Here is a 280910-nt window from a genome sequence, read left to right on the forward strand (position 1 = left end):
ATAAACTAAAAATAATTTACATAATCTGTAAGAACTCCAAAGATAACCCCCTTTTTTGGGGGGCTTGAAGACATTTATTGATGCATTGGACACAATAAAACCACAATTGTTATCAAAAAGTTTCCCTCCCCTCCCCCTCTTGTCCTCCCTTGGAAATATCTAAAAAAAGAAAAGATAAAAAAAAAAAAAAAAAAAAGAAGATGATACAGGTGGATACTGGCAAAGTGCCATATTGTGGGGTGAAGGAGCAGCGCTGGGGGTGGGATGGAGGTTGTAACGTTAACTTTGACAGCATGAAAATAGGTCTTGAGAGTATATCAGCCTGGATCCAACACTCAGCTTCACAGTGAGGGGGCTGGGTGCTAGTTGCGAGGAGGGAAAGCTGGATTTAGTGTTAGGGACCAGTTTGGGATAAGGAGCTGGAGGGGAAAGCTCTTTGTTTGGGAGCCCTGGCAGTGGGGTTGTTGTTAGCTGGGTCCAGAGTCTGAGGGAGACCTAGTGCTCCCCCCACCCATTCCTAGGTTCACCAGGAATCAATGACAGGCTGAGAGGAGAGCTTATATGGGGTTGATTACCCCTGTTAAAACTGGGCTCAGCCAGAAAAATCACCCCACCTACCTCTCTCCTACCCTATCTTGTCAGAGCAGAGGAACCCTAAAAGCTTTCAGTCCCAGCCCCACCTTGGCTTTGCCCCCATTTAACACTGCTCCCTTTCTCCTCCACAGTCTTCTACTCCCCTGGGTCACCTTGTCCAAATAGCCTTGAACCCTCTCCAGCTTGAGACCCCATCTGCCACCTTCAGTGATTCTCCAGAGAATCCAATGAATGGGGAGAGCCTCCTCTGTAGACTTGTCCTTGGGCTCAAAGGTAATATTCCTAGGGCCTCTGGCCATGGGAGTATAGGTCTCAAGTTGGGGAAATGAGAGTACCATGGGGCTGGCATTTTGCATAGATCTCTGGGATTTCTTAGTTTGTTCCCCATAAATCAGTCTGGGCAATGCAGGGGAGCCCAGAACTAGCTTGAGAAGGCTGGGGAAAGGAGAGTGGGGATAGAACATCCTTGGGTCTGGAGGGTAGTAGTGGAATCCCTAGTCCAGATTGTGTAAAGGGCAGGTGCCCTTGAAACTAGCCCAGCTTTTCCTAGATTGGGCAGGAAGCTCTAGGGTGTACATGGCAGTCTCTTGGGGGATGGAGGAAAACTGAGGCATCTTGGGAAGTGGAGGCCACGACAGTGACTGCTGGGAAATGAGTCCTGGCCTCCTCAGAAGCCTAGTAGGGGGCAAAGACGATGAGCCCTGTGGCAGGGCAGACAGCTCCTGTTGGACAGAACAGAGCCGGGTCCAGGATGGGAGCTGGGAAGAGGGTGGTGGCTGCTGTGGGGGCAGGCCGGAGGGCCAGGGGCCCTGGCAGGGTACAGAGGCTGCAGCCGCAGCAGGGATGGAGCTGGGGAGGAAGCGGGCTGCTAGCGTCTTGGTGAATTGCTTCTGCAAGGCCAGTTTCAACTCCTTGAGTTGGGTCTCTTAATTGACCTGGAGCTGACACAGATCAAGTGAAAAGGAGGGCTGGGCCCCTGTCGGCCCCCTGGTCCCCTGCCACTCTCCTGGCCTTGTGTCCAGCTCCCCGGGGCACTCTGTGGCCCCGGCCCTTTTGGGGAACACCTCGCTGACCTTCCACCATCCCCCGGTGCTTGGCTCCTGTGTTGTGAGCCTGAAGTTGAGAGACAGAGTTCACAGTCACCTTGCACGTGGGACAGTAGAGGCGCCCCTTCTCACCCTTGCCCTCCCCACTCACACCACTTCCACAGCAGCTGCTGCTGGCTCAGGCCCTGGTGCCTCTCTCCCAGGCTCTGGGGAACAGGGTGGGCAGGAGGAAGAAGAGGAAGAGGAGGCAGGATCCAAGAGGTCTGAGTGGGCCGGCTCCCTGGGTGTGGGGTCCGGAGTCAGCGGTGGCTGGAGTTGGGGGCCAGGAGGAGGGGCTGCAGGAACTGCTTTGCTCTCTGGCTCTCCAGGGGATCTACTGCCTGGAGTCGGGGTTGGGGACACCAGCACCCCATCCCAGGCCAGGGTTTGTGGCCTCTGCTTGCTCTTGGCAGCTTCAACAGCCTTGAGTTTTCTGACGGGTTTGTGGCCTTTGTAATGTGCTTCAGCTTGGTTTGCGAAGTTGAATCTCAGGTGACAGATGTTACAGGAAATGAAGAGCTTCTTCTTCAGAGGTGAAGGGACCCCAAACGTGTGGCTGATGACAGCTTTCTGGATCGGGTCCATAGTGCTGAAGTTGGGGGTGAGACTGAGCGCAGCGGCACCATTTGAGTGGAGGGCGAGCAAGTGCTTGAAGTCCAGCAGGGGCTGCAGAGGCCTGGCAGGCAGGGGCAGGGAAGCCAGCTGGGGCCTGGGGGCGCTGGAGGCTGGGCCTGCCAAGAGCATTCTCCCCCTTCGCCTTTGGAGGCACCACGGAGCACCATCTGGCCCGGTGGGGGTGTCCCCAAGCTGAGCTGCCGAAGCCACCTGGTGAGCACACTCCCCACAGTGCACCGGGCCTGGGCTGAGGAGTTCAGCTGGATGTTGCAGACATCACAGGGAGCGTAGGATGGCCGCTTCCTCTCCCCGCTTGGCCTTAGGCGGTTCTGGGGGCCGAGGAAGCACTCCTTAGCTTCAGATGTGGGGGGCTCCTTCTCACCCAGGGGAGAGGGGCTCAGGAGCAGCTTCATACCTGCAGGGCAGAGATGGAGCCCGCTGTGGCCACCTGCTCTCGCTGCCCAATACCCCTTTTCTTAAAGCCATGTGCAAACATCATTGACAGGTCAAAGGCAAAATCAGGGAAGATTCCCACTGGTCCTTAGGGAAAGTGGAGCAAAGGTGATAAAACTCAAACATGCTGTCCTTTTCAATTTTCTGTAACTCTCCCTGCAACCAAGGGAAGTAGCAAGAACTTGAGGAGTGAAATAGAGAGGACATTACCATACAGCTATTAACTTAAAATCAGTTCAGCAGAAATAAGCATAAAATCAGTAGTTCAAAATACTGTTGGCTATCCTATAAAGTCAAGAGAAATGTCTGCTTGAGACCTCTTCCTCTAAATTTTCTTGATTTTGTTCAGTATTTATGCCATTCAAATCTCTGCTCATATATAACCTTCCCTGACCAACTTATCAAAAATAACCCTCATCAACACACATACACACCTCTTCACCTTTTATTCTCTTAATTGCTTTAATTCACATACCACTAATTATTCCTAAAATCATATTTACTAGAATATAAGCTTTAAGAGTGGAAGAAGGAATTTCTCCTATATTTTTTACTGTTTTTTTCCTACCAATTAGAGTAACGCCTGGTGTATGCTAGACATTCAATATATATATTTAATGAGTGAATGAATGGGTGACAAATATTAAAATGTTTTTAAAGGTGCACTTGAAAATAAAACATCAAATTCATAAAACAGTTCCACAGAAAGATCAAAAAGATAGGTACACAGGTAGGTAGATAATTATGGGGGGTAGAGAGAGACAGAGAAGGGACAGACATAGAGACAGAAAGACAGCAAGAAAAAAAAAAATAAAGAGAAAGTAGTATGTTCCCACAGGCTATGGTTTGCCTCTTTACTTTCTTATGGGAAAGATCCAAAGAGGACTATAATTTTGGGACAAAGTTATATTTCTCTTATCAAAAATCTGGGACTAAAAATGAAAAAATATTGACAAATGTTTATTCTGATTGGTAGTACAAATACACAAGTTTCTGTAATATTGTTCTTTATATTGCTTGGTAAATATTTCAAACTTTTAAATGTTTCAAACTTACAAATGTTCACAGCAAAGCAAACCATCAATAAAACAAAAAAGGAATTTAATGAATGGGAGAAGATATTTGTAAGTTACAAATTAAGTACATAATAAGTACATAATATCCAAAATATAAGGAACTTATATAATACCACCAAACAATCCAATTTAAAAATGGACAGAGGACCTGAATAGACATTTTTCCAAAGAAGACATTCAGATGGCCAACAGACACATAAAAAAGATGTTTAACATCACTCATCATTATAGAAATGCAAATCAAAACACTGATCAGCACCTCACACTAGTCAGAATGGCTAGTATCAAAAACACAAGAAATATATGGGCAAGAATATGGAAAAAAGGGAACACTCATGCACTATTTATGGAAATATAAATCAGTACAGCCACTACAGAAAACAGCATGGAGGTTCCTCAAACAATTAAAAATAGAAATACCACATGATCAAGTAATTCCACCATTGGTTATCTACCCAAAGAAAATGAAAACACTAACTCAAAAAGATATATGCACCCCAAGTTTACCTCAGCCTTATTTACAATAGCCAAGATATGGAAGCAAACTAAGTGTCCACTGATAGATAAATGGGTAAAAAATATGTGGTATATATACACAATAAAATATTAGCACTAAAAATATGAAATCTTGCTGTTTGCAACAACATGGATGGACCTAGAGGGTATCATACTAAGTGAAATAAGTCAAAGACAAGTATCATAGGATTTCACTTATTTGTGAAATCTAAAACAAAACAAATGAACAAACAGACTCAAATACACAATATGAACTGGTGGCTGCAAGAGGAAAGGTGGGTGAAGTGATGTATGAGATAAATAGAGATGAGGTATAAACTTCCAGTTATAAAATAAGTAATTCACAAAGATGAAAAGTATGGCATAGTGAATACGGTCAATAATACTGGAATAAGATTGTATGGTGACAGTGGTGACTACACTTAATAAGTGACAGCAGGGCAGCCCTGGTGGTGCAGCGGTTTAGTGCCACCTACAGCCCAGGGTGTGATCCTGGAGATCCAGGATCAAGTCCCACGTGGGGCTCCCTGCATGGAGCCTGCTTCTCCCTCTGTTTGTGTCTCTGCCTCTCTCTCTGTGTCTCTAGAAATAAATAAAATCTTAAAAAAAATACATTAAATTTTTTTTAAATAAGTGACAGTAATAATATGTATTATATAATGTGTAATACATTATAATATGTGGTATCATATTTGTTATACATATTAAGATATATTATGGATAAGAAGAACAAATTTGGAGGACTCATAACTCTAATTTCAAGGCTTACTAAAAAGCTCCAATAATCAAGACAGTCAAAAGGCTGGACATTTAGATCACTGAAATAGACATAAGAGCTCAGAAATAAATTCAGACACTGATTTTCAACAAGAATGCCAAGACAATTCAATGGGAGTCATTTTTTTCAATTAAAACTTCAATTATACCTACAGTTATAAATATATGCAATATATAAAAATTCCTAAAATTTTTATTTTACATAATGTAAAAACTGTAAAATTAGAATATCCTTAGAAGAACAAGGCTTGAATCCCTGTGATCTTGGATTAGGCAAACCATTCTTAGAAGTGACACTAAAAGCTCAGATAAAAAAAAAAAAGATAAATTGGACTTCATCAAAATAAATACTTTAATACTTTAAAAACACTAAACACATAAAAGACAATCCAAAGAATGAAATAAAATATTTACAAATCATGTATGTGATATAGAACTTGTATCCAGAAAATATAAAGAACACTTACAACTCAATAAAAAAAAAATCCAATTCAAACCTGGACAGAGGATGGATTTATTTATTTATTTATTTATTTTTTAATTAATTTTTATTGGTGTTCAATTTACCAACATACAGAAAAACACCCAGTGCTCATCCCGTCAAGTGTCCACCTCAGTGCCTGTCACCCATTCCCCTCCAATACCCACCCTCCTCCCCTTCCAACACCCCTAGTTTGTTTCCCAGAGTTAGGAGTCTTTATGTTCTGTCTCCCTTTCTGATATTTCCCACACATTTCTTCTCCCTTCCCTTATATTCCCTTTCACTATTATTTATATTCCCCAAATGAATGAGAACATACACTGTTTGTCCTTCTCCAATTGACTTATTTCACTCAGCATAATACCCTCCAGTTCCATCCACATTGAAGCAAATGGTGGGTATTTGTCGTTTCTAATTGCTGAGTAATATTCCATTGTATACATAAACCACATCTTCTTTATCCATTCATCTTTCGATGGACACCGAGGCTCCTTCCACAGTTTGGCTATTGTGGCCATTGCTGCTAGAAACATCGGGGTGCAGGTGTCCCGACGTTTCATTGCATCTGAATCTTTGGGGTAAATCCCCAACAGTGCAATTGCTGGGTCGTAGGGCAGGTCTATTTTTAACTCTTTGAGGAACCTCCACACAGTTTTCCGAGTGGCTGTACCAGTTCACATTCCCACCAACAGTGGAAGAGGGTTCCCTTTTCTCCGCATCCTCTCCAACATTTGTGGTTTCCTGCCTTGTTAATTTTCCCCATTCTCACTGGGGTGAGGTGGTATCTCATTGTGGTTTTCATTTGTATCTCCCTGATGGCAAGTGACGCGGAGCATTTTCTCATGTGCATGTTGGCCATGTCTATGTCTTCCTCTGTGAGTTTTCTCTTCATGTCTTTTGCCCATTTCATGATTGGATTGTTTGTTTCTTTGGTGTTGAGTTTAATAAGTTCTTTATAGATTTTGGAAACTAGCCCTTTATCTGATATGTCATTTGCAAATATCTTCTCCCATTCTGTAGGTTGTCTTTTAGTTTTGTTGACTGTATCCTTTGCTGTGCAAAAGCTTCTTATCTTGATAAAGTCCCAATAGTTCATTTTTGCTTTTGTTTCTTTTGCCTTTGTGGATGTATCTTGCAAGAAGTTACTGTGGCCGAGTTCAAAAACGGTGTTGCCTGTGTTCTCTTCTATGGTTTTGATGGACTCTTGTCTCACATTTAGATCTTTCATCCATTTTGAGTTTATCTTTTTGTATGGTGAAAGAGAGTGGTCTAGTTTCATTCTTCTGCATGTGGATGTCCGAATTTTCCCAGCACCATTTATTGAAGAGACTATCTTTCTTCCAATGGATAGTCTTTCCTCCTTTATTGAATATTAGTTGACCATACTTATTTTTTTTAATAAATTTATTTTTTATTGGTGTTCAATTTACCAACATACAGAATAACACCCAGTGCTCATCCCGTCAAGTGCCCCCCTCAGTGCCCGTCACCCATTCACCCCCACCCCCCGCCCTCCTCCCCTTCCAACACCCCTAGTTCGTTTCCCAGAGTCAGGAGTCTTCATGTTCTGTCTCCCTTTCTGATATTTCCCACACATTTCTTCTCCCTTCCCTTATATTCCCTTTCACTATTATTTATATTCCCCAAATGAATGAGAACATACACTGTTTGTCCTTCTCCAATTGACTTATTTCACTCAGCGTAATACCCTGCAGTTCCATCCACGTCGAAGCAAATGGTGGGTATTTGTCGTTTCTAATGGCTGAGTAATATTCCATTACATACATAAACCACATCTTCTTTATCCATCATCTTTCGATGGACACCGAGGCTCCTTCCACAGTTTGGCTATTGTGGACATTGCTGCTAGAAACATCGGGGTGCAGGTGTCCCGGCGTTTCATCGCATCTGTATCTTTGGGGTAAATCCCCAACAGTGCAACTGCTGGGTCATAGGGCAGGTCTATTTTTAACTCTTTGAGGAACCTCCACACAGTTTTCCAGAGTGGCTGCACCTTTTCACATTCCCACCAACAGTGTAAGAGGGTTCCCTTTTCTCCGCATCCTCTCCAACATTTGTGGTTTCCTGCCTTATTAATTTTCCCCATTCTCACTGGTGTGAGGTGGTATCTCATTGTGGTTTTGATTTGTATTTCCCTGATGGCAAGTGATGCAGAGCATTTTCTCACTGGACAGAGGATTTAAATAAACATTTCTCCAAAGAGACACAAGTGGTAATTACCATATGAAAAGATGTTTAACATCATTAATCACTTAGAAAATTCAAATCAAACCCAAAGGAAATACTTCTTTACAGCTACTTAATGCCTAGAACTAGAGATAACAAATATTAACAAAAATGTGGAGAAACAGGAATTGATATATTGCTGGTGGAAATATACTGGTTCAGTATATTTCCAGTACTGCTTTGTAAAACAGTTGGGAAGTTCCTCAAAATGTTGAACATTATATGTTTAACAAAATGTTACCATATAATCCAGTAATTCCAGCCCTAGGTATACAACCAAAAGAAAACACAACCACACAAAAACTTGCACATGAACATTCTAAGCAGCCTTCAAAATAGCAACAAAAACAAATAAAAACAACAGAAATGTCTATCAAATTATAAGTGGATAACTAAAATATGTTGTTCATTGAATGGAGTATTATCTGGTAATGAAAGGGAATGAAGTGACGACATACAGTGCAATATGGATGAACCTCAAAAACATTATGGTAAGTGAAAGAACCCAGACAGACCAGATATGGTAAGATTCCATATATATGAAATGTCCAGAATTGAAAACTCTTAATGAGACAGAAATTAGAGCAATGTTTACCTAGCAGTAAGGGCACTCATGGGAAAAAAAAAACGATAACCATAAAGGGATATAGAGTATCTTTCTGGGAGGGCAAAAATATTTTAATGCAGATTGTCTGGTGATGGTTGCATATACCATGAATGAATATGAAAAAAACACTGAATTTGTATACCTTAAATGAGTGACTTTAAGTTGGTGGATTGTATGGTATATAAATTCTATCTTACTGACACTGTTGAAAAATGTAAGTAGGATTAACCCATCTATTTATTGGAAAGTAAAAGGAATGTTAGACTCAATCAAGAAATAATATTCATTTTTTATGCAGTATTTTAAAACTGCATCTAAAAGAAAATGATTCAGAAATGTCACAAGGAACAGATTATGCAAATATACATAAGAAAGGAACAAAAAGAGTTCAGGATATCAATACCATCTAAGGTTGAACTCAAGGCAGAAAGCATTAAGAAAACAAGAAGCTCTTTCTTATATATGAAACAATCATGTAATAGAATATGAAAAACAGCTTTGTGCCATTTGCCCAACCTTTACAAATGTAACTTTATGCTATATTTGCTTCAGATTTTTTTGGTCTATTGTTCTGTATAAAACTCCATGTGTCCTCTCCTGATCCTATTTCTTTGCCTCCTTCCTTCACCTGTCTACATACCTTTTCTCTAAAGTAAACTGGATGCAATGTCTGTCCCATCACAACAATATTTATAGCCACACTGTTCATAAAAGAAAAACTTGTGAGCTATATAAATTTATATCAATATATATGAAGAATATCCTTGCTACTCAATAGGTTATGAAAATTAAAAATGAATGAACTAAGACTATATCTACTATTTTTAAAATACTATTAATGAAAAGAAAAACCAAGTTAGGATGTTATTTATGAAATGTTCAAAATCCTGCAAAATACTTTGTCTGAAAATCTATAAATATATAATCAAGTATTAAAAATAAGTTGAGAAATAATAAAAAATGAAGTTGTGTATATCTTTTGCTGTGAAGAAGACTTAAATTTTAAAGAAGTCAATGCATCAATCAATTCCTTTATGGATTATGCTTTTTTCTCCTCGAAATTATCCTTGTCAACCACTAGATCATAAATAAGTATGATTATCAGTATTTCCTGATAAAAGTTTTTAAAAGTTTGCTTTTCTGCGTTAAAATGTTTTAAACCTAGCTAGAATTGATCTTGTGCATAGTATAATTATAATATAAATTGAGGGGCGCCTTAGATAAGTGTCTGGCTCTGGCTCAGGTCATGATCCTAGGGTCTGGGATTGAGCCCCACATTAGGCACTCTGCTCAGCAGGGAGCCTGCTTCTCCCTCTCCTTCTGCCTGCTGCTTCTCCTGCTTGTGCACTCTCGCTCTCTCTTTCGAATAAATAAAATCTTAAAAAAAAAAAAAAAAACCTAAATTTATTTTTTTTCTGTAAGGTTGGTCATTATCCCAGAACTATTTACTGTATTCTTTCTCACTGTTGTGCAATGCCTATTTTGTCACGTATCAGGTGTCCATACATTAATAGACCTAGATCTATTTTGTTACACCTATTTTTACTTATCTCCATCCTAATACTGCTCTGTCTTTATTATAATAGATTTATAGTGAGCTTATATATGATGAGAAATGTTTCTCTAACAACTTGAATAATGCTGTGGCTCTTCTTGGTTCTTAGATCTTATGTAGAACTTTAAGATTAGCTTGTTAAAGTTTCACTAATCAATAATCCCTAAATGGCTCAGCCCTCATTTTTCAGATTTTCTTTTCTACCCTAAAACATTGTTCTATAATTTCCTCCATATATACATTACCATCTTTTATTAAGATTATTCCTAGATACTTATTCATATCTTACTTGGGAATACGTAAAGCCTTTATCAAAATACCAGGCAAACAAGTGAAATAAGTCAGACTGAGAAAGACAAATATCATGTAATTTCACTCATAAGAGGAAGCTAAAAAAAAAGAATAAACAAAAAGCAGAATCAGGCTGTAAATACAGAGAAAAAACTGATGGTTATTTGAGGAGAGAGAGGTAGGGACTGGGGCAAAATGGATGAAGAGCGAGAGATACAGGCTTCCAGTTATAAAATGAGTAAGTCATAAAAATAAAAGGCACAGGCTTTCTGTCCCTTTCTGGTGTTCAAGATGTCAAAACAATGATGTGGTGAGTCCTCTGGGGTGAAATTCTGGATTTCCCGGATTCCCCGTAGGAGCCGTGATCAACTGTGCTGACAACACAGGAGCTAAAAATCTGTATATCATTTCTATGAAGAGGACCAAGGGATGGCTGAGCAGACTTCCTACTGCAGGTATGGGTGACATGGTGATGGCCACAGTGAAGAAAGGCAAACCAGAGCTCAGAAAGAAGGTACATCCCGCAGTGGTAATTCAACAACAAAAGTCATGCCAGAGAAAAGACAGCGCAATTCTCAATCTTGAAGATAACATGGAGGTCATAGTAAAAAATGATGGTGAAATCAAAGGTTTTGTTATCACAGGACCAGTTGCAAAGGAGGGTGCAGACTTGTAGCCCAGGATTGCATCTAATGCTGGCAGCACTACATAAAAATAAAAGGAATATAGTCGGTGATGTAGCAGTGTTGTATGGGGACAGACAGCAGCTACACTGTAGTGAACACAGCATAATGTATAGAGTTGTTGCATCATTATGTTGTTCATCTGAAACTAACATAATATTGTGTGTCCACTACACTCTTTTTTTTAAAAAACATAGTATAGTTTTTACAAAAAAAAAAAGAGTACTGGGCAAACAATAAATATTCAAACTATTAACTGCCATCATTAATGTATATTTTAGTATATTATCTATTAGTTTTTAGTGTGGTGTAGGAATGTTTTTGAGCCTTTGCATGTTGATTTTCTATATAAGAAAGCTTGCTTCCCTTTTTTAAAAATTTATTTTAGAGAGAGAGATAGAGAGAAAGAGCTCTAACATGGGAGGGAGGAGGAGGAGGAGAGAGAGTGTCTCAAGCCAACTCTCTACTGAGCATGGAGCCTGGTGGGGCTATAGCTCACGACCCTGAGTTCACAAGCCTGGAATCATGACCTGAGTTGAAACCAAGAGTCAGACACTCAATAGACTGCACCACTCAGGAACCCCAGAAGGTGCTTCACTTTCTTATGAGTTCCAATGCTCTTTGTTTTTTCTTAATTTGCTTCTAGTTTTAATATAGGTCATTACTTCATGAATATACCCTTCAAATTCTAGTTTCCTAAGAGATGTATCTTGAATAAATGTTTAAATTGTTCAACTGTTTTCCCTGTATAGCTTTCTTTAATATATTAATATTATTCCATCACTAGCAAGATTTCCCAGGATGCAGAATATGAGGTAGAAAGGTGATGGAGAATCAAGCGTTAGGATCATTTATGGAAGAAAAGGGAAGGAAACAGGACTGGGCAAAAGGAAAAATTAGACTATAATGAAATCCCAGTGGAAACACCATCCAACACCACAAGAGGCTCCAAAGCTAAGATGGGATGGTATACCAGACTTTTCTTAAATTGGCAGGAGAGGGTCATGTCCTTAAACTTCCTGATGTACCAGTTATTTGAATTCAAGTTGTACAGGAAAAGGGGCTTGAACTTGGACAAGCTGACTCTTCATCCAGTCATTTCTTGAAATTGACCAGTAGCTGAGAGTTATCTATTAGCAACATTTCCAAGCACTAGGACAATAGTCCTTAATTGGACTATTTTTTTCAGCCACAGTATCAACTAAATATAAACTGCAATAATAGATTTTGTGGCGTTCAACTTCCTTAAGTATTGGGATAAACCATATTTTGATAATGTGATATTTACATATATGCTGATAAATTCAGTTGGCTAATACTTCATACTATTTTATAAACACTGCTGTTTCACTTGCTAATACTTTCTTCCCTATCTTTAAACTTATATTTGTAAGTGACACTACTCTATACTTTTTATTCATTTACTCATGGAATATTTAATGAGTGCTTTCTATGTAGCATATACTATTGGAGGTGTTTAGGATATACCTTTCAAGAATATAATTCTTTATTCTGTTTCCATAGAAGCTAAGTATTAATTTCACTTGTTGAATATCCACAACATACTTACTTCAAAATCTTTATCAGATATTGCAAAAAATTGTTTTCATCCAGGATAAATGCTTTTGTCTTCTTTAACATGTTATTAAATGTGCTTTAAAATTATATTCTAGGCTCACATTAGGTGGAAGATTTGTTATAAATATGCATATGTTATTAATACTGCATATGTTTTTCTTCTTTTCCCCACTCTCTTTCTGTGTGACTTTACTTTTTCTAGCTCTTTTAATAATGCCTGTAGCTGACCCCATTAGATGGTGACAACACTTATCGCGGTAAGCACAGAGTACAGAATTGTTAAATCAATGTGTTGTACACCTGAAACTAATATAACATTATATGCTAATTATACTTCAATTAAAAAAAAAAGAATATGGGTTTACTCCAAGTTTTGTTGAGGGAAATGGCAGACCCAATCAAGATACTTTGGGCTCTTGGAGATTAGCCCCAAGATGAATTTGGAGGCATTTTTTTTCAGCCATAGCTTATGAATAGGGTGCCACACATTAAACTGTTTGCAATTAATTAAATACTTTATCTGAAAACTCTGTATTTGAAAACCACTTCTAATGTGCTTTACTGATAGAAGCTAAATTACTGGCTTCCCCCTCTCATTTATTAACCCAGGGGGCAGCAGCCCCACAAAATCAGCTCTGCTCACAGTTATTTACATTCTTCTCTGTAGAGATCTGCCTCATATTTGAGGCTAGCTATATCTTTATTTGTTTTTATTATGCTGTCATTAGCATTTAGATTTAAATTTAAGTACTAAATTTACAGTCTTGTTTTAAAATATCTGAAAGGCACATTAAATGATAAATAATGTAATACTGCCTTGACCTTCAGTGGAACAATTAATAGCATCCATAACCAGACATAAAGTTATTTACATAGATAAAGGATGACTATGTAGGAATCTAATAAATCAAATAAAAAGGTGATATAATAATTATTTCTCCATCTGCAATTTGGAAATGCAAGTCCCCTCATAAACACATAGAACACTTACATAAGTGTCTCAAGTTTTGCTTTGTTTTTTATACAAGGTACATTTTTTGCACATTTTAATTCCAGCATAATTAACATAAAGTATCATATTAGTTTAAGGTATAAAATATATAGTGATTCAACAATTCCATATATCACCCAATGCTTATAATGACAAGTGCCTTCCTCAATCCCTATTTCACCCATTCCCCCCACCCACCTCCCCTCTGGTAACCATTAGTTTGTTCTCTATGTTAAGAGTCTGTTTCTTGGTCTTTTTTTTTTTTTTTTTGCTCTTTGCCCACTTGTTTTATTTCTTAAATTCCACGAGTGAAAGCATATGGTATTTGTCTTTCTCTGACTTATTTCATTTAGCAGGATACTCTCTAGCTCCATTAATGTCATTGCAAATGGCAAGATTTCATTCTTCTTTATGGCTGAATAATATTTCATTGTGTGTACATAATGAAATATTTTATATATATATACATATATACACACACACACACACACACACACACACACACACACACACTACATCTTCTTTATCCATTCATCTATTAACAGACATTTGGGCTGCTTCCATAATTTGGCTATTGTAAAGAATGCTGCAATAAATATAGACATGCATGTATCCCTTTGAAATAGTGGTCTTTGTAGTTTGGAGGTAAATACCCAAGAGTGTAATTACTGGATCATAGGGTAGTTCTATTTTTAACTTTCTGAAGAATCTCTAAATGTTTTCCACACTGGCTACATTCCCACCAGCAGTGCAAAAGGGTACCTTTTTCCCCACATCCTTCTCAACTCTTGTTTCTTTTGTGATTTTGGCTCTTCTGACAGATAGGAAGTGCTATCTCATTGTAGTTTTGATTTGCATTTCCCTGATGATGAATGATGTTAAGCATTTTTTCATCTGTCTGCTGGCCATTTTTATGTTTTATTTGAAGAACTGTTTATTTCTTCTCAGGTACTTTTATATAGTACCTCATTTAAGCCTCAAAACAACCCTATGATATATATGCCATTATTCTACCATTTTAGAGATAAGGATACCAAAACACAAGTTGATTTTAAGTAATATCTTGAAATGACACACAATTGGTAAATTATGAAAAAAGGATTCAAACCTAGATTATCTACAGAACCAAACTCTTCATCATGAGTATGTCTGGGGAGAAATCAGCTAAGATGTCTAATCACCAAATCACCATGTTCTAAAGATGAGGACACAGGAGCTGTATTACTGATGATAATTACCCTGCAGGAACGCACAAGGTACACAGAAGGCATTCGCATCATAAGGAGCTGAGGTGAAGACTTGGAAAACAATAAATTTAGGTAGCAGTTAGAGAAAAAGAAACCAGCAAAGGAGATTAAATTTGAGAGGAGACCCAGAGATGTGTCTTCCAAGGATCCTGCATGTAACACAAAACACTTTGTTTCAGGGTTATAAAAAATTATATGTTGTTTTCTAAATTCCCTGTTAGACTGACGGGAATAACTTCTATGATAATATAATTCTACAAAAATAAAGTAGCAATTAAGTAGACCAGATGATTCCAGTAAAGCTCAGAAAGCAGTATTTTCAAGTATCATTTAGAATTAATTAAATTGGCTAAAATTTTTACTTCACATAAAAATTCAAATGAATACATGAAAATCCAAATGAATTAAAGACCAGAAAAATTATGACCCATATATTCAGATTTTAGTAAATTATATTAGAACAAGATTTAATCACAAACTTCACTGAGGTGGATCAGCATTTAGTTTAAATTCTTAGTGTTATACTACTTATATTATTTCGAAGAAACATATTTAAATTAGCTTCTCAAACACTATACATGTTAATTTTTTATACACTAATTATAAAAACGAATCTTTCTTCACACTCCCATATCACAATGAGCATTTCCTTCATATCCCTTACCAATATTTGTGATTAAAAATTATATTTTGTGAACTGATAATTGGCTTTCACACTAATCAGTAAGTTCCACACGTGTGAGGTCTGCATCTTTTTTTACTTATCTCTCCATCTCGAGGTGCAGCATACTGCCTCATCATATGAAGAACTCAATCCCTATTTTTGAATAAATGAATCATGATAGAAAATTCTTCATAGTAGGGAGGAGGGGCAAGATGGCGGAAGAGTAGGGTCCCCAAGTCACCTGTCCCCACCAAATTACCTAGATAACCTTCAAATCATCCTGAAAATCTACGAATTCGGCCTGAGATTTAAAGAGAGACCAGCTGGAACGCTCCAGTGAGAAGAGTTCGCGCTTCTATCAAGGCAGGAAGATGGGGAAAAAGAAATAAAGACACAAAAGGCCTCCGAGGGGGAGGGGCCCGCGAGGAGCCGGGCTGAGGCCGGGGGAGTGTCCCCAGGACAGGAGAGCCCCGTCCCGGAGGAGCAGGAGCTGCACCAACCTTCCCGGGCGGAAAGGCCTCCCGGAGAATTGGAGCAGGATCCCCAGAAAGGTGGGGATGCCCTCGGGCTCCCTGGGACAGTAACAGAGGAACTGCGCCCCGGAGAGTGCGCCGAGCTCCCTAAGGGCTGCAGCGCTCGGCGGGACCCGGAGCAGCTCGGAGGGGCTCGGGCGGCGGCTCCGCGGAGGGGGCTGCGGGGCTCCGGGAACAGCTCGGAGGGGCTCGGGCAGAGGAAGAAGCTCCGCGGAGGGGGCGGCGCGGCTCCGGGAACAGCTCGGAGGGGCTCGGGCGGCGGCTCCGCGGAGGGGGCTGCGGGGCGGGAGCGCGAATCCAACAGCGCAGGCCCCGGAGCACAGGGCGCCGGGACACAGCCCAGAATCCGGCCTCCCCCGGGACAGGCAGAGGCCGGGAGGACCCAGGACAGCAAGGACGCTCCTGCCTGGAACTGAGCAGATCAGCGGCCCCGCCCGGGAGCCCCCAGGCCCTGCAGATGGAGAGCCCCGGAGCTATTGCGGGGGCTGACTCCAGGGCTCCAGAGCTGCCCCCGCCACTGGGGCCTCACGGGGCCTCACGGGGTGAACAACCCCCACCGAGCCCTGCACCAGGCAGGGGGCAGAGCAGCTCCCCCAAGTGCTAACACCTGAGAATCAGCACAGCAGGCCCCTCCCCCAGAAGACCAGCTGGACGGACCAGCTCCAGGGGAAGTCAAGGGACTTAAAGTATACAGAATCGGAAGATACTCCCCGTGTTTTTTTGTTTTTGTTTTTCTCTTTGTTTTTGTTTTGTTAGTGTGGTTTTTTTCTTTCTTTCTTCTTGATTTCTGATTGCTTCCCCCACCCCACCCCCTTCTTTTTCTCCTTTCTTTCTTTTTCTTTCTCTTTTTCCCCTTTTTTTCTTCTTTCTCTTTTTTTCTTTTTCTCTTTTCTTTCCTTCTCTCTCTTTTTCTCCTTTTCCCAATACAACTTGTTTTTGGCCACTCTGCACTGAGCAAAATGACTAGAAGGAAAACCTCACCTCAAAAGAAAGAATCAGAAACAGTCCTCTCTCCCAAAGAGTTACAAAATCTGGATTACAATTCAATGTCAGAAAGACAATTCAGAAGCACTATTATACAGCTACTGGTGGCTCTAGAAAAAACCATAAAGGACTCAAGAGACTTCATGACTGCAGAATTTAGAGCTAATCAGGCAGAAATTAAAAATCAATTGAATGAGATGCAATCCAAATTAGAAGTCCTAACGATGAGGGTTAACGAGGTGGAAGAATGAGTGACATAGAAGACAAGTTGATGGCAAAGAGGGAAACTGAGGAAAAAAGAGACAAACAATTAAAAGACCATGAGGATAGATTAAGGGAAATAAACAACAGCCTGAGGAAGAAAAACCTACGTTTAATTGGGGTTCCCGAGGGCGCCGAAAGGGACAGAGGGCCAGAATATGTATTTGAACAAATCCTAGCTGAAAACTTTCCGAATCTGGGAAGGGAAACACGCATTCAGATCCAGGAAATAGAGAGATCCCCCCCCCCCAAAATCAATAAAAACCATTCAACACCTCCACATTTAATAGTGAAGCTTGCAAATTCCAAAGATAAAGAGAAGATCCTTACAGCAGCAAGAGACAAGAAATCCCTGACTTTTATGGGGAGGAGTATTGGGGTAACAGCAGACCTCTCCACAGAGACCTGGCAGGCCAGAAAGGGCTGGCGGGATATATTCAGGGTCCTAAATGAGAAGAACATGCAACCAAGAACACTTTATCAGCAAGGCTCTCATTCAAAATGGAAGGAGAGATAAAGAGCTTCCAAGACAGGCAGGAACTGAAAGAATATGTGACCTCCAAACCAGCTCTGAAAGAAATTTTAAGGGGGACTCTTAAAATTCCCCTTTAAGAAGAAGTTCAGTGGAACAATCCACAAAAACAAGGACTGAATAGATATCATGATGACCCTAAACTCATACCTTTCAATAGTAACTCTGAACATGAACGGGCTTAATGACCCCATCAAAAGGCGCAGGGTTTCAGACTGCATACAAAAGCAGGACCCATCTATTTGCTGTCTACAAGAGACTCACTTTACACAGAAGGACACCTACAGCCTGAAAATAAAAGGTTGGAGGACCATTTACCATTCGAATGGTCCTCAAAAGAAAGCAGGGGTAGCCATCCTTATATCAGATAAACTAAAATTTACCCCGAAGACTGTAGTGAGATATAAAGAGGGACACTATCTCATACTTAAAGGATCTATCCAACAAGAGAACTTAACAATCCTCAATATATATGCCCCGGATGTGGGAGCTGCCAAATATATCAATCAATTAATAACCAAAGTGAAGAAATACTTAGATAATAATACACTTATACTTGGTGACTTCAATCTAGCTTTTCTACACTCAATAGGTCTTCTAAGCACAACATCTCCAACAAAACGAGAGCTTTAAATGGTACACTGGACCAGATGGATTTCACAGATATCTACAGAACTTTACATCCAAACTCAACTGAATACACATTCTTCTCAAGTGCACATGGAACTTTCTCCAGAATAGACCACATACTGGGTCACAAATCGGGTCTGAACCAATACCAAAAGATTGGGATCGTCCCCTGCATATTCTCAGACCATAATGCCTTGAAATTAGAACTAAATCACAACAAGAAGTTTGGAAGGACCTCAAACACGTGCAGGTTAAGGACCATCCTGCTAAAAGATGAAAGGGTCAACCAGGAAATTAAGGAAGAATTAAAAAGATTCATGGAAACTAATGAGACTGAAGATACAACCGTTCAAAATCTTTGGGATGCAGCAAAAGCAGTCCTGAGGGGGAAATACATCGCAATAGAAGCATCCATTCAAAAACTGGAAAGAACTCAAATTCAAAAGCTCACCTTACACATAAAGCAGCTAGAGAAAAAGCAGCAAATAGATCCTACACCCAGCAGAAGAAGAGAGTTAATAAAGATTCGAGCAGAACTCAACAAAATCGAGACCAGAAGAACTGCAGAACAGATCAACAGAACCAGGAGTTGGTTCTTTGAAAGAATTAATAAAGATAGATAAACCATTAGCCAGCCTTATTAAAAAGAAGAGAGAAGACTCAAATTAATAGAATCATGAATGAGAAAGGAGAGATCACTACCAACACCAAGGAAACACAAACGATTTTAAAAACATATTATGAACAGCTATACGCCAATAAATTAGGCAATCTAGAAGAAATGGATGCATTCCTGGAAAGCCACAAACAACCAAAACTGGAACAGGAAGAAATAGAAAACCTGAACAGGCCAATAACCAGGGAGGAAATTGAGGCAGTCATCAAAAACCTCCCAACACACAAGAGTCCAGGGCCAGATGGCTTCCCAAGGGAATTCTGTCAAATGTTTAAAGAAGAAACCATACCTATTCTACTAAAGCTCTTTGGAAAGATAGAAAGAGATGGAGTGCCTCCAAATTCATTCTATGAGGCCAGCATCACCTTAATTCCAAAACCAGACAAAGACCCCACCAAAAAGGAGGAGAATTACAGACCAATATCCCTGATGAACATGGATGCAAAAATTCTCAACAAGATAGTAGCCAATAGGATCCAACAGTACATTAAGAAAATTATTCACCATGACCAAGTAGGATTGATCCCCAGGACACAAGGCTGGTTCAAGCCTTATAAAACAATCAATGTGATTCATCATATCAGCAAGAGAAAAACCAAGAACCACATGATCCTCTCATTAGATGCAGAGAAAGCATTTGACAAAATACAGCATCCATTCCTGATCAAAACACTTCAGAGTGTTGGGATAGAGGGAGCATTCCTCGACATCTTAAAAGCCATCTACGAAAAGCCCACAGCAAATATCATTCTCAATGGGGAAGCACTGGGAGCCTTTCCCCTAAGATCAGGAACCAGACAGGGATGTCCACTCTCACCACTGCTATTCAACATAGTACTGGAAGTCCTAGCCTCAGCAATCAGACAACAAAAAGACATTAAAGGCATTCAAATTGGCAAAGAAGAAGTCAAACTCTCCCTCCCTCTTTGCCGATGACATGATACTCTATATAGAAAACCCAAAAGCCTCCACCCCAAGATTGCTAGAACTCATACAGCAATTTGGTAGCGTGGCAGGATACAAAATCCATGCCCAGAAATCAGTGGCATTTCTATACACTAACAATGAGACTGAAGAAAGAGAAATTAAGGAGTCAATCCCATTTACAATTGCACCCAAAAGCATAAGATACCTAGGAATAAACCTAACCAAAGAGGTAAAGGATCTATACCCTAAAAACTATAGAACACTTCTGAAAGAAATTGAGGAAGACACAAAGAGATGGAAAAATATTCCATGCTCATGGATTGGCAGAATTAATATTGTGAAAATGTCAATGTTACCCAGGGCAATTTATACGTTTAATGCAATCCCTATCAAAATACCATGGACTTTCTTCAGAGAGTTAGAACAAATTATTTTAAGTTTTGTGTGGAATCAGAAAAGACTCCGAATAGCCAGGGGAATTTTAAAAAAGAAAACCATAGCTGGAGGCATCACAATGCCAGATTTCAGGTTGTACCACAAAGCTGTGGTCATCAAGACAGTGTGGTAATGGCACAAAAATAGACACATAGATCAATGGAACAGAATAGAGAACCCAGAAGTGGACCCTGAACTTTATGGTCAACTAATATTCGATAAAGGAGGAAAGAGGGATCCCTGGGTGGCGCAGCGGTTTGGCGCCTGCCTTTGGCCCAGGGTGCGCTCCTGGAGAGCCGGGATCGAATCCCACGTCAGGCTCCTGGTGCATGGAGCCTCCTTCTCCCTCTGCCTGTGTCTCTGCCCCTCTCTCTCTCTCTCTCTCCCTCTATCATAAATAAATAAAAATTTTTAAAAACTACCTAAAAAAAAAAGATAAAGGAGGAAAGACTATCCTTTGGAAGAAAGACAGTCTCTTCAATAAATGGTGCTGGGATAATTGGGCATCCACATGCAGAAGAATGAAACTAGACCACTCTCTTTCACCATACACAAAGATAAACTCAAAATGGATGAAAGATCTAAATGTGAGACAAGATTCCATCAAAATCCTAGAGGAGAACACAGGCAACACCCTTTCTGAACTCAGCCGCAGTAACTTCTTGCAAGATACATCCACAAAGGCAAAAGAAACAAAAGCAAGAATGAACTTTTGGGACTTCATCAAGATAAGAAGCTTTTGCACAGCAAAGGATACAGTCAACAAAACTAAAAGACAACCTACAGAATGGGAGAAGATAGTTGCAAATGACGTATCAGATAAAGGGCTAGTTTCCAAGATCTATAAAGAACTTATTAAACTCAACACCAAAGAAACAAACAATCCAATCATGAAATGGGCAAAAGACATGAAGAGAAATCTCACAGAGGAAGACATGGACATGGCCAACATGCACATGAGACAATGCTCTGCATCACTTGCCATCAGGGAAATACAAATCAAAACCACAAAGAGATACCACCTCACACCAGTGAGAATGGGGAAAATTAACCAGGCAGGAAACCACAAATGTTGGAGAGGATGCGGAGAAAAGGGAACCCTCTTACACTGTTGGTGGGAATGTGAAAAGGTGCAGCCACTCTGGACAACTGTGTGGAGGTTCCTCAAAGAGTTAAAAATAGACCTGCCCTATGACCCAGCAATTGCACTGTTGGGGATTTACCCCAAAGATACAGATGCGATGAAACGCCGGGACACCTGCACCCCGATGTTTCTAGCAGCAATGTCCACAACAGCCAAACTGTGGAAGGAGCCTCAGTGTCCATCGAAAGATGAATGGATAAAGAAGATGTGGTTTATGTATACAATGGAATATTACTCAGCCATTAGAAACGATAAATACCCACCATTTGCTTCGACGTGGATGGAACTGCAGGGTATTACGCTGAGTGAAATAAGTCAATCGGAGAAGGACAAACAGTGTATGTTCTCATTCATTTGGGGAATATAAATAATAGTGAAAGGGAATATAAGGGAAGGGAGAAGAAATGTGTGGGAAATATCAGAAAGGGAGACAGAACATGAAGACTCCTGACTCTGGGAAACGAACTAGGGGTGGTGGAAGGGGAGGAGGGCGGGGGGTGGGGGTGAATGGGTGACGGGCACTGAGTGGGGCACTTGACGGGATGAGCACTGGGTGTTATTCAGTATGTTGGTAAATTGAACACCAATAAAAAATAAATTTATTATAAAAAAATAAAGAGGGGATGTCAAAAAAATGAAATAAAATGTTAACAAATACCAAAAGAAAAAAAAGAAAAGAAAACTCTCCATAGTATATTTCAAGGCTGCTTTAGGGGCAAAATTTGTGGCTGTTGAACAATGTACTTTGTCTCCCTCCTGACATAGATTACTTAGATTAAGCCCAAAATAAAGCTCAAAGAAACAAACATCAGATATACCTTTATGAGTGATATTTCCTGATATGTTCTGATATGATAGGTAAGTAATTATCTTGTATCATATATTCTTTTTCCACTACCCCAATTCATGCCATCATTTCTTCTCACTTAGACTATTCAGTAGCTTGCTACCAGTTAATTCTGATTTAGAGAAAAGATTCCTTGGGTTAAAAATTCAGAGGCTTGGATTCTGTAATTTCCTGTGCTATCAACTGTTATCATGTATTATACAAAGGGACTGTACATTCTCAAAATTCCCTTTAAGTCATATTGTTTTCCTCAGTTAAATCCTCCCTTCAGGTTTCCTCCAATTACATTCTCAAAACAGATCAAATGTCAACTTTCTACTCAAATCATTCTAATCCTTCCATAGGAATTCAGTGGCACTAGAGAAAGGTCCAGATTACTTAGAATAGAATTCCCACTGTCCAGGATCTGAACCCAATCTACCCTTCCAACATTTTCTGTCACATTTTTTCCTTCTAAGTACATACAAGCAAGAAATCCTGGTCTGCTAGTTTCTCTCATTTGCCCTACACTTTCCTGTCTCCATACATTAACCCCTTTGAGGGGCCCTCCCATGTAATACTATATGTCTGTATCTTATCCATCCTTCATGCCATCTCCTACAGGATTCCTCATTCTTGGCTACACTTAGATTCTTCCATTCTCTGTATCCATCAAGATTCGTAAACTTTTATTTACTATTATTTACATTTTATTTAGTATTATCATCTAAATTTTTATCTTAGTAGGAACAAAATCAAATTTATTTTCTACTCACAGTACTTAACTGCTTTACAATGAAAATAATAATTAGCTGAAAAATACTTACAGAAATAAATATTGCAACTCCTATTTCCCCCTCTTTTTTTCATCATTTATTACCTCTAATTTTAAATTAACAAGTATTTTTTTCTTTTTGAAATGGAAGTTGTTTGTATAGTACTTGTATTATTTTCTCAGGATACTATGCATGCATGCAAAAAAAAGTGCTAAAATCACATATGTTAAGATTGTTGATGAATTTTCAATGAATTAATGGGATTCCTTTATGTTACTGGGAATAGTTCAATATTTTTCAAAGATACATACTTGCCAAAATCTACTCTTGATAAATACTTGGATAGTTTCTAATTGAGAAATATTATGAACAACACTGCAATGTACATTCTTATATAATTTTGGTGCATTCACTTCTCTTTGGAGAATACTTAGGACAGATACAAACAAGAGAATTGCTGGATAAGACAAGATGATGTTCAATTTTAGTTAATACTATCAGTTTTCCAGAGGAGTTATACCACTTTACTGTCCTGCCAGTAGTGAAGCTGACTTCCACTTGCTCTTCATTCTTGCCAAAGCTATGTGGCATACCCGATTTTTGCCATTCAGATGGCAGCTTTGCATCTGTCACCCAAGGGATGGTTCTGGGATCACCAGTTGAGAAAATCAATGGGACGTGCATTCCTGAATTACAGAAGAATGTAGCAAATAAAAACGCAGTTCTTACAGGTTGCTTGTAAGCAGTCAGTTGGACTATCCCCCCCATCCAATCCCCCAACCCCGGCTCAGGGCAGAGAGAGTATTCAAAAATGCCCATCTCTCAGTCTTCCCTGAAACAGACTGACTGTATACACAAACTAAGGATCCAGCTTCCAATTAGCCAGTGAGTACTTCCACTGCCTTCTTCTTCCAGCTCACTGCCACTTAAAACCAGGTCAACAGGTCTCTAGAAGGAATTTGTACAAATGCCTGGAGCTCTAGTTTTTGTGGCTGCTTTTTATCCTTATTCTAGGCCATTTATCTCTGTCAATCTCCAAACTTTGTTCCATTAGTCTGTATTTGGACCAATCCCATACTGTCCTCATTAACATACCTTTACTAAATGTTTGGATACTGTGCTGTGGTTCTTCAAGATTTTCTTGGTTATAGCTGGTGCAAAAAATTCTTAGTCCATATAAAATTAAAAATCATCTTGCAATCTTCACACTCAAAAAAGTATGATGTAGTATTGAGATTGCACTGAATTTACAGATCTACCAGGGAATAATGGACATCTTTACAATACAAAGTCTTTATAAAACTATGTACAATTTTTAAATCTCTGGATCACAGGAAATGAAATAAATTAGCAGACCAGAAAGGAACAAGGATGAGTTTGAGACAAGAAAAAAGAGAAGTAAATAGGATTGATTATATCAAGATTAAAAAGTTATTATCAAAAGGACATTAATTTGCATCCTCTATATATCCTGTATCAACTGTTTATCTCTGGTTAGATAATTTAGCTAATTCAGCAATCAGTCCTTCATTACCATAAAATAAATGAATTAACTAGAAGAAATCTGGAGATGAAAAACTGGTAAAAGTCAACAAAATTACTCATAAAGTAAGTACATTAAATGTATGCCAATTATTTTAAAATTGTATCAATTTGAAAGACAAAGTACCTGAAATGCTTACATATTGAATGTGTTCAAGATTAAGAAAAAGAGGGTTTGCTTCAAGATAGCTGACTGGCTTAAAAAGATCATTTGAAATTGAATAAATATATGGTCCATATTTTTAAAATTTGCTGGTAGTATAAAGAATCATTTTGATTTCAATGACTTCAAGTAAAATGGCAGAACCCCAATACCTAAATCAGTTAAAATTATAAAGATTTAATGAGACAAGAATTTTATGGGTATAATCTTAATCTCAGTATCTATATTTTCTCTGCATCCCTTTCTCATGTAAAGCCTTCCAAATGGAACAACTATGATAAAAGTTTGAATTTAATGATATCTATAATAGCTCCATTCATAGTGAAGCATACAGAATAATTAAAATACATCTAAACTCAAGCATAATTAAAATACATCTAAACTCAAAGCTCTAAGAAGTGAATTGTCTCATTAATGAAATGCCTAAGTAGTCCAAGAAGAGAACAAAACATTCCATCAGAGCATGAGTAAGTATAAAATGTTACTGAAGATACACTTCCTAATGAAGTAGCTTTTCAGTATCCTCAATGTATCAAAGGAAGATGACTTTCTGGTTTCAACAGAAAATCAGTCATAATATGTTCCAGATAACTTTATGTTAGAGAGAATGCTTATAAAAATTATAAAGCCAAAATATACCCAAAATGAAAAGAAAGTTATATTTCCACTTACACATATACATTCTTTAAATATGTGTGTCTGTGTGTGTATATATATATAGAGAGAGGACAAATAAAAATAAATATGGTAATAGAGAACACAGCATTTCCATTAGTCTTTATAGAAGAGTATTTTACAAATTCTACTATGGGGGTGCCTGGGTGGTATAGTCAGTTAAGTGTTGGACTGGGTTTCAGCTTAGGTTGTGATCTCAAGCCCCACTGCAGGCTCTCCTCTCAATGCAGAGTCGCCTTAAGACTCCATCTTCCTTTGCCAATCTCTCCACAACAATAAGTAAATAAATCATTTTAAAAATCTACTATGAAACATAAAAATTATGATAAAAATTGATATGTGGGAACCTGAAGGAGCACAATCTGGTCACTCAAAATAAAAAATTAAATATAATTTTTTATACCAATGACTTCCAAAGACTCAAAGGTCCAAATCTTTGTTACAGCCTCCAGTAACTACTGTTCTAATATCATCTCATTTCCCTCTCACACTTTTCTCACTATATTCCAAAAACCCTGGCATCCTTTTAACCTTTTAACTCACCAAGTATATTCTGACCTGAGTTTTTTACACATGTACTTTCTTTATCTAGAAGATAATTTGTCAACATTCATAATCTAGCTAAGTTCTACCTATTTTCCTGGTCTCAGAAAATACCCCTTAAGTGTCAGTTGCTCAGTGGTATCATCTTATCTACATTAGATCCCCCAAATATTCCCTTTTAAAATTCCTTTTTACATCTTAACAAATACCATTATATATAATGATGTATTTATTTTTGTTTATTGTTTCTCCTACTAGTCAAACAAAAGAATTTTTTTAACAAAAAACAACTAGAATTACCAGGAGACAGAGAAAACAAAAGTTGAGGATTTCTACCTAGAATGATAATCACTGAGATGTAACAGGAGGTTATAAATTGAGATTGGTAGGAAAAGATGAGGAAATCTCCATCCAGAATTCATCTATTTTGGTACTACCGTAAGACCACATACTTCACTTGTGGAATCAAAATTACTCCAAGATAGGAAACTGGAAGATGTTTAAAAAGGAACTTCATGGGTAATTTCAGATATATTCTAACTTTAACATGAGTAGCAAAATGGCCTGTCCTTTTCACAAGATTCCAAGTATCTCCTTTTGAGACAAAGCATGGTGCAAATGATTCATTAAGCACACAAAATGTAGAACTATTAATGGTCTTGATCCCTTTGTTTAGAGTAATAAAATTCTAGCAGATATTTGCTTCTCTTTGCTTTCATATATTTACTATATATTGTAATTACCAGAAACTTACAGTATATAGTGATAAAAAACAAAATGTTCATGGTTTGTAAAACACAAAAGATTACATAAAAACTTAGAAAAATCTAAAAGGGGACGCCTGGATGGCTCAGCAGTTGAGCGTTTGTCTTTGGCTCAGGGCATGATCCTGGAGTCCCGGGATCGAGTCCCGCATTGGGCTCCTCTCATGGAGCCTGCTTCTCCTCCCTCTGCCTGTGTCTCTACCTCTCTCTCTCTCTCTCATGAATAAATAAAATCTTAAAAAAAAAAAAGAAAAATCTAAAAAAGATTCTACTTGTGTGTTATGATCACTGTTTCCTTGAAGTACAAAAGAAAAAACACAAACATTCCACTGAAACACAAGTACCGTGTGCAATTTAAATATGAAAGACATGAGAGAGAATAATCATAAAATACTCAGAATAATGAGTCAGGATGTTTTAATACGCATAATGTTAAGGAAAAAAATACCCAGTGTCTTCAAATTACTGGATGCTAAACAACTGTATTTCTTTTAAATAGCTAAAAAATTGTGGTAAGAAATTTATGTTTTGGAAAAATCTGCTCTATTCCCCTAAGATGTACTTATGGAATTTCCTATATATATATGAATTTTCTTGGACCAATTTTAATAGGTTCAGTAAATTTAGTATTCCGATGTTCAGAAGCACAGTAAAATTAGAAGAGGTGGAAAACTAAAATAGAAACACTCAAGTATGAAGAAAGTGTCCACTTGCTTTATAAGGTCAATGGATTCTTAATATATGTATGAAAATAATTTCTGAGATTATAACAAAATATTGCTAGGCAATGCAGTACTATATAACTTCATAAGAATTCTGAATAGAATAAGAATAAAAGAGAGAACTGTCATATTGATATGCAAATGCTAAGTACCAATTGAGGACATTTATGGGCTAGGTGGCAGTTCCTACAGTGCAAATGATTTAATTTTGTCTAAATAAACTTTTAAAGATTTAAAAACAACTTTAAAAGTTACCAATTAATGAACAAATCTGTGACTGAACCCATTATCAAACTGACAACAAAGAAAACCAGAAGGAAAAAAAAAAAGATTCTGCATTTGAGGGGTTTTTTTGTTTGTTTCTATTTGTAGTGGGAGTGGTTGAGAGATATTTTCCTAATAGGCTAGAAAGTCTGCTCATTCTCTTCAGGTAGCTGAGAGATCAAAGAAACTTCAAAGCAAAAAGGAAAAAAATGAAGGGGCTGTTGAAAAATTCTCACAGCAACATTAGAACTGGAGGTACTTACTGCTTCCAGGGATGTGTGGCACCTAAGGCCATCCTGTGCTGAGCCAAGATTAAGAATTCGTCACAACTCAAGATTCAATTTTCAGGTAACTGAGACGGAAAAAGACCTGTGACTTCCACATTCTGCAACATGATCAGCCACTTCCAGCAACATGGCCAGTGTTCAGAATCTGAATCAACTCAAAGTAGGTAGGAAAATTGTCCAATAATTTAATACAAAAAGCCCCACAAGCTTTTTTTCCTACCGATTGCTAAAATATTCAATGGGAAATTTTAAATCACCAAACTCATCTTTTCTTTTGCAAAGTTTACACTGTAAATCTAGAGCCTTGCTAATTCAGTATGTTGCATAGATCAACAGCTTCATTATCACCTGGAACTTGCTAGAAATACAGAATATTGAGTCCCACTCCAGACCTACTATATCAGAATGTACATTTTAAGACTAAAGTACATGATATTTGAGTGAATTAAAGTCTGAAACACATTAATTTAAAATCTGCTTCTTGGGGGCACCTGGGTGGCTCAGTGGTTGGGCATCTGTCTTTCACTCAGGTCATGATCTCAGGGTCCTGGTATCAATTCCAGCATTAAGCTCCCCACAGGGGTCTTGCTTCTTCCTCTCCCCTATGTCTCTCTTGAGTGTCTCTTTCTCTTTCTGTGTCTCGCTTAATAAATAAATAAAATCCTTAAAAATAGATTTTAAGGATTATGTATTTAATAAATAAATACGGGATCCCTGGGTGGCGCAGCGGTTTGGCGCCTGCCTTTGGCCCAGGGCGCGATCCTGGAGACCCGGGATCGAATCCCACGTCGGGCTCCCGGTGCGTGGAGCCTGCTTCTCCCTCTGCCTGTGTCTCTGCCTCTCTCTCTCTCTCTGTATGACTATCATAAATAAATAATAATAAAAAATATATTTAAAAAAATAATAATAATAAATAAATAAATAAATACATAAATAAATAAAATCTGCTTCTCTGAGAGGTTAAATAAGTCTTTGGGTACTTCCCTTGGAAAACACAGACCACTGATTATTTATGCACAGTACACTGGCATAATTGAACACGATCTTAATGACATGTTTAGTGATCCCTCAAAATCGGCCTATTGATTGGAAATTGAATGAAAGGAACAAAAGTAATCCAACATTCTCTTTGGTATTTAATATTAATTGTCATCCTTCCCCATCTTTTCTTTCTTGAACTACCTTCTAACAATTACCAAAGTTTTTTGTTTTGTTTTGTTTTGTTTTTAGAGATTCTATTTATTTATTCATGAGAGACACAGACCTAGGGAGAGGGAGAAGCAGGATCCATGCAGGGAGCCTGATATGGAACTTGACCCTGGGAATCCAGGATCATGCCCTGAGCCGAATGCAGACATTTAACTGAGCCACCCAAGCGTCCCCAATTAGCAAAGTTTTAACACTCAAACAAAATCTAGCCAATAATGAGGAAAGTGTTTATATATTAAATCCCTTATCAATATATGAAATTTTTTGTAATTATAAATATTGTTCTAAAAGGTATACATAGTATCATCAATATTCAAAATATTAAGGTGTGTATAAGGTAAAATTTTGGATATGAAATGTCTTAACTATACTGTTGCCAGCCTGCATTTCCACATTAAACTTCTCCCACAACACATATCAAATATAACCAAAGCTAAAAGCAAGAAGTTTTCTTTACATCAAAAATTCCCAAAATTGTGTTCGTTTTTGATTAATGGCATCACCAATCATTCTGAATAATAAAGTCTTATCCAGTTCTATCATTCACATCTAATCTGTAAGTTCTACTCCTTTTCATTCCTCCTTCCAATACCTTAGTTCAGATCCATATCACCTATCAAATGATCTATGGTAACAGCTTACTAACTGGAGCTTTAGATCTTTAATCTCTACCTTTTTTCAAATTAACTCCACAATACCAACAATTATTAAAATAAAGCACAAGTTATATCTTGAGCCTCAAAAAATGTTTACCATATTCTACTACTTATATGAAAAGTTTAAACTCCTCACCCTAGTGTTTAAGGCTCTTTACAATTACACAGTCCAGGCTCATTCTCTGCCACTGCTTCCATGTACCCTACTGTCCAGCTACTTTTAACTTCTCAATATCTTTCTAAGTTCAAATACATTTTTATTGTTTTATCTATAAGACTTTATCCTTTTCTTTCACACTGAACTTTTCTTTCTTCCTTCACTCTATCAAGTGAAAAAGACTCTATCAGTCTTTTTTCAAGACTGAGCTTAATGATGATGCCTGTATATGTTTTTTTTCTTCTCTCATTTACATTAGATCTCATTATTTTTGGATAATCTCATCCAATCAACTGTAAGGTCCTTGAGAAAAATGTTTCTAAATAAATATTTGTTAAATTGGATTAAATACTCAATTTGCTATACGAGAGAAAATTTATAGCGTGTCAAGACACAAAGGATACTATAAAAAAGAATGTATAGATCTAATAATTACTATAAGAAAAATGGTCTTAGAGACAGACTTATGGCTGAATTTGCTAAGCTGAATCTGACACTGGTCATGCACTGTTTTTAAATTATTTTTTGCACAGGGATAGTTCTGTGTGATAAGACATATAGGAAAGACACTTAAAATACCCAAAGAGGAATACTACTTGCAAAGTAATATTGATTTCTTTTGATGAGAGATTTCCAGATACACCATAATTTATTTTTTATCCACATAATTCCCAAGAATCATACACCTACAATATAAGGAAATTACTTTAGAATATAGACCACAGAAAGTCAGTTTTTATCACTAATATATTCCAAACCTGTAGGACAATACCTGACACAGGATAGGTACTCAGTAAATATTTGTTATGGGACTGTAAAAGTGAATGGATGAATGAATTAAAGGTCATTTTTGTTCATTTTAGACTACTGATTCAGGATGAATAAAATCAAATACTAACAACATATCTATAAAGTGACATATATAAAATTAAAGGAAAATGACAGAGTAAATGGTAGGAAGATCTATATTGGACTTCCTTCTGATATGCTTATCCACTGTTTATTTGAATCATAACAGGAAATTGATTTGTACTTGAGGAGGTATTCATATTTTCCTAGCCTCAGAGGATAAATGGAATGAGCTAGGAAGTCCTAGAGTTGGGTTTCCTTAATTTTTCAACAACTGTTAGTCATGATGCCAGTACAAACATACTTAGCACCAACCAGCCAAGTCAGTTAGTCACCTCAATTCTCCAAAAATTGGTAGACCCTAACTAAAAGCTTATGGGCAAAAATAAATAAATAAATAAATTTTAAAAATAAAAATAAAAATAAATCATCATTTTAATCAATTAAATCTTTCAAGTCATTCAAGGTGTCTTTTTGTTATTATTTTTTGTTTTTCCAGTTTGTTTCCCTACATGTGTTAGTATAGGATTTATGGGATTACTTTCCTGATGATCTGATAACTGCATTTTTGTTTTCATAAATAAAACAAAGGAAGTTGAATCAGTTTTTATTTATTTTTATTTTTTTAAGAGTTTTATTTATTCATGAGAAACACATGCAGAAACAGAAGCAGGCTCCATGCAGAGAGCCCGATGTGGGACTTGATCCTGGTATTCTAGGGTCACGCCCTGAGCTGAAGGCAGACGCTCAACTACTGAGCCACCCAGGTGTCCCAAATCTGTTTTGTTTTGTTTTTAATTCAGACTGGATATTACTAGCATACAAGAAATCTACAGATTCTTCTAATTGTATCTACTTCATATTTGTTATTCTACGCATCCTAATAACAACAAGAGCAATAAACAGCAACCACATTCACACTGTGCCAACCTCACGTGTAGTGAGGTATTTAACCCTTTTAAAATAAAGAACTGGCACAAATGGCATGTCTATTTTAACCTACACAAAATGAAATTTAGTGAAGTTGATCTAATATACAATGTTAAACAATTGTCCAAGGTGGCAAATAACCCAGCTGCGTGTCAGACCTCAAATACATATTCATTATTGTATATATACTACGTCTTCTTTCAGTTTTCCAGGTTCTGTTGCCCAAAAATACACAGATAATTGGTCTGGAAGTAATAAAAAGATTGTGTTTTCAAACATTTATACCTTTTAAATTGTGCTAAATGAACTAGCCAATTAAACAGATTAACATTATACATGAAGCATGAAACAGGTTTTAAGTCCAAGATATATATATATATATTATATAGTATATACTTTTATTGAGTCAAGGAAAAATTACAGCATTTTATTTTGAGCCAGGAATGATCATTATATTCAGTCAAATTCTACATGGGGGTAGTTAAATGTATTTCCATTTAGATCTGTTAATATGAAGAATCTGAGTAACAGATTTCCTAGTATTGATCCCCACTTGCATTCATAATATGAACCCCACTGGTCATGATGGATTAAATACAGCTGGATGTCATTTACTGATAATTTACTTGCTATTTTTGCATCTTTATTCATAATTGAGATCGATATTTTCTTTCTATATTCTCTTTGTTAGGTTCTGTTATCAATATTACAGGGTAGCTTTTCTTCTTTCTCTATGTTCCAGGAACACTAAATAGGCTGAAAATTAACTGTTCCTTGGGGAATTGGCAAAAGAAACTCCTAAAATAATCTGAGTCCACTCTTTTAGGTGATAAAGCAACATTCTTATTTACCTCAGGTTTCCATATTTACTTTGTCAACTTTGTTAATTTCCTGATAATTCATCTATTTGCACAAAAAAGAACCCTGAAATTAATAACATTTTTTTTCAAAATACCTTTATTTTCATAGTTCTTTCGTACATACTTCTAAGGGCTTTCTATCTTCTGTGACTGCCTAAAATTGCATATTTTATGTGCAATCTTTCCCACAGTTGATAGTTTCTCACAGTAAATCACACTTCCCAAAACAAATAAGCAGAATCTCTACATTTCTTTCTATCTGTGTCAGTATGGTGCTGACACTAGATTTCAGCTCTACCACTGAAGGTTCCTATAGGACTCTTTGTTTAGAACTTAATTGCATGATAATCTAGGTTAGACATGGAAATCCCATTTTACTAGATGTTATGGATTGAATGTTTCCATCCCCTTCACCCAAAATTCATATGTTGAAGTCATGACCCACTCCTCTCCCCTCCAGATGGCTGTATTTATCGATGGGGCCCCAATGAAATAATTCTTTTTTTTTTTTTTTATGATAGTCACAGAGAGAGAGAGAGAGAGAGAGAGAGGGGCAGAGACACAGGCAGAGGGAGAAGCAGGCTCCATGCACCGGGAGCCTGACGTGGGATTCGATCCCGGGTCTCCAGGATCGCGCCCTGGGCCAAAGGCAGGTGCCAAACCGCTGCGCCACCCAGGGATCCCCCCAATGAAATAATTCTTAAATAATTTTAAGACCCTAATCTAAGAGGATTGATAGTTTTATAAGAAAGTATTTATTAGAAAGTTTGCTAATGCACACCCCAGCACAAAGAAGAGGAGGTCACTGGAACACACTGAACATATAGAAGCAGGTTTCTATCTGCAAGCAAGGAAGAAATCCTCACGAAAACTCAGCTATACTGATACCAGAACATGACCATACTGACACACGGATCTTAGAATTCCCAGCCTCCAGAACTGAGAAATCTATTTGTTATTTAATCTACCCAGTCTGTGGTATTATGTAATACAAGCCCAAGCTAACTAGTGAGTAAAAAGAAACAGAGTAGCATGGTCTGGAGCCACCTGTAGCTTCAGGCAGCTTCTACAGGAGAGAGAGAAAGCAATTCCTTGGGTCCATTCTGTGTTTGGTTGTATTGCTATAGACTCTGCTTAAGGCTCTAAGATATATCCCCTACTAAATTCCTCTGTACTTAACCAAGCTAGAGCAACTTACCCTGCCTCCTGCTGAGCAACTTACCTATATTATATAAACTCATTTTTAATGTATTAAGATACTGTCATTCCTAATTTCTATGTTCTCATCAGAATTGCATATTTTATGTTGAAAGAGGCAGTAGAGTTGGCCCTTGAACAAAACGGGGGTTATAAGCACCAACCTCTCTGTGCAGTCAGAAATCCACACATCACTTCTGATTCCCCCAAATTTAACTGCTAATAATCTACTATTGACCATAAGCTCTACTAATAACATAAACAGTTGAGAAACACATATTTTGTATGTTATATGTATTATATACTATATTCTCACAATAAAGATAAAGAAAATCTTAAGAAAGAGAAAATATATTTACAATACTGTACCATAAAAAATCAACACGTAAGTGGACCCATGCAGATCAAACCCATGTTGCTGAAGGGTCAAGTGTACTTGGAAGAGCAACATTTCAAGCACACTTATTGTGGCTGACCTCTCAAAGATGTCACACCCTAATCTCCAGAACCTGTGAATATATTGTATAATGTGACCAAGAGGAAATTAAGGTTGCAGACAGAATTCATTGACTTTAAAATAGGGCCATCATAATAGATTATTTGGGTGGGCCCAATGTATTCAGAAGGGTTCTTATAACAAATACATACATACATACGGGTCCTTGTAAGTGAGAGAGACAGAACAGTATCAGAGTAATGCTATTTGAGACTTAGCCAGCCACTGCAGGCTCTGGAGATGAAAGGGGACCAAGTGTTACGGAGCAGCCTCTAGAAGCTGGAAAGACAAGAAAATGCATTGTACCCAAAATGCTCCAGAAGAAACACAGCTTTACTGACATCTTGATTCTATCCCAATGGGACCCATTTTAGATTTCTGACCTCCTGAACAAGAAGATTGTAAATTTGTGTTGATAATGACAAGTTCGTGGAATTAGAGACAACAGCTATCAAATTACAACCTCACCACCTGTAAACTATGTACTCTTACATAAGAAATTTAATTTCTAGGGACACCTGCGTGGCTCAGCGGTTGGGCGCCTGCCTTCGGCTCAAGTAGTGATCCCGGGTTCCAGGATCGAGTTCCGCATCAGGCTCCCTGCGAGGAGCCTGCTTCTCTCTCTACCTATATCTCTGCCTCTCTCAGTCTGTGTCTCTCGTGAATAAATAAATAAACCTTATTAAAAAAATGAATTTTAATTTATCTCAAAGCTTTGATTCCTCATCTATAAAATGATGTAACAATAATAACATAATAAAAATCTATAAAATTGTGTAGTAACTGCCCCAAAGGGCAGTTGTGAGGATTCATTTACATGATCCATGATGCGTACTTGGCAAATAGTTAACATATAATGCCCCTTGAAAAAAAATTTACAAGAATTAACTTTCTATTCATCTATTTTGTTGTCATAGTTTCCTTTTATATCATTCTCTAGCTTTCCCTAGTTTTATTTTTTTAATTTACTGTCAGTTAATTCCTTGAACTGAGCTACTTTACCTTCTTTCTTATTTACTAATGAAAGCTTTCTAAGTTACTGCCTTCCTTCTAAGTATAGCCTCGGCTGTATCATGTAAGTTTTGGTAAATAGTGTTCTCATTGTATCTGTTTTTAAATTGTTTTAATTTCTACTTCGACTCCAAAATTGTTTGGGATTGTCTTGTACTGTTAAGAATGGTTGTAATTCGTTGCTGTTGTTACTGATAACATTTAAATCTCAACAATAACTTCCACTTATATCCCACACAAATCAGATAATGTGTCCTGTATAATTTGACTTTCTATATTTATAGAATTTGCTTGAGATCTTGTTAAATGTATACTCAATTTTGTTTCCACAATAATTAAAGTTTTAACAGATAATTCATAACTCTTCAAACCTACTTATAAATTTGTCTGCTTATCCTTATAAAGGCTCTCATTGTTAACATATTAAAAGTCTCCTTGGGACACCTGGGTGGCTCAGTGGTTGAGCATCTGCCTTTGGCTCAGGGCAGGATCCTGGAGTTTCCGGATTGAGTCCCACATCGGGCTTCCTGCATGGAGCCTGCTTCTCCCTCTGTCTGTGTCTGCCTCTCTCTCTCTGAATAAATAAATAAAATCTTTAAAAAAAAAAAATGTCTCCTTGATTATTTATCCTCAGATTCCTAGAAGTTATTTCTGTATATGTTGTTTTTCTCTATTTACTATTAAAGCATATCATCAAGGCTTATATATTTTTTTCTAATTAATGTTAGTTTCTTCTCCCTTCAAGGGCTTTAAATATTATGACAATTTTGCCTTACATGAACATTGAATTTTTTTATTTGCATTTGCCATTTCAACATTTTATTTTATTTATTTATTTATTTTGCTTATTTTGTCATGCATATTTCTTGTAAACAGCATACTGGAATTTTATCACCTTTACTAAAGCAGAGATTCTTATCAACATAATGGTTTAAACATTTACATTTTTAAGACAATTTTAATATTTTAATACATATGTGATATACATATAGTATTCTGCTTTAATTATACATGCCACATCACAGCCGTGTTAATTTTATGGCTGGTTATTTTTTTTTAAGTTGTTAATGCATCACTGAAGCTATATGTGTCCACATGACTTAGATAAGCCTGAAGACCATCTATGTCAACATGATTTAGTCATTTGTTCCAAAAAACTGCTCCATGAAAGATAAGGCTGTAAACTACTATATAACTTCACTATTTCATTCAGGAGATGCCCATGATCAATTTATCAGAGACATAATCTCATCATCTGGACAAACATTTTGCTTATCTGTCAGGACCCCTGCTTTGTTGTGTCCACTTCTAAATTATGATATCATGAATTTAGCCCTATCTCCATCAGATCCCCACTGTCAAAGATCTCCCTTAAGTCATTTGATCCTACATTCAAAGTCTATAAATCTCCCACCTTAGATTTCCACTTTTGAAATAGTAGTAAGACTTTGAAGTATTATCCCTTACTTTAGAAAGTTCCAATAAATTTAACTTTATTAACAAATCTAGAGATACTGCGAAACATTAAATACTATTAGAACCAAAATAAAGTGCCAAGTCTTTTTTTATGATAAGGAATTTAACACTCTAATTTTCCTCTGCCCATTCCTACATTACAACACTTTCTATGTAATATGATTTAGACCAAGGTCACTGCAATTAATTTTACATCTCATATACTCTCTTGAATAATGATACAGACTTAATTTCTAATTGTTACATCTCTATACCTGAATTCTCTAATTATGGAAGTTTGATTTGGAATTATCTCATAATTAGTTGGAATATTACTGAAATACATACCAAAAACTTCTAAAAACTTTTCAAAGTAACCTGTAAGTGAATCTCTGGTATATTTGAATACTTGTCCTATTTCTAAGAAAATTCATCTGAATAAAAATTATCTCAAGTCTCCATAAACATTCTCCTCTGACTTCTGGTAGTTAGTGTTACAATTTGGGAACTAGATTACTTCTACAGATGGTCTGTTTCTTTTTTCTTCTTTTTTATCTGTGTCCTTGTAGATTTTTTCCCCATGTGTATAGCTAACATTTTTTTCTGACACAGAGGTTACTTATTAAAAAGTTTTATCTGAAGACGGTGGTAAAGTTTTTCTTGAAGGCTATTTCATTCTGTGCATGTTCACAACTTTTTTTCTAAATAAATACTTCAACAACAATTTAAAGTCTTCAACAATAATTTAATCTATTCTTTTCTACTGCTGAAGTAACTGTAATTCTATTCTCTGTCATTCCTTTTTATTTTCCTTACCCTCTGCTATGTAGGAAAGTATCTACAGTCTATCTTCTAGATTAAACTGATCTCTTCTTTGGGAATCCTATTCTTCTAATTTTTAGATGAAAAGTTAATTCAGACATTGGGTATATTGTGGTTATTTTGGTTAGTTCTTTATTTTCTGCCATTTTATGTTACCTTGTTCAGTCTTCATAATTTTCCATATCAAGGATGTCACAGAGCTTTCAAAAGTAATTTCTATGGTGTCTATCTATAATAACAGCTCATTGGCAGGGAAATTGTCTTTTTTCTGAATCTTCATTTTGATATTTGTTTCCTTTGTTTCTAACATTGTTTTTATTCTTCTCATTATTAAGCTTGATTGGAGTTACTTGGAGTTGGTGTTTACCAAAAGATTTGGTGTTGGTTTGCTTTGGCACTGTGTAATGCTTGCATGCTGGCTAAATCCTTATTTTCAACTGAGGGTTGAAGAGCAAATTTATATACAGAAGTCTGTCTATTACCAATTTTCAACAAATATTCTACATAAAACAGACCTTTACTTTTCGTGCCATGTAAAAATTTAGCAATACAGTGAACCATGAATAAATCTTTTTTTTAAGATATTATTTATTCATGACAGACACAGAGAAAGGCAGAGACGTAGGCAGAGGGGTAAGCAGGCTTCTCAAGGGGAGCCCGATATGGGACTTGATCCCCAGACCCGGGATCATACCCTGAACCAAAGGCAGATGCTCAACCAGTGAGCCACCCAGGCATCGAAGCATTAATAAATCTTAAAAAATGTAAACAGACTCCCGAGAAAACAAATCCTATTGAAATACAGAGAACTATCTACGTTAAAAATAAAATATACAGGGGATCCCTGGGTGGCGCAGCGGTTTGGCGCCTGCCTTTGGCCCAGGGTGCGATCCTGGAGACCCGGGATCGAATCCCACATCAGGCTCCCGGTGCATGGAGCCTGCTTCTCCCTCCGCCTGTGTCTCTGCCTCTCTCTCTCTCTCTCTCTGTGACTATCATAAATAAATAAAAAATTTTAAAAAAAATTTAAAAAAAATAAAATATACATTATACTCCAAATCTGTGCTTCACTAATCATTAACACCAAATCTATTGGAAGGTTTCATAACTACCATAAACCCAAAGTATTAATAAGAATAAAATATATTTTGAGAAACCGGAAGCCACTGAATCATGGTATCATATTAATAACCTCTACTAGGAAGAAAGTCACAAGTCCTGCTAATGTAACTGCAGTTTACTCCCTATACCCAAACTTACAAGGAATGCTGCATTTCCATTATGGATTAATGAAAATAAAGATTTATTTTTTCCTATCCAATTTCACATATCTCCTGAATATGAACCCCATGTTAGGGCACCTGTCAAGGGCTCCAGTTTTGCCCTTATCCATCATCATAGCTTACTTGCGGGGATTTAGGGCCCTAAAAGTTGTGGGAGGGAAAAGACTGCACTCTGTCCTTTTCCAAAAGCCACATTTTTGAAGCAGAGAGATAGTACACAGGGTTTTTTTTTTTTTTTCTTCATACAAATCCTGTCTCCCAGGACAGTTAGAAGAGAATATATTTCTATTCTCCATCAGGTGAAGAGGACTGTTGCCAGATTTCTTAAAGTATATGATACATAGGTTACCCATCAATGGTTCACTATCAAACACTTCCATCATTAGTTCCCTCAAGCTTTTTTTCTGTATAACAATCTCAACATTTTTGTAGATAATTTGATGGTAACAACTACATCATGGTTACTATTCAGGTGCCAAAGTAAACTAGAGGTATATCAAACTATTTTAATCTTACACACATAGCATATATACAACTAAACATAATTTTTAAGGGATAGCTTGGTTTTTTTGGAACACCATTCCAAACCTGTATTATACTATTGCTTCATAAGAGAAACTAAATAATTTCCATGAAAAAAATGAACCAGAGGTACCCTTGAGTATAGAATCTTGAGAACGGCTTTTCTCCAAAGAGATTAAATTTTTTTTATTTGTTGGAAATAATTCAGGTCAAAATACACATTTGTAAACTTGAATTATCTTTTAATATACACACACAAGCATGCACAGACACACTTAAGCTCTAATATTGTACTTAAACGATTCCATGCTTTTTGAAAACCTCCACTTTATCAATGAGTACATTCTTTTGTCATATATCCTGGATTAACAGAAAGACAATCAATATAGTTATACTTTTAAGTCCTTCTTCTCATTCTTGTTCCTATGACATTATCAAATAACCAGTTAGTGTTAAGGGGGGATAAGGACCTCTGGTATTTTTTTTTATAATTGTTACCTTAAAACTATGTGTCTTCTAAACTGTTGCACAGCCATCAACTAAAGGAACTATCTCAGCTTCTGCCTCATTATAATGACACTCTAGGCTTGTTGATCTCTCCTCCAACTCTGCACAGAACCAAAGAGCATAGGACTAACAACGAGTAACCATAGAAACCAAACTCCATATGTGTTCGCACAGAATGGAAGAGTTGCTATAGAATTTCATTTAAATGAAATTTGCTGATTGTTTTGAGGTTACATTTTCTGAAAAAACAAAATGTTTATCAAGTCCATAGGTTATCTGTCAAGCGCAGGAACTGTGCTATCAAGGAGAATGGGAGAATTCCAGAAGACAAACATTTTTTAAGATTTTACAGAACAGAAACAGGGCAAGCTATCCCAGCTGAAAATACTTGGCAAGGAGCAAAGAGAAGGCTCTCTACTTGCTATAGAGCTGGAGATGATAATCCTGAGAAAAGGACAGCCATTCTAGCATGCAGCACACTTTAAACTCCATTATCAGACTGCCTCATTGATAGGATTTTACTGTTTCTTTTCAAAAGGAACTAGTAACTAAACAAAACCCATAGAGGAAATTTTGGGTGTGAAATTTAGAAATAAATAAAACATTGTCTTGTTCTTTATGTATAAATAAATCAATACGGTATCTGCAAAATTAAAACAAATATATTCAGCTAAATAAACAAAATATTTGGTGAAGCAAAGATATTTCTCCAAATGATTGTCTTTTTTTTAAGATTTTATTTATTGATTCATGAGAGACACAGAAAGAGAGGCCGAGACACATGCAGAAGGAGTGAAGTAGACTCCCCACGGGGAACCTAATGTGGGACTCGATCCCAGGACTCCAGAATCAGGCCCTGAGCTGAAGGCAGACGCTCAACTGCTGAGCTACCCAGGCATCCCTCTAAATGATTTTAATAGAGTTATAACAGTCAAAGCTAAGAAAGTTTATTTTTTATTAAGGAATATTATTGGCAATTTGTAGAATCCCATATATTTCTATATCTAGATCTTCTCTTTAATTCACTTTTTAAAAATATCCAAGGAAGAAGATGCTAGATCTCTTTCCCCTCAGAATTTTTCCTTTAAATTTCCATTTACTTTTGACTCTTTGGGGCATATTTGGTCTATGTATAAATGTTTATCCATTGACATTTTTTGGGTTGTTATAATCACCTTTGACAAAGGAGGTGTTATACTCAAATCACCTCTCAGTTCTCATACTGAGAAAGATCTCGGATTAAAAGTTTGAGATACATATTTGACGTATCTTGTGTAACGTCAACAGCCAAGAATAGAAATAAATCCAGGAGGGCCTCCAGACAACCATGATACCTCAGTTATGGTAACATCAAGCACCAACTACCCCAGGGCTTATCAAGTTATGACTTTCACAAACAGATACTCTTAGAAATTGTTCATACAGGTTTGACTGTGAGATATAGCTAACTGGCTCTAATTACTACACTTAATTTCCTGGTATGCACTTTGAAGACCACACAGTTCTTACCAATAGCTCAGATTCCAAAAGATAGTTTTGTTACTCAAAGCAAGCTGAAATACTCAAATATCTTTGGAACATTTGCTCTGTTTCTGACACTTGAAAGGATGTTGAAGGGATATAGAAGAGTAAGGTTCTCATCCTCAAGGATCTTAAAGTGTAGCGGCTTCCTACCATATAAAAGTGAAGAATACATGAGGAGTACATGAGACTATGCAAGTAGGACAGAGGAAGCATGATATGGAAATTCAGAACAGATTAGTGTAGGATAGAAAAAAACAGAACACTTGAAGAAGGAAATGGGCCTTGAAATGTGTTTATTTTTAGGGGTGGGGAAGAAAGGAAGGGAGAGGGAAGAAGGTGAGGAGGGGCAAAGGCAGAGAGAGAGAATCTTAAGCAAGTTCCATGCCTGGTGCAAGCCCGACTTGGGATTTGATCTCACAACCTTGAGATCATGACCTGAGCTAAAATCAAGAGTTGAATACTTAGCCAACTGAGCTACTCAGGTGCTCTTTGAAATGTGTCTTAATGAACAGTTACGATTTCAAGGGGAAAAGTATGTAACACTTCCTAATATTCAAATTAAGTTGTGATTTTAAAAGCATGGTTATTAAAGAGTAGGTTATATAAGAGTACATAAATTCAAGTGAATTTGGATTACCTCCATGCCTATGATATTTTATAGATGATCTAGGAAACTTGAGATTTCACCAAAAAAGAAGCAGATGGTAAAACAATTCTTTCTGTTATGTTGGATGTTTTTAAAATGCTAGCATAACAATTGAATACGTTAATATCTGGTGCCCAGATTTGTTTTCAAAAGCAAGACAATGAGAAAAAGAAGTAAACATGTTGGGAAAAGTATAATTATACATTGCACTTTTTTGCTAATGCTATTTTTATAAATCTTAAATTAGAAGACCAGTTAGGTTTTTAATGCATCTTTTAGTTTTAACCACCAGGAGTGCAGAGCTGTTAGTTTGAGCATCTTTGTTACCTTATAATTCTTATAATAAACCAAAGATACCTAAATTAGAGACTATTGTTCTTTGTAAAATGCCATGGTAGCAGACTTCACAATAATTTTCATGGAATTCTTACTAAATTTCAGAATATTTTATTCCATTTAACTCCAAAGAAGACTTTAAGAAACGAATCACCTTCTTTAATATACATAAGGCTTTCTGAAAATTTCTTCATTGGAAAGTAGAGTTAAAATTAGTAATCAGGGACACCTGATTACTCAGGTGGCTCAGTGGTTGAGCATCTGCCTTCGGCTCAGGGCGTGACCCTGGGTCCTGGGATTGATTCCTGCATCTGGCTCCCTGTGAGGAGCCTGCTTCTCCCTCTGCCTATGTCTCTGCCTCTGTGTCTCTCTCATGAATAAATAAAATCTTTTAAAGAAATAAAATAAGTAATCAGTAAATCATAACTACTCCTTAAATTTAGTCATCATTTTTCTTCATTTCTTACAAAGTTGCAACCTCCATCATCAAATGTATCAGGTCCAGGAATTAACAGAATATTGGCACTGGGGATGAAGAACTGGTGTAATGGTTCATGTAACCCACCATTTACATTCTAAGTATAGATGAAAACATAGTTTGGATATGGATATAAATAGGGAACATTTATTGATGCCTATGTCATTCTCAGACGTACTTTTTAGCTCAATTGCAGAACAATGTATTTGACATAACTTTGCACAATCCCTAGCATCTCTCTGGAGCCATTTATCTTCCTGCAACATGCACTCTACTAAGAACTGGTGCGAAGCAAACAAGGTAACAAGTGGAAGAGATCTGAGGTAGGAGTTTCAGTGCAGAAATAATCTATCTGCCACTTCTTGTTCCCCCACTTCCACTATAGGAGTTCAGGGAGATGGAGTATGAATTTTGTCCACCTGTCCTAAGAAGCTTAGAAACAGTTCACGTCTTGAGGGAAGAACTGAAGTATCTGATTCACTTCTCTCTGGAATCTTCACATTCCTCAAATCCAGGTGCTGTGACAGAACCAAACTAATTTTTGTCTCTTCCAGAACTGAAAACTTATTTAAAGCTGGGCTGAATTCTTTGCCTTTTAGGGCCTTCTCTGTGACAACCTTGTCTCTCCTGGCCCACCAAGAACAAGGAAATGTGCCCCAGCGCCTACAGGGTGAAAGAGAAAGCAACCTGCAGAATGTTGAGGAAAACCAACTCGACTGGTTTTCCCACTCTTGGAAAACTCGGCCTCTCCTTACTGCCTTAATTTGCCTTTTCCTCCTAACAGACAGTAATTTTATACAATTAAGTCCATCTCTTAAATACATTATTAGCAACACATGACAAGGAAAATCTCTGAGGTGGCCAATTACTCTCAAACCTTAAAAATCCTAGGGTCTGGCCCAAAGGAAGAGGAATATCAAGGTGGAGTCGAGATAACACATGCAGGGGGAGTAATGACTTAAGTCCTAAATCCCTACACTGAAGAGAAAAAGCATTTTAAGATCAAAGAAAAATCCCGCCATAAGACCCCGGAGATGTCCTCCTGTTCATCAGCGGTTCAATAAAGTAATTCACGTAGAAGTGTATACAACAGAGCACTGCACTTCCGTGTTAAATTTTCACTTTTTTGGTGTGGGGAAGGACTTTTAAACGGGCCCTGTCTGTACCAGCCTCATTAAACAGAATATTTGTAGGGGATCCCCGGTGGCTCAGCGGTTGAGCGCTGCCTTCGGTCCAGGGTGCGATCCTGGAGACCCGGGATCGAGTCCCACGTCAGGCTCCCTGCATGGAGCCTGCTTCTCCCTCTGCCTGTGTCTCTGCCTCTCTCTGTGTGTCTCTCGTGAATAAATAAATAATCTTTTTTAAAAAAAGAAAATATCTGTAGAAAATGTTAACAAAAAACTAAAAAGTCTGTACCTTTCAGCTACTTGAAGAGGCTGACGCGGGAAGGGGTGGCCAGACGCGCCTCGCTTCGGGAATCTGGAGGTGACGCAGACCTCACCCAGGTAGCAGCGGCTCAGGTCAGGCTTGGTTTCCACGGGCCAACGGGCACGGCCGGCGCCCACTGCGCTCTCCGGCGACGGGGGCGGGAGGACCGCGTCCCTCAGCCGCCTCCTCGCCGCCTCCTCGCCACGCGGCGCCGCTCCCCGTCGCACTGCCTTCTGGGCTCTGCGCAGGCGCTCTGGCGGGGACGCGGCGGCCGCCGCCTGCGTGGATGGGTCGCCACCGCCTGGGGGCAGTACAGCCGCCGCGGGCTCTCGGGCGGCCCCGCACCTGTGGAGGTCGCGCTGTAGGTGAGCTCGCGGCAGGTGTGTGCCTTCTGCTTCGCTTCTGCCATCTTGGTGGGTTTATGTTTTAAATACGTTCGTTTCCCTTTAGGTAAAGGGGGAAAGTGTATGAACGTATTCTCTCTATATATACTTGAATTTTTCTTTTTTCTTTTTTTTTTTTTTTAAGATTTTACCTAAGCAGGCTCCATGCAGGGAGCCCCTTGCGGGACTCGATCCCAGGTCTCCAGGATCACGCCCTGGGCTGAAGGCGGCGATCAACCGCTGCGCCACCAGGGCTGCCCTATACTTGTAATCTTTTTTTTTTTTTTTTTTTAAGATTTATTTATCTATTTATGATAGACATAGAGAGAGAGGCAGAGACACAGGCAGAGGGAGAAGCAGGCTCCATGCAGCAGCCCGAAGCGGGACTCGATCCCGGGACTCCAGGATCACGCCCTGGGCCAAAGGCAGGCGCTAAACCACTGCGCCACCCAGGGATCCCACCAGTAGCCAAATTTTAAAGCGTAGAAAAGAAAAAAGTGAACTTCGTTTTAGGAATATATTTTACTTAGGGACGACTGGGTGGCTCATTCAGTTAAGGGACTGCCTTGGGCTCAGGTCCTGATCCCAGGGTCCTGGGGCAGAGCCCCATTATGAGGCTCTCTGCTCAGTGGGGAGCATGCTTCTCCCTCTCCTTGTACCCCTCTCCCCTGATAGTACACACACACTGTCTCTCTCTCAAAATAAATAAATTCTTTAAAAAATTATAATATTTTGTTTAACCCAATACATCCAAAATACTAACATTTACACAATATAGAATTATTAATGAGGCATTATTAACGATGTGTCTATCACGTTCTCCACAACAGTAATGTCAATGCAATAGTTAAAGCGAAATGTAGTCCCATTAAAGCAATAAAGATTTATCAAGGGAAGAATGTTTTAGTGTGTTTCAGTTTTTCACTTGAAGTTAGAATTAAATAAAATGTAAAGTTCAGTCCCTCCAGTGCATTACCTACATTTTAAGTACTCAACAGCTTCATGTGGTTAGGAGCAACCGTCCTGGATTGCACAGTTCTAAACTGTCTTGATGATTGGAAATTAGTGATTTTCAATGGAATCAGCATGTCACTACTGGAGATGTTCGGGTCAAAGAAATATCTCCTTCAGCAGAGAGACACAGTTGAGAACCACTAGTCAAAATGAATTAATCAGTTTTGTTTCAGAAATGTTTATTAATTTTCAAAACAATAAATAAGCTAATTAAAATAAGTATTAGTAATGCTGCTCATCTTAAAATCAATTCTCTCATCATCCTGCCAAATAAGAGTACTTTCAAAACCTTTGAGTATAAAATCCTATTTTATCTAAAAACATTTATCCTTAATGTGCTTTTACTTTCATATGCTCACTATACCAATTATTAAATTTTATTAACATCCCAGAACGTTGGCCATTTGATCTATTCTGAGTCATCAGCCTCCCAGAGATTGCATTTTTATCCCTGCTTGAACCAGACTCTGTAGTCTACTACTTTCAAGTACTCTCTACCCACAACCTACAACCACGTTGTTATCTTGTCCTTCATTACACTGGATCTGTATATCACCATCAGAAAATCATTCACTCCATGCATTTGATTTCTCTGCTTTTATATGCACACCATTAAGCACTGCTGGGAAAAATCATATCTCTGTGCCCAAACAAGTCTCCTCTGTTTGTGTTTAGTCACAATCCCTTTTTTAGTTCTCATTTGCAAATTCTGTCAGCTCTTCTACATAGCAGGGTCTCCAACTCTTTAACATTTTTCTTTTTCTCCATTCCATTCCTATGCTCATGCACACCTCCATATCCTTCCTTGGCAGAGAAAATATATCTTCGTAAATCACAGCAAATATAGAATCTAAGCAACAGAGAAATTCCAGTGTCCTACCTTTATCCACAAATGAGTTTATCTTCATATACCTCTCTACCTCCTTGTCTTAGATCTCACGGATAGAAGTGCCAAGTTATCTGTTTAAAGTTTACTTTGGGGGCACCTGGGTGGCTCAGGGGTTGAGTGTCGGCCTTTGGCTCAGGTCGTGACCCTGGGGTCCTGGGATCAAGTCCCTCATGGGGCTCCCCACAGAGAACCTGCTTCTCCCTCTGCCTGTGTCTCTGCCTCTCTCTCTGTGTTTCTCATGAATAAATAAATAGAATCTTAAAAAAATAATAAAATTTACTTTGAACTTCAAAAAGACTCCGAACCCCTTCAGAAACCTTTTTCTCCAGTATCATATCCTCTTGTTTTCTTACCTTCAAATCCTCTCCACTGTGTTAAAACAAACAAAACAAACAAATCCCAAATTTTTTGTATGTACATTATCCTATCTTTCTACTTTCCTTCACAGTGTTCCCCAGAAAAAAATATTCTTCCTATATTGTATGACTTTCTTGATTTCCTCCTGATTCTCAGTTACCTTTCCACCTGGCTTATATCCCCACAACTCCACTGTATCTGTTCTCAGTGAGGTCAAGGTTATCGTCCCTTATTCCAGATGCAGCTGACACTTTTAAGTACTTACTTCACCTGACCTGTCTCTGCCATCCGAATTAACTCCTCTTTATTCCTTTGGCCTTCCTGATACTGCTCTTTGCTTGATTTTTCCCAAATATTTTGGCCACTTCTTTTCAGTCTTTGTCATTAGATCTTTCTCTTCTTTCATATTAAGAAATTAAGAAATTTAGGGGCACCTGGGTGGCAGCCAGTTAAATGTCTGACTCTTGGTTTCAGCTCAGGTCATGATTTCAGGGTCATTAGACTCAGCCCCGCATCGGTACTCAGTGCCAAGTCTGCTTGAGATTTTCTCTTCTCCCTCTATCCCTCCTGCTTGTGCTCTCTCTCTCTCTCTCTCTCTCAAATAAATAAATAAATCTTTTTTAAAAAAGAAGTTAAAAATTTTAGTAGTATAACCTTTTAAATAACATTCTCAGTAGTATAATAATGAAAAGAGAACATGGTGGTTTTCTTCTTAATATCGTTCAGCCTGTTGACTCGATGAAAAAAATTCACCAAGCCAAATGGACTGATTTGCTTTACCAAGAGCTTATACTCTTGGAAATAAAAACTCTATTCTTCAAATGTGTCCTGAGAGAAAGTTATGTAAAAATCTTAATAGCGATATAATCAGACTATTACTACACAATTGCACCATAAAGAATATCAGTCATGGATATAATCATAGAAAATTGCCAGACAATTGCAACATTAAAATGCATCAATCACAGATACAATCACACAAATGATTACAATCAGTAGTAAAACTTAAAGCAATTACAACTTTTTAAGGAATTATTATGTGGGAAAATTATTTAAATAGCAATACCATGTTTCTAACTTTTAAACAAATGCAAAAGAATGTCTCTGATACATGAATACATCACGAACAGAAAGGCACTTCTGTGATAACCTCCAATTTCTTTCAAATGTCCTGGCCACTTAAATATCAATGTATCTAAATGCCAAATCTCAATTTGAAAGAAAAGACAGCTACTCAAATGTAAGAAATAATGTACACTGGTATTTGAAAGTTGTAATCGTATTCTATACAAAAATGCTTTGTAAATTCTAGAAGGAGATGGCATCAAAATTTTAAGTCATTTAGTTTTCTAAACGTTACCATCTAACTGTTGCAAGTAGCTATAAGAAATGAGTGGCACTGTATGAAAAGAATATGATTTAAGAAAAAATTAGATGACCAGAAACTTATAAAGGAAAAAAAAAAGCATGCAGATCACCCTATTAGAGGTCACAAATGTTTTTCCTTTTAATATTTGTTTTTTGCATTTTTTCTTTATTCCTATTGACAGAGGTCAGAACAAACTTAGATATGTTTCATTTGAGCCTCCTTGCTTAAAAAAACAAAAAAGAAAGAAAATTCTGTTCTGTTGAAATTACCCAGAGCAAAATTGCCATGGGCATATTCCAGCCAGATAGTATCCCAGTATGAGAGCCATTTGCCTTGTTTAAAACTCCCAGAAAGCACTTCAATACTTTCACCAAGCAGACAGCCCATCCTGTGATGAGTTGATTCATGCCTCTGGCCTAGACATAAGTGCTATGGCTAAATGCACTAATAATATTTAGATCTTAAAAACTAGAAAAAGCTAAGATTTCAAGAGTAGTATAAGATTAGACTATAGGCTCCACAGAACACTACTTCAGGATACAAGTTGGCTCCAACTTGTCAAAAACTATCTATTAAACACAAAGCCTGGAAAATAGCCAATTAGGTATTTATTTTCATTATCACATATATTATTTTTAATGTAAAAATGGAAAATTTAAATAAATATAAAGAATCCCAAATTCCTTACTGATGCAGTAATTTTCTGAAAATATCTGAATTCTTTACTCAAGAAGAAAGGAGAGTTGAAAAGACTATAACAAATTTGTTACATATTACCAGTTTAAAACTACTAGGACAGAGGATCACCAGGAAGTAGAATTTATGGCCAGAAGGTCTCATGGAAGCTTGCCAAATACAGACACAGCTTAGGTCAAGATAATTCATGACATCAATCCTGCATCAGTCAATAAGCTAAAAATCTGTATTTTCTTCTCTTTCTCCTGTCTCCTGCTATGAAAAAAACCTTATTCCTAACACCCCAATTCAAAGTTGCTACTCTTATCATCATTCAGCTACCTTGATGGCTAAATGAGCTTTCTTGATCTACCTTGAGAAAATACTGTTATGTAAGGAAATAAGCATATAAGTAATATATAGCATATAAGCAAATACAGAATTAATTTCAAATGAGTAAATTACAAGTAAATCTTTGTTTTAAATTCTACACTATCAGAAACAAATTCCCTTAGCTATGATTTTTACTTCAAAAGGAAATATATTAAGCAAATAAACTGAGTATTTTGCTTTTAGAAAATTAAATATAAAGCTGTATACACTGAAAAATGAGACATTAAAAAAAGACCTAATGCTGGAACTTGGAAACATAAATGCTTCAAAGGCCTTCAGATGAAAAAGACAATTTCATTCACTTTCTCCTCTCTTGAATATCAGTGCTGTCATTTATTTAAGGCTACTAAACTAGCTTGTCAGTTTTTTCATGTTACTTTCCATTGGCAAACATAATAATGTGCCCAGTCCTTTATGGAGCTTTGTTTATGTGCCAGGCATTTTACCAAATGCTTTGCATATGTTATCTCATTTAATCCTTCCAGCAACCCCTTTGAGAATTCATTATTTTCCCTATACTACAGATTAGGAAATTGAAGCTTGGAGAATGAGTAAAACTAATTGTCAGAAAAGGTAGAAAGCAAATCTAAATCTGTCTGACTCCAAAGCCTGAATTCTTAACCCATACAGTAAATGTCCTTCATGAATGACTAGGCTAGTTCAGCTTAGCTCTTAAGAAAAAATAATCCAAGTTTCCAAAGCACATTGCAATATAACTAAATACAAGAATTTCTAATAATTTGAAAGCTTTAATAAACCCAAATTGAGCAACATTTTAGAAAGTAGCCAATTTTCTTCAAAAATATCAAGGTTATAAAACACAAAGAAATTCTGAGGAACAATTCTGCATTAATTAAAACTAAAGAAATATGACAAGTAAATATAAGGAGTTATCCTGGAGTGGATTCTTGATGAGGACAGGAAAAGTAGCTATTAGAACATTTTTAGGGGCACCTGGGTGGCTCAGTACATTGTCTGCCTTCGGCTCAGGTCATGATCCCAGGGTCCTGGGATGGAGCCCTACCACATCTGGTTCCCTGCTCAGTGGGGAGTCTGCTTCTCTCTATTCCTCTGACCCTCCCCTTGCTCATGTTCTCTCTTTGACTCTCTCTCAAATGAATAAATAAAAGCTTTTTAAAACATTTTTAAAAAAAACATTATTAGAACACTGGAAAAATTTAAATATGGATCTTTGACTCTCTCAAAATAATAAATAAAAGCTTTTTAAAACATTTTTTAAAAAAAGCACGTTATTAGAACACTGGAAAAATTTAAATTTGGACTCTGGATTAGATAGTAGTATTGTGTCAACATTGAGATTTCTGCTTTTTATAATTGTACTGTAATGTATAGGAGTTTTTATGGTAGTGTTGCAACTCTAAATTTGATATTATTCCCAATTACACCAAAATTAAAACTGGCTAATAAATAAGGCAAATAGGAAGAAAACAATTGAATGATAGATGAAAGTTTATAATTTTTATATTCTGACAAACATATACTCTATGGTGAATATAGAAGAAAATTCAGAAATATTTTAACTACTTTATTACTTGAGGGAAAAATACTATGGATTCCCCGTAGCATATCTCCAGGGGCATCATAGTTGATTAGTATATTATTATTTTTTTAAATTGAAGAGAATCTCTCAGAGTCTTATGTAAGAAGATTTGGTTAATACTTTAAGTTTATTAACTTATGCTCAACTAATCTTGAATTACAATGTAAATCCCTTGAAATAATATTGATAGTCATATAAATACTATAAAAATTCATTGCCACTGTATTTTAAATATTCTCCCTTGATATTCTTAATCCCCATGTAATATGGACCAACGCTATGTTTTAACAAGAGTGGAAAGAATACTGATTGCTAATGGTTTTGAATGATACTTTGCTTCAAGCAAAGGCTCAAGGTGAGAAAAGGTAAGGAAACTAGAACTAAAGACTATTTTTCAAAACTACAAAAAAATATAAAGATGTAAAGATATACCTCAAACTGTTGCTAGTAAAGTACATCTAAGTGAATTCAGTAGCATAATTTTCTTTAATTTTGGGATGAATATGAAATTATTTTCAATTTTAAAGAAGTGAAATGAATCCCATGTTGGTAATGTACTTTAAACTTCTATTTAGGGAACTCAGAAAACAGTTAGACTTTATAATTATATCTGAGTTTAAATTATAAGAGGGTCTGAGTTTAGTAGCTGGTACTTTATAAAATTACACATACTAGACTATTTGCTCTAAAATTATCTTTTAAAACTGTTTTTCATTTAAAGATTTCATTTATTTATTCGTGAGAGACACAGAGAGAGAGGCAGAGACATAGGTGGAGGGAGAAGTAGGCTCCATGCAGTGAGCCCCATGTGGTACTCAATTCGGGACTCCAGGATCATGCCCTGAGCCAAAGGCAGATGCTCAACCACTGAGCCATCCAAGTGTCCCTCTTTTAAAACAGTTTTGACTAGATTTAGATTATCTTATGTCTTTAAAAAAGGTATGTGAAGTAAAAATGTTAAAATGTCTGATATATCTGGTTTCAGAGAATGGAAATCTCTATTTTCATTAAGTTGGATTTCTTTCAAAATTAATTTTTTAAATTTCAAGTAATAGTTCATTAGAAGAGTATCATTGGAAAATGAGCTGGTATTAGGAGAAAAGCAAAGAGTGATTGTTTATTCCCAAATATTTGTTTTAATTTTCTATAAAATGCTGGTATTTGTGAAATCTGGAGTCTGAGGCTTAGTCAGGATCTTCAACCATATGTGTAATATTTTAACATCTCTAAAGTCCTAAATCTATGACAGTATGATATCTAAGGATCCTTTTAACTCTAAAATGGATTCTCATACATATCATAGAAACATTAGCAAGAGAATATTGTTAAAGTCAAGATTATTGGGTTGCTATTACCTGAAATCTGCCAAAAGTAACTTGAGCCAAAATAAAATTGAGCGGGGCACCTGAATGGCTTAGCATCAGCCTCTTGATTGCCTCAGGTCATGATCTCAGGGTCATGAGATGGAGCCCAGGGCTCTCTCTTTCTCTCTTTCACCCTCTCTCTCCCATTTAGACTATATATTTTCATCTTTTCTTCTCTGTGCATATCTACTTCATTTTTATTATTCTCACCAGACTGCCTTTCTCTTCTTTTCCATCCACCTGCCCAAATATGTTCTACACAACTTTATCCTAACATTAGTCCTTGATAGAATAACCAACTAGGGTTTCAGATCCCAAAATCAGGAAAAAGCCTTGTCTGACTGTTACAATGCAATTAATGGTCTCTTGGGCCCTGGCCCAATCATCAAGGCTATTGAGGCATAATTTATAATGGCCAGACTCCCACAAAGAGGTTGAGAAGCTGGGAGAAAATAATGCTCAATTCCCTTGTCTCTTCATACATGATTCCCAATAAATAATGATACAGTTAAATAATTTTTAAAATTTTCTTGGACATTATGTTTAGTAAAGGGAATATTTGACACAAGCTTTCTAAGTTTGTTGAACCAGAAGGATCACCATTAATAGATGACTGATATTAGCTGTCCACAGATGTAAGATTCCAAATTCGGGGAGCTGAGTCTTTAGAAATAAATAAAGGACTAAGTTCTCCATACTGTGAATTTCTTCTCAAACACTTTCTTGCAGTTATTCTGATCTACAGAAATAAAATGTTAAAAACTCTGCTGAATGTTCTAATATTATCTTTCAGATACTTATTCTAAGATAATTCTATGATTCTCATATTATTCTAAGAAATTTTTAAGGTTATTATGCTTCAGATTCTTAGATGTTCTTTTTATTATTTTATCTACAATCAAATGCACTTGTTTTTATTTTACTTTTAGAATTTATTCTTCTTATTAGCCATGTCAGAAACAGTTGGTGACTTAATCAACAATCATCTCATACCCTTTTCCCTTTAAAAAGAATAAAGTTTAAATACCTGATGCTTTGGGACAAGAAAATATTAATTCATCTAAAAATAAATCTTGGTAAAATTACATATGATTTTATGAAATCTGGACAAAGACATGATGAAAAAACAGTAGGTTTGGAGCAGAGACGGAAAGTAAAGGTTCTGAGAAAATTTACATCATTCTAAAAAGGGACCTCAAGAAAAGGACATTCTTCTGTCCTTGACCATTTCTTACATAGAAACACTCTTCTCCAAGTGTGTTTAGACTATAAAGAAGCAAATCTGAAAACAAAATTCAGTATGAGAATTTGAAGCTTAATATAACTTGTGTCTTAGGGGCATGCCTGGGTGCCTCAGTTAGCATCTGCCTTTAGCTCAGTTCATGATCTCAGAATCCTAGGATGAAGCCCCAAGTAGCTCCTTGCTCAGTGGGGAATCTGCTTGTTCCTCTCCCTCTGCCCCTCCCCCTGCTCATGCTCTCTCTGTATCTCTCTCTCTCTCAAATAAATAAAATCTTTAAAATATCATGTGCCTTTTTGAGAACAATAAGTCATGGGAGTAACCCAACTTGGCCTTTTTGTAATAAGAGACAATAATTCCAACTTATATTTAAGCCAGTGTAAGTTGTGTCATCTGTTATTTGAGCCTCATCATTCTATCAATTTTATCCAAGCAGTATTTTTAGTATTTTCACTTACTTGTGTCTTTTCTTGTCCAATATTTTATTTTATTTCATGAATTTTATATCACTGCTTCTAGGGGAATAGATTGATAGGGACAAGGGAAGTACATATTGAAGATTTCATTGTGAAGGGCAAAAATGTATAAGAATAAGAAAATTTGTTTTTGTAAAGAAAGAAAAAAGGCATGATATCATCAGAAGATAAATCAAAACTTCTTTGCATCTGCATCTTTCCCTGATGTTTCTAGCAGCAATGTCCACAATAGCCAAACTGTGGAAGGAGCCTCGGTGTCCATTGAAAGATGAATGGATAAAGAAGATGTGGTTTACGTATACAATGGAATATTACTCAGCCATTAGAAATGACAAATACCCACCATTTGCTTCAACGTGGATGGAACTGGAGGGTATTATGCTGAGTGAAATAAGTCAATCGGAAAAGGACAAACATTATGTGGTCTCCTTCATTTGGGGAATATAAATAATAGTGAAAGGGAATAGAGGGGAAGGGAGAAGAAATGGGTAGGAAATATCAGAAAGGGAGACAGAACATGAGAGACTCCTAACTCTGGGAAACAAACTAGGGGTGGTGGAAGGGGAGGAGGGAGGGGGGTGGTGGTGAATGGGTGATGGGCACTGAGGGGGGCACTTGATGGGATGAGCACTGGGTGTTATTCTGTATGTTGGCTAATTGAACACCAATAAAAAATAAATTTATTATTTAAAAAAATCAAAACTTTCCTTGAAATTAGCACTATCTGTTAAAACTGAGCTTCAATATGTTAATAGAAAAGAGAATAATTGAACTGAGAAATCTAATTACCTATCTCAAAATCTCATTGCCAATCCAGAGTAATTTTTTTAAAACATTGAATCATCAGAAAAGTAGATTTAATTCCATAAAAGGAAAACAAACAAGAAGAATCAAAACATCTCAAGTGATAAAAATTCTCTCTAAAAGAGAGTTATAATCAACTTAATTAATTGACTAATTAATTGAAGTAAAATTTCAACACAATATTCCAAAGTGAATTAAACAACCTTAAGTTGCATACAAATCCCTTGAATTATAAATTCCAAAATTAAGAAAACAAATGGATGTTTAGGTTAATTCACTATGAAAATAATTTTTTAATATTAGGAGAAATATTAGCATGTCAGCAAATTGAGAGTTTAACAAGCTCAAGCAGTAAATTAAGAAAAAAGACAAAATCATCTTGAAAATATAAACTAAATGGTATAGTCTCCACAAAAGAGGAAACCTTAAACTTTAAAGTTAATAAGGAACATTCAGGAAAAGTATAACAACTAAAAACAAATCAAAATAATGAAAGAAACATGTTCAGAGAGAAATTGATCTAATAGAAAGGCAAAAAAGATAAAAAAAAATATATCTAACCAGAGATATTAAAGAATAAAATGAAATAATTGAAAATGTTTTAAGCCATAATTCAAAAATTGAATTTATCATCATATACCAAAAAAAAAAAAATCCCCTTTAACTCCAATATCTTTCTTTAAAGATAAAGGAAATTATCCTCAGAAAATTCAGGCAAAACAGTTTTTGATATCAGTGAAAGAAAATCTGATGGCATGAGAATTTTACATGAAGACATGTAAACCAAACAAAGGCAGGATAGTTTCACAACTCAAGGAAAGAAAGTGTGAGCTAAGGACTTTACATCCAGCAGAATTATTTTTCAAATGTCAAGTTCACAGAAAACTGTATAATCATGTAAGAACTCCAGGAATACTCTATTATGAGCATTCCTACGCAATCCTTTACCAATTCAGTCCAGTCAAGAAATGATTGGAGCTAATTAGTTAGTCAGAGAAAAACACTGTATGATTTCACTCATATGTGGAATTTAAGAAACAAAACAAATAAACAAAGGGGAAAAATAAAAAGAGAGAGGGAGGCAAACCAAGAAACAAACTCTTAGCTATAGTGAGCAAACTGCTGGTTACCAGAGGGGAGTGAGGTGGGTGGGGGATGGGTGAAATAGGTAATGAGGATTACGGAGGACACTTGTGATGAGCACTGGGTGATGTGTGGAAGTGTTGAATCACCATATTGTACACCTGAAACTAATATTACACTGTATGTTAACTAACTGGAATTTAAATAAAAACTTTAAAAAATAAATTAGAGATAAAAAAAAGAAAAGGCTGAATTAAAGCACCATTTTAAAATGTGAATTATTTTAAGAAATCATTGCATAGGAAAAAATTAAAATGTCAGATCTTTGAGATAACGTATAATGTGTTAGAGATATTTAATTTTGATTATAATTATTCTGTGAATCATTTGTTATTCTCATTCATTGTCATGGGCAGAGACTGTGGTGAGAAAAAAATTATAACAAGACCTACTTAAAAGGTAATGGGAAAAAATAACCCATTATTATGAGGTAGTCTTACTGCTTTAAACATGTAATTCCCATTATAGTAATGGAATAATGATAATACAATGAGCATAGTAAACTCCTTTTGCTGCAAAAAGAGAGAGAGAGAGAGAATTGGAGAAGATTTAGCAAAAGGGCTGTTTTGAGCGCTAAATATATTTAATTTGTCTCTAATTTAATCTCTAAGATTAAAACAAATCCAAACAATACTTGAAGAACAAGGGTAAGAACGAAGACAAAACAGCCCTGAAACAAAAAGTTTTAATAATGTAATGAGAATACTTTGCACAACCCTCTGCAAATAAATGCCCAAACTTTGATGTAATAGATAACATCTCAGTAAAATATAATTTATCACATTGGATAATAATAGAAAGTTTAAACAGACAGTTTCCATAAAATCAGACAGAAAAAAAGACAGAAAGAGAAGGAGACAGAGGAAAGCAGAGACGCAGAAAAAGTGAGAGTTATTAAAGTACTAATCCTGGAGAAAGGTACCAGGTCAAAATGATTCCAAAGGAAATTCTATCAACACTTTAGTAACTAGATAATTATAATGCTGCACAAATTATTACATAGCATAGAAAATTAAGAAACATTTAAAAATATTTTTAGGAAGCAAAAATAATACTGATTCCTAAGCTGAAAAAATTATCACAGACTAATTTTACTTACTAATATGAATCCAAAAATCCTAAATGAATATTGGCAAATAAAATGTATTACTACATTAAGAAAATAATATATCATGATTAATTTAAGCTTAATAAATGCAAAGATAGAAATTAATTTATGATACTATATTGACAGATATGAAAAGAAAAAAATATATAACTATCTCCATAGATAAAAGCATGTGATAAAATTCAACATTCATTTCTGATTAGAATTTACTCAATAATATAGAAATATACACACATACATATAGCACTATATATTCAGCCCTCAAGCCAGCATCTTAACGTGGGAGAAATAGAGGCATCCTCATCGAATTCAGGAACACGGCAACAATAGTTTTTATCCCCACTCTTACTTCAGAATACATTTAAGTATTGCCCGTGAAGTTAGATTAGAAGAAACAATTAAGATCTGTAAGAATCAGAAAAGAAAAAGTAAAAAATGAACAAATAGATCATGATCTAAATACAGAAAATAAATCCATACAATTACTAAAGAAAAAACACAAGTGCTTTTGTAAGTAAGAAGTAATAAGTAATAACCTTATTCCTTATAAGCTAGGGGGGAAAAACCTAACTATAACTCAAAATTCCAATACGATAAAATGAAATATGAAAAAAAAATTCTGGAGATGCCTAGGTGGCTCAGCAGTTGAGCATCTGCCTTTGGCTCAGGTTGTGATCCCATGATCTGGGATTGAGTCCCACATCAGTCTCCCTGCAGGGAGCCTGCTTCTCCCTCTGCCTATGTCCGCCCCTCTCTCTGTGTCTTTTATGAATAAATAAAATCTTTAAAAGAAAAAAATGAAAAAAAAATTCTGAATGCTCTTCCCCCTTCCACCTCCCCAAAAGAAACATTTTTTTAAAAAAATGTTTTATTTATTTATTCATGAGAGACACAGAGATTGAGAGAGAGAGGCAGAGACATAGGCAGAGGGAGAAGCAGGCTCCATTCAGGGAGCCCAACGTGGGACTCCAGGATCAGGCCCTGGGCTGAAGGCGACGCTAAACCACTGAGCCACCCGGGCTGCCCCCCAAAAGAAACATTGAAACAAAACATCTATCATAGAAGGAAAAATATTTGCCACACCTATCACAGCTAATGGGTGTGATTTAAATATTTAAATATTTAAAGAATATTTTAAATTACTAGGGAAAATAATAAAAAATAAAAATAAGAGCAAAATAATAGCTTACAAAAAGAGACACAAGAGACATACAAGTGACCTTTAAACATACAAAAAGATATTTAATCTTTCATGATTTTTTAAAAATGTGTGTTAATCTCTACTTAATCTATACTAAGAGTCCATATGTTATTTATTAGATAGATAAAAAAACAAAAGTTTGGAAACACATTCTATTTGAAAGCAGTGGGAACAACAACTTTATGTATTATTGGTATGAAATACAAAATAGATCTAGTTCTGTGGGAAAACTGTGGCAGTATCCAACAATCTTCCTAAGTGTTTAGCCTTTCTCGTAAAGATCCCACTTTAGGAATTTACCCTGAAGAAACACTTACAAAAATACAATTTAAAAATATAACCCACAAATTGAAGATTGACTGAATAAATGACTGTTCACCACAAAATAAAGTACTATGCAGGTTTAAACAAAAATATAAAGGAAGTTCCTATGAATTCACTTGTAGTAATTTCCAGGACTGGCTCTTTCATGAAAAAAAAATTAAGTTCAACAAAGTATCTATAAAATGCACTGCTTTTTTGGATAAGAGAGATGAGTAGAAATATTTAATAAGTAATGCCATAATTTTGAAAAAATAAATACAAGAAGCGAAAATCTGAAACCAATGAAATTGACTCCCTTCAGGGCTGGTGACAATGGCATGAAAATGGATAGGAGTAAAAACGCTGGTTGCTTGGAGAAATGCTGATTCCAGGGCTAAGGCAAGGAAAGTGTAAATTAAGGCTAGGTCTCCTTGTCACAGAAAATAAGGAATTCCTTTAAAAAATGATGGGAACATGTCAAAAAGATCCTGAAGCGAGCTTGAATAGGCTCCTGCTGGCCAAATAGAGGACTGTTTGGATATTAATATAAATAAAAACATAATTCATTGAAATAAGAAAGGAATTAAAGTCTATATTGTTGTTAAATAATTACAGTTACAAAGCAAGGAAAATGAAAAGCTCTTCCTTATGGACAAATATCAATTTAACAAATGTTGAAAGAATTATAGAACTTAAAATGTATTATTTTTCACCTCTCAAAATAATAAAGAAATAATGAGTGCTGGTAATATTAGTAATATATGCAGAACGTGATGGTCCTATCCCCATAAAGTTTCTCCCTACAAATTATTTACTTGAAAGAACTTGTGCAATGAATGAATCTGAGAGATAACACCTTATAGAAATGATCAAGCTACGTGTCACCGATAACAGAACAAATGACATTGTATTCTGTACAGAGGACAAAAAAAATCACCTTTGTGATATACCTGGAAAAAAATGTTTAACTTCAATCAAATTATGAGAAAAAAATTTCACTAATCCATATTGAAGGGCATTCTTCCTATTTAGAACCATTTGACCTTCACTCTGGTTTGAGATACTGTTAAGATGCTGTCAAGACAGTGTCTCCCCTCCCTGCGATCTATTGAAAGTCAGCCCTCGACACAAGGGTTTGTAAAAAAAAAAAAAAAGGAAAAAGGAAAAAAGATTAAAAAAAGAAAAATTAAGAAAAAGAAAAAGACAGTGTCTCTCCTACTTCAATTAGGTGTAATAAATTTAGCTTTCATACAAATTAATAGTTAACAAAGCTTTACTTTATACAGACTAAAGAAAATAAATAAATACAATGTATTATTCCTAATGTACTCTTCATCAAAAAATCTATTAATGATTTTATTCAGATAATTGGAGAAATTTGAATACAGACTATAAATTGTTATATTTTTCAATGTTATATTTCCTGTATATTTCCTGATTGTAATAATTTTAGTATGGTAAATTAGAAGAATATCCTGACTTTTCGAAAGTACATGCTGAAATATTTGAGGAAGATAAAGCAAATGTAATTGTTATCCTCTGGCGAATGTGGTATTCTTATAACTCTTACATGTATTTGAGTTTTTCAAAATAAAAATTTGGGAAAATAATGCAGAAAACTAGGTAGAGATATGAATATAACTGTACCTCAAAGTTCTGGTTTTAAAATTCTAATTTAAAATTAAATTAGAAGATTTCTAACATTTGAGGTTTTTTTTTTCTGTTGTTCTTTGGTTTTTAAACTTTATTTCTAGATTATTTGTTAAGCTTAAATATTTTTCTTATTTTTCAAAAATTATTTTAAAACTCTGACATCTCAATTCAAAAGTGACTCTTAAGTAGTCTTGGGAAAAATATTCATAGCTATTTTTGAGTTGTTTTAAAAATTCATATTAACAACATTGAGATTTTGTTACCTTACTAACAATTGAACCAAAATACTTCCAGCTTAGAATATGTTAAAACATTTATGAGAAATAATCTTTGACCAAAATGTAAAAAATATCACTTCTAAGCATCAGCAAGTCTCTCTTTTTCACTTGCCTTAATGGATAAATTGCTCATGCCCTGTGTTTCCTGCTGATTAGAAGTTGCTACTAGCATGATGCACATGAGAAAAATCTAAAATGTTTTTCAGAAACCCACAGAGCAATGTTTTTCCAACTTTGTAGAACATTGCCAAAAATATCTACCTGAATCACAGGCCCCTGGAATGGATATCAGAACACATCACAACACTTTTAATTCATGTCATTTCATTTTTCATTTCATTATAGAAACAGCCCACTTGTAGGTGGGTTAGCTAAAGAGTGTACCAACCAAGACCATCTAAACAAACAGAATATCTAGCTCAATTTGTGAACTTTTCAGCTAAGGAAATTTATATAAAAATATAGAAATTGATTTTTGTTTTGCACAGGCAATGACTGAGGTGGTGTGAGGACAAAAAAGTTCTGGAGCTTTCTTTATGATATCCCCCCCCAAAAAAGATTCACAGTCATTGCTTAGCATATATAAAACTTTACCTAAGATACTATAAAATTCCAGCTGAAAAGGGAATCAGCTGGTAGAAATACCAGAGTCAATGTTAAAAAGTGGCATGGTAAGAGACATAAGAAGCACAGAGGAGTTAAGAAACCAAATTGAAGAAATGTGCCTATTTCTTCTGAGTATTTTAGAATTCATACCTTATGAATCTTACAATCTATTTAAATAAACTCAAGGGATTCAGTAGATGAAGGCGTGCAATTTTCCAAACTATTGTGCTAATTAATTTTATCTCATGTCTGGGAGCTTCACGATCACTATTCCTTCTGCCATGGAAACATTATTTTAATTAACATCTACTCCTTTACCACTCGAGTTGTGGCCCAGGTCTGAAAAATCACTGAGTAGTCTCGACTGCCTATATCCAAAAGATCTTACATTACATAGTACATTCCTTTCATAATGGCCTGGAAGTCCTGAGCTACTTGTCTGTTTCGTCCAATGCTTCCGTGAATAAAAACTTTGTGTTACTCGGTTTAAATTCTTAGTACGTTGTCTGCAGCTCCAATAAATCTTTGTAGAATGGGTACATGAATGAATGAGTAGACAAATGCCTCTTTTTTTTTTAATTCCAGTATAATTAACATAGTGCCAAATCTTGGCCAACTCTTAAGGTTATGGAGATACTCTGCTATGTCTTCTCTCAAAAACCTTATTTTTTTGGTTTACTTTTTACATATTAGATTAATCCCGAAATTGAATTTTGTGTATGGAGTGAAGTAGGTGCCAGGATGTAACTTTTCAATATGGATATCCATTGACTCAGTTCTCTATATCATTGCAATGTCACCTGTGTAATAATAGACTAAGTGCAATTTCTTTCTTGATTCTCTATTTTATTGGCCTCATTGGTCCATTTTATGGCAACACTTTCATTTCATCCTGCTTCTCACCTCTCACTTCTGAGTTCGTTATACCTCTTTTCAAAAAGCCTTTTAAAAATCCTTTCAGTGGGGACAGTGCCTGACTGACTCAGTCAGCAGGGCTTTTGACAATTGATCTTGGGGTTGTGAGTTTGAGCCCCATGTTTGTTGGGTGTAGCGATTACTCTCAAAAATCCTCTCAGTGGGTTTTGTTAGTGGAAAACTCTGCTCGTGTCTGAAATTTTTTTCTTGAGATATAATTGACACGTACAATTATAGTAGTTTCAATTGTGCAGCATAACAATTCAATATTTGTAAATATTGTGACGTGATCACCACAATAAATCTTTTAACATCCATTACTACACACTGTTGCCGATTTTTTTTCCCATGGATGAGAACTTTTAAGATTTTGCACCTTTTAAATATGCAATATAGTACAAAAAAGTTTTTTTCTTTATCCTTACAGATAGCCTAGCTGCCTAGTTTTAGAATTAAATTCTCCCAGTATTCTGAACATATTATTATTATATGCTGGCTTCTTTTAGTGCTACCAATCTAATGCTGTTCTTCCATAAACAATGTATTTTTCTTCATCCTTCAGATCTTCTCTATTTTATATTCTGTTGTTTCTCTTTTGCTTGAATTCCTATATATGATCTTTCTTCTTTCATGCTTTCACTTTCTTTCATTCTCTCTTTCCTTCTTTCTTTCAACTTCTCTTGCCTCCAGTGTTTCCTAAATCAGAGGATTTCTGTCATTCATCAATACTAAAATTATCAGACATTATCTTTTGAATAGGCATTTTTACTTTCTGTCTTTAGCTAAGCTAAGGAACATCTACAAATTGAATGTTGAATTTATCAATCTAATAGATGTCTTAGGTTTTCTATATCTTTATCTCTATATTTCTCTTTCTGAGTAATATATTTGGATATATATAATAACATAAAACCATCTTATCAGTATAGTTTTAAAGAAAGTATCTTTTAATTTCTCAAAATCTTTGACTTTTTTCAAAACTATAGGTCTTTTGGTCATGTATCTTGCTCAATACCTATTTTTATAAATATTTACCTATGATTTTTTTGTCATTTTAAAAATATTTAATAGTTTTTCCCCAGTATTTCTATTAGGTAACAGGATCAGAAGATAGTGCTACTCTGAACCTACTGACTCTTGCTTATATTGTATTGTTTCTTTGTGTTTTTTCATATAATCTTGTACTAAACTAATCTTCACTGGAGCTTTACCTTTTGGACTCTTCAATAGCTTGGGTTAAAACAGAACTTTGGTACATTTTTTATTTTAATAGTCTTTCTAGGGGTTTTATGGGCCTTGAACACTTTTGTATTAATTCCTTATCTGAATGTTACCAGATCTTACAGGTAGGGTAAATTGAAATCTCAAACCTATATTTATGAATTATAACAGGAAAACAATTCAACCTACAGGACACTAAAAAAAAAAAAAAATCAATCTTTCAAGTCATCTCTTTTTTCCAGGGGGTGGATTTTTTTCTCCTAGCCTACTACTTCTCTACAGGTAGTTAGATGAGAGTTCTGGCATTAGTAAGTTAGCTAAATTGATTCTCAGTTACAACTCTCTTTTCTGTGTCTTGGGTATTAAAACTCAATATCCTAGTTACTCAGACTGGCTACTCTCAGGATAACAAGCACTGGCAAGGCTCAGCATCAGCTCACATCTCTTCTTCTCAAGGTATTTTCTTTTTCTATTTGATCCTTAATGCTGTCCTTTTTTCCTAGTAAAGTCAGCCATGAGTTTCTTTAAATGTTCATGTATTGAACTTTATTGTGTATGTATTATATATGTTTTTATCTATCATTCTTCCTTTCTGTTAAGGTTTTTCAGGTAGTCTAGTTTGCCATATTGCTGGAAGTGGAAATTTCCTCCACATCCAAAATTTATGTATTATCAATATTACTTCATATTTACTTTTTATTAAAAAATTCTTTGTCGGGGATCCCTGGGTGGCGCAGTGGTTTAGCGCCTGCCTTTGGCCCAGGGCGCGATATTGGAGACCCGGGATCAAATCCCACATCGGGCTCCCGGTGCTGGAGCCTGCTTCTCCCTCTGCCTGTGTCTCTGCCTCTCTCTCTCTCTCTGTGTGACTATCATAAATAAATAAAAATTAAAAAAAAACTTATAAAAAAATTCTTTGTCATTTTAAACAAAACCAAGATATTTTAGCTAACATGTATAGCTTATCCTTTGTTGTAAGCATTAAGGAATAATTCTCATGCTAAAGTTCCAAGAAAAAAAAATGGCTGAACCTCTGTTTTTACATTATACTTAAGATTTGATCTGTACCTTTCCAGGTATCCCAAAGTGACCAGGTAACACATTCTAAATATCCAGAGAGAACTCCCTAGCTCATGTCACTTTCTCACAAAGAAAACACAAACCAAAAGAAGGTAGTCTAGTTATGAGTACTGTTTTATCCATTATCAAGGTACTCCATTGTGCTTCCAAACAGATTTATTTTTTTTAATTAATTTTTATTGGTGTTCAATTTACCAACATACAGAAAAACACCCAGTGCTCATCCTGTCAAGTGTCCGCCTCAGTGCCCGTCACCCATTCCCCTCCAACACCTGCCCTCCTCCCCTTCCACCACCCCTAGTTCGTTTCCCAGAGTTAGGAGTCTTTATGTTCTGTCTCCCTTCCTGATATTTCCCAACATTTCTTTTCCCTTCCTTTATATTCCCTTTAGCCAAGGGCAAAGTATGTAGGAAATAACAAATGCAGTGAAATATGTATAAATGTGAATAGGTGAAGGAAACAAGCTGCACTCATGAGGAAACAAAGTCCCCAATAATTTTCATTCTGAAGATTTGCTTTGACTGTTTACTATAACCAAATGCCACCTTGTCAAAATAGCTTCATCTGAGTACCAGTGATTTATTCAATATTTATTGAATATATACTCTTTTCTGGTCACTGACGATACAAAAATGAATAACACCATAGTGCTTAGCCTTAATGTTCATAGTCTCAGAAGAAGAGCAGATGCGTAACAGAAAAACACGTTACACTGTAAAACATACAGTTATTGGAGGACAAGCTTTGTTAAGCTTTGGGCATTAATCAAAGTGGGATATGAAAGACAGCTTGGTTTTGGGGAGGGAAGTGGACATGAGGTTTTAACAAAGGAAATGATACTATGCTGAATCTTCAAAGACAATCATACATTTGCATGACTGGAAAGGCCACTTCAGATAGAACCAACAGCATATGAAAAGCTCTTTTAAACTAGAAACTATGAATCTGGAATACTGTTTACTTTGTTCTTGATAATAGTGATGAATATTAATTTCCCAGAATGCCTACTCTGTTGACAATAATAAATGTTCCTGGGCATTGTGGAAAGAGATTAGAGAATTTCTGTTAATGTCCATGAATTTATAAAATAAATAGGTGATATCCATACTTTCATAAAGTTTTCATTCAAATCAGAGATAAAAATATAACTATGAAGAATACAAATTGTATATCAACAACTTTGTCAGATAGAATCCCATTATGCTAAAGTATAAAGGTATTAGAGATATATTTGAGTGATACATAATAGACTAAATAAAGTATAGAAGCCTTAGGAAGGTTTATGATCAAGAGATGAATAGGGACCAAATAATTGAAAAAGAGAAAACAGTGAGAAGCTATATAATGGGAGTTGAGACAAGAGACACAACAGAATGAGCATTGCAGGGCAGAATAATGTAAGAAATATAAAAATAGGAAAGATTTATTTTTTCTAGTCCATCAAATCCTTTGTATTATAAAGTATTTTTACTATCACAAAAAAAAAAGTTCTTAAAGTTGTTGGGAACAAACGAATTGGAATGAGGAGTGATGAGTATAGAATAAAGGCAAAAGAAATTATACAAAGGCCAAACCAGAACAAGCCCCAGAGTAGACTTTTTAAATAGGAATGCACCCAATATACAAGTCATATCTCCCTGTGTAAACTGTGGGAAATAGATCTTAATTTAACTAATTAAAAAATGATTCATCAAAATTATTAAAATTGAGTCTTCCATAATAAATAATGAATCAAATAGATGATATAGATTAATAGAGTAAAAGTAAGACCTCAGTGGACTAGTATTAACCAGTGGATTCTTCCCGTAGAAAATGAGATTAGAAGTAGATTTGGTATAGTTACATTACATGGATTGCTGGATAGGAGGGAGAAGTATGCAAATATGTGAAAAACAAAATCCTGAACTAGAACATTATGCAGACAGCAGCACCCTGTGAGTAATAAATGTCAGTACATTCATTTGATTCAATTAAAATTGAAATGCTAGAAGAGAGTGTAACTAGAGGGGGAGAAAATTTTATTGGGGTTTTTAATGCTAACCTAAGTGAGAAATAGTATGGAAAACAGAGACTAATGTAGACTTTAAAACTTCAAGCAAAGGGCAGCCCAGGTGGCCCAGCGGTTTAGTGCCACCTTTGGCATGGGGCGTGATCCTGGAGACCCACATCAGGCTCCCTGCATGGAGCCTGCTCTTCCCTCTGCCTGTGTCTTTGCATCTCTCTCTCTCTCTCTCTAATAAATAATTTTTTAAAAATAAATCTTAAAAAAAAAAACTTCAAGCAAAAAGGTAAAACTAGGGGCACCTGGGTGGCTCAGCGATTGAGCATCTGCCTTTGGCTCAGGTCGTGTTCCTGGGGTCCTGGAATTGAGTCCCACATCAGGCTCCCTACAGGGAGCCTGTTTCTCCCTTTGCCTATGCCTTTCCCTCTCTCTCTCTGTGTCTCTCATGAATAAATAAATAAATTCTTTTTTTAAAAAAGGGTAAAACTAAAAGGGGAGAAACAGGATAGGAGAGGAAGAAGAATGTGCCCCGAAAGAATATACAACTAATTTGAATTCCACAATAAAGAATGTGGTTTTCAGAGATGTGTGTTGCACAGAGAAATGAGTCCACACATACAGTGTAAATGCTTACCATTTTATCTTGAGTCAAATATGCATTTTACATTTTCAAAATAGAATACCTTACAACTAAACCAAGTTTTAAAAGCTCAAAGATTGTGTGATATTAAAGTTAATTAAAAAAGTATTAATGTGCTTTCTGTCTTTATATATTTGACTTTCACTTTGTTGGCCTAAGGCATCCCCTATCTATAGGGAGAACACAATTTCTTGGACGAGAAATGAAAAGAGAAAGAATATTAATTTTTAATTTCTGGGAAGCAGATAGTTACTCAGAGAAACTATAGTAGTCTTGCACATTTAGCCTATTGTTTGAAGATTCCCCCCCACACGCCAAATATCCTGGTAATCATTTTGCATTCTTTCACATTTGAAAGCCCAAGACTGGCTGGTGTTACTGGATCTCCTTTAGAAGAGCTGTTATCTCTTCCACCTAGAAGCTGCAAGGCAGAAGTCTTGCAGCTAGATAGCTGAAGGAGGTCAATATAAAGGACATGAAAGAAGAGACTGCTTTTTCTAGACTGAGAGTTGGTATAAAGAATAAGGGAGAGGAGATCAAGAAAGTGATATGTGTGTTCCTAAATTCCTCTCCTTAGACTTTGGCTCCAAAAGGCCCCTAATAACCCAGGAAGCTGACCACTTACCAAAGGATGCCACATGGGTACAGGATTGGCAGTTCCCTCTGATGTCACAGCTATTTAGGCCACTTCCACTGGCTTATGTATCTATGTGCTATTGTAAGAGGGGAGGAGAAGAAAAGCAGATGGCTTGATCACTACATGAAGGGACCGATTATAACATGCAGTGGAAAAGTTAAAAGACATTGGGCATTTACTTATATTTCCTCCCATGAAAAAATCCAAATTAGCTTAAATACAAAATAAATACCTGGCTTTTTTTTAAACATTTTGTTTATTTATTCATGAGAGACACAGAGAGAGATGCAGAGGGAGAAACAAGCTCCCTGTGGGGAGTCTGATGCGGGACTCGGTCCCCTGATCCCAGGATCACGACCTGAGCTGAAGGCAGAAGCTCAACCACTGAGCCACCCAGGCATCCCTATGACCCAGCTTTCATTGTAATTAGAACTACAAGAGATTACTATGTCCAAGATGTTTGATGTAAAAAAATTATCTGGGAGTATCATTTCTTAAATCAATAACGAAGAATCAGCTTACAGGAGGACACTTTATGATATTAAAATGTTAATGATTATTCTTATCATGATTATATTTACATTGCACTTTTCTTCTGAGAACTCCAAGGCATTTGCACACTTTAACTCATTATTGCCTTTGTATTAAATAGAAAATGCAACTGATGAATTATTGAAAACTACACCTAAAACTAATGATGTACTATATGTGGCTATGAATTTAAATTAAAAAAAAGAAAAAATTCAATACCCATTTAGTCAGAAAAATAATTTAGTTGTACTGTCCGTTAGTAGTTTAATAATATGAAACAACAGTTTTTCTGGTTTGCTAGCAGTGTTTGATACTTTTATCAGTTAATATTTTTTATGTTCTCAAACATAACCTTTTTGGTAAATAATTTGCAAATGGGAGGGTTCAATTAAATAAAGTATAAGATACTTAGTTTGAGCAGTATTTCCACTGCTACGCATTAAAGAAAATTAACTACTGATTTTTTTAAATGTTCATGTTGATGGGATTTATGGCTAAGTCTTATAGGAATGTCAGATTGAAGCTAGCAGCTAAGTTCATATATATATATACCTAAATGTATAAATGTATATAAGAATCTTTGTCAAAGTGTGGTCCAGGTCTGCAAGGTCCTCCCAACCATCCTAAAACTGATACTTTATTACAGATACAATTTATATAATGGTAATGACTATTCTAGTTTAACCCTAATTTACTTTGAATAGGAAAAAATAAATCAAACATCATCTATTCAGTTTCTCAACTAAATTGGGACAGATTTTTCCCACTCATTTCTTTAAAAGGTCTACGTTCATACAGTATAATTATTGGAGGCACGAGTGGGAGAGTGTTCAGTGGAGGGCCTTTTGTCCCCCTGATGTGGCTTATGGGTTGGAATAAGGAAGGACAGTTATCCAGGCCAATTCTTAATTTCCTTGTTATTTCAACATTTTATGTGAATGGTGGTAGGAGCTATTACTATAATTTACTAAGTATTTTCTTTCATATAGTTATTTTGAAGCTAATTATTAGAAGAGCTAACATATGCATTTGTACAGAGAAATTTTCTAATTGCATACATCAGTTTCTTTAGAATGTTTTGTACTTATATTTGAACTTTTATGGACCAGTAAATATACCAATTTGAAAAGTATACACAGGGGTGCCTGGGTGGCTCAATCAGTTAAGCATCTGCCTTTGGCTTAGGTCATGATCCCAGGGTCCTGTGACTGAGCCAAAATCAGGCTCCCTGCTTGGCAGAGCCTGCTTCTCCCTCTCCTTCTGCTACTCCCTCTGCTTCTGAGCTCTCTCTCTCTCTCTCTTACCCTGTCAAATAAATAAAATCTTAAAAAAAAAAGAAAGAAAGAAAAAGAAAAGTATGTACAAAAAAATCAGTCCTAGTTCTAGCCCAATCATTCTTCTGGACACCTGCACAGAGGAAATGTCCAATTAGTGCTAAGTCAGGCACATGGGTCATCATCAGCCTTGCTGAACTTGACCTGCTGACCTAGCTGTGAGGTGCATGCAAGTCTCATAACAGCTTTTCAGTCCATCACATTCAGTGTTTGAATAACTGAAACCTTATTTTAATTTTCTTCTGAGTTCCTATCTACTCAGCATCAGCATCCTTTTGTAGAAATGAAAGATAGTTTAGGAGTGAGAGATGTCCTCCTAAAATAATTTAAGCAGAGAGTGAAATGGAGTTGGATGCATGAATCCAGAATTGCTTCCACCTTCAGAAGGAGAAGACTTAACCAATTTGTGTACTAAGAGAAAGAAAACTCTTTATACATGAAGCTGCACCACACACGTACAATCTCAGAGACAGGGCAAGATTTCTGGTCTCTGGTTTTCATTTAATTCACATGTGACCTCCCACTTTTGAGTCTTACAATCAATTAGACTGTAAGCTACCTAAGGGCAAAGACTTCTTATCTTTAAATCCTCAACCCCAGGCTTAATGCTGGCACTTGTCATTCAGCAAGTATTTTATGAATTAATAATTGCAGATTTTGAGCCCATAGCAAAGCAAAGAATTGTCTCCCCAGGGAGCATTCCTAACCACTTCTGGTTTGGTGCTGCCCAATTTGGTTTAGCAAATGAACTCTTAAAATTTTTGATATGCTTCAGTTTCTTTTAACGGCTCAGGTGTCAGAAGAGGGAACCCAAGGAGATACCAAATGGCCCCCAGGAGCTTGAACAGCCATATGTAGGTATCTCTTGAGCTCCTTGAGCTTGCTGCTTTCTTGCCGTCTCTGAAAGTCATGGGTAAGTCCCTCTCAGATCCTGAATCCTACCTCTATGGCTTTTGCATTATGAGCTTTTAGACTTTATTTGAGCATTCTGCGTCCAGTGTGAGGCCTCAGGTGAATAAAATCTTGAGGCTGAAGTAGGTTAGTCTTACCAAAGATAATCCTGAATTGCAGTGGCCATAGTATAGAACTTTTAAATATCTTATATAAGCTTATCCATTTATGAGGTACCCTCGAAGCAAAGGGGTTTCAGCCAGGCACTCACTATAAAAAGCAGAGGGAAACTTATTTTTCCTCCTCTATAATCTCTGGTGACCAGAATGAGACCTGATGGGACATCCAACTGGCTCCTGAGCCTACAAATGCAATCCTGGGGAAATTGGCAGAAGCTGGCAAAGGCTAAGAATTCTTGCCAAAGTCAGCTCTCCCAGATCTCTGTCTTTGGTGCCAAGATGAGAGAGGAAGGTAAAATTTCACATTGCCTTCTCTTTTTCAAATTCAGACTGGCAGCAAAGAATACTGGTTAAGGGTCCTTTCTCTTCTAGGAGTACCCTTGAAGAGAAGTGTCACACTTCTTGCTTGTCACACTTTGTGTCCTGATAATTTGGCTTGGCAACCATCAGTTTGGGAGCCCCAATATACGGCCAGACAGATATATGGGCAGTACCCCATATTTGTGGCTACTCATGACTGGACAGAAATAGTGCTTGCCCTCCAAATCTCCTCATAAATGTTTTTAATATTATGAGTTATCATGAATTCGTTCACATTCTATAAACCATTCTAAAGAGTAATTAACTTGGAATTCAAGAAAATTTTGACATAAAGATGTACAAAATCAAATATGTAATCCAATTGCTTTTTTTAAAATCACTTCCAGAATTGCATCCTAGGTATATAGTCTTACATATTTGGCTGTACAATACATGTATTCTTTTTGAATGATCGTGTATGTCAGCCTATAGAACTCACAAATAGATTTTTTCCCTTTTATCACTGTATAGCAAATATTATTGTAAAGCTAAATGTCTAAAGTAAAGCCTACATATCCAAAAAGAATAACTTCCAAAGTTAGAAACAAAAGACGCTAGAATGTGACCTTTTGTATGAAAATTATTCTTTATTTGCAATCTTCCCATCTCTTGTCAGAACTCAGCTGTGGCATGTGTTCCACCCCCCACACAAACGTCACTTTATCACACGATGCTCCCATAGCACAATAGTGATAAAGAGGCAAGACAGATTTATGTCAAATCAAAATAATTATTAATGAATGTAAATGTAGCCTAAATACCTATGACAAGATATTCATGTCTCTCTCTAATTCAGTCTTATATAAGAATTACTCTTTTTAAGAGTATATGCCAGCAGCCTTTCCTTTGTACAATCTTTTAATGAGCAGGCCTATTATTGATATTCCCCTATCAATTTTACCATCTATAGACTATATAAAAATCCCACCAAAAGAATAATATCCATACTTTAATAAGAGTTTATTTAGATTCATAAGAAAACCTTGAAGCCCTCAATATTTTACTAAGTTTATTAGCTTTCTTTCTCTTCAGAAATACTGTGTGCTCCCTGAGGCTGAGACTGTTTCTAACTCATCATGGATCTCCAGGGTTTGGCACAGAGGAAAGACTTCATACATATTTGTTGAATAAATACACTTTTCTTTTAAAATAGAAGGATTTCTTACTTGTCCGTAAAGAATGAAATTATGTATTAGCCATGTTTGGCTTTTGGAGACAAATATACAAGCCACTGTTCATTTGGTTCAGTCATTGTGCAAGGCCAGCCTATACAACAAAGACAAAGCTTTCAACCTGACATAGTTGTCTGTTTATCAGTTTAAAGGGAATTAAATGTCAGTTATGCCTAAACTATCTGCATAAGTTGATTGGATATAGAAAACTATAACACAAATCAGATAATCACACATATCCTTATATTATTTTGCCAATATATAATCAAGTATCTATTGCTATAGGGTGTTTTAAGTTCATATCTAGTTTCCATTCTTATCTATCAAATAAAAAATGGATTCTTTTTTTGTGTGTGTGGTTTTCAATGAGGCTTTCCTCTTCATGTATGATTGTTATTTGCATTATTCACAGATGTTGTTTAGTAATTTTGGGGGTTATTCAATGTATTCCTTTATATTTTCTATTATATAACCTCACACCTGCAATCAAAGCAAATTTTATTTCCTTTTATACAATACCTAGATCTCCTCTTTCTAGTTAATGCCCTATTTTACTTAAAAGATTTCATAAAAAATTATTGAAGAATAATAATTAGCTTGTTTCCAGATTCTAAAACAAATGACTCCAGTGAGCCACTGTTAAGTATAATACAGATTTTTGGTTAAATATAGGCATTATGTATTATTTCAATATCCTATTCCTGGTTTTCTAACAGTCTTCAATTTCTAAATCATCAGGAATGAATATTATATTGAGAGTATCTTCTTAAATGATGAAACAAGATGCATGTTTAAAATCTCTTAATGTAATAATTATATGTGTGTACACGTATATAGTCATTATATTTTAGCCAAATGAACTATATTTGTATTTGAATTTTCCTGGGTTAAACTCTGCTTGGTCGAGATGGCTGATTACTTTTAGGAAATTTTTACTTTGCTCATATATCATTTAGGATTTTCTCACTTATATTCAATATTAAGGAAGATGCATAATATATCCATGTGTTTGCCAATTTAGGTATTAGAAATATATTCCTTTTTAAAATTTTCATAATATTGAAGACATATTCTAATGTTTGCCAGTTGGAAAGGTGGATGTGTTCTCACAAATTCCCCAATAGCATCATTTTCCCACATACCTCAAGTCATCTTTCAAATATTAAACAAAAAAGATAATTTGGGGCAACCCAGGTGGCTCAGCGGTTTAGCGCCGCCTTCAGCGTAGGGCCTGATCCTGGAGACCTGGGATCAAGTCCCAAGTCGGGCTCCCTGCATGGAGCCTGCTTCTCCCTCTGCCTGTGTCTCTGCCTCTCTCTCTCTCTCTCTCTCTCTCTCTCTGTCTGTCTCTTATGAATGAATAAATAAAATCTTTAAAAAAAAAAGATAATTTGATGGTCACAGCTCAAAGTCACAGTACCTAGTTCTCCTTCAGGATTTGGTCTTGTTCCCATACTTTAATTCCCTGATCATGGGGCACCAAATATTTTCCTGAAAAAAATGGAAGATCTTTTGTGAAGGGGAGTGGCTAAAGTCATGAAAATCTGCAGTTCCTAGAGGTCCCAACTCTGACGTCATAGTTCAAGACAGAGGGCTTTAGTTCTCTGCCTTTTTATCACTGAGCTGTTTCTTTACTAGGAGTGGTAGCAATGCAGGTGGAAGCAATAAGAGGCAATAAAGCACGCACTGGGGAAAGTAGAATCCTGTAAAGCTTCACATGAATGTCCAAGAGTAGGAGTGTCCATGTAATTTATTGTTCAAACCATGCAATTATATAAGTGACAGAGAATTTGAAAATAATTAAAAGTATATCATTTTGAAATATTATTTATTAAATATCCTATAAAATAGTCCTGAATCAAAAACTATTTTCTTTTTTTTTCAAAAACTATTTTCAAAACTAAAATTCTCTCTAAAAGTATATATCCATGTACAATAAGGCAATTTTTAAAAAATATACTATCTGAATATTAACAATTAAAATAAGCAAAACAATTTTAGTGCCATATCTATCTCTCATAGCATGAGACTGGTATATTTCAGGGGAAAAAAGGCATTTTTTTTCCAATAGAGTCTCTTCTATATAAAATCTTCAATCTTTTTCATAGTTGCCTTTTATTGATAACTTAAAGTTCTTGACACATCCAATTGGCTTTTATGAATTATAATCTTTTTATTTTATTATTTTAATCAAGATATAATTGACATTTAATATTATATTAGTTTCAGGCATATGAAATTATCATTCAATATTTGTATATATTGCAAAATGATCACTATAATAAGTTGTAGTTAAAATCCATTACCATACATAGTACAAAATTTTTTTTCTTGCGATGAAAACTACTCTCTTAGCAACTTCAAGATATGCAATACAGTACTATTAACTACAGTTACCATGTTGTACATTATATCCCCATGACTTATTTATTTTATAACTGGAAGTTTGTACCTTTTGAGCCTCTTTATCCATTTCACCCACTCTCCAATGACAGAAGTCCAAACATGAATTGATCTTTCCTTACTTTTCCAACATAAGAAATGATTATGATTCACTCATTATATTTGTTCATAATCATATTCACATGAGAATCACTATGAAAATATTTAAATTATGAGAATTTATTGATCTGTTATTAATAGTGAGTAAATCACCTAAGGCTACAAAGAAAAATACAAATATTAAAAATCAATACAAGCAATGAGAAGAAGAGGCAAGAATGACACCCAGACCAACCAAAGCCTGCCCGCTATTGTATCCCTGCATCCTGCGCCTCCCTCACACTGCTGTCACCACCATGTCCAAGAGAAAGGCCAAAGGAGGTGTGAAACGAGATAAAGCCAAGAGAAGATCTGCAAGGTTATCTGTTAAACCTGTTCCTCGAAAGCCAGAGCCCAGGCTCCTCCGAAAAAGGGAGAGAAGGTACCCAAAGGGACAAAGTGGAAATCTGATGCTGGGAAGGATGAGGATAACCCTGCAAAAACCAGAGAGGCCAAAACAGACCAGCCACATAAAGCTAAAGGTGCTGAAGATGCCAAGTGTGTGCATTTTTGATAACAGTGTACTTCTGGTGACTGTACAGTTTGAATATTATTTTTTATCAAGTTTTGTAACAATGCAGGATTTTGTTTTACTTTTTTTCAGCTATGTTGTTAACACACAGAACACTTCATTGTTGTTCAGGGGTAAGGGCACATGCCACTAATAGAATATCTCTGAAGCTAGATTGATACAGGAGGAAACACCTCTCCCTTCTAGTTTTGAGAAATTTCCTCTTGGTTGCCTGAAGGAGGGATTCCTTCATGTTGACACACATGAGCCACCTTGGCACAAATGCCTTGTGGTGTGGAAAAACTAAAATTCATTTCTATGTCCTCTTCTCCCTCTTTGCCTTCTACATAGACTTGACTCTCTTATACCCCAAGACCTGTTGGAACCTCACTCTAAAAATGGTGCCCAGCATGTCACGCAATCTGGACTTAGCAGTGTCACCATGGAGATGGCATCCCTCAAAAGAGTTCTGTTTTCAGTTTATGAATCTTCAAGATTGATAGTTCTGCCATTTTCATTTGAAAAGCACTTAGGCAGCATGCTAAGTGTGAAACGTCTACCCTCACTCCAAACTTTCCCTGTTCAGAGCATCATCAAATGAAGACTTCATTGGGTTTTATTATGGCTTTCTAATTTTGGTAGTCCATTGAAGAAGGGGGTTGGAAAATTGTTGCATACTGTTACTGACTGTCTGCCCATGTCCTGCCTGAAATACCATGATTGTTTATGAAAAGTATCTTTAATAAAGCTGGATATAGTTAGGGTTGGGAAAAATAAATAAATAAAAATCAATAAATAATGCAGAAAAAGAATTGTAACAGTACACGCAAATTGTCTTTTCATTTCTTTTTTTCCGGATAAACCTTATGCTAATAAATTATCAATTATTCAGCTAAGTGTGCTCCCTGCACTAGAAATATGCATTTATAGAGAGAGAAACAGAGAAGAAATTTCCCTTCTCATTTGCCATTGTCTCCTTCTGTGTCACTCCCCATATTCTCTCCTATAAAGAAATCATTCTGTAACTCCAGTCCTTGCAATTCATTGCTTTGAAAGTTAAATAATGCACAGAGGGACTCTACATTTTCAGAAAATACAGGTCCTACACACTCAGCAAAACTGCATAGCATTTTGCAGAACCTGTATCTTTAGTGTTTTTGTGATTACATTTTCTAATATATTCATTGAATGTTCTTGTTATACATAGGTCTTCTATTTTATCTTGAGCCCTATATACGTGAATAGATTTGTGGCATTTAAAATAGAAACTAAAGAATTTGTCCAACATATTTTATCACATATTATTTAACTGATACATTGGGTCATATTGCGTTTATCAGAATAAATATCTCAAGAGTAGATTCTGTTTAAGAAATCTTTTTTAATTATTCATACACACACACACACACACACACACACACACAGAGAGAGATTTTGTATCCTATATTTATTTTAAGCATTTAGACAAATAGTTAAAACTGTATACCATTCCATTCCTACTTGCATATATCCCTATATTCATCCATATTTTAAGGTCCATTTGGGATCATTTGAAAGCATGAGCTCTGACCAGAACTAAGCAATAAGCAAAACTTAAGCAAAATTAAAACACATTTGCTGACTTTTCTCTATCTTTTAAAGTCACCAAGTAAACTTCTCCAAGCTTGAACACTTTATTCTTATTTTTTAAATACTTTTGTAACTGTGCTTATTTGTCTAAACTCAAGACTGTAATAACTGTATATTCATTTCTCTCTTGTCTCCAGGTCATTTTGGGATGGAATGTAAAGAGGGTAAAGAAAGGAATTTCCTTTTCTTGAAGAACTGCATTGGACATTCTGTATATAATGTCTCATTTCACCATTATAAAGTCTGTTGACTCTGAAATAGTCTTTTTTAAATGCAATTAATGTTGCATTTAGACTAAGTGATATATTGGGGAAGGAAATGAGAGGACAAAGGAGACAAAGAAGGAATATGCTCAAGAGTTTAAAAGAACCTCAAAGCTTTTTTGATATAATGTAGTCCTTTATTCCCTTTGCCAATTTCTTTTATACTCTAATGAAATTACGCCCTGCTTTGAATCTTTTCTTCTTCCTTTCCATATTACATGCACATAATAAAGACATCTTTCAGATCCCTAGATCTGACTATGTCACTGCTTTCTCCCTTTTTTTAGGTTTATTTATTTATTTAAGACATAGAGAAAGAAAGAGAGAGGAGGAGCAAGGGAAGGAACAGAGGAAGAGGGAAAGAGAATCTCACGCAGCTTCCTAGCTGAGCGCAGAGCCCAACACAGGGCTTGATCTTATGACCCTCAGATATGACCTGAGCCAAAAATCATGAGTCAGATTTCAGTCAACTCAGCCACCCACGTGCCCTTGTCATTGCTTTCTTAAAATTTTTCAATGTTTCCTTTCCAATATATGGACAAGATAAAATGTGTCAACATGACTTTCTATTATATGTGGCACCTGCCAATCTGCCACTTTTTCTTCATTATATTCATTCATTAATTCATTCATTCATTCAATAAGTGTTTTAAATGTCTACGCTGAGAGAAAATATAGCATAGTGATTTAGAACAAGGCTCAGGAAACAGACTGCCTGGACTTTTAAAAGTTACTTTGCCTGATAGCTGTGTGAAATTGGGCAAGCTACCAAAACTTCTAAGTCTTGGTTTCTTTATTTATAAAATGAAATGGGAATAGGCACTACAGTATAGGGCTATAGGGAGACTAAATCAGACAATCGATGCAATGTATGTGGAATAATACATACATTGTAAACATCCAATAAATGCAGACTAGTATGGTGGTAATGGGTCTGGTCTCTAATGAATAACTGTATATAACAGACTGAAGAGAGGCAAAAATGGATGCCAAAAGGAGAGATGAGTTAGGTGTCTATTTTGATAGATCTGATAATAGATGATGTTAATCTAGAATAGAGTGGTAGAGATGAAATGGAACAAAATGAACATATTCAAGAAAAATTTGGTTTTAGCATATATAAGATTTAGTGATATATTAGTTTTTTGGAATTAGAAAAAGGAAATGTCAAGGATCATTTCCAGTTTTTTTTAATTTGTGTGATAGGATAAGGAGGACTAGGTTTGAAGTGGGGCAAGGGCCAGGAAGCAGAATAGAAGATCTTGGAGATGGTTTTATACAGATCGAATTTGATACGTCCTTAAGTGAGCAGAGGATAAATGTCAAGTAGGCACATGGATATACAGTAAAGTGTAATGGAGGAAAAAACATCAGCAATGGAGTTTCATCTCTTATTAATCATCACCTGAAATGTACACTCCAAGAACACTAGTCTTCATAATGTCCTATAAGGTTTTTACATCTATGTCTTTTATCATGATATTTCTTCTTTCTGGAATGTCCTTGCCATATCTTCACCTGGATACTAGGTTCAAATCTTTAAGGCCCAGCTAGATGAAATCTCCACAAGCTATGTCAATCTAGTCAGTCAAAAAACTTATTTTCACTCCTCCTAGTTCACAGCTTCCCTTGAGGTTAAAGGTGGCCATATAACTAAGTTGTGATCAATAGACTATGTCTGCTTCCTGGCCTAGTCCATGAAAAACAGACCTCATCTTCCTTGTCCCTTGTTGCCTGCCTGATGCACAGGATCCAGCAGTGGAGACAGCCCTTAGGAGATGCCAGAATCATAGGATAGAAATCTTTGAAACACCAAGTGAAAGGGGCCCCACCAAGTATACCAAATACATAGAAATGAATGAGCAAGAAAAAGTCCTACTCTATTAAGCCACTGATATTTTGGAACTGTGCAGTAATTAGCCTAACTGAAATCTTCCTCTTTTTCCATGACTATATTAAATGTCCCTCTAAGTTCACAAAGCCTCATGACATATTTATGTCATTATACTTTCCATATGGGGTTCCATATTGGCTTAAATGCCTGTTCTCAAAAACTGTTAAGTCCTATGACAGCAAAATCCATGTCTTTCTCTTCTTTTTATTCCTAGATCCTAACATGGTTCCTGAGACAACTTGTTCTTGGCAAACATTTTAAGAATGAAAAGATGAATGAATTATTCAGTTCATTCATCCAAATTTTTGTGACATTTCCCCCAGAACAAGTTCAAAACACGAATTAACACCTATGCATTACTAGGGCTTCAATTCCTTAATCATTTATTAATTTCTTATTTGTATTTGTCTTCCTTGACTCTGTTTCCTAGTATCTACAATCTTCTTAAGGTGTTAAAAAAATTGAATTATCTTCCATTATATAGTTATTAAAACTACTTTTATATGTTAAAGTTTACTTATAGGACCATAACTGTTCCTTACAAAATATCTTCATTTTATTGCTGCCTTTTTACTTTCCATTTTAACAAATGTTCTTTATATTTCAGCCAAAGTAATGAGCCTTTATTTTATCCTTTACTTAAAATGTACCCTCTGCTCTAATATTACCCAAACTATTCCAATTAATTTTTAAAAAAAGAACAACAAGAAATTTGGTCATAAATATTGAATACAAAAAAGTACATTCTGTTTTTTCTTAGCCCTGATGCCTTGCTGTTTTCTCAATTCAGCTTGGCGTCTTAAAGTGCCGTGAAATAATTAGAGAGATCACAGAAGGCTACCTCTCTCCTTGGCTAGAGAACAAAACATGTCAGATCACCATATGCTACCCCTACACTTCAATGCAACCTTCTGAAAACTCATAAATTTCCAACTTCAGCGTTTCTAAGCAACCACTTTAATATTTTCAACCACAAATTGGATGAAGGCCCCAGTGAAAGCACACAAGGAAAATTCATGGAAATAACCCTAGGAAATGCCATGTGCACTCAGACAAAAAAGATGGGAAAGTGTGTTCTCTCAAAGGACTTCTGGTCTTCACAATGAGTGTTGTCCTGTAATTAGCAAATGCTTTAAATGTCAACAATTTAAAAATGGAGCTTAATAATAAGCTTTCCTCATACTCTGTTGGTATATTTATTGTTTCAGTACATTTAAGAATATAAGTGAGGGACTCCCGGGTGGCTCAGTGGTTGAGCATCTGCCTTTGGCTCAGGGCGTGGTCCCAGGATCCAGGGATTGAGTCCCACATCCGGCTCCCTGCCAGGGGCCTGTCTCTCCCTCTGCCTGTGTTTTTGCCTCTCTCTGTGTGTCTCTCATGAATAAATAAATAAAATCCTTTTTTAAAAAAAAGAGTATAAGTGACTTAAACATTTGGGTATAAAAAAATAATTTGACACTTAGATTTGACTAATATTTTTCAGAGATGAAATTTTATATTTAAGCATTTAATATTTTTATTCATTTACTCATATCATCAGTATGACATAAAGATGTCTGAATTTCATGAACAGAAAATTTACTATATAATAACATGCCGAATGTCCAACTTTTAATTTTGTTCAAGACTTACCAAACATACAGTCATGAATTCCACTGAAATGTATTCAGTAAACCAGTGAACATTTTGACATGAAGGAAACAGTTTAATCACTGGTATTGGGAATTAAGCATGGAGGCAAAGAACGTGACATCAAGATTTAGAATCATCCAGGTCCAAATTTGAATCCACCACCTATTAGCTGTGCAATTGTAGTCTAGGCATGTAAACCCACTCAGCTCTAAAATGGAGATTCTAATACCTATCTGGATTACTGTAATGAATAAATGAAAATATACGTGAATGTTGAGGTAATGAATTTTTTTTATTTATTAAAAAATATTATCATTATTTTTTATTTATTATTGACGTATCACTCTTTCTAATTGCTCTTTGGGGGAAGTAGTGTGAAAATATTTTCTTCCTCCAAGAAATTAGCTCTCTGTCTTTCTGAAAATGCCAGTGTGAAATTATTCAAGCAGTGGAAGAACTTGTCAGGGCATGTGCTAACCATTTATTCGCCCACATCCCTCAGACAATGGTTTACTTCCTGCTGTCATTTATTGTACTCTCCATATATCAAGGGTCTTTGGCTCAACTATTTTCTTTCTTTTACTTTTTTTCAGAGACTGGCCACAGCAGTAATCAAACTTACCAAGTGGGTGAGTAATGAACAGAAATGTCACATATCCAGCAGGAATCTTCACACAAAGCAATCTCCTTATCCTCTGCCAAAATCCTATTCCACGGTGGACTGCATGCATTCCCCCAGAGCAACACAATAATGCCTCTGGCCCTAAGTGCTTTGCCTCTGGCTCCTCTTTTCATGCCTACAATTGTTTTATTAGAGGTGTCCTCTAGTAGATGTTAGCTTTACTCTCTATTTATTATCACCCAGAAGCTAAGAGTTTATCCATTCAGGAACAAGGGAATACTTTTCTGGGTTTCTAATACAGTTTGTATTTAGTTTGCAGCTTTGCTCTGAAAATTTTATAAATCTACTGAATATATTCTGTTAGTGACTAACACCTATGGCTTGTATAATACTTTCGACTTTTCAATATCTTTTCACACAAATTTCATTTGATTCTCAGAACCATCCTGCAAACTAGACTGGACAGGTACTATAATACCTCAAGAGAATGTGATTGAAACTTGAATAACTTACCTAAGGCTACAAAGTGTATTGATGTCTGACCGGGGCCTCCTCTGATGGTGAGTGTCTTTTCTTACATATTACTATAAAGTTTCATAATACAATAGTATGTGATCAATAATGGACAGAGATAATTCATAACATGGCTGGAACATCTGGTATATTGTAAGTTTTGTTTTATACAGTTTTTAACAATCTGACTTTCTTTGTAATCTCAAGTTGTGTGTAAAGATAACAGATTGCATCCAGCAAATACTAATTTTGATTGTCGTCCTGAGAACTATATATCTTTGAAAACAATTGTGATGAATCATATAACCTTATATTTTGTGATATGTGACATATAATATGAAATTTAGAGTTGACCTTTTTCCCTGTTTCTGGCACAAAGTTCCTAAAATCCTTGGAATTTCCTAAATGATAAGAACAATAAAAGTGTCTTCATATTCACAAGTTCCTTTCCACTACACCTGAATTTATATTAATGAAGTGACTTTTGGAAAGTACATAGGAGGGGGGCTGATTGTCACGTCAGCATCCCCCCCCCCCCCCACTAGACCTCCAGGGAGGAGACAGAGACTGGAGATTGAGCTCAGTCACCAATCACCAGTAATTTAACCGATCCTGCCTATGTAGCAAAGCTTCCTTAAAAACCCTACAGGAGGTGATTTCAAGTGTTTCCTGGTTGGTGAACACATGGTAATTTGGGAAGAGTGACACTCTCAGAAAACAAGGGAGCTTGGTATCTTTTCCCTATACCTGGCCCTATGCATCTCTTCCATCTAGAAACCAGTAGTCTAGTAAGTAAAATGTTTCTCTTGAGTTCTGTAAACACTAGCAAATTATCTGAACCAAAGAAGTCAGTTGTTCAAACCTCTGATCTATAGCTGGTTGGTCAGAAGTACATGTGACAAACTACGCTTTCAACTGGCATCTGAAGAGAGGGAGCAGTCTTGTAGAACTGAGTCATTAACCTGTGAGATCTCCAGGTTGGTAGTGTCAGAACTGAACTGAATTGTAGAACACCCAGCTAATGCCAGAGAATCACTTGGTAGTGTGAAAACCACCTCTCCGGACACATTGTAACTGGAGTCAAAATTTTACATCTATACATTTTAATAGTTGTAAAAAAAAAAAAACGCCTTGCATAATCATTATTGTTTCATTTGGAAAATCACCATAATATTGTGAGAAAGGTAGACTAATTATTATTCCCATGATAAATATTCACAAAATCTGTATTAAATGAACAGTAAATGAGTGAACCCTTAGTCCATTTTTGATGAGGAAGCTGACTGTTATGCACTGAACCTATTTCTTCTTGAGGCCAGTTGTTTGACTTGGTGTGAAAGGTTCTTTGCATTATCCCATGATCCATGCTAGTTTAAACTTAATCATAATTTAATTTAGGAATTTAACGCTGACTTTATTTTGTGAAACTGTGGGAGCCATTGCACCAAGAAAAAGAGGTAGATCTAGTTTCTATAATCTAGAAACTTACATTCTAACTAGAACACACTCACACAAGTATATGAGTGCAAAAAAAAAAAAACATAGAGGAATAATGAATATTTAAAACAATGAATTACTGAGATATATGGATGCCCAGTGGTTCTGTTTATGGCTAAAAATAAATATTTTCATGTAGAGTTCTGAAGTTAGAAGACTGATTTCTATGAATGTCCATCAATAGTCAACATAAAAAAAGAAGTTGTGGGAAAGCTATGTTCTGACCTGGCATAGGGAAGCTGGCATAGCTGTAAAACCTTGAGGTCACTTAAATAACAGTAGAAAGGCTAGGGAAGGGAAAAAAGAGAGAAGAAACCAGAGTAAGAGTAAGCTATTTCTGAAAAAATGGAGCAAAAACTTGGTGGATCTTCTCCCCAGAAAAACAATTCAAGTAGTGGAAAGTATAAAAATAATCATTTAAAGTCACTGAAAATTGTCATAAGGGTATACAGAAAATGCATGAAAAATCATTCAAGAAAAATTACTAAATAGAGGTAAGAACAATGCGAGTCTGTGGAATTGGATTTCATCATTTCATTATCCACATTTACTCCACATTATAAAAGCTCTACCGTAGGTAACCAAGAAGACAGAGCTCCCTCTTTCCCAGAATATATGGTATCACCCAGGAGGGTCAAGTGCTGGCATTTCTCATTCCTTCCCACTGTCCCCCTCCCCTGGTCCCTGTAGAAGCTTTTTCCAGGCAAGTGTTGCAAAAAAGATCCTGGTCTCTCTTTCCCCATCTCACCTCAACTCTGCCCCAGGTGGAGGGGGTGGTAGTTACTGGGTCTATCCCTTCTGCCCCAACCACTGGTTGGGTAAAGATTCTAAGCCCAGAGGCAAGCCAAGAACACAGGGCATGTCATGCACACACTCCAATGCTGACTAGTCAATTACAGATGTCACTGGGGGAAAACAGATTTCTACCGCAAGCTCCAGTGCAGTACAGAGTTCTGCGCAGGTGGAGAGGTAGGTCAAAAGGATGAAGAGCTCCTCAGCTCTGCTTATGGAAACTGATTTCATTTGTAACAGGAAATCGAGAACTGCATGCCTAAGAGTGTTGTCAAAAACAATGTATAGGGCAGCCCAGGTGGCTCAACGGTTTAGCGCTGCCTTCAGCCCAGGGTGTGATCCTGGAGACCCAGGATCAAGTCCCATGTTGGGCTTCCTGCATGGAGCCTGCTTCTACCTCTGCCTGTGTCTCTGCCTCTCTCTCTCCCTCTGTCTCTCATGCATAAATAAACAAAATCTTAAAAAAAAAAAAAACAATGTATATCTTTATGGAGAGCAATTCTAAGGAGACTGGTAACGCTAACAACACGCAAAATTACAGAGAGGCCAGATGTTGTTTTTTTTTTAATTTTTATTTATTTATGATAGTCACACAGAGAGAGAGAAAGAGGCAGAGACATAGGCAGAAGGAGAAGCAGGCTCCATGCACCGGGAGCCCGATGTGGGATTCGATCCCGGGTCTCCAGGATCAAGCCCTGGGCCAAAGGCAGGTGCCAAACCGCTGTGCCACCCAGGGATCCTGAGAGGCCAGATGTTTAAAAGAAAGAACCAAGGAAAGAGACAGCCCAGAAGAATTTTCCTATAATCACAGTCAACTGTAGGGGACAGGAAAGGTTTGCACATACACTAGGATACATCCATGCAGAGCAAACAGACCAGAATATAGGGGATGGAGGGGGGGACAGCTTGAAAGCCTTCCCAAATGACACACAGACCCATCAACACAGAGCAAAACTCAGAATGGCAACTGGGGCTGACAATTTTGAATTTTACTGGAGTCCTCTGATCCTGAAAACAGTCATGGTTAAAGAAATTTTCCACCCTGTGAGTTCTGGAAAAGGCTTACTGCAAGGAAACACACTTTCTCATATGACACAGTCGTTTACTTATGATAAGAGCAGACACAGATGCTAAATTCCCATTCTGTGCCTCATAAATATCTGCCGAACTACTTTTCCTCACTGATTGATTAATCCAGAACAAGAAACTTGCTAGCCAACTGTGGTTAAGTTTCTCTCCTTACTACTTACCCCTGAACTTTGGCCTACCCTCAGACTGAGCCAGCATACACGGTCTCTTAAGCATGCCCTCCTGAAAATAGGCTGACATCAGGATAATTCTCTGATCTTCTTTCTCATAGCTCTACCCTTTCATCCCACCTATCCACATTCACTTTTTCTAGCCTTGTTTCCTCCCTATAAAAGAAAATTTATATCTGTCCAGCCCTTGTTGTTGTAGTTGTGCATTCTCCCAGCTGCAGTAATCCCTTTCCTCTCCTTGGCAATAATCCCATCAAAAAAGTCTCTCCTTACCCAAGTCTGATTTTTTTTTTTTTTTGGCAGTGCTTAAATCCAGTTTCTCACTAAACATCAAACACTGAATGATGATAATCTACGCTGACCCAGCCATAATTAAAAATAATATCACAGTCATCCTGGAAGCATGGGAAGATTGTGTACATGCCCAAGGCTGTGCTTTCTCAGTAGAAATCAGAAAAGAAACCATCAAGCTAGTCGTCTCAGACTAAAGAGAGGACAAAGAGCCTAAAAAGTCCCTGAACTGACATAGCAGCCTTTAAACATACAGGTATACCAACAATAAAAGATGAAACTATAACTGACTAAGGGGGCTTAAGAACAACCTAATCAATAAAATTTATGCCAATCCAGAAGGATCTTCTAAGCAGCTTAGATAAAATATAAATAAAAAATCATCATCATAATCATCATCATCACCATAGCAGAGATGTCAGAGGCTGCACATGGCAGGGGGAAAAGACTTACAGAATTTGTTAAGTCAAGTCAATAAGTAAATAAACAAATGACCAACATCAAACAATTATACTTCTAGGGGATCAGTTGCTATAATGTATTATCTACAGTATCTAGCCTTCAACAAAATATTAGGAGATATGCAAGGAACAATGGAAAACAGAAAGCACCTAAACAGTCTTTTGGACAAATATAAGAAAGCTGCATAAATTAATGAGTGTAAAATTAAATAGACTTTGGAAAGTGTGGTTGGCAAAATAATGCCCTCTCTCCCAAGATGTCCACATCATGATCCCATGATCCCTGGAACCTGTGAATAGTTACCTTACATGAAAAAGAAGATTTTGCAAGTGTGATTAAGATGAAGGATTTTGAGACAGGAAGACTATCTGGGATTAACCAAATGGGCCCAATTTAATTACATGAGTTCTTACAAATAGAGATCCTTTCCCAGTTGAGGTTGATTAGAGGGAATGTGATTATGGAAGGAAGATCAAAGGGTTGCAGTAAAAAGCATAAATATGAATAAATAAATATCTTTTAAAACTATTAGAACTAATAAAGTCATCAAGATTCAGGATACACGATCAATATAGAAAATTATATTTCTCTACACTAGCAAAGAACATTTTTAAAAACTATTTTATTTATTTATTCATGAGAGACACACAGAGAGAGAGGCAGAGACACAGGCAGAGGAAGAAGCCGGCTCCATGCAGGGAGCCCGACGTGGGACTCGATCCGAGGACTCCAGGATCAGGCAGCGCTAAACCACTGAGCCATCTGGCTGCCCTCAAAGAACATTCTTAAAGTGAAATTAAGTAATCAATTCGTTTAAAATAGCATCAAAAAGAATAAAATACTTAGGTATAAATTTAACAAAATAAGTATAAACTTTGTATAATAAAAACTGCAAAACACTGCTGAAGAAAAAGAGGATACCTAAATAAACAGAAACACATTCCATGTTTACCAATCAGAAAACTTGTTATTGGGGATCCCTGGATGGCTCAGGGGTTAAGCATCTACCTTCGGCCCAGGGTGTAGTCCTAGAGTACCAGGATCAAGTCCCACATCAGGCTCCCTGCATGGAGCCTGCTTCTCTCTACGCCTATGTCTCTGCCTCTCTCTCTCTCTCTCTCTCTCTCTCTGTGTCTCTCATGAAAAAATAAATAAATAAAATCTTTAAACACACACACACACACACACACACAGACACACACAGAAAACGTGCTATTGTTCAGATGGCAGTACTCCCCGAATTAATCTGTAAATTCAAAGACATCCCTATTAAAATCCCAACTGATAGTTTTGGAAATTTATGTGGAAATGAAAGTGACCCCATATAGGCAATACAATACAGAAAAATAAGGATAAAGTAGGAGGACTACTGAAACATAACATGCCAGCATTTTGTTTGGGGAAGGAGAATGGCTGATTTCCATGGTTATTGCCCCACTGCCCACTTAGGACATTTGGGCCCACTTATTTCAAGCTTGAAATCTCTCAGGCCTCCTCTGGTAGGAATGGAATCTGTCACCCACCCTTTTGTGCATATTTGTTGTATTTTGGTTTGTAGGTCAGTATGAGTCCTTAATTGCTCTCTATTAAAAGAAATGTCTGTGGGGCACCTGCATAGCTCAGTTAGTTAAGTGTTTGCCTTCAGCTTAGGTCACGATCCCAGGATCCCAGGATTGAGTCCCATGTCAGGCTCCCTGCTCAGTGAGAGCCAGGCTCCTGCTCAGTGGAAAGCTGGCTTCTCCCTTTCCCCTGCTCTCTCTCACTCGTTCTATCTCAAATAAACAAATACAATTTTTAAAAAATATCTGCAAAATCTAATAAGCTAAAACAAACAAAACCCAAAAGATATAAATGTAAAGTTAAGTATTTTTATTTAATTCAGTTGAACTACCCAGAAGAAACTATTTTTTAATAACTATTTAGGGAAAATTTTTAAAATGCAATTCTATCTAAAGGCACTATAAAATGGCTCCTAATTTCATAACCCAGGGTAACTACTATTATTATTTTAAATGAATACATAGGTAACGTATGCACTTGGCCATAAAAAGATACAAAAAAGACAAAAATTACATTTCTTGATTCTCCATCCAGACAAGATTTTAACTTCCATTCCCTGATAATTATCTGTCCCAATATTTATTTGCTTTTGAAATTGAAAACTTCTATCAGTATTTGTAGATTTACTGAATTCACTTTTTTTTTCTGGTTGTTAAATATTTTATTCATATTAGAGAATAGTAATAAATTAATATTTATGTACTCCCCTCTTAGCATTAAAAGACTTACAAATACCTCTAGCCACATTAAAGAGAGTTTACATTTATATCTGTTTAGGTGGAAACATTTCTCCCCTCCACCTACAATCAAAGGCCATAAACAGCGTATTTCATTGGCAGGGTGAAATTATGTTTATTTATATACATTGGTTTGTTTTATCACTAAATTGAGTTCCTGCAGATGTCTCTAATCTAATGGTTTACTGTTGTTCTTGAGTTCTAGATTTTGTATTCCATTTCTTACAGAGTAAAGACCCATTTGAAATGAAGCTCTGGGCCTGTTGGCTGTATAAAATGTATACAATGTACACAATGCATTCTTTTCAAGCACTCAAAACAATAAAAAGAAATTTTGACCACATTGAAGTTAACATTTCAGTTCTGTAATGAGCACCATATATGAAATTAACATACATTGCCAGATGGGAAATGGCATTTCGATGCCTCAGTCCATCAAGTAATTAATGTCAGGAAGAAAAAAGATACTATTGATAATAGACAACAAACAAAATGAAATAGAAAGATATCAAAGTCTAAAAATAGCCAACATACAAAACAAGAATATCCAAATGACTTAAAAATTCATAAAGATATATTCAGCATCAACAGATAATCAGAAAATAATGTAAACAATGAGACATTACTGGTCATCCTTAAGTTTGGCGAAAATTTTTTATTCAGGTAATTCAAAGGATTATCAAACATGTGAGAAAGCAGGATTCTTCTTTAGTGAGAGGAGGCCAAACCAGTAAGCCATTTTAAAGAGCATTATGCAGTATTTAGGAGAGACTATGGAGACATGTACACAGTGACTCAATAACATATAGTCAGAGAAACTATAAACATCTCCAGTAGGGTACAGGGTACAAGTATGAGGCTATTCATCTTTCCACTGTTTGAGGTAAACAGGAACTTAAGCAACTAAAGTGAACATCACTTGGGAAATGGAAAAGTCAAAGACAGTAGATACATAAAGCAGAAAATTATACAGGAGTCAAAAGCAATGTAATACACACCACACATGCTTGTGTTTGTGAACGCACACACACACACACACACACACACACACACATACACATACACACACCATAAAGGATGGAATTGAAAATGCAGAGCTTTAGCTTGCTTTCACCTGCTACGGCCTTTCTCAATCCCTTCCTCCCAACACCACTAGATTGGTTGGTCTAGAATTTTACTTCTTGATTGAAATGGGTTTTTTCTTTAAATAAAAAAAGAGTGGGGTTAATTATGAAAAAAGTCTCTACCTTTCTTGCTCACCTTTATTCTCCACATTTCTTTTGGATACTGGCAAAAAGAGTTTGACACAAATCAAGGCTACTTAATCATGATGAAAGTGTGGACTAGGAAAGTAATAGAGTAAGTACTAAAACCCTTCTCTGGCTCGGAATAGAATTTCAGATTTACTGAAATATCTGAGATTAAACCTTTTAAAGGATAATCATGTCAGCATTATTTGACACATGTTCTGCCCATGTGTCAAATAGAAAGCAGCCCAGATTGCTACTCTACCCAAACAGACTCCTTCTCATCACCACTCCTATTCTTAGTGGGAAACTAATCTTGTCCCAATATTGCTATAAAATAAGAACAACTATTTCCTACAACCAGTGCTTCTTAGCCTAGAACTTTTTAATGTGTGTGATCACACACCAGCCAGTCCTTTCAGAGTGGAGGATGAAGGTTGCCTACAAATGCAAGAATCTGACTATCTATATCTATGTTAGTTTTGCCTTGGTGAATCTAGCACAGAAGTCAGTAGTACAGCTCCAACTAAATCAAAAGTATTAACCTATTCAGTTGTTTGTTTTCAAGTTGTTATTTGTCACTTGTTCAATCTGTATAGTCTTCATGTTGGAATTGGATATTTTTACCTCATTTACCTGACTTAGCTATCTTCATCTCTTTAGTACACATTATTAATCCCATCAACTAGTCATCAAATGCAAGAGGTAGAAATGGAAAGGGTAAGTAACTATTGCTTTAAAGTGATCAGGAAATGTGATGTTATTAGAGATTATACTTTAAAAATAAATTGGTACATAACATCAACATGCTAAATGACAATTGTAGGTGGACAGTTTTGCAGCCTGAGCTCATTTACAGACTATGTGGTTAAACCAGACACATCTCTGTACTTCGAGAGTGTTCCTCATTTTATCTATACTAATTTAAGAATTCTGTCTTTGGTACTAGCATTTACACAGTTTTTGAAAAAGAAATGTATGTATTCTGAAGTTGAAATATCTCAACTTTTGACCCACAGCCACACAGAGACAATACTCAAAAAATACCAAAAATTCTGTTCTTCTCTGGAGCAAGTGGGACTATATATCACTAGTCCAGTATCACATTCTTGTAAGAGATTTCACATACAAATCCAGCTCATTCCAGGCATTTTCCAGTATTACCACAAGGCAGACATAAGAGATTTGAGTCTGCTCTCCCAGTTTCCTAAGGACATGTACTAACTTCCATTCTTTCCCAAAATTATGCTGGAAGAAACTTCTCTAAGTTAAATGATTTTCTTCCCAATCTAAACCTCACACTTACCAAGTCTTGTAAACAATCCGAAAATGTCAATTGATCTGTCCCAATTGAAAGCAAGTGTATTTTCTGTCATTGCCTTCTCAGTATTGACATTGTCATATCGTTACTTCCCACATCCTAGGATTCCATATATCACAATGAATCTGTTGCTTGCCCAACTGACTCTTTACTAGCATGTGAGTCACCAATTTGTCTCAACAATGGTAACCATCTGTCAGTGGTGGTGTGGTGGTTTCCATCTGTATCTATGGATTTGACAATCTCTCAAACACTGGGATTTCTTTTTAAAATTAGAATACCATAGTCTCTCTCTTTGCTCAACATTTTATGTTCAGCCCTTTTTTTTAAGGGCCCAACACAGGGTTTGATATATAATTTATATATATATATATATATATATTTGATATTTCAGCCCATGAAATCGAGACCGGAGCTGAGATCAAGAGACAGATGCTTAACCAACTGAGCCACCCAAGTACTCGTATGTTCAACCCTTTCTACTAAAGACACACACACACACACACACACACACACACAATTTAGAGAAATATGTGTATGCATACAAGTATGTATGTAACTATATGTGTATTTACATGTCTAAAGCAAGAAAAACACCCTAAATCATTTCCATTCAATTTTACTTATATGTATATAACTCCTACCAATCTCAGGCAAGAGCTCATTAAATCTCTTCTTAAATACTCCCAAAAATATATAATTGATTAACATTTAAACTTCTGTTAATACCCATAATAAATTTAATTCTTTCTATATGTCATATTAACCCACTGGTTTTAGTTTTCCTGTTCAGAACCATTATGAACTACATGCAGTTTTTCATAGTAACTTTATTATGTGCATTTTTGTTTCTAAGACAAACCAAGAACAGAGACAAAATACTTGAACAAAAACTGACTATCCCCCAATCATACATTTCCTGTTTTACAATTATCTGAGCAATAATGACATGGAAATAAACTTTTTTAAAACTTATGACAGCACCAATGGAACTATTTCTAGTACCAAAACAGACGGCAGGAAGCCATTAAGTAAAAATAGGATAAACAGTCTAGCAGCTTCCTGAAAAATGTATGAAAAAATAAAATCTTTTTAATAATAGGGGAAATCCTTAAAAACTGAAAAATAAAAGTCACTCACAGTAGGAAGCAATATGTAAAGACAGATGTGACTTTTCCGTTTTGCTTCAAAAGAGCATTTAAGAGTTACATAACTCCTTGGATAACAAGAATTGTAAGAAAAAGCTGGATTGAAAGCTGTGACAGATGTTATCACAAAATAAATACCTAAATTATTCTTTTTCCCAACAGAATGAGTAGTAGGAAGAAGAGGAATCATGTTTCTTTATACTACCTGGGGATACATATCTCAGTGACATTTTTAAAAACAGGTTTAAGTATAACATTTAAAAGGGGAATGCTGGATCAATAGTGACAGCAGGGATTCAGGAGGTAAAATATAACTGAGAATCTATGATTTTTCCCCCTGGGGCTTTTTTTTAGTTCAACTCTTGCTTATTTAAATAGACACTAATTATGCTCTCAACTTTGAATTTCAATATACTAAAAAAAAGATGACTAGTGATGTTTTTTGAAAAGAACAAAACTTAAAGTCTCAGAATAAAAATATATTTGGTCTGGCAACACATAGTTGATAGCAAAAGTCCACAGTATCATATAAATAATTTTAACATCTCAGTGCTGTGTTCTGTGGTCAGATTGTTGGGGTTTTTTTCTTCCTTTCTTTTAATTCTGATCTATGCCCTCTACCATCATACTGGGCCAGAGGAGCTGGTTTTGTTCTATATAATAACCTAACCCACTCTATCAAGAGTCCCAGGCACATATCCAACAATTTCAAGAACAAGTCTGTTTATTAGTATTCAAATCATTTAAATCATTTCAAATAACATTATTTGAGCATCCATATGCCAGGCAATTTATTTGTTGTTCAAGATATAAAAACCAATAAATATGACCACTTCCAAAAACAGACAAATATTTATTCACATAATTATCAAGACAATTAAAAAATCATTAGGCAATTTTGCAATATTCTGCTTCATTTTAGTTCTGCAAAACTGTTCAGGGTGTGTTTGTGTGTGTGTGTGTGTGTGTGTGTGTGTGTGTGTGTAGGTATTTGATCCCCAGACATATGATCCCCATCACCACCATTTATGACTCAGCACATGCTGCCGTGTCCCCCTGAAACTCATTTCCTTCTCTCTAAAACAGAGTAGTCATGATTCCTCATGAATTGTTGAGGGAGCACATGAAAAAAAATATATGTACCCATGACTAAACTATAAGAACTATTCAATAAACATTAGTTATTATATTTTGACTATAATTAGCTATTTGAATAAATCAAATTTTCTGGAATCATATAATTGCAGATTTCATGTATTTTAACAGCTTCTTCATAGTGTTCAGGTAAAATGGGTACCCTAGGCAATAAATCATTGAGAATACCAAAAATAAAACCTAGGATTCTTCATCCCAAGATTTTTTATTTAAATTTTCATTTAGTTACTTAACCTAAGCCTGTATCCTCATCTCTTTCTTCCCTAGAGTGCTTATATACTTTTAGTTTGGTTGTCTACAGTTTAGACTGCATAGATTGCCCAAGTTTTTTTATAAATATTTCTAGCAGAAGCAGGACAAGAATTTAGATCCTGATTAATTTCTGTTTGGTAGCTAGTACAAGCTTTAAGTAACTACCTACTTACCTGCCTAAGTATAAATATAAAAAGGTTTATCTTGCCAGTCAAAACCACCATAGCAATGAGAACTATGTTGCATCTTAAAGAGAATTTACATTTGTTTCTTTAAAAAAACATATAGACTTGTTTTCTAGTTACTGTGACAAAGACAAAGACATAAAACTTCTATTAGTGACATTAACTTAATGTGTAAGAGTCAGGAGGAAAACTTGTGTTATCAGGGTGAATATTTCACTATCACTACCAACACAAGTAGAATTCACACACCTTCCCTTAGGTGTGACCATTCTTCGATAACATTTTAAAAGTACCATATATTCCTGCAAGATATATGTTTTAAGAAAAAAAGTACTATGCTAACACAGAAAAAGACTGACCTGTGAACAGTAGGTCAAAAGAAATCATGATGCTCAAGCAACACAGAAGCCAACAATGGTGGAGCCTCCCTGAAATTCTGAATCACCTTCAACACATTCATGAAATGGATATTTTCTCTTAAGCCAAACTCATATTTCCCTTTCCTGTCTCTCATCATGAAAGCTTTATTTCAAATGTTCATTATGTCCTAGTTAGAGTATTACCAGGAGTCAACCTGCTTCAGTCTCTTCTTACTGTAGCCTGTCCTTCATCATTTTACCACTGTCAACATCACACTTTCATTTTAATTTTTTGAAGATTTTATTTATGTATTTATTTATTTATTTGAGAGAGAGAGAGAGAGAGAGAGCATTAGAGAACACAAGTGGAGAGAAGAGTAGAGGGAGAGGGAGCAGTAGACTGCCAGCTGAGCAGGGAGCCCAGGGCGGGACTCAGTCCTAGGATCCCAGGATCATGACCTGAGCCAAAGGCAGATGCTTAACTGAGTCACCCAGGTGCCCCAACATCACATTTTTAAAGCCTCAATTCAAATAATTCTTCTCCTCAAGGGCCCACTCCTTTATTGTTTAGCCATTCAACTTTTCTTATAGTTTCTCAAACAAATCATATATTCTTTTACTTCGTGTTTTGCTTCTTCTGAAATCATTTTACTTATTTTCATATCATGATGAAAATTTCACTGCCTGTGATTGTCCTGCAAAAGAAAAACATCATCCCCTCAACCTGGTCCTTAAATAGGAGTATATTTTTCTCCCCTCTTCAAAATGTGATCAAGTTGTGAGATTATGCACATAATGACTCAGAAATTATGGAAAATAGGAAGGAAGACAATTTCTCCTACCTTGGGTTAGACTTAAGCAGAAATTATTATCTAGTTTCCTTGATCTAATGACCATTAGAAAGAAAACCAACATGTAGTTTTTAAATCAATCCTATTATTTTTTAAATATTCAGAGGACAAATTAGCCTCTTAAAAAGTAAAAAGCATTACCTATCAGAAACCAAAAACAACAACAATGAATTAGAAATAAAACGTCAGTGAAACATGACTCTTACCCCAAGTGCTATTTAATAAAAGCTCCCTAGGATCTTATTAGTCAATTATCTTTGCTTTAGTCTCCATTGATTATTTCCTTTATTCAATAAGCATGTATTCAAATATAAAGTGGTAAGTTGGTAAAGCCTTAGGTTCAAGCTGTAATGACAGGCTGAGCCTTCCATCCCACATCCTCCCTCTAACTTACGGTAAGAAGCAAGGTGTCACAATTCCAAAATAAAAACTTCTTAGAGAGAGCAGAACAGGAGCAGAAGGGAGAAAGGGAGCTAGTCATTTGACTTGAGATGAATTTAGAATAAGGTGAGTGATGAAGAGGGAAAAGTCCAGGAGTTAAGATGGGAGAATGCTAGAAATAACTAACCCATTTAATAAATACTTGCAAAGTGCATGAATTAATTTAACTCTGAACTTAAAGCTTCTGCAAACATCACTTAGGGTAAAAAATAGTCAAAGTCATGAGAGTGGTACTGAGGAAAGCAGATTTTCCACTGTCATAGGCAATAACTGACTTTTCAACCACTTGAACTGCCCCAGCAATAAAGAGGATCCTAGGTGAAAAATGTGAGAGAGGACTTCAACAGACAGAAAACTCAAACCAACTCACAAAAGACCCTATCTTCTTCAAAGATAAATTAGTTCCAATTTATTCATTTATTCAACATTCTAAATAATCTATGATGGCCACTTACTATATTCACCACAGATGATCAAATATTCATAGCAGACATAATTTTTGCCCTATAGTAAGGTTATAGAAAAATATAAATTGATCAGTTAACTGAAACAATTACATTCTATTGTTATTAATTGAACACACAATCACACTTAGTGAAGGTCCAACAACTGCTTGCTGGATCAAAATACTGAAAGTGGGCTGAGTTAAATAACAAAATTAACTAAATGTCTACTATATGTCAGACACAGCAAAGAAGAGAGAAAAAAAAGTGTACAAGGCATACCTCCCCATAGATGGATGAATGAATACATAAAATATACACATAAACACAGTGGAGTATTATTCTGTTATAAAAATAAAGGAAATCTTGTTATTTGATAAGAACAGTTACTACACTTAATCTTAGCCAAAAGGCCGAGAAGCGATGGAAATCTTGTTATTTGCAACAACATGGATGGACCTTGAGAGAATTATGTTAAGTGAAATAATATTTGGAATATAAAAAACAAAATGAAACAAAACAAAAACCAAATTCATACATAGAACAGATTGGTGGTTGCCAGAGATGGGAGTGGGGATGGGCAAAAATGGGTGAAGGTGGTCAAAAGGTACAAACTTCCAGATATAAAATAAATGTCATGGGCATGTAATGTACAGCATAGTGACTGAAGTTCATAATACTGTATTGTATATTTAAAGGTTGCTAAGAAAGTCATTCTTAAAAGTTCTCATCACAAGAAAAAATGTGTAACTGTGTGGTGATAGATGTTAACTAGATTTATTGTGGCGATCATTTTGTGAAATATACAAATATGGAACCATTATATTGTACACCTGAAATTACTATGTTATAGGTCAATTATGTCTCAATTAAAAATTATAATCAGAAAAGAGTCCCTCATCCTTCGTAAACTATATGTCTTGATAGAGGAAACAGGTATATTACCAAATAGATACCAACACACATACAACATGATGTTACATCATATATATGAGAGTTAAACCTTTGCACATATTTCCATTACATACACATACAAAAAAGCAATCAGAATACAGAGAAGGAAATGATTATTTCTTTGAGATAATATTATCTTGAAATATTTGAATTGTGAGGAAGACCTGATACTATCTCAGACTCTGCCAAAACTGAGTTGCATGCTCCTCTTATTCTCATTTTTGTCCCTCACTGTAATCTCAGTAAGTTATTCCCACTAATCCAGTATTGATACAGGCACATGATCGCATCTCAAACCAGATAATCCCCCATTTGAGACCAAACTCTAATCCTTAGCCCTGCCCCGAAAAAATTAACCCTGTTTAACCTCCACTAATTTGGCTATCTCTTTATATAAGGCCCACTAGGGCCCAGCACTAACAGTCCTATATACTAAACCAAGGTTCCATAAAACTGTCCTCTCCTACTTAGTTAGCTTATTAGAAATGCCTGTTGAGTTCATCCAGTGTATAAATACTTGTGGAGCGTCTATCATAAACTGAGCTTGAGAAGTGGTACAAAGGTGAACAAAATAACGCTCCTATTCTCAATAATCTTATATTCTAAGGAAACAAACCATTCAAAAAGGATTAATTTCAGTAGCCCATTAAAAGCACATTATATTTATAAGATACAGGGACAGAAAGGAATACCTAATTCAAATTAGAAGAGATGAAGAGACAGAAAGACTTTCATCAGAGAGGAAGAGACAGAAAGACTTTCATCAGAGAGGAAATCCTAAGTCCCAGTTTGCTCTGAGAAGTACTGGACTACACTTGTTATGTTGGCATATCTTTTCCCCTCAAGTTTTTATTTAAATTCCATCTAGTTAACATACAGTGCAATATTAGTTTCAGGTGTAGAATTTAATGATTCATCACTTATATACAACACCCAGTGCTCATCACAAGTGCCCTTCTTAATACTCACCCATTCCCCCTTGTCCATCTCCCCTCCAGTAACTGTCAATTTGTTCTCTCTAGTTAAGAGTCTGTTTCTAGATTTGCCTCTTTTTCCCATGTTCATTTATTTTTAAGATTTTACTATTTAGATTTTTCCCCAAATTTTTATTTAAATTCTAGTTAGTTAACATACAGTGTGATGTTGATTTCAGGAGTAGAATTTGGGGATTCATCACTTACATATAACACCGAGTGCTTAACACAAGTGCCCTCCTTAATACCCATCACTGATTTAGCCCATCCCCTACAATTTGTTTTGTTTCTTAAATTCCACATATGAGTGAAGTCATATGGCATTTGTTTTTCTCTGATTTACTTCACTTAGTATATTATTCTCTAGTTCAAGTTGCTGCAAATCGCAAGATTTCATTTTTATGACTAATATTCCACTGTATAAATATATATATATATCACATCTTCTTTATCCATTCATTAGTCAATGGACATCTGGGCTCCTTCCATAATTTGGCTATTGTAAATAATGCTGCTAGAAACATCAGGGTGCATGTACTCTTTTGAATGTGTATTTTTATATCCTTTAGATCAATACCTAGTAGTGTAATTGCTGGATCTTGAGGTAGTTCCGTTTTTCACTTTTGAGTTACCTTCATACTGTTTGTGTATGAAGGAAAAATACTTCAACATATACTTGAGTGTCAAGTATACAACATACTTGAGTGGCTGCACCACTTTGCATTCCCACAAGCAGGTAAGAGGGTTCCCTTTACTCTGCCTCTTCATCAATACCTGCTGTTGCCTGTGCTGTTGATTTTAACCATTCTGACTGTTGTGAGGTGAAATCTCATTGCAATTTTGATTTCTATTTCCCTGATGATGAGTGCTGTTCAGAATCTTTTCATGTGTCTGTTAGCCTTCTGGATGTCTTCTTTGGAAAAATGTCTACTCATCTCTTCTGCCCATTTTTTAATTGGATCATTTGTTTTTTAGGTGTTGAGTTTGATGAATTCTTTATAAATTTTGGATACTAACCCTTTATCAGATATGCCATTTGCAAATATTTCTACCATTCCAAAGGTTGCCTTTTAGTTTTGTTGATTGTTTCCTTCGTTGTGCAGAAGCATTTTCTCTTGATGAAGTCCCAATAGCTTCTTTTTGCTTTTGTTTCCCTTGCCTTGAGAGACTATCTAGTAAGAAGCTGCTTTGGCTGATAACAAAGAGGTTACTACCCGTGTTCTCCTCTAAGATTTTTATGGTTTCCTGTCTCACACGTAGGTCTTTTGTCCATTTTGAATTTATCTTTGTGTGTGGTGTAAGGACATAGTCCAATTTCATTCTTTTGCATGTTGCTGTCCAGTTTTCCCAAATCACTTGTTGAAGAGACTGTCTTTATCCCATTGGATATTCTTTCCTCCTCTTTCAAAATTTAATTGCCCTTACAGATGTGGGTCCAATGCTGAGTTCTCTATTCTGTTCCATGATTTATGTGTCTGTTTTTGTACAAATACCATACTGTTTTAGTCACTACAGCTTTGTAATATAACTTGAAGTCTGGAATTATGATGCCTCCAGCTTTGCTTTTCTTTTTCAGGATTGCTTTGGCTATTAGGGGTCTTTTGTCGTTCCATACAGATTTTAAGATTGTTTGTTCTAGCTCTGTGAAAAATGCTGGTGGTATTTTGATAGGGATTGCATTACGTGTGTACATTGCTTTGAGCAATATAGACATCTTAACAACACATATTCCTCCAATCCATGGACATGTTATGTTTTTCCATTTCTTTGTGTCATCTTCAATTTTTTTCATCAGTGTTTTATAGTTTTCAAAGTACACATCTTTTACCTATTTGGTTAGGTCTTTTCCTAGGTATCTCATAGTTTTGGTGTAACTGTAAATGGGATTGATTTCTTAATTTCTCTTTATGCTACTTCTTTACTAGTGTATAGAAATGCAACAGATTTCTGTATGTTGATTTTGTATCCTGAGACATTACTGAATTTGTGTATCAGTTCTAGCAATTTCTGGTTTTCTACATAGAGCATCATGTCATCTGCTATAGAGAAAGTTTGACTTCCTCCTTGTCAATTTGGATGCCTTGCTTTTTTTTTGTTGTTTTTGTCTGATTGTTGAGGCTAGGACTTCCAGTACTATGTTAAATAACAGCAATAAAAGTAGACATTCATGTCTTGTTCTTAACTGTAGAGAAAAAGCTCTGAGTTTTTCCCCATTGAGGATGATACTAGCTATGAGTCTTTTGTATATGGCTTTTATTATGTTGAAGTATGTTTCCTTTAACCCTATTTTCTTGAAGGTGTTTATCATGAAGAGATATTGTACTTTGCCAATGGCATACCTTTTTATTTTAAGATAAAAGACTATATTCATAAAGTGGTCACATCTTAGTTAATAGTATAGAGAATAATGGGGTGAAAATAAGTGAAATTAGAGAAGTAATCCAAGTAAAAAGTATATAAGTTGTAAATCCTGGATGTAAGAAAATATAAAATGAGTAACTGCAAGAAAATCAGTAAAACTAGGATACGGCATTTCAAGATTTGGAGAATGTGAAACCAGTAGATAAAAATGAACTGCATAAGTTGGAACTTGAGCTTGATCCTTCAAGTAATGAGGAACCCCTGAAGGATTTCAAATAGACAAATGATGAGGTAAAACGTGACCCCATTTGTACTTTGAAAAATTAGACTCTTGGACAAGCAGAGGAGGATTGATGTGGTGATTCTGAAGTAACATGATGCAGCAGAACCATTAAAACATAGATTTTGGAATCAGACCAACCCAGATTTAAGTTATACTGTGATTTAAATCCTAATAGTAAACTTACTAGCTTTATTGTAAGCACAGACTCCAGAGTCAGACAGCCTGCTCCAAAACCTAGTTCAGGGATCGTACCCTACATATTTTCAGACCATAATTCTTTGAAACTAGAACAACAAGAAGAAGTTTGGAAGGATTTCAAACACGTGAAGGTTAAGGACCATCTTGCTAAAAGATGAAAGGGTCAACCAGAAAACTAGAGAAGAATTAAAAAGATTCATGGAAACAAATGAGAATGAAGATACAACTGTTCAAAATCTTTGGGATACAGCAAAAGCAGTCCTGAAAGGGAAATACATCACAATACAAGCATCCATCCAAAAACTGGAAAGAACTCAAATACAGAAGCTAACCTTGCATCTAAAGGAACTGGAGAAGGAACAGCAAATAAAACCTACACCCAGCAGAATAAGAGAGTTAATAAAGATTCGAGCAGAACTCAATGAAATAGAGACCAGAAGAACTGTGGAACATATCAACAAAACCAGGAGTTGATTCTTAGAAAGAATTAATACGATAGATAAACCATTAGCCAGCCTTATTAAAAAGAAGAGAGAAAAGACTCAAATTAATAAAATCATGAATGAAAGAGGAGAGATCATGACCAATACCAAGGAAATACAAACAATTTTAAACACTCATTATGAACAGCTATACCTCAATAAATTAGGCAATCTAGAAGAAATGGAGGCATTTCTGGAAAACCACAAACTACCAAAATTGGAACAGGAAGAAATAGAAAACCTGAACAGGCCAATAACCAGGGAGGAAATTGAAGCAGTCATCAAAAACCTCCCAAGACACAAAAGTCCAGGGCCAGATGGCTTCCCAGGGGAATTCTATCAAACGTTTAAAGAAGAAACCATACCTATTCTCCTAAAGCTGTTCAAAAAGATAGAGATGGAGTACTTCCAAACTCATTCTATGAGGACAGCATCACCTTAATTCCAAAACCAGACAAAGACCCCACCAAAAAGGAGAATTATACACCAATATCCTTGATGAACACGGATGCAAAAATTCTCAACAAGATACTAGCCAATAGGATCCAACAGTACATTAAGAAGATTATTCGCCACGACCAAGTGGGATTTATCCCCGGGATGCAAGGCTGGTTCAACATTCGTAAAGCAATCAATGTCATAGATCATATCAACAAGAGAAAAAACAAGAACCATTGGATCCTCTCAATAGATGCAGAGAAAGCATTTGACAAAATACAGCATCCATTCCTGATCAAAACTCTTCAGAGTGTAGGGATAGAGGGAACATTTCTCAGCATCTTAAAAGCCATCTACGAAAAGCCCACAGCAAATATCATTCTCAATGGGGAAACACTGGGAGTCTTTCCCCTAAGATCAGGAACATGACAGGAATGTCCACTCTCACCACTGCTATTCAACATAGTACTGGAAGTCCTAGCCTCAACAATCAGGCAATAAAAAGAAATAAAAGGCATTCAAATTGGCAAAGAAGAAGTCAAACTCTCCCTCCTCACAGATGACATGACACTCTACATAGAAAACCCAGAAGACTCCACCCCAAGATTGCCAGAACTCATACAGGAATTCGGCAGTGTGGCAGGATACAAATCAATGCCCAGAAATCAATGGCATTTGTATACACTAACAATGAGACTGAAGAAAGAGAAATTAAGGAGTCAATCCCATTTACAATTGCACCCAAAAGCATAAGATACCTAGGAAGAAACCCAACCAAAGAAGTAAAGGATCTATACCCTCAAAACTACAGAACACTTCTGAAAGAAATTGAGGAAGACACAAAGAGATGGAAAAATATTCCGTGCTCATGGATTGGAAGAATTAATATTGTGAAAATGTCAATGCTACCCAGGGCAATTTACACATTCAATGCAATCTGTATCAAAATACCATGGACTTTCTTCGGAAATTTGGAACAAATCATCTTAAGATTTGTGTGGAATATTCAACAGAGCAGGAAAGACTATCCACTGGAAAAAAAGACAGTCTCTTCAAAAAATGATGCTGGGAAAATTGGACATCCACATGCAGAAGAATGAAGCTAGACCACTCTCTTTCACCATACACAAAGATAAACTCAAAATGGATGAAAGATCTAAATGTGAGACAAGATTCCATCAAAATCCTAGAGGAGAACACAGGAAACACCCTTTTTGGACTTGGTCACAGCAACTTCTTGCAAGATACATCCATAAAGACAAGAGAAGCAAAAGGAAAAATGAATTATTGGGACTTCATCAAGATAAAAAGCTTCTGCACAGCAAAAGAAACAGCCAACAAAACTAAAAGACAACCTACAGAATGGGAGAAGATATTTGCAAATGACATATCAGATAAAGGGCTAGATTCCAAGATCTATAAAGAACTTACTAAACTCAACACCAAAGAAACAAACAATCCAATCATGAAACGGGCAAAAGACATGAACAGAAATTTCACAGAGGAAGACATAGACATGGCCAACAAGTACATGAGAAAATGCTCTGCATCACTTGCCATCAGGGAAATACAAATCAAAACCACAATGAGATACCACCTCACACCAGTGAGAATGGGGAAAATTAACAAGACAGGAAACAACCAATGTTGGAGAGGATGCGGAAAAAAGGGGAACCCTCCTGCACTGTTGGTGGGAATGTGAACTGGTGCAGCCACTCTAGAAAACTGTGTGGAGGTTCCTCAAAGAGTTAAAAATAGACCTGCCCTACGACCCAGCAATTGCACTGCTGGGGGTTAACCCCAAAGATACTCATGCAGTGAAACGCCGGGACACCTGCACCCCGATGTTTCTAGCAGCAATGTCCACAATAGCCAAACTGTGGAAGGAGCCTCAGTGTCCATCGAAAGATGAATGGATAAAGAAGATGTGGTCTATGTATACAATGGAATATTCCTCAGCCATTAGAAACGATAAATACCCACGATTTGTTTCGATGTTGATGGAGCTGGAGGGTATTATGCTGGTGAAATAAGTCAATCGCAAAAGGACAAACATTATATGGTCTCATTCATTTGAGGAATATAAAAATTAGTGAAAGGGAATATAGGGAAAGGAGAGAAAATGAGTGAAAATATCAGTGAGGGCGACAAAACATGAGAGACACCTAACTCTGGGAAATGAACAAGGGGTAGTGGAAAGGGTTGTGGGCGGGGGGTTGGGGTGACTGGGTGATGGGCGCTGAGGGGGGCACTTGGCGGGATGAGCACTGGGTGTTATGCTAAATGTTTGCAAATTGAACTCCAATAAAAAAATTAAAAATAAATAAAGTTACAATTGCTCAATGGAAAAAAAATAAAGTTCTGATGAGTGGAATTGAGACTGCTGGAAATGAAAAGGAAAGTAACTGTATATAGGAAAACACGAAATGTATAAGAAAGGTATGAGGAATAAAATGCATTTTTGTTGAGGGAAAGAAAGTATTTTTTCCCAAAATGAGATTGGCTATTTATAGAGAGGTGAGGCTTATGAAATAATTTGAGTTAAAAAAGAAATCGTAGGAAGGTTATAAAGGGGAATCTTTGGGAAAAACTATGCATGGTCAGGACTCACTAACATTGGAATAAATGAATTTTTAAAATATGCTGATATAAGATTGGAATTTGTTTCTTTCTCTGGAAATTGGCTTAACTTTGTTAAAAAGACAAAAGCTTCTTTTATATTTGGTCTGTTCTTGATAAGAAATTATAAACAAGCTATTTTATTTTTATCTGCCCAGAAAAACAAGGCTTCTCTGTTTTTATTAGGTCTTTGATTACTAAATCTTCTCAATATTTAAAGAAGCTGTTTTGCTAACAACCAAGTAACTCTCTGTTTTTGCCTTTGGGGTCTTTTATTGTCACCTTGGTTAAATACATGATAAAGTATTAAATCTTACAGTGACCTATGATCCTATTTAGGCATACCATTTAGAATCTTTTTTTTTAAGATTTTATTTATTTATTCATAGAGACACAGAGAGAGAGAGAGGCAGAGACACAGGCAGAGGGAGAAGAAGGCTCCATGCAGGGAGCCCAACATGGGACTCCGTCCAGGATCTCCAGGATCACGCCTTGGGCTGCAGGTGGCGCTAAACCGCTGCCCCACCGGGGCTGCCCCCATTCAGAATCTTCTGAAGTTCTTAACAAACTTCCTAAAAATTCTAATTCTAAATAATCATTTTGACTAATTAGGTTTGTTTATTTGGTATGTTAAGTTACATTGGAAGCATTGTCAAACAAATAATGATTAATTTTATGAGGTTCTATTATGTGGGTAAATGTTATGAAAAATTCCTAAAAGTGATGTAAAATTCCTAAAGTTTTAATATGTCCTGACATTTTGTCATTACATGTAATTTTAATTAGTAAGACATTGTGTGCCACAGAAATAACTGGATTTCCTTGTCAACCACATTATAATAACATCTTATCAGATTAAAAAAAAAACTAGTTCAAATACTTACCATCTCTGTTACCTTTAGAAGCTACTTAACTTCACTGTGCCTCAATTTCATTACCCATATAATAAACAATAATAATAATAATACTTCCAAATTCAAAGTGTTTTTTTTTTTTTTTTCAAAGTGTTTTAATTAAGGTTAAATATACTGGGGCGTCTGGGTGGCTCAGTCGGTAGAGCATGCCACTCTTGAGCTTGGGGTTGTGAGTTTGAGCACAAGTAATCTCTGGATGGAGAGATTACTTAAAAATAAAATCTTTAAAAAGAAAGGTTAAATATGTTAATACAGATAATTTCCTTAGAACAGTGCCTGGAATATGGTAAGCACCTTCTGTTCACATGTCTTGCTCATGATTTATTCACAACAAAATAGATATTTATTGAAAAAATTTTTAACTATTTGAAGTTAAAAGTTTGATGACTTATAATGTTTATAGAAAATTTAAGACACAGCTTAGTAGTACAAAGAAAAGACAAATTAGTTCCTGTTCCAAGGTCCAAGAAGAGCATTGTTCTACCTGTAACAAACAGATAAGGTGGTTGTAATATTCTAGATGTTAGAAGTTTTTTCCCCATTTTTATTATCATGATCTACTCAAAGAAAAAAGTCTTAAAGAATGACAAGAGATTTTCATTAGAGTTATATCTTTCTCATTAGGTCAGGCATAATTACTTCCAGCCCATTAGTAATAGCAACAAGATGATAGAATGTACCTACCATGTTTGTATCACAACTAGCATACTATGACTTGTCCAAATTTGTTTTAAATTTGCAAATTTTTAAATACTAGGTTATTTTCTTCAGGTAATTTCCTATCTCTTAGGGCAATTAAATAACAAAAATATACATCTTCATATTTAAAGTAGTTGCCAGAGAATTTATAAACTAATGCAAATGCACACGTACATTGGACGTTGTTGGAACCCCAAACCACACTCTCTAGGGCCAGCTTTATTGTCAGCTGTAGCTGTGGTGGACAATTCTTGCATAAACAGTAGGTTCCCCTCCTTGAGCTTGTTGGACATCTAACTCTAAAGGCACAGTCCATAAATGCAGTAGATAGACATCTCCCAGAGCAACCTTCAGCCAGTGAGAGATGATTGTCAGTGGGTAGATATCCCAGTCTCACATTCACTGGAAGGACAATTCTAAGGTTTTTTCCATATGGTTTCCCAAAGGATCCCTAGCAAGATCGAGCTTAGCTGTCTAGAATAATAATCAGTTCAAGAACCCATTTTTAATTGGCTTTCCCTCATCCTTGTGTAACTCACTCCACTTCATTCTCTCTTTACTCTAGCATCCTGGGAACACCTCCCAAATAAGCTATCTGTGTCTAAATCAAAATCTAAGAAATTGCTGTTGGGAGAACCCGAACTAAGACAAGAATCCTATTATACTAAAATTTTAATCGGATCATCTCTGTAATAAATTTTTGATAAGTTGAGTAGATAATCACATCAGTTGGTCGACATGCTAATAATTCTAATCTGTTTTTAATTTCATGACTTCCTTCCATTATCATGAGAATTGTGCTGCTAATATGAAGATAATTATATGTATCTTAGTATTTTTATCACCATACCTGACTCCTTTCATTATTAGAAAGTAAAGGATCTTTTGTAACATCTATTCAGTATTCTGTTGTAGAAAAGGGGGTAGTATTAATGACCCTAATAATTTTCAAATTACGAAGAAAATGTACTTCAACAAAAAAATTGTTTAATGTAAGAAATACAGCCTCTTCGTGTTTGCATGGCCCTTATTCTCAATCAATAGAGCTCACACAATATTTTGCTCAAGATTTATTCAGCAAAATAGATATTTTTTGAAAAATATTGTTCACTTTCTTTCCCTGTCAGACTGTCTGTTGACACACTAGTGAATTGTTTATAAAATGAATGCTGTATCTTCCTTTCAGCTGACAGGTCCCTGTGGTTTGCTATTTATTAGTTTTGTTTGTTGTGATTCAAAATGCAGGATCTGTTTTCCCCAGTGTTGCTGTCTTTTTTTCCCCTTTTCTTTTCTTTTCTCTTCTTTTCTTGGTGAACTAGAAGATAAACAGAATGTTCTTATTTACAAGTAACTATTGAGGTGTCCTTCAAACCCACTTTGAATTTCCATTAAGCTCTCCTTCCACGTCTCAAATCTTAAAAATGTAAAAGAATCTAATGCACAACTTGAGAAGTTGTTGTTTTTTTTTAGCTCTTTGTGTTGGAGTTGTACAATATAGAAATTTATTTTCAGGTCAGAAAAGTCATGTCATTGAAATCTCTTTAAACTGGCGGCATTGAAATGAGAGCAAAACTAATGGTATATTCAAAGCAATTATTTTTAGAAAGAAGCAAATTTTTGTCATTTATCTCCTCATCCATCTATCCATTCATCAAAATTGTATTAAATATGCTGGGTACTGAACTGGGTGCCAGAAATAGCAGAAATGAATATCTCAGTCCCTGACTTGAATAAGTTCAATCAACCTAAGTAAACAAACATGTAAAAGATGATTGAATTTTAATGTGACAGGTGCTATAATAGAGGTATTTTCTAGGGGCTGAGAAATGTGAGAGCGTAGAGAAGAATCTAATTCTCTCACGAAAACTTCATTGAGGTTATACTTGAGATGAGTCTTAAATGATGAGTTAGGCAGACAAAAGAAGGTGAGCATTTCAAGCACGTGCAAAGACTGCAATAAAAAAACAATATTAATTTTGTATTGTTTTGTTCAGATTTTGTTGGAGAATGTTAATTCTTTGTCCTTCTGCAGTACAGAAAAGAATAGGAAAGAATCCATTCTGGCAAAGAAGATAAAGGTGTGCCTTAAAGAAATTTTGATTTTTACACTACAGGTAATTGGAGTCCTAAATTTGAGCACATTAGCAATATTTGTGTTTAAGGGCCTGAGTTGGATCTGAAGTCACTATGGAGAATGAATGATGGGAAGTAACATTATCACTGTTATAAATGTCACTATGTGAGAGGGCTTCCCTGACTATCTGAAGTCCCTGGCATAGTGACTGCCTCATAGTGTGATTTTAAGAATAAATAAATAAATAGATAAAAAAGAAACACAATAAGGGGTGCAAAAGAACAAAGACTTGAAAACTGGAGATCAGAATGGAATGGAGTAAGGAGATATTCAAAAAATATTTTAAATACAAGATCAATATGATTTGGGGATAAATTTAAGGAAAGAAAATTGTGATCATTTTTTTTTAAGTAAAAGTGAAAACATGAGGGGGAGGGATTGAGAAGTCCCTGAATTTACTACTTGGGAAACTGGTTTGATCATATTGCTATTAACTAACAAAGGTAACAGATTCAGAGATTGTTGTTGGATGTACTGTGCATATTCTAGGGAGTAAATAGGGAGTGCTTTTCCATAGAGAAGGGTATAAATAATAAGGTTAGTTTGTAACATTGTTTTAGATACTTTCCAAGATATTCAGGTAGACATATCCAGTAAAACAGCAGATGATACATGATAGATAGATAGATAGATAGATAGATAGATAGATAGATAGATGATAGAGATATACAGTTTAGGAAATAGATCTGAGCAATATTTACAAGCATAGTAGTTATTAGTGTTCTGTAGTGGTAGCTGAATGACGCTATGGATAAATCCCCCCCCCCAAAAAAATACAGAGCAAGATGAATCAAAGGGCATAAAAATATCTAATATAGGTCAATAAAAAAGTAAAAAAATAAACCCACTAAAATTGGGAGTTCAAAGAAGTTCTAAAGAAAATGTTGTCAAACGTGACAAATGTTAAAGAGATCAAGTAAGGTAAGAGAAATATAAGATTTCCAATTTATAATTCATATACTATTTTATTTGTGGCAATTGATGAATTACGTAAAAATATTCATGATTTCCAGATAAAAACTAAAAATTCTAAAAGTCAATAACATTAAACACAAATTGCTTTCAGTGCTACCACAGACATGGTAATATGTCATAAAAAACGTCACAGCTCCCATAAGCTGAGATGGTAATGTTTTTTTGTTTTTTTTTAAATTTATGATAGTCACAGAGAGAGAGAGAGAGAGAGAGAGAGAGAGAGGCAGAGTCACAGGCAGAGGGAGAAGTAGGCTCCATGCACCGGGAGCCCGACGTGGGATTCGATCCCGGGTCTCCAGGATCGCGCCCTGGGCCAAAGGCAGGCGCCAAACCGCTGCGCCACCCAGGGATCCCCGATGGTAATGTTTTGAATAGAGAAAATTCAAAGGGTGAACTGGCCACTGTTTATATATTTATATATCCCTATTTCCTAAACAGAACTCATTTAGTTTGTATTTCTGGTCTTTTTATTTAATGTACAAAGTCTCAGAATTTTCCCTGAACACATAGTGATAAATGACTTAGAACTTCAAAGAGAAGCAAGGTTCTACTCTCAAAGCTAATAATCTTCTAGTATTCCATTAGCTAGAATTTTTGTCAGACTAAGGGAGCAGAGATATATTGAATAACAGTCCTTTGCCTAGAATATATATATTTATATATGTATTCATATTATATATGTATGTATATTATAATATTAAAAATATTAGAATGTATTTTATATATTCTAATTATACAATATATATACTAAAATTATGTAAGTTGAAAGCTACTCTTGTATTTCAAATATATATTATATTTAACAGTGTTTCCTTTTAAAAAAACTATATAAGTAAGAAATTTGGGGTGCCTGGGTGTCTCAATTGGTTAAGCATGATCCCAGGGTCCTGGGCTCAAGCCCTGAGTCAGGCTCTTTGCTCAGAGGATGCCTGCTTCTCCTTCTCTTCCCTGCTCCTGCTCTCTCTTTATCTTTGTCACCATCTCTCTCTCTCTCTCTCAAATAAATAAATAAAATCTTTTAAATAAAAATAAGAAATTTATTTACCCATAGGAAAGAAACAGAGCCTCACTGAAATAATTTCAATAAAATATATTTTTAAAAAGATTTTATTTATTCGTGAGAGACACAGAGAGAGAGGCAGAGACACAGGCAGAGGGAGAAGCAGGCTCCATGCAGGGAGTCTGATATGGGACTCGATACCCGGACCCAGGATCATGCCCTGAGCTGAAGGCAGATGCTCAACTGCTGAGCCACCCAGGCGTCCCTCAATAAAATATTTTACTATGCATAGGCATCATAAAAAATGGAAATATTCTCTCAAAAGAAAATCTTATCCCTCTTATAACATAAAAAAATATATAATGTTACATTAAACAACTATTTTAGGTGTATTTATAGAAAAACAATTTTTACTGTTATATCTTTATATTCTCATTGCTTATGACACTAGCCTTTGATCGATATTTAATAATGACAATAATTATACCGACAATGAAAACCAAATATAACCCATATTACTCTGGTCACACAGTTATCTCTCTGTCAGGATCTCACTATTACCTAAGAAAAGTAGTAATTACTCTTCATTAACTACTTAACATGGGATATACTCTATGCTTAATGCCAATCCTATGTCATCTCAATAGTTTCAACATATTGTATTCTTGAGGTAACTGTTCTTGAGGTAAGTGTGTTCAGTTAAAAAAGTAGTAGAGCTAGTTTTTCACTAAAGTCTTTTTAAGTTTGTTCTCTTAATCTCTATGCTGAAATCAGTAAACTCTAAAGATAATTAACCAATCCATCTATCTGTTTAAAAAGTAGTCAGTACTTTCATTTCCAAGGTAAGACTAAGGCTGGAAACATGTGTTTGCTTTTTATCCACCCCTCTCATTACTCTTGAAAGATTCTGAAATACAAAGTAAATAATTTCATACTAGAGAAAAGAATAAGAGGAGCAGCAGAGAATATAAGTGATTTCCACAAACTTTTCAAAGATGAAGTTTATATGTGAGCAGATTGACAGATGAAACAGAGGGGAAAAAACTACAGGCTAGAATATGCCATAAAAATACTGCTGAGTAGGTGTGAAAACATTCACTTGAAAGTAACCTACGGAGGATTTGGGCTCAAAGTCAACTGATGCAATAAAAGAACCAAAGTGAGAAAAAGACTAAAAACAGGAAGATTCGTTAAAAATAGTACATAAAATAAATTTACCAGTCCTTTCTCTTTGTTTCTCTTCCAGAACCTCTGCACAGCCAGCCAGACTTTCCCTCAGTCATGACACTTGATAGAACACTCTAGAATAATTGAAATAATCTGTTCAGAGGAAGCCAAGGTAGGACTCTAAAGTAAGCCTCAGAGCCAGAAGACCACAGTGATTAAATCTCTGGCTTTTTATGCAGGCATTCTAATTTGAATCCTAACATGGCCATTTACTAGCTTTGTAATCTTGAGAATATTGCTCAACTTGTTAGTGCCCAAACTTCATATCTGTAAATGGGCATAATAAGAGTATCTCAGGACTGTTGCAAGAATTCAATGAATATATACATATAGAAATAAAATATAGATATAGTTAGACAAAGGCACAGAGAGAGATGTAGTCCTAAGAATACTTTCTTGCACAAATTTAACATACATTTTTTTCCACCTTTCCTAGATCATTCCCACTGGCTTACAAACACTGACTTATGAATTCTCTAGTCCTAATGAAACAAATAAAAACAAAAACCTTTCTCAACCATACATCCCTCTCTAACTACAAACCCATTTTCCAGTGGGCCTTAGAGCAAAATTTCACAGAACTGATAATACAGTAATGGTATACATTCCAAGACCCCCAGGGGATGTCTGAAGCTGTAGATAATACAGATAAATATATATATATATATAATGTTTTTTCCTATATATATGTGTATCATACATACCTATGATAAAGTTATTTTATAAATTAAGCACAGTACGAGATTAACAACAATAAAAAATACAATAGAATTATGTCAGTATGCCATAACACAAGTTTTCTAAATGTGGTCTTTCTCTCTCAAAATACCTTATTGTACTGTACTCACCCTTCTTGTGATGATGTGAAACAACAGAATGCCTATGTGATGAGATGACCGGAGGGGCATGGCATAGGTTTGTGAAGACTCCTGACCTTCTGATGGTTCATTAGGAAGAGGAGCATCGCTTTCGCCACTCCGGGTTAAGGAAGCTTCAGAATGGAAAACCACAGCTAAGGAGTGCTCTGACTCCCTCTTCACCACATTCCAATATAATTTTCACCCCAACCTCTACATTTATACTTTCAGAATAATGTCTGAAGAAGATCGTAAAATAAGAATGACTTTTCATCATGAACAATCAACACATCCTTTATTAAGTTGGTAAAACAAAAAAGAATAGAGATGTAATCATATTCTCTTGTTAAGAAGATCACTAACAGAACTATTTAAAAAGATTTCCTCTGGCACTTGCTTTCACAGCACATGTACTAAAAAAACTGGAACAACATAGAGATCAGGAACATTCTCCCTCTCTTTCTGTCCCTCCCTCACCTACCCAGAGCTCTCTTTCATAAATAAAGAAGAGCTCTCTTTCTATTTCATAAATAAATAAATAAATAAATAAATAAATAAATATTTTAAAATAGAATCAAAAGATTTTCTCTGAGCCATGGTCGAGGGTTAAGACAGAAGAGTTTACTGATCTTTACTTTTCATCACACACATACTTCTGATGTATTCAATTAGTTTCCATGTATAGATATGATGAGAGAAAGTAACTTTAAATTTATAACAGCTATTCTTTAGCTATAGAAGTTTAGCATTTCCCCACAGGAACCTATGAGCTACCTTTCAAAAAACAGTCACTGGACCTTTTCATTTCTAAAAAATATAGAATTCAGTTACAATTATTCACTTGTATTTTATTCAATTTATTTTACTGAATAAATTTATCCTCAATTTTATTCAAGGAAACACTATTTCTGAATATTTGGGGACCTAATTTTTGCACAAAGGCCCTGAACAAAACAACAACTTTGGCATTCTAAATGTATACAATTCCCAGTGACAGCTTATAATCGGTATGTTTTTAAAAATCATTAAACTAATAATACAAAAAACACACGAGAACTTTGTAATAACAGTAATAACCAACATTAGCCAATGGATGCCATTTGGCAGGACCTGGATCGGAAAATGGCCTGAATGAGATATTGCACAGGCTGTCTGGTTTTACAACCAACCATGCTGCAGGTGAAGGAGAGCAAGTGAGAGCCCCACACTGCCTGTCTTGGTCAGGTGAAGTACAGGAAAGGATTGCTTAACTTACACCTATGACCCAGGAACAGAGAGTTCCTGTAGCCCATGTACACGAGTGCTCACATACATGCACACACATGCACACCCTCCTAGAGATTTTTTATCTGAAAAGATCCCGTGTCTTTTCAAGTTGAGACATAATCAAAAAAGGTCCAACATAGGATCTATGTCAAAAACTACTAGTACATTGAAGGAAAGAAACAAGAATAAAAAAGCAAATGAAAATTTTCTGTGAAGAAGATGAAAATTGAGACAAAGAACTTTCCACTCAAAAAAATATATATTTATTTAAAAAGAACTCAAAGCAGAAGAAGCCCACCACAGCATGATAACAAAAAAAGGTAATAGATGAGCTGAAAGGGAGAGTGAGCCTGTACACTAAAGTTAGAATTGATCACACCTAGATTTTTTTTTTTCTACTTCCATCCTGAACACAGAGGACTCTGGGCAAGACTCCTGCTCTGTGGAACAGATTCCATGAAATGGCTTTCACTCACTCATTTTACTTGCTGTAAAATATAAAGAAATAAAATCATTGTCCTCATTTTGTAATCATATCACAAAAGCGTTGAGCCAGCAATTCACACAAACCTGTATTTTTCTTGTCTGCAAAACCGCTCATGAGAACATTTTTACCTTGTCTAGACAGCCTTAAACTGTATGATGATCAGCACTGGGTTATTTTAACCTTGACTCTAATTTGGGAGACAGGAATCCATGAGGAGGGAGATTAGTTTCCAGTGCCCATTCCAACGAATTAGGTTACTTTCAAGTTTTGTAAAAATAGTATAGTATATGCTCTTAGAGCAAAGTGGAACAATAAACAAAAGCTAGAGTTAACTCACACTGTGACATTCCTTTCACTTACTGGTTTCTCTTACTTGTCTGTTGGAGTGCTTACTTTGAGAGGGGTGAGCCTCCAAATTGTCCTGGACACAAACAGAAAAAAGCCCCAGACCCCACTTCTGGAATCTGTGGTCTAGAGGAGGGATGGCCATAGCCATTCACCCATTCACTTTCAAACAGATACCTCCCAGTTCCTTCCCACAGAAAGTGCAGAGCTTGATCTGCAATATTTTGAGATTTAAGTTTCTGGTTTACAGTATATCTAAATCCTATGGAAAACTGAAAGTGGACTGCAGCAATTTCTCTCTACTTTCTCTGGGGAAAAAGTGCTAAAACCAAAACATGAATATTGAAAGGAAAGAGATCTTAAACGTAAACACATTAGCCTAAATATGCAAAGGAAAAGACTCCTAGGTAAAACACTCATTTTAACTTGGGAGAAATTAACTTCTCTCCATAGCAGTATCTCTGTATCTTCTCAAAATTCTGGAAAACATTCACATGGAAATGCCATTCCTTGGCTTTTTGATGAAATAGGGATGGCTCTAACCCAGTCTCCTTACTCTCATGATGTCCCATCATCATCAGTCCCTATACTCCTCTGGTCAGCAAAAAATCAGAAAAGAGAATTGTAAAATTAAGTGCAAAATGTAGGAAATTGTTTAGATATTTAATAATAGCAAAAAAGATATAAATCAAAATAAATGAGTTCTGCTAGACAGTGTACAAGCACATACTATTACCAATAAAAATACTATACTTTGTTTCTCCTACATTCCTCATTTATGTTAAACAGTAAAATGGTAATGACAGCAAATTTTATTGATAAGATATAAAGAAAAATATTTTCAGAATATAATAGAGATAGTGATATCTTAAGAAAGTTTAAATTTTATAGGATAAGGGTAGATATGATAGATATTTGTCTAATGTAATATATTGCAATATGTACACCAGGGATAGATTATCTAGATTTTGCTCTGGATTTATTCCATGAATAGCCACAACAGACCAGACCAAATGCCTGTGCAATTTAGGTACAAGAAAAATACAGATTAGATGGGGTACCTGGGTGATATGGCCGTTGAGCATGTGCCTTTGGTTCAGGTCATGGTCCCGGGGTCCTGGGATCAAGTCTTGGGTCGTCTCCCCCACAAGGAGCCTGGTTCTCCCTCTGCCTATGTCACTGCCTCTCTCTCTGTGTTTCTCATGAATAAATAAATGAAATATTTATAAAAAAAAGAAGAATATAGATTAGACATAACAATAGAAGATAATTTACACATGTACATTTCATTATATTCTTTTACTGTGTGTTTCTAATTATATAAACCAAAACAAAACAAAACAAAAAACTCATTTAGTTCTATCTAGAAAAGCACAGGCAATTGATAGTTCCCTGGGAGAAAGTGGAATATTACCCAGATTACCATTCCTTAAGTTCAACAACTATTTATTTAGTTGCAGTTTTGAAAAGTAGGATAAGAATCCATTAACTCATGCTCCTTCTGGGTAAAAACATCTGATAACTGCAGACAAGAAATGTTAATTTTCATGCTCTAAGCATAAAACAGTGCAAAGATACAGGCCCTATTTGGTTTTTAAATGCCATTTAAATGTGCCTTTGCGTCTGAAATTTCTGCTTAAAATTTATATAACAATGTTCAATGATAAAATAGTAAGAAATAACTTATTTTTCGTGATCTAGGAAATAATGTCCCTAAAATGAAATTTTGGAACATTTAGGTACATGGAAACTTTGGGTATAGTGTTTTTTGGGAAAAAAGAAAAAGAAAAACTGAGTGGTAGTTAAAGGTTTAAAAGGTTCTATTGAGCCAACATGCTCATGCTTTTACTTGATATTGAATGAAATATCTGCCTAATAGCATATAACACATCAGTTCAATGATAGAAGTCTCATAAATTATTTTTCCTTTCCAAGTATGGGAATACAGGGGGTTCTATATCTGGCAATACTGTGTTTCATATGTTTCAATATTAAACAGATATACACCAACAGATATAATCTTTAGACCATAATATGAAGTGGACCACATTTATAGTTCTCTTTCTAGGTGTTTTAATGTACCTTCCCATTTTCTTTTGGAAAATTCATTTCAGGAAAAGCTATGAGTACCTGTATGAAATCACTGTTACTTTTTCTAGAGGAATGCCCATTTTTTGTTATTTCTACTTGAGGAATAAAGATTAACTGAACTTGAGTAACCAGAGGTATCAGGGTAGAGTGCAAAGATCATGGGCTTTGGAATAAGACAATGTATGTTTGCACCCCTTCCTTAGCTATGGTAACTGAAGTAAGGTATTTAATTCCTCTGAACCATGATTTCTTGGTATATGCCTAACTCCTGATACCACTCTTTTAGGATCATAGGCAAGATTAATTCAGAAAGAAAGCACTTAGCACAGAGCCTAGCATGAGGCGGGGGCAGCTGCCTAGCTACTTATAAACGTACGTGTGCATATATGTAATAAGAAATAGAAGGATTCTCTCTCCCTTTCTTTCTCCTACTCTCTTCCTCCCTCTCCCTCTCTTACTTCTTTTCTGCAACAGGTAAAGCTATCTGATCCATAAAGTAAAAGGTATTGTGTGAAAGTGTCTCCTTTTTCCATTTAACTATAGGAAAGCTATGGCTTTAAAACCCATGGCCTCCTGAACTAGCTCCTTTTATTTCTCCAGGAATTAAAACATGTTTGTTGCTGTTAACATCTGGTCTTTTTCAATGCCTCACCAAGTTCTGTTGTGGGGGTGTGGGGGGTGTGGAGGAAGAAAAATTGAGCTTTGGCTAGGATGAGGTTAAGAAGGGGATGCTAAAAGGATACCAGGATTCAGACCCCTGGAATGAATGCCATTCCTAAAAGAATTGCAGAGGAAAATGGCTGATTGGAAAATTTTGCAGTGCAAGATTCGGGAGGGAGGAAGACTTCTTTAAGGGACACCATTTAAATACCTAGGACCCATAATGGTTCTAGAGAACTGATGCAGCTGGTCATTTCATGAATCATTTAAGTGAGAACACTTGGTAGTCACAGCGAGCTATTTCTGCCAACTCAGTTCATGAAAAGGGATATTTCCCTGACTTTATGCAGGAGTCTCTTCTGCATCTTCCCATTAACCAGAATGATGAATATAAGACTTCCCATTTTGTATCATTCAGCTACTCAACGCAGACATCTCTCAGCAACACTTGAAAATTTAAAATATCAACAACAGAGATCACAAGACTCTCAACTAAGTTCAGAGGAGATACTTCTGAATCTACATTTTAGGATAGCACCAGGACACTGGAGAGAGAATATCCATTTTTAATGCATACTTTATAATAGCTAACATCTATTTAGCTCTATGTGCCACACACTGAGCTAATTAATTACACACACTGATTTTTCATAGTAACTCTGTGGGGTAGGCACTACATTCTTTTCCACTTTACAGATGACAAAATAGAAGTCTAAAATATTTAGAAAACTGCAAGTACTTCTCACGTGTCAGTAAATGACACAGCCAAAACTATTCTAGGTGTGGCTGACCCCAATGCCCATGCATTCAAACCCTAGAAATGGATTAAAAGAGACCACTACTATAAATGGATTAAAAAACCCAAGAGTAGAAAAAGGACTAAGATGGGAAAATGGAGACGTGGGGAAGTGGTGCTTCCCTATCCTGAACTCAAGCCAGTTTGACAGTTAACTAAGAAGGGAATTCTCTTTTAAGAGTGGATGATACAGATGAATGTAGCTCTCTTGTTACAAAAAAAAAAAAAGCACTGGACACATACACCTCAGGCAATATAGGTGTGAGTGTATTTCCCAAATGCATTGTTTTCATTTAGTTGCTTGGCAGGCAGTTCCTACTTTAGCTTCTGTGTTCTCCAAACCACAGATACACATATGTAGATCTCCATGAGATTTTCATGCACTGTCTCTTCATGGACGTGAGACAAGAAAATAATCCTCCACCCCAAAACACATAAGCACACACACGCGCACGCGCACACACACACACACACATTCTACCTTGGGGAACATGAAGGACACAGAGCACAGCAGCTCTGAAGAATCTATCTCCCACTGCCCAGCCTCTCCATCTTGAATCCCTTTATTGCTTTTGTTGGATGAGGGACCAAGTTTCCAGCACCAGTTTCAAGCCATCTCCTTTGTAAGTCATGTCAGTAGTCTTTCTTACTTCATTTTATGTGTCGGAATAGACAGACTCTGTCCTCAGAGATGTGGCCAAACTTGAGATCATAAGAGAACTGTGTTAACATCAGTTGTTCCCCTCAAAAGAAAAGAAACTTTGAACTCTTTCTTTCGACAATAAACCCATCTTCTTATCTCTAAACTCTTCAGAAACTTCACTTTTTCATTGGTGGTTATACAACAGTAGATCTGTGATGAGGGTAATGACTCCCATTGTAAAGCTATGCAAATGAATTCCAAGTGTGCTGTCAGATGATGAAAGGAAAAATGATGACAATTTTATTCTACTTGTTCTAGAGTAAACATTGGTAAACTAATTACACGATACACCTCCACTGAATATCTATGAATGGAGCAAGAGTCTCTGATTACCGATTTTGTCTTTATTTCTATTTGATAAATTACATTTAATTATACTGTAATTAGATAACACCTTTAGCATTAAAAAAAAATAAGCCATGTAATAAGGTATAATTTCTGAGAACAGCATAAATTCTAAAGATCGTAAATAAAGACACCACATGATAACTGTGAATTCATCAAAACAGTTTCGTTTATATATTTTTTTAAAAAGACTGCTTTGCATAATATGGAATTTTATTCAGAGTGTCAGTTCTAGAATTCCTTATGAAAAAGCAATTGAAGAAACCAGTCTTATATGCAAATGCATTTTATAAAAGATAAAATTTACCTAGCTACTAAATGAAGCCTTGGAAATTTAAAAAAAACTACCCACCAAATTCTCCTCTAATTGAAGCAACTACTAATTAAATCAAATGCTTAACTAGTTAATCACAATTAAACAATGGATTTCAAAGCCTCTTCCAGTTGACATTTACCAGAAATTATCTACTTCTCTCTCTCTTTAATCCCCTCTCAGCGCCCACTGCTTTCCTGCATTTCACATCCAAATCAGTAGGGTGAGATACCTGGAAATCATTTTCAGCAAAGTCCTTTTGACCAAGGATATTTCAGTATGACTTTCTGATCAAAATACAAGAAAATGACAGTGACCGCTTTCACAACTAATTTCCCTATTCTGTCACGTAAAATGCTAACAGATGTCAGACATGGCTGTTGGCAATATCAGCGGTGACTCCAAATCTGGTAATTACCAAATGGGTCCAGATCTCAAATAAATGGTTAATATACATTGGTTGCTCATATTCAGATGGAATTCTATTAATGGCCGTTATTGATTTTTACTTGAGTCATATAAATACCTATACAAGACTGCCCCAAAAGGACACCAGAATTATATTTTTATTTATCATAAGCCTTTATGAATGCTGTTGCACTTCCATCTGTCTGTTGTAAATAAAAAACATTGTGGTTTTCAAAACCATTTTTAAATGGTTCTTTGAAAATAGGTCTATTTTTTATATTTTGCAAATGGCATTATTTTAAAAATATGAAACGAGTATCTAATTGTATTTAATTTGTGTAACATGCACAGGAATACTTTATAAATTAAATGTGATGTATTTTTTCATAAAAAAAAAAAAGGCAAAGGGGCAGAGGAGGGAAGGGTATTGGTACCTTTCATCCAATTACTCATCTATAGTTTTCCTACCTGATATATATATTTAGAAGAAAATATTTACCCCATGCCACAGTAACTTTTGGGGAACACTGAAGAATCTTTTAGAATACATCAGAAATTATATCTTCCTTGGCAAGTCTTGGCATGAAAGTTCTAATATTGTTCTCTTTGATCACTTTTTGGTTATAGATTTCCCTTTCATACTAATGCTACAAAGCATCTATACTATATTTTCTTCCTTCAATATTATCATTCTAGGGTTATCAGAGTCTGTACTGAAAATGGCATTTAAAATCCATTTACCACCGCCATCTGGAATACTTGCCTCATTAACTGAAGATTTTGGATCATGGTCTCAATCTTCATTCCAACTCTTATGCTTGTCTTAGATGATTCCAAGTCAGAGTTGATGACCCAAAGGGCACACCAGTCTTTCATTACCACCTTGTGGTCTCTAAGGCCACTACTTTATCTCATCTAACAACTCCTTTGGGCATATTCTGGACATTTCCATGTGCAAAACTTTCCCAGCTTTGGAATACTAAATTCAGACCCATCCTCCCTGAGAGCATCTTCCTCTCTTTCCATCTTGTTTCCTAAACCACTTCTGCTACATCTGTTTTCTTACCACACTGGGACCATTAATCCATCAACACCTCTACTTTATTCCTGGTATAGCAGCTCCACTTTTCATAATATTTTTCCTGCATAAAGAATGATGTGATGTGGCAGTCATTCCTATTAGACAAGACACAAGGTAAGCATTTCTAACTATTGAGAAAAGTAGCCAAGGAAAGAGAGAACATGAGGAGAATAAGGACAAAAAGTAGACTTAACTGTCCTTTTCCCCCAACCAACTGGTGTTGAATTCCTTTATCAACAGGCCACTTGAGAAAGAAGAAATGAAGGTGAGACACATTTAGATGATGAGAAACATTCATGAAAATAATTTGAACCTCAATTAATGAAATAGTTGCTCCCAGAGACTATGTTTAATACAAGATTGAGTTAACTTCAATTGTCAAATTTGTTTTTCTACCCTCAGTTGAAATGGGAGGTCCACATCCAGATGAATTCAGAACTAAAAAATTCGGATAGATACTTTTGCACTAGAAATCATTGTGTGTAATTCCAATCTACCAATTAGTGCATGTGACTGATTAGGTTACTCATCCTTTTGCTAATACTCTGAACATAATTTCCCTGTTGACCTTTGGTTATACCTCTCACAATATCCTAATCCAGGATGCATCTAGCCAACCATCTATCTCTCCTCTGTGCAAGCTCTGGAGCTAAGGGAAAAATTCATACACCCAAGGAGATTAAAACTATGAAAAACTAAATTGGGACTTCTGCCTAGAAATTCTGTTAGGTTTCTCTTGTTAACTCTCTCACCTCCTTGCCATTTCTTTTTCTCCCAAGAGATTATCTTGGAATCACATTTATCTATTTTTTCACAGAGAATGTAGAGGCCTTCAAAGATAACCAACCCAACTTTGCACCACCATATCCATAAGCCTACCTAAAATGGCTCCCTTTCTTCCCACTTTCTCCCTCATTATGATACATGAGGTATTGTAGGAGGAGAGCATGCAGAGGATGTGACTCCTGTTTGACTATCAAGGTGGATCCAGGTAACTTGGCGGTTCCTTACCCCTTTCCCTGTTCTTGGGATGTACATTCTACATTCTGCCCACTGTTCTCACACTAGGAGCCATATCAAGGGTGTGACATCGAGAAGCAGTGTGTTACTGAGACCACGTATACATGACTGAATCCCATTAAGGCCTCTACATAATCTTCTAAGATCCTGGTGGGCAGATGCAGAGATCTGCTTATCTGGCAGTTACTCCAGACAAACCTCCTATGTAAGTTCCCTTGCGTATTAAACCTACCAGTCTGGAGGGGTCTGTTTCTTTCTTCAGTCTCTCCTTGCCCTCTATGTACAGAGGACAGTTCTGAATTTCATCCAGGGAATTCCTTGATGTCAAAACTAGCTTTTTCTCTTCATGGGAAATCCTCTTTAAGGAGTTTTCTATTTTTAATAGTCTTCAGTACTTTACTTTTTTTTTCCTGTCTTCTATCTACTCTAACCTGAAAATCTGTCTCATCACACAATTAGCAACCTTCCTGTGTTCTGAAACTTCAGAGACTAGGTCTAAGGCAACTGATAAAAATATCAACTTCTATTTTGTTCTGATGCAGCTGTCATTCCAACCAGGGAAAACCCTACAGCTTGATGAGCATAGAAAGGAGAGGGAGGCCCAGTATATGTACATCTTCTACAGTGACAGCCTCTTCTCTCTTCATCCCTCCACTCTCTGTGTCTCCAACTTCTCCTCATACTCCAACTACCTTAAAACTTTCTTAGTGTGGTTAGAAGACTCTCCTTACTTCACTGTTTTCTCATTGTGTTGCAGGTCTTCTCATTTGCATATCTTTATGTGATAGAACAGTAGTCTCCACAGTTGACAAAGTTCCAACCTCAGACTTAGAAGGCCAAACTAATTTAGCTAGGCCTTTAACTATCTGAAAATGGAAACATTGCCTTAAATCATGTTAGCTTGTGAATTTACCTAATCATAGATTAAATACAATTTGTTTAAGTCACACATTACAACCCACACACATTCCATCATAGAGATCACCTTTTATAAGGCCACGAACAACAACCATGTATCTAAGTCCAGAAGGAATTATTACTATTACTATTATTATTATTATTATTATTATTATTATTATATTTCAATATTCCCCTGGCTATTCAGTGTCTTTTCTGATTCCACACAAATCTTAAGATGATTTGTTTCAACTTTCTGAAGAAAGTCCATGGTATTTTGACAGGGATTGCACTGAATGTGTAAATTGCCCTGGGTAGCATTGACATTTTCACAATATTAATTCTTCCAATCCATGAGCACGGAATATTTTTCCATCTCCTTGTGTCTTCCTCAATTTCTTTCAGAAGTGTTCTGTAGTTTTGAGGGTATAGATCCTTTACCTCTTTGGTTAGGTTTATTCCTAGGTATCTTATGTTTTGGGTGCAATTGTAAATGGGATTGACTCCTTAATTTCTCTTTCTTCAGTCTCATTGTTAGTGTATAGAAATGTCACTGATTTCTGGGCATTGATTTGTATCCTGCCACACTGCTGAATTCCTGTATGAGTTCTAGCAATCTTGGGGTGGAGTCTTCTGGGTTTTCTATGTAGAGTGTCATGTCATCTGCGAGGAGGGAGAGTTTGACTTCTTCTTTGCCAATTTGAATGCCTTTTATTTCTTTTTGTTGCCTGATTGCTGAGGCTAGGACTTCTAGTACTATGTTGAATAGCAGTGGTGAGAGTGGACATTCCTGTCATGTTCCTGATCTTAGGGGAAAGGCTCCCAGTGTTTCCCCATTGAGAATGATATTTGCTGTGGGCTTTTCATAGATGGCTTTTAAGATGCTGAGAAATGTTCCCTCTATCCCTACACTCTGAAGAGTTTTGATCAGGAATGGATGCTGTATTTTGTCAAATGCTTTCTCTGCATCTATTGAGAGGATCCAATGGTTCTTGTTTTTTCTCTTGTTGATATGATCTATGACATTGATTGCTTTACGAGTGTTGAACCAGCCTTGCATCCGGGGATAAATCCCACTTGGTCGTGGCGAGTAATCTTCTTAATGTACTGTTGGATCCTATTGGCTAGTATCTTGTTGAGAATTTTTGCATCCGTGTTCATCAAGGATATTGGTGTATAATTCTCCTTTTTGGTGGGGTCTTTGTCTAGTTTTGGAATTAAGGTGATACTGTCCTCATAGAATGAGTTTGGAAGTACTCCATCTCTTTCTATCTTTTCGAACAGCTTTAGGAGAATAGGTATGATTTCTTCTTTAAACATTTGCTAGAATTCCCCTGGGAAGCCATCTGGCCCTGGACTTTTGTGTCTTGGGAGGTTTTTGATGACTGCTTCAATTTCCTCCCTGGTTATTGGCCTGTTCAGGTTTTCTATTTCTTCCTGTTCCAATTTTGGTAATTTGTGGTTTTCCAGAAATGCCTCCATTTCTTCTAGATTGCCTAATTTATTGAGGTATAGCTGTTCATAATAAGTGTTTAAAATCGTTTGTATTTCCTTGGTATTGGTCATGATCTCTCCTCTTTCATTCATGATTTCATTAATTTGAGTCTTCTCTCTTTTCTTTTTAATAAGGCTGGCTAACAGTTTATCTATCTTATTAATTCTTTCTAAGAACCAACTCCTGGTTTTGTTGATATGTTCCACAGTTCTTCTGGTCTCGCTTTCGTTGAGTTCTGCTCGAATCTTTATTAACTCTCTTCTTCTGCTGGGTGTAGGTTTTATTTGCTGTTCTTTCTCCAGTTCGTTTAGGTACAAGATTAACTGGTGTATTTGAGTCTTTTCCAGTTTTTTGAGGGATGCTTGTATTGCGATGTATTTCCCTCTCAGAACTGCTTTTGCTGTATCCCAAAGATTTTGAATGGCTGTATTTTCATTCTCATTAGTTTCCATGAATCCTTTTTATTCTTCTCTAGTTTCCTGGTTGACCCTTTCATCTTTTAGCAGGATGGTCTTTAACCTCCACGTGTTTGAATTTCTTCCAAATTTCTTCTTGTGATTGAATTCAAGTTTCAAAGCACTGTGGTCTGAAAATATGCAGGGGACAATCCCAATCTTTTGGTACCAGTTGAGACTTGATTTTTGACCCAGTATGTGATCTATTCTGGAGCAAGTTCTATGTGCACTTGAGAGGAATGTGTATTCAGTTGTGTTTGGATGTAAAGTTCTGTAAATATCTGTGAAATACATATGGTCCAGTGTATCATTTAAAGCTCGTTTCTTTGGAGTTGTGGCACTTAGAATATCTGTAATTTGCAGAAAGCGCCATGTTGAAGTCTCCCAGTATAAGTGTATTATTATCTATGTCTTAACTTTGGTTATTAATTGATATACTTGGCAGCTCCCACATAAATAGGGTCATAAATATTCATGATTGTTAGGTCCCCTTGTTGGATAGATCCTTAAGTATGATATAGTGTCCCTCTTCATCTCTTACTACAGTCTTTGGGATAGACTTTAATTTATCTGATATAAGGATTGCTACCCCAGCTTTTTTTTTGAGGACCATTTGAATGGTAAATTGTTCTCTAACCTTTCATTTTCAGGCTGGAGGTGTCCTTAAGTCTAAAATGAGTTTCTTGTAGACAGCAAATGATGGGTCTTGCTTTTTTATACAGTCTGAAGCTCTGTGTCTTTTGATGTGATCATTTAGCCCATTCATGTTCAGAGTAACTATTGGAAGATATGAATTTAATGTCATTGTAATACCTATTCAGTCCCTTTTTTTGTGGATTATTTCTTTGGGCTTCCTCTTTCTTTTACAGAGTCCCTCTTAATATTTCTTAATATTTCTTGTCTCTCACTGCTTTAAGGATTTTCTTTATATTTGGAATTTGCAAGTTTCACTATTAAATGTCGAGGTGTTGAGTGGTTTTTATTGATTTTTTGGGGGGGACCTCTCTATCTCCTGGATCCGAATGCCCGTTTCCCTCTCTAAATTAGGGAAATTCTCAGCTAGGATTTGTTCAAATATGCTTTCTGGCCCTCTGTTCCTCTCGGCACCCTCTGGAACCCCAATGAAACATAGATTCTTCCTTCTGAGGCTGTCATTTATTTCCCTTAACCTTTCCTCGTGGTCTTTTGTTTTTCTCTTTTTTCCTCAGCTTCTTTTCTTGCCATCAACTTGTCTTCTATGTTGTTCACTCTTTCTTCCACCTCATTAACCCTCATCATTAGGACCTCCGGTTTGGATTGCATCTCATTTAATTGATTTTTAATTTCAGCCTGATTAGATCTAAATTCTGCTGTCATGAAGTCTTTTGAATTCTTTGTGCTTTTTTTTCCAGTGCCAACAGTAGCTTTATAATTGTGCTTCTGAATTGGCTTTCTGACATCGAATTGTAATTCAAATTCTGTAACTCTGTGGCAGAGAGTAGTGTTTCTGATTCTTTTGTGGTGAGTTCTTCCTTCTACTCATTTTCTCAATGCAGAGTAGCTGCATGAGCAGGCTGAGTCAAGAATATCAACTATGACCTAAGTTTCACTCTTGCTAGAAGTGAAAACACTTCTCTCTGTAGTGTTCCAGCTGTTCTCTCATTAAATCTCAGGTTGAATTCATAGGTTTTCAGGATGCTTTGGAAGTTATCTAGGTAAGTTGGTGGGACCAGGTGATTTGAGGACCCCTAATCCTCTGCCATCTTGCCCTCCCATAGGCTTTAATTTTTATCTATGCATTGATCACTCCCAAATGTTTTATCTATAGTCCAAATAATTCTTCTGAGCTCAGATCCACATAGAAACATCTAAAGTTCATGATCAAACTCAACATCAAACTCATCATCCCCGTATTTCTTCTTCAAAAGACTTCTCCGTTATTCTTTAGTTTATAGCACTAGCCCTTACCTCATTATTAAGCCAACAATATGTGACATGCTGTTTCATAAAAACGTGTGTTGGGATGCCTGGGTGGCTCAGCGGTTCAGCATCTACATTTGGCTCAGGGCAGGATACCAGAGTCCTGGGATCGTGTCCCACATCAGGCTTCCTGCATTCCTTCTCCCTCTGCCTCTCTCTCTCTCTGTCTCTCATGAATAAATAAATAAAATATTTATAAAATTTAAAAAATAAAATAAATAAAAACGTGTGTATATGATAACACAAAATATATTTTTTTAAAAATGTGTATTACATTCAGAGAAATGTTTGAAAGCCAAATTTAACATATAAATTGCTTGGAAAAGTATCTGACACACAGTAACTATTATAACATGTTTTAAAATTATTACTATTGTCTTTAACCCATCATTCTCCTTCACCTGCCTCTCCATAACCAATCCATCGCCAAATTCTCTTGTTTTTATTCTCCAAATATATCTTTATCTCATCTACTTCCCTCCAATCATTCTGCGCTGATCTATCCTAACTAAATTTATCTTTCACCCAGTCTACTCTAACAGCTCCTTCCTAAATCTCTTCAGATATCCACTCTTGCCCTTCTTCAGATTTTCCCTATCTCACCTTCAGGTTGACCTCTTCATAAGGCCAACCTGATCAAGTCAACACCATTCACTCCTCAAACAGCATCCTTCAAAATATTATTAATATGATCTACATAATATCAAGTCATATGCATATAGATTCACTCATATCACCCTTGTCCTCTACCAATATATTCCAGTTTCACTGTCTCTTCTCTCAAGTTTCCTGAACTCACCAAACTCCTTTCCAATTCTGGGTGAGATTCCATACCTTCTGTTTTCTCTGCTCAGAACACAATTATACACTGCCTTCCATCTCCTACTTTTTGTTATCTACCTTCCCCTTACTTTTTTTTTTTTTTTTTGGTCCACATTTATAGTGTAAAGTTATATTCTCCAGAAGCTTTATCTGATACCTTCCAATCAGTAATTTCCAAACTATAAATTATGGCCTATACTGTGCTATGAAATCAATTCAGTGTGTCTATAACCATTGTATTTTTTTTAAGTGGTAGACTATTTTGTCAGGGCATGAATTGGGATGGGATGGGATGAGATGGGATGGGATATAAAATGCATTCCATATAATTAAGATAAAGTACTATTTTATAAATTTGTGTGTATGTGTTTGTTGGTGATGTAAGTATAGTTTTCTTACAGTGAGTCGCATTCAAAGATAAGTTTGAAAGCACAAATGTGTAAACTATTGTTCTAACATTAATATATTGTTGTAACACCAACATTTTTTTTTAGTAAATTTATTTTCTTTTAGTAAAATGAACACACTCAGACTATCACCTGTATATCTGCAATGTAAGTATTGTCTTAGATAAGATTTAGGCAATAAAGTAAGCTAAGAATTAACCTCCATTAAATAATGTGTCAAAATATATTACATAAATAAACGTAAATAATGTGTCAGAACCTCCATTAAATAATCAATTATCTTCTAATTTTAGTATATGTGCTACCAAAGTGAGCAATTATCAATCAATTATCATGTAAAGATGAGCTGCATCACTGAGGGTTTCTTTTCTCAGCATCTATCAGGAAGCTATAAAATGAGAAACATAATGATGGATCTTTTGCTACAGGTGCTGCTACCACTGCTAATTTCAGGTTCAGCAGCCACTATAAACACAGGCCTAGCAGGCAGACATAGCTGTGTTCTAATACCTTCTCTCTTGGAGACCAGTTTAAAAAGTTTTGTAGAAAAAAGTTCTCCTTACATAGTTCCTGGAAGTTTCTCGTTTTTCCTCATATAACTGTTGGAGATGACATTCCCTGGCTTACTGGGTTATAAATATGAAATGGCATAACGTACGTCTAGAAGAGTTTCTATCAAGCGGAAGGCATTTGATAAATGTCCCATTCTTCTTCTCTATTCCTTTCCCTTCTCCAATCCACAGATACAGTTCGTTTTCTAAGAAAAATAAGAACTCTGAGACTCTTGGCTCTGTATTCTGAGAAAGGCTTTTCTACCACATATGATCTTATTTCATACTTATTTTGTAATGTAATTATAATTGAATTATGTTCAAGTATACTACAAGCCACACTAATGGTTTCATGGAGTGTTTATTTTTTTTCATCTTATACATCTTTTCTTCTATTGTCCTACTCATAGCTGAGCAGGCCACCTGTTTGGACCAGTCTCTCTCAGTAATTCCAGGATCCACATTCAAATATTCCAAATCAGGTTTGGAAATCTGTATAAAAGGGATTGTTTACTATCTGATATAGGTATGCTATCAGTTCTTAAAAGATTATGTCCACAGGTTGAGGGAAAATAAAGTATGTCTCAAAAGGAAGATTCTATTATGGCTGCACCAAAATACACTTTATGAAATAATTGAAATGGATATCATTTGATTGACCTAACAAAAATGTATTATTTTCCTCCACTTCAGTCCAAGACTAAAGAGTCTATAACATTTCTTAGAATGTCCATAAAATTCTATACAGGTGATCTATTAAGGAAATGGGATGGGAAGAAGCAGTTAGGGACTTAACAACTCAATGGAAGTTGTAAGACAAGAAGTATTTCCAATATTAATAAAAGTCTTATTATTAAAATATAGATAACTGTGGTTAGCAATTTAGGGGACAGGGTTGTTATAGTTTGATTTTCTTCTGTACATCTGAAACCATTGATTTCACATGTCCCTGGATGTGGAAGAGAGCTAGAAGAAATGAACAAAGGTGAATTAGCCACACTAACTACAAAATATCCCCAGAAATTCATATTAAAGCATCAAGCATCTATACTAATTCTTTAAAGATTTTTTTCTTGCCTTTTAAGTGAAAGTCTTTTCATCCAGACTTGTCTCTGTTTCTGGATGTCAAAAAGTAAAAGAAAATTGAGCATAATGGTTTTAAGAGATATAGCTTTGAAAGCATCATCACCTTTTGAGCAATCTAGTCCTCAATTTATAACAACCCTGATTTCTAAATGTGCTTATTTCATAACATGTTGAAACATTTCTAAAACCTGGTAACAATATTTATCTGAGTATATTCTTTATTTTAGAAAGTGTTAGGCAGTTTGATCTTGAACAAGGTTACATATTTTAAAAGCTGCTGCATAGAGAATACATGAGAAGCATAATCACAATTTTCTTTATGTTAGAAATATTTGTAAATAACTTATGCTCTAATATATTTTTACTTTATAATTATTTTCTGTTATTGATCACTGGCAAATTCATGTCTGAAATTCTTTATACATGAAGAATATAAAGATATATTCCTTGGATGATTTTCCCAAGAGTTAAGATAAATCTCGGGCTCAGTTATTTAAGACTATAATAACTAAGCAGGTGTCTGTTCTGTGAACTGAATACAAAATTCAAGTGTATATAAACTGAAAGTTTGGTATGAATTGGAAAGAAAATTACAGTATTTTTTTTAGTTAATTTCTTAAATCACTGTCACTATACAATTCCATCTGGCTTATCTACCTTATATACTTTATTTCAATTAAGTTCTCCAAGTTCTGTTATCTAATAGTAGAAATCAGAGGCACCAGAACAATAATTCTAGATGAAAATTTGACAAAATTCTCTTTTGTAAAAATGTTGAATTTTAATATATATTTTCTGTTTGCATTTCATACCAACAACTGAGCATTCACTGGAAAATCTCTTAATTTGTGAAAGACTGCATCCAACCACAAAGAAATATACTGGTTTTGTTAAGTTTTGAATTAAATTTTCCCAATGAAAAACTAAACTAATAAAATATATTTTTTTAAATGATCTGTGCCACAACTCATTTGAGGAATAGAAATCAGATCTCTGAAATATATACTTTAAAAATTATGTTTGAAAACAAATGATTAGACAATGTATTTTTGTTTCCTGGCCATCTAATAGATAATTTCAGTTTTTTACCTCTTGGTCTATTTGCAGTGCACCATCTTTAACCAAAACCAAAATTCTCACCTACTCCTTATTTATGTTGATTATTAAGAAGGAGAGTAAAATGAGAGAAATAAGAACTAACACCATTGGAATTTATAGCTAGGAGGTAGGTTCTAGCATTATGTATATCAGAAAATAAAAATTAATCAAGTAATATGTAATACTAAATAGTAGTTTTAAAAAGTCATTTGCAATGAATTAGACTTTCACACTAGATTCTAAAATGTAGTCTCTTTGTCAACGTCATTCCCATTACTGGTGACATATTTTGGTGTTGTGCTAGAATCATGTAGTATAAATCATTTGCATTTCTTGTCCTCACTGGCTTTGAAATGTGTATGTTTTAAATTAATTATATTTCAATTAATTTTGATTTGCAGCTTCTTTTCAATCATAATGAATTTAGAAAATTAATTAACAAGATGACAACATACAAGAATGGAATTAGGTGAAAGACCCGTATCTAAAGCCACATAAGAAATAAAATGTCAGCTGTCATTTTAATTTATTGTCCCTTATCACTTAACTATCAAAAGATATAGTTCTGACATTTAGAAGAAAGACGATGTGCATAATAAATGTCAAGGCTTTTTCGTTTCCCTCCAAATACAACTTTATTTTCAAAAAGCATAACAACAAAAACGCAGGTGTCATGTAATTTGTTCTTCTTTTCACACTATAAGCTTTGCCTAGAAACATGCATCAGCCAAACTTGATATCTGTTGCCTAGCAACCAACTGACAATTGTATGACTTAGATGACCTGGATATATTTCTGATTGTTAACCCTTACACAACTGAGTTAATTAAGCACTTATAAACTCATAGTGTTCCAAGGTAAATAATACTGAAGTGGAATTTAATTTTAACCTTCAACAATTTAATTAGGTTGATTTTGTTATTAAATGAATTAAAGAATTGGAATAAACATGATAAAGAGTTTTTAAAACAGCAAAAAAATTATGGAAGAAACAGAATAATGGCTTGAATCTTCTCATCTATTAGACTTAAGAATAAAAAATACACTGTAATTCTTATAATTGAAGCCTCATTTTCTACCGTTATCATCCACTCTATATATATGATCATTCTTTCAAAATTTCAATGTCACAAAAAAAATTCTGAAAAATAAGATCACCGACATTAGCTCAGTTTTGTCAATGACAGACTTCTCCAGTGCTTAAAACAAAAATCATAAAGTTAAAGAGATTTTAATCTGCCAAGCATTCAGGCAAACATATTAATCTCTAATGTAAATACAGAACAATAAAATTAATGAGTACATCTGTTAAAAATAGTTACACTTCTAAAAATACACTTACTGGCTATATTATGTAAGCACTCGCAGATGAAAGATAAAAAGATAAAGAAGAGAGAGACTAAAAGTTTTTGCAAAACAGTGACATTTAAATAAATACAATCCTGCTGCTTCTGGAGGCTAAAAAGTAATCAAATGCTTTGCTGAACTCTCTGCCACTGTAATCTTTAAAATGTTAATTTCCACTAGGAACCGAGTGTTCAAAGTTCTTCCGAAAAATTCAAAGTAATAATAAATAGAATAATTTTCATCACATTGGTCAAACTACTATTAAATTTTATATGAGTTGGAATCAGAAAAAAAATGGTGTCTGTGTGTCTGCGGACGTACAGTAATTAAGAACAAAGCTAACTGGTACTCATATATTTAAATGTTTAAATTATTTACATTTATCATTAAGAATCTTCCTATTATAATTAAATAAATTTATTATAAAAATCAATTTATAAAACCCTGAGTGAAAAAGCAGACTCATTTGTAAATGGGTTCATATCATAGTATTGAAAGATGACCTCTACTAACTGCAGAGAAAAGCTTTGATTCACCCAGGATAAAATACAGTTCATTGTAAATGCTTATTTAAATATATCAAATATCAGTTTAGAATCAATGGAATCTATTTGTATCATTCAGTTAATTTATAAAGTAATAAATATAATTCAATTGATGGTTTTTAATTCAATGAAATATCTCAGTAGGGCTCTTTCACCAAAATTTATGTTTTTTTTATTTTAATTTTTATTTTTATTTTTATTTTCTTTTTCCAAAATTTAAATTGTAGAATTTGGAAGGTATGAGAGAAAATTAAGATAACCCAATGTTATAAAGACTTGCTTCAAATTGAAAAAGAAAAGATGATAATGAAGAGAAAAATCAGAATCAAGACAAAGCACTAGTTGTTATCTTTATAACAGAAAGAAAAAAAGAATATTCTCGAAAACAGATACGAGACTAAGGCAATAACAATGAGGAAAAAGACACCAGTGATGGAATGAGAGGATGATTACTATGGAAGTAAATCTGAGAAGAAAAAGGAAGGGAAAGCTTCCCAAATACAAGTGAAAGAACATCATCTTGTATTAGGAATAAGGAGTGAAAATTAACTTAGGAACACAATTTATATATTGAGCTGAACAGTGGGGAAAGAAGTATAGAAATGTAAGGTAAGCTTCATCTTTGCTTTTTCCCTTTACCTGAATGTAGCCAGGTGGGTCTTTCTGGATCTCAACGATGAATGAAAGACGAACAACCTTCCCCCATTATAAATTCTCCAGTACAGTCTGACCAAAGTCTGTTCAGGGAGGACTTTGCAGTAGCAATGGCCTTGTTCCAGCTCTGCCCAGGGTACAAATGCCCACCTGTGGGGATGGTGAGGACGTCAATATAAATGCGAAGGAGCCAAGAGTAGCTGGAGCAACCATCTTTTCACGCCTGGTAGAAAGGCTTTTAAATTGTCCCTACCATGCTTCTCTAAACACTATACTCTCTGTGCATGTGCAAATGTAGAGGACACAGAACAATAGAACACTGACCCTGTAGGACAAGAAGGGGAAAGAAGTGAACTTTTAATGGACTCAGACTTTATTTTGTCTTAAAATCAGTTATGACCACTGAATTTTGATATCAGATAAACCCAGATGCCAGTGTAGTCTCTGCAACCCCACAGCTTATCTGGTGTAACCTTGAGCAGTTATTGAATCTTTAAGAAATGAGACTTTCCTTGTCAACTGAGAACACCAATACTTTATTAAAATGAAACGTAATGATGTATGTAAAACACTTAAGATAATGCTTGGCATATATTAAGTTATTAAAAATAAAGGGGAAAAGTGTATGACTGGGGACTGCAGGATGGGAAAACATTTTGCACTTATAAACACAATTGCACATATTCTGATGCTCTGCAAATAAGAAATACAAGAGACTTTCGTTTTGCCCCTATTTTGTACTCAATTTGAGTGTATCAGCTCAGTTTAGTCTTTAAAATCTTTCTGAAGCAAATACCATTACTGTCACTTCCTAAATGAGAATCCTCTTGTTGGGGTAGGAAATTAGCAAGGGTCTAACAGGACACTCAGAGGCCAGCAAAGAGGAAGTCATGGCCAGGGGTTCAGTAAGTCAGAGGCCTGTCCTGACAGCACTCCACAAGAAGCTGGATCAGACCAGACAGCCCAAGATGGCAGGTGCCACGACAGGAACCCCCTGATGAATCAAAAAGAAAAAGTATGAAATTCTGCATCCTTGCCCCAATGACATTCTGTCCCCTAGTTAACTGACTGTCAATAAGAGATAAAAACCCAACCCCCAGGGCACGCAGCTCTCTGCTCACTCTTGAGCTCTCCCATTCTCCAATCTTGAGAGTGTACTTTCCCTTTCAGAAACTTTCCTGCTGGGACACCTGGGTGGCTCAGGGTTAAGCGTCTGTTTTCAGCTCAGGGTGTGATCCTGGAGTCTCAGGATGGAGTCCGAGTCCCGCATGGGGCTCCCTGCATGGAGCCTGCTTCTCCCTCTGCCTCTCTCTCTCTGTGTGTCTCATGAATAAATAAGTAAAATCTTAAAAAATAGAAAGAAAGAAAGAAAGAAAGAAAGAAAGAAAGAAAGAAAGAAAGAAAGAAAGGAAGGAAGGAAGGAAGAAAGAGAAACTTCGCTGCTTTGGTCACGCATCCACTGTGATGTCCTTGAATTATTTCTTGTGACAAGACCAAGAACCTTAGGCTACACCTTTGGGAGGGACTGGGTTGAAGACCCAGAGGCTGGGGTCTCCCTAGTTCATCTGACAATACTGTGTCTAAAATAATTTTTGTAACTTATCAAAGTTGACTCATCTAGCAATTATTAGAACTTATTTTGCGTCCAGTACTTTCTAGATACTCAGTATACAGAAGCCAATAACTAAGAATGAGGGCAACCAGCACCAGTCTCACTTGGACTTTGTTTTATTCCAAAGCCTCTGCTCCTTTCCTACACTACTTTCTAATTTGAAACAGCTAAATTGAATGCCCTTTTCCCTGGTGGTAAGCAACAAAGAGAATTCTAACAAGGTAGCCACAATTTTAATCAGCATAAAATATCTAAACCACAGATTGAGTGGGTTTAGTATATAAATCCCAGAGGAAAGTTAATGAAATCAGAATGTTGAATGTTGTTACATATATATTCAGCCATAATTGGCCAGGAGTAAATGTTAGTTTTATATAAGTGATCAGGCAAAAATAATTATATTGTTTTACTGTTAGTAAGAATTCAAGTTAAAGGTTAATAGAATCGCTCATACATTCCATGAACACCTCCGAAGTACCAAAGTGTAATTCCTAACTCCTAAAGTGGGAATTATAGAGGTAAGGATGCACAGGATTAGGAGTCTTGTGTGAGACATAAGTAAGCAGGCAGTGATGATATGTGGTAGGTGCTAGGATGGAGAAAGTGAGTTACGGAGAGAGTAAAGATGCAATCTCATCAGGATTTGTGGGATTTGGGGGTTGGGTGTGCAATTTTTCTTGAAAAGGGGATATCTAAAATGAGACCAGAAGGGTAGATGATTAATTTTGTCAACTTGCTTGGGTCACAAAGTGCTCGAATATTTGATTAGACATTATTCTGGATGTGTCTGTGAGGCTATCTCTGAATGAGATTAACATTTGAATTCGAGACTGAATAAAGCCTATTGCTCTTCTTAATCTGAGTGCACCTTATCCAATCCATTGGAGCCCTCAAGAGATGAAACAGGCAGAGTAAAAGAAAATTCATTCATTCTTTCTGCCTGTCTTTGAGCTGGGACATTGGTTTTCTTCTGCTTCATTTGGACTTGGACTCAGATTGGAATTTATACCATATTTATTCTATTGATTCTGTTTCTCTAGAGAACCCTAACTAATACAAAGGGAAAATAATAAAGATGGAGTAGAGAAAGACATGTCTCAGGCAAAGAATCAGGCTGGGTAAAATCTCTGAAGCAGGATAGTGAATGAACTATTCCAGGAATTGGGAGTGGTTCAGTGGAACTGCAGCAGGGAATGCTGGGAGGAAGACTCAAGACGTGAGGCTAGAGTAGACAACTGGAACCAGATGATAAAGGAAACTGTGACCCAGGTTAAGGAGTTTAAACTTTAATTCTAGGGCACAAGGAAGCCATTCACACATTTTAGGCACAAGGGTGACACGATAGAAATAACTCTGTGCCCACATTTGTATTGATGCAAGAATCAGGCTAACAAAATAGGATGTTGTTGCCATAAATGGGGTAGATGATACTGATGGCCTAAAAGGTGGTAGGGCTACAGAGATGGAGAGAAAGGACTGAATTCAGTTAAAGAGGTAAAACTGAAAAGATGCAGTGATTGACTGGCTATGGGTCTGTTTATGGAGAAGAAAGCATTTGGATGATATCCAGTTTTTTTCAGAAAGTATGTAACTATATGGGTGGTGATGCCTTTCGTTAAGATTTGTGTGGAGGAAAGTTAATGAGTTCAGCTCTTCCTAACTGTTGTTTAAAGGTCTGTAGCAAGGAACAATAGGCAGTTTAGAACGCAGACCATGGTATTCAGGAAAAAGACCTATATTGGTAGCACAGATCCAGAAGTCTTTGGAATCATTTGCAAATTTGTAATTATAGCTCTTGGGCGGAATGAGATCCTTTCAAGTGAGAATACTCACATGGCATGCATATATAGTAAACTGAATGAATATTAAAAATATGTAGAAGGATCAATAAGGCACTTTGTATATCTACTTTGCATTTTTAATACAACATTCTGGTTAAAGAGTGGATTTTATGTAGACTGGAATCAAATGTTGAAAGTCATTCTGTGACAAAAGCTTATATAGAAAAAAAATTGGGAAGGGAAAAGCCAGCATGGATCAAAAGATATAAAAAGATGTAACTAATATTACCTAGAGCGGATATTCAAGAATATACTGATACCAAATAAGATGTATTTTCTGTTAACTTCATATAACTTAATGAACACACAAGTGGCCATGATTTATCCTTTTTCTTCAAAATGTATTTGAACAATATATCTAGCTACCTGTAGTGAAACATGACTACATATTTTATCTCAAGGTGAAATGTGAAGTTCCCATTTCAAAAAACTTCATCATTTATGAAATAAAATTGTATCTTGATGGTAATCACACAGCAGATTTCATGCATCATGTTACATTCAATTACTGTTAAATTGGTCAAACACCAGTATGTACTATTAATACAATGGATCAGTCAAAAGGCCAAATAGTGAGTCTAAAAATATCAATATCATAACAATTCATTATTGAGTGCACATCGCTCTTCGAAAATTGTATTTTTTTATAAAGATTTTATGTATTCATGAGAAGAGAGAGAGAGACGCAGAGACACAGGCAGAGGGAGAAGCAGGCTCTCCACGAGGAGCCTGATGAGGGACTCGATCCTGGACCCTGGGATCACGCCATGAGCCAAAGGCAGACACTCAACTGCTGAGCCACCCAGGCATCCCAAAAATTGTATTTCTTAAATACTATCCAAATAAAACTAATATAGCTTCATTTTTTCCATTCCAACTTTCTTTTATTATTTAATGCTGTGGCTCACTTACCTTTTTTCCCTCTCCTTTCAAGTTTAGGACCCTAGCCTCTTGAGAACTATAACAAAGAAGCCAGTTCCTAAACAAGAACTTTTTCAGCATATATTCAGAGGAGAACAATAAATACATTTAAGCATAAACTACTTCACAGAAAATAGAGTAAGGAAAAGTTGAGACGGAAATATAAGGGTAATAATTTTAATACTGACTAATACTTGCTGAATGATGTTATATGACGGGCATTTTCCCAAATACTTCACTTGTTAATTAAATCCAAAAATATGAATATTAAAATGGTTCAGAAGAAATGGTGGCCAGAAATAAAGAGACAGAAAATAATATTTCTTGAATACCAACATTGTACCAGAATCTTTGTATATATTAATAAATTTACTCCTCTCAACAACCTTACCAAGTAAAAGTAGAATTCAAAGATGGATCTATTTGGCCACCAAATCCTCATGCTTTCCTCTGACTGCTGCTTTTACCCATGTTCTGTAGCTTCCTGGGGAGGGAGAGACCCCTGGTCCTAAGGCAGCTCTAAACCCTGCTGCTGGGGAAACTAACAAAGACAAAAAAGACTTTGGAATTAAAAAGGAAAGACTGATTTAAAACAAAATACAGCAAAAGATGTCAGAATTGATGACTTACTAAATAAAGGAAAACAAAAAGGAACCTTGTCAATGATACAGTCAGTGGAGACCCAAATTAAGAATCAGTGAGGAATTTTCAGTAGTGAAAATTGAGGTGCTGCTGTTTTGAACAAAAGAATAAATGTATTCATATAACTTGAGACTATAGAAGGTCATCTTTTTTGATAAACAAAGGTCTGCAGAAGTAAAGTACCTGGAAGACACATTGCTAGCTAGCCTCTTTCTAAAACAGTAAAATATTATTAATATTACAAAATACTGGCCCTTTCAACAAAATCTTCCATATATTTTTTAAATAATCCGGTAGTAGTTTAAAATATAATATGCAAATATGGTGACTTTTAGTTGCATTTAAAGAGTAAATTTTTAGAGAACTTGGCCTAAAATAAGAAAAAGTATCAGAGAAAGGCCATGTTTTGTCTTACATATATACAGAAAAAAACAAAACAAAACAAAACCCACATAAGTGTAATTCCAGGACTCAGAGGAAAGACCAAATCAGAAGGTCATTAAGAGCTAACTTCTGTTCCATAGATCAAGAATTTTATCCTGAGATCCATTATACTGTGAAAGAAACTTTCAAGAGAAGACATGATTCTAATTATTATTACTGGATTTTAAAAATATGTCCTTGGAAAAAATATGTCGCATGAAATAAAAGTAGAGGTCAAAACCTCTCCCATGACAGATGTATATGGAAAAATGGTATTGAACATCCAGGGCTAGGAAGAGAGAGAATCAGTATTTCCCATTAGTGGCAGGTATAGAGTCTGTAATTTTTCTCACAGTATATTATTGAAAGGATATATGGGGGAGGTCACCTGCATTGCTCAGTTGGTTAGGCATCTGACTCTTGGTTTCAGCGTAGGTCTTGATCTTAGGGTCGTGAGTTCAAGTCCCACACTGGGCTCCATGCTGGATATGGAGTCTACTTAAATAAATAAATAAATAAATAAATAAATAAATAAATAAATAAATAAATAAATAAAAGGGATATATGGGAAAACACTGAGTCATTATGCTTTCATTGCAGGTGAAAATAAAATTGTAACCCTAAACTACTTATCTCTCATTCTAGTTAAAATAGGATTGCCCCCGGGGTTTCATTTTAAAGGACTAGAAGTTGACAGATCAGAGGACAAGTTGAGAAATTCTGCTTGACTCTAATAGTACAATGAGCTAGAATACAATATTAAAGAAGTACCAAGAGACAGGACCAATTTGAGTTGGTTCTCTCCATTCAATTGTTAGCACTATATAAAAAATCATACCTGCACCACAATCTATTACAGTAGATACAAAATCAAATAGATACATCTACTTGAAGGAAAAAAAAAAGACCATTAATGGTGACACCATTAAATTGCAATGTACTCTTCTATAATTCCATTAATTTTCCTTAAATTTGCAAAAGTGTAATTTAACTCTCCTTAAATTTTTAATTTTAATAAATATTAAAAACTTTTTAAATGAAAAAATAAAATTTGTCAATTTTCTCAAGGTTGTCACAGTTTTTTTTTTAAGGAAACACAAAAGGGAAAGTTATTTAAAATAAAGACAGAATTTAAATAACATACCCATCTAAATCCACAAATATCTAGACCTGCATATATTTTATATAATGAATTGATTTTTACCCTAGCCTTTCCTTGTTTTAATTCATTCCACGTTCCTTCTCCATCACTTGATTTAAGTGCTCAGAGTTTTACTGTTTTTATAGAAAAGATCTCTTGACACTATGCCTTTGACTGAATGACATGCAGAGCACACACCCACAAGAAAATTTTTTTAAAAGGATGTCAAAGAACATGACATGATAACATCAAACAAAGTTTAATATCCTTTTGATAATTTCAAAATTTCAAACTCCACAAAATTTGCTTCACCTCTGACAGTTTAACCTTGTGAACTACAGCATGTTCCTTTTTTTAATTATGGAAATTTTCAAACATACACAGATGTGAAAAAATATAATGAATACACATTTTATCTACTACTTACCCTAACAATAACATTTATTAAAGTTATATGCCCTTATTAAAGAAACTGAACTTTGAACCACAAATATACACTATATACAAGTAATATACACTATGTATATTACTTCATACATTATAATTTAGAATTAAACTGGACTCCATAAACCTAAGACCTTAAAATATTTCCCTTTCATTAAACTACTGAGTTTAGGGATCGCTGGGTGGCCCAGCGGTTTAGTGCCTGCCTTTCTTTCGCCCAGGGTGTGATCCTGGAGTCCCGGGACCAAGTTCTGCACTGGGCTCCCTCCATGGAGCCTGTTTCTCCCTCTTCCTGTGTCTCTGCCTCTCTCTCTCTCTCTCTCTGTGTCTCTCATGAATAAATAAATAAAATCTTTAAAAAAATAAATAAATTACTGAGTTTATGGGATCTAGTTAAACCTAAAATTTTATGTATGTAGGTACATACATAGTTACATATAATATTTATAAATGAGATATCTATATATCCTCTACCCTCTTTTTTTAGTATTTCAAGTTTCTATTTAAATTCTAGTTAGTTAATATATGGTGTAATATTAGTTTCAGGAGTAGAATTTAGTGATTCATCACTTACATATAACATCCAGTGCTCATCACAAGTGCCCTCCTTAATGCCCATCAACCATTTTGCCCATCTTTCTGCCCACCTCCCCTCCAGCAACTCTCAGTTTGTTCTCTATAGTTAAGAGTCGCTTATGATTTGCCTCCTTCTTTTTTTTTCCTTCCCCTTTGCTCATCTGTTTTATTTCTTAAATTACACATGAGTGAAATCATATGGTATTTGTCTTTGACAGACTTATTTACTTAGCATAATTCACACTAGCTCCACCTATGTCATTGTAAATCTCTACGCTCCTTTTGTTTTTTTTTTAATTAAAAAATTTTTGTTTGAAGTAGGCTCCATACCCAGCAGAGTCCAATGTGGGGCTCAAAACCACGACCCTGAAATCAACACCTGAGCTCAGATCGAGTCCAGTGCTTAACCAACTGAGCCACCCATGTGCCCCCTACCCATTTTTTCCCTCTACTCTCCTTTTTAAAGAATGAAATACTTTGTGGGTTCTGACTTCAACTGGAAAATGCAATACTGGAATTCTAGTTCTGGGTCTACCATAGCAAACCAGATAAACCCAAGCAAGTCACTTTTTACATCTTCTGGCATCAGTGTCCTCCTTTCATGGGTTGAGGTTAAACTCATCTTCAGCTGTAGGATGTCTTCTCTCCCTTTTTAAAAAAATAGATTTTATTTATTTGACAGAGAAAGAGAGAGCACAAGCAGGAGGAGTGGCAGGCAGAGGGAGAGGGAAAAGTAGGCTCCTTGATGAGTAGGGAGCCCAATTACTGCTCATACTGCTCAGATCATGACCCGAGCCAAAGGCAGACCCTTAACTGACTGAGCCACCCACCCCAGGTTCCCCTAAGATGTTTTCTCAAAAGAGTACATTATTGTTGTATGCATACCAAGTTTATAATTATTATTTGAGCTCCTGCTCTAATTTATGTGACTTCATCACAAAATTTGCATTTTTCTTTTGTTAAAGTTGCAAATTAATTATTCAAATGTGCAGAACATATGCAAAACTAAAGGAAAAACAACTGACAACCAGGAAATACATTGTATACGACATCTTAAACATTTTTTTAAGATTTTTATTTATTTGTTTGAGAGAGAGAGAGACAGCTCAAGTGCATGAGGGGGAAGGAGCAGAAGGAGAGGGAGAAGCAGGCTCCCCACTGAGCAGAGAGTCAGATGTGGGGTTGGATCCCAGAACCCTGAGATCAAGACCTGAGCCAAAGGCAGATGCTTAACCGAGCCACCAGACACCCCAAATTAAACTTTTTTTTAAAAGATTTATTTATTTATTCATTCATGATAGACAGACAGACAGAGAGAGAGAGAGAGAGAGAGGCAGAAGACCAGGCAGAGGAAGAAGCAGGCTCCATGCCAGGAGCCCCACACGGGACTCGATCCCGGGACTCCAGGATCGCACCCTGGGCCAAAGGCAGGCACTAAACCGCTGAGCCACCCAGGGATCCCCTAAACTTTTTTTTTAATTAAATATTTTTTGAAAATTATTTCAGTATGTCATGAGGAGAATTCTTCAAGAATGTAGTAGAACTTTTTGCAAACTCTTCCATCAGTAGTGAGACTGCAAAAAACATACACAAATGAATAAGCCAAAAGAAAACATTGACTATTCCCTAACGACAGTAAAGAACATTATCCCCAGATTAAAAGGAAAGTCTTCAATTTTGAAGACTCCATTAGAGCTCAGAAATGAATTTGTATTCATGATCTATGTTCCACTACCCACAGATATAGTGGCTTAAAGCAACATGACTTTATTAGCTAACAGTTCTGTAGGTGGGAAGACTGACACCGATCTTACAGGGCTAAAATCAAGGTGTTCACATGGCTGCTTCCTTTCCGTCGGCTCTAGGGGAGATTCCATTTCCTGCTTATTCGAGTGTGGGCAGAATTCAGTTCTAGATGAATGTAGGACTGAAGACTTGGTGTCCTGGCTGTCAACATCTGGGTCACACTTAGGTCCTAGCGATCTCTCCCCAGTGCCTGCACATAAACCACTACACCTCTGAACCAGCAGTGGGGTATCAAATTCTTCTCACTTGGCCATCTCTCTCTTACACAGCCAGGAAAAATTCTCTGACTTTAAAGGCATGTGTGATAAGATTGGGCAAACATGGATAATCTAGTATAATCTCCCTATCTCAAGGTCAGTAACCTGAATCACACCTGCAATGTCAGGTACAATATTCACAGGCTGGGGATCAGGACATGGATATCTTTGGGGGGTGGGGGCATTATTCCACCTACCACAGAAATGTATCTTTAAAAAGAGCAGTAATCAGGACATGGATATCTTTGGGGGGGGCATTATTCCACCTACCACAGAAATGTATCTTTAAAAAGAGCAGTAATTGGTCTGCTCCTCAAATTCCAAACTCAGGAATAGCACCCTGCATTGCACACAAAACCTAAAATGGCTACTCATATTATTGGGCTTACAAAGATTAAAAAGATAAAATTGGGAAAATTTCTGACTTCATGGAGATACTGCCACTTATTCATTGGTCTATTTATTTGTTCATGTATTCATCCATCTATTAAATGTTTATTATGTTCCAGGCACTACACCAGGTGTTAAGGAAACACCTATAAATAAAACAGACACCATGCCAACTGCCATGGAACTTATGTCTAGAAGTTGTTACACACATTATACACTATATAAGTTTAAGTACTGTGAGTATGTGCTATAAAGGAAAACATCCTAAGGCCTGTTATTGAGGGAACTACCATAGCACATGCTATCAAGAAAAGTGTCCCTAAGGAAGCAACATTAAGTTAAGAAATGAAAGATTAGGGATCCCTGGGTGGCGCAGCGGTTTGGCGCCTGCCTTTGGCCCAGGGCGCGATCCTGGAGACCCGGGATCGAATCCCACATCAGGCTCCCGGTGCATGGAGCCTGCTTCTCCCTCCGCCTGTGTCTCTGCCTCTCTCTCTCTCTCTCTGTGACTATCATAAAAAAAAAAAAAAAAAAAAAAAAAAAAAAAAAAAAAAAAATTTAAAAAAAAAAAAAAAAAAAAAAAAAAAAAAAAAAAAAAGAAATGAAAGATTAGGAGTTTGCCTGAAAGGGTGGTGAAACTGAGGATAAAAAGAAGTTATGCAAGGCAGAGAGAATAGCATGTGAACAGGTTCTTAGTTATAAGGAGCATTCTCTATTTCAGGAATAAATAAAGGACAAGAGAGAGAATACAAAGACCAAGACTTCCTTAATATTTGCAGAGTCTAGGTTAGAGTATCAATGCAGACCCCTAACCAGCCCTTCTCCCTACCCCAGATCCATCATGCCCTTTAGAATTTTCACACACACACACACACACACACACACACACACACGGACACCCCAGTCTTCACATCCAAGTTCTATCCGTCCTTCCCAAACATTCATGTTTAAGAATCAGAAGACTTAATATTATTAAATGGCAATGCTCCCAAATTTGATCTGCAGATTCAACACAATTGCTAACGAAATGCCAACTATTGACATTTTTGCAGAAATCAACAAATTGATCTTTAAGTTCATATGGGAATCCAAGGGACCCAGAATAGCCAAAATAACCTAGAAAAAATAATGCAGTTGAAGGACATCACATCCAGATTTCACAATTTACTAGAAAGCTATAGTTATCAAGCCACTGTGCTACTGCCATAAAAACTACAGATCAATAGAAAAGATTTTAGGTCCAGAAACAAACTGTCACACTTATGACCAACAAATTTTTGATGAGAGTACCAAGACTATCCAATGGGAAAGAATCATCTTTTAAACAAATGATCAAATGATGTTGGAACAATTAGATATCCACATACAAAAAGAGAGGGGCGGAGACAGAGAGAGAGAATTTGGATATCTTACTCATATCATATACAAAAATAACTCAAAATAAAATAAATGTGAAAATAAAATAAATGTGAGAGCTAAAACACTTAAACTTTTAGAAGAAAATACAAGAGTAACTCTATATCTTCGGACTAGGTGATGGATTTTAAGATGACTCAAAAACACAACAAAGAAAAAGGTAGATAAACTGGATTTCACCAAAATTAAAAACTTTGTTCAAGGAACACATCAAGAAAGTGAAAAACAATCCACAGATGGGAGATAATATTTGCAAATCATGTATCTGATAAAGGACTTGCATTCAGAATACATGAAAAACCTTTACAAGCCAACAAGGAAAAGATAAATATACCAATTAAAAATAGGCAAAGGATCAGAACAGACATTTGTCCACAGATCATATACAATAGCTAATAAGTGCATGAAAATATGTGCCATCGTCATTAGCTATAAGATATATGCAAATAAAAACCAGGAGACCTCACTTCATACCTGCTACAAGGACTCTGATCAAAAAGATAAAAGTTTTCGGTAAGGATGTAGAGAGATGAGAAATTTCACATACTGCTGACAGTTCCTCAAATGGCTAAACACGAAGCACCATAGGGCCTCTTAACTAACTCCTAACTAAGAGAAATAACTAACTCCTAACTAAGAGAAATAAAGGCATAACCTCCACACAAGAACTTATACGCATGTTAACAACCCATCTACTTATTATAAGATAATAAAATTTGGCTTATGTATATAGTAAAATATTATTTGGTAATAAAAAGTGAAAAGTCAAGAAGTGCTGATCTTTATATACTACAAATGGTTGAAGCTCAAAACATTATCCTCAGTGGAAGAAGTCAGTCAAACAGACAACATATTGTATTATTCCATTTATATAAAACATCCATAACAGGCAAATTTTAGATCTAGAAATATGTTCTTTTTTGGGATGTGTGAGATAAGGGCACAGGGTTTATTTTTTTTTTAAGGTTTTTATTTATTTATTCATGAGAGACACAGAGAGAGAGGTAGAGGGAGAAGTAGGCTCCATGCAGGGAGCCCGACGTGGGACTCGATCCCGGGTCTCCAGGATCACGCCCTGAGCTGAAGGCAGACACTCAACCGCTGAGCCACCCAGGAATCCCCAGGGTTTCTTTTTTGTAATGGAACAGGGTTAATTTTTTGATTGATGAAAAGGTCCTAAAATTAGATTATGATGATAGCCGTCCAGTTGTAAATATACTAAAATTAGTATAAAAATTAATTGCATTGTACACTTTAAATAAGGTTGATTTCCATGGTATGTAAACTATATCTAATGAAAACTATTTAGAAAAATGTCTATTAGAGATATGTGTCCAGCACCCTGGCTCTTTTCTTTTTTTTTTTTTTTTTTTTTTATTTTTTATTTTTATTTATTTTTTTTTTTTCCTGGCTCTTTTCTATGTTGTTTCAAACATACATTCCTTTATTGCTTTTAATCTTAATATGTTTACAAGGACAAATGTTAAATAGAAACTATCATAATGGCTATACTTATTTCATGCCTCATTTTAAAGAAAAGTTTCTAACACTTCATCATTAAGTAGTATGTTTGCTCTAGATTTTAGGAAATACTCAACTCATATCTCATATCCTCCGTAAAGAGTTTTCAGACCACTCCAGTCTTGAATCATGTCTTCCTCTTTGAGTGCCTTTGGTATTTATTGTCTGTCTTATGGATGTAAAGATAATAATCTTTTCTGTTCTAATACTGCTTAACACAAAACAACCTTCGAAAAGTAAACTGAATGCCCATAAAACTTCCCAGACCAGACCCCAGCAGCATAGAATGAGCTACTTAACCTTTAAATACCCACACCAGTCATTTAGCATATAGCACTTAACAGATTTAAAACAGCTTTTGTGTAATTATTAAGTAAGTTTAATGCATCTTTTATGACTAGATCTTATTTCTCTGGTTAAGATCCTGGTGGGCACAGACTGTGTTTATTTGTAGTTCCACGAAGTCCTCAATAAGTATTGGTAAAATTGATGTAATACAGTCATTTTAAACACCTGTACTATCATTACCACCCCAGTGTTTTATATTGTATCCATCACTTCCATTTCTCCATAGGACACACATGATTTTCAGAGATGAAGGAATATAAATTGAGAGCATTGATTTAATCAGTGTGAGCCTAAGCTGGGAGATACTGCTGGACTTATCAATTAGCACAACTTCAAAATCAGCAACAAAATCATTTTGTAGATGAGGCCCTGCAGAATGCCAGTCCATCTGGAAAGGAGGCACATTCTTATTTACCTTTTATGCTTCTTTTTTTTAATTTCACCATTCTGTTTTAATGGTCAACTGCTTCAGCTCCAATTCTGTGCAACCATAGAATCAAAGCAATTTTAAGAAGCTATTCTTGGGACCCCTGAGTGGCTCAGCGGTTTAGCGCCTGCCTTTGGCTCAGGGCATGATCTTGGAGTCCCGGGATCGAGTTCCGCATTGGGCTCCCTGCGTGAAGCTTGCTTCTTCCTCTGCCTGTGTCTCTGCCTCTCTCTTTCTCTGTGTCTTTCATGAATAAATAAATGAAATCTTAGAGGAAAAAAAGAAGCTATTCTTGAGGCAATTCAGGCCTATACTCACATTTTGAGGGTGAACAAAGACAAGAATAAATCATTCACCAAGTTCTTGTAGTGGCCTGATATTAGTAAAGTAGGTAAGCCTTCCTAATTGTGTTCTATTGATTGGGCAACTAAACTACTATCTACTTGTTTTGCTTTTCTGTTCTCATTCAAGATTTTCATTTAATGAACTGGTTGGTGAGATATGAAATGTTGCCATTCCTTGGGCCACTAAGTTAAACATATCCAGCCTTTATCAATAAGAATTATAGAGTCAGATTTTTAAAGTCTGCCAGTATCACCATAAAAATGTGAATAACATCCTTAGATCAAATAGTACATAAAAGAAACTTTAGCAATAAAAATTAATAGTGTATCCATTTACTGCCTTATGGTCTGCTGCTTATTGAATTAGTCCAGTTGCTGAGGATAAAATCATAAAGCTTGCTAAAGAAAAATAACATAAAAATGTATTTGTTTATGATCTTTCAGTACCAAGAGAGGAATCAAATCTGTGATTTGAAAACCATTTTTCAAAAACATAACAGAATACAGAATAAAAAGCAATTTACCTTTACTCAGTAGGGTATGTTAAGACTGCAGGAATAAAGTGAAGAAACTCTCCACTATGTGCAGTTTTTCAAGGTGAAATAAAATCCTTGTCAAATCCCAGCAGTGAAAGGAAATGAGGAACGATGATTAATAACACTGTTGGCAGGACAAAATAAACCTTGAAATCTAAACAATCTTCCATCACACCGAAAGCACATGAATCTATTATCTCTTTGCATTTTAATTGTTGATTATTTCTTAAGTACTATTGAACTCTGTTTAAATGTGTGCAAATATTTTTCAGCATTAAAGGAAAATTATGGAAATTATTAGTGAGCCATATAAATACCTGATAGCTCTTATTGCTTTAAAGTATATATAGGGGATCCCTGGGTGGCGCAGCGGTTTGGCGCCTGCCTTTGGCCCGGGGCGCGGTCCTGGAGACCCGGGATCGAATCCCACGTCGGGCTCCCGGTGCGTGGAGCCTGCTTCTCCCTCTGCCTGTGCCTCTGCCTCTCTCTCTCTCTCTCTGTATGACTATCATAGATTAAAAAAAAAAAAAGTATATATAAATCCTTTAGCTTCTCAGGTAGACACTTAGCAATTCCTGTATCAACATTGCTTACACACTGTGTCTGACACAGTTATAGGTGTGAGTAAAGTGTCCAGCTACATAAATTTCATTGCTGTTTGGAATGCCCTAGAATAGGGTTCTGGACCATTACTTGGGATTACCAAGCCTATCCCTAAACAAACAACCAAACACAATCACAGATATCCTCTCCTTGAATTTTTCACCTAATTAACAACTCTTAGAAATTATTTTTCTTTTTTATCTTGGATTCATAGGTTTTTTTTTTTTTTTTTTAATTTTTATTTATTTATGATAGGCACACAGTGAGAGAGAGAGAGAGGCAGAGACACAGGCAGAGGGAGAAGCAGGCTCCATGTACCGGGAGCCCGACGTGGGATTCGATCCCGGGTCTCCAGGATCGCGCCCTGGGCCAAAGGCAGGCGCCAAACCGCTGCGCCACCCAGGGATCCCGATTCATAGGTTTTTATCATAAATTCTGTCCTCTCTGAAATAGGATACTTCCGTTCCATTGGGGATTGCTCAAATGTGAACACTGATTTTTCCTAATAAGAAAATAATAGTACTATTAAAGGAGAACTCTCATCCTATCAAATTATACGAACTAGCTGTTGTTAAAAAATGTATCCCCAAATGAACCAAACAATTTATTTTGTTTTTCACACACCATTACTGGAAAGGCGAATGTATTGGCAGGGCACTCTCATCCAGGTAATAATTCAGAGACCCAGGCTCACAGCAGCTCTGTAGCTTCAAGGTCACCACTGATTGTCTCCCTGCGGGGTAGCCTGAAGGGTAATAAAACCAGGAATGGAAATGGTATGCAATACTTCCTCTCACATTACACTGGCTCAAATTCAGTCACAAAGCTACAAATACCTCCAAGGGAGGCTGAGAAATAAAATTTTACTACGTACCCGGAACACAAACACAATTTTTCATGAACAGCTAGTTGCTTCTCTCATAGTTACATAACTTAAACATTTGGTATATATATATATATATATATATTTAAGATTTTATTTATTTATTCATGAGAGACACAGAGAAAGAGGCAGAGACACAGTCAGAGAGAGAAGCAGGCTCCCTGCAGGGAGACCGACGTGGGACTTGACCCTAGGACCCTGGGATCACACCCTGAGCCAAAGGCAGATGTTCAACCAACTAAGCCACCCAGATGCCCCAACATTTGATATTTTTTAAGATTTTACTTATTTATCTGAGAAAGAGAGAGAGAGAGAGAGCGCGCGCGAGCACGAGTGGGTTGGGTAGAGGCAGAAGAAGAAGTAGACTCTGCTGAGCAGGGAGCCCAATTTGAAACTCGATCCCAGGACCCTGGGATCATGACCTGAGCTGAAGGCAGATTCTTAACCCAAGTGCTCTGATATTTTTTTAATTTGATGAAAAATGTTTATAGTTCATTAAAATTTAGCCAGTTAGGTCATTTATAAATTAGTTATAAATTCAGAATACTTTCTCTGATGTAACATTTTATGATGCATTATATCCATTTTTTAGAGAAGAAAATTCAGGCTCAACAGAGTCTTATGACTTAATCTAAGGTCACAAGTTTATCTCAACTAACTTTTCTACCAGAAGATTTCAGCATCCTCATTGAAATATCAAGAACACTAATGAAGTAGTGCCTCATTTGAATAAAATATCTCATGCTAACTTAAGTCAAAACTTGTCAGAGAGATAATAAATATTACAGAAATTGAGAAAATGTGTGAGGAAGTAACCAGTATTTCAGATACATAACAGGTACTCAATTACATGTTTTAATATTATTCTGACATTTTAACAAAGATAAATCCAGGCCCACATGGTTTCAATGATGAGTTCTTCCAAACAATTAAGGGGGAAATAATACCAATTATATAAATATCTTCCCAAAAATATGAAAATAGATCACTTGCCATCTCATTTTGTGGGGCCAGCATTACATCAATACTAAAAGCAGACAAAGACATTACAAGAAAAGAAGACTGCAGACCAACATCCCTCATGAATATAGACACAAAAATTATCAACCAAATACAACAAATTAAATACAGAAACACATAAAAAATATGTTAAAAACCAAGTGGTTGTATCCTGGAAAGGAAAGGCTGGTTCAACATTCAAAAATCAATCAATTTAATTCACCATATAAACAGGCTAAAAAAAAAAAGAAAAACTGTAAGATTTTTTTCAAAAGATGCAGAAAAAGCATCTTACAAATTCCACATCCATTCCTAGTTAAAAAAAATCTAATAAACAGCATGTTTCTAAAACACTTGTAGCAAATACCATAATTAATGGTAAAAGACTAAATGTTTTCCACCAAACTAGGGACAAGTAAGAATGTCCACTTGCTCCTACTCAACATCATATCAATAAGGAAGAAAAGGTTATAGGCATATAGATTAGAATGGAAAAAATAAAACTATCACTATTTATAAACATGATTATCTACTTAGAAAGTCCTTAGGGAATCTAAAAAAAGATTTAGGTGGAGAAGTCCTAGAATTATCAAAGAGTTACAAAGTCAGACATTATACGGTCAATATATAAAATGCAATTATTTTTCAATATACTAGCAATATACAATTAGAAATTGAGGTTTAAAAGCAATATTACTTATAATAGCACTAAACAATGAAATATGTACTTGTAAATTTAGCAAAATATGTGCAGGATATGCATACTGAAAACACAAAACACTGATAAAAGAAATCAAAGGGAATCTAAATTAATTAAGAGAAAGAACAAAGCTGGAAGTATCATTCGAAATTTCAAGATATACTACAAAGCTGTAGTAGTAATCAAAGCAGTATGATACTGGCACAAAAATAGACACATAAATCATTGGAACACAAAAGAGACCACTCTTATATGGTCAATTAACCTACAACAAAGGGGGCAAGAATGTACAATGGGGAAAGTCAGTCTCTTCAATAAATGGTGCTGGGAAAACTGGACAGCTACATGCAAAAGAGTGAAAGTGGACCAATTTCCAACACCACACACAAGAATAAACGCAAAATGGATTAAAGACCTAAATGTGAAACCCGAAACCATAAAAATCCTAGAAGAGAACACAGGGCAGTAATTTCTCTGACATTGGCCACAGTGACATTTTTCTAGATATGTCTCCTAAGGGAAGGGAAACAAAAGCAAAAATTAACTACTGGGACTATATCAAAGTAAAAAGCTTTTGCACATTGGGGGCACCATCAACAACAAAAAAATGCATTCTAATGAACAGGAGAAAGTATTTGCAAATGATATATCTGATAAGGGATTAATATCTAAAATATAAAGAATTTATACAACTCAACACCAAGAAAACCACCAATCTGACTAAAAAAATGGGCAGAGGATCCAAATAGACATTTTCCCACAGAAGACATACAAATAGCTAGAAACAAATGAAAAGATACTCAACATGAGTAATCATCAGGGAAATGCAAATCAAAATCACAATCAGATATCACCCCACATCAGTCAGAATGGCCAAAATCAAAAAGACAAGAAATAACAAGTATTGGCAAGGATGTAAAAAAAAAGAAATTCTCATGTATCACTGGTGGGAATGTAAATTGATGCAGCCACTGTGGAAAGCAACATGAAGGTTCCTCAAAAATTAAAAACAAAAATACCATATGATCCAATAATTCCATTACTGAGTATTTACCCAAATAAAATGAAAACTCTAATACAAAAAGATATATGCACCCCTAAACCTACTGCAGCATTATTTACAGTAGCTAAGATATGGAAGCAGCCCAAGTGTCCATGAATGCACAAATGGATAAAGAAAATGTGATGTACACACATACACACAAATATATTCCACAGCTATAAAAAAGGATGATATCATGCCATTTTCGACAACATGGATTAACCTAGAGGGTATTATATGCTAAGTGAAATAAGTCAGACTGAGAAAGGCAAATATCATATGATTTCACTCATATGTGGGATCTAAAAAACAAGACAAATGAATAAACAAACAAAAAGCAGAATCAGACCTATAAGTATAGAAAATAAACTAATAGTTGCCAGAAGGAAAGGGTTGAAGGAACGGCCAAAATGAATAAAGGGAGTGGGAGATACAGACTTCCAGTTATGGAATGAATAAGTAAATCATGGGAATAGAAAGCACAATATAGTCATGGGAATACAGTCAATGATACTGTAATAGTGTTCTATAGTGACAGATGGTAGCTACACTTATGGTGAGCACAGCATAATGTAAAAAGAAGTTGAATCACTATGTTGTACATCTGAAATTAAGGTAACAATTGGTATCAACTGTACTCAAAAAAAATTTAAATATAAATGTGTTCACGGGTTAAAAGATTTTATATTGGGGATCCCTGGATGGCTCAGTGGTTAAGTGCCGCTCAGTGGTTAAGTGCCTGCCTTTGGCCTAGGGCATGATTCTGGAGTCCTGGAATCAAGTCCCACGTTGGGCTCCCTGCATGGAGCCTGCTTCTCTCTCTCTGCCTGTGCCTCTGCATCTCTCTCTTTCTCCGTCTCTCTCATGAATAAATAAAATCTTTAAAAAAAAAGATTTTATATTATAAAGACATCAAAATACTCTAAGTAAATAATAAATTCAATGCAATCCCAATAAAAAAAAACCCCACCATGATTTTTGTCGACAAACTAATTCTAAAATTCATTTTATTTATTTATTTATTTATTTATTTATTTATTTATTGAGCAGTGGGAGAGGCAGAGGAAGATGGAGAGAGAGAATCTTAAACAGACTCTGTCCTAAGTGTGGAACCCAAAGTGAGTCAATCTCATGACCCTGAGATCATGATCTGAGCTGAAAATAAGAGTTAGATGTTTAACCAACTGAGCCACCAGGTGCCCATAATTTAAAAATTTATATGTAATTACAAAGTAAATAGAATTGCCAAAACAATCTTGAAGAAGACAACAAAGTTGGCGGACTCTCAATATCTAATTTCAAGGTTTAATATAAAGCTACATTAATTTAACAGTGTAGTATTAGAGAAAATAGTAACACATTGAACAATGGAACAAAGTCCAGAAGTGGATCAACACACATATGGTTAATTTAAATTTTAGAAAGATAGGAGGGTAATTCTATAGAAAAATTATAGTCTTGTGACAACAGCTCTGAAATATTTGTACATTTATCTATCTACACTTCAGCTTATAGCTTATACCCTTTGCAAAAATTAATTCAAAATGGATCATAGACCTACATGTAAAATGTAAAACTATAAAATTTCTAAAAGAAAACATAAGAGAATATCTGCATCATTTTATGTTAGACAAAAAGATTTTAGATCCAACACCAAAAGCATGACCCTTAAAGAAAAAATAAATTATATTTTGTTAACATGTAAAACATTTGCTCTGCCAAAGATACTCTTAAGAGAGTGAAGAGACAAGCCATACACTAGGAGGAAACATTTGCAAATCACACATCTCATAAAGGATTTATATCCAGAATATAGAAAGAATTCTCAAAACTCAATAATAGGAAATGAAATAACTCTATTTTTTTTCTATTTAAATTCAATGACCAACATATAGTACCTCTTTAGTTTCAGATGTAGAGTTCAGCGATTCATTATTTGCTTATAACCCCCAGTGCTCATCACATCACCTGCCCTCCTTAATGCCCATCATCCAATTACCCTATTGGTTTGTCTCTCTCTCTCTCTCTCTCTCTCTCTGATTTCTTCCCATTCGGTTTTCCCTCCCTTACCCTAGGATTCTTTCTGCTCTTTCTTATATTCTACATGTGAATGAAAGCATATGATAATCGTCTTTCTCTGCTTCAGTTTTTTCACTCAGCATAATACCTTCCAGTTTCAACCACCTCAGTGTAAATGGTAAGATTTCATCCTTTCTGATGGCTGAGTAATATTCCATGGTATCTTTTAAAGACATTTTTATTTTTTAAGTTATCTGTACACTCAATGTAGGGCTTGAACTTAAAACCCCAAGTGCTCTACCAACTGAGCCAATCAGGTTCAAACAACCTAATTTTTAATAAATGAGCAAAATATTTGAATGGAAGTATCTTCACCAAAGAAGATGTAGAGATGCCAAATAAGTAGACAAAAAGATCCTCAGAATCATTAGCTATTAGTAAAATGTAGATTATAACTTCAGTGAGATACTACTACATATAGGTGCCACTACATGTCTATTAGACTAGCTTAAGTCAGAAAAGCTGATGGAGTGAAAAACTGGAATTCTCATACACTGTTAGTGAGAATACAAAATGGTACAGTGACTTTAGAAAATAGTTTGGCATTTTCTTATAAAAGTAAACATACACTCACCATATGCTCTGATAATTATAATATAATAATTATAATAATAATCCTAATTATTCACATCTGTATTTGTGAATTTACCCACTTGCTGAAATTTACTTATAAACCCAAATCAATACTTGTGGGACTTTTGCATCATTCAATGGCATATGCAGAACAATGAAAAACTAGACTAAGCCAACATTCATGTTCCCAGATGAAAATGAAAAAAGCAGTTCTCTGGATTCTTGTTTTAACTTAATAAATGTACTTTTTTTGGTTATTTAGTTGTGCATTTTTTTGTTTTCGGTGTTTTGTCTTGTTTTGCATTTTTTTTTATTTTTTTATTTTTTATTTATTTATGATAGTCACACAGAGAGAGAGAGAGAGAGAGGCAGAGACACAGGCAGAGGGAGAAGCAGGCTCCATGCACCAGGAGCCTGATGTGGGATTCTATCCCGGGTCTCCAGGATCGCGCCCTGAGCCAAAGGCAGGCGCCAAACCACTGCGCCACCCAGGGATCCCCTTGTTTTGCATTTTTGTGCTTTTTTGTTGGTGATTTGCTGTTTAAAATGGCATCTAAGTGTGTAATGCTTGAGTGCTATTTAGTATTTCTGAATACAAGAAAGCTATGATGTGTTTTATAGAGAAAATACATATGCTAGATCAGTTTAATTCAGCCATGAGTTACAATGCTGTTGGCTGTGAGTTCAAGATTAATGAATCAAAAATATATATTAAATAAGGTGTTTTCCAGCAGAAATCAGACATTTAACAAGGTTATGTATTGATCAGTTGACAAAACGGGCACTGTGCCCAGAGGCTCACAGGAACGTAACTCTGTGTTTCCCCTAGGAGCAATGTCTCATTACTTGCTAACTCAATGTTCAAGGTGACTTTATAGAACATTACTACCACAAATAATGAGAATTGATTGTGACATTCCTATGTATCTTCCCAAGATAAATGAACACTCAGCTTTAAACAAAACATCCATATTTAAGTTTTATAACCATTTTTTCATAATTGTCCCAAACTAGAAACTACCTTTATTACTTTTCTGTTATTATCGTAACTACCACAAAAGTAACTATTTAAGCAACACAAATTTATATCCTACAATTTCCATAGGTCAGATGTCCAGCAGATTCAGCTTAGTTTCTGCTTAGAATCTCAGAATCTCACAGGGCTGAAGTCAAGCTGTTGATAAGGCCAAGCTCCTTTCTAGGGCTCTAGGGGAAAACACATTTCCTTGTTCATTTAAGTTGTTGGAAGAATTCAATTCATTGCAGTCGGAGGACTGAGATTCCTGGGGTTTTTTTTGTTGGTTATTAGCTGAGGACTGTTTTCAACTTCTAGAGACTACCCCATGCCTTAGCTCACATCTCCCTTCCTCTACCTTCAAAGCCAACAACAGCAAGCCAAATTCTCACACTGCATCTTTTGACTGACTCTTCTTCCTTCCTCATTTACTTTTAAGGACCTGTAATTACACTGGACTCACAAGGATAGTCTTCCCATTTTAAAGTCAGCTAATGATCAATCTTAATTCCATCTGCAATGCTCCCTTTCTGCCACTTAATATAACATAGTCATCAACTTACTATCGGGGGCAAAGATTAGGGGAGCCGAAATCCTGCCTACCACACTACCCAAATGTCCTCCAACTAGTGAATAAATAAACTATGGTATATCTGTACAGTGGAACACTGCTCAGGAATAGAAAGGAAAAAGCTATTTATACACTCCATAATATGGATGAATCTCAAAAGCATTATGCTAAGTGAAAGAAGGTAGATTCAAAGGGTTACAAACTGTATGTGTCTACTTCTATAGAAAGCTAAAAAACAGATTAGTGGTTGCCTGTGTTAGGGGTTAAGTAGAGGGTTTGACTACACAGGGGCAGCATGAGGTAGTGTTTGGAGGAAACTGCCACTTTTCCTCAGTTTCTTTTTCTCTTCATAGAACCCACATTCTTTACCAAATGCCTCAGGCCAGTTCCATCAAACTGTTCTCATCCTAATGTCAAGGTCATGCAAAGAATCTGAGTAATTCTAATCAACTTTGATCTCCAGGTTTTCCTTCTTTTTGAGCCATATAACACTTACCTGTGCTTGACCAGGAACAACCCTTGGTAGCCAAATTCCAAGTATGCTCTAAAAATCAAAAAGAATATGTGGTGAGGGATCCCTGGATGGCTCAGCGGTTAAGCGCCTGCCTTTGGCCCAGGGCGCAATCCCAGAGTCCCGGGATCAAGTCCCACGTCGGGCTCCCGGCATAGAGCCTGTTTCTCCCTCCTCCTGTGTCTCTGCCCCTTTCTCTCTCTCTCTCTCTCTCTCTCTATCATAAATAAATAAATCGATCTTAAAAAAAAAAAGAATATGTGGTGAAAGTAGCCTATTGTTTCATAGCCACCAAGAATCTTTCCTAAAATTACTCTGAAGTTTCTTCCAAAAGGAAATAGGTCGTTGATAATTTTTGAAATCATTTGTGAAAATTCCCATGCTGGTTCCTCTCAGGTCTGTAACTGGTAGTATAGCTACAGAGGAGCAGGAGTTGTCAGATTTTAGGCAGAGATTAAATGAAATTCCTAAGATGCTACCCAACAGTTGACTTCTAAAATTCTCACCAGCCATGGAGGGCACCATTATCCTGATAGCACAAGCCTCCATGTGGATAGTGGTTGTGCTGTTTGCTGGTGATAAGATTTCTAGTCTCAGGCCATCTTTCTGCACCAAGCTTGACTTAATGAGGAGAAGAGAGATATAAAGAAAATAAAAACTCAGCTACAAATCTCCATGATTGAAAAGCCTTCATTATTATTTTAAAGGTGTTATCCTTACAAAGAAGGAAAGCAGAAAGAGTTCTGGGCTACAGTATTTCCATATATGGTTGCCAGAGGAAATTGATCTGAAACTTCCTAAATCTTGATTAAAATTTCCCTCCATTCAAGCTTTATTAACTCATTTTAAAACTTCCAATATTTTCTGTAGCATTTTCTGCATATATATAGAAGACAGAGATATTGGCTCTGTAACTGTCAGTTTCTTCAAAATTTGTAAAAAGATTAACATACTGGGAGTTTTATAGATTCAAATGGGTTCCTCAGCTTCTACATTCCCCCTCATTCTCATATGAGAAACCAAAACCTCTTCTGAGAAATAGTCATTAACTTGCTTTAGCTTCATTCTTTGGGAGTCAAAACCATGATCCTTGTTCTAAAACAGCCTCAATGCAGGATCTCAGTTCTGGTAACTGTTTCTTTCTTGTTCCTAAGCATCATTTTAGTTTGTACACCTCCATTTCTTATGTCTGTCTTTCAAGCATGGTTGCTGTTCCTGAATTCCTCTTCTGGTAATACACTAATCCCTACACTAACCACCTACTCAGGTAATGGTATTTTTCCTAAATGCCAGGCTGGTATTTAAAGATCCTTTCTTTTACTTAGGGATAGATTATTTGGGGGGTGCCTGTTGCAAGGACTTCTGGATATTGCTCTTGCTAGATTTTCATTTCCAAATCTCACCCTCCCTCCAATGGACTATCCTTCTTCATTTGCCCCTTTTTTTTCCATTTCCCTTTCTGTTTACCTCCAGTTTATCACTACCATTAGATCTTGTTAAAGGGATTAGGATAGTTTAGTCTTTGCATTGACTGGGACTAATGGGATATGATGAACCCAGTAAGATCACTACCAAAATGAGGATAGTGTCTATGTGCTGAGTTCAGATGAGATTGTTACCACAGTGAATAAAGTTGAGATGGCAATGAGCAGTGAGGTCATGGGTAAGTTTCCCTCCCACTTCAGAAGAAATTAATATAATTTCATTTCCCCATCCCTTCCCTCGAAGTCTTCCCAAGTCTAAGAACTTAGTTTGTACTTAGAAAATTCCAGGGGATCCCTGGGTGGCTCAGTGGTTTAGCGCCTGCCTTTGGCCCAGGGCATGATCCTAGAGTCCTGGGATCGAGTCCCACGTCAGGCTCCCTGCATGGAGCCTGCTTCTCCCTCTGCCTGTGTCTCTGCCTCTCTCTCTCTCTCTCTGTCTCTCATGAATAAATAAAAAAAGAAAATTCCATTCATTACACTCTCAAAAAAAAAGTAAAAGCAGCATTATAGAGTTGCATTTTTTCTTAGAGATCCACTTTTATTATGTAAGCTTGAGGAACTCAGAAAAGGAATGTGCTCAATTTAAACTCAGGATGGGCACAAACTTTGCCTCCTATGTAGGATAAATCTTTTCCTCACACCTGGAAATGTGTCACACTTGCCCAAGGACATAAGTAGGCACCAAAATAAATCATAGAAAAATAAGATGAAAGGGTTCATCACTCATGCCTAATCCATGTGATTATTTGTATATGTACACTTATGTGTGTATAAAGTACTAAACCTTGAACACCTCACTATGTTCTCAGATAGTTACCACGGTGTAATGAGAGTTATGATATAGTACTTCTTGAATATGGAATGTTTAACTCAAAATCCACTTATTGTTGTTATTCAACAAGAGGAACATAGGAGGAAAGCTTCGATTTTCCTTTCCTATATTTTCTTCCATCCAGCTAGATGATTCCCTGGCTACTGCATCATTCTACCCATTCCCTGCATAGCCCCAAATGGCAATCAATACTGTCAGTGGGAAATATCTACCATTATCTGCATTGTTTTTCAGAATCAAAGCCTTGCTCTTTTGCTAGTGACCACCTACCTGCCTCATGGCTTTATTATTTCTAGTGGTTTCACTGTTCATTTAATGACACAAACTAAAATTCTTGAATTGTCTTTCATTTCTTTCTTTGCCTATACCACATAAAAACACTCAGTAAACTTAAAAAATGTTTCTCAGTCCACTCTTTATTTTTATTCCCATCGCCACTACCTTGGTCTAGGCCCTTTGTAGTCCATCCTTTGGCTATTGAGTACCCTCCAAATCAGTCTCTCTGGCTTCAGGCTTTTGTTTGTTTGTTCTTAAAGATTTATTTATAAATAAATAAGGTTTATTTATTTATAAATTTACTTATTGAGAGAGAGCATGAGCAAGGGGAGGGGCCGAAAGAAAGGACCCACACACACACACACACACACACACACAAGCAGACTCCCCCTGCTCCCTGCTGAGCCAGAAGCTTGAAGTGGGCTTGATCACAGGACCAGGAGACCATCATCTGTGAGATCCCAACCTGAGTCTAAACAGAGTGAGCCACACAGGTGCTCCCTGGCTTCAGTTATATTTCATTCCCCTATCAATCATCCCAGTTTACCACAGGAAGATTGGCCTTTCTTCCTAATAAATTGAAGGGATTTAAAAAACAAAACTTCCGGGATCCCTGGGTGGCGCAGGGGTTTGGCGCCTGCCTTTGGCCCAGGGCGTGATCCTGGAGACCCGGTGATCGAATCCCACATCGGGCTCCTGGTGCATGGAGCCTGCTTCTCCCTCTGCCTATCTCTCTGCCTCTCTCTCTCTCTCTCTCTGTGACTATCATAAATAAATAGATAAAAAACAAAATTTCCAGTGACTCACAACAGAAAATACTTGATATATATTTGTGAAATGAAAGAATAAGTATTATTCAGAATATCTGTCATGGTACTTTGCATATGAGAGGCACTCAATAATTAGAATAAATTTTCCAACTGATGTTAATTTTTAATAGATCTTAGAAGGTCTGAGTACAAATATCTAAATATTTTCCTCATGAAGAAGGTAATCAGAATCAACTGTTAAAACATGTCTGAACAACATTCTAGCAATACTCCTAGATCTTTAAAATGATCCTTTTAGATCAACTTTAGTTCTAACTTTATCATTTTCAAGGAGTTCATGCTCTGCTTATTTTCACCTAAGGTTTTCCATAAAGTGAAATCTCCCATAAATTCAAATGCTTCCTCCTAACTCCTGATTATTTCTGTAATATTTTAGGCATGTCACCAACATAGCCTATGTTAAATACAAATACACACATACATATGCACACACACACACACACACACACACATTTAACAAAGGAATTAGTTTTTAAAACATAAAAGTAAAGTTTCATGTTTATTGCAATATTTCATTTCTTAAATTATTCTTTAAAATTTAGAAGTTGAGTGGTTTTACTTATTTGAGGAGTAAATTAGAACTGAAATTCCTCATTAGAATTCTAAATTCCTGGGATCCCTGGGTGGCGCAGTGGTTTGGCGCCTGCCTTTGGCCCAGGGCGCGATCCTGGAGACCCGGGATCGAATCCCACATCGGGCTCCCGGTGCATGGAGCCTGCTTCTCCCTCTGCCTGTGTCTCTGCCTCTCTCTCTCTGTGACTATCATAAATAAATAAAAAATTAAAAAAAAAAAGAATTCTAAATTCCTAAAAGTCAAAACATAAAAATGGAACTAAACCATTTCGTTTATTAGTCAGTTTAATAATTGCTAAAGCCATTTACTTGGGTCGCATAAATCCCAAAAAGTGAGTATCAAGCATAAAAATAGAGGAAATAATAAAACTACACATTAAGGATAGAAAGTTATTTTTTAAAAATCCCTTTTCTTTAATTTTCATGTTACAGGCTATGCCAATCATCTATGATAGTTACGTAATTTTATCTCCCTAACCAGGAATAACCATTTTCTGGGGTGGAGAACGAGTTCCATATAAGGTGAAAAACAGTGTGAATGGTTTTCTAAGGAAAAGTTCTTTGAACAAAGTTCATTTAAGACCATTTACTACCACAGAGTTAGAAAACTGTTTCCATTATCCACATGAACCAGCACTGCTGCTGTAACTCCAAAGCACCGTTGCCAAGAGTGATGTGAGTCATTAAGTCTCAAGCAGATGCTAAGACTCGGAAGACCCGGGGCATCGCACGCTGTTTCAGTGCACCACAGCCCATAACTTCCAGGCAATCAAAGGTCAAATGAAGAAAGCACGAGTCTACTAATATGGAAGATTATTTGGCACACACTCTCAATTTTTCTGTCTTCCCTCGTGGTCAATAGCATTAACCTGAAATGCAAGGCATTTTATGTGGAGCTTACCACAGGAAGAGGATTCCTTTAGACAAAACTGGAAAATGAATTGCCTATAGCATGAATAAGTTGCTATTGCATGCCAATTTACTCCTTTGGAATGATCACTGATACTCTATTTTTACCGAAAAGAGACCTAATAATTTCACTAGCCCCAACCTTCACATTGGCACAATCGAGTCTCTGGGCCAATATGAACACGCAGAATGTCTAGTGGGGAAGAACAGCATCTTGTATCCCCTACTCGCGGACAGAGCCACAAGGGATGGCATAGGAAAGGGAGAACCATAGACTTCTCTTTGCAAGCTGCATCCTAAACGTGAGCCAAAGGAATGAATATTTATTATGCTGACTTTCAAAAGGAAATATTTAAATTTAAGAAGTGATGGACAGAAAGAGAATGGGAAACACACATAATTTAATGGTTTTCTAGTATTCTCAGTCTCTCCCTCTGTAACTTTTCCCTTTCTCCCTTCAAACAGGTTAATTACTTCATTATTAAAAAGCAATTGTCAACTCATGCTACCAGTAGTACTGACAACTGTTCTCTTTGCTTCTAAAACTCCAATTCTGCCTTCTTTTATGACGTCTTGCCTCACTGTTTTCTCTTAGGACTCCACATGGTAGCCATACCAGATTAGGGAGAATTTCCCAGTGGGGCCCATTCTTTCATTCCTGGCCTTTGCAAATGACGCAGAAACGTGTTCCATGTTCCCCTTCATTTCTAAATTAATCATAATCAAATCACTTCCTCTTCCAGACCTATTATGACCATCCAGTTAGATTCAACTTCTCTATGCTTCTGTTGTATCCTATCCCTCCTTCCATTTCATCATTTTTCATGCTGTATTTTCCTTGTCGCTATTATTGATCTCAAGATGATTTTCTCTTTGAGGATGAGAATTGTTTTTTATCTCTTTATCCCTGGCCTGAGCATAGTCCCCAGCAACACTTACTGAACACTCACTAAATAAATAAGCACAAATAAATAAATTGCATCCAGAGCAATGATTTCACTGTGCTTTTGACCCAGAAATTTAGTCTCTAGGAATTTACCTAAAGTTGTCACTTAGGGAACTATTTAAAGATGTCAGTACATATAGGGACCTAATTCTATGGTACCATCAAGTCTTCAGCATAGTGGTGGGTATATATGGGTCCACTACATTTTCCTTAATGTGTTTTTGTACGTCTGAAACACAACCTAATTAATTTTAAAAGTTAAAATAAAAATAGAAGGATATATATAAAAAGCCACACATGAAAATGTTATTTACAATAGTGAACAATTAGGAAAAACTAAACTACATTTTAAAAAGAGAAGGGATAGGGATCCCTGGGTGGCGCAGCGGCTTAGCGCCTGCTTTTGGCCCAGGGCGCGATCCTGGGGACTCGGGATCGAATCCCACGTCGGGCTCCGGGTGCATGGAGCCTGCTTCTCCCTCTGCCTATGTCTCTGCCTCTCTCTCTCTCTCTCTGTGACTATCATAAATAAAATAAATAAATAAATAAAAAATTAAAAGGATAGGGATAAAATTATGATATGTGAATATAAATTAAGTCTACATATGTATTGAAAAGGATGGTTTAGATAGATGTCCTTCATGGAAAAACGACTACAATATTTATTCAGTGTGAAAACAGATTACAAAATACAAATTATATTATGACCCCTTTCTTTTAAATTGTGTGTTAATACAAAAGATACCTTAGAGAATTTTTTTTCTAAAAGGTTCACTTATGATTTATTCTGGGTGGTAGATTTCAGGATACATACATTTTATGCTCCAAATATAACTTAAATGTTTCTTAAGAAACTTATTTTAATATTCAGAAAAATATTATTTTCATTTGGAAAGCAATTTCCTCAAAATACTAAGTAATCGTTTTTTATATTTCTTTTCAAAATCGAAAGTAGTCTAGAGAATGGTCATTATTATTTTTATTGATTTATTTTGATCTTCTTTGTTTTAAAATAGTTAATGACTTAGGGACGCCTGGGTGGCTCAGTTGGTTAAGCATCCAACTCTGATCTCAGTTCAGGTCTTGATCTCAGGGACATGGGTTCAAGCTCTGCACTGGGCTCCATGCTGGGTGTGGAGCCTACTTAAAAATTGTTTTAAATAGTTAATGACCTAGAATTAAGTAATAAGGCAAGGAACACATAACACAACTATTTTTTAAGGATATATAAAATTTTCGCTTTTTCCTCTTTCTGCTACAAGCAGAAAGCAAAGTTAAAAAAAAGGAAAGCAAAGTTTTTCCATGTTCATATATTTTTCTACCCATATTTTGGAAAGAGAAAGACACGAGTAAAGAGAAAAGGGGAAAATGAGGAGTTGATGAGACAGAAGAAGGCTGACATACAAAGATAGAACAAGAATTCTCAAATTTATTCAGTCTCATTTCTCTTTGAAAATCTCATGAAAAAAATAGATCCTCACCAGAAAAAAAAAAAGGCCTATTCATACAGGATATGCATATAAGTTCAGTGGACCCACAGATTCTATGAAGCACGTGAATACCTTAGAACAAAAATTATGACCTGGAGAGACAAAAAAAGAGAGAGAGAGAGAGAAAGAGAGAGAGAGAATTAGGTACCAAATAGAGAGAACTGAAATCTGGAGTATTGGTATGACAAGCCTTCCTTATTGCTACAAATTTTAAAATCAGGAGAGTCTTTACAACTTCAGACAGGAGTAGGCAACAGCATTTTTCATCACTGTCTTAACAAATATTTTTTAAAGGTGAATCCCAGATTCAGATGCAGAAATGCAGAAGTGAACACCTGCACTGAAGTTTAAACAATTATAAAAGATAGGAGCATAGTAGGTTCACAGTAGTTGACATTCTTTAAATGAAATCTTCTCAAGCCAAGCTTTGTGATCTTGAAAGTTTGGTTTCCCATAATTTAGTGTTGAAACGTTAGAAGCTGCGAGGGGCGGGGGCAGTTGAGGGAGAAGGACTGAGGTGTGAAGAAAAGACAGAGGGTCAAAGGAGAAGACAGCTCAAGCAACTGAACTATCTCAACTTTAATCAGAATTAATTTTTTTAAAAAAATTCAAAGGGAAAGTAGACAATTTTGCAGAATGACATCTGTGGGCTAACTTGAATAATTTATATCTAAAGGACAGTTTTCAATTTTTATTCATACTATACCCTAAAGAACTAAAAGTCTGTGTGTTAAACGTTTTTGTATGCATAATTTGTTATTCTGTCTATAACTAATCTATTCTTTCTACCATGTTCCCACATTGTTTATGTAAGTACATATCCTATCTAACCTAAAGTTTAGTCTGAAATCAAAAAAGAGCCCTTTAGGATATATTCAATCTCTTAGTTAAAAATGGTCAGTTTTGCAGATAACTTTCCTCCAGCTGCTTCTCTCCACAAGACAAGACAGTTGTATCATTCACATGCTCTGGACTAGAGGCAGACCAGGATAATCAACAATTCTGGGATGTAGATTCCTTACCAACCTACTGTCAGGCTCCTCCTGTCTCCAATACAAAAGTTGGTCTCTAGTAAACTTTTGATCCATTCTTCTTTGCTTGGGGCCCTGTTTCTGTACAGAGTTCAGGTCCAGAAGGTCTCATCTTATCTCCTGCTGGTACTAACAACCATTCTAAGTTTCATCCTACTCCTTTCTGGCACAGACGATCTATCCTACGGCCATGTCTGAAGAGCCATGCTTCTAGACCGTGCTTTTGGGTCTCCCCATGTGACATAGGTCATTCTGCAAAGTGCAAATCTAGATTCCTCTCAGGGTTGCAAACTAGGGCATGGAGAAGAACTGCCCCACTCTGGACTTGGTGATATCCTTATCTAACTGCCTTATCTATCTACTACCAGTCTAGCTTGCAGTCTGAAGGACAGAAATAGAGGTCCCTGTGTTTTACCATTTCACATGCTACTTTGTCTCTATTTCCTTCCCACAAGCATTCAAGAATGGGAAAGAGAGTTCTCCCCCTTTTCTCCTCCTTCTTCTACTACCAAAATGTTCCCTATCTGAAACTCAGTGACCTAGCTTGCCAAACAATATTTCTTTCATGCTTAAAGACCAAACAATATTTCTTTCATGCTTAAAGAGATATAAACTTTAAGCAATTCAGCAAACAACAGCCTGACTTGCAAGACAAAGTATAGATGAAAACACCCTCTTTTTTACTTTCAGAACCTGAAATCACTTCCCAGATTTCATGGATGCTTAGACGAATGAGAGTAAAGGAAGATTCAGAAGGTCAGAAAAGGAATCATATAAAAATTTAATCTATTAACATTGTTCTATACCCTAAGTCAACTCTCCCTGGTCCATTGTCACAATCAAGTCAAGCACCCTTTAGCACCAAAAGGATTTACATCGACAAGAAGTAATAGAAGTATTACCAGTACCTGTCCCCTTCTTTGCTTTCCTGCCCCTGGCTCCAAGGTATGCTGGGATGGATGGAGTACACAGCTAAATCAAAGATCATTGTTTCTCCTGAAACATTGTTCAGCTTCTAACATTTTCAATTCCAGGCAGGGAAGATCCAGCGGAGTTGTGCTGAGTCTCAAGGCATCACGTGACTGGAGGTAGAGGGACAATTAACACTATTTGAATTAGCCTCAGTCAATGTACAAAATTATATAGTCTCTCTCCCCATGTCTGTCCATCAGAGCAGAACCTGTTTTTATAGCTCTCTCTCCCAAGGCTCCTACTACAGAATTATTTCCTTCTGAGACTCAGGAAGAAGAGACTCATATTGTCTATTAGCTCAACTACTTTATCTTACTTAGAAAGACAAGTTTAATAAATCAGAACATTCTTCTATCTGAATCCTGTCTACCAACACTATGTTATCTTTAATTCATGAGTGTATGTATTATCTGAACTTTGAACAGTAGAATGGCCTTGACTCTTTTTTTAATCTCTAGGGGAAAATTCCTATACACAAATTAAAATCTTGTTTCACCTTTTTCATCCCAACTCTCAAACTGATACACTCACACACAGAATCTTTAGAAATCAAAAGAAGGGAAAGGAGATTAATGATGGGGAGCAGAGAAAAAGAAGGCAAAGTTCAAGTCTACTTTTCTAACCACCCAGGAAAACTGGGTGTTCTCTGAAGGATGACATTTGAGAACACAATGGGAATGAATAAACAATTGGCACATGTTGGGAATTGGGCCTAAGAAATGCTCCTATACATACCTAATAGTGAGTGGAAAGAAGAAATGTTTATTCTGGGTCAGAGTATTCTGGAAAACACTTTTAGGGGATATATCTTAGTCTGTTTGAGCTGCTATAACAAAAGACTATAGACTGGGTGGCTTATAAACAACAGAAATTTATTTACAGTTTATTCTGGAAACTGGCAAGTTTAAGATCAAGGCACCGACAGATTCAGTGTCTAGTATGGGTCCACTTCCTCATAGATGGCTGTCTTTTCACTGTAACTTCACATAGGGAGAGAGGCAAGAAATCTTTCTGGAATCTCTTTTGTAAGAGAACTAATACCATTCATAAGGGCTGCACCCTCATGACCAAATCACTCCCAAAGGCTTCACCTCCTAACACCACACTGGGGATTAGGTTTCAACATATCAATTTAAGGGGAACATAAACATTCAGTTGATGGATATTAGAGAAAAGAGAGTCCAATTTGCGAGAATAGGGTTTTCAAATTGATCATTACACCTAGAGATTTTGCTTCATAGGGTTGTCATATATTAAAGTAAGTTGCCTGGCATCTGTTGAAGTATTCTTTCAAAATATTTAAACATTTCACTATCTTTTTCACTAAATCCCTGTGAGAAATATTCAATTTAATCCTTGCAAAGTATTATTTCATAAAATTTCGGAAAACACAAAACATTTTAATGGCTAATTTTACTTCATGTATGAGTATCTCCTCAAATCTCTGAGGTCATTGAAGGCACATTAAGAGGTTTACTATGTCATTGGCCAATGCCAAGTGTTACATCTGGCATATAGTAGGTACTTAGGGGGAGAAGGAGTGGAGGGGAAGGGAGAGAAAAAGGAAGGAAAGAACTAAAGAAGAGAGAGAGGAAAGGACAATGGAAAGAAGGAACAAAAGAATAGAGTGGGATGAAAAATAAGTAAATATAAGACAGACATAGCAATGCCTTCTTCTTGATTTATATGAAATAGCAAATCTTATATCAATTGCTGACAGAGTACTCCTTGGGGGGGTAACCGACTTGACAGGACAGTGTGACAAATAAATATCTCTTAGGCCAATAGAATTCTGACTCCTTGAGGATGGTCAGATCTGTTCTAAAAGAAATCTCTCAGATAACAGTTTTGCCCATAGGAGAACAAAACTCTCTTCACCAAGTAGTCCCATATACCATCAATGACTCGTGTGGTTGGGGATACATGTTAAGAATTGTCCAAATATTCCACATGTGCCACAGACGTTGTAGCTCTGGAACCCTATTAATTCAGTTAATGCTAAAGGAACTTATGCTACCAAATATAGACATCTGTACCCTGGGAGGTATGTGTGTGTGCCTGTGTGCATTTATATGTGTGCACAAATATGTGCTCACATAAGAGTATGCAAGCAACAGAATAGTTCTTGTTTTTATCACCTTTTGCCTATAATAGTTAATAATTTTGAACAGCCTTCTTCTAATTACAAACACAAAACAAGAAATTTTGAAAACTACAGAAAATTACTAAAAAAAAAGTAAAAGTCACTCATAATGCCATATGCAAGAAATAAGTACTATTAATATTTCGGCATATATTTCCCAAGATTTTTTCAACTGGGATTATACTATGCTTAATATTTTATGAGCTACTCATACTCATAATATTAATCACCCTGAATATTATTGTCTGTCATGAAGTATACATTCTTTTGCCATGTGTTATTAATGCCTATAGGTATTTCTTATCATACAGACTTAAGGTCCTTTAGTAATATTCTTTGGTAGTCAGTGTGAGTTGTTTATTTTTTTTTATGTTTGCTATTAAATATTAATGGTCTAATTCACATCCATCATTATTTCCTTAAGGTGAATATTAGGAGATAAAATCAGTAGATCCAAACATATTTTCATTTAAAATATTTTAATATATATATATTTCCAAATTATTCTACACATATGTTGTGTCACTCTTACCTCCCTCTACAATGTATGAGTCCCACTAACCTGAACTATTGACAACACTGGCTATCATTTCTCTTTCATGTTCAAATTTTAAAATACAAAATACATAGGTTTTTATTTTTGTTAATCCATTGTGCAGTTAAACAACATTGTTTTTTCATTTTGTATTGTTTTGTTGGTTTACGTTCTAATCATGTTTCTGTTATTCATGTTTTTATGCTCATTCCTTCATTATTTTTTATAAAGATTTTTTATTTAATGAGAATATTCACTTTTGGGGGGCTTAGGGGTAAATTTCTGGAAAATATGTCATCAAGTTGTAGTAAGGGCATTTAACACAAGATCTACCCTGTTAACAAGTTTTTTAAGATTTATTTATTTATTTGAGAGAGAGAGAGCAAGCAGAGGTGGTGAGAGGTACAGGGAGAGGGAGAGAATCTCAAGCAGGCTCTGTGCTGAGCACGGAGTCCAACTCAGGGCTACATCCCATGACCCCAAGATCATGATCTGAGCTGAAAGCAAGAGACAGATGCTTAACCAACTAAACCACCCAAGCACCCCTTAACAAGTTTTTAAGTGTAAAATACAGTGATAATTACAGGCATGATGTTGTACAGCATATCTCTAGAACTTATCGTTATGCATACCTGAAATTTACATTCATAATATGTTGACATATTTAAACTTTTATTCATAATATGTTGACATACAAAAATTTTTAGTTTTATGTAGGCAAATATGTCAATTACCATTGTTTTTACTATTTATGTTTTATAATTTGAGGTAGAGATCTTATTTTTATGATTAATAATGCTTTCATTATTATATTTTTTTTTAAGATTTTATTTATTTATTCATGAGACACACGGAGAGAGGCAGAGACATAGGCAGAGGGAGAAGCAGGCTCCCTGCGGGGGAGCCCCATGTGGGACTCAATCCCAGGAGTCCGGGACCACGCCCTGAGTCAAAGACAGATGCCCAACCACTGAGCCACCCAGGTGTCCCTCACTATCACTATTTAATCACACTATAATTTTTCTACTGGTCTCTATCATATTTTATTTTATTTTTTTTAAAGATTATTTATTTATTCATGAGAGACACAGAGAGAGAGAGAGAGGCAGAGACACAGGCAGAGGGAGAAGCAGGCTCCATGCAGGGAGCCTGACATGAGACTGGATCCTGGGTCTCCAGGATCGCGCCCTGGGCTGAAGGTGGCACTAAACCGCTGAGCCACCAGGGCTGCCCTTAAATTCTGATTACACTAAACCTTGTTCCTAATATCTTTATTCAGTCTCTTTAATCTAACTGATTTGGTGCTAATCACTTGCTGTTTTGATTATCATAGCTGTGTTTTCTTATCAAGTATTCGGTTGTACCTGCATACCTTACTCTTCTTTTTAAAAAAAAGAAAAACAAAAAACGTGTATAATTTTTTTGTTCTTCCATCACACTTTTGTATGACTTTAAGTTCTAAAATGTTTTGGAGCACATAATGAAATTGAATAAATATTTAAATGAATAGGATAAAATTAACACTTTTACAGTATTCACACTTCCATCCTGGAACATGATATATACATTTATTTAATCAAGACTCTTTATTTTTATTTTATTAAATTTTTTTTTAATTTATGATAGTCACACAGAGAGAGAGAGAGAGAGGCAGAGATACAGGCAGAGGGAGAAGCAGCCTCCATGCACCTGGAGCCCGACGTGGGACTCGATCCCGGGTCTTCAGCTGCGCCACCCAGAGATCCCAAGACTCTTTATTTTTAAAAAAGGCTTTGTATAATCTCAAGTTTATTGCTCTGTATACAGGTTCCAAACTCTTGTTCATTTTTGTTAGTTTTTGAATATCCAGAAAATATTTTTGAGAGATATCTATGGACAATGAGTTAATTTATTCTTAAAGTTTTGCTACTAATGTGAATGAAAACTGTTTTCAACAATGTTTTGTGATCATTGCTGATTACTATAGCTCTTTATTTTTTATGTATTTTATAAATATTCTATTGCTTGTTAATCTTAATACTTCTGAGTTATTTCAAGTTATCTGGATAACAAATCACATTATCTACAAATAATAATTTTGCACCATCTTTTCAAATATTTTTACTTCAAATTTGTATTTCTTTATAGTATATGGTAACAGATTTTAGAATAGGATAGTATATTAGTAAGCCTAGAATGAACTATTCAAATTTTCAATCTTTATATCCATGTTTTCCCCGTTTTACTTAATTTTTAATTATAAGAGTTTTGTTTATGTCATTAGACTTTTCAAGGAAGCAATTTTTTATATTAACCTATTACTTTTGTGATGGTTTTTCAAATTATTAAATTCTTCCTTTTGCCTTATCATTTATGCCTTGTTCTTAAATTTTATTTTGTGGAGTTAAAAAAATATTTTGAATAGGACACTTAATTATTTCGTTTTCATTCTCCTTTTTCAATAGTGAAGGTTTTTAAGGTATGCATTTTTTTACTATATGTATGGATGCATCTCCTAAATTTGAAGTGTTCAAAATGATAGCATTTTTTAATTTCTAAAAACATATTTAATTTCTGACCATGAGCTACCAGCCTGCTTCAAACAACTTTTACAACTTCCTTACTGTGCTAGATATTATAATGTTGGTTCCTGATGAATCATGCTCCCAGTTTTCAAGCTTTATATAGTTCTCTTTCATATTGATTCTGGGCTTGGACATAATACTCTGGCCATGCATCAACATGCATGATGTGAACAGAGAGTTGACAAGCATTTGTACACTAGGACTTATCTTCTTGGAACTCAGTCTCCACGCTGTTCTCCTGAAGAGAGGGGACATATGGAAATACATTATCTGAAGGATAAGATACTGCACGGAGAGCCAAGGCAGCCTGGCCAATCTCCCAGCTTAATGCAGCTGACACTGCATGGCATAATGAATCACTCAGTTAACCAAAATAATCATAAAAAATAATCTATCCTGTTATTTTAAGCCACTAAATGCTGGGAACGTTTGCTATGTAAAATTTTCAATTTTTCTTTTTAACCTTGATCTGACTCAATGATTTTTCCATTTAGCTAAGTTTCTGAGATTATTGAGAAGAAAGATATTTAAGTCTCCATGTATCAAATATGCCACCCACCAACAGGGCAATACAATCTACAGTTAAATATGGATTAAAAAGGCTTTTTTTTTCCTCTCTTTTGTTTTCCGTTGCAGCAAATGAAACGGTCCTTGCTCATTCCACTATCATTTTATTAGTGATCCAATAGAAACATAGGACATGATTTATTAAATATCATTATTCTCAAAGTCCTTATATAAAATTTCTAAATCATATCTACTTTTGAAAATACAAGGTGTCATGCAGAACATTTAACCAATGGTAATTAATCTGTTGTGTTATAGACCTTTTTTTAAAAAAAAAAAAAAAGATTTTATTTATTTGGTTGAGAAAGAGGGAGAGCACAAGCAAGGGAATAGCACAAGAGGGAGGGTGGGAACCAGGCTTCCCACTGAGCAGGGAGCCCAAATACATGAGACTCAATCCCAGGACCCTGGGATCCTGACCTGAGCCAAACGCAGACGCTTAACCAACTGAACCACTCAGGTGCCCCTAGACCTTTTTAAATAAATGAGAACTTTGTGTGTCCTCTCCTCAGAAAAATACAACTTTACAAAGAAATTATTACATACAATTTCAGCAGTTTCATGGATCATCTGAGGCAAAATCACGGACTCATTAAGGAAAATATGTAGTGATTTTCAAACACATTTTAGCCAACTAATCTGTCCTCAGATAAAAACTAACTAGGGGGATGCCTGAGTGGCTCCGCGGTTAAAACATCTGGCTTCGGCTCAGGTCATGATCCTGGAGTCCTGGGATCGAGTCCCATATCAGGCTCCCTGCATGGAACCTGCTTCTCCCTCTGCCTGTGTCTCTGCCTCTCTCTCTCTCTCTCTCTCTCTCTCTCTCTGTCTCTCTCTCTCTCTCTCTCTCATGAATAAATAAATAAAATCTTAAAGGAAAAAAAAAAACTAACTAGGAAGGAAAAACAAAAGAATAAAAGACAGAGTTACCACAGCTAAAGCAAAGATGGTGCCCTGCAACCCACCTGTTGCCTTCAATCTTCCATTTACCTTCCCCCCACACCACATCCCTCCACAGAGTATAATTTGTAAAACGCTGTTTTAAAATGCCATGATAAAATTAAATACCTAAAAAAGAGATCCATGAACATGATGGGGCTGGACCCAGAGAAGTTCTGACACAAACTAAGAGCAAGCATAGAAGAAGGAGAGACTGGATTCATTGGAATAAAGAAGGAGAGACTGGATTCATTGGAATAAAGATAAAAGAAAACACTGAATGACTGTGGACTGAGGCTCAACACGAGACAGCAAATTATTTGCTGCTTCGAAATTAGTTGGGTGGCCACTCCAATTAGTTTGTGTCAACTTGACTGAACCACGGAGTGCCTGGAGATTTGCTCTTACATTTTTCTGGATGTTTCTGTGAGGGTGGTTTTGGAGGAGATTAACATTTAAATTGGTAGACTACTAAAGCAGTTAACTCATCCAGTTGTTTAAACAGAACTTTAAAAAGGCTGCCCCTCCCAGAGTATTCTGCCTAATGACCTTCAAATTGGAACCTGAGCTTTTCCTGGTTTTAGGGCAGCTTCCAGCCTTTGGACAGGAACTGGGGCTGAGCTTTTGCCAGCTCGTATAACCTCATGAACCAATTTCTTATAATAAATTTCTTAAAATATAATTTATTATAAGAAATCTCCTTGTATATACTACATACTATATATATACATATATATTTTTTAACAAATTCAATATTTTATTAAAAATTAGCCCTGGAGAACTAAATACAACCATATGTCCAGGACAGACCAGCTTTATGCCTGTGGTCCAACTGTAAATATTAATAGCTCCCCTTCACTCACAGATGCATCCAGTGTTTTTGTTTTTGTTTTGTTTCATTTTGGTTTTTGTTTTGTTTTCACAAAACAGAGAAAGATCATGTTTGTCTGCAATGTGTTACAAAAGGGGACCAGTGGTGGCCCCAGCTGAGTTTGTTGAGGGCTGCTCTACGTAAGGCAAACTCACTGGGGACTGGGAAGAAAAGCCCCAATGGGGACAAGAGACAGGGATGGCAGTGTGGACACGAGATACGGTTGACCGGCTGAGAAGAGGTGGTTCCTCATTCAGGCCACGCTATCCGTTCCAGAGCCAGTGGAGGCTAGTGGTGGTTGGTCCCAGTGTGCCCTTAGTTCATGCCATCCTACCATCCTACCAGCTTCACCCTGCTCCTTGGGCCTATGGAGGATAAATTACCTGTTCATCCACAGAGAGTCCTAGACCCCATTAGGTTTGTTCCAGTGGGCACAACAGTATCAGAATGCCCTTGTTCCTCCTAAGGTCAGTATGTTAACATCTTAAGCAACCCAGCAGCACTGGCAACCCAAGAGTAGAGCTACAAGTATGATAGAACATGCTACCTAAATAACTAAAAAAAGGAAAAGTATTAGGTCGAGACAGCAGTTCTTGTTATATTAACAATATTCTCAAAATTATTTCTTTCTCAAAGTTAGGTTAGCACAACAGTTTAACAGAAATGCTTCATCTTACACAGAAGGAAAAGCAAACTTTGTTTCATATTCACCTTTTCCTCCACACAAGTGAATCGAAAGTTCTAAAACCTTAAACTATATTACCATTTAAGTTCCATCCTATAGGATTATATCTTCACACTTTGGTTCTTTTTCCAATTAATGGTCCATTTGTGGAATGCATATGTAGTTATTTCAGTTCTATATGGCTCATTAGAGAGCCTTCTCAGTTATGGGTTTCATTCCCCTTGGTCTGATATGAATGTATTCATTAAGGACATACTATAAAATAACTAATAAAGTAAATCTTGAACATTTAAAAAGAAGTAATATAGCACAACTTACCTTCCTTAAAAAATAATTTAATCTGTTGTGACTGTTTAAAGATTTGAATTCAAGAGAAAATTCTTTACAAGTGGTTTTTATTGTAACTTGGAACCTGACTCCTCATTCAAATGTGCATATTAATGTCTAATGCATATCATAGTAACTCCTGTGGGAAGAATAAATGTGTTAGACTGCGCAAGTATAAAAAAGTAAGAATAAACACGAAAACTGGCAGAGGGTCAGGTGGGAGGAACCTCAATTCTATTTATCCTTCCCTGAGTAATCTCCCAGTTTGCAAGAAACTATTGTCCCATTTAAATAGTAGAGCTGATCATGATTTAGTCTGACTTGTGGATAAAGTCCTATGTAAATGTGTTGCTCATTTGAATTGGATCAATTGAATCAATTGGAAAAATCCAATTCTTTTTTACTTTTACTTTTCTCTTATTTCAAGGAGGGGCCAGACTGCACCTTCCTGATTAAAAAGGGATTTTTTCAGCAAAACTCTCCTACTTCAAACACACTGACAGTTTTATTTTGAAAAACAAAACCCTAGATTTTTCATCGGCAAGCAAAAATTAGATTTTTTTCCTCTACTGACAACAGGAAATTAGCAGAAAATATCAAATAAAAAAGTAACTGCCCTAGATGCTACCTATACATATGAATTATGGATGACTTACTAATAGTAAGACTAACTTATTAATTGAAAAATTGTGAGACTGCTCATTTGAACACCAGCACTATCACTTACAAGTAAATAATTCAACTGTGTACCAAGATCTAGAGATGCCTTTCACGGCTTAAGACCATAACATGATTACCAACGTGTCATTTGTAAGGCAAACTCCCTTACATTCACACACATGCTGTTAAATTGAGCTCCATTCCAATCTAACATTTAACACTCAAGTTCAAATCATATAGATAATAGTAAACAAAAACCAACATATTATCCTTAAAGCGCAATGCTAACAAACTTTTCAAGAAATTACCATTTCGAACTTATATTTTACTGGTTTATTGCTATTGAGCTAAAATAGATTTTTTTAATTTTTTTTTAATTTTTTAAATTTATTTATGATAGTCATACAGAGAGAGAGAGAGAGGCAGAGACACAGGCAGAGGGAGAAGCAGGCTCCATACACTGGGAGCCCGACGTGGGATTCGATCCCAGATCTCCAGGATCGCGCCCTGGGCCAAAGGCAGGCGCCAAACTGCTGCGCCACTCAGGGATCCCTAAAATAGATATTTTTAAATGAGTATTTTAGTATTGATAGGTGATAAAATGTTTCTCTTGTTTTCAATATTATCCAAATCATATGAAATTGAAAGAGAGACAGGAGCCATGGATGAAAAAAATCTATTACTCTTAGCTACATATTATGATGGTTCTAGAAAATTATAGTAACAAAATATCAAAACATATTAATAATTCTATGATCTTATGAAATGTACATCAAAATAAACTTCAAAAGATCTAATGTAGACTATAAACAAATAACATGAAATAGTTTTCAGCTTGTTCAGGTGGGATTAGGTCTTTAATTGATAGGATGGTGAGTCAATTCAGGAGGAGCTAAGTTGGCCAGTTAAGAACACCGTCAGATTTTTGAATCTCTAAATTTGTATGTGTTTTCTTTGTCTTACCTTTCCCATCTCCTCTTTCAGCTATTTACAGCAAGGCACTCAGCCTAAAATAGTCTTGCCTGTCATGAATAAACTATATTCCTAGCAATGCATTACATAACTCTTGCATGGAAGCATATTTATTAAATATTTAAAATATTTATATTCTGTTCGGGCAAGAAGGCCGATTCATGGATATAAGAGTCAGGGTCAGTTGATGAAGTGGGGTCACTCCTAATATTAGCCAACTGGAGCAAGACAGAATGCAATGGGGAAAGGTCTTCATTTAAAAGTAAAAATGCATACAAACTTGACATTTTGCTTATAGACACAGGAAGACAGCAGCGAAAAGAAAAGAATGATGATTGAGAACTTGGCTTTGGAGTTCACCAAGCAAGATTCCTCACATGGCTCTATTTCCTGCAAGCTCAGTAATCTGTCAAAGGAAAATCAATCAAATCTGCTTTAAAAATGGCTGAACTTACTCCAGATATTAGTTTTAAACAAGGTGATACTCTTGTAATATGGCTATATCTACTACACCTGAGAAAGTCACCAGTTGATTTAATTCAAGTATCTTAAGTAGAAGGGATGTGGCTAGGAGCAGACTTTTCAATCTCCAATTTTTTACTCACACATATTCTTGGGATTTGTAGTAGGCAAATACAGAGGGTAGGGAGTTAGCAACAGTAAAATAAACAAGAATAAAGCAAGTCATAGGCCAAGGTCAAGCATCTCTCCTGCTGAGCAAAAATAGCATCAGAGCCTGAATTATGAAGAAGTGAGTCTTCATAAGACACTGACAGGAGGAATTGCTAAGACTGATTCTAGTTGTTGGAAGCCCATGGAAGGTGCATGCTCAAGTGCAAGCAGAACAGTTTACAGTGGCTCAGTTCCTACGTGAAGCTGGGAAAGCCACCAATGACTCTGCATTGATCATTTGCAGGTCTTTCTACTGGCTCTCTCCAGATACCAGGCTTCCTTCTCGGGAAACTTTCTTAGGATCAACTATCAGAGAATTATTTTTTCTGAAAACATTCTCCTTTATATATTTTTTGCTCTCAAGCTATATATATAGATACATAGAGATAAATTTTCTATATTACTTTCCCCATTTTCACAAGTATCTATGGAAATATTTTTTCCTGCCAAAGACAGAAGACAACTTATCAAAGCCTTTGACCCACCAAATGGCAAGTTTTGTCCTGTATATTGCCTGTTCTGCAAACCCACTTCTCCTTTCTCATTTCTAAGCAAAATCTTTTCTCTCTTCTCATATTCTTTTAACAAATAGCACTTAGTATGCCTTAAAATTCCATCTGAATGAAGGAAAATAAATTCCCTTTTGACTTAATCTTGAAATCCACCTAGGTACTATGTATGATAAAGAAATAGCTGCTTTCTTCTAATGTAACAAAGAAAGAAATACAAGAATCTATATCCTGCCATATACTTGCTGAACTCTCTGTAGTGTCTGCATGAGATAAATCTTAAAACAGTAGGTAACATTCTATGTTTGAGAACCCAAACTTTGCTTTCCTGGGCTATCATCCAGAATAGAATAGAGCTGTGGTCTTTGCAGCAAATTTCCAACTGCTGTTGTTCATAAGTAAAAACATGTTCCCGTCTGTTTGCATGCCTTTTATCTTCCTATCTATCTTATAACCACGGCATCAAAGTGAATCACACTTAGAACAAAACATTATAATGTGACTGTGAGAGCCAAAAGTGCCCCTGAGTCCTCCACACAGAATGGCAGCAGCAGTGATATTTTAGGATTTTTAAACCTCCAAAGGGTAAATGAAACTCGGGAGCCTGAAGTATGGACTGCTAGACTGTGCTTTCAACCTGCGCTTTAATTTAGTACATTTGCCTCTAAGCCAAAACCAAAGAGATACCAGTAAGACAACTTATCAAAGCTCTTACCTCATCAAACGGCAAGTTTTAGAAAAGTCCTTGTGCTTCCTTGACACTAGTCCTCTAAATTTCTAAAACCATATGTGTGTCTCCCATGGGGAAGACTGGTCACATACTTGATGCCTACTTCCAATGCTTATTAAATACCCCAAGGCTTCTCTATCTTCTTTGACCTTCAGAGTTCTATAGCTCTGATGGTCCAACAGCCCTGTGGCTCTGTAGCTTCTGAAGCCAATGTACTAGCACATTCCATATCTCCCCCAACATTACTTAGGGAAGTTTTCCTAAACTTAGAGCGCTACCATCCCAAGGAGCCATACCACTCCCCTGTCCCATATATTGCATTCCCCCTAAATTTCAACATCCACTAGCAAAAGGTTAGATCTGAAAAATCCCTGACTGCTCTCGATCTATGAAACGTTTGGCCCACTGAAAGTACCACTTCATCCCATCTCCTCTGTATAGTTGCTTTCCATGAACTCTCCTCCCTCACTTTGCTAATATTTGATTACAGCATAAATGCTATTCTGACACAAAGCTGTTACTAATAAAGAACACATTTATTTTCATTATTAACATTCTCTGCCCAATAAGGCTCAGATAACTGTAATGGAGAATTATGATATGTTCAAGTTTTCAAAAATTATCAGCAGTCCTTCTCTTTCAACAAGAGACTGAGTGGAGAGTTTGGCAATCGGAGAATTATAAACAATTAGGAGAGAAACACAGGTGTTGCCAAACATTAGCACTACAAAATATCATTTTTTAATAGTATCACCTGCAGCCCTAGGGTGATAGTATTTCCTTGTAAGCAAACATTTTTTCAGTTAATCCCATATTGGACCATACCTCTGTCAATGTTTATAATGAAGGTAAGCAGTTTGTTTCTGGCCCCAGGACACACTGTAAGAAATAAAATGTGCAACCTCCACTGTGCCTTGGGGAAGCGTTTAGACATCTGTACATTTTACATAGTCTTTCCTATGTTGCCACAGAGAGTATCATCTTGTCTTCTTCTTTGGTAGCTCTGGGGTAATATACAAAGGTGGTTTTGAGTTATGAAATGCCAACTGGGGACCTCTCAAAGTGTTCTCAAATATAATTCACTTCTTTGGAAATAGCGATTATCAGTTCTTCCAAAATATGATTTAATTACGTACTTACATAAAATGTCATCATCCTAGTACACTTGACATTTTTAACACATATTCTATTCCTGTCATCTATATCAATGACAAATGACAGAATAAAGGCCTACTTAAAAATTATATTATCTGAGACATTTTATATAATTATGGGCAATTAGAATTTATAAAACATTTAAATGAATTTAGCTTTTCTTTAAAAGCCCAGTAAGCTCATAAGAAAGTTAAAGCATGCACTGAATACTCAATCTATTAATCAAGAGGCCTGGTGAGAAGGCCTAGTCTGATTCATGGCACCATCACTACCTCACCTTTGACCTTGGGTAAGCTCCTCATCCTCCTCAAGATTGTTTCATCAGGAAGACTAGATAGCTAAATTAGAAGCTTTCTAAGATTCTTTCAAGCAACAAATTCATAATCTCTTAATATTTACTGGGTATCCATATGTCTAGAACTTGCTAAATGCTATGAGGGGTCTAGATACAGTTCTTTTTTTTTTAAGATTTTATTTATTTATTCATAGAGATGCAGAGAGAGAGAGAGGCAGAGACACAGGCAGAGGGAGAAGCAGGCTCCATGCAGGGAGCCGGACGGGGGACTCGATCCTGGGACTCCAGGATCACACCCTGGGCTGCAGGCGGCGCTAAACCACTGCGCCACCGGGGCTGCCCTAATAAGTGTTTAATACTATATTAACCATGCCTTTTATTTTCTGTATTTTGATGCTTTCGCATCTGGGACCTTACTGACCTGGGAGGGACTGCCCCTCCCGGGGGTAGCTAATTCCCAGATAGCAACTACTGGCCTGCAGTGGCCACATTTCATATGCAAACCAACCAGTGCAGATGTTACAAATTAATCACTTTTTTTTATCAGCCTCTCACTTTCCAGGCCACTTCTCATTTTCTGCTAGAGCCAAATACCAGTTTACTGGGGACAACCCTATACCCCAAAGCCTACTGAAACCAAATAACGAATCCTAAGGCTGCTAATCTTGCCTTGTTCATTCCTTCCCACAAATAAAGGAACTTGTCCATATTTTCCTCTTCCTTCCTCTGCCTTCCAACCGACCCTGGTACTTCCTGCATTGTGTGCCATGCCTCCTGTTTCTAAGGATCTGTGAATACAATAAACTTCTTCCTTTATGATGGCCACTTCCATGCCTGTATGTCATACCTTACCTGATTAAAACAAATCCCCCTAAAATAAATGTACATTCATTTTCCCTTTTCTGAGCCTTCCCAAGTGATGGATATTCCATCCTTAAACGTCAGCATCCCCCAACTGTGACTCCTAGAATTCTCTCTTGACATAGTACACTGACAACCAAGATATACTATGTTTTATGTACCTATGGCCGGGCTATCTTCCCTGTCCCTCTTTTAATCTATACATCCATCTCGGGGAGAGTTCCACATTTCACATGTGGCTTTGCCACATCTCAAGTCCTTTCTCTCCGATCTGATATTTTAGCCTACTTTTTTTATCTTTTCTCTTTGCAGTTTTCTTTCCTTAGAATAAACAAAGCTTGGTTTTGTTCATGAGTCTAGGAGATTTGTCTGTGTAGATGCTCCACAACTCTCACCTTACCAAATCTAAACCTCTCAACACACCCAAAAATGAAAGTCAGAATTGTGTTAAGAGTAAGAACAATGGATTTAAAAAGATTTTATTTTAAAACTTGACTCAGACTATCTGTAGTTCTTGGAAAAATTTGCTCAGCCTCCTTGAGACTCATTTTTTTTTTACTTATAAAGTGGAGATAATAATAGCATCCCATATCACAGGGTGGTTATAAAAATTAAATGAGATAATATATGTGAAGTGCCTGATATGTAATGTACCCTAAAAATAGTAGCTATTATTGGTGATTTTAATTGTGGTTGTTATTAAGGCAATGTTAGTAGAGTGGTTATTATAAAAATAAGGCAATTTCTGAAAACAAACAGGAATGCTCATATCTGTCACCTTAGAAAACTGTGGCTTAATATCTGGCCTTAAAATAAAGTTTATTTTTGCATATCTTCATCTATATTTAAAGACAAATCCAACTGCTTAAGTATCTATAATGCAGAGGCAATTCTTATTGGCTCAAACGTATTTATGAAAGGAGTAAATGTCCATTCATTGGATGTATGCGTGTGTATTTGCTTAAAATGTGTCTACCTCCAAGTATATAAAAGAAAAATAGGGGTGTCTGGGTGGTCATTTAAATGTCTGACTATTGATTTCAGCTCAGGTCATGATCTCAGGGTTGTGAGACCGAGCCCCATGTCAGGTTCTGTGCTCACTGCAGAGTCTGCTTAAGATTTCCTCTCTCCCTCTGCCTCTCCTCCCCCACTCCTTCTCTTTCTAAAATAAATAAATCTTTAAAAAAAAGAAAAGAAAAATAAATATTAAGTGTGCATTTGTGCAATTCTGCATAGGTCATTTTTTTCCCTTATGTATTGTAATTTGATCCTTAAAAAATCTAGTATTGTGAGAGTAAAAGGAATGACGTGGGCATAAAAACACCATTATCATCATTTTACACATGAAGAAACTCAGGGAAAAGTAATTTGAAATTAGTAGAATGCCTAACTTCATATATAAATGATTTTCTTAATAACCTTGACTACTCCACTGAAATGACTCTTATGAAGGCCACTTAATATTTCCAAATTACCAACTCCATTAGTCAATTCTATGTCTTTATCTCACTAAAGCATTTGACAACATTGAACACTTCTCCCTTCTGAAATATTTTCTTCATTTAACCTCTTTGACACTGAATTACCTAAATTTTATCCCCACTTTCTCTTGTCTTCTTGATCTGTTTTGGCTAGATGCACCTCCTACTCCTGATTTTAAAATTGTGGAGTAGCTCAGATCCTTCTTTTTGCAATTTCCCTTTAGATGAGTCCTTCTGCTTTAGACATCATCTAAATGTTGGTGACACCCAGATTTATACTGTCACACCAGCCCAGAATCCCATGAGCTCCAGAATTGGATATTTAATACTTTTAGAAAATCTCCATGAATGTTTTATGGACACCTCAAAATTTAACTTACTGAAAACAAATATATTTAATTTCTGACCCCATTTCTAATACAATCTCCTCTCCCAATCCTCTCATGTCTAAAATGACTCCCATCATCCAACCTAAATCCAAAATAGATTCCTCTCATTTTTCCTAACTTCAGAGACAATCCTTCGGAAAATCTTGCCTGCTTGAACTGCAAAGGGTGTGTTCAAACTACAGCTTCTTTTTTCCACAGCTGCCTTTCAAGCTCAAGTTTCATTATTTCCTACCTGAACTACTAAAATAAATTTTTAACTGGTTGCTGTTTTAGCTTCTATTTTTGCTTTCCCACATTCTATTACTTACAAAACAGCTAGACTAATCCTTATTAAACATCCATAAATTGTATCATTTATCTGCTTAAACCCTCTAAAGACATCACATTCTTGAGAGAATAAAACTAAACTCAACATCATGACCCTAAAGCCCCCACATAGTTTCTTGCCTACCTTTTTTGATCACCGTGGCACAATATTCCCCTTCATTTACAATATTCCACCCACACTACATACCTTTATTCCATGATCTTTTCAAGATTCTTCTACTTCACACCTTTTTTTTTTTTTTAGAGTGCGCCCTCCCCCCCAGCCTAGATTGGTATCCTATCAAATTTTCAAGTGTTTGGAGCCTTTTCATCATTCAGGTCTTTGTTCAAATATTTATCTACTAAGAGCTCAATTAACGTGGCTGAATCAATGGAATGAATGTATGAAATGTCATCTCCTGAGAGAGACCCTCCCTGAGTATCTGAAGTATACTCATCCAAGTACCCATCTCTGCCATTCTCCAGCATTACCATATTGTAGTTTTCTCATAGAACTTATCACTCTCTGGAATTATTTATTTTTGTGTCACCGTTGATTGAGTATTCCGTAAGGACAAAATGTCACAAGAGTAGGGATCTTAACTTTCTTACATTCCACTGAATCTCATGCCCTAAATAGTGGATAGCTTAGAGTAATCACAATGACAGATATTTTGTTGAATGAATAAAGAGTGAAAGAATAAATTAGGTATCTCCATTTTACAGTTGAAGAAAATGAGACTTAGAGAAGTTAAATACATGTTCTAAGGTCATATAGGTCATACAGATTAGTGGCTCAACAAGGATTCAAGGCTAAAACTGACTCAAACTCCTTTCTTTTCCAATATGCCATGGTAAGTGGCAGCTTGAGATCCAGACAAGTTGTGCAGGATCATTTCTCCCTGTTCTTCCACATTAAGTTTAACTATAAATTCTGGAAAGAAATAAAAGGTAATCAAAGAAAAACTCTGAAAAGTAAAAGAGGAAGGCAAACTGGTTGGCAATCCCAGGACTAGAAAAAGAATATAAGAGGAGCATAAGTTACATGCACTCTCTTCCCAGCCTAGCATAGGAGCCAGCCAAGGGAGGCTCTTTTCTTTCCCCAAAGTGATAGGAGTCCCTCTGATAACACCAGACAGTTGTAAGGAAGATAGATAGGGAGCCCCACCAACAATTAAGATGCTTAGGGGAAGAGCTCTCCTTTCATGCATGACCGGAGACTCTTACTAAGAGGCACAGAGCAGCTAAGCAACGCTAGCAAGAGGGATCCTGCCACAACCTCACCTGGCCCAGAAAGCTTCAAAGTCCCTAAGGGCTGAGGCTCCCCCACCTCCACCCAGAGGCACCTGCTTCCCAACCAGAGGAAACCCCTTTTGCTGCCCTCTCCCCTTAAACAGCACCAGCAAGGACCAATAGCAACTATATCAGTTCCTAATAAACCAAACAGACCAAAATAACATTGCAAATACTCTGAAAATTAAACTGCTATTAGAACTACAGCCCAAAACAATAAGCCAGGACCTAGGTACTAAACAACATGATAGCTGCTCGTTAAATATAATATTTGAGTAATATCCATAGTCTCCTATTATAATGGATATAATGTCCAGAATAAAAAAATACATCACTCCTCATGCCAAAAATCAAGAAATCAGAACTTGCATGAAAAAAGGAATCAACTAATGTTAACAAGATGGATTAGGCAATGAAAGTGTCTGAGAAGAATTTTAAGGCAGCCATTGTAAAAATGCTTCAACAATCAATGATAAATTGTCTTAAAACAAATAGAAAAAATAGATAATTTCAGGAAAGAAATGGAAATAATAAAAATTAACTAAATGGAAATCATAGAACTGAAAAATATAATAGGAAAAATACACATGGTGGATGGTCCCAACAGTAGTGGAGATGACAGAGAATTGAATCAGTGAACTTAAGGAAAGATCAATAGAATTTACTCAGTATGAAAACATTAGAGAGAACATAGGCTGGAAAAAAATGAACAGAGACTTGGAGACCTGTGGGAATATAACACAAAGATCCAACATTCACACCATGGGAATTCCAGAAGGTAAAGAGAAAGAGAGTCGGGCTGCAAAGGGTATTCACAGAAATAATGGCTGACAACATCCCAAACTTGGCAAAAGACACAAACCTACAGATTCAAGAAACTAAGTGAACCTTAAAAGGGATAAACCCAAAGAAATCTTTAGGAAGAACCATCACTGTTAAGCTTCTGAAAAATAACACAAAATAAACTATTTGAGAGCAGTCAGAGAGATGTAATGCCTTACTTTATAGAACACACATTCTAATGACAGTGTCTTTTTCATGTGAAATTATAGAGACCAGAAGGAAGTAGCTAAATTTCAATATTATGTTTTTCCCCCAACAAACAGGAAGAATCATTAACTATCGTTGGATATATCAATAAATGTCAGGTGCTACTTACCCAAAAGCAAACTAGATCAAGTTGAAATGTGAGAAGCAGCTCTGTGCAAATCAATGCCTGAAGTTCCACTGGAGGCATTTCTTTGAGGAGTCTCCTGGGTCTTCTCTAAGTGAATATCTTATTTAATACATAGCCTACTATTAACTCCTAAAAAGGCTTTCTAAATTTTAGGAAATCTATCCAAACATTTCACCATATGCAGTAACCGTCAGAGAGAAACTTAATTTTATTTATATAGATTAGTCAGGATAGCAATTCTAACTTGAGGTTTCATGCATTTTACAGATGCATGCTCAGTTTCCAATGTTGTATTAAAATTTCAAGTTTAGTCTTACCAGGCATTGCCTCTGAAAAAGGATAGTCATGCTGGAAATGTACACAGTTATTTCTTTTTGCAGATATATCAAATATAGTCTTTAGACTTTCTCATAAGATTAGAAACCCCACTGAAAGACTGCTCAGTATTTACATGAACTACCAGGAAAGAGTGAGGGGGAAATAAGACTGCTAATTGTAAGCTTCTTTAAAACTTACTGCCATTATGTGGCCTTGGCATTTCATTTTATATAAAGCATGCTTGTTTTATATCTACAAAAATTCTTTTGAAATGACTAGGCAGTTAATAAGTCTTTTGAGGACTCAAGGCAATCTTTTAAGTGTGCACGGTATTCCAGCTTTGCCCCTGATAGTATATCCTCAATGAAATGCAACTCGAAAATGGATTTTCTTATCATCCATGAAAAAGTATAAACTTAATCTAGTTTCAATTTCTGTATCTCAATACCCTTTTAATTGACACTTTGCCTCACCTAATGAAAAAGCACCCTCTCCACAATCACAACTATTAGAATCTTATTTTGGCCTTGTCAAGACTAACTGGCAGCTAGTTGAGGCTTAAACACTGATAGTTGAAAATCTTCTAATCCAAAAGCCAGTAAAAATCTTCAGTATCCTGACTGAATATATATCTATTATTCTTTATACCTAACTTCAAGAGGATTTAAAATGACAGATAACAAGATTCAAGAAAGCCTTAATGCACTTTAACTCTAGCTTTAAAAGTCTTAGGCACTGTGATTTTTTTTCCTCTAAAATATATTTAAATATAGAAAAGGAGCTAAAGGTAAGTTATACAGACTTCTTAAGGCATACCATTTGCTCCCCTTTTAAAAATAATTCAATTTGTCCACCGTCCATGAAAAAAAAGTATGAGCCCAAAGCTATGATAAAGCATATCAAAATTCCAGACCTCAAAGAATATATATTCAAGATATATAGCATTTGCACTGGGTTATAGCTGATCGTAACTATCCATTAGAAACCAAAAGCAAAGTAAATTCACAAACAAGTGAGCCTACAAGTTTCTGAAACACCCAATTTTATTTTGCTAAATAGCATAAAAGTGTGATGCTATGGTGAAATCAGAGTTCCACCGATGATTAGAGAAGGTATTAAATAGCATATAACTCATCTAACTGAAACAATACCACACTTACATTAAAAATCATGGTACAGAGGAGGAGGGGCAATGTGGCGGAAGAGTAGGGTCCCCAAGTCACCTGTCCCCAGCAAATTACCTAGAAAACCTTCAAACAATCCTGAAAATCTACGAATTCGGCCTGAGATTTAAAGAGAGACCAGCTGGAACGCTACAGTGAGAAGAGTTCGCGCTTCTATCAGGTAGGAAGACGGGAAAAAAGAAATAAAGAAACAAAAGGCCTCCAAGGGGGAGGGGCCCGCGAGGAGCCGGGCTGAGGCCGGGGCGAGTGTCCCCAGGACAGGAGAGCCCCGTCCCGGAGGAGCAGGAGCTGCACCAACCTTCCCGGGCGGAAACGGGCCCGCAGGGAGTTAGAGCAGGACCCAGGAGGGCGGGGATGCCCTCGGGCTCCCGGGGACACTAACAGGCACCTGCACCCTGGGGGAGGGGGGGTGCGCTGAGCTCCCTAAGGGCTGCACGGCGGGACCCGGAGCAGCTCGGAGGGGCTCGGGCGGCGGCTCCGCGGAGGGGGCTACACCGCCGGGAGCGCTAATCCAACAGTGCAGGCTCCGGATCACAGGGCGCCGGGACACAGCCCAGGATCCGGCCTCCCCCCGGGACAGGCAGAGGCCGGGAGGGCCCAGAACAACGAGGACGCTCCTGCCCCGAGCTGAGCAGATCAGCGGCCCCGCCCCGGAGCCCCCAGGCCCTGCAGACGGAGAGACCCGGAGTTACTGCGGGAGCTGACTCCAGGGCTGCAGAGCTGGCCCCGCCACTGCGGTTGTTCCTCCTGGGGCCTCACGGGGTGAACAACCCCCACTGAGCCCTGCACCAGGCAGGGGCAGAGCAGCTCCCCCAAGTGCTAACCCCTGAGAATCAGCACAGCAGGCCCCTCCCCCAGAAGACCAGCTAGAGGGACCAGTTCCAGGGGAAGTCAAGGGACTTAAAGTATACAGAATCGAAGATACTCCCCCGTGTTTGTTTTTTGTTGTTGCTGTTGTTGTTGGTTTTGTTTTGTTTTGTTTTTGCTTTTTTATTTGTTTCCTTCCCCCACTCTTTTCCTTTCTTTGTTTCTTTCTCTTGTCTTTTCTTTTTTTCTCTTTTCTTCCTTTTTTCTTTTTTCTTCTTCTCTTTTCTTTCCTTCTTTCTCTCCTCTCTTTTTCTCCTTTTCCCAAAACAACTTGCTTTTCACCCCTCTGCACTGAGCAAAATGACTAGAAGGAAAACCTCACCTCAAAAGAAAGAATCAGAAACAGTCCTCTCTCCCACAGAGTTACAAAATCTGGATTAAAATTCAATGTCAGAAAGGCAATTTAGAAGCACTATTATACAGCTACTGGTGGCTCTAGAAAAAAAGCATAAAGGACTCAAGAGACTTCATGACTGCAGAATTTAGAGCTAATCAGGCAGAAATTAAAAATCAATTGAATGAGATGCAATCCAAGCTAGAAGTCTTAACGACCAGGGTTCACGAGGTGGAAGAACGAGTGAGTGACATAGAAGACAAATTGATGGCAAAGAGGGAAACTGAGGAAAAAAGAGACAAATAATTAAAAGACCATGAGGATAGATTAAGGGAAATAAACGACAGCCTGAGGAAGAAAAACCTACGTTTAATTGAGGTTCACAAGGGCGCCAAAAGGGACAGAGGGCCAGAATATGTATTTGAACAAATCCTAGCGGAAAACTTTCCTAATCTGGGAAGGGAAACAGGCATTCATATCCAGGAAATAGAGAGATCCCACCCCCCCCAAAATCAATAAAAACCGTTCAACACCTCGACATTTAATAGTGAAGCTTGCAAATCCCAAAGATAAAGAGAAGATCCTTAAAGCAGCAAGAGACAAGAAATCCCTGACATTTTGGGGAGGAGTATTAGGGTAACAGCAGACCTCTCCACAGAGACCTGACAGGCCAGAAAGGGGCTGGCAGGATCTGTTCAGGGTCCTAAATGTGAAGAACATGCAACCAAGAACACTTTATCCAGCAAGGCTCTCATTCAAAATGGAAGGAGAGATAAAGGGCTTCCAAGACAGGCAGGAACTGAAAGAATATGTGACCTCCAAACCAGCTCTGCAAGAAATTTTAAGGCGGACTCTTAAAATTCCCCTTTAAGAAGAAGTTCAGTGGAACAATCCACAAAAACAAGGACTGAATAGATATGATGACACTAAACTCATATCTATCAATAGTAACTCTGAACATGAACAGGTTTAATGACTCCATCTCAGGTGCAGGGTTTCACACTGGATAAAAAAGCAGGACCCATCCATTTGCTGTCTACAAGAGACTCATTTTAGACAGAAGGACACCTACAGCCTGAAAATAAAAGGTTGGAGAACCATTTACCATTCCAATGGTCCTCAAAAGAAAGCAGGGGTAGCCATCCTTATATCAGAAAAACTAAAATTTACCCCAAGACTGTAGTGAGAGATGAAGAGGGACACTATCTCATACTTAAAGGATCTATCCAACAAGAGGACTTAACAATCCTCAATATATATGCCCCGAATGTGGGAGCTGCCAAATATATCAATCAATTAATAACCAAAGTGAAGAAATACTTAGATAATAATACACTTATACTTGGTGACTTCAATCTAGCTCTTTCTACCCTCGATAGGTCTTCTAAGCACAACATCTCCAAAGAAACGAGAGCTTTAAATGATACACTGGACCAGATGGATTTCACAGATATCTACAGAACTTTACATTCAAACTCAACTTAATACACATTCTTCTCAAGTGCACATGGAACTTTCTCCAGAATAGACCACATACTGTGTCACAAATCAGGTCTGAACCGATACCAAAAGATTGGTATAGTCCTCTGTATATTCTCAGACCATTATGCCTTGAAATTAGAACTAAATCACAGCAAGAAGTTTGGAAGGACCTCAAACACGTAGAGGTTAAGGACCATCCTGCTAAAAGATGAAAGGGTCAACCAGGAAATTAAGGAAGCATTAAAAAGATTCACGGAAACTAATGAGACTGAAGATACAACCGTTCAAAATCTTTGGGATGCAGCAAAAGCAGTCCTGAGGGGGAAATACATCGCAATAGAAGCATCCATTCAAAAACTGGAAAGAACTCAAATTCAAAAGCTCACCTTACACATAAAGGAGCTAGAGAAAAAACAGCAAATACATCCTACACCCAGCATAAGAAGAGAGTTAATAAAGATTCGAGCAGAACTCAACGAAAGCGAGACCAGAAGAACTGTGGAACAGATCAACAGAACCAGGAGTTGGTTCTTTGAAAGAATTAATAAGATAGATAAACCATTAGCCAGCCTTATTAAAAGAAGAGACAGAAGACTCAAATTAATAAAATCATGAATGAGAAAGGAGAGATCACTACCAACACCAAGGAAATACAAACGATTTTAAAAAAAACTTATGAACAGCTATACGCCAATAAATTACGCAATGTAGAAGAAATGGACGCATTCCTGGAAAGCCACAAACTACCAAAACCAGGAAATAGAAAACCTGAACAGGCCAATAACCAGGGAGGAAATTGAAGCAGTCATCAAAAACCTCCCAAGACACAAAAGTCCAGGGCCAGATGGCTTCCCAGGGGAATTCTATCAAACGTTTAAAGAAGAAATCATACCTATTCTACTAAAGCTGTTTGGAAAGATAGAAAGAGATGGAGTACTTCCAAATTCGTTCTATGAGGCCAGCATCACCTTAATTCCAAAACCAGACAAAGACCCCACCAAAAAGGAAAATTACAGACCAATATCCCTGATGAACATGGATGCAAAAATTCTCAACAAGATACTAACCAATAGGATCCACCAGTACATTAAGAAAATTATTCCTCATGACCAAGTAGGATTTATCCCCAGGACACAAGGCTGGTTCAACACTCGTAAAACAATCAATGTGATTCATCATATCAGCAAGAGAAAAACCAAGAACCATATGATCCTCTCATTAGATGCAGAGAAAGCATTTGACAAAATACAGCATCCATTCCTGATCAAAACACTTCATAGGGTTGGGATAGAGGGAACATTCCTTGACATCTTAAAAGCCATCTACGAAAAGCCCACAGCAAATATCATTCTCAATGGGGAAGCACTGGGAGCCTTTCCCCTAAGATCAGGAACCAGAGAGGGATGTCCACTCTCACCACTGCTATTCAACATAGTATTGGAAGTCCTCGCCTCAGCAATCAGACAACAAAAAGAAATAAAAGGCATTCAAATTGGCAAAGAAGAAGTTAAACTCTCCCTCTTCGCTGATGACATGATACTCTACGTAGAAAACCCAAAAGCCTCCACCCCAAGATTGCTAGAACTCATACAGCAATTTGGTAGCGTGGCAGGATACAAAATCAATGCCCGGAAATCAGTGGCATTTCTAGACACTAACAATGAGACTGAAGAAAGAGAAATTAAGGAGTCAATCCCATTTACAATTGCACCCAAAAGCATAAGATATCTAGGAAGAAACCTAACCAAAGAGGTAAAGCATCTATACCCTAAAAACTATAGAACACTTCTGAAAGAAATTGAGGAAGACACAGAGAGATGGAAAAATATTCCATGCTCATGGATTGGCAGAATTAATATTGTGAAAATGTCAATGCTACCCAGGGCAATTTACACGTTTAATGCAATCCCTATCAAAATACCATGGACTTGGGATCCCTGGGTGGCGCAGCGGTTTGGCGCCTGCCTTTGGCCCAGGGCGTGATCCTGAAGACCCAGGATCGAATCCCACATCGGGCTCCCGGTGCATGGAGCCTGCTTCTTCCTCTGCCTGTGTCTCTGCCTCTCTCTCTCTCTCTCTGTGTGGCTATCATAAATAAATAAAAATTTAAAAAAAAAAATACCATGGACTTTCTTCAGAGAGTTAGAACAAATTATTTTAAGATTTGTGTGGAATCAGAAAAGACCCCGAATAGCCAGGGGAATTTTAAAAAAGAAAACCATAGCTGGGGGCATCACAATGCCAGATTTCAGGTTGTACTACAAAGCTGTGGTCATCAAGACAGTGTGGTACTGGCACAAAAACAGATACATAGATCAATGGAACAGAATAGAGAACCCAGAAGTGGACCCTGAACTTTATGGTCAACTAATATTCGATAAAGGAGGAAAGACTATCCATTGGAAGAAAGACAGTCTCTTCAATAAATGGTGCTGGGAAAATTGGACATCCACATGCAGAAGAATGAAACTAGACCACTCTCTTTCACCATACACAAAGATAAACTCAAAATGGATGAAAGATCTAAATGTGAGACAAGATTCCATCAAAATCCTAGAGGAGAACACAGGCAACACCCTTTTTGAACTCAGCCACAGTAACTTCTTGCAAGATACATCCACGAAGGCAAAAGAAACAAAAGCAAAAATGAACTATTGGGACTCCATCAAGATAAGAAGCTTTTGCACAGCAAAGGATACAGTCAACAAAACTAAAAGACAACCTACAGAATGGGAGAAGATATTTGCAAATGATGTATCAGATAAAGATCTATAAAGAACTTATGAAACTCAACACCAAAGAAACAAACAATCCAATCATGAAATGGGCAAAAGACATGAAGAGAAATCTCACAGAGGAAGACATAGACATGGCCAACATGCACATGAGAAAATGCATCACTTGCCATCAGGGAAATACAAATCAAAACCACAATGAGATTCCACCTCACACCAGTGAGAATGGGGAAAATTAACCAGGCAGGAAACAACAAATGTTGGAGAGGATGCGGAGAAAAGGGAACCCTCTTACACTGTTGGTGGGAATGTGAACTGGTGCAGCCACTCTGGAAAACTGTGTGGAGGTTCCTCAAAGAGTTAAAAATAGACCTGCCCTACGACCCAGCAATTGCACTGTTGGGGATTTACCCCAAAGATTCAGATGCAATGAAACGTCGGGACACCTGCACCCCGATGTTTCTAGCAGCAATGTCCACAATAGCCAAACTGTGGAAGGAGCCTCGGTGTCCATCGAAAGATGAATGGATAAAGAAGATGTGGTCTATGTATACAATGGAATATTCCTCAGCCATTAGAAACGACAAATACCCACCATTTGCTTCGAGGTGGATGGAACTGGAGGGTATTATGCTGAGTGAAGTAAGTCAATCGGAGAAGGACAAACAGTGTATGTTCTCATTCATTTGGGGAATATAAATAATAGTGAAAGGGAATATAAGGGAAGGGAGAAGAAATGTGTGGGAAATATCAGGAAGGGAGACAGAACATAAAGACTCCTAACTCTGGGAAACGAACTAGGGGTGGTGGAAGGGGAGGAGGGCGGGGGATGGGGGTGTATGGGTGTCGGGCACTGGGAGAGGGGCACTTGACAGGATGAGCACTGGGTGTTTTCTGTATGTTGGTAAATTGAACACCAATAAAAAATAAATTTATTAAATAAATAAATAGATAATAAAAAATAAAAATCATGGTACGGGGTGCTTGGGTAGCACAGTCAGTTACACATTTGACTCTTGGGTTTCGGCTGAGGTCATGATCTCATAGTTGTGTGATCGGCCCTGTGTTGGGTTCTGCACTCAGCATGGAGTCCTCTTGGCACTCTTCCTCTCTTCCACTCTGCCCCCAGCCCCCACCGCTCTCTGTCTCTAACTCTCTCTACAAAAATAAACAAATCTTTTGAAAAAAAAAAACAGTTTCCACAAAGGTGGGAAAATGCTTACTCTACATTGCTAAGGAAAATATATAAAATATGAAATTGTATTTCTAGTAGTATCCAGATTTTTAATATATCTCTCTTACTCTAATTTATTGCTTTATTGCTTTGTATTCACACATGATATATATATATATATGACTGTGAGTCATAGCTGAGTTTCCATCAGTTTTCCCAAAAGACCAGTTGTCTCATTTTACTGAGTTTATCGTACAGATTTTTTGCCTCTAGAAGTGATGATTTTCCTTTAGTAAATTAAAAAGACAGAATTTACACGTGACATCACCAAAATGGATGAATGGATTTTGAAATGTGGTTTTTACACACACACACACACACACACACACACACACTGGAGTATTATTTGAGCATAAAAAAAGAAGGAAAGTCTGCCATCTGTGACAATGCAGACAGCACTCGAGGGCATTACACAAGGTGACATCAGTGGGAGGAGGAGGAGACCCCAGCCTCCACTCCCCCAACAATGCCTCCCTCACCAGCAATGCTCAGCACTGAGAGAGAACCCCCCAGCTAGAAAAATCCCCTCACAGGGAAAGGAAGAGCTGAATAAACACCAAGCTTCCTCAGTCTTTCAGTGCAATGCAGGAAAATCCTTCTTCTGTTTCACTCACTCGGAGAATTACAATGCTGAGATGCACAGAAATGACTAGGAACTATGAAGAAAAGATGGGGCTACTGGTAGCAGCCATACAGCTGGAGAAACTGGGATTTCCAGTGACATACTCTGCAGACAAACCCAACGGCCCTTGCCACTGAAGAAAGCAATGGACAGCACAGCTGTCACCACTGGCCTCCGCTGCCATGAGTGTGGGGCAAGACCCAGGAACCACAGCGTGCATACTGACAGCCAGGGGCACTGTTGGTAGGCATGCAAACTGGGACAGCCAATCTGGAAAACAGTATGGCAATTCCTTAGAAAATTAAAAATAGAACTACCCAAAGATCCAGAAATCCCCCTTCAGGGAATATCTCTGAAGAGGAAATCACTATCTCAAAGTGATATCTGGACGCTCAGTTCAGTGCAGCATTATTCACCAGAGCCAAAATATGGAAACTATTTAAGTGTCCTTTGATGGATGAACAGATTTTGAAATGTGCACACACACACCATGAACTATTATTCAGCTTTAAAAAAGAAGGAAATCCCGACATTCTCAAAGATGGACCTTTGAAGGTATTATGCTAAGTGAACTAGGTCAAACAGAGAAAGAAAAATACTGCATAACCTCACTTATATGTGGACTCTAAAAATATCAAAGTCATCGAAACAGTGGAAGGGTGGTTGCCAGAGGCTGACAGGGAAATGTTGGTCATGAGGTACAAACACTCATTTATAAGATGAATAAGGTCTAGGGATCTAAAGTACAACATGACGTCTATAGTTAACAATACTATATCCTTGAAAGTTGCTGTGAGAGTAAAGCTTTAATGTTCTCACCATAACAATAAAAACAAAATGGTAATTATGTGATATAGAGGATATATCAACTAACCCAATTGTGGTAAATATTTCATATTACACATGTGTTTCAAATTATTGTATTGTACACCTTAAACTTAATGTTATGCCAATTGTGTCTCAATACAGCTGATGGGGAGAAAAGAAGACACATAACCTGGCAAGGTCAGAAGACAAAATAATTTTTTCCAATATGGTCATACTGTGAGTTGATAAAATAGAAAACACTTGCTATTAAGAAGCAAATTCAAATAGTAATTACATTTCAAGATAGCCTTATCTTCAAATAGATGTTATAAAAATCCTCAGAGTCCTCCATCATTTCGGATAAAATCTACTAAAATGAGCGTAAGTGACAACCTTGATTAGTGGCATCTAAATCATAAAAATGAAGTCCTATAGTAGGGGCCAGAATATAGCTGGAGAAGGTTTGAATTCATATCTATTTGAAGAACTGTGCCCTTATTAGGTACAGCTCCTCCAGCTATAACATTCATAATTTCATCTGATGCTTCAATCACGAATTTGAAATTTGAGGTCACAAAATCTATGCAAATTTCCCACTGCTCAAAGATGGGTAAGGGCAGAGCTCAAATGTTTCACTATCAACTCTTCACTATAGAGGACTGATTGTGAGATCTCATATCAAAATGACTGAGAGAGGGGCACCTGGGTGGCTCAGTGGGTTAAGCATCTGCCTTTGGCTCAGGTCATGATCCCAGGGTCCTAAGATGGAGCAGGAACCTCTCCCTCCAACCCTCCCCCTGACTAGTGCTCTCTCTTGCTTGTGCTCTCTTTCTCTCTCTGTGCCAAATAAATAAAATCTTTTTTTAAAAAATGACTTAGAGAGTTATAAAGGAAGAATGGGTATGTGACAGCTTGTTGCCAGGCACCTACATCTGAGTAAAAAGCATGACCATTCCCTGGTTGCTCAAGATACACATTTTTTATCCTTCTCTTTCCCTCAATACCCTTATCAATCTCTCAGCAAGTCTTGTCTAGTCTAGCTTGAAATCACATTTCAAATATCCATACTTTTGCTCTGTTCCCACTAACCATCACTCTAGTCCAAGGCATAACCATGTCTTGCTTGGCCAATGCAACAGACCCTTAACTGGGTTTCCTAATTTTATTTAGGGTTCCTTCTAGTATGCTATTTGCACAGCAGACAAAAAAACGGAAATTAAATAATGCCACTCCTTACCTTCAAACTTCTTATTTTGATTTATAAGTAATACTCGCAAAAACTATGAGATTTGGCCCCTGCTTTTATCACATCTGTGTACTCTCAGCTATTATATTACTAATCTCTTGACATACTCACTGACCTCTTTTGACTTCTCAAATGATCAAGCTCATCCTCAGACTTATGGCCTTTGCACTAAACTGCTCCCTTCTTTCAGAATATTCTTCACCCTAATCTTTGCATAGCTGCCTTCTGATCAATCAATTCCATGCTTAAATATTACTTTCTAATACAGAGTAACCCCACACAGATACTTCCTATCATAACAGGAAGCTATTAAATCTCTTTGTAACACCACCATTTTATTAGTAGTGTTTATTTATTGTTCCTTGTTAATTACTGATCATCTCTGTCTCCCCACCAGCATGAATCTAATCCAGATGAGAAAAGACCTGTCTTCTTTTGCTTACCTCTGCATCATCCAAACAGCCTGAAAATAAATGCCCCCCCAAATAATTGTTGAACTTAATCAATGACCCTAATTATTTTTCAGCAACAGAGCCTTCTTCTCATCCTGGAAACCCCTTTAAACATGCAAAATTCAGAGGTAGTTTGGACTTCTAATGTTCTATCACAATATCTCCTATTGTCAGAGTTAGCCAAGCAACAATAGTTTAGTATTTTCTCTTCTATATCTATTCAGGAAATCCATCTGATCCTTGTTAAGGAAAAGCAATCCATAGTCAGTGAAGATCAAAGTAGATATAGCCAATAACTTAAGCTCCAAATTTACAAATAATAACTCAAAAGAGCAATTGCATTTTGAATGTGGGAAGCAGACATATGGTAAAACAGCTCTAGGTACAACACATGCTAACAACACAGTAACACTGTATTCATGGCTCAAAATAAATTAGCAAACAGAATGAATAGCTAGCTAAATGCAAAATAGTGAAAGGATAGAGGAAAAGGAAGATAAGAAGAAAGGGGAAAATATTATAAAAACTCAACTATAAACAAAAAAAAACCATGAGCAGTTGGTATGTGTACAAGTATCATAATGTCTGTCCAGGAGTTTCCAAATCAGAACTACCTCAGAAATACATAGCTAGGTCCAAGTCATTGATATTCATATTTCAAAGGCTCAGGGTGGTGACCTAAAAATCTATATTTTTGACAACTGTCCCATACTATTCTGACTTTGAAGAGCTCTGATTTTGTTCTACAACCTGCATTTTGCAGATGAGAAAGCAAAGATCCACAGAAATTCTTGATGCCCAACTCAATAAACAGTGAATATTAACTTCCTATGGATTTTTTTAGATACTAAAAGATCCCTTTAGAATTTTAAGTACTTCAGAAAAACATATGAGTGAAATGGATTGGTAGTGCAATTAATAAGGAAGACTGAATATATCCTATGGACATATTTCCCATATTTTACCGTTTGAAAGCACCTCGCATCAAGCCAGTACCACTCTATAACTTAAATGTTTGTTTCTTTAACTTGAGTTCCAAGTAGAAAATCAAGTAAAGGAAATTCATAGAGGCCAGTTATGGAGGTACTGTAGAAATTAAGTAAGAAGTGACTATATCTTTGATTCATAGAGCTGCTATGTGAGGTCATTAAAGTTGAGCACAGCATCGATCCAGGGGTTCCCAGTCACAGAGACTGCTGCATGAAGGGTTCACCTAAACTAGTACAAGGAAACAAACCTGCAGGCTAAAATGGAGGGAGGAAAGGAGAACTGGAGTGAGAGGGGTAAACAGCTGAGACTAAGATATATTTAGTATAAAAAATGCATATGATTTATATATACAAGTAAATCATAAGTTTCTGTCAAGTTGCAGTTACATAGTTGCCATTTCTAATACCGTAAGTTCCTAGGATCATAGTCTCTATATTTTCACTTAAATTTCTCCATTATCATTTATACAAATCATATCATACACATACTTGATACCCAGATAGTGGAAAAATAAAGGGAAGAGAACTCCAACCTATTGAAAGGATTTATGCTCCTTTTTGAATAAATGTGCTTCTACATATTTTACAGTGATTCTTGTAGAAATAGTCTACCATTTTCATTTCTAAAATAGCTCAAAAAGAAACAAGAAAGTTTTCAGTAATAAACTAATAAATCAAGGAGGAGGCAGTATAAAGTAAATATTTCAGGGGGAAAAATTTTTAAGACTTTTTTTTTTTAATTTTTTTTTAAATTTTTATTTATTTATGATAGTCACACAGAGAGAGAGAGAGGCAGAGACATAGGCAGAGGGAAAAGCAGGCTCCATGCACCGGGAGCCTGATGTGGGATTCGATCCCGAGTCTCCAGGATCGCGCCCTGGGCCAAAGACAAACGCCAAACTGCTGCGCCACCCAGGGATCCCTAAGACTTTTTTTTAAATGTAGTATTTGCTATTTCATCTCTGCTGAATTCCAATTCCAAATCACTGTTAAGTATTTTCTACTTAAACTGATTTGAGAAAGGAAGGCAACTAATGATATAAATAGCAGGATCCTTTAAAAAAATACTTGAGAATCTATTATAGGTGTTTAGAAAGTCAGACAAGCAAGGAAAAATGTTGTTACATTGAAGCCATCACCTAAATTAACTTTGTTTATGGTCCCTGCTATTGTAGACCAAATAAGAGAAGCTCCAAATTTAGTATACACAATATAGTCTCAAAGTCCCTAATTTAGTATCTCTAAGAAAAACAACAATCAGGTTTGCATGTATTGATTTTTTTCCTCTAGACTCTCATGTAGTTTACTGTTCGTGACTTAATTATCCATAGTTCTATAACTTTCATAAAACCTCATGCAATTAAGGAAGTTTAAATTTATCCCAGATCAGCTTGCAACACTTGCAAAAATAATTTACCAGAAAGAAGCTAGCAAGGGCAAAAGTAATCCTGTAAGAAGACCTTGTGGACATGAATTTAAAAATTTTTAAAGGCAAATTAAAGGTCATTTGTAAAATAAATTACCAAGAAAATTTTTTGATGCTTGTGAGAATGAAAAAGTGTTATAAAGAACTAGGTAAGGAAACATGTTTCCTTGGCAGTATTATCATCCCACCCACTCAGTCAACCAGAAAACTGAATCGGAGATCCCTCAAAAAGAACACTGAATAGACTCTCGACCAAGATGGTGACATAAGAGGACTCTGAATTTCCTTATTCCCATGTGCTCACCCAATGCACAAGCTATACATGAAGCAATTCCCTCTGAGAAAAATCCAGAAACTAGCTAAGGGACAGGAGTCACATGGGGCAAAAAAGAAAACAGGCATATTGAAACAAGCAGAGGCTGACACGAGCTCTTGCCATAAGCCCCACCCCCAACACAACCACATATAATTGGGATGGAAGCCCATCTCCCAGATTCTCCCGGAGGAGAGAAGAGTTTGGACCGCACATCTGGTACCCCAATATCAACTGACCAACCTAAGGGACTGACCTCCCCCTCACCACCCATTCATCTCCTCCCTCACTTCCCCCACCTTCCCTGCTCTGAAAACCAATGAGACTTACATTCACAAGTCCCATAGGACTACAGCCAACAAGCACTCGCTGGAGCTTTCCCCACAGGGCTCAGCACAGACAAAAATCCCCATCTCCCAGTTTCTCCATGGAAGACTGCATGCTTTATAAGGGGTTGCCTGAAGGTCTGACTTCCAATCAGCAGGCACCGTGGCTGACTGCAATATGGGGGAGCTGATGTGTAACTCCTGTCTTCTCTCTCCACCTCATTCCAGCAACAACACCACCTCGTCAGGATGCCCCTGGAAGCAGCTTATTCACATACCTAATGCTCCAAGTTTTCAAGCTGCTGCCTGAGGAACAGGCCCCAAATCACGTAGCTCTGAGAGCCAAGAGGGTTCAGCACTACGTGACCCACAAGACTACAGCAAATAAGAGCAGGCAAGCATTCCTAGGGCTTGGTGCAGAGGGAGCAGACAAAAACCCACCTCCTGGTTTCTCCCTGAAAGGGGCTTAACTACTCTCTTGGAGATGACCATCTGTCAACATCTTCACAAGCTCTGCCTTCTCTGTGTGTCTTCATCCTAATCTCCTCTTCTCATAAAAACACTGGTCATGGGGCACCTGGGGGGTGAAGTCAGTTGAGCATCCAACTCTTGGTTTCAGCTCAGGTCTATGGTCTCATTGTTGTGAGACTGAGCCCCATGTGGGGCTCCACGCTCAGCCTGGAGTCTGCTAAAGACTCTCTCTCCCTCTGCCTCTCCTCCTTGTGCTGTCTCTCTTTTAAACAAATAAATAAATATCTTGAAAAGAAAATACAGCAGTGGTCATATTGGATCAGTGCCTATCCCGATGATCTCTTTTTTTAAGTTTTTTATTTTTTAATTTAAATTCTAGTTAGTTAACATATAGTGTAGTATTAGTTTCAGGTGCACAATTTGATGATTCAACCCTTACATACAACACCCAGTGATCATGACAGGAAGTACACTTCTTAATACCCATCACCTATCCCCGCCCACCCCCCCACCCCCGTAATCATTAGTTTGTTCTCTATAGTTAAGAATCCATTTCTTAGTTTGCCTCTATCTTTTTGCCTCCTTTACCAATTTGTTTTGTTTCTTAAATTCCACATGAGTGAAATCATACGGTGTCTTTCTCTGACTTATTTTGCTTAGTGTATTACTAATTCCATCCTTTGCAAGTGGCAAAGATTTCATTCTTTTTTTTTTTAATGGCTTCAGTATTAATGGCTTGAGTAATGGTTTCTTTAAAAAAAAAAGATTTTATTTATTTATTCATGAGAGACACACACACACACAGAGAGAGAAAGAGAGAGAGAGAGAGGCAGAGACACAGGCAAAGGGAGAAGCAGGCTCCATGCAGGGAACCCAGTGTGGGACTTGATCCCGGGTCTCCAGGATCATGCCCTGGGCTGAAGGTGGCGCTAAACTGTTGAGCCACCCGGGATGCCCATATGACTTCTTTATCCATTCCATCAGTCAACTGATGAACATTTGGGGTCTTTGCATAATTTGGCTATTGTACCCAATGATCTCTTTTCATCTTAATTACGTCTTTACACACTCTATCTCTAAATATTTAGTCACATCCTGAGATATTAGGGTGTAGGACTTCAACATATGAATTTGGGAAGGGATACATTTTAGTGTGTAACACCACCTGAAGCTCTCTTCCACATTCCTACTACCAAAGTCCTAGTTGAAAACCTGTCTCATGATGTATATCCTAGAATTTCAACCCCTGTCTAACCTACTTCCATTTTATCTTCCATACTGCCCTCATTCTTGCTTTATCTCTACTTGGATTTTAAAACAGAATAAAATAAAGCCCTAAGGATAAGATATTTATTGCTGTACACAGTATAAGTCTGAAGAAGAGATTACATGTGTTTATGAGCATGTCAAATCCTGGATAAAATAACAATAAAAATAATGGCTTAATAATGGGCTACTTACTATATGTCAGACATTAAGCCAAGTGTTTTACAAATATTACTTGATTTATTGCAACAAAACCATGAATTAAATATTGTTATCTGCATTTTACAGATGGATAACCTGAGATTTAGAAAAATTAAGTAACTGCTGGGGCACCTGGGTAGTTCAATCAGTTAAGTGTCTGACTCTTGATTTTGGCTCAGATCATGGTGTCAAAGTCACTAGATGGAGCCCTGCACAGGACTCCAAGCTCAGTGGGGAGTCTGCTTCTCTCCCTCTCCCTCTGCCCCTCCCACCCTGCTGTAAACACAACCCCTTCTCTCTCTCTAAAATAACTAAGTAAATCTTTAAAAATAAAGATAAAAAAAGAAAAATTAAGTAACTGCTACAAGTTTAAGCCACTGTCAAGTGATGGAGCTCATTTATAAACACCAAAATGTAATTGATACTAGGATTCATTGTCTCTGATTTCCCACTTTTTTCAAGACCATGCTCCCTTCAAGTCTACATTCTTCTCATTCTTTTCCTCTTTCCCATTCAGGACTCAAGAGTTTAATCAATTCACCCTGCGGTGTTCAGTAAATGTATTACTCTTTCCAAGAGTCTTTGAATTTTAAAGAAGACAGCTAAAAGAAACAGTGATTAATCAATAACAGTGGTACTCAAGTGTGGGCTAGGAACCCACAGTCCCTGAGTCCCAGAGATCTTTAAAGCAACCTATGAGGTCAAGGTTTATTTTATAACAAACCTAAGATATTCATTGATTTCTCACTCTTATTATTTTACAAGTGTATAGTAGGGTTTTCCAGAAGATGAATGCAGAAACAGATAAGAGAATCTAGTTGTTTCCTATGAAGTCAGACACTGATCAGATTTGCAAAAATGGAACAGGACTGGAGGAATGCCATTCTTCAGAATTTTTTTTGCTTTATTTTCAAAATGTAGTCTTTTTCATGGAAATATTATTTATGTTAAAATATAAGGGTATTATTTTAAGTTTGTTTTAAATTTTAATACAGCAATATCAATAAATTTAACTCACAAAAACAAGAGCTTTCTGGGGTCTCCAGTCATTTTTAAAAGTATGAAAATATCCTGGGGTGCCTGGGTGGTTGATTAACATCAGTTGATTAAGCATCTGATTCTTGGTTTCCATTCAGGTCATGATCTCCTGGTAAGGAATTGAGCTGCACGGCACTCCCTGCTTAGTAGTGAGTCTGTTTCCCCTCCGCCCCTTCCCCTGCTTGCATACTCTCTCTCCCTCTCAAAAAAATAAATAAATAAATCTTTTTTCTTTTTTTAAGTAAGAAAATATCCTGAGACTAAAAAGTTTGAGAACCGCTGAAGTAGATACATCATTCAGTAATAATGAAGTCCCTGTTAGTGGCTACAGGTCAGCAAAAAAAAAAGAAAAAGAAAAGAAAAACATTCTGGAAGATGTGATATTTTTAGTAGCTTCAATCTGCTCCACAACAGGGACACCTACTCAAGCTAAGTTTGCTTTCAAGTTCTCATCGCTCTCTCAATATCTTTAAAAAAAGCAAATAGTGCAGCCTACTGAAAATATATTCAACCCCAATATTCAAGGACCAACAATTCATTTGTTTTTAAATGTAACATTTTTGGTGTACCTACCTGAATCAAGTGTTTGATACAATCAATATTTGGCAATGCTAAGACATAATCCTAAATTTTCTTGTTCTGAGTTAAGTGCCCTTTCCCTTACATTGCTACTAAATGTTTTAAAGCAAATAATTTAAATACACCCAAGAAGGAACATTACTGTGCCAGTATATTCTCTCTCTCAATCTCATACACACACACACACACACACACACACACACACTTCCATATTAATAAAAACTGGCAGAGGTAGACCCACATTTCCTGGAATAAAAAGAGAAATCACTGTTTTGCCCTCTGCATTCTCACAGCAAAACAGTCAATTAAAACAATGACAAAAAAGTTTCTTGCTTCATTTGTACTGATAATAGCATTCCTGAGCTACTGAGCTGTGATCCTGTACTCACTATTCTTGATATTTTTCATTTGGTATCTTAATCTTTACAAAAACCTGTGAGTTAAGTATTATTATCTCCATTTTACAAACAAGGAAAGTAATGCTTTGAGAGAGTAAATAACTTGGCACAGATCCCATGGCTATTCTACTGCAGAGCTGGGATTCATACCCCAATTTCTCTATGTATAGTGCCTCATATTCTTAACCAGTGCTTTATTCTCCCTTGTAATTTTTATTATTATTAATTCTCTATGTGATATATGGAATGGAATTACTTGTGTGGCTGTTACATGGTTTGATAGCCTGCAGTAAAAGTGATGGCTGGGTGCACAAAGGCATGGTGAAAATCAAGTTTTATTCCTATTATCTACTAGCAGACTATTCTTTCAAGATAGTTTTAGTTCCTACTGTGTTATGGTTCCTCGAAAGTTTAAACAATAGGTCACGAAGCAAACGAAATGATTAGTAGCGGTATTTATTCACCCAGCTATTCCGGGTTCAGTGAAAAATAATAAATTGGTTCTTTTTTTAATGTAACTGAAACACTAGAGAGATCTCATGCAACCTAGAGAGTATGGAAAGAAATATAGACAGTGGCGAGTACAGTTAATTGAACATTTTATAGAACATTGAGAGAGTTCAGGGAAAGTGCATTTCCCATTTTTTATCTTCCCATGTTTAATGAAAATCCACCTATTATGACTGCATAGAAAAAGAAGAAATAAAAGAGAATTATCATTTTTATTTCTACTTAGTAGCTCATCCAAGCATTTGAGTTTGCTGAGTCTAAAGGCAAAACATGTGGAGAGCTCGTTGAAAGAGAGAAGAGAGAGCAAAGATAACTGCCTTCAATCTCCCTCACTCAAACTAAAACTTTCCTTTCCCTGGCTGCACAATTTAGCCTTTGAAGTACATTTTGAAATAGGCAAAGATCTCCCTTCAATTCCCAGGTCTCCCATTTAGTGCTTTACTTCTCTTCTATCTTTCCAGTGGGGTGCCCTACTCCCTTCTCCCTAAGGAATCTAGGGCCCAAATGAACTACAAATTGTATCAGATCAGCTCTGGTGGAATGTAGTACCAGGGACTGATGCCACTTACATTTCACTGGTGATAAAAATCAACAGGTTAGAATGAAGCCTTAAGATAAAACGTCCGAAAAGGTGATTAATAATTAGCAGCTGGGTTTTTGAAAAGCAAGTACAGCCATAATTGTTACCTTTTTAACCTAATCATTACATTTTCTAACCAAATATTTAGTAACAAATTGTCTATGAATCTTATCAGTGATTTCACTTTCTGATAATTATGTTAAGTCTTCCATGAAACATTTTAGAGGAGACTTTATTTCTTTATAGCTTATACATATTAAACCCTAAAAGTATATTCTCGAGGAAAAAAGAAAAAGAGGAAGGAAGGAACAGGAAGAGTCCAAGGGAAGGAAGAGAGAAAAACCAAGCTTTTAACAGGAAAAGATGCTTTCAGGGGATTTCACCATTAAAAAGTATGAAAGTTACCACTCGTCACCTCAGGGACCCCAGGTCCTATAAAGAATAACAAGAGTAAAGACCCAAAAGGCAGAACTCCTATTGGCTAGAATAATTTTCTGAATGTCAGACCACAATACAGGGGCATATGGATAAAATCTTGGAAAAAAGCATATTTTACTGATATTACTCTGCTCACCAACATGCATGAAATGCCTAACATAAAAGGAACCTTGGGAGCATCCTGTCCAATCCTCAAACTTACCATGCAAGGAAGATAGAAAGGAAAGGAGGGAGGGAGGCAGGAAGGGAATTGATGCTCAAAATGATAAATATCTACTCAAGAACACATAACTAGGGAGATGCTGAAAAAATTCTATAGACCCCATCTTATTCCCAGTCCAGAATTTTTTTTCCCAGCAGCTCCACTAGAATTCACTCTGTTTCAGTGATTTGGACTTAAGCCCACCCATTTTCTAGGTGCACTCTCTGGAGAAGTTTGGCAGTTCTCATATCCCCATGGTCTCTTACTACCTACCTATTTTATTTTTTAACCAAACAAGGCATCCACATCTCTAGGATGTTTGATTTCCAAGAAGAAATAAAGATGTCAACATCACACGTCCTGGCCCTTCACTTACTGGGATCCATACCCAAATTTCTCTATGTATAATGCTTCAGATTCTTAACCAGCTCCATTCTTTGCTCTACTAATGCTCTGTTTTGCATAGAGAGGTAACTATTCCCATAAATGACCTAGTCACCCTTACCAATTGATTTCCACCTGCCTTTGGTTAGTGGGAGAAGAAAGTAGGCAATTAGAGGATGAGAGAAAGAGAAACAATGTTGCTTCCACCAAAGCCCTCCTGCCCACAGCCCAGAGTGGCATCTATCACATCTCCCCATGACTCCAGCTCACTCAGAACAACTCATCTCTTCTTAGCACCGGCTCCCACAAAACAGCCCTCACCACGGATCTAGCTCCCACCTAGACCCCTGGGTTTGGGAGCTCTGGTTACATCTCCTCCTGTTGTTCCCCCGGCATAGAAAGTATTAATTTCTTCCTATCAATATATTGCAATGGACTCGCCGTTTGACTTTTCAGATCTTCACCTGCATGACTTTTTTTTTTTTTTTTTAATAAAACCTCTACTAGAAATACCTGGAGAATTTGCTGCTTCTTGACTCACCACCCCTCATGCATCTCAGTTACTGAGCTAATATTTTCTTCCTTTACAAGTTACCTCTTTCTCAGCCACTGACGTCCTCCCACTCATCCACACTCTTTCCTAGCCCTCAGTCCCCAAAGCCAAGACCTCTCATAAATAGGGCTTGCGGACAGAGAAGGAAGATGAATACTTACCTGAGATACTCGGTACTCCACTATTTTTTTTATGGGCTACCTTATAAAGCCCAAGAGAATGTTTGGTAGTAAATAACTGATGAAAGTTAATATTTAGTCTAGTAGTGTCTATATTTCTCCCCATAGACCGACAGACACACACACACACACACTCCCACATCTATATAGAATGATCACTGTTTCACAAAACTGAAAAAAAAACTCTGACTTTTCATCAATACCTTATATTATTTGGTAGTAGCACCATATACCTGTTGTTTGACAAATTTCAAGCCAGACAGCTGTATACATATATGTGCCAATTTTAAGATATGTATAAACCAAGGTGATACAATAGGCTTGATTACAAATTAATTGTCTTACAAAATACACCATCATATTATTCCTTCAAGTATCAAATATCTCTAGCATATTTAAAACATGGTTTACCAAGACTTATATTATGCTAGCAAACATTTATTACCACAAGAAAAGACATCAACACATGACATGTCACTATATTTCAATCTACTAGGATCCAGTTTTCTTGAGATCAGAGTGCCAAAATCTACAATGGAGGCTGTCCTACTGAAAGCATTACTCAGGTTATTACAGAATAAATAGCTGAATATTTGGATATCCTACTCTGGAGCATTTGACTCATAGATTTTCCTTTAAAATAATGGAGATTTATGCCATGGACATTTATATAATATTTATAGTATTCTAGGGCACTTGGGTGACTCAGTCAGTTGGGTACCCGGCTCTTGGTTTCAGCTCAGGTCATGATCTCACCATCCTGAGATTGATCCCTGAGTCTGCTCCATGCTCACTATGGAGCCTACCTTGGATTCTCTCTCTCCTTCCTTCCTCTTTGCCCGCCCCCCACCTCTGCTCACGTGCATGCCTGCTCTCTATCTCTCTCAAAAAATAAATAAATAAAATATTTAAAGAAGTAAGTATTCTAGAATAGTCAGGAAATCTGTAGAACAAAGATATGACCTATAGATCATACTTATGGCACCTCATTAGCTGTTTTCCTTTGCATCAATACAGCAGTCCTAGAAAGCTATAGCTGAAAGTATTTGCCTTCCCATTTTAATAAACCTCCAGTATTTGACAAACTACACTCAACACTTTAGTCAAGTCTGATAAATGTGCACTAATTTATTGACAGTGGTTGGAGAAAACAAAGGGAAGAAGCAGTAGAAGGAACTCCAAAACCCATTTTTACCTCTGTACTGGCTCTGCTGCAAAGCAAAGAGCATCCTGATGAGGGGCTACATCCAGAAACAGTCAAGAACAAACAGCCCAGAGGTGAGTGGTAGCCCAAGGCAGGGCTAGGAAGGACTACAGAAGTGAATTCAATGGGCATGATTTTTCCCAAATGAAGACAAAACAACGAGACCCCTTATTTCTCAATATGCACTAAAGCAAAGTAACCTGTGAAAGTTTGCGAGGAGGGGAGGAGGGAATGGGGAAGGGAGGCTGGAAAACAGATGACATAAAGTTGTGTCATATTTGTGAACAAATATATTAGAATTCTACTTGTCCATTCTAGACAATCCATGTGTTTCCATGAAAACACATTAACAGTAGAATATATAGAAGTATAAAGAAAATACGGTACATTTCTCTTATGAGAAAATCAAAAGTATCAATGAATATTTCAGGTGCATTCAAAGATGAAAGAGCCATGGCTTGGAGGCATGTTATTCTAATGCCATTGGTTCACCAGGGGAGATGAGCTTAAGGTCTGATGATGACTTTGTAAGTTTGTGGACACATGCTACATTGTATGTTGTTTTCTCTTTTTTTTCAAATGTGGTTGTTACCTTATAAACTACAGAGTTTTGAAAGGCTTGAATTCACACACACACACACACACACACACACACACACACACATACACACACAGGTTTCCATAACTCAGTTCAACTTTCTGAAGAAATTGTGGTTCATGTGGTTCATGAAGAATTGTGGCTCATAATTTTATTTTGTATTGCTTTCACTTTCCTATGAACACTTAAGTTCTAAAAACTCTTATTTTGGTTATTTCTGTAGTTTTTTTTTTATTTGCCTTTCAAAGATTAACAACTGTTCATTATTTTCAAATAGAAAGATGCAACATTAGAAATAGAGGACAAGACTGGAACTTGGAGATATTCATGATGAGAGAAATCCAATAACTCTCTAGTTTTATCCCTGTAGCTGCATTAAATGAATTTAATAGCAAAAGAGATGATAGTCCTAATGCAACCACAATTTGTAAATTGGAGTTAGTAAATTTAAATCCAGTGAGACATCTTTACATGCTTATTTATAGCACTGATATTTATTACCAGGGGAAGTCCAATGAGTCTAAACCTTGTTGTATCTTTTACATAAAAGCCCTGTACCATCACCACAGCAGGCTACATTACAACAACATCTGCAATCCAACATCAAGGAAATTTTGAAAGCAAATCATCAGAACACTTTGCCAAGAGCTAAGCAGGGGAGGGGTTTGCAGTACCATAAGGGAAATTACTGTCAAGTGAGTAAATTAAATATGGGAGCAGATAACTGATTTAAATACTTTGTAAAGTATCATATATATGCAAAACATGAAGGCTGAACATGAAGGATTGTTCTACTCTACAGATTTTTCCTAGGTCTCAAGAAGGCAGTGGTCAGGGGCTTCTAATTCACTGCTCAAGTGCATTATTTTTTCTGTGGAGGAAACAAAACTAAAATGACCAGGTTGTTAATTTGTTTGCAACCTTATTAATAGAGTAATTCAATTCATATAACACCGTATGTTAACTAACTAGAATTAAAATAAAAACTTTAAAAAAAAACAATAGAGTAATTCATAAAACCAGTGTATCACGCAAATGTTCTCCCAAGACTGAGTGCTTAACCAGTGGCATGCAAAACACATGATTGCTGGGTGAAAATGAAGTTTGAGAACTGGACAGAAAGAGTTGCTTGAGTCAGTGTTAAGAATTAGGTAAGAATCTTACTTTCACTAAAAAAGCCCCTTGAGAATAATTTTCCTGAAATAATAAATGAGCCAAAGCTCAAATAACCTTTAATTCACCATATGAAAAGTGGGTTTGATGTCTCAATAAGATGACAAAAATATGGACTTTTTTTTACACTAAGAATAGCTTTAAAACTTTGTATCATAACAACTTTTTAGCAGCATTCTGGGTAGCTGTCTTCAGTAGCTGAACGGTTGAACCTGTTATTTCTATCTGTACTTTCATGGGAGTCTGGATTAACATTTAAAAATCACCTCAGTGCTCATCCCGTCAAGCACTGGGTGTTTTTCTGTATGTTGGTAAATTAAACACCAATAAAAAAATAAAAAAAAAATAAAAATCACCTCAGGGGTAAATTTAAAGTGTAGCTTCATGTCTTTATAATTCAGCCTAACAATCATAATGTAATAGACCCATCACTGAATAGCATCTACAGTGAACTATCAAAAGCAGGTAAAAGATAAATTATTTTTCCTAAGAGAGAATAATAAAATATTAGTTTATATTGAAACATACATAAATATATTTTAGAGTAGATTAAACTAGCAAGGCTTACTATGAAAGAGAGTGCTTCAAATGAATATGTGCTTATATTGCGTTATTTCAGGCAAAACCCACAGATGCTGGCCTCCACCCTTATATTTCTTCGACCACGAGGAGATATTTTTATCAAAGCATGTGAAACATTAGTGTAGTCAATATAAAGTTGGGTTAATATCCTATTTATGTTATTGACCAGTTCTGTGACTTTGGAAATATTAAACTTCTCAGAATCTCAATTTCTTCATCTTCAAAGATAGATAACATCTAATTCACAGAAATATTTTAACGATTAAATGTAACTGTGATACAAAAAGTCAGGAAGACTTGCTCCCTGTGCTTATCAACAGTCTGTGGAGACAAGCACTGAGGCAAATAATGCCTATAGAATATGGTGAGTGCTGCACGGAAATGACTTCAAAACTCTGTGAAAGCTCCCAGGAAAGATGGCTGAATTTTTCACTAGAGATAAAGAAGTTACACAGAGAGTGCTGCACATAACACAGGATGTGACAAGGGAAGCTGAGTAAGGAAAAGCGTGAGTAACCAAACAAAGGGAGTCATACAACAGAAATGGTTGAGAGGATTTTCAGCAGGTGATGGTGACAAAATGGTGGATGATGATTACAGATGAAGATTCAGGCCTAATTAAGGAGGCCCCAATATATCTTGTAAGTACTTTGACTTTACATGATATAAAATGGAGAGTCAGCAGAGAAATAGAACATATTGGGTTTTTTAAACTGATAAATAATTGACATATAACAGGGTATACATTTAAGGTGTACAAGGTGTTAATTTCATACATTTATGTATTGTTTTATGATTACCATCTTAGTGTTGGTTAAACCTAACAGCCCTATCATATCACGTTAAGTATTTCTTTTATGTGATAAGAACAATTAAGATCTAGTCTCTCAGCAACTTAGCTTCTTTGAGGTTTATAATACAGCATCATTGACTATAATCACTATGCTGTACATTAATCTTTAATACTTATTTATTTACTAGCTGCAAGTCTGCAGCCTTAAGCAACATCTATTGAAGAAAGGATATTGCTTTTAGTGGTAGTCTGGAGCAGATGTAATAGGGAGACTCACAGGTAAAGGAAACTGCCATAACAGCCAATAGCCAAAGGAAATGATGAGAAAATTATAAAACAATTTACATAATGTTAGAGTTGAAAAAACACTTTTCTAAAATTTAAGAACATAGAAGAAAATGAGAAAGAAGGAAAATTGTATGACAGTGCACTAATATAAGCAAAGATATACTCAAAGACAAATTTATGATAAATTTTTAATTTAGCTTTTTAAAAGTAATATAATTTTTGACATGAAGAAATTATAAAAATAATTAAATTTTAAAGAGTAAAAGTCATTTTGAAACAAAAGAAAAGTAAAATGAATCCAAGAGCTTATATATTTTTTGAAAAAACAATAGTGTTAATAAATCTCCAGAAAATCTAGTTGAGAATAAAGGATTGAGGTAGCTCAGTGGTTGAGCATGTGCTTTTGGCTCAGGTCATGATCCTGGGGTCCTGGGATCAAATCCCCACATCAGGCTCACTGCAGGGAGCCTGCTTCTCCCTCTGCCTTTCTCTCTGTGTCTCTCATGAATAAATAAATAAAATATTTTTAAAAAATAAAAGATTGAGTAATAGGTAAATAAACATGGAAAAAGTGGTTTGACAGTCCAAAGTAAAAGGACTGTTCATCTGAATTACCAATAAATTAAATGCAAATCTGTACGTTAATATTTTTGAAAAGAAATTCATCAAGTAGATAATTTTCTGAAAAAAAAAAAAGAGTATAAAAGCAATCAAGTGTCCCTCAATACATGAAGGGATAAAGAAAATGTGGTACACACACACACACACAAATACACACTTAAACACACACAAATATCACACAGCCATAAAAAAAGAATGAGATTTTTGCCATGTGAAACAACATGGATGGACCCAGAGGGTATTATGCTGAGTGAAACAAGTCAGACAGAGAAAGACAAATACCATATGATTTCATTCATATGTGGAATTTAAGAAACAAAACAAATGAACAAACAAATAAAAAAGACAAAACAAAAAACAAAAAAACAGAAACCTTTACACAACAGAGGACAAACTGGTGGTTGCCAGAGAGGAGGTGGGTGGGTAGATGAGTGAAATTGAGTATTAAAAGTACACTTACCATGATGAGCACTGAGTAATGTATAGAATTGTTGAATCATTATATTGTACACCTGAAACTAATATAATTCTATATGTTAATTATACTTCACATTTTAAAAAGAGATCTAATACAGTTGACACACACAGTATTGTAAAAAAATTTTTTTTTAATTTATTCAAAGAAAAACAGAAACCTAAAAAGAATAATATTCCGGTAAGAAAGGTTAAATATATATGAAAATATTACTATTTTAAAAGGTTTGAAAACAATTTTACTAAGATACTAAGTAAATTTACTATTATTTCATTTCAATTACTAGTAAAAACATAAAGTTTTAGTGGATGATATATAAAAATTAATAACTGTCATGTAAATAACAAGCAAGTGAAAAATGCAATGAAGAAAAAAGATTTCATTTATAATGAAACTACCATAGCATATAAAGAAGCTACCAAAAACTACATAAAATATCTAAGAATAATCCTAATAATAAATATGCGGCCCCATAGAAAGTAAGCTCCCAAACTTTACTGGGGATAACCAAAGATCTAAATAAATCATATAGAGGCACCTAATGGAACTAAAAAGCATAGGGAATGAGCTAATTTTGCCAAATCTTAACCAAGTAGAAATATTATTAGATTATTTTTAATTCACAGATTATTAAAAATGGAAAATAACAAAATATTAAGTTAATATTTACGTGTTTACCATGTGCCTCAGAACTTTTACATATATAACCCACATAATCTTCATCGCTATCCTGGGGGTGCATATTATGCTATTTTGCATTTTATGCAGCAGGAAGTAAAAACTCAGGAAAAGAAGTTGCTCAAGATCACAGAGCTAGTAAATTTTTGAACCAAGAAATAAATCCAGATGGCATGACTCCAAAACCCACATTCTGACATGCTATGTGATATTCGGCCTTTCGATCCCCAAAACTGGAGACAGTTCAAATAAATTAGGATGGATATATATGTCTTTGAAATGTGGAAAATGCTTAGATATAATGTGAAATGAAAAATGAATAAAAAAACATTATAAATAATGTGATCTCAATTTTACTATTTTTGCCCATTTGCATCTGTGTGTTTAGGAAGAGTGCATCTAAAAAAAATTGGACAGAAATACACCACACATGTTAAGTGAGGTTTGAGGTCAGATTATACCTGATTTTGAGCTTTAAATACATTCCAAATCTTCAATAAGCAACAGGTAGCATTTGTATTAGAAAGTAAACAATAAGGTTGAATGTTAAAAATAGATATAAATGGTGACCATAGATAGGAAGAGATAAAAATTTATTTTAAAATAACATTTCACTTAACTGAGCCATTCAGCCCTAGAAAGCTTCCCTAACTTTTCCAAAGTATGAAATCAATGAAGAGCCAATCATAAGCAAAGCTACAAAGACCCTTCCCAACATTCATCATACCCTTCCCTCCTGCTCCTAGACATATGATACTACAGGCTAAGAGGAATTAAATCTATGAAATTTGCACTTAGAGGAAAATTCCAGAAAGTCACATATTTATACATTTCAAATAGCATAAAAAGTCTTTTTTAGCCTTTTATTACTCAATTAGTACACAAAGTCAGCAAATTACGCACCAATCTGTCCAATTACAGATTGTGTAATCCTAGGGTTCATTGCAGGCTTTTTCTAAGCATGTTTCTCTAGTGTAGAAAATGAAAGAAAACAAAGCAAGTCAAAGCTTTTGTATTCTTTAATACCTAAATGAAAATTACAAATAAGCTAGAATATTTTATCCTTTTGTTCAAATACTATAATCCTTTATTTTTATTGTTAAAAGTGCAATACATCTGAAATGTCAATCTAATGAACCTTCCATCATGATGACTGATTTAAATGCCCCTTTAGTCTCCCCTTTCCCTCCAAAACAAAGCCCCGCTCAAAAGACATGGCTGTGTAACTCTATGATTATCTACTGGGGTATCCCTCCCAAGGTCCCCTTCTCCTAAGTCACAGGTCTCAAGTGAAACCTGCACACCACAAACCGTACTGCAGTAATAGAATCCTGCCACAATGAAAGCTTCCGCGCCGGCCTCTATCTGCAACCACAGCCACTTTCAGCTTTCAGTTTTTATTTAAAAGGCTTAATTGGAAGTTTTTATTACTCCCAATTAGGCTTTTTAATTAAAAGGAAAAGTTGAAAGAGGCTGCAGGCAAACACTGCTGAAACCCATATCAGCATAAAATCAAAGGAAGTAAAAACAAAATTATGTTACTGTAAAACATCAGTAACAGGCACAGCTTTCAATAATGTTTACCTCTGGTCATATTTAATGTTATGGTTAGCACATTGACAGTGATGAAGTGGACATGACTGATTGGAAAAACCAGAATGTATCCAATGTAACAATAAAATTCATCAAAATGATACTTAAAAGACCACATTAGCATTCAAGGCAAAAAATCTACCCAAATGCACAGTTGACAATTGGAGTCGTTAGCAGCTCTAATTCACCCACATGGTACTAACTCTACACACTAACGTAGATGCTTCAAATCTCTTTAACAAGCGGAATACTCCGCATAAACAATGTGGGTAAGTGTTTATTGTTGTAAGATGATTAGCTTTTGGATTTCTTAAAGGAGTTTTGCTTCTATATAAAATCTTAGCTTGTCATTATTGTTGAGTTTTGCACCAGTGATGGTTTTTTAATTCAAAATGAAATTAGAAGTTGCATTCTCTTCCATTTTTGGCATCTTCTAAATTCCATGTAATGTCTTGAGAGCAAAACAGAGCTTCTTAATATAAAGGTAAGTTCATCCTCAGAGATGATAGCAATTGTAGAGCTATCAGATCCATACCAGACATGATTTTATAACTAATAAACTTGGCTACTTGTCCTGAATTTTATAAATTATTCTTAGAATCAGAGGAGATATTTTAAATGATTCATATGTAAGCTGTGATATTAAAGAAGTTATTTCTGGGGCACTGGGTGGCTCAATCCATTCTGGGATTGAGGGGGTCCTGGCATGGAGCCCTGCATCGGGCTCCCGGCTTGGCAGAGAGTCCGCTTGTCCCTCTCCGTGCTTGTGTTCCCTCCCTCTCTGTCTCTCTGTCTCTCTCTCTCAAATAAATAAATAAATAAAATCTTTAAAAAAAAAAACAAAATAAGACATATTTTTTCATGAGCTTTCCAGCTTACAGATTAGATTAATACTTGCCCCCAAATCACACCTACCAAATTTTGAGAAAAAATATACCAATGTCTATGCAGAGAGGGTAAATTTTAGTATGATATCAAGGCTGACAAATCGTTGTTGTTTATGTCCAGTCATTTAAGGAGTTCATGTTTTGACAATTAAAATCTTGACCTAGAGATAACACAGTGTAATGCAGCCCCTCTGCCTTTGTCTACAAACAATAATCATGTATAATCTCTTTTAGGAGACATTCACTAAACTTGTGCAAGACTGCAGAGGAGCAGCGGTATCTTTACTGTGGATTACACACCTCTTCATCTCCCTGCCTTGACTTCTTTTTTCTACAATTCATTCTCTGCATATCAAATTTTGGTAGGGCATAAATCAAGTCAGGTCGTTCCCTTGCTTTACAAACTCTGTTATGGCTTCTTATAGTGGCTTGAATAAAATCCAAACTCATAAGCATGGCCTATAAATGCCCTGACTGATCTGGCTCATGATTTTAACCTTATCTTGAGTCTCCTCTCTAGGTTGTTAATTTGAGATATTTCTATCCATCGCTATGAACTTCCCTCCTAGAATTGCTTTTGTTGCATCCCATAAGTTTAGGTATCATTCTTTTTCCATTTTCGTTTGTTTCAATGTATTTTTCATTGCATCTGTGACCCACTGGTTGTTGAGGAGTGTGTTGTTTAATCTCCACATATTTGTGAATTTTACAGTTTTCTTCCTGATATTGATTTCTGGTTTCATATCTCAGCAGTTGGAAAAAAATACTTGGTATAAGTTCAATCTTTTTAAATGATTATACTTGTTTTGTGATCTAACATCTGACCTTATCCTGGAGATGGTCCATGCTTTAGAAGAATGTTTAGTCTGATGCTGTGGGAAGGAACGTTCTATATATGTCTGTTTGGTCCATTTGATCTAAAGTATAGTTCAAGACCAACATTCTGTATTGATTTTCTCTCTGAATGATCTATCCATTATTGAAGGTAGGGTATTGAAATACCTTAGTATCACTGTATTCTTGTCTATTTCTCCCTTTAGATCTGTTAGTATTTGCTAAATACATTGAGGTATTTCAATGTTGGGTGTATATATTTACAATTGTTATAGCCTCTTGATAATTTGGCCCATGTATCATCATAAAATGACCTTGTTCACTCTTACTAATGTCTTCCTGTTTAAGTCTACTTTGTCTGATATAAGTATAGTTACCCCTGCTCTCCTGGTTACCATGTATCTTTTTCCTTCCCTTTACTTTGAACCTGTGTGTCTTTGATTTTCAAGTTAGTCTCTTATTGGCAGGGTATATAGTGGGATCTTATTTTTCACCCATTCGGCTGCTCAAGGACTTTTGATTGGATAATTCAATCCACTTACACTTAATTATTGATTATGAGGACTTACACTAATGCCACTTTATTGGGTTTTGGTAGTTCTGTAGTGTCAGGTCATGATCTCAGGGTCCTAAGATGGAGCCTCGCATCAAGCTCCCTGCTGAGCAGGGAGTCTGCTTCTCCTTATCCCTCTGTCCCTCACCCTGCCCACACATGCACATGCACTTACTTGCTCTCTCTCTCTCAAATAAATAAATCTTTTTAAAAACTTATTGTAGCTATAGTTATTTTTAAAACTTCTGTCCTTTAACCTTTTTACCACAGTTATGTGGTAACATCACCATATTACAATAAAAAAATATTCTGAATTTAAATATATACTTATATTTTTGTCTTCATGTTACTAATTAGTATCCTTACATTTCAACTTGAAGAACTCCTTCCAGCATTTCTTGTGAGACAGGTCTAGTGGTATTGAACAACCTTGGCTTTTGCTTGGGAAAAATCTTTATCTCTCCTTCATTTCTGAAGGACCACTTTGCCATATGAAGTATTCTTCGTTGGCATTTTCTTTCAGCACTTTGAATGCATTATCCCACTCTCTCCTGGCCTATAAGGTTTCTGCTGAGAAACCCACTGATAGCCTTATAGGGATTCCCAAGTAAGTGTCAATCTTCTTTTCTTTTGTTGCTTTTTATGATTCTTTGTAATTTTTGGCAGTTTTATTATAATGTGTCTTGGAGAAGATCTCTTTGAGTTGAGTTTGGGGACCAATAAACCTCATGAACTTCAATGTCGTTACCTATTCCCAGATTTGGAAAGTTCTCAGCCATTATTTCTTTAAATAAGTTGTCTCTTTCTCTTTCTCTTTTCCTGGGACTCCAATAATTCACAGATTGCTTCTCTTAATGGTATCCAAATCCATAGTTCACATGGGCTTTATTCACTCTTTTTCATTCTTTTTCCTTTGTTCTCCTGTGACTGGGTGATTTCAAAGGTTCTGCCTTCTACTTTGTAGGTTCTTTTTACATTTGATCCATTCTGCTACTGGTGCCCTCTATTGAATTTTTCATTTCATTCATGTAATCTTAGACTTCAGAATTTCTGTTTGGTTCCTTTTTATCATTTCTATCTCTCTGTTAAACTTTTTATTCTGTTCATCTATTTTTTCCCTAATGTCACTTAATTGTCTGTGAGGTTCTGTTTTTGTTTTGTTTTGATAGTACATTGAGCTTCCTTAAAACAGCTGTTTTGATTTATCAGATGAATTGCAGATATTTATGTCTTTGGGATTAGTTACTGGAAAATGGTGATCCTATTGCAGTGTCATTTCCTTGATTTTTCATGTTCCTTGAAGTCTTGAGCTGCTGTCTTCTCATTTGAAGTAGTGGTCACTTCCTCTCATCTTTACGGACTTTGGGAGAGAAATACCATCTGTCAGTCCTCCAGGGATTCTTTTTTTTTTTTTTAAGATTTTATTTATTTATTCATGAGTGACACAGAGAGAGACAGAGAGAGGCAGAGACACAGGCAGAGGGAGAAGCAGGCTCCATGCAGGGAGCCCGACATGGGGCCCAATCCTGGGTCTCCAGGATCACACCCTGGGGCTGAAGTCAGCGCTAAACCACTGAGCCACCCAGCCTTCCCCCTCCTAGGGATTCTGACGCTCCCTCAGACTTTCTATGGGTATAAATAGTATTATTGTCTTAGGATCTAAATGTTTGCGTCTTCCCAAAATTCATATATTGAAATCCTAATGTGATGCAATTAGGAGGTGGAGCTTTAGGGAGGTGCTTAGGTCATGAGGGTGGAGCCCTCATGAACAGGACTAGGGTTCTTATAAAAGAAACCTGACAGAGCTCTCTAGGCCCTTCTGCCATGTGAGGTTATAAAAGAAGTCTGTGACCTTACTCAACCATGCTGGTGTCCTGATCTTAGACTTTCAGACTCCAGAACTGTGAGAAATACATTTCTCTCATTAATAAGTATTTTGTTAAAGCAACCCAAACAGACTAAAACACTTTCTGAACCCTCTACAAGAGAATCTATTTCCTTGTATTTTCTCATTTCTTGAGGGTGCCTACATTTCTCAGCTCATAGCACCCTCCTTCTATCTTCAAAGCCATAATTTCATATCTCTTGGATCCTTCTTCCATCATCACATCTTTCATCACATCCAGGAAAGGCATTCCTCCTTTTAAGGACTTATGTGATAAGGATGGAGTCGCCCAAATAAGCCAGGATTACTGCCCCTTAAATCCCAAAGTCTTTAACCTTAGTCACATCTGAAAAAACCTCATTTTCCTAGTAAGATAATACATTCACAGGTTCCAGGGATTAGGATGTAGACATATTTGGGGAAGCCATTATTCTGTCTTCCATAATTCTCTTTCTGAGTCTCAATTCTCTCACCTATGTAACAGGAGAAATAATACTTCCTACTTTATAGAGTTATAAGGATAAAATGTGACTATAAAAAGAAGCAGTTGGCCCAGCATCTGCATATAATTATGGCCTTAAAACTGTTAGCTACTTTCATAAATAATAACTTGTTTCTGCTGTGCTCACTCACTTCTAACAAAATCTACTTTCTCCTACTACAAAATAGTTAGGGTCACTGATTTTGAACCTTTACCTGCGACAGATTCTTTTCTACTCCTCAGAAAGCAATTTTTTTCTGTTTCTGTAGGTTAATCTTTTTCATAAGCATTCCCCCTTCAAGTAAGCAGGAAAGGTGGTGTCAGGGGTTATATCTCTACGAGTAAAAATTTTCAAAAACTGCCGCTCACTAATGGGTCCTAAACTCCTTCAAAACTTCTCTTACAACTATTCATGGATCCCTTTCAATCTAAACAAACCACACACTAAAATTCCTCATTAACATATGTCTCTTTCCTGTAGGCCCAGAGCTGGAAGCAGTGAGGCAGATAGCCAATCACCTGCTACTTTCAGAGGGCCTGGTGTTACAGTATAACCAGATTGTCAGGGTTCACCTAGAGGATTACCTGCTAAATCACAAGTTTAAAGAAAACAATTTGGAATTACCCAAGAGGAAACAACACACTTACTTATCTCCAGACTCTCCACACAGACTGTATTAAATTTTCCATAACCAAATTTACTGCAGGACTGAGAACAAGCATGTGATATTTCTGCTGAAAGTTCTTGATATTTGAAACTGCCTTTTATAAAGAATCTTAAGACCTAACGTGCAATTACCTATCTCTTTGGCAAAACTCATTTTTTCCATTGGGAAAAATTGCTCAGTCATCTAATTGTCCCAGAATTCAAGGTAAAAATAAGTTCAAAACACAGGACCTAAATTAAACTAGATGATGCTTTTCAGTGTCGAGATTTTTTGAACACTATATTTGATATCATCAAACTGTTCAAGAGTTCTTTTAGCACCAATATCTGTGACATTTTTAAATCAATAAAATACAAGTACTCAAGCTAGTGGAGGGAAAAAGAAATAAAAGATGGCATAAAAATTACTTTTTTAACAATTTCCCAACTAACTATACATTGGAATATAGCAATCAGTGAGCCAAGCCCGTAACAAATGCCTAAAGAACTACTTAGCATTTTTTTGACACTGGGTAGGCACAGCATTAGATGTATGACATAGGAATTTAGAAAACAAGTAGAATTCAACCAGATAGATATGTTGAGTCAACATTCACAGATGCTAAAAAAGAAAGCATATTTTGTTTGAAAAGGGCACCTCAATTCCCATCCCTGCCTATCAAATGAAAGGGAAAATACACGAGGATATCAATTGTGAAATGTCAGCATACTAAGTAGGGTATATAACTCATGTTTCTTGATATGAAAGGGAAAGATCTCAGTGAATGCTATTTGGAAGTCCATCTGCCACAGTTGTACTGTACTTTCCTGTGTTCTACAAAGCCACTCAGGGGGATGTGCAGAGTGGGGAAGTGCTATCTCGATACATCACCCATCACCACCCACAGCTGTTCATGGGAGTGCTAGAGAAAACTGGATGTACTAAAGAAAATGAATTTAGAAATAAAAAGAAGAGCTGCAGAATTTAAATAAGGAAAGGAAAAGAACTGAAGTAAATGATATAGTTGCCTTATCCCATGAGACAAGCACGCATGAATGAATGAATATTACAAGATTTTTTACTAAGCCTAAACATTACGGCAAAATATAAAAAGGGCCTCTATCTTTTGTTGTCTCTATCAAAGGGGGGGAAAATGAGCAAGTCCAAAGTGACAGTGCTAGCAGCAGATAATGAAAGCTTGAAATTGAAATGGTGATAAAGTCTGTGTGCAAATCCTATAGATTAGATGAATATTTATTTCAGTTACATTTCAGATTCTACTGAAGAGCACATAACATCTTAAGAATAAGTTTAAAATCCCTTGTCTTTCATTTCAAAAGAGAAAAAACAGGGTTGGGGGAAATAAACTACATGGATGAATCTGAGTTCATGAATAGCAATAGTCATAACATGGTTCTCAAACCAAAGGACCCCTTAATCACCTCCCAGATTTAACAAGATGATATCAAACTATGAACAGGATCATTTCACAGCCACCTCTGAGGAGAAAGCAAAGAAACACTGCAGAGTTTAAAAGTGCATATGAAAAGGAAAAGTGCAACCAAACTACTCAGAGTATATGAGCAAACATTTTAAGATTAATAATGTGTAAAATTTAGCCAAAATTCTGCTGCCCATAGCAGGTATTTTATCTTTCCTTAGAACATTTAGATGGCTGGAAACTTTTAAAGATAGGATACTGTCATTTGAAATGGATTTTTCTTTAAAAAGATGGTTTTGATATATCATTACACAGTTCCAAAAGTAAACGGGCACCCAAGTGCAAGAAGGGCTCTCAGGAAGACACATTTTCAATACTGACCTGGCCAAGTGTAAGACTGTGGAAAATATATTAAAGTTTGATTTGATGGTTGTCTCAAGCAAAACAAAACAAAACAAAACAAATCCTCTCTCATTGTATCAATGACAAGATTGTGACATTTGTCTTTATGTAATCAATGGAATGATTTCTTGTGCTGTAGTATATCTCATTAATCTGTCTTATTAGACCAATGATAATTTGGGACTAAAATTTACATCCATGATGTATAGTGGCTTAGACAGTATAAAAATTATACCCAGTTAATGAAATCCAAAACTTTTCTTTGTTTTCTCTTAATCATATATATAATTGATATAAAATATTACCTTCTTCTACTGCATCTTTTGAAATAAATCTGGCTGAATAAATCTGATTCATTTTCCAGTTGTGCCTCCCTCACTGTTTCATATTAATCTGCCATCCTGTTCTTCAGAACAGAGAAATAAAAAATACACTCCATATTTTAATAATATAAAATGATGACCAAAAAACATTAGAAGGCAAAATATTCTTTTATTTTTTTCATTCTTTCCTCTTAACCAGTTTGGGGGTGGGGAGCCCATCTCGATTGAGCTTTTAATTAGTTAATCTCCCAAACAGGTAAGTCAGTGCTGTTAAGTGCTGTTCTGGTTTCAAATAATTACCTGAAAATGAGTGCCTGGGGTTGGATTAACGATAGCCTCATCAGCATTCATCACTATTGCTATAGCATGAAGTGAGAGAAAAATAATATAAAATGAAGAGAAGAGATAAAACTATAAAACCAAAATGAACACAATTAAAAAATAATCTTGGCAGTGACCATCTTCTTCCCAGACACCTATTCATGGTATACAGGATCACATAAGAGCTACATTCTTGAAACATACTTACCTGGCACAAATTTTGTACTTGTTTCTGTTTTACATGCAGAGACTCTTACACTACAGGGGACACCAGAACCACCTGGGGAGCTTATTAAAAGTTAATATTTCCAGGATTCAAAAGATTCTGAGACTGCATGTCCACTTTGGGGTCTAGAAATTTCCAAACACTGTGGTTGATTCTCATTTAGGGCATCTATAGATCATATAAGGAAAAATACTACTACCCTAGAGCCGATGGACTATAGGCCCTTCTGCATACTCCCCCCCCCCCCAAAAAAAAAAGATTCTCTGCATATACTCTACACTCCAGTAAGGGAAAAATGCAATCACCATTTTATCTCACTGCTCACTATATGAATGTGCTAATGCCACCTACCCTAAGCTGAACCTCCCAGGGACAGGTCCTTATTACCTCTAGAAGTTATTCATTCCGTCTTTGAACAACTCTGATTTTTCCCTTATTCCTACATTTGCATTTGCATATAGATATTTGTTTTAACCTTTGGAACCATATTCTATAACAATTATTTTGCTACAATAAACCCTCAAAATGATAGTGTAGGTACTCTGTAGACAGTCCCACCCAGAAGACTGGCAGATGCACAAACCCACTGAAAATGCTCTGGAGGTCATATGAGATGGTTCGTTCTTATAGGGACATGGGGAGATTTCAGCTACTTGAGATTTGGGTAAAGCTGCATATTATTGTAAAACATATAGACAGAAAAAAGAATGGAAATACTAAAGGTGAGTATCTTTTCTAAAGATACAGGATCCACATGAAAAATAAATACAAATGATATGGAAGTTAAGAGTAAAAAAGCAAGGTCTTTTCCCTAGATCTGACCTTCTAGCCCTCTACTCCCAAAATAAGTATTTCAACATTTTTACTTTTAGTTATTTTACACATTACCATCACCACAACATATTTATATATCCCTCTTTATCCATAAATGCCTGAGAGTTTCTCTCCTGTCTCCTCACCATGAGAGATGAGGAATTTGGATACCTACCTTGCTCTCCTCTTCCTCTCTCCCTTCCACCTTATATTCATTTGAATTATCCCAGTGATTGCCTCTATGTATTTAAATTATGTAGTTTAATTTCTAGTTCTTAATTAATCATCTTGGGTAGTACCTAAAAAACTATGAGAAAAGGAAACTTACACATATCCATCCTAAAGATGTTAAAAATGTTTTCTTAATCACTCTCTTATGTTAAGTAACTAACCTGAGATAAGCCTTTTGAAATAATTCTCTCTTCTATTCATAGGTAGTAGTATTGGTGACATGTATATTGTGGAGAGTTGTTATGAAGTTTCTAAAACCTTATATTTAACATAGATATGAATTTGTACATACACACCAGACTAACTGTACCCATACATTTTCATTCCAACAGACATTCTTATATTTTTTTATCTTTGATATGACACATGATTTTAACTCACACATTGTGACTCTAATCTGTTCCTAAAGAGTTTATATCTATCTTAAGGCTTCCTGGGTAACACACTCTATTTTAGGCCCATAGAAACCCTTCATTACTTGACAGGATTTCTAATCAAACTTCATCAATATCATCCAAGAGTAACAAAATGTTTATTGCAAAAAAGATCACCAATTAATGTCCCAGAACAAAGCCAAGCTATCAATTTTGAAAGGATGATTGCTTCTAAACAACCTCACTGGGCTAGTCATGGCTAGAGAAAAAAAAATGACAGACCTTTACTTAAAAGCTAACATACAATGAAAGAAATGGCAGAGCCAAAGCAGGTACTTAATGAATCATGACAGTAAAGATGTGGAACAGTTGTAACAGTTACTAAACCACAATGGCAATCACACACTATCATTCCCAATGGGATCATGACTACATTCACTGTTGTTGTTTTGAGTAATGACTGAATGAGTGAATCAAAGAGACAGAGCAACAACACTCAAAAGAAACCAAAGAAGAATTCTATGTCACATAAAGAGACACAATTGTCATTTTTTCTATCATACTGGCACTATGCAGAGCAATCACTTTCAGTATCAGCATAAAGACTAATGTTTGAGGACATTATCAAAAAGGCATGGCTACCAGTTGCCCCTCTAGCTGGATCTAGACTGCTGGAGGCTCCCCAACCACTCCTGTCCTTCGAATGTGTGTTCTGCTGGCCTTCCCCACTCCCAGAAGCTGCTCCAAGGATACAGCCTTGAGAAAGAAACAAATTGAGCCTATGAAGACTAAGTATGTGACTGAACACAGTTAAGATTTCTATATAAAATTTTAAGATTCTGACAGATGAGTGTGAAGATCTATGTATCTGCAGCCATCTAAGATGTAATGTTTGTAAATTCTTACTTATTAAAATTGCTACCTATCAATATGGAGTAATCTTCTTTCTTCAGTTTCTCCCCTCCCTGTGTGTACAGAGACCAGTGTGCAAACTAATACTAATTTACATAGGTAACACTTTGATTTTCCTAGAATCGATTCCTCAATTTTCCTGGGAGGAAGTTACTGTCTCTTAGAAAACACACAGCATTAACTAACGTACAGTGCCCTAAATGAATTTATGGTAAGACTTTTTGGAAAAGTGTAAACCTTTATACAGCTTTGTAAAATCATGCACAATTATGATACTCATAATGATAATACAAGTAAATAATCCTAAATAAGTAGGTTATTTAATACCAAAGTAACTATTAGGAAATTAATAAGATGCATTATACCATACTGTAATAATATAAACTTTAAATAGATATGGTAATTATCTAAAAATAATTAGCCAATAGAATATTCAGAGTGCAAGACAAAAAAAAAATATCCAATTAAGTTGAGTCAAATATTTCACAAGCACCCATTCAAAGGGTATGATGCAGGGAGAAAAAGTCACATTAGCAAACAAACAACAACCAAGACATGAGGGATGGAAAGCATGAAAGTAAAATAATATGTGTTTAATAAAAAAACAAAGCAAAATTAGGTTCAAAATATTTTAAAAAGCCAAAGGAAACACTTTTTTACATATATATTAGATAAATACATTATGTATATCATTTGATGGTAAACCAGGTAGAAATTAATAAAATTTTAAAGGTTTTATAAATTGTCAGCTGTGTAGAAAGAAGACTGGATTATAATAAATGAATTTTTGAAGTTAAATATTAATGACTTTAAAAGTTAAAAACCCATTTTAAAAAGTATAATTCATACCCTGATGGTTTAGGATTAGTTACTATGTAAAGAAGAATGACCTGATTATGTGATATAAGTTATTAAATTCTAGCTTTGTCTTGGGTTTTAGATTATCCCAAGAGGGAGAAAAAATAATAGCTGACATAATTTAAAACCCTAATTCTAACCAAATCTTTCATTTCTCTATCTATTCATGAATCAGAAATCTACTCCTAGAACATATTCTAGTAGAAAACACTTCCATGGTCCAGAGAGTATTTGATACAACAGTTTTTCATTATTCATAGCACAAACTGGTTCCAAATGGTGAAGAATTCCAGAGTTGCATGTTATTACCAAAAGTAACAAGAAATCATAATTTACAAATATAAATGATTATGGCTGATTCAACATCTCTTCAGAACAACTATAAATATGAACTTTCTTGTTTAGCATAGAATTTATATTAGCTCCTGGTGAACAGCATTTTTCAGATGTTAATTTTTAGATGCTGATATTCTTGATATCGGCAATTTTCACTGCATCCTCTATATTTTATTCTCTTCCCTGGTAATCGTAGCTACTATTTACTATGTAATGTAACCCTAAAGATTAGGCCAGAGTTATCACTTAGTGGTTACCACAGATATGTTCAAGTCAATGTTAATTAGGGTTATTCATAAGTGCTTCATGAGATTGAAGTTAAGTTCCCACAGAAGTAATTCTTCTAATTGCTTGAAATACTCAATTTTCCAGTTCTTATCATTTTTAGTATTTTGTTCCAAAGATGGAACATAGATGGTCCAAAGAACAGAAGGAGAAAAGCAGAACTATTATAATGGTGAAGGTACTGAACTGGATTTTCTCAGTACAGCATATACTTTCCAAAGCCACTTTATTTTTTTAAAAGATTTTATTTATTTATTATGAGAGACACAGAGAGACAAAGGCAGAGGGAGAAGCAGCCTCCCCACATGGAGCCCAATTGCAAACTCAATCCCAGGACCCCGGAATCACGCCCTGAGCCAAAGGCAGACACGCTCAACGCCTGAGCCACCCAGGCATCCCTCCAAAGCCACTTTAAAAAGAAAGCCAAGGATCATATTGGTGTCCTAATCTGAGATGTGTCTCTCTAAGAATAAACATAATTAAGTTCTCTGAACTCCAGATACTACTACACTTTTTTAATACTATTCCCCTTTTGACCTGCAATCAAGTTGTATCCCCCCTTCAGGCATCAAAAATGTCCATCTTCCTTCATTAAGTCCTTTCCAATTATTTAAGCCAATACTGATATATTTCTACTTTGAATATTTAGAGTTTAGATAACCCAATTTAGCAAAGAATTATGTAGACTTTATTTTTTAGAGTCGTTTTAGGTTCATAGCAAAACTGAGCAGAAGGTACAGAGGTTTCCCATAAATCCTGGCCCCTGCACATGCACAGCCACCCCCATTATAAACAGTCCCCCACCAGAGTGGTACATCTGTTAAAATAGACGAATCTAAATTGACACGTGATCACTTAGCCTCCATCGTCTGCACTAGGGTTCACTCTTGGTGTTGTACATGCTATGGGTTTGGACAAATTTATAACAACACATATCAACCATTATAGTACTATACTCAGTAATTTCACTGTCCTAAAAATACTGCTTATTCATCTTTCCCTCCTCTATAACTCCTGACAACCACTGATATTTTTTTTACTGTCTCAATAGTTTTGCCTTCTCTAGAATAGCATATAGTTGAAATCATACTGTATATGTAGCCTTTTTAGATTGATTTTTCTCAGTAATATGCATTTAAGGTTCTTCTAGGTCTTATCATGGCTTGGCAGCTCATGTCCTTTTAGTGCTGAATGATATTCCATTGTCTGGATGGACCACAGTTTATTTATCCATTCACTTACTGAAGGTCATCTTAGTTGCTTCCAAATTTTGGCAATTATGAATAAAGCTGCTGGAAGCATATGTGTACAAGTTTTTGAGTATACAGAAGTTTTCAGCTACTTTGGATAAATACCAAGAAGTATGATTACTGGATTGTTTGGTAAGAATATGCTTAGTTTTGTGAGAAACCGCAAAACCCGTCTTCCAAAGTGGCTGTACCATTTTGTATCACTAACAAGCAATGAATGAGTTTCCCTTGCTCCATATCCTCACCTCCATATTTGCTGTTGTCAGTGTTCCAGATTTAGCCATTCTAATATGCGTGAAATAAGTGGTATATCATTACTGTTTTTATTTACACTTCCCTGAAGACATAAGATGTGGAACATCTTTTCATATGCATATTTGTCATCTATCTATCTTCTTTGGCAACGGATCTGTTAACATCTTTGGCCAATTTTTTAATTGAGTTGTTTGTTTTCTTGTTGCTGAGTTATTAAGGGTTCTTTGCACATTTGCACTTAGCTTAATGATCTAGTTTTGTTCATTTTGTTTCAAATAGCAAGATTTCCTTCTTTTTATGCCCGAATAATATTCCATCACACACACACACACACACACACACACACACACACACACACACACATCCCAGGCAAAAGTGTCTTCATGGTTTCCTGGATGTTACAGAATGCTTCAGAGTTTTCCCCAAAATCATTTCATTTCAACGTACATGTAGTGGGTTCACCCAGAACCTAGAGAAAAACCAAGTTTCCTGGTTAAATGGGAGGTTAGTGGGAACAAAATATCAACCAACAGGTATTGTGTGACGCTGTTGATGGGAAATACTTCTCCATATTTGATGTGTAATTCCAGTTAAGGGAAACTAATTTGTGTAATGCATATTCTCTTGGCCCTGTGAGTTAACTAGTTGGCAAATGTGGAAAGACTGCCGGCACATGCTCTGCTTAGCTCCACTCTCTTCCTCTTGAGAAGGACCTTTCCTGCAGAGAAGGCAAAGTCTCCTCTCTCCCATGCTATTTTACCTGGGAAGGATTCTTTCATGGGCAAGCCCCAGTTCCAAACAACATGGGGCTAGATGGGGAAATCTGCATAATCCTGGAATTTCCTATTAGCAAGCCTACTTTGCTAACAGACATAAAGTTACCTGCTCCAACCTCTGTTAGTATTAAGCGATTTTTGGCCTTGATAGTACTTTGAGGGTTTTTTCCTTCAACTTTTTCAATGTGGAAAAATAGTGCAATTTGTTGAGGTTCCCTTGAGAGGCCTGTAAACCCACTTTTGTAAAATTTTGTATGTGTGTTTAGTTAAAACTCTGAAAAACAATTAAACTAAAGTGATAGAATTATAGACAATTTGGTTTTGCATCTTGCGTATCCTAAATTTTCACTTTATGAACATGTATTTTAATTAGTGAAAAAAAAATTTAATACATGTTTTTTTTAACACAATGTTGACCTCCTCAGAAAAAGTACTTTCAGTAGATCTTGTGCGAAAATGTTAAATATTCTTATTTTATATATTTAACAGTATTTTAATAAGACTCCCAAATGGATTTGTACAGTTGGGGAAGTTCATGGGAAGTCTCAGGCCTCCTATATTATTAAGAACTCTTTCTAATCAGTTAATAGGCTCTTGGGGTAATCAAATAAAATTGCCTTCTTCTTTTTTTTTTTTTTAGCAGTTACAGTTCCTTATGACTTTTCAAAAACACATCACTGCATTGCATTCTGATGGTAGACACAGAATCCCTTTGGTCCAGTAGAAGCTATAGCATGCTTTAATGGTGACATTTTCTTCCAAATATCACTAACTTCCATAGAAGCTAGCAGCTTCAAAGTGCTGGATGCAGCAGGCTTGGAATCAGGAGACTTTTATTCCCTCCTCTGTCACTGTATTTCTAGTAGGAGGAGGGAAATAAATGGGAGTCTATAATGTGAAATTCTTATAAATAAAGAAAAATATATACACATAAACATTCAGAATTGCCATCAGTGTGATTAATTTTAGCAGTACATTGATTTAGACTATGTAACTTCTTTTTTTTTTTTAACTCCAGGTGAGCTTAAATATGTGACATTTTTCTCCAAATATCACTAACTTCCACAAAAGCCAGTAGCTTCAAGGTGGTAGAGGCTGGATAGGTATTAAAATGGCAGAGCAGCAAGCTCTTGGTATCTAGGAGGAAAGCTGGTACTCAACAACTGGACAAAGAGTTTCTTTCCCCAATCAAGAAATGAAAAATCACTTGTATGTGGCAAGTTAACCAAATAATAGTGGAAGAATGCCAGTTCTAGGAAAAGACATTTTGATGGATGTGAAAGGAATGAAATGAGATGCCTGCTTTATTAAACAGCAGCTGATCTGTGTTCTATCCACAAGAGGAAGTTTACAAAGGACTAGGACAGTTGTGTCAGGGAACTGAAACCCACAGTCATCCGCAGTAGTTTGAAAAGGACAAAAGCACAAAATACATAAAGCATAAAGAGCATAAAAACAAGTGACATCTGATAAAACACAAGAGACTCAGTAGAAGGGCATTACATCTTCAAGGGAGAAAGCAGCAAATTAGGGTCAAGGAAAAAGCTTGTTTCTATGAATCTGAAAACACTGAAAAGACCAGGGAGACAGAGAAAACCCCTTGCAACTTAGCAGGACTATAGACGTCAAATAGCTGGGAAAGGTTATCTTAAATAGTTCCTTCGCAAGAGTTTGGCCTTTTTTTTTTTAATAAACTAAATTAATGAGCTGAATCTCAATGCCCTTTTAAACAGTAGGCAAAAGAAATAAGCCACTGTTGACAAACACAGCATCAGAAGATTGCTCAAATGTTCTGCAACAGTTAAGCTTTCCACTTGCCACTAAACCCAGCTGTTGACTTAGGGTGACAGCTGCAGGAAGCACAGAGGGTTAAAAGTATCCTTTGAAACTGGGAAATAGGTTTTGAGGGTTTGTGTTCTCTTTTTGAAGTGATCATTTGCCCGATTACATCAGAGGCTTAAAGAAGATCAAAAGCTCCAGATGCTGTAACCTGCTTTGTTGGAAAGATTTCTAATTGAATCAGACATGGACAGAATATAATTACGTAAAAAGTAATAAAGTCTCTGATCAAGATTTGGAGCTGCAATGTTTGGACTGCTCCAATTCCTTTACTGCCTCTTTTATAAGACATTGGTAATTAGAGACATGCATTATTTCCAAATATCCAATAGTTCTTATTTTGGATAAGAGAAAAGAAGATCAGAAAAAATTCTTAGGGACTTATTCTATATTTGTATTTTCACTATAAAAATTATATTCACATAAGGATAAAGTGGGTACAGCATGGATATATGGTTATAATGAAAAAGGATAAACATGGCTTCATATTTGAATTTATGACAAAGCATTTAGACAGATCTGGCAAAGCCTAATCCCCAACACAACCAGATGGAATAGCATATCCATCAGAGAGAAAAACTCACAGTGCTTTTTCTCTAGAATTCAGAAAATACCAATTTCTGAATATTTTTTAGACAGTATGTCTATATATTTGTTCTTCATATCTTGGCCAACACTCTTTAGATAACTTCTGTGCTCCGATTTTGAAAAACATAAAGTGATAGAATAGTTGAGATGTTTACTTCCAACTCAGTATTGACAGTCAGTGAGTCCAAAAATATTCCTTAACACCCACAGGGCTCATAACACTACACTGGGTACTTGGAGGTACATATTAAAGAACAGATACTATTTCTGAACCAAAGAAAATGCACGGTAATGATTTCAGTGATATAGGGCATGTATGTTCAGAGATTCAAACCAGAGATGGGCATTAGAAAAAGAAACCAAATGCAGGAGATGCAAGAAGACATTTCTGACAAGAAACTGATTTTTTTTTTCTTTTTACTTTTTTGTCCTAAGCCTACACAGCAACTATCAAAGCCAGCCTCTCCTTGCTACATACTGCCACCTAAAGGACAGCTGGCAATTGCTAGATAATAACTTGTTTTCCTTCTCCTGGCTGAAAGTAAATGTCCTAATTAATTTCACGATGCCCCTATTTTTCATGCAGCATTAAAGTTAAGTATGCAAATGCACACTCAATCTTATGTCTATTATCATAAAATTAAAGCATTGCCTAGAGTTTGAGATTGGTTTAAAGAAACTGAAAAAGTCCCTCCTTGCACATAACATTTCATAGCAAAGCATATTTTTATTCCTGTTCTATTTCATTTCAGGAAGCAGATTATCAGCACCAGGTGGTAAAAAAAATTCTGAATAGAGAATCTTCTAGATAAGCCTAATGTTCAAACGCAGCATTTAATGGATATTTTTGATGATGGTGGTGGTTGGCAGTGAGTACTTTTACCTAAATGTCTCATTAACTGTGATGCTATTAGCCCCTCTTTCTCAAGGAAAACATCGCTGTGTTTATACTAAAAAGGTCAGGAATTTTTAGATAATCTTTTTGATAAGTATAACAAAAGTAAATTAAAAATTAAGACTTTCAGTGACACACTTTAAAATACATAAACTCAAGTCTTTGTACCTGCTGAATGTAATAAAATGACCAAAATATCATAGTTATTAGGAGGAGACCATTATGAATTAAAAGAAACAATTTGATTCTTTCAATTTGGTAACAAGAACATTATGACATTTTCCCTTTGGAAAGAATTATCAAATTACTTGGTTGAAAAAAAAAAATTGATCAAATCAGGCCAGAAGAGCAGCTTCCATGGCAACTGATGCATTAGAAGATCATAGATGTTCTATATCCTCATTTAGCATCCTGACTGATATGATTCAGAAAGATTCAGTAAGCCCTAGATGAACTGAAAGCTAAATTTGATCACACTGATTGGTGAAAGCTACAGTAAGATTTCTGGTGAAGAAAACAGATTCCCAAAGATGGATTGAGATTTTATCAAATGGTTTAAATTCATTCTAAACAAAATTGATCAGAAACAGTCTAACTTTGGGGGAAAAAATCTGTTTCTGTTCCACAATAAATGTGTGACTAGAAAGTTCTGCATATATCACATTTCTGTTATTCAATTCACATTCTTTTTTTTTTTTTTTTTTTTTATGATAGTCATACAGAGAGAGAGAGGCAGAGACACAGGCACAGGGAGAAGCAGGCTCCATGCACCGGGAGCCTGACGTGGGATTCGATCCCGGGTCTCCAGGATCGCGCCCTGGTCCAAAGGCAGGCGCCAAACCGCTGCGCCACCCAGGGATCCCTCAATTCACATTCTTAAATGCACTAGAGAAGCTCCCTATTTATAGGAATCATGCAGTGCATCATTTTGTAAAACAGAATATTTTTATAGTACAAATAGTAACAATTTTCTCTCCTCCATGTATTTGGTAAATAGTGATCTTTAGATATTGAATTTTCTTAAAGTAATACAGCCATAATTTGCAAATAACAAAATGCCAGGAGACACCTTAAAAATTACTCTTTGAGAATTCAGAATTCAAAGATACAGCACTGCAAGAAGAAATTTTTACAAGCTGATTATCTCTTATTTTCTTGTATTATGAATAATAAGCATTTGTGAATTAATCAGGTCAACTGTCAAGACAATAAAGATCCTGCAATTCAGGTTCTCGGGTTAAATTTAACACAACAAAAATCCAGTGGCCTGACTATACTATGTATTCCAACTTGGCATCCCAGGGGAGGAAAATAATAAATCAAATTTTTTCTTAGTAAGCTCTATTGTAGCTAAATTTAATTTTTTCCTTTAATGCTAATTCAAACCTGTCAGATGTGTATCATTTTGGATTGATGTATATATTTTTGCATGGCTTGCCTTTTGCATCTAGCCAGATACCATATGAAAGACCCTCAAAAGAAAGATCGTATTTTTAAAACCACAGAGTCCATTTTGGGGTGAGGCTTATCCCCATACAACTCTAAGATTTGGTTTGAAAGTAGACAGTTTAGTAGGGCTACAATATAATACAAAAATACTAACCTGGATTCTTTATTCTTTCACAGTATTACTGTTGCCAAAAAGTGCCTTTAATCTCCTTGTTCTATTTCTCAAATGGGTAGTGGCATTTTACTCCAAATTATTTTAAATATTTAAAAATGTTATATAAGGCTCTGCAAGCCAAAACTCACTTTTGCCTGAAATACTAATTCCCCTAGAAGAAACTTAGAATGATTTCATTTGCCAAATAACTAGAGGAAAGGGTTTTACTTTATTTTGCATCAATTACCAAATTACTTCCATTTTACCACTGAGTTTTATATTTGTGAGAAAAGCCTCATAGAAAGCATAGAAATGTTCATGCTTATACTACAGTGGGAAAGATACACATTTTGTGTAATGGCATCTGATCATTATGGTGCCTATGACAGGTTCTTTACATTTTAATAAGGCATTTATATAACACATTTTTAATAGATCACAACACGACAAGAATCATCTCACTAGTTTTCACATCATCTCTAACTGACAGACAGGATATCCATCCCAAAGCTGGAAGGTAAAGGAAAATGAAATGATGCCCAAAGTCCACGTCTGTTCCAATGCTAGCTACTATAAGCTCCTCGAAGGTAAATATAGCATCTTATTATCTCAAATCCCCTGCGGAGGACACTGCTTTGAACAATTTGAAAAACTAAAATGAAATTCATAGTCTTTGCTCCTCCATATTCCCTTTATCCTTACACAGTACTATCTAATTCCACTGTAACGGAAACCACCATTACATACTTGCATACAGTTAAATTTCTGAACTAGAATTAAGTGCAGTAAGGACCCCCTATATAAGAGTGCATCTTCTAAGTGGCCATTCTCTGTATTTAACAAGTGCATTCATTCTGCTGATTCTTTGAAAACTGTAAAATGAAATAATTTCCAAATATGGTGCTGGTTTGGATCATCATTTGAAACATATGAAATTAATCCAAATATGCTAATTTAATGATAATTTACCTAAAATTAACCAGAGGGCCCCAAAAGGCTCATATTCTCAGTCAACTATCACTGCTTAATTAATTTCCATGGAAATTACTAATTCTTTAGAAGAAACCTAGAATGCTTCCATGGGAAGGCTTGGTTGAGCAACTGAAAACCATTGTACTAGCTATTCTTGGAAGTGGTCCCAGTGATCTGCATCTCCTGCTTCACACACCCTGTGCAGTCCCTTCCCACTCTGTGCCAGGGATGGGCTGTGTGACCATAGCACGTGACAGAAATAATGGTATGTCACTTCTGTTTAGTTATAGACAACTGCTGCTTCCACCTTGAACACTCTCTCCCTGTGTTCTCCTCTCTCTTTCTTCTTTTTCTCTCCTTTTACCTCTCTCTCTCTCTCGTCCTTTATCTCTCTATATATCTATTTATCTATAGATATCTTACTTCTGTCTCCTTCAACCTAAATATATAGATATATAGATATCCTCTTAAAGTCTCCAAATAAAAACTAGCAAGGAGCACCGCTTCCCAACAACCACAAGAGCTGGTTTCAAAGTGACCGTGGAGCCCTAGCAGAACCTTGGGATAACTGCATCCCACTCCACAGCTTGGCTGCAACCTCCTAATGCAGAACGACCCAGCTAAGTTGCTACCTGATTCCTATGAATCTCAAAGGAATAATTATTTATAAATAATTTATTTATAAGTGATCACAGCATAATTTACTATCTCCCAGAAACTGTGAGGTAATAAATGCTTGTTCTTTTAAGCCACCAAATATAGGGATAACTTACTAGACAGAAATTGATAATTACTACAGATATGCAGGCATATCTAGAGATTTTATGTTTCTACCAGTAAAAGTATGACTATAGAAGTAAAATTTAAAAAAAAACACATAAAGTAAACACCTAACTACGTAAAAGATGATGATGAGGCTTTGGTTTTCCAGACTAAGGTTTATGATCCTACATCATGAACTACTGAGAAAGGTTGGAAATCTAAAAAAGTCTGTAATGACTCTTTTTTGCTAAGATAATGAAAGTTTTTAAGATCTAAGGGAGGGGAGAAAATGCCCAGATCAAAAGACTGAACTGACAGTACAAACAGTGAAAAGAAGTTTGACAATAAAATAATAATGTTAAATAATTCACAGGGAAAGAGTTTGGTAATAAAACCAAGGTTTGATAGGTTTGCTTATGGTTTATATCTAGAACACTTAGGAATATGGGTGTCTTACAAATTAAATTTTTAAATGTAACCTAAATAAGTAAGTTGATCTCGTGGATAGCAGTGAAAAATCAGGGGAGAGAGGACATATGCCTAGAAAAAGCGATGGATCTGTAACACAGATACCACTGAAGAGGAAAGACAAAGAAAAAAAAATACCTATAGAGAAATCCATGGACCTAAGAGCATAAATACAATTGGGAACCAACAAATATGATTAGGAAAAAAGAGTCAAAAAAACAACATCATTAGGCATGTGACCTACAGAGTACCTAGCCATATCAAAGTGGTGGGTTTCAAAACTGCATAGATGACAAAATAGGGAAGGTATAAAGAACTTCAAGTATAATGGTATCTAGGATAAGGTTATTTTTTTCCTAAATGCATAATATCTGGTAAATTCTAGCCTTTCCTTGTTGGCAACTTCATGACTCACATTTAACTATATTGAAAATACTGACGAGATTTAGAAATCCTTCCATTCTGGAATCTGGGGGGTGGAGAAAAGGGATGTAGGTTAATGAGGATGGAATCTAGCTTATATAAGAAATTCCAAAAAGGACCAATACTGCCATTGACTTCAAAAAAAGAAATGAAAATCATCCAAAAAAATATATTGATGACATGGATCACAAGAAGAATTCTAGAATAATGTATGGATACTTAGAAAGCAGTTATTTCCAGAAACTAGCCCAGAGTCACCAAGAGAAGTTCCTTAGTTATAATATCCCAGTCTCCCTTTTTTGACAGTATTACAAGACAAATGATTCATAATATCACTTTTTAAAAGAGTAAACCCTTTTTTAACATATCTTTTGATAAGTCTCCCCTGAAATACCTGTGCAGAACAAAAGAACTATCTGGTTATTAATAGCATAGGTAGGTGGAATGATCATTATCACTAAAAAATGTTGATTAATAGATTGATGAAAATGTGCAGTAAGGTTTTAGTGATCTATTGAAAATGGCCCTTTAATTTTGGAGGCTATATTAAAAGCAAGTTTACCATATTTATTCACAGCACTGTCAGGAAAAATAAATTTGATGACAGAATTAAAATTTTCTACAAAAAAGTAAATAACAGGAAACATTTAAGGTCCTAGTTTTAGATAAAGTCACCTGCATACATATAGATTGGGAGACAATGGCTAATTAGTTAACCAAAAAACAATCTTACTATATTTAACTAAGATTTTAGTCTAACTAAATCTTAGTATTACCCCATAAAGTGATATACTGAAAAGAAACCTATATCTAATATTGTTTAAAATGTAGATTATCCAACTTCTGAAAAGTAATAATTACTGGATTCAGCACTGACCAGATAACCATAGGGATATCATGCTTACTTTTGGGAACTATTTTTTAAAAGAAATATGGCGGGGGGATGTAGAAAGCTCAGTGGTGATGAACCACTGATTCTTCTAGTAGAACTTTGGATAAGAGTTTTTAATTGTCTACTCTGTTCCAAACATTATGCTGGGACTGGGAATAGATTAAAAATGATCTTATCCTTGTCCACAATGAATACATGACCCAAAACGGGAGGAAAGCAAATACATAGTGTGCATCTGCAAAGTCAGTAATCTAAGAAATACTTGAAATAATTGGGATGCTCTACTTGGAGGAAAGACTTGGGAAAAATGAGAGATGTCTTCAAATAGTTGAAAATGTGGTTTCAAGGACACGTTCATATTCATGTATCATCCCAAAGGGTAAGAAGGAAAGCTACAGGAAGGCAAAATTTGGCCTTAGGACTTTTCAATAATTAGAAATTTATAACAAGAGAGTAGACTTAATATAAAGTAGTAAAACTTTATCTTGGAAAATTTCTGATCAAAAGGTAGATTAAACCTGAAAAAATACAGATGGATTCCTGCCTCAAGTCATGGCTCCTGGTGGTGGTGCTAGTCTATTTAAAAAATTTTTTAGATTTATTTATTTATTTATTTATTTATTTATTTATTTATTTTAGAGAGAGCATTGTGCAAGTGAGGAAGAAGCAGGAAGAGGCAGAGAGAGAGGGAGAGAGAATCCTAAGCAGACCGCCTACTGAGCATGGAGTCCATGTAGGGCTCAATTCCAGGACCCCGAAATCATGACCTGAGCAGAAATCAAGAGTCAGCCACTCAACCAACTGACCCACCCAGGCACCCCAATAGTTGTGTTGGTATGTTTAAATGTATTTAATAAGGAACAGAGAGGTAAGGTAGAGTGATTTCCTCAGTCTGTAAGATTCTTTGATTTCATGTACATAAACAATCAATCTCTATCTTTATAAAAAAAGATTTTCATTTGCGATTCCATGTCAAAAATGTGTAATGCTTCAAGAGTCACCATAATTTAGGCAGCACATTTATGTAAGGAAAAAATTTTCCCATGTTTAAGAGATTGATTCTAGTGTGTTATACCTAATGTGATTCATAAAGTAGAGCAACTTCTAAAAAAGGTATAGTTAATAGTCCCACGTACAGTAGCCCTAAAAACTTAAATTAACTTGGATTTAGGATTATTTGATTTCACATTTATATATAAAATTGAAAGAAATTATGCTATCTAGGAAATCTATTCTTTTTTATATAACTTTTCAGAATTTCTTTCAAAAGATTTTCTTTTGCACAAAGCATATTCTTTTCATCTTATTCAATGATTCTTACTTAATACTGCCTAAGTTGTAAGAAGGTGACTGATACTTTCTTTTGAGATTAGTTCAAACATCCTTACAGGGGATTAATAACATAAATTCTAAGTAATTTAGTACCTACCCCCGCCATGTGTCACTAGGTCAGCTAAAAGACCTAAAATCTTCAAAATACATGACTTATTTTTCTATTATCAAATACATTACTTTGAAGTATAGTTTTAAAAAAGACACCAACCCATTTACTTTTTGTACAACATAACCATGTTACAGAATAAATAATAGATAACTAAATATCATAAATCATCCAAAGAAAACTTAAAATTAGTATACTAATTTTTAAATAGTTAAGTAGTATGTATTCGTCCATTTGACCTTTAAAATAATATTTTAAATAATTCTTTCATTCTCTGTGTTATTCTTCAGGCAACTCTTCATATCAGTGTTCTCCACAGGGATTTTTCTGTGTAGGCTGTCTCACTTTCATAAAAATCCTACATTTAGAATATTTATTGATTGCAGAGAGCCAGGAGAAATACACTGGATGGCAGAACTAATTTTTTTAAAGTACATTTAGCAGGAAGCTTTTAAGGTCAAATTTTATAGGCTGCCTCCTGAATTAGCAAGATTTAATTTTTGCAATCCAGATTCTTGCCAAATAGCAGAAACACACATATGAGCCATTCTTATATAAGGCTCAGCTGTGATAAACCACCTGTATGGAAAACTGCCCATACTCCTCTAGATCAATGTTTCTCAAATTACAATCTTCAGACCATGGGCATTAGGAATCACCTGAGGTGCTTTTCAATAACATAGGTTTCTGAACCCCAACCTTGATCTGCTAAGTTAGAATATCTCCAGGGAATCCTGAAGCAACCCAAACATTGAGAATCCATGCTACATGTGCTTCTCCACATTACTAGATTAGTCAGTTGTTAAAAAAAAAATATGTATATATATATATGTGGTCTGATATTAGTTGCTATCTTAATATAGCAATACATGCTAATTTCCAGTGATCACATTCCTCTATTTCTTTTAGGAAGTGTTCAAAGCAGTGCTTCACAAATGGTCTGTGGCAGTGGACCAGTCTGTTGTTCTTTTTTTAAATTTCCAATCTATCATGGACTGAAATGTCTGTAGAATACAATAGCAATGATTTTCTAGAAAAATGAAATAACATAAAAAGCAAGACAAAATACGATTGCATTTTTAATAATTTTAATTTCCAAATATTTTTAAATTATTAGATTTCATAGATGTAACATTCCCTGGCAAATGTCTACAAAAGTATCTAAATGTTTATCTCTGTAGTTATTACTTGGAGCAATAATGGTCTGTAGACAAGCACCTGTCTATTATTGCCCACCTTACCTAAATTTCCATAAACAATCCCTGCAACACTCTACCAGTTTAAAATTTACACACTGCATTTCCTATAAATTGTAAGAAAAGGAATTATGCCTCTCAATTTCCTTTAACCTTCTTCTACTCCCAACAACCACTCAAAAACCACTAAAAGTGAATTAGCAATTCTAGGGCCAAATCCTTTTAGCAATTGTGATATAATGCAACCAAAACTAAAGAAAGTAACTAAAATCTTTTTCTCAATTTTGGTCCTAATCATTTCCTTCTTACCACTATTTCTTCTAAGGATTTCAACTCAAAGACAATTACCTTCACTTACCAATATCAATCAGGTTCTTCTTCCTTCAGGACACAAAAACTACATTCCTCAATCCCATTCACATTTCACTCCCTCTCCAAAAAAAATCCATTTGTTCTAGTACATTCACGATAATATATGGTGGAGTCTGCCTCAATTGTTCTGAGTCTCTGAAATACAGTGTAAAGCTGAACCCCCTGCTGACCTTTACTAACAACAAAGCATGAGTAAGAAATAAACCCTTGTTGTATAATTACCTTGAGATACTGGAATTGTTACTGTAACATAATCTGGACTATTGTAGTTAAAACAGTCCTTTTAAAAAGGAGAGTGAAGAAAGAAAAATAGGTATCAAACAAATATTTAGAAATAAGCTAACTGTAGTAAAATTGAAAAGATAAAGGAAATAAATGATGACATTCCCATATATCAGGAATACCTAATCTACTCTAGGCTGAGGCCAAAGAAAGTCTCCCTGAAGATGTGAAACATAAATTGAGAATTTAAGTATGACATGGAGTTGAGAGAAGAGGGAAATGAGCATTACAGGCAAAATAAATTATGTATGGTGGTCTGAAAGCTGGAAAAATGTGATGACTAAAATGTGGAAAGGGACCAAGCTTCCCTTTATGAGTTGGTGAGCTTTGTGACCATGAGATACCTACCTTGACACCATTTCTTTACCTTTTGCTCCTGCAATCCAGTGTTAGACTTCTCTACAATTTTAGTTCTCTTAAGATACCTCATCAATATTCTAGAGAGCACACATTCTTCTGCGGCAGTTCTGCATTCACCCATTACTTGAAGAACATGTTCGTTGCATGCCTAGCACATAGAGGTACCTAGTAAATAGCTGATAATCAACTGAATGAATAAATAATGAAGGAATAATTGAAAGAAATAGTTGGCATGGATCTACAACATCTGTGTAGTCTATTCTCAAGCAAAAACAAAATCCAAAAATCACATTAGAACTATTCTAAATTTTATGATTTTCTAAATTATGTTCATATTGCTTCTCTCCCAAGGATAGAGAATATTAAAGTGATTCTAATCAAATGTGGAGAAAACCATGATAAGGAGGCATTCTACTAGTCTCTTCTTAATGAATCAGTCTCCTAGCTATCTACTGGATACCACCTTTATGCCTAGTCTTAGAGGGATAGTAAATAGTCTCTAGAGTCTGTGCTACAGATCTTGAAGAACATAAAAAATCATTAAAAAAAAAAAAAAAAACTGTCCTCAACATGCTGAGCTGGATAGACCAGAGGTTACTGAAGATTACCACTGAATCAAACAAGCATATATTGATGAAAGTTAACATATTTGCCTTAGAATATCCATTTATTTATTAAAATACATATAACAAAATTAATTGAAAACAACTTATTATCTGAAATTCACACCTTACTTCCAAATATTTTTCTGCATTACTATTTTATATAATAAAAATCCCCTTTGTGAAAAGTACTCACAAATAAAACTGACTTAAATTTGTAACTACCTACGTCAAGAACAGAAAAGTCCAGAAAACATATAAACAAAGAAGATAAACTCTTTCTCCTACATGTGCTTTAAGATTTCTGCTCTCCACAAACTAGTCTCTATTACCTTTTAAATTCTCTTTTTCTGTTGAACAGTAAGCATTTAAAGGACAACTACTTTAACATTCCGTCTATCTCTGATTTGAGAACTACCTTCATTTTAAGGAAGATACTAGTATAATGGTTACAGAAGAGATCTCAACTGCTCCTTTTTATAACGCTGTCACACTTGCTTTTTCCAACAAACTACCTTTTGAAAATTTTGCTCTCTATATTATTTTATTTATGGATAATCAGTAATACAATCTGTTTTCAATCTTTAAAAAGGAAGTCATTCAATTTCAGATTTGTCCTGGATATTACTTCCTGATCCTCCTTGCTGATAATTAGCAGGACAGTTTCCTTAATTATATTTAATCTTGATCCATTTAACATTTCACCTTAATGAAAAGTCATCCTCACCGTATGATACTGCTCCTTTATGAATCATATCAGATTGGTCATTTATGGAATCTTCAAAATCAAGCCAATGCCTCTACTTGTTGCAACATTTAACCTACCATAAACATGCTCCTCTGAGACAAAATCACTTGAAATAATTATAATTACTATATCTGCTTTCATCACAATCAGTGAGTTTGACCTTCCATTTTATAGTTGCAGTAATGCTGAATCAAATTCTGATAAAATATTTTTTATCTGTATACTTTGCTCTGCAAGACTAGACTCTAATGGCATGAAGGCAAAGAGGGATGGACACATTCTCCACATGAATATGTCTGGAGCATAAGAAGGAAAGCACTGGGTCCAGTGCCACTTCCAGCTAAGTCACAGCTTGCCTGTATAGACTGGGGAGTCAAACACATCAATTACCCCTCAGGCTTTCGACTCTCCTATTCCTTCTCCACCTAGCTACGAATTACCCACGTCAGTGAATTATCTCATAAAACATTGCTGAAAACATTACCAGAATTCCAGCCCTAAAAATCTGCCATATTTAATAACATGGCATTCATTTATTCTAATTATGGAGATTTATATCCAGTTCTATATTCAAGGACAATAATTTATTTTTTTTCCCCCATCAAGTATTTATTTATTTATTTATTTATTTATTTTTTCAAGGACAATAATTTAAAAGCAGCAGATACATATGGATTCTCAGAGTAACATTTGGCTTTTAAAAAATTCTACTTCTGAAAGAAAAATCGTTAGTAATGTTAAGGGACAGCATTAATGAAAAGATTCTAAGAAATCATCTTATGGAAAGATGACTTTCACTTGAAGTCCTCAAGGGTCTTTTTCCATCTTCCATATGGATTATAGTTTAAGCTGATAAATAGACAGATTCTGTGTCAGCCTGAAAGCCTATAATTTACTTCTGTAGAGAGAAGTTTAAATAGATTTTTCTTTAACTTAAACAACATTTTTCATCAGCATTTTCTTCTCATCATATTCATGCATCAATAATATGACAGTGGAAAGATAACTTCTGCATCTGACAATGCAATGGATATTATACCTTTTAAGAGGAGGTCATTGGTATCTTTCCAAAGTATAATGAATGGTCAGCAGTGACGTTAAAAGGCTATTTTTCCCTAAGAAAAATAGTTTGGGGTCACCTTCACCTAGAACTAAGCACAACTTTAAGGCTCAGAGATGGGAGAGTTCCCATAAGTACAAAGAGAACTAACAGCTTAGCTCATTATCCACTCCTGAGTCACATATGAAACTTGGGGTCAGAAAGAATTCCAATAATGCTTCTTGTTTTGTACCATGTCTCCAGAGAGAAAGGTTTCATCACAAGTAAACTTTAGCCCCCATCCTTCCTATTCCTGGCTCTACTGAGGGCAGAGGGAGAGAGAAATTTGAATTATCACTTCTGTAATTACTTAAAATTAGATTTAGTAACTGTCTTCAATTACATAGTGACTTTCATTTGCAAAGTGATTTAACACACATATCTCATACAAGGTGGATTCAAAACACTTACTAGCAGATACTCACACTTAAAGTTTGAACAAACAGGGGATCCCTGGGTGGCGCAGCGGTTTAGCGCTTGCCTTTGGCTCAGGGCGCGATCCTGGGAACCCGGGATCGAGTCCCACGTCGGGCTCCCGGTGCATGGAGCCTGCTTCTCCCTCTGCCTGTGTCTCTGCCTCTCTCTCTCTGTGACTCTCGTAAATAAATAAAAATAAAAAAATAAATTTAAAGTTTGAACAAACATTGTGCCTGTTGTCTCTTCTTAAAATTAACATATGTCAAATGTAAAAAAGTATAAATGAAAAATTATCTCCACCTCGTCATCTTACACCCTTACAAATACTAAACATAAAGCAGTTAGAAAGCTAGACAAAATGTTAATTCCTTCTATTGGCCCAGACATAATCCCTGGAATCTCTGTCAGGAATACCAAAAAGGTATGAAGGCCAAAGGGCTAGGCTTACATGAAATACAGTATAGAAAAAGCCACTCTCCTTAGAGACTAGAATTAAGAGTGATATAAAGTAATGCACCAAGTGCAGCCAGATATTGAGGACATCTTGTGCCCTAAAACTATGAATCAAGTAGAAAAACTAGGATTAAGTAGTTGAGCAACTAGTTGAGCAACTGTAGCCAAAGAGTATTGAATACCAAGCCCAGGTCTAAGAGAAACAAACATCCAATCATAAACCACATGACTTCCAACTTTAGGCCTAGACTGAGATTAAAGCATAGAAGAGACATACCAACAATTTTTCAGATGAAATATACCTAAAAGAAGCAGTTTACCAAATCAGGATTTCAAATCACTTACCAGAAATGAAATTCTGAGGTAAAATAAAAAAAAATTTTAGTAAGAATGTATATACTTTCTCATATATTTGTTTATTTTTATCAAGTAGTAGGGAGGCTGAGAATGATCTAATTTGACAGCATTTAATGTGAAAAGTCTTAATGATATTAGTTGACCAGAATTTCAAGAGTCAGTAGGATACTGTAACTACTGAAAAATGCTGATGTGGTCATGGACTGCATGAAGAAGAGCATTTCAAAAGAAGAAGAAGAACACGGTATTCACATCTTTGAAAGAGAAAGTCTGAACTCAGCACAGATAAGGTGACATTTGGAATGTTGCGTTTTTTTCCCTGTCTGACATTTAAAGAGGGATATTGGCAACATACAACAGTGCTCCCCAAAATGTGTTCAATGGATTATTAATATGTTACAGAAAATAAGGCTACTGTGATCAAATAAATTTGAAAAATACCAGATTAAATGTGCTGTTTTAAAGAGAGTTCTTTAACCCAGTTTCCCTTGGAAAAATGCCTATGCTAGCATGTCCAGTGAAGCCTTAAGAAAGTATGGTTGTTAGCCTGTCACAGATGAATATGAACACGCGATCCCTTTTTAAAAATGTACTTCTCAGAACTGGTATCACAAACAGCATGTTTTGGGAAATACTGATATAAAGTATGTTCAAAAAGTCATGTATCAAGGGATAAGATTTGAAAACCATGCTCTTTGAGGTTTATCTGGAAAAACAAGGCATTTTAGTTTGAAAAAAGATTGAGAAGTATAATAAGTGAATTAAAATAGAAGACACTGATTTCTTTCAGTATTGTTTTAAGGATGTATAAATTACAATCACTGAGTAGAAAATACAGGGGCATGTTTTGGCGTTGTATAAGAAAGATAATTCTATCACTATATCCAGAAGCGTCATGGTCTTCCATAGGTAGCAATGAGGTTTCCTAAAAGAATTCTGATTTCCTCTAATAGCCACCTGTTAGGAAATCTGTGTATGAAATACTGTATGGATAAAAGCTTAAATTAAAATTATGTCCAAATAAATTCCAACTCTATGGCTTGAATTTATGCATAATCATTTGTTCTCACCAATCCATACCATATGGTGAATATTTCACCATATTAATAGTCATCTTTAAAAATATCACTCCTCACTTCATATCACCCCCTAATTAAATCTTCCGGGCTCCCTGTCAGGCTCCATGCTCATTGAGGAGTCTGTTTAAGACTATCTCTAACTCTCCCTCTGCCCCTCCACATCCTACTCTCTCTCTCTCTCTTTCTCTTTCACAAATAAATAAATAAATAAATCTTAAAAAAATAATAATTTAGAAAACTTCCAGGGGCTCTTATAGTGGCTATCAAATAAACTTCTATTTCCTTAGACTGTGAATTAGTCATATCACTAAGCATACACATTGCAAAACTCTAGTGTCATGTGGAAAAGGCAAAAGTGTTGCCTATGTGATGTGGCATGGATACTGTCTTGGCGATCAGTGGCTCCCAAATGTTGTATCAAAATGGTTGAATAATAATAATCTAGGGTTTTTTTTTTTAAAGTGAAAGATTTCCAAGGTCTATGCCCAGAAATTCTGAATCAGGTCTGGGGCATAGCCCAGGAGTGTATACTTTTTAGAAGGCCTCAAGCTGATTCTGGTATACTAACTGCTTTTGAATCCACTCTTCTAGATTCAGCCACCATTTGTTTGAAGGGTATTAGAAGCAAATCAAAACCCCTTGTCACTGTTACATTTACATCTCTTAAGTGAAAAGTAGTAACAGGTGAAATCTAGGACTCCTAAATTCTATATCCTCACATTTATTATTCTCACATCTAGTCAAGGCTTGGCCCCAAAACCTCATATGATGAACTGAGCTGGTTCTCTTTGAAATTGCAAGGATGACTTTGCCCAGACTAGACCAATTTAAGTGGCCTAAATGATGCCTCCTTTATCCTGGGCTAGACTTTTCTTCTGAAATGGATTTCCCTTGGCAAGAAACCCCTCCCACGTTGGCAGACAATCCTACATCTATGTGTCCATATCCATTATATGGCATTCCAAATATGCATAATTCTAAAGATGAGCCCAGGACAACAGAATATGACTCTATCACTCCTCTTTTATAATTGCTCTCATGTAGGATATTTCCTCCTTAAAAGCAGCGATAGAAAACTATAAACATTCCCCTGAAGTCAGTGTTGTGTTCCCCCTAGAGCTAACCCAGGGGTTAACTCTAATTTCATTTCTGGTGTTGGAAGCAACATCAACTTTTAAAATCTTCTATAATTTTGGTTCAAACTACCTTTCTATCTTTATTCCTCTGCTACTCTAAACAAAGTGACCTACTTTCTCTCTCCTAAACATTTAATATTTATTCTATTCACTCGTGTTCTCTTGTCATATGCCCAAGCCTCTAGACATGCTACTTTTTCTAACCTTGGACCCTGGAAAGCCAACCCTTTTTAGACCAGATGTCAGCAAACTTTTTCCATAAAGGACCAGAGAGTAAGCATTTTTGGCTTTGCTAGCCATAATGTAACTGTCATAATTGTAGCATGAAAGTAAGCATAGACATTGCATTAAATGAATGGGTATAGCTGCATTTTAAATAAAACTTTATTTACAAAAGCAGACATGAATAGATTTAGTCTATAGGTCATAGTTTGTATAGTTTTATTTCAGATTCAAATTAGAAGTTATCCTCTCTGATACCTTTCATGAAACTTTCTTCCCTTTCACCCCAATCAAGGAGAGAGAGAATTTCTTTTATGCTCACCTAGAATTTGTGCATATTTTTATTATAGTAATTTCCCCATTATACTATGTAAATTATTTGCATGTTCAGTTGCCTCTCTAAACATGAGTCCATCAAGCATAAAGACCATGTTTTATTTTTCAGTATCAAACAAAATAGCTAGTACCCCACAGGTATTCAATAAATGTTGACTAGTTGAATGAATAAATAAATGAATGAATGAATAGACAATGATATAAATGTTAATTTGTGGGGAACCTGGATGGCTCAGTCAGTTAAGCTGCCTTCATGGTCTCAGGGTCTTGGGATCAAGCCCCACATAGGGCTCCCTGCTCGGCGGAAAGCCTGTTTCTCCCTCTCCCTCTACCTGCCCTCTCTCTGTGTGTGTGTCAAATAAATGAGTAAAAATCTTTAAAAGAAAATAAAAAATAAATGTTAATTTGTGATGAATCTTGAGAAATGGATAAGATTTAGCAGATGACCCTTGAAATACATGTTAAGTACTTTTGAATCTAGGGGGAAACAGTTTGTTTTTCTCCCTGAACAACCTCCTTCATTCGTACTATAAATATTGATTGAAGAGTACCTGCTAAGGGCAAAGCCCTTGAGAATTAACATTCTGTAAAGCAGCGTTTCCCAGCTGAAGACTATAAAGTATACTAAGTCACTGTGCCCACTAAATGTGCCTATTATCGTCTGTGCATGAAAGTCCTTTTAAAAGTTAATGGGATCCGAATGCATATAACAGAATAAAAGAGAAGAATACCCAGACCAAATTACACAAGAATTTATGACACTCTATCCCTGTATGTTGAATCAAGGGATTTGGGTTATTGAAGATAGCATTCTAATGAAGTCTTTTCATCTGTTCTACACATCACTGTGCTTTCATTAGCAACACATTGGAGAGGGGAGCATGGCATAGCACCAACATACTAATCCTTTGTTTGAGAAAGTCCCTAGGTCTTTATGTCCCCTTTAAGCACCCTTAATCTTCTTTAATTAACTATGAATTTCTTAATTTGTATTTTTTTATTCTGTCCAATTGGCTTTCCTCATAGCCATCTGCTCTAATGTATATTTCATAAGTACTTTCATACATTTTAGATGCCATACTACTCTGGCCAATAGTTTATGCAATTATTGCTAAAAGGAATGAACAACAATTTCTGTTGGCTGAAAACTTAATATTTAAATGATGTGAATCTAAAGATTTTCTTCAAACATCTATATATCTATTGCTAAGCTTTGAACAAACACCAGATCACATTAAATTCATAGCTCCAGATTTTTGGCAAGTGGGCTTCATGTGTATGTTAGTATTTTGATCCCCTACCATGTTCTATTGAGGCCTGATTAATTGCAATAACTGAAATTTCACTAGCTCGAAGACTATCCGCCAAGGCTGAACCCATTGAAAAGTTTCCAGAGCCACCTTCAAGTATTTGAGGAATTCCCAGGCAAAAATCTATCCTCACTTGGTATTCATCCTTCTCTGCCATCTCTTGCTAGAAAATACAATCGATACATGAAGCCCTCAAAGTCTATTGCTGTAGTAATAGAGGGGAGGAAGTAAGCCGCTCTCTTTGTGATACTTGGTGGGGGAAAATTGAGGGACCTATGCCTCAATAGTTATGTATTTTCATGAAACAAGTCTATTTTTCATTACAGTGTTTTTTTATTCTTAACACAGACAGATATATGTCCATGGATCAGGAATAGGTTCAAAGAGAAATTTGCAAACTGCCTTCAGAATAAGTTATTTCCTCTGATGCCAAAGTTTGCTTCTGGGAGAAGTAATTTCCCTGATGCGTGTCCTCAGGGCCAGTTCTTTCCAAGGGTTTACCTCACGTCCTTAATTAATATAATCAGATGTCTCCCACATTGGTCCCTGCCTCTACTCCTGTTTGCCATACTGAAAAGCCAGCTTGTGCTCAAGATAGAATCCTTGCTATGAAGTAGAATGTTTTTATCCTGAATGCCTTCTTTAATTTAGTAAAGACTATTCATACAAGTTATTAAAAAATAGTTAATCCACTTCTTTCTGAATGAAAAATGGGTCACAAAATATAGGTCACATATATTTATATTACTAATATCTTGCCAGAAAGTGCTGCTTTATAAGGAAAACTACAATGATTATGTTGTCCTTATATTTTAGAGCTGGGAAAGATCTTGATAATGCCCTCAGTGGCAGTGTCCTACAAATGAGAATATTTAGGTCCAGAAAAATTAAAGGGAATTTTGAAAGTCACACATATACAAAGTTGAATATTTATTATTGTAGTCACTTGGAAAGACTGGAAAAGTAAAACTTTGAAGAAAAGGCTAAGAAAGATTCATCATTAACCACAATGTACATGGTAAAACAGGCCCTGGGAGACACTAGCACCAAGACAGGAATGGCAGCATGAATTAGGCCAGACAACTACAACCTAATGTATATCACGGTTTATATTATTTCCCATGGAAGGTTGTAATGAGAGGATATCGGTCACCAAAAATTATGCTCAGTCGTCCATGACCTTATTCTATGCCCTGTACCAAAATTTAAAAGCTCTAAGACAATAAAGTTATTGTCATTCAGTATAATTTCCATATGCCCACTCCCCTTCCTCCAAAATGTAATCTTAAGGAGGTGTTGGGGTTTTTCCTATATTTATTGTTCAGTGCCAAAAGATAGGTCAAAGGACATCTTTGAAATTCTTGTAGGCTAAGAAAAAAGAATATATTTCAGTGTCTTCCAAAAACAAAAGGACTTTGGGAATAGGAGCAATGAATTTGGTCTCTGACAGCTCCTCTGTTTGTGATGGTTATTGGTTACAGGGCTTTACTGCTACCTGGAAGTGTAAATTGCACCCCTGAGATTGTTCTGCACGTAACCTTTAACTCACACTTGATAGCAAACAAATGAAAGAGAGGCAATACCATCAGATGTGATGATTTATTTTTAAAGCACAAGTTTTTTGTTTAATATAAATGTAAAAACATAACTTTCCCTTCAAGCCAGCCAGGTAGTTTAGGTAATTTATCAAACCAAAAGCACTAAAGCTCTGCAGTAAGAAAGGAATAAAATGCATTTGTGCCCAAGTAATTGTCTTTCTATTCCTGAAATCTAGTAAGATAGATCTTACTAGATTCCAAATAATATAAGGGATTCCAAATAATGATTACAGTCAAAGAAACTCCTTCATGCAATTAGTCTAATTTCATTTCATCTTCAACACATCTTTTCAGAGGTCTTACCACATAACTAATGTTAAGTCTCCTTTTGCTTTTTGAAAATTCACTGTTTTGTGAATTACTGTTTCTTCAAGAACACTCTTGTCAGCTCCTCATTCACATAATGAATGCAGTCCTTTCGAAAAATCATTTTTTTCCTTTTGTCTCCTTTGATGAAAGCTATTTAATAATCTTTGCACAAATCTTGCCCAAATTCAAAGTTGATCCACACAGCCACTCTGTAAAGTATAAGTTGTCTTGTAACCACTCTATCCATTCATTCTCAAGTATTTATTGAGCACTTATTACATTCCAGGAAGTATTCTAGAAGCTAGAAACATAAAGATTAACATAATTTATAAGATCCTTGACCTTATGGAACCTAGTGCAGTAGAGAGAAAAGAGTGAGGAGAGGAGAATAAATAAACAAGATCATTTCAAATGGCAAAGTGATCTAAAGTAGGGAGGGAAGTTACTTTACAGTGAGTAGAGAAATAAAACTTCCCTGAGAAAATGATATTTGAACTGAAATCTGAATGGTAAGAAGGACTTGGTCATTAAAAGACTTAGGGGAAAATATTTTGTGCAGAAGAAATAACCAATGCCAAGACCCTGAGTCAAGAAAAAGCTCAGCATGTTTGTAAATAGAAAGGGAGACCAGTGCGTTGAGCAGAGTGAATGAAGGGGAAAGCACAAAGGTTAAGTTCTAAGTGGCAGATGGGGGGCCAGATTATACAGTGCCTTGCAGGTCACTGTAAAGGATTAGATTATTTCAAGGTGCAGTGGGCAAATAGTTTAAGATTTGAAACAAAGAAGTGATGTGGATGTATTCAGGAGGGAGGGAAACAAGAAAAAAAATGCAGTAATTTCAATTCTATATTTTGGTATGTGCTTGCCTGTTTGAGCAGAGATTTGAAGTCTCAGAATTCAGTGGAATGATGATATAGCATATCCATTTTACAGCCTGAAAGCTTTCCGTTTTCTGTGAACAAAGTTTGTTCTCTAATCATGTTTTGAAGGTGCATAGTATGGAGAGATTAAAGCTCCTTGGTAAAGTACAGACTCCCAAATGTATTTAGTGGGGACTACACTGAATAGAAAAGATAACCTGAGAGAACAATTTGAACCCCTGGAATAGGGGCAAATCAGTAAAAACGTTATAAAACCTGAAGCATCATTCAAATCATCAGGGAAATTAACTTGGCAATTAGACCTTCCATTCTCTGATAAATATGGAAGCCCACAGGCTGATTTTCATTACCAATATAACAACCAAATCTCAGAATAGTATATATTTTAAGCTCTCTTGCCTTTACATTCTTCAAACACATACAAGAGAAAGAAAGTCAAATGAGAGGGCTGTTTCATTTAATTAATATTTCATACACATCACACTTCAGAATCAGAAGCAAATGTAATGTTAAGACATTTCAAAGCACAGAAACATTAAGGAGATAGACCATACATTAAATCCCTTCATCTGTTAAATTCTGCACCATTTTTGTATAATATTGTCAGAACAATGGGAGAAAATACACAGCAAATTATTTCCAGAATTAGATCAGAAAAATTAAGGACCATTTTATTTTTTTTAAGATTTTATTTATTTACTCATGACAGAGAGAGAGAGAGAGGCAGAGACACAGGCAGAGGGAGAAGCAGGCTCCATGCAGGGAGCCTGACGTGGGACTCAATCCTGGGTCTCCAGGATCACACCCTGGGCCAATGGCGGCGCTAAACTACTGAGCCACCAGGGCTGCCCTAAGGACCATTTTCTGTGCAAAAAAGTTCTTAGGCTACTCAAAGCCTCCAATAAACTTTGAGCTACATTTTATGAAAGTAAGGGCAAATCTCTACTCAAAGATACAGCTAATCTAATGCACATTTTGAGTGTCAACTATGTCAAAGTAATTAGAATAGAAGAACTGGCTCAAAGTAAGCAAGACAAGTTAATCAAATGAGTACTATGTGAGAGATTACTGCAAATATGGTACACATATCTTTAAGAAGAGCTGGAAATTCAACCTGATTCTCCCTGAGAAGCCTCCATCTCCTGTGCATACTCAGAATATACTGCCATTTTCCTTCCCTTTTGGTCTTTTCAACTCTGAGACACCTTAGCAGTTTAGATGAGACTCTTGGTATATCACTGTCACTGGTGTGTTTGGGCTTGGCAGAGACTGGGCCTAATGAATCTGTCTTTCCAGTACTAAGTTCTGTTCTGTCTTTTGATCTGAAAGATCAGAGACCCAGAGAAAGATGCAAATACCAGCCACTGGCAATGCCCAAGAATTCCTCAATAGATTTACCATTACTTTAAGTGAAGACTAGGTAAATCTGAATTCAAACTGAAATCAATAAGAATATATATAACTCACAAAGTATAGATGCAGATGAAACAAAACAAAAATAATTTAATATTTGCTTCTCTTTCAAAACTTAACTACTTAAATTCATTTAATCTCCTACACTGTTCTTCTGATTGGTCCTATTATTTTTCATGGGAAATGGAAACTGGCAATAAATGGAAATATTTTTGAAGAAAAAAACCTACAAAGAGTAGGTAACCTGGGGCCCCTCAGTCCCTCAGTCCGTTAGGTGGGCTCAAGTCATGGTCTCAGGGTCCTAGGATCGAGCCCTGCATCGGGTTCCCTGCTCGTGGGGAGTCGGCTTCTCCCTCTCTCTTTTCCCCTCCCCCTTGCTTCTGCTCTCTCTCTCTCTTTCTCTCTCTCTCTCAAATAAATGAATAAGATCTTTAAAAAAAAAGTAGGTAATTTACTAATTAGGAAAAAGCAGGATAGCACAGATTAGCATATAGACTCTGGAAGTAGGCTGCCTGGGCTTGATGCTAGCTCTTCCACTTAGTAATCATTAACTTCCATTGTCTCCATTTCCTCATTTATAAAATAGGGATAATAATAACACCTGCATCATAGTGTCTGGCAGATAATTAAATGAGGGGATATATATATATATATATATATGATAAAAATTGCTTCTGGCATATATTGAAACCACATATACCTGTTAGCCAGTATTTTTAAAGTTTACAAATGACCAGCAGATGTTGAAGATGATTAAGGGCAGCCCCAGTGGTGCAGCAGTTTAGCGCCGCCTGCGGCCCAAAGCCTGATCCTGGAGACCCAGGATCAAGTCCCATGTCAGGCTCTCTGCATGGTGCCTGCTTCTCCCTCTGCCTGTGTCTCTGCCTCTCTCTCTCTCTCTGTGTGTGTGTCTCTGAATAAATAAATAAAAATTAAAAAAAATAAAAGCAACTGAAATTTTAAAATAAGAAGATTCTCCTCTCTAGAGCTCTATGGCCTAAGATTTTTATTATGAAGGTTATGTAGACCCAAGATTTACTGACTTTAGTGAAATGTGATAGCCCTTAGCAGACTGAGTTGTCCTCAAGAATAGCCACAGACCTCAAATGTATTGAAATGAAATGGATCTAGCAAGACAAAGCAAGCATAAGTCAATTAAAAATGAATCAGTGAGTCTTTCTAAACAGTAGGAATAACTGCCTCTCCTTCCTATGTTTACTTGTTTGATGTTCACAGAAGTAAACATTTGTACTTACTTCAAGCAGATGCTTCTGTTCTTTTACCTAATAATATGGGGGACTGCTAGAGTAGGATTTTGGGAGGATGGATGTGGACTCCAACAAACATGGCATTCTACTGTAGACAAAGGAAAAGGAAATCTGGCAAATAGAATTTTCATAGGCCTACTCATCCCTGCAACCATTTGCAAAAATGTTTAGACTCATGCTGTCCTGTAAAAATACATTTAATTTAAGATTTTCTAATAGCCAAATAAACAGATGAAGTAATTTTAATCATATATTTTCTTTAACTAGGTATTTCAAAAATATTATTCCAAGATGTAATCAGTACAAAAATTAGTAAGGAATATTTTATACTGTTTTTGTACTAATTTTCAAAATCTAGTGTGTATTTTATACATATCATTCCTCAATTCAAACCAGCCACATTTGAGCATATTAACTAGTACATTAGCTCAGATATAAAAAGTGACATGAAATATAGTCATAGACTGGATTTTACTCTTTAATGAACATAGTATGTCTGAATGTAGCAAAAAATATAGAAATATACCATCATGTGAGATAACAAACCCTAACTTTCTTTTTCAGTCAATTTTTAATCTGTTTCAATTCTCAGGTATAACCTAGGTGATATTTATGGCTGCAACTATCTTATTTGGAATTACCAGTATGAATCTTGAAGTAGTGGTCTCTAAGGGGAACTCACAAATACAAGGCCAAAATCCACATTGATCTGCCTTTCAAAGTCATTCTGAAATGCTTGGTAAATGTTAATTATAAGTTCCTAAGAACATAGATATTTGCTAAATGAATGAGCAAATGGATGGTGATGAAGAATACGTAAGTGGATAAAGTTCATATTTCATAATTTTATAATTTGTATTTTTGCTGGTAAAGATTGATTATATGTTATGTTGAACAATTTTATAGCTATATAAAGATGATAGGTAGACTGATAGATATTAATATGGGTATCTACAACTGTTCTTTCAAGTAAAAATTACAGAAACCTAAAATTACTTCTATAGCATTCAGTTAAGGGTAGAGACTGCTTAATTGAGACAGAGGCATTTGATAAAGAAATCTACGATGGACAATGGAAGATGAAAATTAAAAGAATCTTAAACTCTTTACTTAAATTTTCTCGATTATCTAAATCTGCCTGCTTTCCAACTATTAAAATATTGAGGAAAAATATTACTTTTTTCTTCAGTTATATTCTACTTAAGAAAAAAATCTTAAAACAACCATTAAAACCTCATTATCACCTGACCATACTATTATAACTTGTCATTGTTTCCTATTTTTCCCCCATGTTAGCTTATCCAAGACATCAGATCAAGGTCTTCTTATAAGATGCAGTTTTCATTACACTATTTCCATACCAAGGACTTCCTGTCTGTTATCAGATCAACTCCAAACTCCCTGGCATCCTAAATCTCTGTCAGATGCCTACACCTCATAATGTCTCCTGACTCACTACCTCATCAGCCACTCCTCTTTATATTTCTGCACATTCTGTTCTAACAAATTATTTATGCTCAGAGTCTATGAGAAATGGTGGAGAAAGACATGCCAAAGTGCTCTATGAAATTTCACGCTGTACTTTCTGAGGCCAGCCAGAGTGCCCATGAATCAGCTGCAACAGACAGATAGCCAAACCTGGCCAGGGAACAGCTATAAATGTGAAAGAAGAAATCACAGGATCAAAAACACAGGTATGGGCGATCTGATTTTATAAGATCAAAAACACAGAATGGAAAATATGTTCTGCTGACATGTTAGAAACTCTTGCCAAAAATTGAATAAGTAACTAAATCCTGAATCACTGAAGAGTTGCCCAGTGCTGAGGATTTTTACTACTATTTGAAGGCCTATTTTGTCAAGGTCAGTGAAATATGCCAAATTAAATGACCTGTCCAGCACATGAATCAACCCCGGGAATTTTAAGAAAAGGGTGTTTTTGGCATACACAGAAACTGCAGATTAACCAAAATCATGGCTAGATGCTAATTCATATCACTTTAACAGGAAGTCAGACCTCAGTACTATTAAGATGAAGTTAAAAATATAATACAGATAACTTGTATCAAAGGCTGCTGTGCTACCTTTATTCAGAGGGATGTAATGTCAGTTAAATGTAGGAGAAACTCTGTGAAAGTTGACCTGGCTAAACTATAAACTCCATAAAAAAGGGATTATATCTAATTCATCCTCTGCTCAATTCTCAGTGCCTATAATAGCAGACACCTTAGAATCTTTCAATTCTTTTAGTCATTCATGACTGCTCAATGAATACTCTGGGTATCAAAAGTGTGTTGTTAACTCATCTCAGTCCGAAACCATCTATAGTATATTCTATGGCTCAACAAATTATTCTACTTTCTAGGAATCAAACAATACTCTGGAAAGGACTTTCTTTCCAAACAATACTCTGGAAGAAGGACTCTGAGTCCTTCATTCACAAAGCTATGATTCTGAATGAGAAAGGAAGTTTTTTAGTTTTGGTTTTTTTTTTGTTTTTGTTTTTGTTTTTGTTTTCACAGAGAATGCCAATATAATGAACAAATTAAAAACGCTATCCCACAGTTTTCAGAATTTTAGTCTGGCTCTATATAACTATATGGATTTGGCTAATATGTAGTATGCTAATTTGTTAGAGTTGGGTTTTTCTTTCTTTTAGAAATATCAAATAAAGTCACATTGTTTAACAGTGTCAAATACATGGAAAGAGTTATATAAGTTTCATTTAGTATCATTGCTCTTTCTAATATAAAATTGCATAGAAAAGGGTCCTTTTACCTAGGAGAAAAAATTAACAATTTATAATGATGCCTTTCAAAAAATTAAATTTGCAAATAAGAGGTTTCCTACAAGATAATAATATTAGAACCTCATAAGCATCAGTGTATATCTGATATAATCATAGTCCAAGAAAAACTTTGGCAAAAACTGGTGTAACTGCTTTACTCCACTGTTTTTCTTATTCTTAATATGTCTAACTGCCGCTCAACTCCACCAGGATCGTTTGTTATAAAATACTTATAAAAGTCAAATCGACACACTACTCCAAACAATGCAATAAATAGCCCCTTTCCCCTACATACATATACACATACATATGCCTACACAAATGTAAAGATCATGTCCTATTACAGAAAATGTAAATCACCTAACAGCAGTAGAGTCCTACTATCATTAGGCATATATTATAGTATGTATTGTTTCACTGACTCATAAAGAAGAGATATAAGTACTCCACTTTACAGATGGGAAAAGTAAGTTTCAGATACATAAGATGATTTTCCAAGGGTCATACTTCCAGGAAGGTGGAATCAGGGTAAGAATTCAAGTTCTTTGCTTCTTTAAGCTATTTCTTTCAATCTGTGACTCCACTTTTTCTAGACCTTTATCCTTGAACATTTGGAGAATTAGGAAAGCCTCACATTTTTCTTCAAATTAGTTCTAGTACAGAAACACACACACATACACACAAACACACACAATTCCATATAAAAGTTTTGAAATGAAGATACCTAATCACTTCTGGTGGACATTTGCCCATATATGAGGCATTCCCACTGCAAAGGTACAATGCTAGGAGCTAGATAGCTGAGGTGGTTTTGAATATATTTTAGAGTCTGACCCTGATTCCTCCATTTAACAGCTGTGTGACCTTGAGCAAGTCATCATTTTTCTAAGCCTCAGATTCCTTGCCTATAAAATGGGTCTAAGAATACTACCCACTTCATAAGACTGTTCCACAGAGCCCTTAGCTCAGTCCCCAGCCCTCAGAGCAGTGAAAACAGGCTGTTCACGGGTTCAAACAAAATGAACAGAAAAGCCATTTCCTGGTCCCTAGAACTGCTGTCAATTTTTGGAAGCATGTTTCCCACCACGAACCGTGGAGTGTTTTGCAAAGTGAACTTTGCAAGTTTTTACAATGAGAAGCAATTAACTCACATGCTGGGCTGTCATATACTAGCTGTTGAGAGGACTGTGTGGTTGAAGAAGCTAAGTTGCCAAAGTTCAAAAAGCAAGTTCCTCAGCTGAGCTACATAAAAGGAATAAAGGTCACCTTTGACTGACTTTTGCTCTTGGCTATCAAAGGTGAACAGTTTTTCACAGCATATTCCCCATGTGCTTTCACAGCCCCCCAATGGATGCTTTTGATAGAAGGTTGGAAAGAAATGTTAAAGAAGTGAAATGTCTAAACTAAGCTTCCTCTCTGCAAGAAGCTACCTTCTATTGGAACTACTTCCAGCTCCACTGTGGTGCACCTTGAAAAGGACCCCTTACAAAGCCAAAGATACAAATAAAGAACAAAAATCTCTGCTACAACTCTCCCTTAAAGTGCTTTTAGATTAACTTTGAGGATTTTTACAAACATTTAGGGACTCATCTGGAAGATTTATTCAGGAAGGTATGCCCAGAGTTAACACGAATGTTGATAAATACACTTCCACCTAGCTGGGTACAAACAAACAACAATTCAGAGTTATTAGCATTTACTTCCTATAAGATTTCAAAATCACAGAATTTGGAATTTAAATAACATAAAAGTAGAACTAACTGCAGAATCTCCACAAACTAAAGCATCATCTGCATAAGCCCATTATAACTATCTGAAACAAAACAAAACACTCCACGAAAAAAAGTATTTTGGTATGTATGAGGCAAAATAATTTGTTGGATCATACTGTTTCTCTGATTTTAATGAACCAACAAGGTGCTTTCTTATCATATGGAAAAGCTTAAGAGGTAATGATCATTATTATAGAAACATCCACATGGGCAAGAAATTAGCAATTATGGAAAGTGGGTGAGGAGTAAGTCTAGGAACTATAAAGAGATCCAACTTGGACACAGATGGTAGCATTTAAACTTAATTTTATCTTATTCAAAGAGAAATGCATATAAGTAATAGAAGTAGAAAATGTTCCTTTAAAAAAAAAAGAAAAAGAAAACGTGCCTTTGCACTTCTCAGTTAACTAGAAAATTCAGTGTCATCAGTAGTTTCTCAAGCATGTATTAAGATCTAATATTTTGTGTGATGCAGCTCTTCATTTAGAAAGACAGCTTTCCAAACCACCAATGATATCGAATATAGTCAGAATGACTTTCGAGTTGGGAGGGAAATAAATTTCCTTTCAACAGGAAAGTAGTGTGATGTAGTATTGTGGTAAAGTGGATTACTGTACTCAATTCTTCGCTCCTTCCCTTATAAAATCATTAATCTATTCCTTGAGCATGTAGTCTCAGTTCTTCCCACTGAGGGATGCTTTCTCATTCCCACTGATACTGGGGTTGGCCATGTGACTTTCTTTGAAATGTTTGTGGATATGACATGAGCAGAGGCATTAAAAAAGTGTATGTGGTCTGCCTGGGCACCTCTGATAGCCATGATAAAAGTACCTCCTTAGCACACCCAATATGAGATACGTAAGCACACCCACTCTCAACCCAAATCTGGAGTCAAACCAGGCTGACCCAAGCGGAAGCAGATCTGTTCCTGCAGACCCACAGATCCACAAGTGAGAAAAATAGATAGATATTTTAAATTGAAATCCTCTGAATGCTGGGGTGATTTGTGTAGCATTATTGAAGCAACAGTTGTCTTCACAAGTATTTAGAATGTAAACTTCAACATCAGAGGTCTAGATTTGGACAGCCATTCTGCAGCTTAGCTATGTAACCTTGGGCCAACTTCTCAAAAGACCTGATTCTCAGTTTCCTCATTTGTAAAATAAGTGTAATGATGTCAATCAAATAGCATTGCTACAAATATTAAGCAGTATGATGTATGTAAAACAAACTTTATATATGCCTAAGATATTAGCTACTCTGTAAATAGTTGCTGTCAACTCATTGTCATCATCATCATCTTCATCATCTTTATATATCAAGCCCTTCCTTCCCTATCTAGGCTTCACTGGATCAATGGTAGCATGTACCAGCTTGTGTAAAGCATTTATAATAGTGTCTTGCACAGAGTAGACCCAATAAATATTTCTTTTCTAATCAATCTTTTCCAACAGGTATATGAAGAAATGTTTCAGTAGTATCCTATGCCAAATAACCACAGTGACCAAAAACACAGTATTTTTTTTTTTTTTTTTGCAAAAAGTGATGCATTTAGAATCACTCTCTGAGTCGACTCCAGATTGAAGTCAAACAAAACAAAATAAAACCAAAAACACCTTTATACTTCTCTGTAATTTCTGGTTCTCAAACCCATCTAATATTTTGAATCCAGTAGTCAGTGTAGTTTACACACACACACACACACACACACACACACACATCCTAAGTACTGCTATAGGTCCCAGTGGGAATTTCATAAAAATCTTCATATATACTGTCTTAGCTGTTTGGACTGCTATCACAAAACACTGTAAAATGAAATGAATGGCTTAAACAAACAAACAACAAAAAAAAAACATTTATTTCTCACAGTTCTGGAGGCTGAAGTTTGAGTTCAGGGTGTCAGCATGCTCAGGTTCCTGGTGAAGGCTGTCTTCCAGTTTTATAGATGGCCATTTTCTCATTGTGCCCTTGCCTGGTGGAAAGAGAGATACTATTTCTTACATTTCTTCTTATAAAAACACTAATCCTATTCATGAGGGCTCCACTCTCAACACCTAATTACAGCCCAAAGGCCCAACTTCTAAAATCATCACACTGTGGGGGTGGGGAGGGAGGATTTCAACACATGAATCTGAGGAGGACCCAACACGTAGTCCAAAACATTCACCTTGTGACTTGGCACCACCATCTTTGTTAGACTCTGCTGCCACTTCCACTGGGTACCAACATACCACAATTCTCAGGTCCTCTACACTGACACTCCTGGCACTTCCATATCATGACCTTTGCTTATGCTACTAATGCAGTGAATATCAAGGTACCAAAACTGCTCAGTGTTCCTTACAAATGGGAGAAATTGATCCCTTTTCTCATAGAAATTGATCCCTCTTCTCATCCTTCACAATCTTGAAATAAAGTAATGCAGTAATCTCTTCCACCCAAATATCTTAGAGATTTTAGTAAAAGTAATTCCTTCACTTTTTACTCACAACCCTCTCTCCCATAATATCCAAAATTAAGTTGACCACAGAAGAAAGTCAGGAAGGAAGAAATTGGACTTGGAAGAAATCTGAGAGATGGATACCATTCTGTGGCTAGTACTGTCCCTCTGGCTTAACAGCTAAAGTTCTGGTATTAGTTCAACTTTGTTTGCTTTGCCTCTTCCCTTAATAAGAATTATTTTCCATAAGGTCCTTCAGTTCCTCTTTTGTAAATTATCTTTCAGCATATGTAGTCTCCTTAACCTACTCACACAATTCAGGCTTATAATGATATTGCCTAGAGCCTCCTGCTATAAATATGGTGCCATTTATTTGGTATAAAAAATGAATAAATGATAAAGGAAAAAAACTTGAGTCTGAACAAGTTATATTCAGAAACTCAGCATTATTTTATTTTTTAACCACTTGGTAATCTAACAAATACCTCAAACTTAACATATCACAAATCAAACTCTTGATTCTTCAGCCCACCCCCCCAACCTACTATTCTATAGCATTCACAGTCTGATGAAAAACAATTCCATCCTACTACTCGCTCAGGCCAAGAGCCTTCAAGCCACCTCTGACTCTTGTTTCTCAAATTTCAGATGCAAGCCATCAGCAAATCCTTTTGGTTCTATATGCAAAGTACACGGAGAGTCTAGCCACCTCTCATGTCTTCCATTACTACTATGTTGATTCAGGCCCCCATCACCTCTCAGCTGGACAGGCTTAAAAGCTTCATAAGTGATCTCTGCTTCCATACTAAACCACTTATTGTCTATTCTTGGTAGAAGCCTGAGTGATCCTTTAAAAATATAAGACAGAAAATATCTTTGCTCTGCTCTTAGCCTTTACTTCTTTCCATCTCACTCACAGTAAAAGCTAAAGTTCTCCCAATACAATACTTCTAAGACCCTTCACCTGACATCCTTCTCTTGCTCACTGCTCAAGCCCTTTGATCTTCTTGCTATTTCTTGATTTTCCCAGGTCTGCTCCCATCTTAGGGATTTTATTCTAGCTGACCCCCCTGCCTGGAATGCTTTTCTTCTAAATATACTCTTGGTTAACTTCCTAACCTTCCACCAATATTTGGTCAGATCTCATTTTCTCAGCAGACCGATCAACATTACTAACTGCTCTCCCTCAATCCCACCTTTAACACCTGCTTCCCCATTTCCCTGACCCTGATCTATTCCTTCATTTTTTTCAGAGCATTATCAGCACCTATTATAGTAAATAATTTAGCCATTTATTGTCTCATTTCCTTTTGTCTATCTCCTCTCCCTCATGTAAGTTTCATGAGGGCAGGGTGCTTTAACTCCTTTTTCCATTAAACACTGCTAGCCATATAAATGAACACATATCAAGAGGAGGAAAATCAAATTATATCATAAAGTAATTAATATCAATTTGTACTTGCCACAATGGTGCTTTGCAGAGGGCCAAGGAGAGTTTTCAAATATTATAAAACAAGTTTTCGTTCTTCAATTCTAGAGCCATTTTTTAAAAATATTCTGTATATACACCAAACAACCTTTTGCACTCACGCACATTCTAATTATTTTATCCATTTCAAATGTCTCACAGATACAAGATTCACATTTGTTGATTCTCTATCTAGTCTCCTGTGACCTAAGAGGTATAAACTAATATGCAAATGGCAATTAGTCCAAAGGGTTACATCATGACATAATTTTCAGTAGCGGGAAAATGTCAAACATGGCTAATGTAAAAATGATGCAGATGGCAGATGCTATAGAGAGAAAATGGGAGATGTTTTTGAACAAATAAAAGTAAAGTTATATATCAGCTTCACAAACACATCTTATTTACATTCCCTTTAAAACAGCATATGCTTCTTCAACCTTACACGTATATCTCAAACATAACATGCCAAAAACAAAATGCTTTTCTCTCCATTCCCCAAACTTTCTTCTTCCTTAAGAAGAAAAACAGCACTGACATCTAACTAGTTAGTCCCTCCTGTTTACACCTATTTAATGCCAATTCTACTCGATAAATGTCTCTCAGAACCACACCCTTCTTTTGTAACTATTATATGCTTCTGTCATCACAGCCAGCCACATTTCTTGCCTGGATGACAGGGATGCACTCTTAAATGGATACCCCAGGTCTTGCCTTTCTCAAATCCATCCTCCACAAAGCATATATGATCTTATTACCACTCCATTGCTGGAAACTCCTTTAATGATTTCCCCTTGTTTTATTTTATTTTATTTTATTTTATTTTATTTTATTTTATTTTATTTTATTTAGAGTGTAGGAGTGGAGGGAGGGGCAGAAGGAGAGGGCGACAGAAATTCTCAAGGAGACTCCCAACTGAGGGAGCCCAACACGGGGGCTCTATCTCACAACCCTGAGATCAGGACCTGAGCTGAAACCAGGAGTCAGACATTTAACTGACTAAGCCACCCAGGGGCCCCTCCCTTTGCATTTATAATCAAGTTTTTAAAAAGTCTTAACATGGCTTACCAAAAAATCCTTGACATCTTAATATTCCCTGTCTCTTAAGATTCAAGTAAAGGAAAACTTTCATGTTTGAGTTCAAAGTACACAGTAAGATATTTTAAGAAAGGTAATTTAAGGGATCCCTGAGTGGTGCAGCGGTTTAGTGCCTGCCTTTGGCCCAGGGCGCGATCCTGGAGACCCGGGATCAAATCCCACATTGGGCTCCCGGTGCATGGAGCCTGCTTCTCCCTCTGCCTATGTCTCTGCCTCTCTCTCTCTCTCTGTGACTATCATAAATTAAATAAATAAATAAATAAATAAATAAATAAATAAATAAAAGAAAGGTAATTTAAGTTAAGTTTCCCCAGAAGCAAACCATCAGACTAAGATTTGAGTACAAGGAACGGTACCAGAAAAGACTCAAGATGCATCAGACAGAGAAAGCCCTCAGCCAAGAACCACAGGTCCTTTCCATAAGATACCTGGTTACCGGTGAGAACCACACATGCCTACGGGATATGGTGGGGTACCAGCAGCATCTGCTAAAAGGGTTACAAACAAAATGAGTCTTTTCCCAGTAAAATAACCAGGTCAATAAAGGATCTTGAAACTATAGAACATAATTGTTGAAGGAATGAAAAATGTTCCACCTAGAAAAATATATATAAAGTTAGAAACTTAACTCTCCCCTTAACAACACTTACTATTGAGTGGAGGGAAACTGAAAAGCAAATCACTGGGACATAAAAGTTTTTTTGTTTATTCAGTTTCTATATTGTAACTCTTTCCCCTTCTGGTCATGAAAAGATAAAATCCAAAATATTTATGACTTAGGGAATCATAGGAAGGACATATTTCCTAACTAATCAGTTAGTCTAAAGTGAAATTAAATTTGAATATGATCTGTTCTCCGAATTAAATTGACAAAATTTTCTGCTGTATTTGCCATTCAGTATAAAGATATATTCTCTTGTGATTAAATTATCCTAGTATGTATATAAAATCTAAGCTTGTAATTTTTAAGAACTGTGAAACATGTTTTCATTAGTTACAAAATATAATGAAAAAGGATTCATGTAGGAGATATGAATATGTCTCAAATTATACTTTTTAATGTTTTCATTAGTTACAAAATATAATGAAAAAGGATTCATGTAGGAGATATGAATATGTCTCAAATTATACTTTTTAATTCCTTCAAACATATATGAGTTACTAATACATGTTCCTGAAATTCCTATCCTCAAAGTTCTACCTTTTTTTCCCCAAAAAAATACTTTAGGCTGGAGGGGCAAGATGGCGGAAGAGTAGGGTCTCCAAATCACCTGTCCTCAACAAATTACCTAGAAAACCATCCAATCATCCTGAAAATCTACGAATTCGGCCTGAGATTTAAATTTTTTTTCTAATTATTATTTATTTATGATAGTCATACAGAGAGAGAGAGAGAGGCAGAGACACAGGCAGAGGGAGAAGCAGGCTCCACGCACCGGGAGCCCGATGTGGGATTCGATCCCGGGTCTCCAGGATCGCGCCCTGGGCCAAAGGCAGGCACCAAACTGCTGCGCCACGCAGGGATCCCTCGGCCTGAGGTTTAAAGAGAGACCAGCTGGAACGCTACAGTGAGAAGAGTTCGCGCTTCTATCAAGGCAGGAAGACGGGGAAAAAGAAATAAAGACACAAAAGGCCTCCGAGGGGGAGGGGCCCCACGAGGAGCTGGGCTGAGGCCGGAGCGAGTGTCCCCAGGACAGGAGAGCCCCGTCCTGGAGGAGCAGGAGCTGCACCGACCTTCCCCGCGGAAAGGCCTCCCGGGGAATTGGAGCAGGATCCCCAGAAAGGCGGGGACGCCCTCGGGCTCCCTGGGACACTAACAGGCACCTGCGCCCCGGGAGATGCGCCGAGCTCCCTAAGGGCTGCAGCGCTCGGCGGGACCCGGAGCAGCTCGGAGGGGCTCGGGCGGCGGCTCCGCGGAGGGGGCTATGGGGCGGGAGCGCGAATCCAACAGCTCAGGCGCCGGAGCACAGGGTGCCGGGACACAGCCCAGGAAACGGCCTCTCCCGGGACGGGCAGAGGCCGGGAGGGCCCGGGACAGTGAGGACGCTCCTGCCCGGGGCTGAGCAGATCAGCGGCCCGCCCCGAAGCCCCCAGGCCCTGCAGACGGAGAGCCCCGGAGCTACTGCGGGAGCTGACTCCAGGGCTGCAGAGCTGCCCCCGCCACTGTGGCTTCCTCCCGGGGCCTCACGGGGTAAACACCCCCCACTGAGCCCTGCACCAGGCAGGGGCAGAGCAGCTCCCCCAAGTGCTAACACCTGGGAATCAGCACAGCAGGCCCCTCCCCCAGAACACCAGCGACACGGACCAGTTCCAAGGGAAGTCAAGGGACTTAAAGTATACAGAATCGGAAGATACTCCCCCGTGTTTTTTGTTTTGTTTTGTTTTTTTGTTGTTGTTTTTGTTTTGTTTTGTGCTTTTTTTTCTTTCTTTCTTCTTGATTTCTGATTGCTTCCCCCACCCCACCCCCCCTTTATTTTTCTTTTTTCTTTCTTTCTTTTTCTTTCTTTTTCTCTTTTTCCCCTGTTTTTCTTCTTTCTCTTTTTTCTTTTTCTCTTTTCTTTCCTTCTCTCTCTTTTTCTCCTTTTCCCAATAAAACCTGTTTTTGGCCACTCTGCACTGAGCAAAATGACTAGAAGGAAAACCTCACCTCAAAAAAAAGAATCAGAAACAGCCCTCTCTCCCACAGAGTTACAAAATATGGATTACAATTCAATGTCAGAAAGCCAATTCAGAAACACTATTTTACAGCTACTGGTGTCTCTAGAAAAAACCATAAAGGACTCAAGAGACTTCATGACTGCAGAATTTAGATCCAATCAAGCAGAAATTAAAAATCAATTAAATGAGATGCAATCCAAGCTAGAAGTCCTAACGACGAGGGTTAACGAGGTGGAAGAACGAGTGAGTGACATAGAAGACAAGTTGATGGCAAAGAGGGAAACTGAGGAAAAAAGAGACAGGCAATTAAAGGACCATGAGGATAGATTAAGGGAAATAAATGACAGCCTGAGGAAGAAAAACCTACGTTTAATTGGGGTTCCCGAGGGCGCCGAAAGGGACAGAGGGCCAGAATATGTATTTGAACAAATCCTAGCTGAAAACTTTCCGAATCTGGGAAGGGAAACAGGCATTCAGATCCAGGAAATAGAGAAATCCCCCCCCTAAAATCAACAAAAACCGTTCAACACCTCAACATTTAATAGTGAAGCTTGCAAATTCCAAAGATAAGGAGAAGATCCTTAAAGCAGCAAGAGAAAAAAAGTCCCTGACTTTTATGGGGAGGAATATTAGGGTAACAGCAGACCTCTCCACAGAGACCTGGCAGGCCAGAAAGGGCTGGCAGGATATATTCAGGGTCCTAAATGAAAAGAACATGCAACCAATTATACTTTATCCAGCAAGGCTTTCATTCAAAATGGAAGGAGAGATAAAGAGCTTCCAAGACAGGCAGGAACTGAAAGAATATGTGACCTCAAAACCAGCTCTCCAAGAAATTTTAAGGGGGACTCTTAAAATTCCCCTTTAAGAAGAAGTTCAGTGGAACAATCCACAAAAACAAGGACTGAATAGATATGATGACACTAAACTCATATCTATCAATAGTAACTCTGAACGTGAACGGGCTTAATGACCCCATCAAAAGGCGCAGGGTTTCAGACTGGATAAAAAAGCAGGACCCATCTATTTGCTGTCTACAGGAGACTCATTTTAGACAGAAGGACACCTACAACCTGAAAATAAAAGGTTGGAGAACCATTTACCATTCAAATGGTCCTCAAAAGAAAGCAGGGGTTGCCATCCTTATATCAGATAAATTAAAATTTACCCCGAAGACTATAGTGAGAGATGAAGAGGTACACTATCTCATACTCAAAGGATCTATCCAACAAGAGGACTTAACAATCCTCAATATATATGCCCCGAATGTGGGAGCTGCCAAATATTTAAACCAATTAATAACCAAACTGAAGAAATACTTTGATAATAATACACTTATACTTGGTGACTTCAATCTAGCTCTCTCTATACTAGATAGGTCTTCTAAGCACAACATCTCCAAAGAAACAAGAGCTTTAAATGATACACTGGACCAGATGGATTTCACAGATATCTACAGAACTTTACATCCAAACTCAACTGAATACACATTCTTCTCAAGTGCACATGGAACTTTCTCCAGAATAGACCACATACTGGGTCACAAATCGGGTCTGAACCGATACCAAAAGATCGGGATAGTCCCCTGTATATTCTCAGACCATAATGCCTTGAAATTAGAACTTAATCACAACAAGAAGTTTGGAAGGACCACAAACACGTGGAGGTTAAGGACCATCCTGCTAAAAGATGAAAAGGTCGACCAGGAAATTAAGGAAGAATTAAAAAGATTCATGGATACTAATGAGAATGAAGATACAACCATTCAAAATCTTTGGGATGCAGCAAAAGCAGTCCTGAGGGGGAAATACATCGCAATACAAGCATCCATTCAAAAACTGGAAAGATCTCAAATTCAAAAGCTCACCTTACACATAAAGGAACTGGAGAAAAAGCAACAAATAGACCCCACCCCCAGCAGAAGAAGACAGTTAATTAAAATTCGAGCAGAACTCAATGAAAGCAAGACCAAAAGAACTGTGGAACAGATCAACAGAACCAGGAGTTGGTTCTTTGAAAGAATTAATAAGATAGATAAACCATTAGCCAGCCTTATTAAAAAGAAGAGAGAGAAGACTCAAATTAATAAAATCATGAATGAGAAAGGAGAGATCACTACCAACACCAAGGAAATACAAACTATTTTAAAAACATATTATGAACAGCTGTACGCCAATAAATTAGGAAATCTAGAAGAAATGGACGCATTCCTGGAAAGCCACAAACTACCAAAACTGGAGCAGGAAGAAATAGAAAACCTGAACAGGCCAATAACCAGGGAGGAAATTGAAGCAGTCATCAAAAACCTCCCAAGACACAAGAGTCCAGGGCCAGATGGCTTCCCAAGGGAATTCTATCAAACGTTTAAAGAAGAAATCATACCTATTCTACTAAAGCTGTTTGGAAAGATAGAAAGAGATGGAGTACTTCCAAATTCGTTCTATGAGGCCAGCATCACCTTAATTCCAAAACCAGACAAAGACCCCACCAAAAAGGAGAATTACAGACCAATATCCCTGATGAACATGGATGCAAAAATTCTCAACAAGATACTAGCCAATAGGATCCAACAACACATTAAGAAAATTATTCACCATGACCAAGTAGGATTTATCCCTGGGACACAAGGCTGGTTCAACACTCGTAAAACAATCAATGTGATTCATCATATCAGCAAGAGAAAAACCAAGAACCATATGATACTCTCATTAGATGCAGAGAAAGCATTTGACAAAATACAGCATCCATTCCTGATCAAAACCCTTCAGAGTGTTGGGATAGAGGGAACTTTCCTCGACATCTTAAAAACCGTTTACAAAAAGCCTACAGCAAATATCATTCTCAATGGGGAAGCACTGGGAGCCTTTCCCCTAAGATCAGGAACAAGACAGGGATGTCCACTCTCACCACTGCTGTTCAACATAGTTCTGGAAGTCCTCGCCTCAGCAATCAGACAACAAAAAGACATTAAAGGCATTCAAATTGGCAAAGAAGAAGTCAAACTCTCCCTCTTTGCCGATGACATGATACTCTACATAGAAAACCCAAAAGCCTTCACCCCAAGATTGCTAGAACTCATACAGCAATTTGGTAGCGTGGCAGGATACAAAATCCATGCCCAGAAATCAATGGCATTTCTATACACTAACAATGAGACTGAAGAAAGAGAAATTAAGGAGTCAATCCCATTTACAATTGCACCCAAAAGCATAAGATACCTAGGAATAAACCTAACCAAAGAGGTAAAAGATCTATACCCTAAAAACTATAGAACACTTCTGAAAGAAATTGAGGAAGACACAAAGAGATGGAAAAATATTCCATGCTCATGGATTGGCAGAATTAATATTGTAAAAATGTCAATGTTACCCAGGGCAATTTATACGTTTAATGCAATCCCTATCAAAATACCATGGACTTTCTTCAGAGAGTTAGAACAAATTATTTTAAGATGTGTGTGGAATCAGAAAAGACCCCGAATAGCCAGGGGAATTTTAAAAAAGAAAACCATAGCTGGGGGTATCACAATGCCAGATTTCAGGTTGTACTACAAAGCTGTGGTCATCAAGACAGTGTGGTACTGGCACAAAAACAGACACGTAGATCAATGGAACAGAATAGAGAACCCAGAAGTGGACCCTGAAATGTATGGTCATCTAATATTCGATAAAGGAGGAAAGACTATCCATTGGAAGAAAGACAGTCTCTTCAATAAATGGTGCTGGGAAAATTGGACATCCACATGCAGAAGAATGAAACTGGACCACTCTCTTTCACCATACACAAAGATAAACTCAAAATGGATGAGAGATCTAAATGTGAGACAAGATTCCATCAAAATCATAGAAGAGAACACAGGCAACACCCTCTTTGAACTCGGCCACTGTAACTTCTTGCAAGATACATCCACAAAGGCAAAAGAAACAAAAGCAAAAATGAACTATTGGGACTTCATCAAGATAAGAAGCTTTTGCACAGCAAAGGATACAGTCAACAAAACTAAAAGGCAACCTACAGAATGGGAGAAGATATTTGCAAATGACATATCAGATAAAGGGCTAGTTTCCAAAATCTATAAAGAACTTATTAAACTCAACACCAAAGAAACAAACAATCCAATCATGAAATGGGAAAAAGACATGAAGAGAAATCTCACAGAGGAAGAAATGGACATGGCCAACATGCACATGAGAAAATGCTCTGCATCACTTGCCATGAGGGAAATACAAATCAAAACCACAATGAGATACCACCTCACACCAGTGAGAATGGGGAAAATTAACAAGGCAGGAAACAACAAATGTTGTCGAGGATGCGGAGAAAAGGGAACCCTCTTACACTGTTGGTGGGAATGTGAACTGGTGCAGCCACTCTGGAAAACTGTGTGGAGGTTCCTCAAAGAGTTCAAAATAGACCTGCCCTACGACCCAGCAATTGCACTGTTGGGGATTTACCCCAAAGATTCAGATGCAATGAAACGTCGGGACACCTTCACCCCGATGTTTCTATCAGCAATGTCCACAATAGCCAAACTGTGGAAGGAGCCTCGGTGTCCATCAAAAGATGAATGGATAAAGAAGATGTGGTTTATGTATAAAATGGAATATTCCTCAGCCATTAGAAACGACAAATACCCACCATTTGCTTCAACGTGGATGAAACTGGAGGGTATTATGCTGAGTGAAGTAAGTCAATCGGAGAAGGACAAACAGTGTATGTTCTCATTCATTTGGGGAATATGAATAATAGTGAAAGGGAATATAAAGGAAGGGAAAAGAAATGTTGGGAAATATCAGGAAGGGAGACAGAACATAAAGACTCCTAACTCGGGGAAACGAACTAGGGGTGGTGGAAGGGGAGGAGGGCGGGTGTTGGAGGGGAATGGGTGACGGGCACTGAGGGGGGCACTTGACGGGATGAGCACTGGGTGTTTTTCTGTATGTTGGTAAATTGAACACCAATAAAAATTAATTTTAAAAAAATACTTTAAAAAAATGTAAACAGCTACGACAGCTTTGGGCTCAGAGATGGCTGTCACATTTCACTATATTCTCTCTCCAGAAGTTTCCAACAAGTATAATTAAAAATAACAGCACTCCTGACAGCTTCTAAACCCTAACCCAATGAAGAGTTTTTATACTTTGACACAGGAATAACTACCCACAAATCCTGAAATTCTGACCTGTGGTAGAGGGATTACACTTTCCGTATGGCCACAGGGACAGACTAAAGACAAAAGTGGGAGAAGGATCTCAGCTCAAATGGAGAAAGTGGAGGAAGAAGAGGAAAAGGGGGACCAGGAGAAGGAGGTGCAGGAGTGGAGGAAAGAGAGAAAAAAATGCTAAGGAGAGTTATCTAAGCGTAGATTTGGCTTGGGAATTAGAAATAACTAACGTGCACCCAGTTGATTGGACCACAACACTTTAAGGTCTGTTTCTACTTCTGAGATTCCAGGGTTTATCTGGCAGTCATGTACAAGATGAATTCGAGAAGAGTAGAGAGACAGAAAAATCAGTTAAGAAATATCTCAATAATAGAGGTAAGAGGAAAAGGAGAACTATAGAATGATCCTGGAAGTGGAGAGGAGCAAATATACTCTAAAACTTAGAGAGTCTGCTCAGATGAGAAGGACAAGAGAGTAAGGATTCAAAGATGCCACCAAGGTTTGGAGCCTACTGGTAGGGAGGTTAAGCAACCACGAACAGAAACAAGACCCAGAGAAGGAACAGCAGGTCTGAAAGGAAATAATAGATCTGCTGGGCATTTATTACTTGACTTCATTAGATAAAACCAACAGGTAACTGGAAATATGAAACTGGAGCTTGGAGAAGAGGTCAGGACCGGGCATACAGAATTGGAAACTGCCTGCACATCACTGACAGTCACAGTCATGACCTTAGAAAAGACTGTCTGCTTGGAGAGACTATAGAGAGGAAAGAAAACAAGCAATGAAAGGTGTTTTTGTGATATCTAAGTTTAAGAAATGGGGAGGGGGGGAGAGACAGAGAGAAGGAGGAGAAGACAGGAAGGGAGGAGGAAAGGAGGAAAGAGCAAGGGAGAGAGGGAGGGAGGGAACAAATCTCATCACCAACTTTGCAGACAATGAGTCAGTAAAATATTTTACTATAGAGTTCTATAATATAAGAGTTCTATAATAGTCCTAATGGTAACAAACAAATGAATAACTTTGAAATCTTTACTTGTATCACTTTTTTAATTTTTATTTATTTATTTATGATAGTCACAGAGAGAGAGAGAGAGAGGCAGAGACATAGGCAGAGGGAGAAGCAGGCACCATGCACTGGGAGCCTGATGTGGGATTCGATCCCGGGTCTCCAGGATTGTGCCCTGGGCCAAAGGCAGGCGCCAAACCGCTGCGCCACCCAGGGATCCCTCGGCCTGAGGTTTAAAGAGAGACCAGCTGGAACGCTACAGTGAGAAGAGTTCGCGCTTCTATCAAGGCAGGAAGACGGGGAAAAAGAAATAAGACACAAAAGGCCTCCGAGGGGGAGGGGCCCCACGAGGAGCTGGGCTGAGGCCGGAGCGAGTGTCCCCAGGACAGGAGAGCCCCGTCCTGGAGGAGCAGGAGCTGCACCGACCTTCCCCGCGGAAAGGCCTCCCGGGGAATTGGAGCAGGATCCCCAGAAAGGCGGGGACGCCCTCGGGCTCCCTGGGACACTAACAGGCACCTGCGCCCCGGGAGATGCGCCGAGCTCCCTAAGGGCTGCAGCGCTCGGCGGGACCCGGAGCAGCTCGGAGGGGCTCGGGCGGCGGCTCCGCGGAGGGGGCTATGGGGCGGGAGCGCGAATCCAACAGCTCAGGCGCCGGAGCACAGGGTGCCGGGACACAGCCCAGGAAACGGCCTCTCCCGGGACGGGCAGAGGCCGGGAGGGCCCGGGACAGTGAGGACGCTCCTGCCCGGGGCTGAGCAGATCAGCGGCCCGCCCCGAAGCCCCCAGGCCCTGCAGACGGAGAGCCCCGGAGCTACTGCGGGAGCTGACTCCAGGGCTGCAGAGCTGCCCCCGCCACTGTGGCTTCCTCCCGGGGCCTCACGGGGTAAACACCCCCCACTGAGCCCTGCACCAGGCAGGGGCAGAGCAGCTCCCCCAAGTGCTAACACCTGGGAATCAGCACAGCAGGCCCCTCCCCCAGAACACCAGCGACACGGACCAGTTCCAAGGGAAGTCAAGGGACTTAAAGTATACAGAATCGGAAGATACTCCCCGTGTTTTTTGTTTTGTTTTGTTTTTTTGTTGTTGTTTTTGTTTTGTTTTGTGCTTTTTTTTCTTTCTTTCTTCTTGATTTCTGATTGCTTCCCCCACCCCCCCCCCCCTTTATTTTTCTTTTTTCTTTCTTTCTTTTTCTTTCTTTTTCTCTTTTTCCCCTGTTTTTCTTCTTTCTCTTTTTTCTTTTTCTCTTTTCTTTCCTTCTCTCTCTTTTTCTCCTTTTCCCAATACAACCTGTTTTTGGCCACTCTGCACTGAGCAAAATGACTAGAAGGAAAACCTCACCTCAAAAAAAAGAATCAGAAACAGCCCTCTCTCCCACAGAGTTACAAAATATGGATTACAATTCAATGTCAGAAAGCCAATTCAGAAACACTATTTTACAGCTACTGGTGTCTCTAGAAAAAACCATAAAGGACTCAAGAGACTTCATGACTGCAGAATTTAGATCCAATCAAGCAGAAATTAAAAATCAATTAAATGAGATGCAATCCAAGCTAGAAGTCCTAACGACGAGGGTTAACGAGGTGGAAGAACGAGTGAGTGACATAGAAGACAAGTTGATGGCAAAGAGGGAAACTGAGGAAAAAAGAGACAGGCAATTAAAGGACCATGAGGATAGATTAAGGGAAATAAATGACAGCCTGAGGAAGAAAAACCTACGTTTAATTGGGGTTCCCGAGGGCGCCGAAAGGGACAGAGGGCCAGAATATGTATTTGAACAAATCCTAGCTGAAAACTTTCCGAATCTGGGAAGGGAAACAGGCATTCAGATCCAGGAAATAGAGAAATCCCCCCCCTAAAATCAACAAAAACCGTTCAACACCTCAACATTTAATAGTGAAGCTTGCAAATTCCAAAGATAAGGAGAAGATCCTTAAAGCAGCAAGAGAAAAAAAGTCCCTGACTTTTATGGGGAGGAATATTAGGGTAACAGCAGACCTCTCCACAGAGACCTGGCAGGCCAGAAAGGGCTGGCAGGATATATTCAGGGTCCTAAATGAAAAGAACATGCAACCAATTATACTTTATCCAGCAAGGCTTTCATTCAAAATGGAAGGAGAGATAAAGAGCTTCCAAGACAGGCAGGAACTGAAAGAATATGTGACCTCAAAACCAGCTCTCCAAGAAATTTTAAGGGGGACTCTTAAAATTCCCCTTTAAGAAGAAGTTCAGTGGAACAATCCACAAAAACAAGGACTGAATAGATATGATGACACTAAACTCATATCTATCAATAGTAACTCTGAACGTGAACGGGCTTAATGACCCCATCAAAAGGCGCAGGGTTTCAGACTGGATAAAAAAGCAGGACCCATCTATTTGCTGTCTACAGGAGACTCATTTTAGACAGAAGGACACCTACAACCTGAAAATAAAAGGTTGGAGAACCATTTACCATTCAAATGGTCCTCAAAAGAAAGCAGGGGTTGCCATCCTTATATCAGATAAATTAAAATTTACCCCGAAGACTATAGTGAGAGATGAAGAGGTACACTATCTCATACTCAAAGGATCTATCCAACAAGAGGACTTAACAATCCTCAATATATATGCCCCGAATGTGGGAGCTGCCAAATATTTAAACCAATTAATAACCAAACTGAAGAAATACTTTGATAATAATACACTTATACTTGGTGACTTCAATCTAGCTCTCTCTATACTAGATAGGTCTTCTAAGCACAACATCTCCAAAGAAACAAGAGCTTTAAATGATACACTGGACCAGATGGATTTCACAGATATCTACAGAACTTTACATCCAAACTCAACTGAATACACATTCTTCTCAAGTGCACATGGAACTTTCTCCAGAATAGACCACATACTGGGTCACAAATCGGGTCTGAACCGATACCAAAAGATCGGGATAGTCCCCTGTATATTCTCAGACCATAATGCCTTGAAATTAGAACTTAATCACAACAAGAAGTTTGGAAGGACCACAAACACGTGGAGGTTAAGGACCATCCTGCTAAAAGATGAAAAGGTCGACCAGGAAATTAAGGAAGAATTAAAAAGATTCATGGATACTAATGAGAATGAAGATACAACCATTCAAAATCTTTGGGATGCAGCAAAAGCAGTCCTGAGGGGGAAATACATCGCAATACAAGCATCCATTCAAAAACTGGAAAGATCTCAAATTCAAAAGCTCACCTTACACATAAAGGAACTGGAGAAAAAGCAACAAATAGACCCCACCCCCAGCAGAAGAAGACAGTTAATTAAAATTCGAGCAGAACTCAATGAAAGCAAGACCAAAAGAACTGTGGAACAGATCAACAGAACCAGGAGTTGGTTCTTTGAAAGAATTAATAAGATAGATAAACCATTAGCCAGCCTTATTAAAAAGAAGAGAGAGAAGACTCAAATTAATAAAATCATGAATGAGAAAGGAGAGATCACTACCAACACCAAGGAAATACAAACTATTTTAAAAACATATTATGAACAGCTGTACGCCAATAAATTAGGAAATCTAGAAGAAATGGACGCATTCCTGGAAAGCCACAAACTACCAAAACTGGAGCAGGAAGAAATAGAAAACCTGAACAGGCCAATAACCAGGGAGGAAATTGAAGCAGTCATCAAAAACCTCCCAAGACACAAGAGTCCAGGGCCAGATGGCTTCCCAAGGGAATTCTATCAAACGTTTAAAGAAGAAATCATACCTATTCTACTAAAGCTGTTTGGAAAGATAGAAAGAGATGGAGTACTTCCAAATTCGTTCTATGAGGCCAGCATCACCTTAATTCCAAAACCAGACAAAGACCCCACCAAAAAGGAGAATTACAGACCAATATCCCTGATGAACATGGATGCAAAAATTCTCAACAAGATACTAGCCAATAGGATCCAACAACACATTAAGAAAATTATTCACCATGACCAAGTAGGATTTATCCCTGGGACACAAGGCTGGTTCAACACTCGTAAAACAATCAATGTGATTCATCATATCAGCAAGAGAAAAACCAAGAACCATATGATACTCTCATTAGATGCAGAGAAAGCATTTGACAAAATACAGCATCCATTCCTGATCAAAACCCTTCAGAGTGTTGGGATAGAGGGAACTTTCCTCGACATCTTAAAAACCGTTTACAAAAAGCCTACAGCAAATATCATTCTCAATGGGGAAGCACTGGGAGCCTTTCCCCTAAGATCAGGAACAAGACAGGGATGTCCACTCTCACCACTGCTGTTCAACATAGTTCTGGAAGTCCTCGCCTCAGCAATCAGACAACAAAAAGACATTAAAGGCATTCAAATTGGCAAAGAAGAAGTCAAACTCTCCCTCTTTGCCGATGACATGATACTCTACATAGAAAACCCAAAAGCCTTCACCCCAAGATTGCTAGAACTCATACAGCAATTTGGTAGCGTGGCAGGATACAAAATCCATGCCCAGAAATCAATGGCATTTCTATACACTAACAATGAGACTGAAGAAAGAGAAATTAAGGAGTCAATCCCATTTACAATTGCACCCAAAAGCATAAGATACCTAGGAATAAACCTAACCAAAGAGGTAAAAGATCTATACCCTAAAAACTATAGAACACTTCTGAAAGAAATTGAGGAAGACACAAAGAGATGGAAAAATATTCCATGCTCATGGATTGGCAGAATTAATATTGTAAAAATGTCAATGTTACCCAGGGCAATTTATACGTTTAATGCAATCCCTATCAAAATACCATGGACTTTCTTCAGAGAGTTAGAACAAATTATTTTAAGATGTGTGTGGAATCAGAAAAGACCCCGAATAGCCAGGGGAATTTTAAAAAAGAAAACCATAGCTGGGGGTATCACAATGCCAGATTTCAGGTTGTACTACAAAGCTGTGGTCATCAAGACAGTGTGGTACTGGCACAAAAACAGACACGTAGATCAATGGAACAGAATAGAGAACCCAGAAGTGGACCCTGAAATGTATGGTCATCTAATATTCGATAAAGGAGGAAAGACTATCCATTGGAAGAAAGACAGTCTCTTCAATAAATGGTGCTGGGAAAATTGGACATCCACATGCAGAAGAATGAAACTGGACCACTCTCTTTCACCATACACAAAGATAAACTCAAAATGGATGAGAGATCTAAATGTGAGACAAGATTCCATCAAAATCATAGAAGAGAACACAGGCAACACCCTCTTTGAACTCGGCCACTGTAACTTCTTGCAAGATACATCCACAAAGGCAAAAGAAACAAAAGCAAAAATGAACTATTGGGACTTCATCAAGATAAGAAGCTTTTGCACAGCAAAGGATACAGTCAACAAAACTAAAAGGCAACCTACAGAATGGGAGAAGATATTTGCAAATGACATATCAGATAAAGGGCTAGTTTCCAAAATCTATAAAGAACTTATTAAACTCAACACCAAAGAAACAAACAATCCAATCATGAAATGGGAAAAAGACATGAAGAGAAATCTCACAGAGGAAGAAATGGACATGGCCAACATGCACATGAGAAAATGCTCTGCATCACTTGCCATGAGGGAAATACAAATCAAAACCACAATGAGATACCACCTCACACCAGTGAGAATGGGGAAAATTAACAAGGCAGGAAACAACAAATGTTGTCGAGGATGCGGAGAAAAGGGAACCCTCTTACACTGTTGGTGGGAATGTGAACTGGTGCAGCCACTCTGGAAAACTGTGTGGAGGTTCCTCAAAGAGTTCAAAATAGACCTGCCCTACGACCCAGCAATTGCACTGTTGGGGATTTACCCCAAAGATTCAGATGCAATGAAACGTCGGGACACCTTCACCCCGATGTTTCTATCAGCAATGTCCACAATAGCCAAACTGTGGAAGGAGCCTCGGTGTCCATCAAAAGATGAATGGATAAAGAAGATGTGGTTTATGTATAAAATGGAATATTCCTCAGCCATTAGAAACGACAAATACCCACCATTTGCTTCAACGTGGATGAAACTGGAGGGTATTATGCTGAGTGAAGTAAGTCAATCGGAGAAGGACAAACAGTGTATGTTCTCATTCATTTGGGGAATATGAATAATAGTGAAAGGGAATATAAAGGAAGGGAAAAGAAATGTTGGGAAATATCAGGAAGGGAGACAGAACATAAAGACTCCTAACTCGGGGAAACGAACTAGGGGTGGTGGAAGGGGAGGAGGGCGGGTGTTGGAGGGGAATGGGTGACGGGCACTGAGGGGGGCACTTGACGGGATGAGCACTGGGTGTTTTTCTGTATGTTGGTAAATTGAACACCAATAAAAATTAATTTTAAAAAAATACTTTAAAAAAATGTAAACAGCTACGACAGCTTTGGGCTCAGAGATGGCTGTCACATTTCACTATATTCTCTCTCCAGAAGTTTCCAACAAGTATAATTAAAAATAACAGCACTCCTGACAGCTTCTAAACCCTAACCCAATGAAGAGTTTTTATACTTTGACACAGGAATAACTACCCACAAATCCTGAAATTCTGACCTGTGGTAGAGGGATTACACTTTCCGTATGGCCACAGGGACAGACTAAAGACAAAAGTGGGAGAAGGATCTCAGCTCAAATGGAGAAAGTGGAGGAAGAAGAGGAAAAGGGGGACCAGGAGAAGGAGGTGCAGGAGTGGAGGAAAGAGAGAAAAAAATGCTAAGGAGAGTTATCTAAGCGTAGATTTGGCTTGGGAATTAGAAATAACTAACGTGCACCCAGTTGATTGGACCACAACACTTTAAGGTCTGTTTCTACTTCTGAGATTCCAGGGTTTATCTGGCAGTCATGTACAAGATGAATTCGAGAAGAGTAGAGAGACAGAAAAATCAGTTAAGAAATATCTCAATAATAGAGGTAAGAGGAAAAGGAGAACTATAGAATGATCCTGGAAGTGGAGAGGAGCAAATATACTCTAAAACTTAGAGAGTCTGCTCAGATGAGAAGGACAAGAGAGTAAGGATTCAAAGATGCCACCAAGGTTTGGAGCCTACTGGTAGGGAGGTTAAGCAACCACGAACAGAAACAAGACCCAGAGAAGGAACAGCAGGTCTGAAAGGAAATAATAGATCTGCTGGGCATTTATTACTTGACTTCATTAGATAAAACCAACAGGTAACTGGAAATATGAAACTGGAGCTTGGAGAAGAGGTCAGGACCGGGCATACAGAATTGGAAACTGCCTGCACATCACTGACAGTCACAGTCATGACCTTAGAAAAGACTGTCTGCTTGGAGAGACTATAGAGAGGAAAGAAAACAAGCAATGAAAGGTGTTTTTGTGATATCTAAGTTTAAGAAATGGGGAGGGGGGAGAGACAGAGAGAAGGAGGAGAAGACAGGAAGGGAGGAGGAAAGGAGGAAAGAGCAAGGGAGAGAGGGAGGGAGGGAACAAATCTCATCACCAACTTTGCAGACAATGAGTCAGTAAAATATTTTACTATAGAGTTCTATAATATAAGAGTTCTATAATAGTCCTAATGGTAACAAACAAATGAATAACTTTGAAATCTTTACTTGTATCACTTTTTTAATTTTTATTTATTTATTTATGATAGTCACAGAGAGAGAGAGAGAGAGGCAGAGACATAGGCAGAGGGAGAAGCAGGCACCATGCACTGGGAGCCTGATGTGGGATTCGATCCCGGGTCTCCAGGATTGTGCCCTGGGCCAAAGGCAGGCGCCAAACCGCTGCGCCACCCAGGGATCCCTCTTTACTTGTATCATAACTTAATATTCTAATTGGAAAATTCTCACTAGCAGAATTATTTTCTGCTTTCCATATTAAGTGCTTGGGGCAACCTCTTAGTTATATAAGGGAATAATAATAAACCTGAAAGTAATGATACACTGCTTATTTACAAGGAAGTGTCTATTGTTCATTTCAAGTTAAAATGAGATGACAATTCCAAAAATTGTTGTGGCCATCTCTGTTTATTTGATTGAACTCTTGGGATTTGTCATTGTTGCATTGCTTTACTTTACCTAATGATATTGGATTAGAATTACCTAGCTTTATGGATTTGAAAAGTGTTTTCACATGCTTCATCTCTTTCAACTCCAATGGACATCCTATGAACTAGACAAAGGTCTAATTACTGAGGGTTTAAATGGCTTGCCCCATGTGAGCTGCTGATGAAGCTAGTGCATGGCTCCTTCACTCCAACACATTGACCCTCCGTCTCTGTAGGAAATTGTGATCTCGTTTGCGATTTGGTCGTGCAGCTGCAGGACTCCCTTCTGAACATTTATATTCATAGAAACATAGAGCATCAACTGATTTGTCCCTTCAAGCAGCAGATAAGAAATAAGACAAAGGAGAACTAGGGACTTGTCCTAGACACAATCTTTTAGTTCATTAGAGCAGCAAGAAGCAGGCTATGAACAATAGTTATCTGTTACCTATCTATAAATATGAGACTAATTTGTAATAAAAGTAACTCTGGTTTTTTATTTCTTTTTACACTAGATGAAAAAAATCTAGTGACCAAGATGAATAAAATTATAAGGAAGTTTTGGAAATCTCTATTTTACAGACTTCTAAAATTTTTTTTTTAGATTTTATTTATTTATTCATGAGACACTGAGAGAAAGGCAGAGACACAAGTAGAGGGAGAAGCAGTTCCCTCCAGGGAGCTTAACATGGGATTCGATCCTAGGACCCCGGGATCATGACCTGAGCTGAAGGCAGAAACTCAACCACTAAGCCAGCCAGGTGTCCCTAATTTTAATCAGTTTTTTTTTTTTTTTTTTTTTTTTTTTTTTAATGCAGGCTCTCTGTGAGGAGCCTGATGTGGGACTCAATCCCAGGACCTAGGGATCATGCCCTGAGCCGGAGGCAGATGCTCAACCACTGAGCCACCCAGGCGTTCACAGACTTCTAAAAATTTTAAACATACATAATATGAGTCAGTCTTCTGCTCCCTCTTATCTCTTTTTCCATCTCTTGTAAAAAACCTGAAATAACAGCATCCTACAGTAACTTCCAGTTCTC

At 36.5% G+C, this 280910-nt stretch overlaps 4 pseudogenes; 2 read left to right on the forward strand and 2 right to left on the reverse strand.

Moving 5' to 3' along the window:
* Positions 1-1139: 1139 nt before the first annotated feature.
* On the reverse strand, positions 1140-240334 carry LOC121498492 (annotated as a pseudogene).
* Positions 10586-11009, forward strand: LOC121498493 (annotated as a pseudogene).
* LOC121498597 lies at positions 75088-75344 on the forward strand (annotated as a pseudogene).
* Positions 96166-96319, reverse strand: LOC121499211 (annotated as a pseudogene).
* Positions 240335-280910: the final 40576 nt, after the last annotated feature.

The sequence above is a fragment of the Vulpes lagopus genome, chromosome 9 (genome assembly GCF_018345385.1).
Source record: "Vulpes lagopus strain Blue_001 chromosome 9, ASM1834538v1, whole genome shotgun sequence".
Lineage (NCBI taxonomy): Eukaryota > Metazoa > Chordata > Mammalia > Carnivora > Canidae > Vulpes > Vulpes lagopus.